The sequence below is a fragment of the Xyrauchen texanus genome, chromosome 40 (genome assembly GCF_025860055.1).
Source record: "Xyrauchen texanus isolate HMW12.3.18 chromosome 40, RBS_HiC_50CHRs, whole genome shotgun sequence".
NCBI lineage: Eukaryota > Metazoa > Chordata > Actinopteri > Cypriniformes > Catostomidae > Xyrauchen > Xyrauchen texanus.
The window spans coordinates 12,152,582-12,440,939 of record NC_068315.1 but is presented as its reverse complement, the minus strand read 5'-3'; the positions used below and the strand labels follow the sequence as shown (position 1 = coordinate 12,440,939).

The 288,358-nt window shown below is 38.1% G+C and overlaps 2 protein-coding genes, 1 long non-coding RNA gene and 1 pseudogene across 4 annotated transcripts; 2 read left to right on the top strand and 2 right to left on the bottom strand.

Moving 5' to 3' along the window:
• Nucleotides 1-58,098: 58,098 nt before the first annotated feature.
• LOC127633904 (uncharacterized) lies at nt 58,099-60,320 on the top strand. The gene is made up of 3 exons (XR_007969272.1): nt 58,099-58,269; nt 59,698-59,768; nt 60,188-60,320. It is a non-coding gene; the product is annotated as an uncharacterized LOC127633904 (long non-coding RNA).
• An 11,257-nt stretch (nt 60,321-71,577) lies between these two features.
• Nucleotides 71,578-104,888, top strand: LOC127633569 (GDNF family receptor alpha-1-like). Its single transcript, XM_052112767.1, has 9 exons — nt 71,578-72,240; nt 72,719-73,027; nt 73,325-73,408; nt 93,374-93,725; nt 96,922-97,031; nt 97,233-97,367; nt 99,525-99,724; nt 102,031-102,075; nt 102,820-104,888. The coding sequence occupies exons 1-9, from the start codon at nt 72,180-72,182 to the stop codon at nt 102,964-102,966; spliced, it is 1,443 nt and encodes a 480-aa protein (XP_051968727.1). The 5' UTR covers nt 71,578-72,179; the 3' UTR covers nt 102,967-104,888.
• Nucleotides 104,889-111,004: 6,116 nt separating this feature from the next.
• Nucleotides 111,005-253,429, bottom strand: LOC127633481 (attractin-like protein 1). 2 transcript variants are annotated; one of them, XM_052112626.1, is made up of 29 exons: nt 252,351-253,429; nt 227,935-228,018; nt 227,559-227,672; nt 225,962-226,090; nt 224,790-224,998; nt 223,643-223,817; nt 223,262-223,349; nt 222,667-222,922; nt 221,402-221,585; nt 221,133-221,287; nt 220,945-221,029; nt 220,583-220,794; nt 219,475-219,593; nt 219,242-219,374; nt 218,128-218,315; nt 217,736-217,949; nt 216,996-217,184; nt 213,959-214,177; nt 211,545-211,682; nt 207,191-207,284; nt 200,430-200,482; nt 193,428-193,522; nt 190,496-190,574; nt 188,445-188,602; nt 174,158-174,219; nt 165,817-165,895; nt 145,422-145,526; nt 119,387-119,501; nt 111,005-113,351 (listed from the first exon to the last, which is right to left on the bottom strand). In XM_052112626.1, exons 1-29 carry the CDS (start codon nt 252,584-252,586, stop codon nt 113,227-113,229), a joined length of 4,092 nt encoding a protein of 1,363 aa, XP_051968586.1. In that variant the 5' UTR covers nt 252,587-253,429; the 3' UTR covers nt 111,005-113,226. The 2 variants fall into 2 exon arrangements, with proteins under 2 accessions (XP_051968586.1, XP_051968585.1); XM_052112625.1 differs by having other exon boundaries at nt 111,006-113,351; nt 145,422-145,529.
• A 5,077-nt stretch (nt 253,430-258,506) lies between these two features.
• On the bottom strand, nt 258,507-262,650 carry LOC127633213 (pseudouridylate synthase TRUB1-like; annotated as a pseudogene).
• Nucleotides 262,651-288,358: the final 25,708 nt, after the last annotated feature.

Sequence of the window (288,358 nt, the reverse complement as noted above, 5' to 3'; positions counted from 1 at the left end):
AACCTAACCTTACCTTAGAAATAAATAACCTTAGTTGTACTACAGTAACCAGTTTCACCATGGTATTTTGTTGTAAATTTACAGTAACCTCAGATTTAACCATGGTTACTATATTAACAGCATATTGCTGTAGTGACACCATGATTACTTCTATTAAAAATAGGGATTCTGCCAAACAACATGGTTACTACAAAGCTACTACATTAATACAGTGATGCAAGCTATACAAAAGTGATGCCGAGCCACAGGAATGAGTGCGATCAACAGACCCCACCTCATGATCAAACCATTCTCTAGACTCTTCGACATTCACCCTGACTAAATCACTGCAATTAAATCAACATTCATATTCATTTTCATCTATTACAACCCCAACTCCGAAAAAAGTTGGGACAGTATGATAAATACTAATAAAAACAAAAAGGAGCGATTTGTAAATTATTTTCAACCATTGCTATATTGAAAGCAATACAACTACACATTTTCTGATGTTTTTCCTTGTGAATATAATTTAATTTTTTTTAAATATACAGTATTTTCAAATCAGATGATTGCAACATGCTCAAAAAAAGTTGAGATGGTAATTTAAGACTAATACAATTTGACGAGTTGAAATAACAAGGTGATGTGAAACAGATGTTAAAACAGGTGAGTCAATCGTGTCATAGTATATAGGGAGCCTCCAAAAACAGCCTAGACCTTCAAGTGCAAGGATCATTCAAGACTTGTCAATGTGCCAACAGATGCTTCAGCAAATAATCCAGCACTTTGAGAACAATATTCTCCAAAGACAAATTGGAAGGATTTTGGGCATTTCACCCTCTATAGTGCACAATATATTAAAAATATTCAAGGAATCTGATCAATTCTCAGTGCATAAAGGGCAAGACGAAAACCACTTCTGAATGCGCGAGATCTCTGATCCCTCAGACATCACTGTCTTAAAAAATCATCATTCATCTGTAATGGATATCGTGAACATGGGCTTGAGATAACTTTAGTAAACTTCTGTAAATGAACACCACTCGCCGCTGCATCCACAGATGCAAGTTAAAACTTTACTATGCAAAGCAGAAGCCCTACATCAACACTGCCTAGAAGCAATGTCGACTTCTCTGGGCTCGGTCTCATATTAGATGGAACGTAGAACAGTGGAACGTTTTTTTTTGGTCTGAAGAGTCCACATTTCAAAAAGTTAAAGTTCAAGTTCAAGTTCTTTTTATTTATATAGCACGTTTAAATATAGCATCAAGGCTGACCAAAGTGCAGTACAATACAAAATAATAAAAACACACAACAATGTAATATGTATGTAATGTCCTGGTAATGACCAGGACATTACATCCAATTAAAAGCCAGTGAAAAGGCTCTCCCTGCTCTACTGCTTGAACCGGCAGCCAGTGAAATGATTTTAGAATGGGGGTAACATGATCATACTTCCAACCTCCTTTTAGAAATTTTGCTTCTGCATTTTTAACTAATTGGAGATGAGCAATAAGAGATTTGGAAATTCCACAATAAAGAGAATTACAGTAGTCCAGACGAGAAGTGCTGTCTCTAACGTTTTCTCAGACAAAAAGGGTTTAACTTTAGAGAGTAGACGTAGCTGAAAGAAACTGGAACGTGTGACAGCACTTATATGTTTGTCAAATTTCAGCTGGATATCAAACTGGACACCCAGGTTCCATACTTGAGGAGAGAGGAAAGCATTAGATTTCCACAATCAGCATTACTGAGTTTAAAATTGTTTGTAGGACCAAAGATAATCACTTCAGTCTTATTAAAAAATAAAACGTTTTTGGTTAGCCAACCTTTTATTTCCTCCAGGCAAGCTAGAAGAGATTGTATTGCATTATGATAATTTTGTTTAATCGGTAAGTAGATTTGAGTGTTATCAGCATAAAAGTGGTAGGAGATACCATGCTTTCTGATAATGGAACCCAGAGGGAGCATGTAAAGAGAGAAAAGTGCTGGTGCAAGAATAGAGCCCTGTTGCACACCACAGGTAAGGCGGGCCACAGAAGAGGTAAATTTGCCCAGTTTGACAGAGAATGTTCATTTAAATTGGATTTAAACCATTTAAGAACATTCCCTTTTAAGCCCACACATGATTCTAGTCTGGAGAGCTGTATAGCATGATCAACAGTATCAAACGCAGAAGTCAGATCTAAAAGTACTAAAATCAAAGTATAACCTGAATGCAACTTGGACAATTTGGTTGCTTAGGAGACCTGGCTGGAGTCACTCACGACTCCAGGGGTGGTAGTCAGCAGCTTTACTTGCTGAGCTACCCAGGCCCCCGTTTTTTTTTCTTTTCTCCATTTAAAAAAAATGCGATATGCATTCAGAAAATTAAGTTTGAGGAAAAATTACCTTAACACTGATTTTGTAAATTAGATTTTACAATTATCTGTAACTCATCTGTAGAGTATTATTTTCCGAAATGTCCACAGAAGTTTAAGTAAAAGCTAATGAGGATTGACACTTTTAACCTACTTTATATCCTGCTGTTCCTGTGAGGATCATAGATGCTGGAACTTAATTTTATATGGGGGATTCGGGAAAAGGTAATCATTAAAAGACTTTCTCCCTGATTTTAATCCCATGTGAATTGGTCATGACAGTAATTTTACAGACTGCACGTTGACGTGCCAATAAAGATTATCCCATAGACTATTTTACCTTCTCTAAAATGCCCAGTAAAAATAACCCCTGGTTATAATCCTGTGCAAACTGACATGCTGGTGAAAAGCCATTGAATCTGCAACATGAAACCTGTGAACTTTTTAATTTTCATTGTTTCTCAAGTTCTGAAGCGGATGTAGGTCGAGAGAAAACACCAGAAATTGTTAAATGCACGTCAATTCTGATGAACTGCAGATAACGCAGATAACTTTGAACTGATGCATGTTTTTCTCAAGCATTTTATGCTGTTTAGTGTTTATTTAGCCATGATATATATATATATATATATATATATATATATATATATATATATATATATATATATATATTTTGTGTGTGTGTGTGTGTGTGTGTGTGTGTGTGTGTGTGTGTGTGTAAGAAAAAGAGAAAAGTATGGTCATGATGATTTATGCATTTCAGACAATGAATCAAGCTCATCTGTGCACACATTTAAAAACAAAAACAAATAAAGAGATTGGATCTATGAGTCTGATGTCCCGATTATTTGGATTCCCTTGAATTCAACTGTCAAAAGCCATCAAAATGACTTCCCAGCCTTCACACACAATATCTGTTTTCACAACACTTTATGCAGGCCTGCTGTGTCTTTGTTATTGTGTTTAATGTTCACAAATGTAGTGAGTCAGAATTAGCAAATAATTGTCTCTCTGCTTTCAAAACCCAGTTTATCAATGACAGATCTGCTTTTTCTAGAGAATCTAAAATATTTGTCTATCAGCAGGTTCGTTACATATGCTAACATTGATTGGCGTAGTTGAGGGGGAAAAAGCCAGCAGGGTGATGGTCAATGCGGCAGAACAAGTGACTAAATCAATTCCCGTTCCTTCTCCCAAATGTAAGAGCTAGCTTTCACAAGTCCCTGAAGAGGTTGTTGTATCCTTCACTCACTTTCACATTTACCTTAGCACTCAGTCAATGCAGTCTCCAGCTCATGTGGATCACATCGACCTCACTTTTTTCAAGGATGAAACACTCTCCATCAGCTTCTACTACTTTCATAGAATGCATTTACCATTCCACAACCACAATAAATTAAACTTACTCATTAGTTTTACAGAGAAGACACATAGCAAGCTCTTAATTTCACTGATTCATCCTTTCAAGAAATCATAATGTAGCTTCTGCTTTAAAATCTGTTAACAACCTGTCTCTTCTCTACCATCTAACTCTGGCAGGATCTGATGGTTCAAGCAAGAATCTTTTTCCAGACCAACGGATGCAGTTAATGCTTTTAGACATTATTTTATCACTAAAAAAAACTTGTTAAATTAAAATGTATATTCAGATTCTTTCTGCTAGAACTGCTTCTTCTATATTTGTTTCTGCTTTATATTATCTCATGTTTGTCTTGGCTTTATGAGGTTAGTGTGGGTAGAACATTTTAAATAGTTTCTGTTCTTTATTTGCATTCAAATTCCCAATTTTTGTATTATGAAATAATTAACATCAGTAATTATAAAAACAAAAGATATTGAATGAGAACTTCAATGCAAAGACTTTGTGTGTGTGTGTGTGGGTTGGGTGGTTTACGAGGTCAATTGTTTAGGTTACAAACTGATAATTACAAGGGTATTATGTTATAAATGTGGTTTATAAGGACATTTTTAGTGCCCCCATAATTCAAATCACTTAAAAAAATCTTTCTAAATGAAGGTTTTTTAAATATAAAAATGCAGAAAATTGTTTGTGTGGGTTAGGTTTAGGGAATAGAATCTATAGTGTGGACAGTCACAGATGGTGATATTCCCTCCACATAGTCCAGGGACATTCACAATGGCACAGTGGTCAATAATGTTCCATCCCCTTCCCCTTCTTTTGGCTAGGTTGAAGCCAGCCTCATCAATATAAACATAAATGGGCTGAATTGCAGCAGCATCCAGCTCCAAGACTCTCTGAAACAGACTATATGTGAAATAGACCAAGAGCATTCAATATGGTGTGGCATAATACATTGGATTACAGTACTGTAATGTGTCTATGCTGTGCTGATTTGATAGTGGTTCACAGTATAGTACTTAATTGAACATATTCACAGCGCTGTTCTTTAACCATATCTGAGTTTCGCTCAAATGGCATCTTGTAGACCTGATTCGGTCACGCTGTAATACACATTCCAATGTAGACGAGCCCACCAGGTGAATGTTTTTGAATATTGTGCTGTCTACAGTTATGTGGTTCTGGATTTCGTCTAATGGTATTTTTGCCACCACCATGTTCACAATAGCGGTCTCCTATTCTGGTGTGAACAGCCAGTGTCTTCCACCATGGCCTGGCCATCTCTCAGTTCTGCAGAAGTACATGGTTAACCAATGTGGCCCTGATCTCATCTGAGACAACTGTCCTTCTTCATCCTCCTCTTACGCTCACTCTTGCACCTCTAGCTCTTGCTTCACCATTGACTTCCATTTTCCTCCAAAACAGGTGAGCTCATCTGTGGTCTTTTATAGTGCTAAAGATCTTATTTCTAAGTGAACAATTCAGCAACTTGTGTCTACACATGTGAGGAGCGAGTGTTGCCAATTTGTGTATAGAGCTTGGCATTGTGATTTGATTTGCTTTCCAAAGGGATTAAAGAGATTTTAATGTTCAATGTTATGCCTAATGTAGAGAACTGTGTGTAGTGTTTTGCAAATGTGTGATATAAAATTGAAAACAGTGTAAAGCAGGAACTATGCTTGAAAATTTGAAGACTTGGTTTAGGGATTTGGTACATGAGTTTCAGGTTTCAGTGATTGCGTTTTAAGTTCCAAGAGGGAAAAACTCTATAATGGAGATTTTTCACTTTAAGAATAAAATAAGGTATGTGGTAAACATTACTTGATGTTATTTGGGCATTTTGTTCTATAACATAAATTAAACATAGTCATACCTCAAATGTGAATTCTGAAGCTGCCTTGATTAAAAAACAAAAATGATGTTGCTAACGAGTTGCTAGATAATGAGTATAAATACCACAAGCATGTGAGTAAAAGTGAAAAAAATACAACCTGAAAAGCTTTTTTAGCTTTATATAAAAACAATTGAAGTCTATAAAATGGTGAGTCACTATTTAGATATCACAGAAACGGAGCGTTCATGCAATCGTGGTGTGTGGGTGGTTTACAAGGACATTTGTTTTAGGTTAAAAACTGGTAATTACAAGGGTATTATGCTTTAAATGTGGTTTATGAGGACATTTCTAGTGTTCCCATAATTCAAGTTGCTTAAAAAAAAAAAAACATACTAAATTATGCTTTTAGAAAATGTAAAAATGCAGAACGTTTTCATGAGGGTTAGGTTTAGGGGTAGGGTTAATCTACAGTTCGTACAGTATAAAAATTATTATGTCCATGGAGAGTCCTCATAAGGATAGCCGCACCAACGTGTGTGTGTGTGTGTGTGTGTGTGCACTATGGGGTGCACACACACACACACACACATGGCCTTAACGTGCACATAGCCTGGCACAAGCGTCGTGGTGACATCACCGCCACTTAGTGGCGAATGGCTGTTGTTGTTGTTGTTGTTGTTGTTGTTGTTGCACAATGGGGTGGATTAGATGTAGAGACTTTTTTCTCTATAGAGTGAACACATCTTTTCAGTTGGAGGGTCATTTAAACCATATGGCACCCTAGATAGTACAGATGTCATCATTGTGTAGTCAAGCACTTGTGGGACACAAAGGATATTGCCACTAAATGTTTATTTTCCAAAGTAATAGAGTGAATAGGGCATGACTTTTGAGTATCCCTATGTGGATATGCAGCTCTCTATATTAAATGTCATGTTACCCATATTGCCTTCATCACATGATCAGTTTATGTGTTCCACTTTCCACACTGCACTTTAACATGTGTTTAGATCTGTTTGAAGCTGCAATTAAATATAATACACAGTTTAAGCTATTAAAAGGCCCAATAAATTCAGCTGAGATCCACATTTTTCTTTTTTTGTGTTTATATATTTCCTTTTGAAACAGTAAGTATGGTCGATGTATTTCAAAGTTCTTGTTCATTTGTTTAAAGAGCCAACAGACTAATGATAAATCACAGCCATGAACCATGATTTGATACTTGTCAACTGCAGGTGGTATTAGCAGAGACTATCTAGTAAAGACGGGCCACATCTATTCAAATGAATGGGAGAAATTAGAACGAGGAAGTCCCACTTTACAGGTAAAAGAGCCAATCTCTTTTTAGATACAGACATTGCCTATCAATCATTTCGAGAATGCACATGTGCATTAGATAAACAAGCCAGGAACATTTAGTTTTTTATCGCAAGCTGCGATATTTGAAATATGTTCTTTGATTGTAATCTTTATCAACCGTTTTTGAGATTTCAGTGTTCCCCCATTCAAGGAGCTTCACTGGCATGACTGGAAATAGTGTTCTGGGAGTGTTCCAAAGATGGCCGCCAGTGGACTGATTTGCTATAAAGACTTTGGTATTAGGGAGTAGGACATGCTCCCGAAACCTAACCATTAGTGGAGTTCAAATTTAATGATAAAGGGTCAAATTAATCCCAGAAATTGCGATAGTCACTGATCATGTGTACAAGGTTTCTTTCAGGTTTCAACATGGAATCCGAAATAGCATCTTCCACACTGCTGACACAACACATTTCTGGTTGTACCACAGGGGAATTTATACACTCTGAAGCGATGCAAAAATGTCTGATAAGAGATGCTGCCTGTCTTTTGAGTCGGAATAATATGGCCGATACTAGGGTACCAGATATCTTGGAAATATCATACTGACATATAGTACGATCAAATTGGTTAGCCTGAGTTTTACTCACTGATCTATATATATAACTGGATTGCTCATAGAATTCTAAACTGCCAGCAGTAGGTGAAGCTACCGGAAGTGCTCTGGCGGCCATCTTACTATTCCCTACCGACAGAGGGCATCGCGGCATGTGCAGCGTTTAACCGCGAAACAACACTCACTTAAGGATGCGGCTAAAGTGCCCACAGGTTGTAATTTATGAATATGTACATATTAAGCACACATTAGTCGTTATCCCCATGTAGAGTGGGCATAACGATCATAATCTTTAATAATCAACAGTAAAAATACAACACCAAAGTGTATTAATACCCCTTTTTAAAGCAAAGTTATCCATCTGCAGATTGTTACAGGATGCAATGTTTCTCTGCCTTCATAGTTTAAATCTGTTGATGCTCATTGTTCATAATGTTGACAAATTATACAACTGCATAATTTGCCAACATTATTAACAATTTTTGACTAGATTATATAGTAAATGTGAACTAATTTGGGGGGGCATGCACATCAACAAATTTTAAAGTTGTTAATAAAAACAACTAGCTTTGTGTTGATATTGTAACTAGACAGTACCTCTTCAGAATAAATCCAGAAGAATCAAATATAAAAACGTTGTATACACACAAGTTCATATACAGTATGTGTGTGTGTATATATATATATATATATATATATATATATATATATATATATATATATATATATATATATATATATACACACACACACACACACACACACACACACACATAAATTAATTTACCTTTACTTAATGGAATTATCCATTTGCATTCATTTCTGGAATATGTACATACCAGCTTGTGAGAATTTAATTATTTCAACAATCCCCTGATCTTTTAAATCATAATTAGAAATAAGTTTATTGACATATGCACAAAAGGAAATCATACATATTTATTTGTTCAATAACAAAAGCTTCCAAGTACACACAAAAATTTACTTAAACTGAACAATACAATAACAATTTGCAGATATGTGGGATCAAATCTGCTAATGGATTTAACAACAATCCCACATTATTTAGCTTTCAAAAGAATGGTAGCAAGACATGCCATCAGAGCTAGTGGCAACAGTTCTCCACCGGATAGCGCAGTGACACTGGAGGCAACATCTTCTGATATGCTGGCATTTCAGGCAGTGAGGTTCAGCCTGAAACAGAAGACACAGAGAAAAACATCACTGTATGTCTTCCCAGCTTGTCCATGTTCAAAGAGGCTGTGGTGGGGCACATAGCAGGCTTTGCAGTTAAAACAACTATGAAGATGATTCTGTGCACTACCTGTTTATCAGCACTCAGTGTCAAGAGCTCTTCCCAAGATGAACACACTGATTGACATGAAGTCCTGAGGTGGATTTATAAGACCGTCAGACAGCGTCCTGAAAGTCTGCAAGACAGCTGAGAGATTTCGACAAACAGCACACACTCACAAGGCCCATCTCTGTCCCCACAAATGTTCTGGATCTCCATGGTGGTTCTGCATTCAAGGAACTTGAGGCAAACATGTTCAACCTAGAACCATACAACAATCACATCTTCATACTCAGTGCATTGCAGAAAGCTGCACAAACATCAGCCTCCACTTCATTGCCAAGGAAACATGTGCTGCATCACACTCCAAACGGCTTAAGAAAACTCTGGGCAAGCTTGTACTGCAAAATAGAAGAAAAAAGAAAAGTTTGATATAAAGATCAGGAGCCGGTTGCACCAGCTATACGAAAGTTTAAACTTAGCCTAGTTGTGGCGTAAATTGGCACGAAGTCACAATTTACGCACTACTAAATATTTGAGCATTGCACCATTAAACTTATTATATTTATCATATGTAACCGGTTTTGATCTGCAATTAGATATTCAACTTGACCAAAAAAGCTAACTTGGTGAGTTATAATGTTATTCATTGTGGTTATTTTCCTAAGTTAACGTTAGCTGCATAGCTAATATTCATTTATCCTAAGAAAATAACCACAATGCACGTTCAAAGTAAACAAAAGCTACAAAACATAATTATGTATTCAGAATAAAAACTTTAAAGCCTGCTAAAAATATGTTTGAAAATGTCTACTGATATCTTTTATGTGACTGGATAGGTAAAAATTACTCACCAAAACAGACGATTTAACATTGAGACCCATAGGAATACAGAACGTTAGGGAATACCAAGATGGCGGCACAGTAGCTTCACTGTTGTGACGTCATGAGCTATCCAGTTATATATATAGATCAGTGGTTTTACTTCATTTTCATTGCATCTTTCTTCCAAACAATAAAAGTTAATGGTGACTAAAGCTGTCAGTGCCAACACCTAACATATGCATGGTCACCATGGAAGAAGGAATTTCATATGGGTTTGGAACAAAATTTTTGGGTTAACAAACAATTTTTGGGTTAACTGGTGTCAAGATCACGATAAAATATAACACTTGAGTTTAGGAATCTGGCACAACAACGCTTGTGTGTACCTGCAAACAAACAAACACAAACGCATTGAAGGACATGTCCTTGGATAGCCGTGAGAGTTCTGCATCAGTTCACTCTTTTCAAATGTATAAGTTTCGAAGGAGAATGAAAAAGTAATTGATTTTCACTCTTGTCTGATCTGCTCAGTCCAATGCTCAGACATTCATTTAGATTCTGATAGACCTTACAAAGCCATTACATTAAACAAATTGGTTAAAACTTAAATAACTAGCCATGAAATAACCACAAGTTATATTAATTTAGCTCATGTGTAATTACTTTTCCAACTCACTATGAAAAAAAACAACACTATTTTGCATGAGTTATCCCATTTGTCCTCCTACCAGTTTCATCACATGCCAAGAGAAGTAATTTTCTCAATAAGACAGGAAAGCAGGAGCAGAGTGCTACTGAGTAATGACTCACATTAGCGCCCATACCAGCAGACAGTCTTTATCAAAGCATCTTCATCAGGGCCCCCGCTGCCACATGGAGCTGCTTAAACTGCAATCCCTACAACCCAGCTTTATTCACCTCTACTGAGTCAACCTTCACCTGGCCAACCGCAATTTTCATGCAAACTCACTGGAACACAATGAGCATTGCAGTCCAGCAATTACTGACAGAGAATAAAGCAGATTTTTTCAATGTCATTTTTTATTTATGTTTCAGCTTGAGCTATAAGCCATTTATTATGACAGATGATTCACTCGCTTTTGTGTGAATAGCTCAAAAGCCCATGTCATGGATTTTATGTTCAAGGGTTACAAAAGGACATTGTAGTTTTATACAAATTCTGCACGTGGTCTGTGCATTCAATCACTCATGCCTGTGTCTCTAAGGCAACCCTAGCAAACATAAAGCAACATTTCTACATGATTTGGGAGCATGTGTCTGTGTGGCATTGTGCAATGTGCTGATCCTCCCACACTTTGACATTTCGCATAATGGAAGTTCTTCCTTGACCATGCTGAGCAGGAATTTGAAGGCTTTGCGGAGATATGATTCAGACGCAGTCTGGATAAATATCAGATCGTCTTGCAATGGTGCAATGATGCGCAGATTGTGTTTCCCAGTAACAACTCCCCTAAAACCAGACTAATAGGACCTGCTTGTATTAGCAATTCCATGCTTCTACAGTGATTGAATACTACCCTCATTACTGCTGGTCATTTTGCCAATATTGGGGTCATGCCTACAAGCCACATGTGTTCTCCTGCATGAATTTTAAAGCCAGATTGTGGACAAGCAAACCTTAGCTGATGAAAGTTGTGTTGATAAAAAAAAGCCTGCTGGGAACACCAGTATATTAATACACAACGTGTGCTGGAAGGCCTGCACTATTAGGACAAATATAATACTTCGCAATTATTTTCCATGATATTGCAATCACAATTATTAATGTTGCTTAATGCAGTGGTTCTCAAAGTGTGGGGCTCTCATATCTCGTTCAATTTCTCATGTTCAAATTTGCAGTGATGACAGAAGAGCGGAAAAAACAATGTGCGCAATATGTTTTCATCCACCTTTTTCTCATTATGTGTCTGGTGTGCTCACTAAGCTGTGGTTATGTAAACAATGATGTTTGGATGTGTGCACCACATTCAAATGGATGTAGTGGAACATTTCAGTGAAATAACTTTTTGGTCTGTTCTTTGTTTGTCCTTTTATGTCCGTTTGGAGCTTTTCAGACACAATCAGGATCTTCTTATTCCCTAAACCTTGTGTTTCACAAATTAAATATGAATTAATTAATGTTACATTTATATAGTGCTTTTCTGACATTAGACTCAAAGCGCTTTACATGGTGAACAGGGGACTCTCCTCATCCACCTCTTGTGTGCAGCATCCACCTGGATGATGCGACAGCAGCCACAGTGCGCAAGTATGCTCACCACACACCAGCTATTAGTGGAGAGGAGAGTAGAGAGATACAGCCAATTAATGGATGAGGATTATTAGAAGACCATGATTGATCAAGGCCAATTGGGGTAATTTGGCCAGAACACCGGGGTTACACCACTAGTTATTATGAGAAGTGTCCTGAAATTTTTAATGACAACAGTGTGTCAGGACCTCGGTTTAATGGCTTATCCGAAGGACGGTGCCTTTTTACAGTGTAGTGTCCCCATCACTACACTGGGGTGTTAGAACCCACACAGACCACTGGGTGAGCACCTCCTGCTGGTCTCACGTTTTCCAGTAGCATCCCAACCAGGTACTGACCAGGCTCAATCCTGCTTAGCTTCAGTGGGTAACCAGGCAAAAGCTGCAGGGTGATATGGCTGCTGGCCCATTTCTTTAAAAATAATTTTGGATTACTGAATATGGTTTACCAATTTGTGTTTTTTGAGTGTCAGATGATGTGTCTTCCGCTCAAATTTATGTTCCACAGCAAACACCCAAAGCAACCATCTTGGCATCAAGACTTGCTCATTAGGATCGGTTGTCATCAATAGGACTATTGACTAATTTAATCATCTCTGATTCACCATTCCCATTTCATTACTCAACAGACATGTCTGGGATTAGCTAGAATACTCTAGCTAATCCCATGTTAAAACATGATGTAAATAGAAACCTTTGGCACAACAGGTGTAGACTTAAATGGAAAGTCGCAATCCTCTGTTTCATGATTAGTTTATTTCATCATTTGTAATCGTAATCTTAATTACCTATTGATTAATTGTCAGCCCTATGCACGGTTTTTTTGAACAAGGGGCTAAGTGGGAAACATGTAATATGGGCAAAGCTTTTCTGGAGTGAAAGGTTAAAGTGTTTAGAGTGAGGATCTGTAGCTTTGTTAGCAGTATTCTGTCTTTATTCGAGTGATTTAGAAGATCTCAGGGGGAGGCAAGGGGGCAAGTGCAGCACGGGGAAGCCCTGTTGGATTTTGTGTGTAAACACGATTGCAAAAGAATATTGGAAGACTATAAGGCTGAATGAAAGTGTTTGAAGAGCAGAAGATGAGATGCGGCTCTCTGTAGGAGATTAAGCAGCCCTCCCACAGTAACCTTGAAAAACAGAGCACCACTAAGTCAGTCTACACTCTCCGATCTACTGGAGCTACAAATCAAATTACTGTGCTGGGGGGCTGACAGCAAAATTGTCTGCCTTTTCTCTCTTTATTGCCAAGAGCAAACCCCCAATAGGTTATAATGACAGCAAATTAAGGCAGAGGAAGTGAGAGACTGGAGGGAAAAGGCATATTTATCTCTCCTGTCTCTTTTCACCACAGGCCTCTTCGCTTGGGTTTGATTCTCTCTCTTTTATAGTCCTCATCTTAGACATGTATGCAGGCTAATAAAGCTTATTGGTTTTTATTGATCCATCCTGGATAAGGTTTATGTGTATGTTTGCCTTTCGCTGACGTTTGATTTGATACAATAGGAGTCGCAGACTGTCACATTTATCAGGCAGACGATCTATGCTTTCTTTTGCCTCTGTTATCGTGGTGCACGTCTGGAATCGTTGTTGTGTGAACTTGTGTGAAATCTAATTTTCTGCATTTTAGAGTTGTATGGGGGAAAACAAGAGTTGATAAACAGCTTTCCAAAAGGCTGATAAAACACATTAAATGCATCCAAGCTGAAACAGCGCTCTCAGTAGGGCTTATGATATGATATCACCAGTGTCATAAAAACTCCAGCTTTCGGCGATTGCATGATAGTTGACCCTACTTGTGGTGCACTTAGCCTGTTATTTCTAATACTACTATCTGGTCAGAAATAAATCCAGCTGTCAGGGTGCATGGATAGCAACCTCATCCCAACCTCCAACCATTCCACAAAAACCCTTCAAGGGACACAGTGAATTCTGTTTCTGTTCATATGTAAAAACAACAAAAAATCTGACTTTGACTTAGTTTGTACAGTAGTTCTTGATGAAAAGCAGTTGGTGCTGGAAGTGGTAGATTACTACCACTTATGCATTTTGTTCAGTTCATTGCAGAAGTGAATGATTGGCAAAGGCTTCTGCTGGATGTTAAAGTAGTCGTTGTTTGCAGTCAACTACAATTTCTTTGAAAGTTCAATGAAATTCTTAATATTTAATGTATAATTTTTCCTGTCTGTGCTGTTGACGTTTTTTTTGTGTCTATCTTTCTTTCGGGCTATTTCGATCATGTTGTCTGAACTCTCCACTTCTCCAGCCCACGTCCTACTCTCTTGAACCTACGGCCATCCTGCCATTCACCTTCTAAAATTACTTTTGCACTAGCAAGAAAAAGAAAACTGTCTACTGGTCTGTCCCCTGATACTAAACAACAGATTCATAATAATACACTGTGTGCCCATTCCTCCAGGCAAGGTGCGCTATAGTTTGGGGGAAAAGTAGTAGACCTGCTTGTTATTTAAGATAAATTAATCTTAAAAAAAAGACCAGACAACAACACCAATGTTGCAGCGTCAAAGGTTACCGATGCAGAGTTAACGGGGTGAAAATCAATTACATGCCTGGTTCACCTAATTGATATCTAGCACAGCATGAAGATAACACCCAAAGCATTATTTTTGTATTGAGCCTGAGTTAAAAAGCCAATTTATATTCAAGAAGGTGAGGACATTTTGATGGGAGGCACAACCTGCAACTTCAAATGTTGATTGAATTAAACTGTTTATTTAGAAATACTGATGATGTGGGGTTGTACATGAGTCCAGGTGGACTTGTTACAATGCATGTGTAAAGCTTCTTTTATGAAAACCAAGTAGACCTACAATGTCAAACATCAGAGAGCTCTGACACACAGAGGTCTTTCCAGAGCCTCTGATCCTTTTTTCAGTCAAGCAGCCAAGACAATATTTCTTTTTATTTAGAATTTGACAAAAACTAACCAAAAGATATTATTATTTACATCAAAATAATAAGTCTGGCATTAATGCAAAAAAGATTTACAACTTAAACCTGAGTTAAATACAAAAGAGGCGAAACAGTAATACATTATGTATATAATAGTCACTCTTCTTTAAAATATGTGTTTAAAAGTTACATCAGCAAAGAGACCACTTTTAAATGGAGCAAAAATATTTCAATATTGTTTGTTTAAAAATAAATACATAAATAAATACAAATTCTCTATTAATAAGACTCCTTACCCATTCGTCAAGCACATATAACATTGTATATAATTATTTTTAAACACAAACATGTTGATACATTACACACACACACACACACACACACACACACACACACACTTGTTGAGGCCAATTTGAATAAAAAAATGAGAAAAGTCTTGCAAACAACATTATGCATCAGATCAGATCAAGTGAAAGCCTTCTATAGGTTACACAAACCTCATGCAGATATCACAGATACGGAGCGTTCATGAAATCGTGGTGTGTGGGTGGGTTTGGGTGGTTTACAAGGACATTTGTTTAGGTTAAAAACTGGTAATTGCAAGGGTATTAAACAGGATAAATCAGCCTCCAAAAGGCACTTCGAAGGGAGAACAATCATGACAGCCATGCTGTCAAACTGGATTTTAAATAAAATTACTTAAAAGTTGACTTCTGAATAAACTTTATTTTTGAGCCCTCCTAAGCTATCACAGTGTATGATAAAGTCTTCGAAGGGAATAGGGCATAACTTCTTATCGGCAATTGGCCAGTTTATATATCGGTCAGTACTTCTTTTCTTAGTGGGCAGTTCTTTTCAGGAATGAATGAACATAAAAGGCCATGGTTACTGTTCTAACCTTCGTTCCCTGATGGAGGAAACAAGACGTTGTGTCGATTGTAGTGACACAAGGGGTCTTCCTTGAGAGCCTCCTGTACCGCTGGATTTGAGAAAAGGCCAATGAGAAATTGGAAAACAAAATTTTCATGTCATGCCCCTGGACATACAGGTATAAAGGGAAGCGGACGTGCATCTGTCAGTCAGGTTTTTGCACTGAGGAGCCAAGAGTAAGGTTCGGCCATTTACAGTGGTAGGTCTAGTGTCATGGCAAGGGGGACACAACGTCTCGTACCCTTCATCAGGGAACAGAGGTTACAACAGTAACCATGACGTTCCCCTTCTGTCACTCACTCGACGTTGTGTAGATTGTAGTGACACAAGGGGTCCCATTTAAAAAAGCCATGCACTAAACCGTGTTACGTGAGCTACTGACACAGGTGCAAGCAAGCTACTGTGTGCTAGAAGCAACTGTAGCGGCCGCACGTAACCCTCCCCAATGCCCCAAAAAAGTGGCATATACAGTTCTTAGGTTCCCAGCAACCCTGAGGGGGGAACAAGCGACATGACTATCATAGAAGGAAGCAGATCTCTCTCTAGGTTTCTCGTCATAGAACATAAAGTGGATGGGGTTATCTTAATGCTATAAAACGCATCGGGGAAGGCGTTCATTTCCATTCCTATTCTTTCAGGGGGAAAATACTCTGCAGAGACCACATCCTGCCCAGGCTGAGGGGAGGTAACATGTGGCCAATCACATGGGTTGTCAAGCCACACGTGGAAGTGGCATGGTGGTAGGTCCTACCTAGTAAGGGAGGAGCTCTACAAACACAGCGACCAGGGGCAGAGAGACTTCCCAAGGGAGATGCAGGTCCGCCAACCGGGGAGTTGCCTAAAAGGGAATTAGGAATTAGGCCTGTGGAGCTTGTAGTGGGTCTGGTCGCAAATTCCTCAACTGAATTCGCAGGCCAGAGGGCTAGGGAGGAGTCAGTGGGATCTCCTGGGTTAAGAGCGCACATGTTCGCCTCAGTAGAGGGGAAATGCGTTGAGTGCAAGCAGTACACCCGGTCAGTTGTTCCGCGTTACCAAGTTCACCCAGCTCGGACCTGATAAAACATGGACTCAACCCTGAGATTATAGAATCTCGCAAAGGTATTGGGTGTTGCCCAGCCCGCTGCTCTGCAGATGACTGCTAGGGAGGTGTCACTGACCAGTGCCCACGAGGATGCCACACTTCTCGTCGAGTGTGCTCGAACCCGCAAGGGGGCAGGCACAGCCTGGATCTGGAAGGCCAGGGAGATGGCGTTGACGACCCTGTGGGCTAACCTCTGTTTGGAGACAGCATTCCCTTTCCGCCATTCGCCAAAGCAGACAAAGAGCTGCTCAGAACATCTAAAGCTCTGCGTGAGGTCCAAATAGAAACGCAAGTTCTGAAGCAGTCTCATATCCATCAACCCAAGCGGCGCACCCATGGCTGAGGATGCCATATGCCCCAGGAGCCTCTGGAACTGTTTTATAGGAACCGCTGTGCCAGGCTCGAAGAGAGCAAGGCACTTTAGCACCGACTGCACTCGCTCATTTGTGAGGAGTGCTGTCATTGAAACGGAGTCTAACTCCATGCCGAGAACAGAGATGCTCTGAACCGGGGCGAGCTTGCTCTTTTCCCAGTTGACCTGAAGCCCTAGACGGCTGAGGTGCCTGAGCATCTGGTCCCTGTGAGCGTATAGGAACTCTCGAGAATGAGCTAGAATGAGCCAGTCATCGAGGTAATTGAGTATGCGGATGCCCACTTTCTGTAGCGTGGCAAGGGCTGCCTCTGCGACCTTGGTGAAGACGCGAGGTGACAGGGACAGGCCGAAGGGGAGGATCTTATAATGATACGCCTGGCCGTCGAATGCGAACCATAGGAAGGGTCGACGTCAAGGCTGGGGTGCTGAGAAAAGAATCAAAGCACTTACCTTGCTCCGCGCGCTCCAGGCAAGGGCCAGGTCAGAGACTGAGGAGGAGGTCCTGTAAGGACGTCTTCAGAACTCATCAGCGCTGGTCCACCGGGGATGGACAGTCGCGGGTCCAGAGGCGAGGTAACTGCGTCTGGGAAACTGGGACTGTAGGTGCCGGGATGCCGGGATGCCATGAGAATGGCACACACTGGCTAGATAACCTAGGAAGTGAGGAAATCACTCTTTTATTGAGAATGTAGTTACCGCAGCAAAAGGTGTGGCAAAAGAATATAAGGAAAACAAGGATTTGGCTGAGAGCAGCGGAGAGTTCCAGTCCAACCCCATGCTCACAGCAGCCCGGGGAAAGCATGTCTCCATTAGTGCATCAGCCTCAGACTGGGTGGCCGAAGGTGGCAGCCCAGTTGAGTCTGCTGCATCAGATGGACGCCTGGACGCTCTCAAATGCCACGGTGACGTCATCATCCAACTCAGGGGGCTCGAGGGAGAACGCAGACAGGCCGTGCGGCGAGCCGCCCTCAAATCGAACCCGGACAGAAGCAAGTGAGCGTGCTGGGGCGGGTGGTTCATGGGGACGTACCCAGCGAAACCGTGCCCGGTGAAACCAAGCCTGCTGCCATCCCCAAATCGCCTCTATCGCCAACCGGGTTGTCCTCAATCCCGTGGGAAGAAGGAGCGACGTGGGGGGCGGCTGGAGTGGCATTCACTTTGAGGAATGAAAGCCGTGACCGCAACGTTGTCATGGTCATTATCACGCAGTGAATACATGTACCATCCACAAACGCTGCCTCTGTGTGTTCATGGCCAAGACAGCAGCGTCTATGACCATCGAATTTGGAGAGATATCGACTGCATCCAGGAACTACACAGAGGCGGAAGGGCATCTTTATAAAGAAAAAGGACGTTCAACGCCTGCTGTGTATTACTCTTTTATGAATTAAAATATTCTATTTTAGAGGGGAAAATACTTCACTTTTAGAGGGTATACGCTCTTTACAGAAGCGCTGTCGAAGCGCCCAGGGTTGTGGACTGCACAGTGCGCGGAGAAGGAGAAAGCCGCTGGAAATGAGCTGTAGGTCCAACAGCAATGCTCTGATAGAGGTGAGTGGAGCAGTAGTGAAACTCAGCTTGCTGCTGCACAACTACTCGGCTCCGAAGAAAAAATCTGACTGACAGACGCACGTCCGCTTCCCTTTATATGTCCGGGGGGCGGGACATGTAATTTCTGTCTTACAATTTCTCATTGGCCTTTTCTCAAACCCAGAGGTATGCGAGGCTCTCAAGAAAGACCCTTTGTGTCACTACAATCGACGCAACGTCGAGTGAGTAACAGAAGGGGAAGGAGACACTGTTTGATGCGCAGAGAGCAGAATTGCTGTTCTAAATTGTTTGATGCGCAGAGAGCAGAATTGCTGTTCTAAATTATTTTGTTACACTGCCTGCATAAAAACTTGGGTAATTAGTACAAGGTAATAAAAACGTTCGGTGCTTTTCCTAAAACATTCAGGGCTTAAGCCTGGTAAGCCCACCCCTTGGGTCACCCAGAAAAAATTTCAGAAAAAACCATATAGCAAGACTCTCAATGATCAATAAACATCTGTATGTCTGTAAAATTATTTAAACATAAAATGTTTTACATTTTAGATGCTGTTAGTACGTTTCAGTGTCCATACAGATGTATGAAATGTATTTGTTATAAAAGAACAATTAGCCCTATCTACAAATACTTATGAGATTACAATGGATTTTTGCTGTTGCGTTTGCCACAAAAATCACACAGGCCACGAAAAAATGCCATTCTCTCTTTACTGCTGCCAGAGGTTATTGACTCTTCTTGAGGACTCAGAATAGGAGTGTAGTCAGTGTGATCATAATCAATACTGCAGAAAGATATGACACTCTCCCTCAAATGGACAAGTTAAGAGTCACCCAGAGGCATCTCATCACCACATGGGTCATGTGATTTTGCTAAAGAAGTACACTGTGATGCAATATGCCTTGGTGAAAACAAAAGGGGTAAAATTCAGGGGTAAGTTTGATTATAATTGTTACCGTCAGCTAGTGGGTAAAGAAATCTCATACCTTAGACTCTGAATGTAAATTGAGTTTCTGTTTAGCCACTTTAGTATATGATCAAGAGGGTTTTTTTGTTCTTTTAAAGTGGTGTACCCACCGAGAAGCTGAATTACTTCCCAACATACCTCCTGTAAAGAGCTGCTGTTGAACCTGCTGCAATTTGTTGGCTTTCATTTGCCCACTCTTTAGCTAGGTGGGGAATTCAACTTTGAGAGCACTGTGATGAAGCTGAGATAGTGGAAGCACACACGCATGGAATTTCATTAAATCAACGCTGTGTTTTCATTTGCCAGAAATTCTGCTCTACCTTATCTGCGGATTACCTATAAATGGGCTCTATTCTATGTCCATCAATCTAGGGAGCTTTCACCTCTGCTCTGAGATTAAAAGGCCAGAGATAAGAGAGTGGGCATGACTATGCAATTATAAACTTAATTTTTTCCATCAATGGTAAAGAGAAGAAAAAACATAACCGCATTATGTCTCTAAACCGCATAAATGCCATCAGGGAATATATGACACAGGTAAAAGATGGGGTGATGAGATATAAAGTGGGCAAGAAGACTTTTTTGAATATTTGGAGCATGTTTCCATGAGAGGTGATCAATGTCGGCAGCTTTGAAAGAGACACGGTGAAGAGAGGGTGGATGGTGAAGATAATAAAGTAATGCAGCTACTCAAAGACACATAGGGGTTACACTAGGATCAGAATGGTGGAGTGATACGCCTTTGCCCCCTTCATCGGTTCAAGACCACACAGTTGAACAGCAACAGCAGGGCTCTTCAAAACATAAACTGTGCCCTCAAATCCACAGGCAGCTTGACTTCTGCCAGGGGCTCCCAGTGAGTAACCAAGAAACATGGAAAAGGGAATGATTGACGTGATATGTTTAATGGGATTAAAGATGACTAAGTGACAAATGCAGCTTGAGCCTCATAAATAGAGCAAATACCCAACCGCTGTGATGCTGTAAGTTCCAAAAGATCAAATAAGGTCAACTTTGTTCTATGTCCACAAATCATTAAAATGGAAAAGCTGTCGGCAAGGTGTCAGCGGGAAGGATAGAGAGAAAAAAGACAGTGAGGGGAGAAAGAGAGGAAGATTTATGGATGACTAAATCAATTAAGAATGCAAATGTGCTGAACAGCAGACTTATGCGACCAAGGGATGAGTCCAGCTCCCTAAATTATGCAATTATGATTAATCAGAAGAATGCTCACTTAAAAACCTGAAAATCAATGCTTTTTACTGTGCACTGTGCTCCTTAAAGACCCAAGAGTCAGAAACAAACACCCACAGCGTGTAAAATGGACTACAAGCCAGTGCATCATAAACTGCCTCTAAATATCCCTCATATTATTTTACAAGCAAAAACAAACAAACAAGCAAAAAAAGAAACATAGGCCAAGAGGACTAAATAATACCTTTCTTCAATATACAGTATATATTTATATATATATATATATATATATATATATATATATATATATATATATATATATATATATATATATATATAATACTGCAGTTCATTACAAAGCCGTAGCATTTCTATGTGATTGCACAGCATGAACTTTTAAAGAGATTAATCAAACATGGTTTTATTCCATGCATTTGGCTTTCACCTGAAATCTGCTATGGAAACTGCTGAGACAAAAGCCCTATAACTGCATTCTAAGCTAATTAAACATTTACTAAAATTTTCATGGCTGAGGGGAGTGGAGGCAGTTCATCTATGCAAGACTTATAAGCTGAACAAATCTGTTTCCAATACACTGAGAAAGGGGTGGAGGGGGTGTCTTGGTTAAAAATAACAAGCCAGCTGCTACAAACTGTCTATGAGCACAACTGAAGAACTTTTGATCAGACTATATTGTTAATTTACAGCCATACTATGATTGCAGGCCATTGTATATAAATTACAATTTCAAACTTTACCAAATGCATGGACTACTAGAAATGCATGCCATATTTTGGTAGAACAAACATATGTATGTGTAAAAAGAAATAGTATATTAATAAGACAAGATAATAATAATTTTAACATAAGTCAAAATATAATAATTTTTCCAAGTGTTACAACTACCCCTAAAAAATGTTTAAAGGGGCAGTTGTAACAATTAAAAAATTTATATTAACTCATTGTACCCCGATGAAGGCTTTTTAGCCGAAACACGTTGGCAACATATTTTTAAGATGTTTTAGTTTAGCCCAGTTGAATAAATGCTTTTGTATCTTCACCACATGAATGCCTTACATTTTATTTTTCATTACACATTTAAAGCGCACCTAGTTCTTTATTAACACATTTACCAACTGTATCTCAAATATGTGCAATCCTCAAAGCAATACTTTAAGCTTTAAAATGTAGTAATATTAGCTTTCACATTGACTAATTGTTTTAGCTATTTGGAATAATGCATTTTAAATGCAAATGTAAGGTTCCATTTGTTAACATTAGTAAATGCATTAGGTATCATGAACTAACAATGAACAATATATTTGTTAAATTATCCATCTTTGTTAATGTTAGTTAACAAAAATACAATTGTTAGTTCATGTTAGTTCATAACTAATATAACTTTAGATTTAAAAATGTATAAATATATGTTGAAATTAACATTGATTAAGATTAATAAATGCTTAACAAGTATTGTGCATTGCTAAATCGTGTTAAATATTGTTGGTAACTATATGGAACGTTATTGTAAAGTGTTAATGATTTGTTTTTTATGAGCTAAAACTTTATACTATGTAGTATACAATACTTAAATACATTTTATAGTATATTATATACTATAAATAATTGTGTTTCATAAAAAGTGTTACACTTGTGCCTGATCTTACAGCCATGCTAAAATCCTTGAAAACTTCAGACAGAAAAATATTGGAGATAAAAATATTCTCCTTTTCTCCTAGGAAACCTGTTCTGGAAACCTGTTTGAAAACAGTCATTTATTAGAAATTCCATTTGCAGATGCAAGAAAATTACTTTATCATTAACAGATCTTTTTACAATACTAAACTAGCAGAATAATTACTAAACTAGCAGAATAATTACAAAACTAGCAGGTATTATGCAGAATAATTACATGTTTATGTTGAGCATAAGGCCATGGCTAACAAGCATCACAACAAAACAAACCATTTCCAAAAACAGACCACTGGAGGAAATTATTCCTCAAAATTCCCCAATTACTCATAGACTTTAATAAGTATGATGGACTATTAATAAACTGTGGTGTTGTGGGGGTCTAAAAAATGTTAGGCCAGTGCTCACGATTCTGGCCTTTAAACAGGCCCTCATGCAGGCTTCACTGCTGATGGACCCATCGATTTGATGCAGGCAGCCAACAAGCAGCTGATATGAAAGACATTTGTGTTATGAGGGCTTTCTAGTTGAAGGGCAGAATGTATGTGAAATAAAAGTCTTGAGGACTATATTTACTGGCTTAACTCTAAAAAAAAAATAATAATAAAATGGAATAAAACTAAATATCATTCTTGTCCTCTTTGTGCATGATTGGAAAATGTGATTGAAGACATTCGTGCCAACACATACCATTTTAGTCGTAAGTAGAGGGACCTATCCTTGATTCTCATGGACTCAAATTATGATTCATTTGATTTCACATCATAGCAGAGAATATTCATAACCGCCCCATTTTTCATTGAGACATAGATTTATATATTTGATTGACTACTTCAATCTTTCAAGGAGAATGGATTGATTTATTAGTCACTGTTTAAATTTCAACTTAGCAGAAATATATGGGACATCCTTTACAAAAAGCAGGTGTCAAGGATATTTAAATGTTCGAATCCTTCACCATAAAAGCACTTATGTTTGTCAGTTACAAAAGAGATTTACTAAAGTTGGCGGATGCATTTTTGCTTTGCATAATCAATATAATACATTGTTTTTACACTCTAACTGAATTGTACTGTGAAGCACACAGCACACTACAGGTAAGAACACACTGCATCTAATCATTTGATTTGTTATGGTGTTCATTTAGCCAATGAAATTAATGCCAACATTTTCATTGATAAGGTTTTTTTTTGGTTTTGACAATGAAGACGTGACGAAAAATAATGAAACTTTTTAAATTTAAACATACTGTTGACAAAATATGATGCAAAAAAATTACACTGGAAGACAATATCAATGCATTAATAAAGTTTTTATAAAAGGAATATAAAAATGTATGAAGCAAATGCATGTATAGCTAAACCCAAACTAAGTTACATACGAGTAAGAATGCGTAATTTGCGTTGTGAATATGCGGTTTCCATGAAAACGCGCTACACGCAATGTAATATTCTACACTGACTAAAGTTGGGGCGGGACATGTTGAACGGTTCGTGCCTGTTGATGTCTTCAGTGACTTACATAGAGCCAACTTCAAAATGTCAACACTGAAATTCAATAGGGCAACATGAATATAGCACAACAACGACAGCATAAATAAAATATTAAATAGACAATGAAATGAATCAAACATATATCATTCTTACACTGCCCCCCTAAAAACTTCTATAGTTTTGAATAATTTCCAATATTTGTATTTACAATTGGGTTAATATTCCACACTACCCCTGTCTCCTTCAGGTGAGGAGACAAGAGAGAAGTCGTTTGCTGCTGTGCGGTGTTAGCACCTTATTTATTCTCCCATTGCAATACAGTACAGAGGAGTTCTGAGCCAGGCCTAGAGGAGATAAGCTAAGTCACATGAACAGTGCTGAATGTGATTCCTGTGTAATGACCTCTCTCTTCATCTCTCTCTCTCTCTGTCTGGACTAAATTCAAGAGCGCATGGATAAAAATGACCAGACAGGCTGCGTTGTGATTCACATTCTTCATTTATCTTTATCACTGCAGCACATTGCAATATTCACTTAGTCAAATAAGGACACATTGGTCACACGGCCACAGCTACACACAGATACACAAACACTCCAGAGATTTTTTTGCACTTTGCAGGTGTGTTTACTGATCTTCAAGCCATCAATTGATTATAAAATCTTTAAAAGTGGTGGCAAAAATCCATCGCCTCAGGTTCAGAAGTGTTTTGCACACATAATAAAAGCTCACCGATACTTTTCATTTATCAACTGACAACAAAAAAGAGCTTTGTGTGAAAAAGTGAAGCCTCTGGGACGATGGCATGTTTGTTCCTCTCCTCCAGCTATGAAATGAAATTACATGATCCCTCATGGTGATAAATGACTAAATCAGTGGACACTGCCTAATGTTTGTTTTAAGCTTTATCTCCGAGCTATAGCAGCAATAGAATTAAATTTCATAGCCTGATATTCACGTCACACCATTAAAGTGAGAGCTTTATTAGGAATTCACAGTCCAATGCCTACTGGGTTTGCACTGAAGCAAAAAAGGAAGTACTGACACCAAGATAATACATTCTCATCCAGAGCTACTTGAGCTTAAACAATATCGTCAATTGACTCTTGAGAACTAGATATACATTCAGCTACTTAAATGCCTCTTGAAAAGTGCACATTGCCAAAAATGGCCTGGTAATCATGGAGCTTGATTCTCATGGGTATACCACATGTGACAAGACAGCTAATGCAGTGTGATAGCACCGTTCCTCTGAGATGAGTGGGAGAGATCCCTTCTTTAATGAGAGTCCATGATGTCCATCTCACTGACTGACAGAGTCCACAGTGATCTGGGGCTGTTAAATGAGAGAACGCTGAGTGACAGAATTCGCCTTCCATCTTAACACAGAGGGTGATGAATATGCAAAGCAGATTCTTATAAATCTTATAAATAGTACAAGTATACTATGACTCACCATTCGCTAATTACTAATGGCAAAGCTCTGGATTTATTTATATATTTCTTTTCTCTTGTTTTATGAATTCTATTATTTTCTATGTCCTGGCCAGTGCTATATTTCCCCATCCCTGGCTTTGGCAAGACACATACATCTCTCACACTAATCTGAATAGTTGTGGAATTATGTAATATATTTGGAAAAATGCATCCAAGAGCACAATCCTAGGAAATAAAAAGCACAAAGGAGGTCTCTCAAAAGCAATGAAATTAACTGAAGTCTCCTGCTTCTCGGATGTTTCTGCTGAGATTCCAGTTCTTGTATCTCACATGTGTCTCCTTTAGAGTTTCAAATGAGATCACAATATCAGAGTGTCTACAGATTTACCAAGATACCAAAGATTGCAAAAGTCAGATATTTCAATATAAACATTAAATCAATTAAATTCTATATGTTTACCATACGTATGCAATTGTCTCATATGTGTTTTTAATCTTATTTTAAAGAATTGAAGGATACAAAATCTCAGACTTAATACTTAATACTTTGAAGGGGCTTCCATATGACTTACGTCAGCCTTTGAAGTCTATGAAGTGAAGCGTCAGCATTGCCCCTGGTGCAGCTGATTCAACCAATTTCAATTTTGACCCAGTTGCAGCTGACCTTTCAATAATTTGCTTATATGCACCAAATCTATCTTTAAGTGACAGGTCCATCTTTACGCCAAAGTGTTTTTTAAAATACGTTTTTGCATCGCCAATGAAGTCTTTTAAAGTACTAAGGAATAGGAAATATTAAAAACTGTCAAATATTTTAAAGAGATGTCTCAAAATTGAATGTCTCATGATCGTTTTTAATTAAACATTTAACAGTTAATTTCTAAGCATCTAGAGACCACAGTTATTTACTAAATGAGCTAACCAAGAACATGCAAAGACCTTAATTTAAATGAGTCCTGTTGTTGCAACTCAAAAAAGTAAGTGTTCATGATGCCTTCAAATTTCAAGTTGATTCAACTTAAGAGGAAATGTTCTTTAGCATTAAGTTAATCAATATAACATATTAAATGAGCTTAATGCAAAGTTTAAGCACATTTTACTGTAAGTAAACTTCAAAACTTAAAATCAACTTTGTTGTAATTCAATTCATACTGAATATAGAAGTCCAGTTACTTACGTTATCATTTAATATTATGGCTAACCATAGAAATAGTTAGGGCTATCCTATTGTCAGAGGTAAAATGAATTACTACTGGTAAATGGCCAGTTGATCATCCAGTGATGTGCATACTGTAGTTCTCTTTACTTAATTCAGCTGAATAGTTTCTCTAAGTTCAGTAACTTATCACAAGTTCAGCCAACAAAAGGATAACTGAGTTCTCAACAATATAAATCCAGGGTAGTTCTAACTAGTTCTAAATCTACATTTTAAGTTACGATAACTAAAAGGCTAAATCTTTTTTTCAGTGTGTTTTTAATGTTTACTGTGCAGACCTACCACTTTCTTGCTTAGCAGAAATGTCAGTAAAATCACCTTTTCGTTACACTTTCTGCAACACATTTTATGTGGATGACAAAGCAGCACTTGATGCTGGTGTTGTGTGTGACACCCCTACACGAGTCTTGTGGAAGCTGCTTAACCTTTTCGCACGTGAGTTCCCTTATCAATTCAGTTCACTCAACATTGCAGTGAAATTCTTTGGGGAATTCCTTTTCCATGACCTAGTTGAAGCCCTTGTATCATAACGCCAATCTTATGATTGGCAATGGTGTTTGAGTGCCGCCCTTTTAAGTGCACATTTGCCCTATATAAGCTGTATCTTTTGCTTTACATATATATATATATATATATATATATATATATATATATATATATATATATATATATATAAATACTATACTTTGTGATCAGTTGAATGCTACTTTGGTGAATTAAAGTACCAATTCCCTTCTAAAACAGCAAAATCTGTACATTATTCCAATTTTGCTGTTTCGGAAGGAATTCACCAAAGTTGCACTCAGTATAGTCACAAAGTATAGTCAGGATATTACTGATTTAAAAAACAGCACAATCTATTTGGAAAAAGGTAATTTTTATCAAATCTAGACAGGCCCCATTCCATTGGTTATGCTGAGTCAGGTTTTCAGACAGAAAATGTTTCGGCACTTGGACGGGTGTGTAACAGGCGTGGCACATCAACTGCATGGAAATGCTATCCATCTTCTTGGCTGTGAAGGCTTTCCATTTCGACATAGTGAATCATCATGTTCTGATTCTGTAAGACAATATGTCAGTTGTAGCGTACATAGGGAATGGAGACTTCATCCTCAGATGGTTCTAAGGATTTGGGAAATGTTCAACAAAGCGGATGTCAACCTATTTGCCTCTGCAGAGACAGCCCACTGCCCTCTTTGGTACTCCATGTCCCAAGCCCCACTGGCGGTGGATGCCTTGGCTCACAAGTGGCCGACAAAATGCTAATATGCATTTCCCCTGGTACTCCTCCACTCTGTCATCAGCAAAATCTGAGAGGATAAGGAAACGGTTCTGTTGGTTGCACCAAAATGGCCCAACCAGCCATGGTTTCTAGAAATGACTGAGATATAAGGCGGCCCTCCATGGGAAATACAGCTGAGGAGAGATCTGATAACTCAAGCACAGGGCACGATTTGGCATCCCCAGCCCGAGCTGTGGTACCTTCACGTATGGCCCCTGAAAGGAGCACAGCGAATGAGCCAGAATTGGCTTAGTCTGTTATGAACATTTTCCAGGCTAGAGTGCCATCCAAGAGATGTCTCTATGCACTAAAATGGAGGGAGTTTGCAGATTGGTGCTCTTCACGCAGCAAAAACCCAGTGAAATGCCCCATAATGGAGATCCTTTTATTCCTTCAAGAGTTAGACGCAGGTCTTACTCCGTCAACATTTAAGGTCTATGTAGCGACCATCTCAGCATTTCACACCCCAGAGGCTGGCTCCTCTATAGGCAGACATGATCTGATCATAAAGTTCTTTAGGGGAGCAAGGTGCTTAAACCACACACACCCTGTTCCGTTTCCAATATGTGACTTAAATCTGCTGCTAGGGCGCTCACTAGCCGTCCGTTCGAACCATTGGAATCTGTTGAGTTGCGTGTGCTCTCTCTAAAGACTGCACTGCTGTTGGCTCTGGCCTCAGTTAAAGGGTTTGGTGATATACATGCACTAATGGTTCACATTTCATGTCTGGAATTCGGTCCAGGGCTTTTCAAAATCATCAAATTCAAGATTGGATTCTGAGTAGGGCTGCACAATTAATTGAAAAACTAATCGCGATTACGATTACGGTTGCCACAATTATGTAATCGTGAAAACTGACGATTACAGCGTTCAATTTAAGTCTGCTCCTGTTGCATCAATGGTTTCTATTTACAACATATTTTTGCAGTTGTTGAGTATTCTAACAAATCACTAACGTGTCCATTGAGCAATTAAATAGTATTGGCCAATCAGAGCCCCTTAGATTAGTCCTCCGTCCTATCTGTAATGACAACTGATCCTAATGCGCAAGTTTTAAACCATCTGAATGCCCAGATGTTTGCTTTATGTTCTTGCTCTGTTCGCACAGCACACGAAAATTAATACTGAAGAAACATCACCTGACACTTGAAAAGAAGCTGTAGAACAAGAGCGAAAAGCACTTTGTAATTATTTTGGATTCATTGCATATTGCACCGCTCGCTTTGAACGTAGATGTTAAATACACTGCAAATGAGCAACACAACAAAACTAAAACGATCCTGTTCTAATCAAGGCACAGACGCGGTGTAAATAATTGAGTTGTTATGCTGATTAGACAGCTTTGTTTTTAATGAGAGCATTCGCAAGAGTGCAGAACATTGAGCGGAGCATCATGAGCTTGCGTCGAAATGCAGGTCTCAAACAGTGTAAACCTGCAGTGAGTGACAGTAGTCACTGTAATGGGAGAGTTTGTCGCATTGCTCGATTTCTGTGTACAATTTATTAAAAATGTAAAATCAGTTTTGTTTTGTCATGTTAATAAGTATAGCCAATGTGAATTTGATTTGTACAAAATAGCAATAAAATAATTCAGATTAACTGTTCTAAGTGTGTTTTGGTGGTGTAGCCAACATAGAGAATATGGCATGAATAGCATACTTCAGGAATCACCGTCATTGTTATATCGCGTCTGCTCTAATAAGACCCATTTGCCATGCAGTTGGTATTGGTAGATTTAAAGTTTTCACAAATTCCGACTCGCTCCTTTTCTTTAAAAAAGCAAAAAATTGAAGTTACAGTGAGGCACTTACAATGGAAGTGAATGGGGACAATTAAAGTGAATGTGGCCAATTTTTGGAGCGTTTAAACACAGAAATTTGAAGCTTATACTTTTATAAAACCAATTGCATTAATTATTCTGTTAAAACTCATGTATTATATGAACTGTTAAGTTGTTTAAATTGTAATTTTTACAGGCGTTTTTGGGTTTGATGACATTACATCGTCATGTTAATGAAGTTGTAATATTCTAAAAATAACTTTACACAGAAAAGGTTTGTAAGTGATTTTATCCTTTAGCTATACTTTTGAAACAGTGAGTATTTGAATGTTCCAAAATTGGCCCCCATTCAATTCCATTGTAAGCACCTCACTGTAACGTCTAGGATACGGCTGTAACCTCCGTACCCTGATGGAGAGATCGAAGAAGCGACACAAGGGGTCTCTCTTGAGCGCAGAATATGCCTCTAATCTGTGAAAAAAGGCTAATGGGAATTAGGCAGACAGTATTTGCACACCACACCCCGGACATATAGAAGGGGAGAAATACGTCGAGTTCATTCAGGAATTTTCTGAGGAGCCAGTAATGGTCCGGCCACTACAGTGGCTTGGCTCAGCGATGTGGCCGGGAGGACACAATGTCTCGTTCCCTCCATCAGGGAACACAGGTTACATCCGTAACCTAGACGTTCTCTGTCTGTCGCTCACTTCAACTTTGTGTTGAAGAAGCGACACTAGGGGTCCAATTAAAATCACACCATGCACTGAGCCGTGTACGTGTACTGCTGACACAAGAGCGGGAAGGTTTTTTACGTGCAAAGCGACCAGTTGTGTCAGACTGCATGTACCATTCCCCAATGCCCCATAAAAATTCGTCGGAATCCTTTTGGTTATCCTAAGCAGGGGAACAAAGTGACGCGTTCCAACCTGGGACCGGGCCGAGCCTAGCCGGGCCTCTTTTCTCTCTATGTTTCTCACATAGAGCCAAACGGATGGGGCCCTTACACGGATCGTGGGAAGGGAGTCTTAACCAGTTTCCTATTCTTTCAGTGGGAAAAGTCCCAGCGGAGACCACACCTGCCCAGAGACGGGGAGGTAAGTGTTGAATACATCACATGGGCCATTCAGGTCACATGTGGAAACATGGCGCGGTGGTAGATCCAGCCTCAAGGAGGGGGGATTTGCTACAGCACGGCGACAGGAGGGCAGCTGGAACTGCCTAAGGGAGACGCGGGTCCACTCGCAAGGGGACCGTACCACACAGGAGGAGTTCAAGCAGGAGTCCTGCCCTGCAGAGCACCTATTCCAGTACAGGGTAGATATGAGTAACCCTAGTGGATTGGGTCGGCAAATTCCTCCGCCGAATTGCGGACCCACAGGGCTAGGGAGGAATTATCCAGGGATCCGAATATTCTCCTGGGACAGAAAGCGCACAGTTTTACCTCGACCGAGGGAAAGGGCGCTAGGTAAGGTAAGCATTCCACCTGGCCAGTCCATCAGCGTGTTACCGAGTTCTACCGGCTCGGACCTGAAAAAACACGGGACGATACTGACTCAACCCTGAGATTGTAAAATCTTGCAAAGGTATTAGGTGTTGCCCAACCCACTGCTCTACATATGTCTGCCAGGGAGGTGCCCCTAGCCAGTGCCCACGAGGACGCAACACTTCTTGTTGAGTGTGCTCGGACCTGCAAGTGGGGGGGGGGCGGCCTGGGTGTGATAGGCCAATGAAATGGAGTCGACCACCCAGTGGAAAAGCCTCTGTTTGGAGACAGCATTCCCTTTCAACAAAGCAGACAAAGAGCTGCTCAGAACATCTAAAGCTCTACGTGTGGTCCAAGTGGGAGGTCTCTTGGGAGGCAAACAGGTCTACCTGGGCCTTGCCGAATCGTTCCCAAATCAGCTGAACCAACTGGGGTTGACGCCTCTACTCTCCACCGGGCCAGCATTGTTGTGACAGCGCGTCCTCTATCACATTGAGGTCCCCGGGGATGTGAGTTGCGGCTGGCTCCAAAGGAGGAGACGATGGGCGAGTCGCGACATTGTGGCGGGAGCGTACGCTGCTTTGGCGATTTATGTACGCTACCGCGGTGGTGCTGTCTGACCTGACTAGGACATGTTTGTCTCGAACTAACAGGAGAAACTTCCGCAGGACAAAGAAAACAGTCAGCAACTCTAGGCAGTTGACGTGCCAGCGCAGCGGGGCCCCTTTCCAATGGCCCGCGGCTGCATGCCCATTGCACACGGTGCCCCAACCCGATCTGGAGGCGTCGGTTGTGACAAGGACATGTCGGGACACCTGCTGCAGGGGCACTCCTGCCCGTAAAAAGCAGAGGTCTGTCCAGGGTTTGAATGTTTGGCGGCAGGCGGGGGTGATTGTTACCCGGTCCGGTGCGTGCCACGGCGCCATGCTCGTCTCTGGACTCGATTCTGAAGCCAGTGCTGAAGCGGTCTCATATGCATCAACCTCAGCAGTGTGACCAGGAGCCTCTGAAAAAGTTTTAAAGGGACCGTTGTGCCTGGCCTGAAGGTGGCGAGGCAGTCCAGCACTGACTGCGCATGCTCGTTGAAGAAGCGTGCGAACATTGAGACTGAGTCTAACTCCATGCCGAGAAAAAGAGATACTCTGAACCAGGGTGAGTTTGCTCTTTTCTCGGTTGACCTGAAGCCCCTAGCAGCTGAGGTGCTGGAGCACCTGGTGTGAGTGTATAGTAACTCTTGGGAGAGGGCCAGTATGTGCCAGTCATCGAGGTAATTCAGTATGCGGATGTCGGCTTCTCGGAGTGGGGCAAGTGCTGCCTCTGCGACTTTTGTGAAGACGCGAGTGGAAAGAGACATGCCGAAGGGGAGAAATTTGTACTGATACGCCAGGCCGCCGAACGCGATCTGTAGGAAGGGTCGGTGTCAAGGCAGAATTGAGACATGAAAGTACACGTCCTTCAGGTCTACCGGTGTGAACCAATCTAAATTTTGAACGGGAGTTTGTACAAGGCCCGGTTGAAAACTCGTAAGTCCAAGATCGGTCATAAGCCGCCGCCTTTCTTGGGTACGATGAAGTAAGGGCTGTAGAAACCCTTCTTTATCTCGGTTGGAGGGACAGGCTCTATCGCATCTTTGAGTAGAAGAGTAGCGATTTCCGCGCTCAGGGATTTGGCATGTTCGCCGTGTACTGCGGAGAAGTGGACACCCGCGAAGGGGGGCGGGGGCCTGGCAAACTGAATTGCGTAACCGAAACTGTCCCTGGCAGACATATGTAACAGGGTTGGGAAGTGAAAGCCACACATCCAAGCTCAGTGCTAGGGGCACCAAAGGGACGATTATTTTCAGTGGGGCGGAGCAGGTAGTATGGCGTCGGGAGGCACGGACACGTCCCGAGGCTCTAGTGCTCAGAAAAGACTCAAAGCACTTACCTTGCTCTGCACTCCCGGCAGGGGGTGGGTTCGTGACTGAGGAGGAGGTCCTGTAGCGGCATCATCTGGACTTGTCAGAACCGGCCGGCCGGGGAACAGTCGTGGGGCTGAGGGTCCGCGTCCAGCGTGCCAGGACTGTTGAGGTGTGGCGGCAGTGTGCCGTGAGAACGGCATTTGCGGGCCAGGTGACCAAGAGACAAAGGAAATAGCTCTTTTACTGAGAATGTGGGTACCGCAATTAAATAAATCCAACAAAAGATTCTCCTCCCGGCCCTTCACCGAGGGACGGAGCGGTCTGAGAATGGAGTAAGCCGCTGAAGTGCGCCGTAGATCCAACAGCAGGCAAAGCATCAGAGGAAACAGGAACAGGTGTGTGACTCGCAGCTGACTGCAACACGACCATCGGCTCCGAAGAAAATTTCTGAATGAACTCTACGTATTTCTCCGCTTTTATACCCGTATGTCCGGGGCGGGTATGCAAATACGGTCTGCCTAATTCCCATTGGCCTTTTTTCATAGATCAGAGGCATATTCGGCCCTCAAGAGAGACACCTAGTGTCGCTTCTTCGACACAACATCGAAGTGAGCGACAGACGGGGAACCTTGATTTTTGCTTCTTTTTTTTTTAGAAAAGGAGGAGCTAGTTGAAATGCATTTTTGTTATAATCAACATTATGCCACAAATCCTGTCAATTGAGGTTAACTTGTATTGAACCCAGGACATTCCTTTAATGGTACCGCTCTGACATACTGTACTCAACTATTAAGATGCAACACCTCTTTCCAAAACCCCCACTCTACGAATATGCCATGGTAATCAAAAATGGAGCAGGAGAACTGCAGCAATTCATCTCAGTGTTATCGAAGTTGTCAAAAGCAACAGCAACACAAAAAAGTGTTCTTGCACAACAAAATAAAAACTGCTTATGTAGCTGAATTTAGCATGATTGACCTTGGCAGATCATACACTTGAATGATCTGCTTCAACTACCACTCAGACTCCCTCTCTGTTCAACTGACGACGCTCTCTGCTCCCTGCTTACCATATTTGGGCTGCCCTGCACAAAATGACTGACAGACAAATATTGCCGCAACATGTTCTGAATGGCTTAACAAATAATCAGATATTGACCTGCGGCTACATTTTGTTTGCTGTTTACCGAGTCTAAGGCTGTTACAGAAACAGGTGTGCTATTTCAGGACACCTAATTCAGTGATAACTGTCAAGTAATAGGGATATGTTCTACATACCATTGCATATAGTTTCGGTCTGGGCAGTCTCCCTAAACATTTTACATTATAACTCCTTTTTTGTTTCTCATTCTCTGTTTCTTTCTGCTTGCTATAAGGTTCTGTTTTTTGCCAGCTTTTACCTTCTTTCCTCTTTCAATCTCTCTCTGTTACTTTTTCGTCCTGTTGGCTGGGGCTTCAGGCATTCCTCAGGGCAGTATCAATCATTGTTTTCCTCCAGGGAATGAGAAGAGGATCTGTAACGACTGGCCTCCACTGAACCCTGTGCTCCCTAATGTATGTAGGGGCACCATACAGGGCCAGTGTTATTTTAGAGCAATGCATTTAGGCCTCCCTGCAGCTGCTGTGTTTGGACCATTGCCTCCCAGCTTGTGACCCACAGTTTCGCAAAACTCATCATCATTGCGGCACAATTTTACACGCTAGCAACTTAACATCGAGAGTGTTTCACCATTAATAGTATAACTGCAGTTTTACTGTATTGCTGATGTGATAAGTGAATCATTGCCATGAATATTCATGTACTTTGCATTTACTTTGCAAAGTTAATTGATAATGTTCAGTTACCAAATGATTTAGGGTGAATATTTTATTATTTAATACTATTTCATAATAGGGCTGGGGCGGTATGGATTTTTTCTAACCGCGGTTGAAAAGCAAGATATTCCCGCGGTATAGCGGTAAACCGCATTAAATACATTACATTGGATCAGAGAAGCCCCACACCCCCGACAGACTTTGGCGCACACATCAGAAGTCGCTTTTGATAGACGGACTTTAAATATTGTCACCTACATCCGAAGAAAAAAAACGAGCACAATTTTAAATAGTCAAATGGGTCAGACATGATTTTGACCACTTTATTAAGTTTTGTTTTGTAGAAAGCCTTTCTTTAACTTAAAATTTCGTTTTGTATAAATTGTATCTTAATTTTAATCACTGTTTCATTAACTAATTGCCTGGAATGAATAAATAAGAAGCAAATATAGCAGACATATAATCAGCAGCAGGACGTGGAAGCGCCGATGCGATCTCTTGCGCGTGAGCTCTCTCATAAATGAACCGAAACTCGGCGGCTAGGCCTACTGCCTCACAGACATGAGAAATAAATAGAAATCTTAAAATGCATTTTAAACAAAATTCAAAACAAAATGATAAAATTTTAGGCTACAGTAACCTAGTAGTCAGGTTTGCCGATGTGCGTTACTATTTATTTATTTATTTTTATCCATGAGCCAATCGAAACGGACTTCACTGCTGATATTCTGGGGATACAACATAGCCAATAGGCTATAGCCTACTAGGGACTTTAGCCTTTAAAATATCTTTGCTGCATTGGATCAGTCTCCTTTCTAGAACAGCCAAGAGCTTTCTAGCCTCGCGGCAGCAGCGCCTTGCATCGCTCAGACCTTAAAACAGTCAGCGCCGCGGATGCGGTTTTGAAAATTTATCAAAAAACGTTGGTGCAGACAGATGAGTTTTGTGATGCAGTTGCGGATTAAATAATAATAGCCCATCCGCGCATCTCTAATACAAATGGAATGTTATTATGTGTCATGGAACATTGCGCTCCCCAAATCGCGAAAGGTCGGATTTGCTCCATATTTTGATAAGTTTTGTTTAGAAAACCTTGAATCCATGTAGGCTAATATCATTAGACATAATCCATATCATTAGAATCAATGAATCCATGTCATTAGACACAATGAATCCATGTCATTAGACACAACGTGCACACATGTGCAGGCCAATTTTTTTTTGTTTTTTTGCGGTGACGACGGTGACAAGCTCAGACCCGCGGTTGGAGTCACGTGACCGCGGTATTGCGGTAATGCGGTAACCGTCCCAGCCCTATTTCATAATAGTATTTTTACACTGGTCAATTATACAAAACAAGCTATAAGAACACCAACAATTCAATAAAAAGACAAACAGAGACGCCTGTGAAATCACACTTTATAATGGGCATACGGTTTGTTTTCAACATTTGCAGATTTCATTAAAGGTATAATAAATAAGTTGATTCAGACTCAAGGGATTGTTTCCTACCACAACAAACCAGAATATGTCCCAATTTATGTAACGTATAGCTGGCAACCAGGAGCAAGACTAAAACAAACACGATGATGTGAAGAACCCAAGTGCAGTTTATTTACAAGATGTATATCCCAAATGAACAAACATAAATAACTCGACTAGACTTGACTTGGCTTGACTTGACTTAAAACCTAACAACGCTACATTAACAAAATGCCTGAAAAAAGACAATGGCAAACATGAGAGCTTAAATACATGGACATGGGCAAACACATGACAATGGCAACCAATAACAAGCCTAAACTAATAAAAAGATAACAAGACTACTAAAACATGAACCAATGAAAAGACAAGGCTGATAACAAGATAATCAAACACTGAACCAATGAAAACAAGACACATGCACTGGGGAAATACCGGAGGCTCGGAGGACTGAGGTGGAACCTAGGGAACGTAGAGCAGAGGTGATGTCAAGAGATTGGAGAGCCAAGGCGGAGTCCAGGGCTCGGAGGGTCTAGGCGGAATCTGAGGGTCGGAAGTTCCCCTTGTCTGAGATGTCACAGGGGGAGATGGTCGAGCCGGTGACTTGGGGGAAACCAGCTAATCAGGAGGACTTAGGGTGGGCACAAGTGCAGGAACCAACTCCAGGTCTAATAGCACAGTGAAAGCTGGCTCTGGGATGGACGAGGCTTGCAACGCATGTGACATGGCATGGAGCAGACTGAAGCTTGGCTGTGACATGGCATGGAGGAGAATGAGGCTTGGCTGTGACATGGCATGGAGCAGAATGAGGCTTGGCTATGACATGGCATGGAGCAGACTCAGGCATGGCTGTGACATAGTATGGAGTAGACTCAGGTGTGGCTGTGACATGGCATGGAGTAGACTCAGATGTGGCTGTGACATGGTATGGAGCAGACTCAGTATCATGACGAATGTCAGTATCAGACCATGTCGTTGCACTCTGGCTCGGCAACTATGACGTGGGGCCCTGGCTCGGCGACCATGACGTGGGACCCTGACTCGGCGACCATAACATGGGACCCTGGCTCGGGGGCCATGACGGGGAACCCTGGCTCAGCGGCCATGACGGGAACCCTTGCATGGTGGCCAAAACAGGGAACTCTGGCTTGGCGGTAGAAGCCTGCAGTCATGTGTGTGCGGTAGAGGTCCTCACGGTTCCAAAAATTTGTGCCTGAAATCAAAGAGACCTGGAAATGTACCACCCGAATCCGAACTGGACCCATCTATTATTTGAAAGCTTGGATCCGTACCCATGCTGAACCGAGAAATGCCCGAACCAGACCAGTGTATTATTTGATAGCTGAGACACTGACCCAGCCAGGAGACACAGAGCCGATCGACACCGATTTCACAGTTGATTGCTATTAACATGATAATATACAAGTTGTGAAAACAAAACTTTGTGTCTTACTTAATGTAACGCTTGTAGCCTTCTCGCCTGTGCTGTGACACTCATATATTTAACTCAGGTGCTGTCCATTTCTTCTGATCATCCTTGAGATGGTTCTGCACCTTCAATTGAGTCCAGCTGTGTTTGATTATACTGATTGGACTTGATTAGGAAAGCCACACACCTGTCTATATAAGACCTTACAGCTCACAGTGCATGTCAGAGCAAATGAGAATCATGAGGTCAAAGGAACTGCCTGAAGAGCTCAGAGACAGAATTGTGGCAAGGCACAGATCTGGCCAAGTTTACAAAAAAATTTCTGCTGCCCTTAAGGTTCATAAGAGCACAGTGGCCTCTATAATCCTTAAATGGAAGATGTTTGGGACGACCAGAACCCTTCCTAGAGCTGGCCGTCCGGCCAAACTGAGCTATCGGGGGAGAAGATTCTTGGTGAGAGAGGTAAAGAAGAACCCAAAGATCACTGTGGCTGAGCTCCAGAGATGCAGTCGGGAGATGGGAGAAAGTTGTAGTAAGTCAACCATCACTGCAGCCATCCACCAGTCGGGGCTTTATGGCAGAGTGGCCCGACGGAAGCCTCTCCTCAGTGCAAGACACATGAAAGCCCGCATGGAGTTTGCTAAAAAACACCTGAAGGACTCCAAGATGGTGATAAATAAGATTCTCTGGTCTGATGAGACCAAGATAGAACTTTTTGGCCTTAATTCTAAGCGGTATGTGTGGAGAAAACCAGGCACTGCTCATCACCTGTCCAATACAGTCTCAACAGTAAAGCATGGTGGTGACAGCATCATGCTGTGGGGGTGTTTTTCAGCTGCAGGGACAGGACGACTGGTTGCAATCGAGGGAAAGATGAATGCGGCCAAGTACAGGGATATCCTGGACGAAAACCTTCTCCAGAGTGCTCTGGGCCGAAGGTTCACCTTCCAACAAGACAATGACCCTAAGCACACCGCTAAAATAACGAAGGAGTGGCTTCACAACAACTCCGTGACTGTTCTTGAATGGCCCAGCCAGAGCCCTGACTTAAACCCAATTGAGCATCTCTGGAGAGACCTGAAAATGGCTGTCCACCAATGTTTACCATCCAACCTGACAGAACTGGAGAGGATCTGCAAGGAGGAATGGCAGAGGATACCCAAATCCAGATGTGAAAAACTTGTTGCATCTTTCCCAAAAAGACTCATGGCTGTATTAGATCAAAAGGGTGCTTCTACTAAATACTGAACAAAGGGTCTGAATACTTAGGACCATGTGATATTTCAGTTTTTCTTTTTTAATAAATGTGCAAAAATGTCAACAATTCTGTGTTTTTCTGTCAATATGGGGTGCTGTGTGTACAATAATGAGGAAAAAAAATGAACTTAAATGATTTTAGCAAATGGCTGTAATATAACAAAGAGTGAAAAATTTAAGCGGGTCTGAATACTTTCCATACCCATTGTATTTAAATAATATTTACAGGCGCAAGGACGGTGGCTCATTCATAACTCTTTCTGCCACGCTCCATATTTAAGACATTAGAGACAAAAACATTTATGTAAGTACATAGTATTTAAAGACACCTAAAATAAAGTGAGACCTCACTTAATAAAAACCTTATTTTAATCTTCAAAATACAACATGTTTAATATAAACATACATTTATGAAATCTTGATGTACTACAAATAAGCTCACAAATACGTTCCAATTCTCTTTCTATTATTATTTATGTTTAAAAGAAATATCCAAAACAGCATCTTGGGCTTGACTTATACACTTGACTTAACTAAGTTTTAAGGCATAGGCTAGATAATGATTGGATGAGATTCCAGAATTGAATGAATGAATGACGTAATGCTAATACGAGTTCTCAGAGAGAATGATCACACAGGCTTCCATTTCTAATTTCCAAATAATCTTTCCTCAAAAGTAATACAATTATTGTTACTGTAATCTTTACTGGAACCGTGAAGAACCGGAATCATTAACAAGAATCGGAACAAGAATCGTTACATTTCTTATGATTCCCATCCCTACGCATGACTTATATTCTTCCATGGTACCAAACAAGAGAAGGTTAGCCTTAGTCACCATTCACTTTCATTGTATGGACAAAGAGATGCAATAAAAGTAAACAGTGACTGAGGCTAAAATTACGCCTAACATCTCCTTTTTTCCTCCACGGAATAAGGTCATACAAGTTTGGGACAACATACATGAAGGATCATATATTTTTGGGTAACCATCCATTTAACAATGACTTTTCACATTGTCATAATTGTACCATTTTTATCTTTTTACCTGAAAGCACTTTCTAAGACTTTCTTCTTCCAAACATTGGGGCTTCTTGGAAGCGTTGGTATAATTTGATCACTGGCTGGGATCTGGTCAACAAGTTGTTGGGAGCAGAGAGGAAAGATCTGCCATTATGGGGCTAGAAGAGAGATGTACTTCGAGTCAAATAGAAAGAGAGATGGAAAAATTAAACCCACTTTCGCAAAGGGGGAGTCAAGAGATAGGTGTATTTAAGTGATATTTGCCATTTAACCCCAAATATGTTGTTGCTAGGTTACAACCAAAGCAGTGTTGATTGAACATTTAAAGCCCATTTGTGCAGATCCTACCGCCAGACCCCATTTCTCACTCTGAGACACCTCCCACACAAAAAATATTGCCTAGCACAAAGCACACACTCACAAAATTTTCATCACTCATTACGCTTCCATGCCATCTGTTATGCACCTTAGATCCTATCCCCCTCCCAAATGGCAAAGCAACCATTCTCATCACAAACATGCTAATGAACCTATATGCATGCTCCCACTGGTGCAGGAGACAGTCAAATGGATTGTCACTGAAACCAAGCATCATCAGCAGAGGGATGAGAATTTCTAAGATGAGACCCTTGTTCGTTAGCTGCACGGTGATTGACATAATTACACCCTAGAGTCAGAAAGATAAAGCAAGGTAATGCTATAATACGCACCTACCGTTTATGATTCATACACACAATTAGCCTTCCATCATTAGCCGCAACATCAGCAGTAGGTGGATAAAAAGTTTGTTCTTTTTATTGTTTAGAGCTCAACAGTAGTAAAGGGGTTGGAACTTTTTATGTTCGAATTGTAAACTCTAATTAGAGTAAATGTTGTTTACATTATAGAGTGACTGTTTACATTTAACATTTTAACTCCCACACAGGCTATATACTGACATGGGCTTAAGGGACAGGCAGACAATAGGAGACAAGTACAATGGAGTGGAAATTGTACAGTTGAGTAGAGCAAAATAAAAAAATTAAAAAAAGAGTAAAGACAAATTCAGTAGTACATCTGATTCATAACGTATGTATACATTATGTATAAATCTGTATGAATCTATTATTTTGACACTTTACAATAAGGTTCAATTTGTTAACATTAGTTGACAACATTAGTGTAACACAGTTAACGATGGACAAGGAGGAGGCGAGAACTGGCTTGTCAATATAAATTATATTTAATGAAACTCAAAACCAAAACACACAAACATAAACACACACGACAGACATGCCCGTATTCTCTCTCTATCGAACCATCGTCACCGGCCGCCTTTATCCCTCGCACGCCTCATCAGGCCGATTGGGGACCGGGCGCACGATATTCCGACCCAGCCCCGCCCCCCTCCGCTCCACACTCCTCCCGGTGTTATCTCAGGCCGGGGTGCCACCGGCATGACGTACACCCCCCCCCCATCCCTGGGCCGGGGTGTATCATGTGTCCGGCGTGGTCATCCCCGCCTTCCTCGCCCTGGGAGGAGACAGGAGGGGAAGACAACAACAACAAAACAAAACAAAAAAAAACAGGCGAGGGAAAAGGCCAACACGGTGCAACAGAGAGAGAGAGAGAGAGGAGAGAGAGAAAAATCTCACTCACCGGTTCTCTTATGTACTGTCGCTCGGTCCTCGAACACTCCTCCACACTCAGGCGGACGAGAGCCGCTCCAACTCCGGGCGAACCGGAGTCAAACCTTCGACCCCCAGCGGGCAGAACGCCCCTCCGCTTTTCTGGCAGCAAATGGGGACACTCCTCCGACCTTGGCAGCGGCCCTACCACTCCGAGCAGTCGAGGCGTTTCTTCCCTCCTCCCCTCGTGGACGGCGGTCTCCATCAACCCCTCCGCATCTCTGGGGACGGCAGGGCACTCCTCCGCCCCCAGCAGCGGCTCACTTGCTCCAGGCGGTCAGGGTATCCAGTCCCCACTTTTCCCGCGGACGACGGCCGTTCCACGCATCCGGGCGGTCGGGTTACTCCGTCACCCGGCAGATGGCAGCGGCCCTCACCAGGGTGGACGGCAGTGTCGAGGACTCTGCGACGGGCATCCCTCCTCCTTCCCGGGTTTCAGCACCAATGTAACACAGTTAACGATGGGCAAGGAGGAGGCGAGAACCGGCTTGTCAATATAAATGATATTTAATGAAACTAAAAACCAAAACACACAAACATAAACACACACATGACGGACATGCCTGTAATTCTCGCTCTCTCGAACCATCAGGCCGATTTTAGACCGGGCGCGCGATATTCCGACCCGGCCCCGCCCCCCTCCGCTCCACATTTAGTTAACATGAACTAACAATGAACAACCCTTATTAAGAATTTATTAATTTTAGGCAATGTTCATTTTAAATTCTAAAATAGTATTTGTAAACATTAGTTAATGCACTATGAACTAACATAAACTAACAATGAACAATTGCAATTTTATTAACTAAAATTAACAAAGATTAGTAAATTATGTAACAAATATATTGTTAATTGTTTGTTCATGATACCTAATACATTTACTAATGTTAACAAATGGAACCTTAGTGTAAAGTGTTAAGATGCTTATCAGATGTTTGTACACAATTATCAAAATGTGATGCTTTCCAAATGATGCACTCTTTTACAGACATTTTAGATACATATGTGCTTGCTTACCAAGTAGTAAACTTCACTGATGGGAAAAAGCAGACAGACAGTCAGAAGCAGAAAGGCTAGCAGACCACCAAGTATTCCTAATCCACTAAATAGTTGCTCTTTCATAGTTATTGTGTCCTTAAATGTACTCGCATTGAATTGTTCGGATAAGTCAGACAGCTTGAATGAGTGCCAGGGAATCCCTGTGGGCATGCAGATGCATTATGTAGAAACATATTCAAACAGATGTTAGAAGTTTCATGAAAAAGCCAGATTGTCTCTGAACATTCTGAATATGTCTCTCCAACATCTGATCAAATCCAAAGTGAATAGGATATGTCAAGCGCAGAATAGATCTTGGAGCAGCCTCAATATTTTAGCTCAAATGAGAATTCAGGAGTCCAGATATCCCTCAGGAAACACTATATGCACAGAATAGACACGCCCACCATGCACAACAGTGCTGAAAGACAGTAGAAGCAAGCTCTTGTATCTTATTCATTCAACCCTTAGCTCTAGACTTGAGCTGGATTGAGTGATGAAGCACTCTCCACCCGCTCCTGCTTGTAATGGAGAAAACAAGCTGCTCCCAGCTATTAACACTGTTAAAAGAACATCCAGATTGCCATTGACAATACAGTCTCTCTCACTCAATTTGTTGAGTGAATCACACCAACCGATAGTTAATTGATGTTAAATTTCCATATTGTGCACATCTGTGCTGTAATTGTCAGCATTTCTAACCAAATTAGAGAAGATTGCTGATTTATAATATGCTTTCCCCTAGTGTACAACACACCCCTTACAAGGTCTCTAATTAAAGTTCCAACAGTTCTAAAGGGGGGGGGTACTTTTCTAAAGCGGTATCGTCGTCACCCATCTCTCTTCATCATGCTTCATTTTCTCACTCCATCACGCCATTCACATGTCTCTCGACTCGCAGCCTAACCATTTTCATACCAGGCACCACTCCAAGATAAGCATACCTATCCGTCTTATGAGCACTAAAGACAAATTAGCTGCAAATGTAATTGAGGAAACTGTATAGAGCACACCGTATGTCATACCATCGTTTTTTTGAGAGTTTTGAGCAAAGTGTGTTGATCTAAACCTGATGATTGTTATTTCAAGAGTAAGAAAAAGTGTAAAGACGTTAGTAGAAGCCAACACACATTTGAGTGGCACACTGCAGTGACTGTTTGTGCCAAGTTAGTCTTGAATAAGAATATATACACATATATATATATATATATATATATATATATATATATATATATATATATATACACACACACACAAGACAAAGCGAGCACCTATGAAGGCCAGAACGGTACACGAGGGGGTGGGTGGCCAGCAGTACTGCATACTTTTGCAGTGTTGTCCTCATTTTAAAGTATACAGTATGCAAATCACAAAGCCTATTCATTCGTTTCTATTGTCTCCTCTCACAAATTCCCATACAATGCATGTGTGCTCTGAAGGCTGCTCTTTCATATCACGGTGCAAGGCTGTCCAGACGGATTTACAGGGGCTTTCTGTGTTTGGGAATGTCGTCTGATTGCACCCTGTTTGCTCAAGGCCCTCCTGTGTGAGATAATGTCAGGAAAGGCTAATGAGCTGTGAGCAATGCACATTCATTATAACACCAAATAAAAGGAGAAAGCTACGGCTATTAAATGTGAAAGAGGTTAAACATCATGTTCTGAAATTATGCTAATTTCCCATCTCCAGATTAAAAAGTCAGAGGGTGACAATAACCTTTCCAATTGGCTTATTAAATCCTGGTCACCCAATCACAGTCAAAGGAAATTAATGTGGCATCCTATGTGATCCTAAATTAAGTGAGAGCAGGATGACGCAAATGTGACATGTGTTTGAAGGTTAGGAAGTTCAATCATGAAGCTGCAGGCAGTCACTTGAAGGAAACCCTTCACTCAAACTCACAAGACAGTCTATCCATGATGCCATTATTGATCCATCACAGACATTAAGCTGAACAGCCACTTTAGGACAATAGAAAACTAGATGACCAGTGGGATAATCCAGGGTCCAATCTTCTTTGGTCATGTTTCTTGGCCATTTATTTTTTTGCTATTGTAGTTACCTTGATCTGTGATTATCCTGCTGGAAAATCCACCTTGTTCCAGAAACCAGCTTGACTAAAGTAAAATTCTCTGTCCCTCCTTTTCTTAAAAACAAAGCCAAAAATCTCAGGCACTTACAACCACAAGACGTAAATAATATGCCTATTAATCTGATTATAGTTCTATAAAATCATTCAGTCACCTTTACTGTGTAAAGATATATCCAATTTTACAATTTAGTTGCCATGATGACATTACGCTGTAAACCCAGACATTACTGTAAAAACTATTATTTAAACAGTTTAACTCTAGAATGCAAAAAGGGGGTCAAATTGACCCAATGAGGGAGACCCAAGGAGATTTTATCAATCAAAATATGAATTTCCTTGATCTTCAATGAAAGCCTCAAAAATCTTGTTTGTAGCCCTCACCAATGTTATTTTCATATTTCTTGGTCATAGCGTTACAAAACAATATTTTTTTCTATCACTACCCCAAAGTCTGCATAAAGGGGGTCAAAATGACCCATAGGCATTTCCTATGGAATTTTGACTTCAAATGGTATTTTAATATGTTTTTTCACATGTTTGATACATTTTGAAGCACTGACATTCAGATATTTTAACTGATAAATCATCTACTGTAGCTAGCAAACTTCTAGAGCTAATACTCAGGTAGCTAGCACATTTTAGCAAGTGGATTGTGGCAGGGCGGAGGGCGGGACCGGGCGTGTAGGATCACTGCCCCCTGTGACACTGATTTTGTCTGGAAATACTGTATTTTTTTTACTTTAAAAAAATATTTATGATGGATTTTGAACCATAGACATTCAAATATTCTAAATCAGCTAGCAAGCAAACTATTAGCATGTTAACTATTAGCATTATATGCTCACATATACAGCAGAGGAGGCTTTGGAAATGTTTAAGGAGACATTCATAATGGCTTTGGGGTTAAAATCCTCAAAAAGTACTCAAATGATGATGATAATCCAGACTACAGATCAGGTTGTGCTGGAGATGACTGTCATTGTGACAAAATATTGTGTAGTTTTTTGGCGACTGAGAAGCAGATGAGATTTAGAACATTCCAGTGGAGAAAGCTGTCTCCACTATTAGATAAAGGCTTAGAATGAGTCGGTTCAGGAAAAGTTGCAATTATTTTAATGAATTCAGAATTTTCTCTTTTTAAAACATTAAAAGTGAACAAATAAACATGAATAAAAACAAACAATCTGAATGATCTAATTCTTAAAATCTTTAAGATAAATATATAAACAGGATACCTTTTCTTGGAAGAAATCCATTGAAACCATTAGAGGTCATTTTAACCCTCTTTATGCCTTTGTGTAGGTTTATTTGGGTCATACATTCTAGGGTTAACTTTGTTTAGCAAATTATGAGTTTCACATTTCTGCATTTAAACCCTCCAAAAATTGGTCCCATTTACTTATATTGTAAATGCCTCACTGTAACCCTGATTTTTGCTTTTTTTAAAGTAGGTACGAGTCTAAATTTTATTTCCAAACCACAGTTACCATGTTAAGCTGGATTTTCATGCATGGCTGTCACTAATAATAATTAACTAGAATAGTACATGGGTTAAATCTGATTTAAAATTGACCTCAAGATTTCTTCAAGCTAAATCCTGACATAAAATTTGCAGTGCGCCATATTTGTCCTGTCACCTTGAGACGTTCAGCCTTCAGTCTGTTTTTTCTCTCGAAGACACAATTAAGCGTGCATCTGTTATCTAAAACACCCCATGGCCTTGTTATTTCAGCTATGGATGGTGTTATAGCAAATGATGAAGGCCAGCTCAGGCGCTCAGCCTGTGGTTTATTCTTAAAATAAAAAAATTCTCGTCTTGAATCAAGAAGCTGAGATAGAGCTCTGAATACTAAGCTAGTCCCTGCAAAATGTATGTTGAGCAGCTAGGTCATGCAGCAGTCAAACTAGAAGACAAAAGTGAAAGTCACAAAAAAAAAAGATGTCTTGCATGTATTTTCAGATTTTAAAGAATTCAAGAGGGGTATACAGCATTTAACAAACATGTCACATCACAGCAGACAAAGAGCTGCAAGAGGCAGGTTTTGACAACTTAGTATGCAGTGCAGTCAGCCCATTCTACATTATTCATCTCTTTAGAGGATACACCAAGGAGGCTCAAAATACCCAGTACCCTACATAACCCACTTATTGAGATATGACGGGGACTCAGAGGTACACTTTCTGATTGTAGATGACAAAAAAGGGTTACCCCGGCCCTCTCAGATCCTAAGCACATCTCTCAAACTACTTAAACACCTGCCTCAGGTTCTTACTTCATTGTACTTAGAACTGAGAGCTTGTCTCTAAAGCACACACGGTTCTGCATTGCCACCAGTCATGTTTCCCTCTGATATTCTCATGACTTCTCATACTCGCAACAGACTCATTGGATACATTATATGGAATACTAGCTTGGTACTTACTGACTGCATCACAATTCTTGACTAAAATTTTTTTTAATAAGCATAAATTTTAGACATTATTCCACAATATACATTACAATAGTATGCTGCATTGTTGTCACATGACATCATTACATAGTCTACTTCAACGCATGTTGTAGTAGTCGGGGGGTTTTAATCAAACTTTGTATAAAAATGCCTTTTGGTATGAAATAATGATTTAGGAAAAGATGCAGAAGGAATATTCCAGGTTCAGGTTCAATCGCCAGTATTTGTGGCATAATGTTGACTACCACAAAACTTAATTTTGACTCGTTCCTCCTTTTCTTTAAAAAGTTAAGCACTTACAATTAAGTAAATGGGACCAATATTTGGAGTGTTTAAAGGCAGAAATGTGAAGCTTTTAATTTAATAAAAGAAATTACATTAAATGTTACATTAAAACTTGTGTTGTAACACTTGGGGCATTTGCCCTATTGGCCACTAGATTTTTGTTAAGTTAAGTTTTGCATATTCCTTGTCTTGTCAAGTGATATCCTGTTTCCCTCATGTTCATGTGTCTTGTTCTCATTGGTTTATTGTCTTGTTAACTTATTATAATTCTGTTTTGTTATTGGTTCCTGTTTAGTAGTCTTGTTATCTTGTTATCTGTAACGTTGGGAAATCTTCCCTAGCGGCCACTAAAGGTCGCTAGGTTAAGTTTAAGACTCTTAGTTTGAAGTTCTGTGTATTCCTTGTCTTGTCATGTGATATCCTGTTTCCAACATTGCCCATGTGTCTTGTTCTCATTGGATTGTCTTGTTAACAGTTCTGTTTTGTTATTGGTTTAGTAGTCTTGTTATTAGTTATGTCTTGTCATTGGTTGTTTTTGTCACGTGTTTCCCTTGTCTGTGTGTATATATATATATATTGCCCTCCTGTTCTCTGTCTTTATCAGTTGTTAAACCTGTATGGATCTTTGATTTGTTCACGTATGGTTTGAGTTACGTGTTTAGTTTAATGAATTTTAATGAAAGCCTGCACTTAGATCCTCCTCACACCTCATTCCTACAGATCTTACATGTGTATTATTTGAGTTTTGTAGTAGTTTAAATATCTTTTAGGATTAGAGGGATACGCTGTTGTGTGTTCATGGCAACAACTTTTTAAAATGGGATATATCTTTACACAGAAAAACCTTGTTTTAGGAAGACAATTACTATGTCAACAAGCAAAACGGTAAATGTTAACAGTTATGAATTGGCCCAATTCACTTCCATTGTAGGTGCCTTACTGTAACCCAGAATTTTAGCTTTTTTTTTAAAAAACAATGCCACAAATGCTGTCACTTGAGCTAAATTTGTATAGAACCTGGAATATTCCTTTAAAATCGTGCCTGATATTTTGTCTTGTTCATGCATCACACTGGAAATGGTAGCTCAAGCTGAGCATTGTGGAATACAGTATCTCATGCAGTATGCTCTATTGTGCATATTTTGTTAAAATGTAGCAAGTCACCCAGGTATTCTAGGAATACAGAAAATGCATATTGCATGTGCACTGTATTCATACTACTGTATATAATGCAGTAAAAGTAGTGAATGTGCTATTCAAAACATAGCCATTTTGCTTTATCATTCACTGCCGAATCAGCCACATGTCATTCAGCCACTTTGTTAATTGGTCTCTCAGTCAGAAAAGATCTTTCATTAAAATCAGAAGTTGCATTAATTCAGTATAATGAACTAAAAAGGAGATGCTTTGTTTATGACCCTGTCTCATACACTGACTGCACCAGGCTTATGTATGCCAAAGACTGTCATGCTTTGTGTGAAATGCATAATTCTGTATTTGTAAAATGTAAACATTATCACTGAGGCTTTAGCAGGGAAATGGTTTACTAAGTTCAAAGACCAGGCTCCGGGTCTCAATTGAAATTGCGGTGGCTAGCTCGCTTTTGTTCTGAAACCATGGGGCTTTTAGATTTCATAAAAGCTTTTAGACCTCATAACAGCTCTTCAACAACGCTTTTGATTTTTCTCACCCTCGTTAAATTAACTTGTGACCTTAAATGATGTCTGTTTATTTCTTTTACTTTATTATGCCTGTTCAAAGCACTTTAAATTACCAGTGTATGAATGTGCTACAGTACCAGTCAAGTTTTGAAAACACTTGACTGAATTCATGTTTTTCATGATCTTAAAAACCTTTTGATCTGAAGGCTTATGTGTACTTGCTTGAGAGAATGGACAAAGTTTGCAGAGCTGTAATTCTATGCAAAGGGTGGATACATAGAAGCTAAAATAAAAATTTTGATTTGTTTAACATTTTTGGTCACTAAATAGGCTAATTCCTATTAGGGTTGGGCAATATAAGCAAAAATGTACATAGTGATATTACTGAAGAGGTTTTGGTCGATGCTAAAAAGCTTTAAAAAAAATAATAATTCCACATCAGTCTACACTCCATACCCCATAATGACAAAGCAAAAAAAATATTTTTTTATAACTTCGCAAATTTATAAAAAAATAAATAAAAATAATATTACACTGACATACATATTCACTATGACAGTTGAAATTTAGCTCAGGGGCATCCCATTTCTCTGGATCATCTTTGAGATGTTTCTACACTTTGATTGCAGTCCACCTGTGGCAAATTCAATTGATTGGACATGATTTGAAAAGGCACAGACCTGTCTAAATATTTCAGAGCAAAAACCAAGCCACAAGGTCAAAAGAACTGCCTGCAGAGCTCAGAGACAGGATTGTGTCAAGGCACAGATCTGGGGAAGGCTACAAAAAAACATTAGGCTGGATTGAAGGCTCCCAAGAGCACAGTGGCCTCCATTATTCTTAAATGGAAGAAGTTTGGAACAACCAGGATTCTTCCTAGAGCTGGCCAACTGGCCAAACTAAGCAATCAGGGGAGAAGGGTTTTGGTAAGACAGGTGACCATGAACCCAATGGTCACTCTGTTTGAGCTCTAGACATCATGTGTGGAGATAGTAGAAACTTGCAGATGGACAACCATCATTTTAACACTCCACCGATCTGGGCTTTATGGCAAGAAAAAAGCACCTAAAGGACTCTCAAACTGTGAGAAACAAGATTCTCTGGTCAGATGAAACGAAGATAGAACTGTTTGGCCTCAATTCCTAGCGTCATGTCTGGAGAAAACCAGGCACCGCTAGTCACCTGTGCACCGAAACAGGGTGGTGGTAGCATCATACTGTGTTTTTTTTTTTTTTTCAGTGGCAGGGACTGGGGGACTGGTCAGAATTTAAGGAAAGCTAAATGCAGCAAAACAAAGAGATATACGTAATGAAAACCTGGTCCAGAGCCCTTAGGACCCCAGACTGGGCCAAAGGTTTACCTTCCAACAGGACAATGCAAGAATGGCTAAGGGACAACTCTGTGAATGTCCCTGAGTGGCCAAGCCAGAGCCCAGACTTGAACACAATCGAACATCTCTGGAGAGACCTGAAATTGGCTGTCCACCGACAGTCCCCATCCAGCCTGACAGAGATGAGAGGATTTGCAAAGAAGAATGGCAGAAAATCCCCAAATCAAAGTGTACAAAGCTTGTCGCATCCTAACCAAAAAGACTTGAAGCTGTAATCGCTGCCAAAGGTGCTTCAACTATGTACTGAGTTAAGGGTCTGAATAAGTTATAAAAAATCTGTTTTTTGCTTTGTCATTATGGGGTATAGATTGTTGATTAATGTGAGAACAAAATGATAATTTAAAGCATTTTAGCACAAGGCTGCAACAAAAACATTTGAAATAAATTAAGGGTTCCGAATACTTTCTGAATGCACTTATGATATACACATTTTTATGAAAAGTCATCTAAAACTTCTGAAAAAAAAAAATACTGAAAGTTCCCTTTTTATTTAAAACTATGTCCAATGTAATGGCATACCTGTCATGTCCATTGCAATAAAACTACTTTTTAGTTACTGTAGTCAAAACTTAACAAAAATATTATTTTAAAATAATTATCTATTGTATCTATTTGGCAGTGTTTCTCAATCCAAGGAAAAAAATTAGGCTGCTCTCACTGTAGTTGAGCATTATAAGCATTTGATTCAGAAGCAAACACCTCACATATTTATATTGGATTAGCCTTCCATTGGATACTGGAAACCTTTTTGGCAACTATATACGAAGACTAAATGCATGGTTGATTAAGGTGTTATGTAGTAATGCTTGAAGTAATTTAATTAGTGCCATGCTAGTGGCAGAACAGATGTTGGTAAGAAAATTTGATGGTGACCACAACAGTGAGGGCAGCGAGGCTTAGAGGAGTGTCAGTACAACACGGAGGATGTAACTGGGACTGTAAAGTGATTTAAAAACCATTTTAGTTATCGTCAACAGGAAATGTTTTGTTATTTACCAAAATTTTAAACCCTCGATTTACAATTGAAAAATGTTGCCAGTCATATCGAGAGACAGATTACGTAAAAAGTGTCTTTACTCTCATAAATGATTATACAACCCCTTATTGTGCTACCATGCTGCAGCATTTTGCATTATGGCAATAGAAACGATACTGGAACATTTTTACATGTTGACCAATCTTTACCAATATATCAATTTAACCAGAATATCGCCCATCCGTAATAAATTTTTTTCAATGACTAGTCATTTTAGTAAACTAGCAATAAAAGAATGAGAAGATGTGTCCAAACTTTTGACAGGTACTGTAGTATATAAATAAACTTTCTTGCCAAGTGGATCCTATTTCCCATCTCTGCGTACTGTATATATGCTGTAGTTTTGGTCATTTTTTTGGACAGAGAATGGCAAGACCACTGAAAACACGACGAGTGTGACAATAAATGTTTTTGACTTGCTTTCAGTCCCATAGTGGGTTTCCATGGTGATGCTCTCACCTCTCTCCCGCTGTCACTGTAAGGCTGCAAAAACAGAAGTCATTGACATGTTTTGCATAGTTACAGCTCGCAGAAACACAAGCCCGCCAGTATCTGGCTAAACAGAACCGACTGAGAAGAGAGGGCATATAACCAAGCAGCTTCAGGCTCGAGACTAATTTAACCTCAGACATCATGCTTCAACTCCCACTCAGTGAACTTTTGCTTCTCTCTCCTCTGATCACACACAAAGAAAGGATGTGTTTAGGAGGACTCATCGCTCTGCTGGACACCGACTGCTTCTTTTCCTGAATCGTGACTGTAGGAGTGAGATGGAGTCAGCAGTATGGGCTTTGCGTGCCATGTGCAAAAAAACCCATACCGAGTTTACTGTAAAATCACACTTTGGTCGTGGCAGCTCCCACAGCGAAGTGCACATAGCACTAACTATTGGTTCCCTACTAACAGGCAGCATTATTCCCTCAGAAATGAAAGGCTGAATTAAACAGCATTGAACTGCACAAGACAGGGACCCGCATTAAAGAGCTGCCTCTGGCCGTACTATATACAGATATAAACGTCTGCGACTCTGACATCTGCAAGTGAAGAAGCTCCCAGTAAAACCTATTGACATACATGCTGAACCCCTGTGGTCCGCTGTTGTCTTACAGGAGTTGTCAGGAACAGACGAGTGTTTGCAGACAAAGTCAAAACTCGCTTTTTGTTTTCATTATTTAATTCATTTCAAGTGCTGATCAGACACTATTGTATTGGCAGGTGGCAGGATTCAGTGGGGAAGGGGGCTGGAAAGCTCTCCAAAGTGCATGGATGCATTGCAGATAATGCCAGAGAAGAGGAACTGAGCTGATTCTCACACCAGCAATGGCTGATTTTTTTTTTTTTTTATGGTTCCCCGAGCTACTGAAATATTTAACTTTTGAAGTCAGTTGAGGTAAAAAGAATGGTGATCAAATCTTAAATGTTCACACACTTACACACAAGATGTAAGTCCACGCCACGTCAACAAAAATGGCCAGGGCCTGCAGCGAAATCCCTATATTTGAAATCATTTTGGATGCGTCAGTAAAAGGCCCTCACCAGAAAAGAGGGCATCAGCTACTCTTCTGAAACCCCCTCTTTCTCCATTCCGTACAGTACATTTAAAGCCTCATCAAATTGACTGTCTCGGTTGTCGAGTTAGGTAACAAGGCGCAATAAAATGCCACCCCTCAATGCTCTGGGAGGCAGAGTAAGGACAGAGACAGATCGGACGGTCTTCACAAGGCAGCAGTTGCTTTCCCTTACATGTCACATTACTTTATGTGTGCAATTATGTCAGAGGTAACTGGACATGTGGAAAGAATACAAATCGAAGTATTAAGTGATACCTGGGGTGGGGACAACAGGCTTGGTGTTATTTTTCAGTATAGTTTAGTATTCTGACTTCAGTTAAAAAACACATTTTAATAGCTGTTGTTCGGCCCTGTCACTTTTAACATCCAGATTAATTACTGTAGGAACATCAGCAACAACCTTGTTAGAGTAACACAAACATATTAACAGAAAACAGACTAGCAGCCGGTCTTGAAACAAGTTGTTATTACTGTTGCCGTTTGCTCTGAGGGATTTCAGATTTCTCCTTTCTTGTTCATGCAGCTTGCAGCAGAATAACTTACAGAGAATAAGGAGGCAATTAAAACAAGCACTGTCAATCAACAGTTGTTTTAGAAAATGGGGCAAAAATGTCAATGATAAGTAATTACAATGTTGCCAAAATTTTCACAGACTCTATCTGTCGCTGTAACAGTTTGCATTGCATGCATTTGTGCCACTTTCTTATAAAACAAGGGCAACGCCGTCCAGTGGCACTCATTTATATTGCTATGTAGAGCTTGAGAAGCCTGGGGATGTCTCTCAATAGAGCACTATTCCAGTTTAACTAGACCCAATATAGATTTCAAAGAACACCGTTTTCAATAGTCAGGCGAGAAAAATACTTGGATGGATTGTTTACTGACCTTAGCTCTGCATTTAACTGCTAAAGCTGGTTTTAAAACTCAAGGATTGTATCACTCAAGATGTAACTTAATGCTGGATTTTGTCAAGGGCAAGCCACAAGCAATGAAATAGGACAGAGAGATTACATTTTTACAGATCCTAACTTGTACCTTAACTTGTACCTCAACACTGCTGCCTCAAGACTATCCACTGTTCACACAATACACTACCTAACACTAAACTGAAAATAAACATATCATGATATTGCTGTGTTTTTTGGACATGATACAATGGTTAATACCATGGACAAGTACCATAATATTCTTTGCAGTATGTTTGTTTGAGTGCCATGTCATGATATGAAAATAATAATTCCACAAGGCCAGGGGTTTTCAGCTTTTCACAACACGATTCCCACTACGAAGATATATGTACAGTAGTAGACACACGAATAGACTTGCTCGGTTCACATTTGTTCTTCTTTTTTTTAACCTTTGGTTTTGTTTTCAACATCAAGATACAGAAACACACTTGCGTCTGTCTGCCGCAAAAATACTGAAATCGTTCAAAAGACAGCGGGCTGTCCGCCGAAGACAATTTTTGCGAAGGCAAGCAGAAATCATCTCTCTGCTTGCAGTGCGTGTGCGTCAATCCCGCTTTTCGTCAAGGTAAGTGTATACACACACACACGCACGCACGCACGAAAGTAAACCCTTTCCGCTCATTTTGAAAGTGACGCGTGTGAGACTGACGACCACATTATACGTCATCAATAGCGGTTCACTTCCGCGGTTTGGTTCGATTGCGTTCATATCAGCAGCGAACCGTACTGGAGTTCACATGAACCGTACCCCAGACCACCTTTTTAAGCGGACCCGAGTACGGTTCGCGGGTGCGCACCCGAGTTCGGAACACAGCGTTCACATCATCCAAACGAACCGAACTCTGACGTCATTCGAACCGGGGTGCGCACCAAAAGTGCAAGTGTGAAAGCCCCCTAAATCTCTTAGGGGACTTTCACACTTCGTTCGATTGCCTGTTCCGAACCCGAGTTCGATTGCTCCCCCCTCCCCCCTGCCCCCGATGGACTGTGTTCACATTATATATTTGTATCCGAACCGCGGTACGCTTGCGTCATCAAGCTGCAGCTGGTGCGTAATCGTGTTGCTTGATAACCGCGAAATGAAAAGGCGTCAAAATTCAATGAATAGACTTGCTCGGTTGACATTTGTTCTTCTTTTTTTTAACCTTTTGGTTTTGTTTTCAACATCAAGATACAGAAACACACTTGCGTCTCTCTGCCGCAAAAATACTGAAATCGTTCAAAAGACAGCGGGCTGTCCGCCGAAGACAATTTTTGCGAAGGCAAGCAGAAATCATCTCTCTGCTTGCAGTGCGTGTGCTTGTGCGTCAATCCCGCTTTTCGTCAAGGTAAGTGTATATACACACACACGCACGCACGAAAGTAAACTCTTTCAGCTCATTTTGAAAGTGAAGCATGTGAGACTGACGACCACATTATACGTCATCAGTAGCGGTTCACTTCCGCGGTTTGGTTCGATTGCGTTCATATCAGCAGCGAACCGTACTGGAGTTCACATGAACCGTACCCCAGACCACCTTTTTAAGCGGACCCGAGTACGGTTCGCGGGTGCGCACCCGAGTTCGGAAGACAGCGTTCACATCATCCAAACGAACCGAACTCTGACGTCATTCGAACCGGGGTGCGCACCAAAAGTGCTAGTGTGAAAGTCCCCTTAAACTCGTGCCTCGTGCCCACTTCAACTGCTGTTCGCTCCCCCTCAAAGGTTGAAAACACCTGTATTAAAGTGTATTACTATCAGATAATGTTACTGTAAAATTGTATTACCACAGTAAGACTTTAAAGGTACTGTTCAACCAATAGCAATAGCCGCAATAATAATAATAATAATAATAAATAAAAAATAACGTTACAACACTAACACAACAACCGAAATTAAACTCTAAGGGGAAGACCATATATTTAAATTGTTTTCTAGATACATTTTCGTTTCTTTTTTTATGTATCTGTGTCAGTATCCCCATGCTTTATACACAAACCTTGTGAGTGATGACATGAAGTATGCTCCAAAAAGAATATGACAGTGGATATAATCCGGAAACGTTTAGTATTGAACACAACAGCAACCGTCTTCACACTTTATCTTGCTGTCAATGATTTGTGACAAACTATACAACATTGCCATCTGCTGACAGGCTGCTTGAACAACCTTCTCACTGGGAAGAGACCAGAAATGTTGATCAGAAAATGAAATTCAGATCAGAAAGCTTCTGTTTTTGCAGTGGCAGGATCGTCGTATATTAATGGTTATTAATATAGCCAATTTTATCTGTTTGTTTGTTTGTGTGTGTGTGTGTGTGTGTGTGTGTGTGTGTGTGTGTGTGTGTGTGTGTGTGTGTGTGTGTGTGTCTGTCTGTACAATATTTGGTTTGTTGATACATTGTGCCACTAGAGGGAGTGCTATTCCAATTTCCTTTTCGAAACATTGGAATTTGGCCTAATTTAACTAAATTTAGGCAACACAGTGATTACTGATTACTTCTAATACATTAACAGAAATTTACAAATATATTTATCCACATTTTCTAAATCCTGACTCTGTTATTAAAACCATCTTCCTTCAGTATTATCAGCAGTTTTCTATGCTGAAAAAGAGTGAATAGCAATCAAATTAAGATTAAGCAACACATACTGTGCCTAAAGAAAACACTAACCCCCCTCAATAATATTGTTTTCTACTTGCTTACTTAAAATTATGTATTCCATTTTTATTTTGACGTTTAGTGAGAAGAGACGAGACGAGAACAATTTAACTGCTTTGTATATGTTTTGAACTAAACACAAATTTCCAACTACATGCAACTCACTGATTCTTGAGATAAGGGACAAAATATGCCTAACATACACAATTCATCTTTATTTTAAAAATCAAGAAATTCATAACAAAAGAAATACTGGATAAGTTAAATCTAAAGGAAATGTGGATACTCTGGGAATCTTTACTTATATTTTAAAATAATTTCATTCGAATTTTTTCAAATGCATGCTCTATACTTGGATTCTTAAATATAAATATCAAATGAAAGGTAGGTACCTTTAAGATATCAAACAATATATTAAGAAAACTTTATATAATATTTTCCATAAAAACTGCCTATCAAAGTTGTGTCCTCTGTTTGCGTCAACTCTGATCATCTTTAACTCAGAGTACACCTTTCCCACTTTCTGCTCATGGTGGATGCAACAGTAGGACACGTAGTCTGGTATATTTGATATTTTTCATATTTTAAACAAACAGTGTATAAGTCTCTGCAGTCACAGCTTCAACTTGTCAACTCCGTCATTCTCATTATTATAATTTTGGCATTTTAATTTAGTTTATAGATGCCTCTTCAACTGAGGGGGAAGAAAATGGCTCCAGTGTACAACACATGTTTACGTGGAAAACTATTACATTTTGTCAACTCTGTCAGAATATTCAGAATAGTATGAAAACAGAAACATTTATATATATACACTGTAAAATCCAATAGCTTTCCTGACTCACATATACTAGTTAACTTTACTCCGTTATATAAAATACATACTTCTTACTAGTTGTTTTGAGTTACAGTCAATTGCATGGTGAAAAAAGCTATTTACTTATTGTTTTGAGTGAATATAACTTTGTTGAAGTTATCTTAACTTGCTTAGAGCGACTATTTGGAACTCAACCTACACTGTAAATTCCAATAGTTGTCATAACTTGCATAAATGAGTTAACTGTAGTCGGTTGTGAATAATTACAAAGTAACGGTTAATTGCATGGTGAAATAAGCTATTTACTTATTGTTTTGATTGAATATAACTTTGTTGAAGTTATCTTAACTTGCTTAGAGCGACTATTTGGAACTCAACCGAAGAACAAGCAGGGCTGGGTGTGAGCATGCTCAGTAGAAGTCACCAACGGTTAGTCTCGTGCTCAAGACCACAGTGGTGCCTGTCGGACTGTGCTGACGCATTTGCTGAAAAGTTAATGATTTCATCGCTTGTCGAATAATAAGGTAAGTTTTCAAACGAATTAGGTTAATATTTGTGTGTGAATTTGTGTTTCTGTCCGCTGCCTCCACATTAGCTTTTGTTAAACATTCACAAACCTTTATTGTTTTACATAGTGTAGCCTAAGGCAGGCCTAACTTACTTTTTTTCCTTGTAACAATTTTAAATTGTGATGTGTGTGTGATATGTGATCCCTTTTAACCAAAGACACATTTCTAACACTGGTTGATAGATAATAAAGTTGTTTTTTTTTTGTTTTGTTTTTATTTGAACGGGCAGAGCACTTGTTCGGGCATATTTTAGGCGGCATTTTGAAAAATTGCCACGTTTGAAAATCTATTTTAACTGAAAGTAGAAATACTCACATTGTTAATGTAGTAGCTATACAGTTAATTTTAGTTTTCCCCGAGTTGATAATGTATTTTGGTCGAATGTTGGGTATTAACAACACAGACATATCCGAGTAACAAATTAATGTTGGCCTATCGATTACATTTGCTGCATCCGTCCTTCCAGAAAAACGCGGAGATTATTGGTGATTGTTGCGGACAAAAAACCTTGAATATGCGGGCTATTTATGCAGTTTTATGCGATAAAATTGTGGGAACTAGCAAAAAATTTCGTCACCTCAGAACGTTCCCATGGCAACAGGTGAAAGGATGAAGGTGAAGAGGAGACTGCTTTTGTGGAACAAACGCAACATTTTTCAACTTTCTGCTAAGATATATGTGACTTTTTTGCAACGAAAATGTGGGGATTATGAAATCATGCAAGCTCTGCATATTTTGCGCGGAAATCTTTAATTTATGCGTCGTATTTGAAAAAAAATGCGGACTTTGGCTGATAGCCTAATGCTTTGAATCATGCGATCGCTAATCGCGTTTTTCTGGATGGACTGGGGCTTTTTGTAAGCTAGGCTACACAGTTTGCAGCCATATTTGTCGGACGATTAAGAGAACATAAGTAACTTTACTACTAGTTTCTGTTTAATCTATTGCAAACTTGTGTGTAAAATAGATGAAAGAAACGTTGTGGTTTATGTATGAAACGTCTGAATTATACTTTCTTCTTTCCTCTAAAAATTATCATCTCGTAGCACAGGTTCAGATTTATCTTGTGACTCTTGCAAAAGTCTTGAAGATCAAATAATTTAAATAAAATGCTGCTAATGCACTGATTTATCAGAATGTACTTTAAACGTTTTTTAGTATAAAGCTAGTCACAAACCAACACTTTCTTTCCAACAAGTACTATTATTTCTTTAAGTAAATGTGGTTGCTAATATTGCTGTAATTAATACTTTTTATATTTATATTGGAAAACAAGCAATTTTCTGTAATGCTTTTAAAGTATACACATGTGTCTTTAATCTACAAATCACATGACTGTAAGTGGAGCTTTCTTTTAACTAAGACATTCTTTGTCCTTTACAGAAGTGCTTGTGACAACTGCCTTGAGGGCTCTTCACAGCTGCTTTGTCAGTGCGGGCTGGAGTACACTGGAGGTAAGAAGTAGACAACATTTTGGAGGATATTATATAATATATATATATATATACTCTGTGGTACCACCTAAACAGAGGTGGTACCACAGAGGTGGAGCCGTACCGTACCATGCAGTGGAAAAACATCAATATAGTCAAACCATGGGTCACAGGAGGGGCGGGATGTTGATCAGCCTGCAAATCTTCCTTCCTTGTCAATGACACAGCCTATCAAACAACCGAAACCAACATCTGCACCCTGTGTGTTCAATGCTACTTTAAAGTCACCTAGTCCGTGCTTGTAAAATATCTACCGCGACTTGTAGCGTCATCTCAAGTTTTTAACCGAGTGAAGTCTGTGCGATTGAACACATGCACATAAGACGACCGAAGACTTACAACTTACACCTAAAATTTCCACTTACAATAATTTCTTGCAGATGCAGTGGACCTGTAAGCAGTGTATTTTTTCTACAGACAAAAGAGGACAGTTGTTGAAACACTATCGCCTAAAACATGGAGGCTTTACTCGGCAACAACCAATACCATGTCTTCATCACGATTGCTTATGCACTTTCAAATCTTTTAATGCACTCAAAGTGCACTTATCTGTTTGGCACTGTCAATCAGACATTGGACAAGCAAGTAAACCCACAGCTGTATTTCACTGCCAATTATGTGAATACATAGAGCCCTGCACGGAAGCAGATTTTTTCACACACTTGCGCAGCCATTTAAAACTTAAGCAGAGAGTTCTGTGTCCATACTGAAGGGTGTGAGTTTTACAGCAATGTGTATTCAACATTTAATGCACACAAAAGTAGGGTACACAGAGGGAGTGCTACAACACATTTTAAAACTGGAATAATATCAAACATTGAACATCAAGATCAGTTGACTGAAGTGGAGAAAGATGTTTCCTCACAGGATGACATGGAGTGTGAGTATGAAGAGTCTGTATGTGACATAAAGGACTTGGAAAGTCAGCTTGAACGTAACCTTGCTTCTCTGTTTTTGAAAATGCAAACAATCCTGCATACATCAGAAAGTGCTACACAAGAAATTATTCAGCAGATCAATCAGATCCACTTACTTTCACAGCCATTACTTCAAAGTAAAGTCCAGGAGATTATCAGTCAGCATTGTGGTGATGTGGATAATTCCATAGTTAGTGACGTTGTAAATGCAGTTTCACAAACGAATGTCCTGCTGAAATTCACTTCTACAGGAGGATCCTTGTCAACAGCTAGCAGGAGAGCATCTTATATACAGCAAGAATTTCCTCTCGTTATGCCAGTTGAGTTTCGTCTTGACAGAGATAGTTCTGTTGTATATGTCCCCATACTGAAAATGTTGCAGGCTTTGTTAAGCAATAAGGATGTTTTGGATAAGGCGCTGCATGTAGAATGTGGTGCTTCACCGGAAGGATACCACTCATTCAGAGATGGCTCTCGTTTTAAAGAAAATGTTCTTTTGAATGTGGAAGAATTTAGGATCGCTCTTGGGTTATATATAGATGATTTTGAGGTTGCGAATCCACTGGGAACATCCAAGAAAAAACACAAACTATGTGCAGTATATTGGGTACTTGCTAATCTTGACTCCAAATATCGATCAGCTCTTCACTCTATACAACTTGCACTTTTATGTAAGGTCAAGACTGTGAAAGAACATGGCTATGCAGATGTTCTTCGTCCTCTCATCCAGGATCTTGTCACTCTTGAGGAACATGGTGTGTATGTTGAACAGCTAGCAGAAAGTGTTAAAGGCACTGTATTGTATGTAGCAGCGGACAACTTGGGGGCTCACAGTTTGGCAGGATTCCATGAGAGTTTTGCAGCAGATCTCTTTTGTCGGTTTTGTATGTGTAAACAAGATGGCGTGCAGGATAAGGAGGTCAGATCAGGTCTACACCAGCCAAGGACAAGAGAGGACCATGACCGACATGTGCAAGAGGTTATACATGACCAAACTACGGCCAGGCGTCATGGCGTAAAAAGAGGGTGTCCACTGAATGGAAACTTGAAACACTTTCATGTGGTGGATGGTTTTCCACCTGACATTCTGCATGACTTTTTAGAGGGTATAGTACCAGCAGAAATGTCTCTTTGTCTTCATGATTTGATGGTCAAGAAGCATGTTTCTTTGGACTCATTGAATAAGGCTATTAAACAGTTTCCTTTCACATTCTCAGATAAAGCTGACCAACCACAGATCATTCCAAAGACCTTCATTTCTAAGGGATCCATTGGGGGCAACGGCCATGAAAACTGGGCTCTCCTAAGGATGCTTCCATTGATGATAGGCCATAATATCCCCGAAGGAGACCCATCATGGGAGATACTGATGCTTCTAAAAGATATACTAGAAATAGTAATGTCATCGCACTTTACTGAAGAGTTAATACACTTTCTGGTTTGCAAAATCTCAGAACATAGAGAGTTACTGCAGCAAACTTTTCCGACCTACAAACTTCGGTCCAAAGCATCATTTTATTGAACATTACCCTCAAATGATAAAAACCTTTGGCCCACTAGTTGATGTGTGGACAATGCGTTTTGAAGGGAAGCACAAAATTTTCAAACAGGTTGTGCATGACACTCGTAATTTCAAGAATGTAGCACACACCTTGGCCGTAAGACACCAGAAGATGATGGCCTTCCATTTGGATTCTGCGTCATTCTTTAAGCCTTCTGTGGAAATTGATAAAGTGAGGTCAGCTATGATTACATCTTTCCCTGAAAATGTTCAGCACTCACTACATCAGCGAAACGGCAATCAAAGTACAGTGCTGGTTGCATCTTCTGCTTGTGTTCACGGTGTAAAGTACAGTGCAGATATGATCATTTCAGTTGGATGTTGCTCGGGTCTCCCAGAGTTCCAGCAAATTACGCATATTGTTGTTATCAACACAGAAATCCTGCTAGTCAGCAGGCTTTTGACCTCATGGTATGTTGAACATTTACGTGCTTATGAGTTGTGGTGCAGTGGGGAGGGTCTCTCACAGTCACCCAGCTTTCCGAACTGAATGATGTTTTTCCCTTATCTTCCTATAGAGTGAAAGGCAATGTGTATGTGACACTAAAGCGTTACATTATATGCTGAATGACATTAAGTGGAATGGGTACTAATGTGATCTTCTCTCTGTCTAGGACCATGGGAAGCTATAAACTAAGAATCATCAAAAATGAAGAGGACATACTCAAAGTGTCACTGGATGGAAAACCAGAAACGATTGAAGAGCTGAAGATAAAAATTAAAGATAAATGCAAGCTGCAGGATGACTTTAATCTTATGTATGAAGACCCTGACTTTGGTTATTCCCTCTGCAACCTTAATGACATAGAAGACTTGCCAGCTACAAAAGCAACTGTGAAGGTCATTCCATTTGTGACACTGACACTGGTACCTGCTTCCACCTCCACCATTTCTGATGTCTCAAATGTCTCAGATGATACAGAGATTCTGTCAACATACAGCTCATCGTCATCAGCAAGACAAGAGCAATGGCCAGAGTTTTTCGACATTCCAAACTTCTCAGTTGACGTGGAATTCAGATTGAGACAGGCTAATCTTCTGTTTTTAAAAGACCAAACTTACCTGAATGTACCAAGAGACATGAAGCATGGTATTTTGGAGAAGCTTGCTGAAGCAATCTACAAATTTGATGCTTATCCAAATGAAGATAGATGCCATTCTGTAGCATTGGGCTCATAAGAAAACATCCCTGCCTGACCGGAACCAGGCTCGCCAGATGGGTGTTCTGGCTGGAAGAATAGCTTGACATACAAAATGGGGAACTATCGCACTAAACTGAGAAAAGCTGGGTGTGCAGAGATTGCTATAAATCGGGGAAAAAAGGTGCCCGGAAATGGCATCAAAAGGCCTCAAAAGACCAAAAAGGTTTGAGGTCAATTACTTACCAGACCTCCCTGAGGGGCAGAATGAAGATGGACTAGAGGCTGAAAGAAAGCTCCTGGTTGAAGAAATGAAAAAGCGGAATCCCAGTGGAACTGTCATTGCATCTAAGATGGACCAGACCTTCCCACTGCTGGAGACGGGAGATTGTGGAGGCTGAACTTCCAGTGAAAACCCTGAAGGAGCTGGCCAGCCCTTTTTACAGAAAGACAAGTACGTACTGATATTTATGTTTTTTTCTTTTTCTTTTTCATGACATAGTGTGTATTTAGGTTTTAGGACTGGTAACCAAAGGTTTTCCAAAATTTCCAAACTGGCTCAAGCCAGTCTACTCACTCACATTTCTTTCCTGTGTCTTGTAGGTGTTTGCTGAGTTCAACAGGATAGCTGCGACTAACTTGAATAGTGACTTTTTTGGTGCTATTGACCGCTACACACCACGCTTTCTTGCAATTTTCAAGTCCAAGAAAGGATGTGTTGGAGAGAAACTGGCTGAAATTGTGCAACAAATTGATTCAAGGGTCAGTCTACTATAGACTTATTAAGTTTTTGCTGTGGATTAGATTAAATAACTACTCCAATTGGCAACTGTTCTCTGCACTGTTAAGCATACATGGTGGCACCTTTTTCATATACACTTTTAAAAATGTGTTTTTGTATTGTAACTTTTGAATGTTGCATAATCTTCAACTTTATTTGTTCTATCCACTTCTAGAAACCAGATGTGACAGCAGTGCGTACCCTTGTTCTCCAAGGCATCTCTGTTCTGCTTGGTGATGACTCCAGTACATTCTACAGCACCTGCTTTGTAAGTTCTCACATCTTAAAGGAGCACATACTGTATATCACTGTGATTTCAGAACAAAGATGGGCTGCATGCTGTGACAGTTCAGTGTATACCAGCAGGGTGATGCTACCAGCCTAGCTCCTGTGAAATTATAGAAATACAACTTTTGCATATTTAAGATTCAGACGAGATAAAAACAACAACACAACAACCCACTTGTCATGCTGCAATTGTGGGTTTTGCACAAGAGGTAGAACATTTCTCTCCCTCACATACACTAGCTGTAACAGCAATAACATCTGAATAAGTTGTATATCAGGACAGACATCAGAGCTTAATTTTATTCATGTTATTAAGCTGGGTGTAAAGTGAAAACTTAAATAAAAATAGGCTGGAGGGAAGTGTTGGCAGGACAGATGACTTGATGACAATTGATAATGTCCATCAACATTTACCTGTTGTAATGTTGTTTTTCTTTGGTTGTATACAGGATTCTGACAGTAATGAGGCCTGGGCTCAGGTATCTGTAGGCTTGCTGACTGTCATCAGTGAAGATCGCCCCTCTCTCCAAATCATCTCCATCTTGACCCGTTGTCTACTGCCATCATTGTGGAAGGAGGTATTGTAATGGACAATCTCGAGAACCTACCTCAAGCACTTTGCCTCTTGTTTGGAGCGTCTCATATGCGCTACACTTGGACTACCCAAAACCAATGAAAAACACGTTTGGTTTTATTCAGCAGTGATGCTTGGCCTGGGAGAGAACAAACTCCCCCAAACTTCAAAGTCTTAAAAATCTCCTGTTGAGTTAGAATGGTAAAATTCAAGAGTGACATTTGGCATACAATCTCATTTGTTTATGAAAGTGGGTCCAGTTGCTTTTAATTGTTAAAGGAACACGCCGACTTTTTGGGACTTTAGCTTATTCACCGTATCCCCAGAGTTAGATAAGTCCATAGATACCATTTTCATCTCTGTGCGTCCGTAACTCTGTCTGATGCACACACGCTAGCCTAGCTTAGCACAAAGACTGGAAGTAAATGGCTTCAGCTAGCATACTGCTCCCAATAAATCACAACATAACGCCAACATTTTCCAATTTAAATGTTGTGATTTGTATAGTCAAATCACAATTTGTATTGGGAGCAGCATGCTAGCGAAGCCATTACTAGTCTTTGTGCTAAGCTAGACTAGCAGTTGCGTCAGACAGAGTTACGTGACTATGGAGATGAAAAGGGTATGTATGGACTTTTCTAACTCTGGGAGATACGATGAATAAGCTAAAGTCCCAAAAGTCGACGTGTTCCTTAAACTAAATTAAGGCACTCCTTTCATATTGTTTTATATCAGCCACTGGGTTCATCAGCAAGTTACATTTAGAGGCTGCAGTTCATTCATACATGTGTGAGATCTGTTGGCATTGTTATTACCCTGTCATTTTTGTACACTAACTGGATGTCACTTGTCCTTGTCAGCAGTTCATTCTTTGCCAAGTTTGTTCTTTAAACTTTATTGTTATTACAAAAGCAAAGCAGTTGTTCAGGATTGTTAAATAAAAGGTCAGAGTTGGAATAGTTTTTCCACAAAAGAAAGTTTTATGTACTGTATTTTATTGGAAGATTATTGAAGAACAATTTTGGTACCGATGTATATGTGCAGATAGGCAAACACTCTGTCCAACAGAGTCTGTTGTTCACACCCCTGGGTGTTGCTTTCACTCTGCCATAAAATATAAAAATAAAAAAAATCTTCAAAAGTACAGTGTAATAAGTGTGTCTGGTTTTGTGAGAAGACATATTCTGGGGTTGGCGCTAATACCTTGACATTGATCAGTTTAGTCTGAATTTTGTCTTCAAGTGGTACTGATAGTATAGTAATGACTAACATTTTAATCTCTTCAAAACCAATTAGTATCTCTATCAGCTATCTAAAGTACAGATTTGACTGTTTTCCCAGTAAACATCTCTGTACAGGATACACTCATAAAATCAAGTATATTTCTCAAAAATTCATACTCCTATAAATAATACGGTTAAAAAAAAATTCAATTACTTATCGGCCAAGTCAAGAAGTCAAAATCCTGAAATCCTGCCTAAAATTTGATTGATTTGAAATAACAAGGTTTATCTGTACCAATAAGATGATAAAATATAATCAGAATAAATGTCAAGGTAATGCATACTTTATACCAGATTCAAAAGGTTTTAGTACTTTGATTTTAACATTGGAAAATAAATACCAATGGTTAAGTTTCAAAGAATAAACCTGTTTCAAGTATAATGTGGTTGTGTGTTAAATATTCCTATTTTATGATACTTCCTGGTACATTTATGTGACACATAGTGAGTTTGCAGAACAGAGTTCACATATAGGTGAGCATTTGGTGTTTGAGATTGTTATTCTGAATAATAACAATCTCAATGTCAATTGATTACTGTAAATTGAAAAAGGTAAAATGAATGTATGAAGTGCTTAATTTACAGAAGTAAGAGTTACTATCAAATACGCTCTTCAAGTAACTAAAAACAAGAAATTCTAAGTTGCAAGAATTGTCACATTAGTTAGCCCAACTTAAATAATTGTGTTTAGAGTACACACAAAGCAAAGTTCACATGGTATTACTTAGTTGTTTGAAATAGTAATTCTGTGTAGTCTATACTAAGTCAGGAGTACATCTTAAGTAAATTGTCAAGTACACTGCACACATTTTTTTTAGTAACTTAAACTCAAGAGTAAGTTTACTATACTAAACAAGGATTTGTTACTACAACACGTAATACCTATTCCACTGTACTTAGTTTTTTAAGTGCAATCGGTTTGCATGCTTTTTTCAAGTAAGCTGAACTAATTGGATTTTACAGTGTATATATATATATATATATATATATATATATATATTGAATGTATTTTATCACTTAACTCTTTTACTGAACAATATTATCAGATAATTAAAGACTTTACACTTGTTGGATGAATCAAATTAAAATAGCACACGTCATGGTGTGTCTGACAAAGTTGAGACAAATGACAGTAAGATGCAAGATAGATGAGACCTTTGTCTACAAATATATCAATTTCAAATGAATTTAGTATTTAAAAATTAAAAAAATTATTTAAAAAATGTTTTGTCCCATTTCAAGAGTCAGTGAGATATAACATGAAGTTGTTACAAATAAAAAGGCTTATAAATTATACATTTTACAAAGATAAACTTATAAGTTCATGAAGATAAATATATAGCTCTGTCCTCTTCAACAAAATTGGAAATATTAGGCACAATCCAGATATTAAGATCAAGACATGCTTCCAATTTGAGAAAGCAGACAAGAGGGGTTATTGTCAAAGAAATGACCAAAAGGCCAGAATTTTAAAGTGGGTGTTGTAGAATAGGAGGAAATGTCAAGATACCAACAATTTTTTTTATTTATCCTTTGAGGGAGAGTGAATTAATGGAAGCCACTTCTGGGAAATTTCTGTAATGTAATTAATTTTAATTTTGGTGAATTGGACGGCACATACCTTTAAATAAAATTTGTTTCTTGAGTGTTTTGAATGTTTTTGTAAGGGGATATGTGTTTAAAATATTAACAGTAACAAAATAAGAAGTGTCCTTCAAAATAATTTCTAAAAGCATCGCATGTCATTCCTTGGCCTTTTGAGTTCATTTTGATTAACTGAATCAAACCCCACCATGGTGATCTTTACAGTTTTCAAAGAACTTTAATGAGAAGTCTATGAGCTGGGAGGCTGAAACTGACGCAATTTTCTCTACTTTCATCGAGTAAAAAGAACCCATGAAATTCAGTAATTACTGTTTGTCAAAAGTGGTTTAATTAAGTTCAATAGCTTTTCAAAGACAAATGTTCATACACAACACATTTGCCATGTGAAGGGGAAAATGAATGCCATTTCCTTTCTCTGCTAATTAGTATATTATAATGAAGATCAACTAAAGAAATGGCATCTACACGGAACGGATATGCTTACACACCGATATAGCTTTTGAAACTAGCAATCAATTAGATGCACAGATGACACAGATCAAATTACTCTCAATCGATTGCCCCAGAATATTGCTTATCTCATACTATGTGTGTTTCTAAGTGTGATAAATGAGAGCCATGCTTAGGAATTATTCTTGGAGGTTGAGTTTTAAAGCTACCACCATTCTTGTGATCTCAAACCAATGAGAAATAAGATTTGTGCAGTAGAAACAGAACAAACCTCTCCCCCTATGAATGACTAAAAGACCACAGAAAATATACAGCACTTCCTGCCACAAATCTCCCATTGATTTTTCTTTTAACACTAGCTAAATGGAGATGCACTACAGCACTCTGTTTGATGAGATTGCTTTAATATGTTAATACACATACATGTTTGTACAACAGCATCAACACAACACAATTCCCACAACAATCCGTTGGTCTAAATTACTACCACCACCAGCCAATCTACCCATAAATTGATTTTACATGGCATGGAAACTATTTGTATAATTATACCAATGCTCTTCACATATCACATAAAACACATAAATTGAGATCTTAATGTGCATTTCCCTTTGACAACAGTATGTTAAGACTTGCATAAATTACAGATTCACTTATCAAAAATTACATTAATATTACATTAATTTAGAAAATGCACCCCTGATATACTTCTGCCACTTTATGTACAAAGCAAAAGTGTGGCACTAAAAAATGTCTAATTCATAAGTTCCTCTAAATCTATGTCAGATATGGTTAACAAAACGTAAACAAATACCTTCAATTACATTAGGCAAAATGCACTCAGTGCTGAGATAAACTGTTTGAGCTGCATGTTTTCTGTCTCGTAGAGGGATTTATTGCCAGGTCTCAAGTAAAGTTAATTGTCTGCAAAAAATGTGTGGATCAATGGTGCATAATTTGTAGGATGCTGTTACTCACATTGTCCGTCGGCATCTGGCTGTGTATTTGATTAAATGACATTAAATGCAAAAGACCTATTCTTGGATGGTTAGTCTTTTGTGCACAATCTAAAGGTGAGTATTGATCACTTATTGAGCTTCTAATCAAGTTCAGTATGTGCATGTGCAATCTCATTAGTCTGGCTGCTTATCACGTCAAGCTATTGCTAGCTAATGATGTTGGAGTTTTGTAATTAATTCTTCATGTTTCAAAAAATGAATTATGCATAAGAAATTGATCTAGGTATGACTTACGCTTGTTAACAAGTGAGGATCTATTATTATACAATATACAGAGAGGAAACATGAATGGTTCAACATTTATGAATCAATCAGTGAAATAATGTTCTTAAAGTCACTTGAGACTGAGTAAAATAAAATCTTGTGGCTTTAGGATCAGGGTTAGATTGTGGTAATTACAGATGAGTATGTCATTTTAATGAACTAGTTTTGCTTTTGCAAGCTTTGCTTTTGATGAAAAGCTTTTTTGATGAACAAATGTTGAATGTTTTGAAATCAGAACAAATGAACAGTACAAAGCATGATTTATACAACCAATGAACATAATCATAATGCACAAAGGATTAAAATGCCTAATGCTTATACTGCATACAGTAGTACACTATTGCATTGCCTCAGGACAACAGCAGAGAAGAAGTTTAAAGCCTGAAAATATATTTGGGACAAAGAAGGTAAGAAATGTAACTTAGAGCTGGAAACCTCAGAGACCCAGAGTGGCAGAATTACAACATTTGTTTACAGCAATTAAAAAATATGGGCCAACCTATTTATTTATTTTATATTATTAAACATGGTATGAAACAATCACATAGTAGCTGACACTTTGAACTGTATCACAACAACCGTTTTGGTGGAGGAAATTGCATATTGAACGTCACTGTCACAGCTTGATAAAGTCACACAATAGGCATTATAAAATGAGTATAAAGAATATTCTAGGTTCACTACAAGTTAAGCTCAATTGACAGCATTTGTGGAATTATGTTGATTGTCACAAAAAAGATTTCGACTCGTCCCACCTTTTTGAAAAAACTGCAGAAATCTAGGTTACAGTGAGGCACTAACAATGGAAGTGAATGGGGCCAATTTTTGGAGTGTTTAAAGGCAGAAATGGGAGGCTTATCATTTTATAAAAACATTTACATGAATTCTTCTGTTAAAACTTGCTTATGATTTGAGATGTTAAGTTGTTGCAAGTGATGTTTTTACTGTCGTTTAAGGGTTTACGGTGTTACATTGTCATGGCATTGAAGCAGTAAAATTGGATAAAACTTTACTCAGAACAGGATAGTAAGCAATTTTATCACACTAAAATCATGTTAACACACATATTGCTTACGTTTGTGGCTGTCATTTTAAAACAGTGAGTATTTTAACCTTTACACTTTGGCCACATTTGCAGATTTTTTATTTTATTTCTTTTTATTTAAAGAAAAGAAAAGGAGGGACTAGTCAAAATAAATTTTCGTAGTAATCAACATCATGCTTCAAATGCTGTCGATTGATCATTTTTTTCCCCATTGACTGCCATTGTTTTCTGAAGAAGAAGAAAAAATCATAATAACCCAAAAACAAAATATGCTTAAAAATCAAGATTTTTACAATCAGTTGCTTAATTCAAGGAGTGGTAAAATACATTAACAATCTCTAAGGGTTAGACAAAAAACTAAAAGTTTATTCATGATTCTATGATTTCCAGAACTGATATCCAGGGATTGTTTATTTCTTTAATACATACATTAATTTCCTTCTTTTCTATTTGGGTTTCAAAAGGCAACTGTTGTAGTGGTTTTTAACACACAGATGGCGCTCCAGCCCTCTATTTCTTCCATTCAGTCAAGTAAGAAATACAAACGTATAATCTTATCCAGTTATGTGATAGTAGGGGATGCTTATACGCTACGGGAAAGGGGAACTTTAACAACCAGGTAAAGATGATGGCTTCATTTGAATCAGTTGCCTACATGCAACAGTGGCATCCACTCGTGCCGTTCACATAACGTCATAATTGCTCCCAGCATGTAACTACGCAAAGTTGAAACCCTATGGACTGAATGGGGTTAGAATAAAGAGTCTGTCTAAAGACGAATGCTGCAGTGGTGTCAGGTACACTGCATTGTCAAAGTCATAGCCACAGTGGATTCCGTTCTGCTTGGACATTCTTTCTTATTAAGGGGTGGAACTGTTAATTAAAGATCTTAATGGTGCTAATCGGCGAATATTCACTTTTCAGTTGAGCCGAAAGGATCGACCTTCACCAGAAATACGAGCACATGCGCAATACCTTAAACAGCGTCAACGCAGAGATCAGTGTGCGTACGTCGGACTTCGGAGCGCACATTGTCGGCCAAACGAGCGCACAACAGCACTCTGGCATCAAATGTGCAATAACTGACTTGAACTTTTAATAGTTTCTGGAAATGATCACGTTATCTTAAGAAAACAAATAAGCGTTCTATTGAACCAATGCTGAAGACATGATAAAGGAGACATTTAGAGGTTGAACTTTACGCACAGACTTGTCGTGATTTCATCCTATTTTTCTCTGTGTCAGTGGTGTTTTTATTCTCTTCTCGTGTGGTGGGTCCATCAGTGAAGCTCTGAGCGCTTGTTGGAGTGCCGAATCTGACCGGATGTGTACAGTATATGATGTCTGATCACTTGTTCCTCACTAGCGCGCAGCTGACGCGCAATGGATTTATCGGGAAATTTGTTATAGGCTATATCGCATTTAACCGATTTATCTGCTCTATGAATGCATCTGAATAAAGCGACGATGATATTCGTAACTTTTTGGATAATGCTGCCTTTCCTTGGTAAGTTGAGATGAATTTGTACTCAGGTTTTTTTTTGTTTTTTTTTTTCGCCTTAGATCTGTAACAACTTTAGGAAAACTATATTAGAATTCCGATGCATATTTTTCTAATATATTTTAATTATTGTTTTATCATTAGTATATTATTTGACCTTTTATATGAATATATATATATATATATATATATATATATATATATATATATATATATATATATATATATATATATATATATATATATATAGTGTAGATCTGTTGCATCAAATAAGTTGTTTTTCTTTTGTCTGTTTTTTCTTTTTCTATTTGTTGATTAAATTGGGTACATTAAAGTTATTGGTGTACGTCTTATTACCTTACGTAGCCTTACAGTTAGAACGTCGTAATGTCAAACGCGTTTATTTTTTTTATTTTTTTTTTTCTTTGTTTGTTTGTATTTATCCTTTCGTTAGCACTTTAATTTGTCTTTTTCCCCTACACAGATTTAATGCACTTCTCGCAGGCATATGTGATCGCACAGTCTCGATCGGTTCGGCTGGACTGCGTCAGGGCTCATGAACAGTGTTTGGGGAAGTACGGCTGCAGCACCAAGTACCGAACCATGAGACAGTGCGTGGCCGGAAGAGCGAGTAACTTCACCATGCTGGCTGAACCCGAGGCACAGGATGAGTGCCGAAACGCAATAGAGTCCATGAAACAAAGTCCTCTGTACGAGTGCAAGTGCAGGAGAGGAATGAAGAAAGAGAAGAATTGTCTGCGGATCTTCTGGAGTATATACCAGAGTTTACATGGTGGGCTGATCCTTGATTGAAACTCATGTTGATTAGAATCCAGTCTGTGTAATGATTAGAATCCAGTCTGTGTAATTATACTTAGCCTATTCTCACTTAGATGGACTACTTTATACTTTGAAAATGCAAATATGCATAAAAACATTCAGAACAGTCAAAACCATGTCTGGATGAAGTAAAAAAATAAATACTGGTTCCATACAATCCCATTTTGAATGGTTAACTGTTATTTGATTGCTATTTATTTCTACGATAGTATGCCATCTTACTGGTAGTTTGTTGGTGTTTATCTTCCAGCCAATGATTTGTTGGAGGATTCGCCATATGAGCCAGTAAACAGCCGTCTGTCTGATATTTTCCGTCTGGCTCCCATAATATCAGGTAAGTCGGAATGTCCATTCCCTAAAAATTAAAAATCTGTCATCATTACCTCACCCTCATGTTGTTCCAAATTCCTGTGACTTTATTTCTGCAGTGGATAAGAAGATATTAGGCAGAATGACAGCCTCGGTTACCATTCCTTTCATTGTATGGAAAAAAAAGATTAAATGAAAGTGAAAGGTGACTAACCTTAGGTTAGCATACGCCTAACAATTATTTAGTGTTTCACGAGAAGAAGAAAAAAGAAAAGAAAATCATACAGTTTTGGAGAGTAAATGATGACAGAAATTTCATTTTTGAGTGAACTATACCTTTAAAAGGACATATCTGTCAATTCATAATGATTGCAAATAGTTTGTTTTGTCTGTTGATCCTAAATATATGCTAAATGTTCAAGACTTACAGTCTTGACCAAGCTCATGAGTTTACAGTCTGTATGTTCAGCATGTCAAATAGCATTGTTTTATCCTGCCTGGTTCTGTTGCCCAGACGGGGACTCTTGCAAGTCACTATAGGTAAAAGTGTCTGCCAAATTAATACATTTGAATGTAAATTCCAGGTGACTTTTAGAATGACCCACCTAAATAGCCATCTAAATTAGTCATTCACTAAAATGTGCTTTGGAACCGTCATGGTGGTACAAGTTTGATTGATTGAGACTTCTAAAAAAATCAATCCCTTATGCATTCCTATAAAGGACTGGCAGAACATGTGCTTTTGATGGAGATGGTAAATTATGCTCTGTAGATGTGCTGTTCCTCCCCCAATAAACAACGAGGTTTGTTGGTGTTGAACATATCATTGGCTACAATCTCTAAATCTGATCTGTGCCTGGTTGTAGAAATTCTTAGGTAAATCTACATGGTCATAGACAGTATCTCGGTGTGGTTTTTGTTTGCTTCAGGTGCTCAATTTGTCTTGAAATAAATGTGAATATAGCCGACTCATAAGGAACATGAGAGCATGATGCATGAAAGTACAAGGGAGGTAGAGACCCCCATACCCCACCCACCCGCTTAATTCCCTCAACCTTAAATCAGTAAAACTGTACAGCTTTTGGGAGTGCAGTCTTGTTCTTTCTTGAAGCATCAATATGTGTAAAGATGCAGACTGTACAAATGGCTTAAATATTCCCCTTTACAGTCTGAATGTTTAGCCCCTTGTTAATTCTATAATCACCAGTGGATTTATATTTGAGGATTATAAACACCTGAACATCATAGGCTTGCTTTTGTTCTACAATTCATCCTGACATGTGTGTGTCTATACCAGCAGACAAGTGTTTTAGAGAGCAAGTGAGAGACAAACAATGAATTTATATTCATATTTAGATACTCAATTCAGAGGCATATTAATCTAGTGCAAACCCCTCATAATTAGCTCTTAAATGTTCTACTTAATTTCTAGAGTAATTTCATGTTCAATACTGGAAAAAGGTGCTGGCATGTCCAAGCAACTGCTAGTAATAATTCTCAGCTGGGCTATACAGCAGTGAGCTGGATGTTTATGGCTGCTGCCTGTACTGCTTCAATAAAAACTCATTCAGTTGAGAGGTTTTGGACCCACTTTGCCAGATCTCTACATGGCCCAGATGGAGACACATTTCCATTTTTGAAGATCACTAGAAGAGGAGGTGCAGTGTCAGAATGTTACAGGCCTGATTAATTTATAGAATGCCCTCTATATCAAAATAATAAACTAGATAGTAACTAGAGTACTACCAAACTTATTGTTTTACAGAATAGTGTGGAGAGAGGGCAAGGAACAGTCCGTCTCCATTGGAAAACATGCCAGGGAACATTTGTTTGGTGTTCCAGTATTCAATGTGCACTTTATTGGTCAACTTTATGTAAAATGTATTTAAAATGATTTTTCATGCTGCCATTTTTCATGACTGTTTAGGCACTGTCTTCAGTTACTGCTTAAACAGCTATAAAGAATTCAGAAACAGTTCTCGACTTGTTTTGGATGTGTAGCCAACCATACATCCACAAAAATAAGTATTTTAATGAAAAGTGTATTAATCAAAATTAATTAAACACAATTATAATATAAAGGGAAATAATCTGATTATGTTTCATATGATTAAATCAACCTGAATAAATTAGATTTTAACAAAAAAGCGTTTTTTTAAGGGTCAGATCAGGTAGAAATTTGTACAGAATCTCCTTAGTGCTAAAGTGTGACTTTTTTAATCCTTTTTAAATGTTAAAATACATTAGTAGTAATAGAATATCCTTATGGGAAACATAAAGGATAGGAAAAGATAGAACATTAGTCAACAGAGTATCAGCTTTCTCAAAAATCTTTTTATAGTCCTGACTAACAGACATGCCTTCTCATCTACAGTAATTGCAGCTGTCCTAGGCTTTAATGCATAATTGCAGTGTTTCGTTAAATGTGTTCAGGTTACACTTCCTGTCAGGAACAGCTGAGAGCAATGTGAATGGCTGCATTAAGACTCTAATAATTGCTGAGCAAGACAGTTAACTTACCAACTTGTTGTTTTAAACTTTAACAAGCTTAATGTTCTCCATAAAGATGCAACATTGAGGAAATGTTTGTGTAATGTTATTAAGAAGGAAGGGTTACAGACTTTTGATGCATCTTGGATGGTTTGGTTAAATGGGTATTGTAGAGCTTAGAAAAACTGCAGTCTTTGCTATTTGCAGTACAGGCACATTGTGTCCTCTTTATTTTATGCCACACCCACCTTGCATCGATTTTGTCGGTATTGGGTTTTAGAAACAGATTCTTTTGAGCTGTGGGATCACAAGAAAATGAGGGGAAAAATAAATCATGTTAGGGGAAAGGGGGAAAAGACATGCCCAGTTTGGTAAAAAAAAAAAAAAAAAAGTGTTGCAATGGTAAGGCAGCATTGAATTGCATTAAATTTAATTCTACAGTGTTTGTCAGTAGGCAGGAAAATTAGAAATAATTATGATGCTCATGGGGTTTTTCACAGTTAAACCTGAAGTGTGTAATTTCTGCTCCACTAGCATCACCACACCAAATTGCAAATATAAAGATTTTTTTTTTTTTCAAACAAGTTTCCATGAACAGACACAAAAACATATCAGAATAAAAGATAGGCCTGTCCCAAACTCATGCCATTTTCGAGCCATTGTTGCTTTGTCAGCCTGAGATATAATATTTTGAAAGTGCCACAGAGTCAGTGTTAACAATTTTTGGGCAAATCAACCTACATGGCTTACATATTTGTAAATTTGTCATTCCATATTACAGTACATTTACATTAATATTACATTATTGCATTTGTCAGACGCTTTTAGCGAGTTACAGTGCATTCAGGGTATACATTTCTTCAGTTTGTGTGTTCCCTGGGAATCAAACCCCTGATCTTGGCATTGCTATCACCATGCTCTATTAGCTTAAGAAACCCAATATAAGAACATCAGTACTGTAATTGCAGGATTCGAACTTGCATCCCAGTGAATTTATAGTTCATCGCCTTAACAACTCGGCTACAACTACATATTCAGCTGGGATAGGAGAAAGTTCATTGAAAAAATGACTTTCAGCTTCATTTTTCAAGTACAGTAAAGTATTGTATGTCTACCTTCACTTGAAATCCAACATGCATGGTCATACAGTTGGTTAGGAGAGAAAATAGAAGAATACTTCTCCATGGGCTATAATGGACTTTTCATGGCCTTTATCTACCTGATCATATGACTCTCTTTTATTTCTCTCTTTGTCTTTCAATGCTGTGGCAATGCAGTGAGCCTTTCCAGAAACATTTTTATCGTGCCATTAATCTAAACCAAGAACCATGAGACATTCAGACCAAATAACCACTGGAATAAATTTGCCAGGAAGTACTTGAATTAAAATGGGTTCTTTTCATAAATCAATAAAGAAGCGGCCATGAGAGAAGAAGAATGATCTTACTGTCACTGTAAACCGAGAGTTGTGCCACCTGATCTGACAGCAAGCATCTGGAGTAACGAAGACGATGAGAAAGCCAGCGGTTTGGATAAGGAAAGAAAGAGAGGGGGAAAATAAGAGAACTGTATGGAAAGATAAAAGTTAAGACCTGAATGATGTTTTACTGTCAACCACTCTACCCGTTCAGACTGATGAATCTTGTTTTATGCTTGTTAATTGATTTCCTTGTGTACCTGCTTTGGTCTGCAGGCTTGTCAATAATGGAGTAGTCACACGTGGCCATTCTTTTACTCAGATTTGTGCTGTGTTAAAGGGATAGTTTACTCAAAAATTTAAATTATCTCATCATTTAGTCACCCTCATACCATCCCAGATGTGTATGACTTTCTCTCTTCAACACAAACAAAGATTTTTAGAAATGATCTCTGCTCTATTGGCCCTTACGATGCAAGTGAATAGTAACAAGAACCCAGAAGGTCCAAAAAGGACATAAAGGCAGCATATAAGTAATCCATGTAATCCACATTTCCAGTGGTTAAATCCATGTCCTCAGAAACAATATGATATGGAGGTGTTGGTGAGAAACAGACCAATATTTAATAACTTTTTTTGCAACAAATATCCACATTTGACCAGGCCTAACCACCAGAATGTTGAAGTGAAAGTGAAAGTGTAGATTTATATATTAAAAAAAGGACTTAAATACTTATCTGTTTCTCACTGACACATCTATCGCATTGCTTCTGGATTTACCTACTGGAGTAGTGTGGATTACTTTACGCTGCCTTTATAAAATGTTTTGGACCTTCAGAGTTCTTGCCACCATTCACTTTCATTGAATGGACCATCAGAGCTGAGATTTGTGTTCTGCAGAAGAAAGAAATTGATCCACATCTGGGATGGCATGAAGGTGAGTAAATTATGAGATAATTTCCATTTTGGGATCTCCTTAAGAATTCAGAATTAATTTGGGGCCACTGTACATCTGTAATTGTGTCCTTAATTGTCTGATAAGTCCAAAATCACTTTAACATGATTTTGGTTTGTGTCATGTGTAGAAACTTTCACAAAGGCAAAGGAAGACAAGTAAACAGTTCTGTTTGTTGTACTCTTAACAGCTGTAGTGCATTGCTAGCAGGAAAGTGAGATGAAGCATAAAGAGTGGCATCCATTTTTCTCATGGCAGGACTGACGGTGCCCCGGTCATCTGAATTATTCACACATTCTTGCTGGTCTACATTGTAGTAACAAGTCCCGAGTGGCCCTTTCGTCTTTGAGACCACATCCTCTTCTCATACAAGATGGCTCACATCCTTTCATGTGGTGCTTAAAGTAACAGTTTGCCTGTATTCAGTCATGCCACTAATCCAGAAATAGTATAAGATTGAATATGAAACTGACAGTCTATTTGAATATGAATATAGAACAAGAAACTGAATCTATTGACAGAACAAATGGGTTAATTATAAAGAAATGTTAAGATTTGTTAGCCTAAATTAAAATTGTTTTGACTATATATATATTAAAAGCCTTTATTGTCTGTCTAATTTTAATTTTGTTTTACTCAGTGCCAGTTTTGATCCATAATTCCATTCTCTAAGTAATGACAATAAATTCTTTCATTTTTTTTAAACATTTCAGTAGGATGAAATTCATATGCATTTGAATTGGCATGGTTTACTTCACTGGTATTGGCACGAATCCCAAAAAAGTCTATAAGAGAGGAAAAGGTTATTAAATATGAAAAAATGGTCCTGTCAGAAGTTATTGTTTGGAAGTGCAATTTGATTTCCAATCTCATTTCACATCATTGACGTGGATGCCAGGACTGTACGGTCCATGATTGCCAACCAGCTGCCAAACAGCCTGAGGCAGAACAAGACAGAGAGAGAGAGAGAGAGCATTTTATATTTGTAAAGATACAGACTGTTTTCCACATTTCATAGTACACCTAATAAATCTCTGCAATGAGATAAACATGCAAACTCTGTGAAACACACTACGCAAATGCCCATCATCTCACACTGTCTGTCTCTTCAGAAAACATGTAAATAGCTTGAAGATTGCTGGAGGCAAAAGCGGCATTTAAAGCTTGCGCATGCTGCGTTGTGTATAGCTCATAAGCGGTAGGTAATTACAAATGGCTGGGTGGTTGATTACAAATCATTTAGCATCAATAATTCTGACAAATGTGAAAAAAGGGGGGGAAACATGGAAAAGGTTTCACATACAAAATACTTGACAGCAGCATAACAGAATGCTAACTATCATTTGCTTGCCCAAACATGTCTGTCTGACTAACTTTTATACAAGCTGTACTGTTGGGTTCGAGTCCACCTTAGTCGAGTCTGAGTCAAGTCTGAGTCTTTAAACAATCGAGTCCAAGTTAAGTCCGTGTCCAAAAGGGGCCGAGTTGAAATCAATACCAAGTCCATAATGGGCAGAGTCCGAGAACGAATGAATCGGTTCAAGAATCAGAATTAAAATTGTATCCGTAAACTCAACATCAATATTTTAAGCTTATTTTAACCTTAACAACTTAGAAAAACAATTTGTCAATAAAAATGCAAAAAACAAATGATACGTATCCTGCTGAACAAATTTCAAAGTGGTTTCAGAATGAAAGCATATGCTTTAGTTGTATGAAGACAAAACTGTCCATCAGCACACTTCTTATCGTGTTCTGTTGACATTTCAATTATTTGTTGCTTTTTCCCCTCCACTCAAACATACACCAAAGAAAGTGAAAGCTAGTTATAGTTATTGTTTCGAATTTTAATTTAGTTTTTATTTGGTCCATTCATTTTAGTTTAGTTTTATCTAAAATTATGTGTAAAATACATTTAATGTGCATAATACATTTAATAAATTGTAATATTAAAACATTTTATAATGCTCATAAAATTAAATAAATAAACATACAATAAAAATAGAAAATATTTATATACTGCAGTACTACACTTCACACTTTTCAGTCATCCTGATGTGTCCAGGTGTAAGGGGCCTACTTCCCTAAAGTCAAGATCAAACTCCCCTTGGGCTGATGTTTCGTTCTTTTTGCATTATATTTAGTATGGATAATAGATGAATAGAGACTTCTCCCCTCAACTGTGCTCTTCATTGTATTTTCATGACTTTTTTGCCATTGAAATGCAAGTGTCAGCTTTACAGCTAACACAGAGATTGAGCTACATATATGTGATGGACTGAGTTGTACAATTTCCATCTTGGTCTATTTCATCCGTTATATTAGTTTAAGTGACCCTGATACGTAGTAAATTTGATTTTGTTTCGATGTAGTCAACATTTTAAGTGAGAAATGACTTTGCGTAGTTAGCGTGACTCTGATAAAACATTTGTTCTATTTAATAATTTGCAGAGTTGTGAACATACGTTTTTTTAAAGTGTACTTACCTTAATTGTATTTCTGGATGAGAGCGGCAGAGCACATCTGGCAAATGACAATTTCTTTCCCTCACACATGGGCACAGGCGAGAGAGTTAAAAACGTACTTTGAAAGAGTGCGCGCTGCTGCTCTCAGCCAGAATTATCACACATAAGGACATTTATGCATGAAACCTCATGCGCAGTATCAAATACACAGAATGTATGATAGTACTAACTGTAAAGAGCACAACGCACAACACCTTGACCAGAATATGGATGAACATGACTCAGCTGCGAGCAAGCTCAGTCACCAGAGCAAGAGCACCCGTAGCCCTACTACTGCTTTTTTTATTTTGTCAATTAAATGTCAATTCTCAAAAGCCATGGATCAATCTTTTACTCAATGTGCAACCCTCCACTTCAATTAGAGGAAATCACTTGACTGTGCAACCAAATTTAACACTATATGACTAAAAATTTATATATTTGGCAACGGGCTGTTAAATGTTTAGATTTCACTCACCAGTGATTGTGTAGTATATTGGTGGAGTATTCGGCATTGTGATGCTGCACGTTGAGAGTAAAAGTTGTTCCATGTAATGTGTGTTTAAAGACGAAATCCTTGCAACAGATTTGTCTATGAATAATTTCTCTTTTAAAAATCTTTCAGTCCTTTGAAGTCAGTTATTGAGATTTTTTTTTTAAAACCTAATCATGCATAGCACAGACGAGATAATGCTGTTTGTGTCTCTTGTTAACTTTCACTCATTTACGGACTCATTTACAGAAATGCCATTTTCCTTAAAGAGACAGTACTGGTTTTTAGCACGTGTTAAACAAATCAATGTAAATACCTGTGATTAGTATAGATTATGCAATAAACAATAAACGTAACAAAATATAATATATGCAATATAGTATAATCTTTATTGATTAAATCAATTGATTTGTTCAGTTTTATTGTGACAAATTATGAAAAACTAATAAAATATAATTAGAAAATATATATATATATATATATATATATATATATATATATATATATATATATATATATCATAGTTTTCCTAGTTAGAAGGTCCATTAGCTGAGAGAGAATTTATTTCATATTTAAGCAAAAGGGACAATATAACTTAAATAAACCCATATGAATCAATATCCAATCGAGAAAACCAGCCCTAGACCCTACCTTAGTGAATTATGTTCCTTTAGTGGAGTTATTAAGGATCCATACAAGATTAAATGTCTCTTTTGTCTCCCATTCACCATGGAAATGTTAAAAAATCTGCCATCAAATTCATTCTTGCTATGTTGTTTTTACTTTCTAAGTACAATTTAATGTGTTACATTTTTACATTCTCTCAGTATGTTTCTGGCTAGATACTTGGTCTTTTAACTGAGTTTCACTTAGTATCCATACTCTCACTTAAGTATAATTTTTCAGTACTTTTTACACCCCTTGTCATAATTCATAAAGCTTTAGTAATTGACCCTGCCATAACAAAAGATTAGCATTATTAACTACAAGTAATTAAACATGTCAAATAAAGCTGTGCATTATACAGCATAACTGCTCCAATTTTCATGTCTATTGTTTTATCAATTGCCGTTGATATTTGATATGGCATGATGATGTGACACTGCCAGCTGTGTTATTTTTTTTATTTTGTTTTACTTATCTTTAAGTGCTTGCACTGCAGTAGCCTACTGCATGAGCTTACGTGATCATACCATTTCAAGTCATCCGAAAGTCACAGCATTTCCAAACCTGTTTGACTTCCATGGAAGACAAAAAAGAAATGTGAAGCTGAATGTTAGCCTCCATTCCATTTCATTGTACCTTTTTCCCATACAATGAGCTCATTTACAAGGACATCAGAAATCTGTTTATTGCAAGAAAGCTGCTTAAGGCTGGAAAGCAACGTTCCCATTTACATGCACTGTGTTCGCGGCTTTCTCTTTACTCCCATTTACATGCAGCTCGGTCAGTAAGCCACTTTCTTCACAGCAACATATTTTCCCCCGATGCTTGTGTAACAAACATGGGATCCGAGGAAGACTTTGCTATTTTGTTCTCTGTTGCTTTGCTTTATTTTCAGTTGTTGCTTTGTTTGTTTTCTTAACTTGCCATTGCTACCTGCAGTGGAACAGCACTGCAATAGTGAGGTTTCCCTCTCATGTCATACTCTGGAATTCCCCCAATGTTCTTGAGCGCATGTACAGTATGTGGACACATGTGGGACGGTAGTCGATATTTTCAATCGGTGCATATAAATGCTGTAGGAATATTATATAAGTGTATGTGATTTTTTTTCACTGTACTCCAAGAATTCTTATATTGAATTCTTTCCACGGTTTTTACTTGTTGCTATGTTGTATGGCTTCATCCAATGATGTTATTTATCCAGCCTGTTCCACGCACATGCGCACTCTTCAAAAACCTGTAAGATGCCGCTAATGTGCTTATATGGCCACATATGAAGCGTTCTCCAGGAGAAACCTGGGCATAAGGAAATCGATTTCTCTTTTACACAATGTATTAGAGTGCCACTTTCTGGAAAAACCTTGTATGGTGACGTGGGTGTGGCAGAGCGATGACTGTGGAGAGCGAGGCCGGGAGAGGAAGAGCGGTAAGGATTGACACCTGTGGGAAATCACCTCTAAAATCTTTGTGTTGCAGTCAGAGCTGGAGAGGGATAAAAGTGTAGCCCAAACCGCTGGAGGTGAGAGAGAGACGCACAAAGCTGTGTGTGTGACTGAGTGCATTTAAAACCATTTGTGTTAAACTGAAAACTATGTCAAATAAAAGACTTAAGTTGAACATTTACCCGGCCCTCGCATCCTCCTTGAGAAGAGAACTAGTGATGTTTTAGGCCCTGAAAGAAACTGTTTTCATCAGTCCATGTATAAACATGGTCTATGAAAGTGAATGGTAACTGAAGTAGTGATGGGTCATTCATGAAAAGATTCGTTCATTTTGAAAAAATCTTTTATGTGACTCAGAAGATTGAGTAGAGTGATTCATTCATTTTGTTTTGGCTGTGCATATGCATTGCGCAACCTCATTCATTTGTTATGTGAAAACCACATAGGCACTGTACAGGAAACAGAAATGATTAGTTCATCTTTCGAGTCATCTGGTCCGAGGCATTCCTTCTTCATCACGTAACGGCCATATACGCTGTGCACATACGGCTGTCACGTGACAAAAGAACGAACAACTTGGACAATTAAGATTCCAGAGTTGAACTAATCTTTCTGTTTCTCACAATTTGTCTTTGGCTGCATTATACATTTTTCCTTATTGGGACTATAAGTATTAAGTAGACATGTTGAGGGGGATTTGGCTATTGAAAATGTAATATTTTAATTTAATTCTGCTCAAATGAATGAAATTAGCTAAATGACTTGAATAAAGATTCATTCATTTTGCTGAACGATACTCAAAGATTCAAGTCAGTATAATTATCTGATTTTCCCATCACTAAACTGAGGCTGACTTGCTGCCCAACATCCCCTTTTGTCTTCATGTGAACTATCCCGTTAAAGACACATAAAATGGCCCACACACAAACACATATATTTAGAAACACTCAAACACCCCCACACACTCACAGTCAGTATAGAGCAGAAAGTGAATAGACTCTGGTACTGTATTTGCTGTCAAACATATATAAAACAAATCTCTTTGAGTAGATTTTGGAAAGAAGCCTAGGGAGAGAAAGAGGAAATCCTTTATTCTAATGGGCCAGCTTGACAGCTTTGTGCTGACAGTCCCTGAGGACTGATACCCCGCTGTGTATGTGTGCTTGTGTTTGTGATGTATAAAGCCTATACTTATCATTTCCTGAGTCCAATATTGTGCGAATGTGGATGGGAATTGAACACCACCCTTTTGCTTTTTGTAAGTGTGTGCCGGCATTCGTAAGTAGATTTATCTGGTATTGTATCTCTTAACCTCACCTTATCTCACTTCTTTTCCTTACAGTTTGAAGCTTTTTATGTAAAAACACATGGATGCCCAAATAAGCAACAAACAATGATATTGTGCTGCTTCATCTACTAAAATGTTAGAATCAGTGGACAAAGTGAGTTACAGCCTGATCTCATGAAAATTACTTGACTGTGGCAACATGTTTGCAAAATGAAATTGTGTGGTTCATTACACGTTTCGCTGCAGTTTTGATGTGAAATGTCCACTAAGGAGCACTAAAAGCAAGTTAAAAGTCCTCCCAAAAGGATGAGGTTTTCAAGGTTAATGCTCTATGGAGGTTCAAATGAACAATTCCTACCTTTTACAACCTAAACCTTCAACCTAAATCTAACCAATAGTACCATAAGAGCAAATGTGAGATTATAGAGCATCTGTTTTTTTTTTTGTTGGAAACCCTATATCGAAACCTAAACAATAGTGTAATAAAAGCGAATGTAAAATAAAAAACGCAATAACTGAATCAACCATGTCATTTCATGTTGCTTCTATGACACTTTCTGCACACATATCAACTTGCATGCTTTGCTGGACTTGTACCCAGCAAACCTTCCAAGTCCAGTACTCTATCAGTTGAGCTAGTGTGCTAATAAATCATGATGGAATAAGCTTGTAAATGTAGCGTCTTTCAAATCACGTGTTATAGCAAAATTGTTTCGATGACATAAGATATTATTATGTGGGTAACAGAGTGATAAATAAGTGTTTATTAACTGTTAATCTACTGTTTTACTTGTGATTTGTGTGAAAGTGGATAAAACTTGTTGCTGTGGCAGCACCTCTTGTGTTAATTTGTGGGGCGGCTGTGTCTAAGTTGGTAGAGCAGGTCGGCCACTAATCGCAGGATTGGTGGTAGGAAATCCCGGCCCACATGACTCCACATGCCGAAGTGTCCTTGGGCAAGACACTGAACCCCAAATTGCTCCCAATGGCAGGCTAGCACCTTGGTGTATGAATGTGTGTATGAATGGGTGAATGTGTCACAGTGTAAAGCGCTTTGAATACGTTAAAAAGGCGCTATATAAGTGCAGACCATTTACCATTTAATTTCATCAGAACCTGCAGCAATATGTAGAACGAGGCACTTAAAACAAAAAAAATAAATTTTTTATAGTAACGTGATTCTATGAAACTAGGTTGGGGAGTTAGGAAGGGGGTGTGGCTCATTCTCAATTTATTCTCACAGATTAATAAACAGAGGCTTGTTTTACTGCTGATGTATGGAAATTGACAGCAGTGCCCCAGAGGGAAATTACTTTGCTTTTGTTGATGGTTAAACATCAAATACCAGTTTTATATCTTAGTAGACATTGATTTTCTTCTGGATTGAGAGCAATCAACACTGTATTCTTTATTAATTTCACTCATGAGATTTTTTGCAGTTTGTGTCACAGCCTGACACACACACATAGCTATATAGCTATCTTTTATTTTCTTTAGCACACACAGTCTAAAACAACTAGAAGCCTTCCTTTAATGCTGTGTTGCTTTCTGTCTCTCACTCCCAAAATACAAACACATTTAGCAGTCATGTGACTACCTCCATTGTGACACTGTTACAATAGCAACTCCCCTGTAGGGTACATCGCCAAGCCTTCGCAGGAATTTCACTGCACGACTGCAGTATCAATGACCCCAAATCCCTCTGGCTCTGGCAATTATTTGAGATCAGACTAATCCAACAGCATGCTTATGATCTGGCAGTGCCCTTGAAGTGTCAATTACCTCAGTCTATTTGGGGTCAGGTGTTCACATTTATAAGTGTTGGCTATTCATTCAATTGTCATGGTGGTATGTGGGAAGACCTGAAGTACTTTTGGAAAGTTGACGTTTACTTGTGTGACATGCTGCACTACGTCTGAAACTATTTTGAGTAGCATTGTTCTGTCTTTTATCATTTATGCAATTAGTTCTAGGTCTCCTAATCTGGTTGGACAAGCAGCATTGCAATAGTGCTGAGATTTACTGTAGCATATTCAGCACTTAGACACTTCACTGTTTGTATCACTCCACTTGTTTGTGTTTGCCGTGTAACAAATCCATGCATTGCTCAGTGACACAATGGTTGATCCTACTGTGGTTTTGATTGGATCAATTTTCATAACCAGGGAAAACTAGACAAAATAGCTGGCTATATTGTTACTTGGCATTCACTTGTTTGTGTTCTTGCTTAATTGTAAAAAGCAATTATTTTATAATTATTATGCATGCATCTTTTATGACCTCATATTAATTGAGAAATTACATGGAATATTTGTACCTTTAAAATACAAATATGTATCAACTACCCATGTGGCCCCATTTGCCAAAAACTTTGAAGTAACATACCGTATTTGTTTGGTGGAGGACACTCCGTATTACTTGAAAGTGTTGGAGCAAATTGCTGCCATTTCAACCTTAATGGAAAGACATTTCAGGTTATGATTTATGGAATGTAGTCGGCTAATGTAAATGTTTTTCTAATATTGTCCCGTATTCCACTGTTCACCCTTTTCAAGCAAAGCTACACAAGCTCCAGATTGATCAACTCTGTAAACATATACGGATCAGTGCGTTCATTAATTCCTCTAGGGTAAAATACACTCATCAATAAAGCAATAGACTCCACATCCACTAGATATTTTAAAATATCAATTGGACTGGTTAATTCCCTTAAAGCATGTTCCAAAGTTCAACCATTGGCAGGCTTTACTTCAGAGCTCCATTGAATGTCCCTCGGCGGCAGTTTAAGCGAACAATCTTTTTACGCAGAGCTCACAGTGTTGCAGTTCTCTCTTTAATAAAGAGCACAGAAATGGTCAGGGAGGGTTCATGTTGTAACAAACCCTCATTGTGCAGAAGCGGCATTTTCATTAATTGATAGAAGGTTCCGGTCATATATCGACTCATTTGCTGTAATTCTTTTCTCAGAAGTATCCAGGTGTACTTTGAACTACCCACAGGGAAATGTTACAGCTCTTTCAAAGCTCAGGAGACTTATTGGAGTTCTCACTTTTCATACCTCATACATGTATCAACTTTGTGTCAGCTATAAAATGTATGTACAAAGAAAGAAAGAAAGAAAGAAAGAAAGAAAGAAAATGTTTGGGAAAGAAGAAAGAGACACATCAAAAAGGCAAGACGAAATGGAGAGCAAGTAGATGGAGAAGGACAGAAGGACACAGAGGCAGTCACAGAGGAAAAGAGAGTGGGAGATCAATTATGAAGGTATGATTTGATTTGCTGCAGTGGCATGTGTTTTTATTGGATTATAACAGTTGGGGAAATGCTGTGAGATTATTAAGTATCCGCCAGAAGAGCTCCAGGTCTCCACCATCAGCACTTTCTGTCTCTGCAGCACTCCTGATCTCTTAGGCCATTAAGGAAGCGACTGAAAAGCACACTTATTGTTCTTTGTCCATAGAGCAATAAACAACAGAGCTCTCTGCAGCCTGAGCACAGACATACACACTTTTGCTCATTATTGTATGTCACACAGTTCTCTGAGGTGTACACATCCGGGCTCTGAGCCCAAGTATAGCTTTGATACACAAAAAAACACTCGCTATTCACACATAGTCACAGCACTAACAAAAAGTCTGTGACCATATTGAAAATCTGCAAACCCTAAAACTACAATATAAAGATGATTTTTATAATACACAAGCTTTTACAGAAAATATAATGTACAGTAAGTGCTTTTAATAATAAATAACAGATAACACTTTACAATAAGTTTCTATTAGTTAACATTAGTTAATTACATTAGTTAAAATGAAACAACACTGAACAATACTTTTACATCATTTATTAATCTTGGTTAATGTTCATTTCAACAATGTATTTTTCAAATCCAATGTTTTATTTGTTAACATTAATTAATGCACTGTGAACTAACATCAATTATGAACAATTGGAATTTTATTAACAAACATTTATAAATGCTGTAAAAATATATTGTTCATTGTTAGTTCATGGTGGCTAATGCATTATCTATTAATGAATGGAACCTTATTGTAAAGTGTTACCAAATACAATTTTAAAGTCACATTTCTGTCTTGAAATCCTAAAACAAATGGCCCCATTCACTCCCATTATAAATGCCTTACCATTTTTTGGGTAATCAACATAATGCCACAAATGCTGTCTATTGAGTTTGAAGGAATATATTGGGTTCAGTAAGTTAAGCAAATTTTGGATGACATAGATCAACAGGTTTTGCATACATTTATGGAGTCCATGCCGGCTTGAGTGCATGCTGTTATTTAAGCAAAATATGATCAAAATGAATACTAAGAAATTCTGATATTCATGTACATTCCTCAATTCAGCTTCTCACTCAAAATGTTATGCCGATAATATAATTTATAATGCAAACTAGAAGCATTTTACTAGTTGCCTCAGGCTTTCTAACCCCTCATGGTGGTGGCATCAAGTCCAATGCTGTTAAGTACAAGGATGTACAATAATACATTTATAATCCGTTATGTTTCTAAATGAAGCCAGGATCAGTATATCACATGAGGATAAAGGTTGTATTTAAAAACTGACATGCTGCACTACCTGTCCACATCACTGCAACTTCTAATGAACAATTAAAAAAGTCTCCAGTAACTCCGTGCCTCATTTCAACGTGTATGTCAGACGTAAGTAATGGTTTTTATAATAGCCGATTAAACTCCAGGATCTAGGTTGCATTCAAATGTAATCACATATAATGTTCTCACAAAAGCTCACAATAAGTACAAATTCCTCAAATATCCAAAAAGCATAATTGCAAAATGCAGCATTCCATGCACATGCAAGAGCTGCAGCGCATCTGAAAAATGGCGAGTTGCTGAAGCAGGAAGCATTCTTTCTGAAAAAAGCCACTAAAAGGAGAACACAGAGTCATCATTGTGTAAAGGAGAATATCCTTACAGGCAGCATCAGACTGTCAGGGATGGAAATCTGTCTTTAATACTGCCTTATCAGTTTTGGGAAAACTACTTTAAAATTGTACCTTTAAAAAGATCCTCATAACTTAAGTACCTAAACTACAGTCAAGCTAACAATTTAAAAAAGTAGTTGGCTACACTTTAAGCTTCTAACATAAAATAGCTAACTACATTGAAGCTATTTAAAGAAGGAAACAGTTTAAAAAATGCAAATACAAACATTGAAACTAATTATTCTAAATACAACTAGTAAAACTTGAAAACATATTATTTTATATAGATAACTCTGAAACTGCGTGAAATAGCAGCAAGTAGCTAATACACAATATTCTGTATATAACTATGCTTATTTATTTTGTGTGGCTGACGAGTCTGACAGCAGTTGTGTTCTTATAAGAAGATACACTACATGGCCTAAAGTATGTGAACACACAAACACGCTTATTGAAAATGTAATTTCACCTTTTGCTGCTGTAATAGCTTCCACTCTTCTGGGAATACTCTCCACTAGATATTGGAACATGGATGTGGAAATTTGCTCCCATTCAGACACAGAGGTGTGATGCACATTCCAAGATTTTTCAGCCAAGAGGATTATAAGAATTTCCAAAAATGTGTTTGTACCTTCGATAATTAAATTCAATGATTATTGCATGTCATTATTCACATGTCTAAATTCTGTCAGTCCAAGTCCAATCGAGTAACATATGTTACACTGTTACACTAACATATGTTAGCTTTGCTGTCCCATGGCAGCTTCGGAGATCGCGCTCAAGGCAAAGGTCAAGCAATAAGGGAAAAAGGTAATAAAAACAAACTGCACCAGCTTCAGTGCAGTTAATTTTTGCCAACTATGTCTGATCTCTGTGGAACAGACAATGAGTGGTCTTATATAGTCTATTATAGATTATATTTACTGTATGTTTTTATTTGATCAGTGCTTGGTGAGACAGACTACACTCACTGCGAGTTCATGAGGCTCTGCACTCACTGCGCTCTTGGCTCTCCCTCTATCTGAGGAATGAGTCCTGTCCCTTCCTCTCCCCTCATGCTCTTTCTGTGGCTCCTAAAGGACCACACAAGGGAGATGTGCAAGGGCGGGATGAACTGGATGAGTTTGAGGAAGAGATTTACCGGCGCAAGCCTAGTGGTTCTCCTCATCTCATCCATGAGCGTTTTCTCCTGTGGAGTATACCCGTGATGAACTACGTCCCATTATTGGGGCGCAGGGCTCCATTACATTTGATACTCACTCTGAGGATAAGGACGTGTCTCGCTGCTGAGTACCATTTTCCCCAAACTTCATGAATGGCTCACGAAGACATGGTGTTTGCCGTACTCAATGCAAACACTCTTCTCGGGAGATGCATCCTTCATGATGCTTAAGAACGGGGATATACGTTGATTCCCCCGGTTGAAGAGGCGGTAGCCCTGACACAAGAGTAACTTGATTTGTGCACAAGGTGCATTGTCATGCTGGCACAGACAAGATATGCCCCATTCTACTAAAATAGTTTGGCTCAGGATATTGCATCAGGTGCCACTGAAATAACCAAACCTGTTAATTAGAAGGGGGTATTCTTATATTTTGTGCCATGCACTATGTTAAAACAAACAGACAGATTGGAAAAAAAGAGAAAAGACAATAAGAGTGTGAAAAGGAGGAGGGAGGGCGTGGCCGGGTCGTGAGGATGCATGCCCGACGCCGAGTTGCCTAATCAGCGGGAGGGAGATCACAGAAGAGGGAAGAGCCGTGGATGCCAGAGAGAGAGAGAGAGAGAGAGAGAGAGAGAGACACCAAGACGAGTGTGTGTGCGTCAGTGTTTTATGTTGCTGTGTTTTCAGTTTGATGTTTTGTTGTAATTAAAGTTTGTTAAATGTGGATTCGGCTCCCACTCCCTCCTTTCCCGAACCTTGTTACAAAGAGTTTGTGGGGTTTTAAACTTATTCATGAGAGCGAGGGCATAGCATTCACCTGGGGTTGTTTGTTCAAAAGATTTAAATGCTGTGTAGATTGAAAAGGAGGGAAAACAAGAGGAAAATTGCAGACGTAGAAGCAGGGAAATAGAGAGAGAAGTTCTTCAGGCAAAAGATTCAATGCTACACAATTAAAACCTATTTTATACCAAAGAGCTTGCTTAATTGCACAGCTCCCTAGTATTGTAGTTCTTGGTTGGAGATTCAAAAAAAGAAGAAGAAGAAGAAATACTGTTGCAAATGAAATTTAGTTATGCTAAAGGGCATGTTTTGTGGGTTCTGTTAAAGGAATTGAGAAACAAATATAATTGAGAAATATTTATTCTAAAATATTTTTTATACACTACTAGACTAAACAAATTAGTGATGTGAATAAACTGTAGTTTCTTCACCTTCAGTGTTACCAAATGGAATTGCAAAAATAATGATGTGGCAATGTTAATTTCAAATATCTGTAAGGTGATTGTAACTAGTATGGAGGCTTTTTACAATATATTTAATTATATTTCAACGTATTTATATCTCAGATCCATTTCTAGGTATCTGGAAATAACTTCAGAATATCAGAAATTAGCATTTTCAAAATTAGTAATTGTGTTTTAAACAGGAGTGAATGACAAATCATTGTCAAGTTCTACTAGTGAAAATGCAGTTACAGTTATAAAAAAAATTACAGCATTTACGAATTGAAATTCCATTTTTCCATTTCAAGAATGGGTATTTCCTCCAGTAATGACATTGTAACAGTTAAAGGATCGCAGGGGAGGAGGGGGAACCAGCTGACCTTTAAACATAAAGATTAATGGTAAGCTTAAAACCAACATAAACAAACGTGCAGGGCGGATGTGTGCCTCACTATCTCTCGAACCGGCGTCTCTGGGTGCCCCTTATCTTGCTCTCTCACTGATCAGCTGATTCAGCACCAGCCGTGCTCCATCACGGCCCGGCCACACCCTTCTCCTCATCACAAATGTCTGCAAATGCAATTAGTGATAAAAACAATTAGCATTTCACTTTTCTTCAGACCATTGCTAAGATAAAGTATTCGCCGTTTTAGTAGTGAACATAGAATTATAGATATCTATACTTTATATCCTGCATGTGATTAAATGACGAAAGGGCTTGCGAGAAACAGTTCCACCCTGAACCAGCGCCATATGTTGGGCCAATGTTACTATGTCAGGCTGGTTATGCTCAATCAAACATAGTAATGTTTGATTGTTTACACTTTTGGAGAGAATCAACCTACAAATAGCTTACTTAGTTTTTGGATCCATCTGCACTGTTTTTCAATAGTTTTCTTAAGTAAACATGCGCTAGGTTAGATGAAGGCCTTTGACTGTTGCACACGTCTCACCAATTTTTCAGTGTTTTTCAAAGGAGTGACATGTTTTTTAAATGCTGTGTCAAGTTCTGGAGACACCTGTATTCGTGACACTGCGTCTAGCTTTTTTAATTGCAAGAATGCTTTCTGTGTGAACAGACCCTTATAGTATGCATGTTGAAACAATTGCAGTCATTTTAGAGTTAATTAGTAGTGCAGTTACTCAGTCTCATGTTACATACACATCTTAGTAACTGATATACACATGGCCTGCAGTTCTGTGAATGCCGTATGGCACAACCTCAGCCAAAGGACATTCACTGAGAGTCCAGAAATGTCAACAGTTGCCTCACTCTCAGCAAGTGTGCTTTGACATTTACAGTGCTCGCATCAGTAAAATCAGCCGGTAGTCTTCACAACCCTCCCTTGAAAGTATTCTGCTCCCATCTCTGTCCACATAGGTGAGGCGGCCTTTACCAAGGACAACAACTGCCTGAACGCCGCCAAGGCCTGTAACCTGAATGACACGTGTAAGAAGTACCGCTCCTCCTACATCAACCCCTGCACGAGCAGAGTCTCTACTACTGAGGTGTGTAACAAGCGCAAGTGCCACAAGGCCCTGCGGCAGTTCTTTGACAAGGTGCCGCCGAAGCACAGTTATGGGATGCTGTTTTGCTCCTGCCCTTCTGGGGATCATTCAGCTTGCTCCGAACGTAGACGTCAGACCATTGTTCCTGCATGCTCCTATGAGGACAAGGAAAAACCCAACTGTCTCTCCTTGCAAGCCTCCTGCAAGACTAACTACATTTGCAGGTAGGATAAAGGACAGCTCCTGGCATGAGTGTATGTGTGAGAGGAAATCTCTGTTTGAATGTGGAGTATGTGTCAATAAATAAGGAAAAAATAGTCGAATTTTCACTATTGTCTACTTTTCAGTGAGTAATTATTTCTCCATATAAGATGTTTGTAAGGAAGTGTCTGAGAAGCAATGACAAAAGTAAATGTATTTGTGCTTCCTGAAGGAAATACCGGTGCTTGCGAGGTAGCAAAATAATTTTGTTAAAGTTTTGGGGTAGATTTAGGTTTTAGGCTTTGGATCTGTGTCAATTAATTGCTGCATCAGAGCCTTTCTATCAGCTGTGTATGAGAATTGTACAGTATGAAGCCCCTTAGAGGATCGGAAGAGTATTTTTCTATAACTGCAATTATTTTTCAAGTCAAGTCAAGTGGTTGTTATTGTCGTTCAACCATATACAGTTAGTACAGTACACAGTGAAATGAGACAACATTCCTCCAGGACCATGGTGTTACATAAAACAACATAGGACAAACACAGAACCACATGAAACTAAATAACATACATATATAAAGTGCACGTGCAAACGCGTGCAAAAAGTACAGGACAGTACAATAAATTTTTAAAAATGAACAGAACAATAGGCACAGTGAGAGACAGTGCAGCGCCGAACAGTACACAGAAGTGCAAAAAGATGACAGTTTCTAAAAATGCCAGATGTAAACATAACATACCATGAGATGAGTGTTCTATGCACATAACAGTTATTGAGGTAACAGCCAGGTATAAAGTGACAGTAATTAATGTGCAACTCAGGACACGTGTGTGTCAGTCCAGTCTCTGAGTATTGAGGAGTCTGATGGCTTGGGGGAAGAAGCTGTTACACAGTCTGGCTGTGAGGGCCCGAATGCTTCGGTACCTCTTGCCAGATGGCAGGAGGGTGAAGAGTTTGTGTGAGGGGTGTGTGGGGTCGTCCACAATGCTGGTTGCTTTGCGGATGCAGCATTTTGTGTAAATGTCTTTGATGGAGGGAAGAGAGACCCCGATGATCTTCTCAGCTGTCCTCACTATCCTCTGCAGGGCTTTGCGGTCCGAAACTGTGCAAGTCCCAAACCAGGCAGTGATGCAGCTGCTCAGGATGCTCTCAATAGTCCCTCTATAGAATGTAGTGAGGATGGGGGTGGGAAATGTGCTTTCCTCAGACTTCGAAGAAAGTAGAGACGCTGCTGGTTCCCTCACAATAAATTAACCATGGTTTTATTACATTAACCAAAGTTAAACTGTGGTATTTGTAATAAAAGCATAACCACAATATTTATCATGGTTTTGTGTAACTACGGTAACCATATTTTAACCAGGACATGTGAAACCATAGTAATAATACAAAAACTATGGTAATAAAAATCTAACTTTGGTTTAACAACAAATACCATGGTTCAACTATGGTTACTGTAAACCTTATAAAAAAAAAAAAATTAAGGCAGAGCCTATATACACTACAATAAGTGTAAATAGCAACCAAATGCATCTTCTTTGCACTAAGCACAAATAGTGGCTGATACTAATTAAATACTAACATACAGTATAGTGGCATTACTAAAGCATGTTTATTGTGTTTATTTAGAGTCCCACAGAAGCCGTACACCAACCCCTTCCCCTAAAACTAACCCTAACCTTTCATTACAAAAATTAACTATGGTTTTACTACATTAAACCTAGAACTTTTGTTGTAAAATCATAGTAACCACAAAATTAAAACATGGTTACAATATTAACACCATATTACTGTAGTAACACCATGGTTGTTTGCATTAAATCTATGGCTTCCACCAAAAAACATGGTTACCACAAAATTACTATAGTCAAAATATCTTAAAATAACTTGATCAAAACTTTCTCTTAACTCTCCGACTGCAACAGTGACCAAATCACTGCAAAGAAATCAACCTTTATATTAATTTGTATTTATTATTATATGTAGTATTGTAGGAAATATTAAGATTTGAGTCAGGAAACAGGTTGGGAAAAACATGGGCTAAAGTGGGAATCGAACCCAGGTCGTCTGTACGAGAAAAACCCATCCATAGCATCTTTACACTCTATGCCACTAGAGCAACAATCTGAGTGTGTTTCATTTTGTCTATAATTTTAGTGTTTCCACAAGACTATTTGAGTGCAAATATCCGAGCTGTGTGGCAGGTGCTCTTTGCACCTAGTGCAAATAGTCACTCTGAAAAATTAATCATGGCTTTAGTACGGTAAATGGAAGTGCAACGTAGTGCAGCGTAGTTCTAGCGGGAAGACTAGAGGCTCCTCGCCCCTGCCTCCTATCTCCGGCAGGACATGATGGTTCCGGGCACAACTCCCTCGGACCGCCGGACGGGGCCTACGCCAAAGAGAGAGACATTACCTTCTGTTTTACATTTATCAAATAAATGGCATCTTAAACCTCACTCAAGCCTGCGTGTCTTCCCGATAGAACCATAGTTTATCCATGGTAATTGTAGCGAACCAAACCATAATAACCACAAGATTATCCATGGTTACTACAAACATGATTACTACAATATAACTGTAGTAAAACCATGGTTTCCGCCAAAGAACACTGTTCCTACAATATCACTAATAAATGAAACCATGGTTAATGTATTGCCAGTGAACCCAAAATAATTTTGAGGGAGCACAAACATTTTGTGAGGGAACGCAAAATAATTTCAGAAAAAAAAATTCCCCTTCCTGTCCTGAGAATTGACACAAAGTGTAAAGATGGCTAAATACAGTACGAATGTTTAAATAAAAAGAAAGTTGGACCAATCATAATTCAGTGTGCAAATAGCTGTAAAACAGAATACCAATAAGAATTGATGTGCAAATATTACAATGACATCTTCACTATCAGTTGCATTTTGTATTCTGAATGGTCTATCAGTGGTAGTCAATGAGAGATTTACAAACAAATGTCTTAAAAATATAAAACTTACCAAAAATGACTGAAATTATCTACAGAAAAAGTTTGTAAGTTGCACGGTTTGGGCTCAAAGTCAAAATCACAATCGCACAAATTGGTGGAGAAGAAGAATAATGATTTGAATTTCAATATAGTGCTCACCTTGCAAGTACTTTGGAAAGTTGGACTGCCACTGATGTGCTGAGTGCGTTTAATGAGGAGAGGTAGTGTGGGAACTCTTGTTCATTCCTGGTTCATTTTTTTAGATCTCGTTTAGCTGACTTCCTCACAAACTGTCAACCTGAGACTCGCTCCATTTCAGGGTGTCTGAAGGAAAACTATGCCAACTGTCTGCTGGCATATTCAGGCCTCATAGGTGAGTTAAGTTAGATTTATTCATACAGTGCATCAATTCAAGCCAGGCTGTTTCACTCTGAATGAGGTTACCGTGTAACACATTCTAAGAACTTTAACATCTTAAACAAACACACACAATAAAGCACATTCTTTAATGTTAGAAATAAATATTGCAAAGTTTTTGTGCAAATCAGTCACTTGTTTTGCATATGTGATACAGGTACAGTGATGACTCCTAACTACCTGCGTGCCCCCGGCATCAGCGTGTCACCTTGGTGTGACTGTAGCAGCAGCGGGAACGGAAAAGCAGAATGTGACAAGTTCACAGAATTCTTCACCAACAATCGTTGCCTCCGTGAGTAGACGCTTCCCCATCAACTTCATTCACAAAGAGTGACAGACAGCTTTATATATTTGTACAATTTTGTACAACAATATGGACACTAAAGGTGAATTCTGCTCGGTTGCGTCTTCGTGATCATTCACAGTCTGCACCAGTAAATCTAATCTCCCCGATTTGTGTTGCTGTCGCATTTCAGGGCAGTCTGACGGCCAAGAGACAGAGAAATCCCTCTTAAATGGGGCTGTTGAAGGGGGGATTGACATAAAAGGCAATAAAGCATTACTCAGGTGTCCATGGGCCTGGAAGAGTAGGGGAAGCATGCATTATTTTGTAAGGGAGTTTTTCAAAAACATCCATTTAGATGAACCGGATGCAGGGTGACAGACAGGGAGCAGATGAGCTGGAGCATTTGTCTTATTAAGACAATGGCCTTTAGGACAACAGCCCATATGATATAGCAGTACCTGAAAAAAGTCACGCCACATCCACACCTTATATATGATGAATCCAAGAGTTTGGTTGTATGTTAGAGAGAGAGAGAAAGAGAGATAGAGAGTGAGTGAGAGAAAGTAAGAGAGATGGAGGAAGCAAAATAGAGAGTGTCTGTGTTCATGAAAAACAGCATGAAACTTTGTCATGTAATGGCAAAGGCACACAGGAAATACCCACATGTGCACAATGATACAGAACATAAAATACCTCCATAGTATGCAAATAATTGTATATATTAATTACAAACCAGAAAGTGCAAGGAAACTATTTTGCTGAGAGTGTAACCCCCAATTCAGCTAATCAGCCGAGGACAGAGATAAGTGCAGCAGAACGCGGTAGTTCGGGAGAGAGAGAGAGCCATATGCAGCTGTCATGTGTGTATTTGCATTGTGTGTCTTTCTCTCTCCCGAACTGCCGCGTTATGCTGCACTTATCCAAATGCTTGGAACAACAATCTGCTGACAACCTTGAAAACTGTGCACAAGTGTACCTACATTTGGTGCTGCTTTAAAGACATTGGGTGGTCATACCAAATATTTTGTTATTTTTATATTTTTTATTTATATACATAACTACTTTCAAATCCATATACATAGCAGTAATGCTTTGTTGTCCTAAGGAGCAAAAATACAGTAATGGAGACTGCAAAATTGTACTAAAACCTTTATGAGTCATTAACCCTTAAAGAATAGAATGAGTTTGCCAGCCAGGAGACTCAGTATTCACTCAATAATAAGGTCAGACTACCCTCCTTCCTGTCAATTGATGGTAATTAATACACAAGCATCTTATTCTTTACCTGAGTACCCATCAATATTCTCCCACTTGCCCTTTTGCCTGCTGTGGCTCGAAGTATATAACAGACTCTGAATGTCAAAGTTCTCTTGAAAATAAAGTCATTTTAAATTGACAGTTGTTTCATAATGGCTACGCCCACATTATCAGCAGAAAGGTCCCAGAAACGTTGGAGTTTAAGTGGAGATCTTAACGCAGTGTAACAAAGAGGCTAAGTGGCTCTTTATCAGAGTTTGTCAGCTTTAGGATTAAGAGACAAAGAGAGAGGCTCTTAATATCAAAACAAGTGCAGATATCTGATAACAAAATAGTGGACACCAGGCAGGTCAGTTTCAGCTGTATTTTAAAGAGGGCCAATTATGCATTTTTGGAATTTTACCTTTCTTTTTTTAATGTGTAATATAGCTGTTTGTGCATGTAAAGGGTCGGCAAAGTTACAAAGCACAAAGTCCACGCCAAACGACGTTACACTCTCCCACAGAAAATACTGCTCCTGAACTGCCTGGTTAGCAGTCCAGCTATTACTTCCGTACTTAGCTATGTCACTATGTAAAACATTTGCATAATGCCCATGTAAGGGCTAATTTAAGCTGAAAGTCATTTATGGTAAGGGGCGTTACATTTCCAACACACTCTCTAAGTGGCTGACCAATCAGAGTAGACTGATCTTTTCAGAAATGGGGGCTTTAAAGGGACAGGAGCTACAACAGAGTGTTTCAGACAGAGGGTGAAAAGAGGTGCTGCATCAATGTACAGTATGAGAAAAATCACGTGTTTTTTCAACATTAAAGCATGTAAACCTATTCTAGAAGACCCCCCAAATAAAATTATGAACCTGTAAATGAGCATAATATGTGCTCTTTATATTTCTGCACTACATAGGCAATGCCATCCAGGCGTTTGGTAATGGGACAGATGTTGGGGTGTGGCAACCCCAGCCACCCATCATGTCCACACCCCCTGATCCCTACACTCCTCTGAGAGGGCGGGACAGGACGGCCAATGCACTGGATGACTCAACACACACCAATGGCCTGGACACAAATGCAGACCGTCTCTACAGCTTCTGTGGAAGTCTGCAGGTAATGAAGGTCAACAAGCAGCTGGAATACCATGTTATAATAATAAATAATTTGTGACAAAACAAAAGTTTGCAGTTAAAGACTGACCAATAGAAATGAATTAATATTGAAATGGAAAATTTGGCCTATAAGCTTTTGAAAGTCATTAAAGATTAATTAAGTACGTTGATTATTAGTAAGTGGGTTACGGATTGTTATTGCAGTAAAAAGGGAAATGGAGCATGTGGACAATTAAGTGACACTTAAAAGAGTAAGAATACCTTTGCATTATATAACAAAATATCAAACCAAGTGGAATTTATTTTAAAGAACAATAGCACAAGCACACTTTTATAGAAAAAGTACAAAAAAACATAATAAAACATAATTGGTCAAAATTAAGACTAAAGTTTTTTGAGATTTTCTGGATGTCAAACATTAGTAGAAGGTCCATAGTTAATTTGATGAGCATCAACTAGGAAACCTGTGTGTACTCAAAGTTGATTAAAAGCAAAAATAGCTCAGAAAGTTGCATCATTTGCTTGCAGATGCCACTTGGATTTATATTTTTGTTTCTAATGCAATGATCTTCATACATGTTTAAGTGTGACTTAAGTGTCCAAATACTTTTTGGGCCACTGTATGCCCACATATAAAGTATTTCTGATGGTGATTGAGCACTCGCATTAACACCATGCCACACGGTGCCATTGGCCCTCACAGACAGTTAAAGATGAGAAGCCTGTGTCAACTTTGCAAACAGCTGCCAGCTTGTTTAGATGTTTTCAAGCTTTGCTTGCATATTATGACTTTCATTTTTTGAGCAGAGTCTCAGGGTGAAATGTGGGATTACTTTTGATTAATCGTGTGGGCTATCGCACTGATAACACACACATAGGGCCTCTGGGTAGAAATGAGATACATCAAACTGCCAGAGCTGTCATGTCAGAGCTAATTGGATGGCACATTAACAGGAGGAACACCCTTAAGCAAGATATACTCACCCATTACATTCTCTCCCAGCACTGTAAGTCTGCCGAGGTAAACATATCTTCGGCAATCATCTGCATGATCTTCAAGGCTGGCAGGCATGTAGTCCATAACAATTGGTGATTTGATATTTGTACATTACAAATGCTGATCTGTACTGTAACCTTGTGTAGAGCTGCCAATTACCATACCATAGAAGATGTTAATGGTAAGTTTGTTTAAAGGAAAAAAGGTGTTTACTGCAGTGCCCTTACAATAGAAGTCTATGGGCAAGTGTTCAGCACTTGAGTAATGTTTAAATTAAACATTTAAAAATAGCTATAACCAAATTTTTGAAAGTATGTAAATTCATGTAAATGCATTGACAAAATGTCTGTACAACTGCATTCCTCTGGCACACTTGCCCCATAGAAACCTTCTTCCTTTATTTAATACATTGTTTTTTTTTTTATTTGTAAAACAAATACATTTTAAATAATTGTATTTGAAATAATTCATATTAATTATAATATTAATATAAATGCCAATAATCTATCATACTATAAATTATTGCAATTTTTAGATACATTATAATAACTTTCATTGTATTTATTTACAAAGGTATATTCTGTATTAAAAACCATTAAGTAAAAAAAACAATATATATATATTTCTTCTTATTTAAATCTGCAGTTTCATAATAGAGTCCAAGTGCAGAGAATCAGATACCCTACCACAGATTTAGCACAACAATTCACTATATTGGTTTAATAACAATATCATGATTTATTAGTAGACAGAGTTTCTTTTGTCAGATAGACTTCCAGCAAGGCTATTAATCATCCAAACCCACAATGCTTTATGCAGGATTTAGTTCCATTCTTTCTTCTTTGTGCGGCACCTTTATTATGTTTCAAACTCTCGGTGGAATCACTTTATCATTCCAACAGACCAACCTGTGTGTGTGTGTGTGTGTGTGTGTGTGTGTGTGTGAGACTGTATAGCTGAACAAAGTTGCATGTAACAGGGTATTGAAATGTATTGGTGTGTCACAGACCTTAGAAAGTGCTCTTGGCCGCTGTGGTGTATATATGTGCTGTATACGTGTGGGCTGTAGGACTCATTATCATTACATTACATCTCACTCAGAAGGACCTTTCTCTGATGCCAAAGTGACCTCTATTTGCAGTGCTTTATAGAAACAGTGCTTGACTTAAATCCCAGGGTGACTTGTGCTTGCTGGATGGAAAAGCTTCAGCTGAGAAATGATTTAACACAAAAACCTTGAAGACTTTCTTGGAAGTAACTGACTTTTCATCCCTTATTTGAGTTGGCCTCTTTTTCCTCTTCCTTTATAGGCTCAGAAACTGAAAAGTAACGTCACTCCGGATGCACTTTGTGTGGTAAGAAATTAATATTTTTTAATAATCTATGATCTCATAACAAATCATTCTTTTGATTCCATTCGATAACGCCATATATATTGCATATTAAGCAATATAAATACCACATAAATACAGTGTGCTTTGTTTTTTGGGGGGACACAAAAGTAGAAATTTACACAGCTCTTGCTATGTTTACAATGAACAGTTTAGACACTGTAAATATAAAAAAAATATATAAAAAGCTTCGGTGATGGTACTGTAGTCAGGTTTATTAAGTCATGTTAGATCATATTTTTGACTTGAATCAAACCAGTTAAGTTAGATGTTACCACATGAAGATTTGTTTTATTTATTTTTAGCATAGACAAAAAACATTCCCAGTATACTGAATACGGTCTGTCAATAAAAAAAAAGCATAATTACATACATCTCAAGTATCATATTCTTAGTGTCCTAAAGCCATATAACAGCTTTGTATGAGGAACAGACCAAAATTAAAGTTATAAATTATAATAAATACTGATTATCTCACATCAAACATTTTTTTTACGTTTTTCTTTTTTTAAGAGCTTGACAGCCGTAGTCAGTATGAATTATAGCAAGAGCTTTGTAAAGATTCTTCAAAATAACATATAGGATTGGAATGACATGAGGGTGAGTCAGTAATGACAATTACAATTTTTGGGTGAATTATTCCTGAAAATTGCACTGAATTAACAATTACATCATGGCTATCAATGAAATCATGACATTTTTGCACAGGATCCATTGCTGAATGACCCTAGTAGCTTTAATGCAATTTCTCGGAGCTCAACTAGTGCTGTCTGCTCGTTGGATTTGACTGCGATTCTGCTCTGTCTGGCCTTCATTCTTCAGTTTGGGCAGCTTATAGACCCACAGACATTATAACCACTCACTGATCAAACCTTCTGGACTGCTACTGCTGCCTCTGTACCATACAAAAATGTTGTATTTAAGTTTTTTCTGCAAGTGGTGCTGTGTGGTGTTCGGTATGATTCAACTTTTTTTGGTCCACCTGCTTTTCTTTCTTACTGATCAGAGATAATCGACAAACATGGACATATTACTCATGGACATATTAATCTGGATTACTTCTGTTGACAGAATGCAAAAACTTGTGTGGCGCATTGTGTCTAAGGTTGGACGGTTGAGAATATGGAACTGCATGGAGATGTGAGAACTGACAATGAAAGGCTGACTACAATATGACCCCTGTATACTAGGGAGCTGCTGTTATGGATTTGCCACAGGAACACCTGCAAACTCCAACTTGCTCTAACAGTGTCAAGCAGCGTACAATCTTTTTTGAAGACTTATCAGCAGAACCTGCTGCTCCTGTCGCTTTTAGGACCTACAAACCGTTTCCCCTCGAAGTGGCACTGATGTCCTGCTGTGGCTCCTGCTTAGGTGATATGGTATGGAATATGAACATCAGGATAGACAGGACACGTTATCAAAACACAGATGCATCATCTTTTTCCCTTTTTATTTTTTTTTTTAAGAGTTTGAAGACTCCCTTGAATTTGTAAATGTCTCGTCTATTCTAGTTCACGTCCTCTGCAGTGAAACATGATCTAAAGATGACAGTTGAGCACCAATTTTCTTATTTGAGGAACTTTTGGACTTGCCATTCATTTTGGATTGTTACTTGTAAATATCTTATTTGTTTCAAGTAAAGGAATGTTCCAGGTTCAAAGAAAGTTCAATTCAATTGAGAGCATTTGTGAGCATGTTGATTACCAAAAAAATTTTTTTTAAAAAAGACTCCCACGTTCATTCAAAAAGAAAAAAAAGGAGGAAACACGTACTTGAAGGCACTTACAACAGCAGCGAATGGGGTCAGTCCATAAACATTTAAACACACACTGTTTCAAAAGTATAGCCACAAGAAGTAAAAATTGTATCTGTTACCATTATTTTAGTGAGAGAAAAAAATTACAAAATGTATCTGTTTTAAATTATATTGTATCTGCTATACATTGCCATGATTAACCCTGTAATCTGGGAAACATCACAATGCCCCTAAATCCCTGATTTTATCACACTAAAATCATGTTAATATAAATAATGTGGCTATACCTTTGAAACATTGTGTATGAAACTGTCCTGATCCACTTGTAAGTTTCTAAATGAAACAGCAATTTTTTTGTTTTTATTTTGTTATAAAATTAGGGATGAGTCAATAAATTTTTTGTCATAATCAACATTATGCCACAGATGATGTCTATTGCGCTTAAGTTGTATTGAACCTGGAATCTTCCTTTAAAGTTTATATGGCCTAATCTGTTGTGTAAAATATGACTTGGGTCTTAACAGTGAACTGAGTACATGGGTTGATATTGCAGTCCATTATACTGTATGTAAATTGTTCTGTACATTCAGTGAGAATGGTTTCTTTTTCTCATTTAAAGGAAGTGCTCTCCAAGTAATTTCTGCATTGTTGTTGTACTGGTTATATATATATACACATATAGCACCGGGCTCTAAGACATGCAAGAGCAAAGTAAAACTAACATTAAACAAACTAAAGAAGTCCTTTTAAGTTCTGTCCTGTTTATAACATTTTCATTTAAAATTTTAGGAGTGTGAATGTAGGTTTGTGACGACTATAACTGAAACACACTTTGTATTCTTGTTACCAAAACCAGCCACATAGTGGCTGTCTGCTTCATACTGATTATTAGCCTCATTCAATTTGCTGTGCCAGTAGGTCTTTCAAGCTACAAAACACTTTACAACATCAAACTTGACATACAAAAAGACATTAAAAAGTTCTCCTGGTTTACTGAGGTGTTGTCAGTTTGATTGCTGACTCACCAACTTGCTAATAACTTAGTAGCAACCCTAGGAAGAAAAAAAATAACATATATTAGTACCAATAAGATGTACACATCAAGAGTACTACAGTGGTCTGGTACTAATGGGAATTTGGTTTTGTTTCTAATGAATTGCTTCTGCCTGTATTATTCTCACTTATAAGTCACTTTGGATAAAAGCATCCACCAAATCATATAATATAATATAAGGTCACACTTTAATTTATAGTGTTTATGTTAGTGTGTATTTACATTAAAACAAATCAACTGCATGTATTTGCTGTGAAATCATTTTGAAGAGCTGCTCGTATTTACATACTGTTGTTACTACAGTAATAACATGTAACGTGTAAAATGGACACTAAAACAAAGTATTAACAAATGTTATTTATTTTAATTTACAAATAGTGCTCTGATTGGCTGAGTTTTTGATTGGCTGATATGATATGATATTATAATACTGTATGCAGGAGGGCTGATGGTTTCCTCACTCCGCATACATGCTTTAGGTTTGACTGCTACCTCAGTTTGACTGAGCTTGGCCATATTATCAGGCTGGATTAACTTTCACTCCTAGCAGGCAGGATTAAGCGATAATGGAGACATGGCATGATTGTCAGTCAGATCACATCAGCCTAGTCTCCCCAGGACAATAACAGACAAGGACGCAACCCGATTCAACAACAGCTTACTCTACATGCTGGACCGAGCATTGCTTAAGACATGATTGAACGTGTCCAAACTATTGGACGAGGATTTATTAGTGGTCACATAGGGGGAAAAAGTGAATTCATGAGATATCTTTGCTGTGGGAAAGACGAAATGCTGAGAGGCAAGATTTAATAATCGCTCAAGCGGAACATATGTGGTTGTGGCGTCTGCTAGAAAGAAAGGGATCACAGCACTCCATTGTTACTGTGGGGCATCACAGATTTGCATCAAGCACATTATGAGCTGTGAAGAAAGAATGAAAAGCAAATGACATGGTATCAAATAAATGAATGATTTTATGAGCTGGGTGTCTGGTCTGTTTCAGATCAATTTTGAATAAGAAAGGCACACTGATTAAAAAACACCTTCGTATCTGTCCATTTTACACAACAAGCATAGCCACACTCTAACCTCAGTGAAAGAAAGTAAATTAATTGTTCATCAAATAAAAGAGGCACAGAGGATACAGAACAATGTAATCAGCGTGTCTGCTCAAAGAAAGAGAAACTCATTTCTAATTACCTCACCCTTGACCTTGGCGCCAGACAGCATTGCTCGCTTTTTTCAAGAACACCACTCCCAAACCACCCTCCAGCTCTCACCTTTAGTATTCCACAATATTGGCACTTCTAAACTTAAAAGTGCCCTTTTTTATCTTATTTGTGGTAAATGTCAGGGTTTCAGGCGCTGTTTGGTGTGGCTTTTTAGAATTGATTTCCTTCAGTGGAAAAGAAGGTCACCGGTAATAAAGCGGGTTAGTGATTTGTCCCATTAATAATCCCAAGATGATGTGTGACCTCTTTTTAACAACTTTAACACAAAGTTTGAGTAGCACATTCCCTTTTGCACACTGTATTTTAGTGCAAAATCTGTGTTTTCTTCTCTGTCCACTTGTAATCATGTTTATCTGGGCTGTAAATATGCAAAAATAGCTTTGCACCTTGAGTATTGAAATTAAGGGCATCATTTACTCACCCATGATGTAATTGATTTGGAATGATGTTCCAAAATTCGATGACTTTCTCTCCTCCATGGAAATAAAAGGACATATTAGGTCTTATATTTTCCATACAATGAGAGTGAATGGTGACTGAGGCTAACATTCTGCAAAACATCTGTTGTTTCATGGAGGAAAGAAAGTTATATGTTTTTGGAACAACACAAGGGTGAGAAAATTATGATAGAATACATTTTTTTTTTTTTTTGGGAGAACTGTCTAAATAGTGTTATTAATTAACGTCTGATTAAAGAAGTAGTTTTGTGGCATGTTAGCACCATTGACTGATTTGCATAATTCCTTTAGTGAATTGGGCAATGAAAGAACACAGACAGCATCTGCAAATTAATGGTGTTATTACCAAGAACAATTTGATCTTGGTGAATTCTCAACCGAATGTTGGTAGACAACTGAAATGCAGAGAAAATGAAGAAACAGGAACAGAAGGCTCTAGAAAAACAATGATACAATGAATCAAAATAACCTTTTACTTTTTTTGACAAGAGCTACTGCGTCATGAGCAAAGCCATAAAAGAGTCAAATTATAGTACATCAGACAGAAGAGATTGGTAGAGAAAAAATTCCAAAAGAACAGAGCACAATAATAACAAGGAGAAAAGTACAACCAAAAGGCAGAAATCTTCAGCAATCCTTGTGAACTAAAAGATCTGTGTATCTATTGGTCATCTCCCTCTTTCCTATTATGGATTTTTGGCCATTTTCTAAGAAATGTCTGGGTGTCTCTTTTGTCATTTGAACTTTGACCTCTAAAATCAGGCATACGGTCTAGAGTCTTGTGTTACTGTGGCCCATCTGTCAAAGATTTGTGGAAATGGGAGAGGGTACACTCATCTCCAACATCGACTCAACATGCTGTACATGATGATTAGTCATGGGTCATTTTCATAGCTTGAAAGCAAAGTGAAGATAGAAGTGGGCAGAGGGACATGAGATGGGACAGGGACATGACTCACAGGACATCTGAGGGGAAACCGAAGATAGGAGGCTCTTTGTTTTTACCGAAGGCTATGTCAAAATGTCTGGTTTCTGACTTGGGCCTCACTCTCTATTAAGGGGTCTTGAATACAAAAAGACAAGCATCGGCTTTGTGACCAGTTGAGATCTGTCTGTGTAATTTGCAATCAGCCAGCAAAAATGACCCGACATCAGAGGGAAAATAATGCCATGAGGGTGACAGTTCAGAGGAAGTATTTGTGTCTTCTGCAGGGTCAGCAGGATTTGAAACATCATACAATTCCATAAAGGGCTTGTGGTTTGTGTCAGTTGCTAATTGTTTCAAAAGTTCAAATAAAAGGGCCTGGAAACTAGCTGTAGGAAAAACAAGGTGGAACAAAAGAATGAAATAAATACACCATCTTTTCCCTCAAAAGTTAAATAGATTTCCAGAGGAGAAAAGGGAAAGGATTCAAATTTGACCACAAGCATATTTCTCTTCTGAGAGAACTACCAGACTACACAGTCTAAATTGTTTAATAAAGTACATTACCACAAACCAATATGCAATTTCAGAAGAAGACTCCATAGATGTAAACCGAAAAGTTGTGAAAAATAATACAAGATAGCAAGGAATCATATAGCAGTTGGCTCATTCACAAATGTACAGTGTTTACTCCCAAAGAGAAAAATAAATGAACTGATGAACAATCTTATTACAATATTACAAGGTTTTACCCTTTACCCATACATAACAATAAAGTGTAACCCCCAAACCAAACTCAAACCCTAACCATTATTTACATAGGAAAATATCTTTGTGTAACAAGGAAGAACAAACATTGGGGTTTGCACAAATATAAAGCTTGAATGTTTTGCTAAAGCATTTTATTTCTTCCATGCAAAAAATGTGTGGAGTTTTTGGGTTTACAGTCTTTACATGGTCAAGACATGAGTTAAAATACTGGACACCTTGCACATACAAGCTTAGTAAGACATTTTCGCACTTCAGTCTCATATGAACATCAATAAAGTCTTAAAACATAGTGAATACTTTATATTTTAATGTTTATCCTGGTGCAAAGTCATAGACTTTCATTGAAAGTGCATTACTATAAACATGATTTTGGTAGTTTTTACAAACTGAAGAATGTCAAAATCATTTTGTAACAATTGACATCATGCCTGCCACATATGATGTCAATATAGCTTAACTTTTATTTAATCCAGATCTCCTTACATAAAGGGGACAATGAACTATTTCCTGCTGAATATAAAGTGTCTCACAGATGCACACACCAGTGTGAGTAAAGATCATCCTCCACCCCACGTCTCGATGTTACAGGCATCACAAAGATAAATTATTTATCCATACTCATCACTCACTCTCTCACTTCCACAAAATCTCTTAATATTAGTGCCAGACACCTTGATTTACACTGGGTCTTTCCTGCCAACTAAAAGCAATAAAGAGCACAAGGCATTTCTCACACCACTCATCTCAATGACACACCCCATCCGAGATATACGGCCACACTGGATTCACAATCCGGTACTCCCCCACCCACCGACTTATATGACTGATATTGATAGATTCATCCATACGGAAATGGCACGTCTCAAACGCTCATCAGCGGATGGGATCAGATGAAAAATAGGCAAAGGGAGGAGGGAATGGATTGTTGGGTGATTTTATATCGAAGCATCCACCTGCTGTCAGCAAATGGGCAATGATTGCGGCACACCCCTACTGAGGGGGGGGGGTTAGGATCTTACAAAAGCTTAGGCTGGTTTGCTTATCTTAGCCGGTCTCCCTGTCTGGTCAGGCAGGTTTGTTGGATGGTTTTAGAAGAGCTTAAGACACTTTTCAGCTGGTCAGGCTACAAGACCATCTTAAACCAGCTAATATCAGCAAACAAACTTAAGGACAGCCCATCACAAAATTTAATTTTATTAAGTGTTCAAACAGCACTGACCAAAGAGTAATGGGTAGGTATTGAATTGGTGTCAGAAGATGACAGTGAGAAAAAGTAAACTGGAGGCTGACACGAATACAAAAACATGTCTGGCTTATTCATCACAGCCTCTGATACATGCTGTGACATTACGGATGTCTCCCATCGACAGGCTGGGAAAAACACACATACACACCCAGATCTGCGGCAAGTTATCCATAGCACTCCCCTGAGTGTCTTTATGGGCATTAGTCAGCAGTGACAGCTCATTCAGTCTATGTCAGCCTGTGTCATGCACCTACCTGAGCAGACTGAGTGACTAGCCGAGTTTGGTGACTGTCACAGCCAGGTGGACAGAAAAGAGAACTGTGTGGAATAGCACAACCTTCAGCCATCTAGCAAGTTCTTTGCCTATCATGCAGGCCTGCAATTCGGCATAGTGTTAAATTAAATGTAATATTATAAAACTGATAGTTACGGCTCTAAATTCTGATTGCATGAGACAGAATTTAAGCAGTTATAAAATGAGGGGGTCATGCATTCCAGTGAACTTACCACAAGTTAGGGGTGTTCTAAAACCTTACCTGTGGTAGTCACTGCAGTGTACAGACAGTGGCATATTTCTTTTAGAAAATGGCAGAGGCAATATGATTGCTTTATTCACTTTATTATTAATAATAATAACAACAAATAAAAAACTTTGCTAACCTTTTTTACTAAAGAAAATTGCTAACCTAACTGTAGCTTTTTGTGGTTGCCAACACCAAGCAATGTTGCAAACTTGTTCATTCATTTATAAAACAGGTGTGTGTTTATTGTCATTTTACAACGGCTTGGAACATGGCTCATCCCATCAGAATTTAGAGTTGAAGCTATCGGCTTTATTTAAAAAAGGAAAAAGACACAGGTCTCGAGTTACATTGATTTTTACCATAGTTTAGTGGGATTTCAGAACTCCACACATGATAAATTGGTGGTAAAATCGATGTAACTATCGTTGCTTATAGTGCTTTATTTTACAATTAACCACTGAAACTAAACGACAGGAAAAAGATCTTTGCTTGGGATACCAGGCACACAACAGGCCTCTAAAGAGTTTGATGTCATGTAAGCCAATCATACTTCTTGTTGCCTCAGCAATTCTGAAGATAATGGGTTCAGCTCTGGAATGAAGAGAAATAGAATGGTTCTCCAGACACATTACACTGTATTAGTAATGACTGTTAAAAGGGGGGTGGGGGGATTAATACATGTAATCTGTACATTTACATATTAGGTAACTGGCCTTGGTTGGTTGCCCCAAACAATGAAAATTCTCTGCTCAGGTTGTTCCAAACCAGTATGAATTTATTATTTGTGGTATGACCATTCACTTTCATTGTATGAAAAAATAAAAGATACAATGAAAGTGAATGGTGACTGAGGCTGACATTCTGTCTACCATCTCAAATTAAGAAAGCCATGAGTTTAAATCAAAATGAGCATGAGTAAATAATGACAGAATTCTAATTTTGTTTGCTGAGTGCAATGACAACCAGTGAAGCCCTGAAACGAAGTCTTCATATTTACAAGAGCTGGAATGATCAAATGGTCTTGTGAATATTCAAGTGTTTTATTTTTCCATTCATCTTTAAAATACAATAAAGATTAATGATATGCACTGAGGGATGAATGAAACTGTTTTTCTCAGTTACAGTGAGTTGATCCCTGTGTAATCAGTCTGTACAATTCCTGTGCATGACAACCTCTCACTCACTTCAGAACATAAAAAAGATTGAAATATAGCCCTAAAAAAATGACATTAACTGTTCATGAGTGAGCTGACTTACGTGAGATAGTTACTGTACATTTTACACTGTAAGTGACCTAAGAATAACAGAGGTATTACACAGGAATCAATTAGTTACAAAAACAATTCAACACTTCTTTTTTACACAAACATTTTAAAAGACATGATTACTTATCACTGTCATGTACATAGGATGGGCCTAAAATAACTGTTGATCTTTTAATGTCCTTTATTAAAATCAGCAAATAATACAAACAAAAAGTAGCTACATGAAGAGAAAGCGCAATTCACATTAGATTCACATGTTCAGATCCATCTAAAGGAAACGAGTGAAGATTAGGATGCTGTACAATTTCTTTGTTGCCATTGAGATTGGATAGGCAGGAATACAAAGTCTCCTGGACTTCCTGTTTTAGGGAATCAGGCACAGTCCTTGTCTGTTGGGTAAATCAGATGAAAGGGGTTTTCCCATAGTTGTAGGGTGAATCCTGGGAAACCTGAAAGCCCACTGTCTGAGGAAACAGTCCTTGAGTGTATGAACAGTCTATAATGCAACTGCATACTTTCAGCTGCTGATCTCCTCAAAATCATCGCCTTTCTCTTTTGACATTCACAATATGTGAAATTTAAAGAGTACAAAAGTTCATTATAAAGAGATGAAGTGTTACTGCACAGTTGAGACATTGCTCATTCAAATCTGTACCATTGCAAAATTACAATAAAAAAAAAAAAGATCAACAGCAGCTTTTCTAAAGCTCCCTAGCATTATTATACAACAGCTGCGACGTGGCCTTGTGGTCTGTGACAACAAGCTTAAATTCTCCAGGTTTGTTAGGTCAGTGAGGAACGATTCAGTCCCTCACCTCAAGTAGAATTTTTCTTTGTGAATTAAGACTGATACTTGGTTTGCTGGAACCAGTTGGTCCATTACACTGTAACATTACAATGTGTTATACTAACAGTCTAGACTTACAACCGTTTGTACACACCAAACCTCATATTTAACAACTTAGAGACATACTTTGTGACACATAACCCACAAACTTTTTAAGAATAGTGTGTGTGTGTGTGTTCCATGCAAAGATAAAATCTGTGAACGATTTTATCCAGTCCTGACATGTATTTACCAAGCATGAGTTTTCCAGCAGCACAGCTTACACAACAGATAGCTTTCACACTATCTCTGGCAAGCATATCTATATAAAATGTCAAAATAGCTAAAAGTCTGATGTTGAGTATAAGCCTCCTTGTGAGCAAAAACATTGTTGGCGAGAATACAAATAGGTGAGCTTTTTGACCCGTACACAAAACCGGCGTCTGTCCCAAGATAACCATTACAAGACTACTTCAGTGAGAAACACTGGTCCAGCTGACATCCCTGACTAAAAAAATACAATAAACTATGCTGGAGGCACATCTGTGCTTGGTGTCAAGCTGATGTTACACATGGGAGACGTCCATTTGAGAGGCCCTCTCGATACAGCTTAGGGTCGGTAGAGGCGCCAACATTCTCATGGCCAGAAATGACTAAGAAATGTGGGGAAAAAGGCTAAATGTTGACCAGAGCTGGAGGTGATATGAATAAATAAGATGGAGACGTGTAGCAGGTTTCTGAATTGCTTTGGATGGAGTCGAACTGGGTGAGAAGCACAAGGAAAAGTGTAGAGTGATGCTTGAGCTTGATCATGTAGTCATAGCAGGGGTCATTTGAGACGGGGGAGCTGGTGAGGTCTATTTATGATGGTAAATCGACATGGAGAGATAAAGGGAATATGGAGTGGAAATAGGAAATAGGGGGCACTCTGTCACCTAAATAATCTCCTCAAATGGGGCCTCTCTCTGATAATTAAGCTGCCATTTGCCTGCAGCAGCAGAAGAGAAGAGGTCACTCCGGTAAAGGATAACCCACTGAGGCCATACATGTTCTCACACACAAGTGCCCTGGTGAGCAGGAGGCAGAGCTTTGCGGTTCTTCAAGCCTTGGCTCTTCTCTTTGAAATCCATGGGCTTCTGCTGGGACGTGTCGATAAGAGCGCTGGCGATAGCTATACCTGCAGACAACACACAACAAAGCAAGCAAAGGGTCAGACAGGAGGCAGTGCAGATTGGACATTCAACTCATAGAGACCTCATACCATTCATAAAGCAAAAAAACAAAAAAAAACAGGACATTTCCATGTCAAAGCAAAATCATAAAAAAGGGGACAATGGTGACTTAAAAGCACACTCTTTCAAAGGAACAAATGGCTCACTCATTTTAAATTCTCATTTTTTGAAGATGAACTTTGTGCCCCTTTGTGCATAACGAAGCGTTTGAAAAAGGTTTTCACTCTCCACAAGGAAGATTGAGAAGCTACTCCATGGTCTTTCTCTAGGGCTTCAGTTTACTCTATTCTTTTTTCTCTCTCTCTGAAGTGAGGACAGGGAGTATCCCTCTCTCCTATTCTATGGCCTATTCTGTTCTCCTGTTCTTTTCTCTCAGGTCTTAGCTGCGTCCCAATTTGTGTACAGTCAGAGCCTGCACCACATCTGATGAAGAACATGCTTCTCAGTCGTTAATAAAGTATGTTCTTTAGGTGAGTAGTACGAATGCATTCCCGATCATACTAGATATGGGATTGTGGTCATTGTCCAGTGGTCCAAAAATATGATATAGTACAACCAACATGAAAATGTATTAAACAATTACAATTTAACCAGAGAGAACAACTTTCTTTGGATATGTAAGACAAACAGCACAAAAGAGCTGGCCAACTCGCAGTTTTTAGAGTTGCTGCTTGCTGGACTGTTGAAGTTTGTCATGAACATTTGACAAAGACAGCTCTTGTTGGATTCACACGGTCATTGTATTACAGCATGATCAAGTGAAAAAAAAAGTGCACTGTTTCTCTGAATTATACTTGCATTAAATCTAAGCACAAATGTGACCAACTGAGCTTCTCTCTACATGTTGATATCAGGAACACTGAAGAAGCTCTGTGAAGTTTTAAGGTCAGATGATTTTTGTTAGTTTTTTAAAAACTTACCCGGAAAAGTCACGTTTCAGGCCAGTTTGGTCACATGTGTTTTTGACCACATTCCACCATCTTTAAATGTGGTTTAAGTAGACAAATCCCAAAACACATCTTAATACCAGGTGTAAACAGAACCTCATTCTCATAGAGAAACATTGCCTCTCTTTCTACATGTGTGTAGAGAGAGGCAGTAAAGTGAACTAGGCAACCAGCCCAAATTTACTCAAAAACTAACCAAGCTTCATACCAGGATTCTGTCACAGTCTGCTGTGGGCAAAATCATGGCCACAACCCCCAGCTCAATTTTTCAAAGCAGCATCTCACAAATCATCCTAAAAACACAACAGCCACTTCGGTGCTATTCTGGCACTGCTCCCTCCCTGCAATTGAAGCAATACAATTATTGCAGGGGAACAATTCATTACATCAGACAGGCCAGCCAAAAGGAATTGAATTCAGCACATGAGTGTGAAGCCAGAGCTTCAAGCATTCAGGCAAAGAGGATTTACATCCAAGAACAACCTGAGCTGCAGACAGTTACACCTCCGAACATCGATTTATTTCCCATTAACACCTGGGCTGCAAAGAAAGGAATGTAAAAACTACACATCTGTCAACAGAACAGAATTCAGTCCTAAAGAGTGCAGGGCACGCCAACAAACATTGTGCTTTTATAGCCCGTTTTACATGAACTTAAACTAATCGCAATGCAGGTCAAAAGGTATTAGATCTCAGCAAGTAATGGTGTTGTGGGCCATCTGAGTGTTTAAAAATTCATGCTGCAAAATATTATTTTATTTAAATGGGGCATTATCATAAGAAATAAAATGTTCATGCATTTTTCATCCATCCATACATTAAGGCTAACGTATACTTTGGATTTCTGCGTAACAGATTGGACTGCACACAATTTGCAAGACAAAAATGTAATACGACATCTAACAGGGTGAATAGTAAGTGTTCATGAACTGTTCACACACAGCAGCAAATATGGTTGTCAGACCTGTTTTGAGTGCTTAATACAGTTACGTTCACACACAGTTCGGTTATTTACTAACTAAATATAAAAATGTTCAGGTCTAACACCTGCATTCTTTGCAAACCTGTGCTGTTTGAACGAAACCGTACTGGACAACTAATTGTTAGTTAGCAAACACTGACTTTATGAACGTTGCCATTATATGCCGTTTACCTTATTTTTTCAAAGGGAACAATTGCTGTTGAGGCACCTGTTGTGGAAAATCATACTATACACCTCACAAGGAAACCGGTGCATTCAGTACAAGATATGTAAAAATCATTACCAGGTTGGAAAAAAGCAACTCCAGTTATACTGTATCTCTAGGAGCTAGTGACAGGCAAATCAGCACCCTCTTAGTGATATGCATTCAGTAAACAGAGCTCCAAAGTCAATGGTGTGACTAATTCAGAATTATGCTATGGGCATGTACCTTTCTTTATACCCCTTGAACAAAGTGATTCCATGTTAATTAAGGCTGGCCATGCAGCTTTTCCCCACTGAAATCCTTATGAGGAGGAACAGAGCTCACTTGGTTGATCAAACATGAATACAAATTAAAAAAATATTGTGTTGATTCAGTTAGTCTAGTGCAAAATGGGACAGTCCTCCGGCACCATGCAAACATTGGAGGATCTGTGAATCTAATCAATACGGTTAAAAAAAAAAATCAATCATGGTTGTTGGCTTGCTCATGAGTTCATTACCAGCGGCAGGTTGAGTAGGAGGTTATTTCCATGAAAGAAGACACCATGTGCTCACGATCATACACACATCACATCATAAAGCTGAAGACACGCAGAAACAACAGTGGCCTGCCCTGCTTTAGCTCCCACATCATTCAATACTGATTAGCCTGCTCTGTGAAAGTGATGCATTGTTTTACCCCAACACAAAAATATCTACACATGAATCCTGCCGTGGAACTTCCAAAAAGCCGAACTAAGAAAAAGCTCTTTCAAAGTGTGATGACAAAAGAGGCATCAGGGCATGAAGCTCCTTTGCTGTGCTTTTCTCAAATATATCCATTGTTGATTCCAAACAAGAAGTTTAAAAGTCTTTGCGTCATTTTTTTCCTCTCTTCTTTTATTTTCTCTCTCTCTCTCTCACTCTGATCTACCTTCCTCCGAAGAATTTAATGACAAACTTCAACAGCCCAGCAAGCAGCTACTCTATAGTTTTCAGTGCCTGGCAATTACAACAACGCTCTCTTTCTCTCAAAAGATCCAACTTTCTTCACATATCACTTAAAATACTCTTTTTGTGCATTTCACTTGTTGCAATGTCCTGTTATTTGTTGCTTGTATTTTGTACTTGTCAAACAGAAGGAGAGCTATTAGAGAAGCTTTATTGAAACAGATCAGTCACAATACTGAGGAGGAAGTCAAGCTTAAAGGGACAAGGTCCCATAAAGCAGTGTGTTGACTGACAGGCCTGCTGAGTAGAGGAGGGGATAAAAGGTTTTTTCTCAACCCAATATTATCACTATGTAGCTCTTAAAGGCAGACAAAGGTCTAAGAGAACAGACCTCGAAGTGCATTGCTTTAAAGCGTTGCAGTCTAAAAATATGTGAGATACGTCAAATGTCAATGAGAGTGGGTACAAGCCTTGGGAAAAAGGTGCTGTCAGTGAAATCTGAAAGACATGGTGGGGGGGAAAACATTCAAATAAAATGTAAATCCCAGACAGAAACTGGAGACCATTTTTGTATTGATAATTTTTTGGTTGAAGAGATTTTACTTGTTCCAAAGAGCACCAAACACTGCTTCTACAAATGTTCAAAGTCAAGGACACTGAGAAGTACATGCAATTTCAATATGTGCTCATGAATCTCAAGATTTTCTTGGATCAGTAAGCTCCAATAGACTGGTAAATCTGTTCAATCCAGTGTAGACTCAGGAGACATTCAGACTAGGCTTAGCCATAGTGGTGTAAGAGGATACGGCCTGCAGCAACAGATTAACTTATATCAGACCACCAGCTAAACGTTGGAGAACTTCTCTGACTTCCCACATTTAAAATGAACCAAACCAAAACAGAAGTGTGCAGCAGGCACACTTAAAATAAATCCATACAATTTTATATAAACAATGTAAAAAACATATAGGTAACACTTTACAATATTGTTGTATACATTAACATTAGTTAAGTACATTAGTTAACATGAACTAACAATGAACAATACTTTTAGAGCGCTTATTAATCTTGTTTAATGTTAATGTCAACAAGTAAAATGTGTATCCACCTTTTTCCTGAATGTGGAACTGTCCCACAATTCATAACGAATGCCTTTTTTTGTTTTCTTGTCTCCAGTGTTTTCAATCACAGCAGTGTATGTTCTTAGTGAATAATGTGAGGTTTAACGTTTATATTTGTAAAACATTTAAAAAGCATGGCTCCTTAGTGCTGATCCTTTAAAGAGTAGCAATGCTGTTTTTTACAGTGCCTCGCTCGTCAAAGTTTAAAGAGTGGATGAAAGACGTGAAAAAATAGACCTAGGTTAGTAACGTTAATATCATTCACTTCTTCTAGCAATTAAGGCCGTTCACGCTAAGAAAGATAAATATAACGATAACTATAATGATAATAATATTAGTGTCCACACCAATGGATGATAACGTTCTGCTTTTTCTAAGCGTGTGCTGTAGTTATCTTCATAGTCAAGAAAATGGAAGTAGATGAACTGCTACTTCTCTATGTATCACAAAGAATCCAAAAGTAGAAAAGATGATGTTGTCAACATTAGCTCTGGCTACCTGAGGTAATTTTATGCCTCAATGCCTTTTATTAATCTCAATTAATACTGAAGAAAAATGCAGAAAAAACATTACCAGTTCTTAAGCAGTAGTTAACATTTAGTTTGCGTGTGATGATATAAGTGGCGATCCAGTGCTGGTATGTGTTGTTTTGAAGATGAGTGCACGTTGAGGCTCGAAACCTTTAAAGCTGGATGGATTTTGATTGGCTGTCAATGTTTTTATTGTTCATTAGCAGGAAAAAGAATTGCTCAGAGTGATCCCAACGATATCTTTCCTCTGTGTCATTATCGTTAAAGTTGTGGTGTGGACTCAGCTATTCTCTTACAGTTAAAAAGATTTTACGGTTCTAGTTATCGATAAAGTTATCATTCTTGGTGTGAACGGGCCTTTATAATCCTCAAGGCACCACTCAGTGGTTAGTCAGGAAAAATGTGGATATGTTAACATTAGTTGATAGCATTTTACAGTAGTAGTATCATATACTAACAATGAATAATAGTATTTTTAAAGATTAAACATTTTGAAAAAATAGTGCTCATTGTTCATTATTAAATACATCACATCCAATGCATGTATTATTTTTGACAAATCAAACCTTATTACTAATTAATTTAAATGTAATTACTGTTTAAAACTGCATACATTTCCATTAATTTTCCAAGCCTGGAAATCACACTTTTAAAATTCCCTAATATTTTCAGGTTTTCCATGACTGTGGAAAGCTTGCATCTGTTCAATGTGAATAGATTAAAATTCAGTCAATTTTTTTTTTGTAAAGACAAACTTACCTAATGCACTAAGAGGATAAATTAATATATAAAAGTACGGGCAAAAATATTGTAGAACAAGGAGTTTTATAAGTTGAGTTTCACACAGACTTTGACATTATAGCACAAAGTGGGCACTTGTTGCCGTTTTTTGTTGGTTTTAATTCTCAATTATGGCAGTGCTGCTGGTGATGAAAAGGTCAGGAGATAATAGTTATCAGCCATGCTTTTAGCACCCTCCCAAGTATATTTCACACAACAGATATAATACTCAGAAACAGGCTGACTATATTAAAACATATGACTCAGACATCCTCTATATCATGGGGAGGAAATATAAAGATGAATCAAACAGGAACAGAACATATTGTGAAGTCTGAGATCAAATTATTTCATAACTCACCTTTTTTTTTTTTTTTGCATGTAATTTTTGCTTGCATAGTGCTGCAGTCTGCATGGACTAACTTGGTTTTCCTATGGTAAATGTAAAGGGAAAAGAGTTTTAGGACAATTTTGGGAGTTACTCACCTGACTGGCCGGGTGGAGGAACACCAGATGCCCTTCGTGGGAGGCACATTAGCACCGTGAACACTGCTGCTTTCCCACCCGAACAGGGTTCCACAGCAACTGGCTTTGGCGGCCCCTGTTGAGAGATCAGATGAGAGAAAATGTGTCATATATAACAAGCCTTCTCCTAAACACGTCACCATCAGTCACAAATGTCAGTACTTTGTGTGAGCTGACATTGTAGGATTGTAGGTCAACAGAAAATAATAAAAAATAAAAAAAATAAAATAACACACATTTTAATAATCTCACAGTTACAAATCATCTCCCTGAGACTAAAAACAGACTCATACAGTTTCAAAGTTCACATCTTTCACGCACAGGCAGAGAAAATCTGTGACATTTGAGGTTGTACCAACTTGTGTTGTGTCATACCACCCGGGCTCTGTCCCTATAAATGCTGCTCTGGTTAGACGTATGCATCAGCAGGTCTCTGACGGCAGCAGAAGAATCAGAGTGGTGGAATGAGGAGGCCACAGGCAAACACAGTGATTTTAAAATGTCATCTTTCATCTCACATTACAGATTATTCAGCTAACACACACTGCGATCAGAGTGTTCGTACACTCGCATACAATGGTGGAAAAAGTACAAAATTCCCATACTTAAGTAAAAGTAGAGACACGGAAATATCAAAAAGTATAATACCGCAAATTCAAATCTGTTCATCTTATAAAATAAGACCCATTCATGCTGTTATATTTAAAGCCATACAATTGAGTCTCTCATAGGTAATAATGAATACAATTAGGGATAGTTCCATACAATAAATAAAGCTTGTTGCAGGCGGATAAGGGCAGGGCATTTTATTCAGAAAATAAGCTATAATTCATGGCAATGAACATGATCAGCATATAATTAGTTAAAAAAATTATATCAGTAATTCTACTATGTATAAGTTTAAAGGGGTCATGACATGAGGAATCACATTTTCCTTGATCTTTTGATATACAAGAGGTCATTGTACTATAAAAACTTACTGTAAGTTTCAGAACTGAAATCTTCCTCATTTAGATAAATGGCCTGTTTGGAATTTGTGGAACTTGTGACGTTACAAGGACCAAATAAATCTACATATGACTGCCTCTTCAGCAAGAAATCAATGCCTATTTTTCATCATTGCACCCTTGGTCCAGCCCACTATTGATCACAATCAGTCAGATGGGTAAAGAGGAGAGAGATGAGCTGGTCATTGGAGATGACTGTTTCCGGCGATGTGAGCCAAATTTTAAATGGTCATGAAATGGAAAATCTGATTTTCCTTGATTTAAGAGGTAACTGTACTATAAAAACATACTGTACATTTCACAGACTTGTGATTGTCTACAGTGAGGGAAAAAAGTATTTGATCCCCTGCTGATTTTGTACGTTTGCCCACTGACAAAGAAATGATCAGTCTATAATTATAATGGTAGGTTAATTTGAACAGTGAGAGACAGAATAACAACAAAAAATCCTGAAAAATGCATGTCAAAAATTGTATACATTGAACTGCATTTTAATGAGGGAAATAAGTATTCAACCCCCTCTCAATCAGAGATTTCTGGCTCCCAGGTGTCTTTTAATACAGGTAACGAGCTGAGATTAGGAGCACACTCTTAAAGGGAGTGCTCCTAATCTCAGTTTGTTACCTGTTTAAAAGACACCTGTTCACAGAAGTAATCAATCAATCAGATTCCAAACTCTCCACCATGGCCAAAGAGATGTCCAAGGATGTCAGGGACAAGATTGTAGATCTACACAAGGCTGGAATGGGCTACAAGACCATCGCAAAACAGCTTGGTGAGAAGGTGACAACAGTTGGTGCGATTATTTGCAAATGGAAGAAACACAAAAGAACGGTCAATCTCCCTCGGTCTGGAGCTCCATGCAAGATCTCACCATGTGGAGTTGCAATGATCATGAGAACGGTGAGGAATCAGCCCAGAACAACACGGGAGGATCTAGTCAATGATTTCAAGGCAGCTAGGACCATAGTCACCAAGAAAACAATTGGTAACACACTACGCTGTGAAGGACTGAAATCCTGCAGCACCTGCAAGGTCCCCCTGCTCAAGAAAGCACATGTACAGCCCCATCTGAAGTTTGCCAATGAACATCTGAATGATTCAGAGGAGAACTGGGTGAAAGTGTTGTGGTCAGATGAGACCAAAATCAGAGCAAGGAGGTCTACAAGCCCGACTCAGTTACACCAGAGCAAAATTTGTGCTCTTTGTCATCAACTCAACTCGCTGTGTTTGGAGGAGGAGGAATGCTGCCTATGACCCCAAGAACACCATCCCCACCATCAAACATGGAGGTGGAAACATTATGCTTTGGGGGTGTTCTTCTGCTAAAGGGACAGGACAACTTCACCGCAACAAAGGGATGATGGACGGGGCCATGTACCATCAAATCTTGGGTGAGAACCTCCTTCCCTCAGCCAAGGCATTGAAAATGGGTCGTGGATGGGTATTCCAACATGACAATAACCCAAAACACACGGCCAAAAAGGAGTGGCTCAAGAAGAAGCACATTAAGGTCCTGGAGTGGCCTAGCCAGTCTCCAGACCGTAATCCCATAGAAAATCTGTGGAGGGAGCTGAAGGTTCGAGTTGCCAAACGTCAGCCTCAAAACCTTAATGACTTGGAGAAGACCTGCAAAGAGGAGTGGGACAAAATCCCTCCTGAGATGTGTGCAAACCTGGTGGCCAACTACAAGAAACATCTGACTTCTGTGATTGCCAACAAGGGTTTTGCCACCAAGTAATAAGTCATGTTTTGCAGAGGGGTTATTTCCCTCATTAAAATGCAATTCAATTTAAAAAAAATTTGGACATGCGTTTTTCTGGATTTATTTGTTGTTATTCTGTCTCTCACTGTTCAAATGAACCTACCATTAAAATTATAGACTGATCATTTGTTTGTCAGTGGGCAAACGTACAATATCAGCATTTTTTCCCCTCACTGTATGCACAAAAAAGCAGGAAAATGTACCGAGCAATGTGACAATGAATACAAAAATATTATATTACATGAGTGCTTCATCATGTGGCTAGAATTATTTCAGGATTTTTTTTATTTAAATTCACAGAGTTTTTACTGTGCGTGGCCTCCCAAAAATGTATGCCGATTTTATTTTACATCCGCACATTTTCTGACCTAAACAGGGAAAAAAAAACTCATTTTCTAAGACAAATTTCCCAATTTCACTGCTATTATCACATCAGTGATGCTGGAATTGCCCCTTAACAATTGTTTGATATCTAACAATTTTATTTGTATAATGTTACTTAAGAATGGGGCAGTTTAAAAACAATTGAACATGACTGCAAAATCGTGAGTAAGCAATTTCAGTCATGAATATTTCATATGTCATGACTGTTTGATAGTTATGTTGCTGATGTGCTTGAGTGAAGAGTTGAATATATTTGGATGCAATGTGTTGGATGTGTGTTGTGTAAAACCTGAAATTTAGTCTTAGAATGTTGTGGAGAGCTTGTTTATTCTCTTCTGATTGAGTTTCAAATATGGCTGGTTTTGAGGGGCGATGTGAAGACCAGTGTCTCTGCTTTGGCCTGTTAAAGCACCCGTGAACATCACCATGGATTGTATTACGTTTGATGCGTATTCAGAACATTCCAGCATGGATTGTATGTGTTTTTGGGCTCACATCAAAGCTGATTGCTTGTGAACCAGTCACAATATGATTCAAGCTTTGCAAAGGAAATGTTATTGAAAGATGAGGCAGTTAAAGAATAGCAGACCAGTGAGTAAACGGTTTCATTTACAAATGTTTCAAATGTCATACTGTTTAATAGTTGCTGTGGATGAGTGAACATTTTGATACATTCAGATGAAATGTGTTGGGTGTACATTATGTGTTAAACCTGAAATGTAGTTTTATAAATTATAATGTGAAGCTTGTTCATTTTCTTCCAATTGAGTTTCAAATATGTCTAAATTTAAGGGGCTGCACAAGTTTGCCAATCATAACAGTGGGCATTTACATTGAAGTCTTATAGGGCCAGAGAGCTTAAAACAAATCAGTTTGGACAGAGGGCCAGAGTCAGGGTGGAAAACAGGGCTGGGAGGCAGGATGATGTAATCGGATATCTACAAAATCCGGCAATATTGATTGTGACAATCATTGACAGATGATGATCTACAATTTCGGAAAATGGCAAAACCATGGATCTGGGAAGTTATATATTAAACAGTATAGTTATAATAATATAGTATATATACATTTGAAGTCAGAAGTTGACACACATTAGCCAAATACATGAAAAAGTTTCACAATTCCTGACATTTAATCCTAGAAAACATTCCCTGACTTATGTCAGTTAAGATCACTATATTTTAAGAATATGAAATTCAGAATAATAGTAGAGAGAATTATTTATTTCAGCTTTTATTTCCTTCATCTCATTCCCATAAGTTTACAAAAACTTTTTTTTAGTATTTGGTATTATTGCCATTAAATTGTTTAACTTGTGTCAAACGTTTTGGGTAGCCTTCCACAAGCTTCTCACAATAAGTTGCTGGTATTTTGGCCCATTCCTCCAGACAGAACTGAGTCTGGCTTTTAGGCCTCCTTGATTTGACATATTTTTTTAAGTTCCGCCCACAAATTTTCTATCAGACTGAGGTCAGGGCTTTGTGATGGCCACTTCAATACCTTGACTTTGTTGTCCTTAAGTCATTTTGCCACAACTTTGGAGGTATGCTTGGGGTCGGGTCATTGTCCATTTGGAAGACCCATTTTAACTTCCTGGTTGATGTCTTGAGATGTTGCTTCAATATAGCCACATAATTTTACTTCCTCATGACGCCATCTATTTTGTGAAGTACACCCTCCTGCAGCAAAGCACACCCACAAAATGATGCTGCCACCCCCATGCTTCACGGTTGGGATGGTGTTCTTCGGCTTGCAAGCCTCACTCTTTTTCCTCCAAACATAACGATGGTCATTATGGCCAAACAGTTAAATTTTTGTTTTATCAGACCACCAGACATTTCTCCAAAAAGTGAGATCTTTGTCCCCATGTGCACTTGCAAACTGTAGTCTCTGGCTTTTTTATGGTGGTTTTGGAGCAGTGGAGATCTCCGATCATCTCAGGTGGTGCTGTGAGTTTAGTTCGCTTTATTTCCAGGAAGCAGTTTGCTGGTAACATGCATTGTGAACACAACTCTGCAGGTTCAAAAATACATCTCTTTGTATTAAAGAAACAAAGATGAAAGTGATTAAATCTTAAAATAAGACACATTCACCTTGAACCTAAACATTATTTTTTTTTTCTTTAGGCAGCATTACAAAATAAGAACACAGATTTCACAGCAATAATACACAAGGGAATTGAATAGGCTTATTTATTATGATTATTATTATTCTTAATATGTAGGTTAATAGTCATTTTCCACCTTTTGTCATTAACGGTTACTTGTGTAATGTCAAATGGGGCTGCTGGAGATGGTAAATGTTTGGATTTAGGGAGGTGGTTATATAAGATTTTTTTATCACTTCATTATTTTAAATCGCTTTTTTGTTTTGTTTAAAGTGCATTTTGAATTTAGAAATGTCTTTTAAATTTTTCATGTTTCAATAAATTAATGTAATTTTTAAAATACAAATAATAAAGCAAAAATATTCCCTGACCCTTGACAGGGGGGTTGACAATGTAATTGGATATCGCAATATTTTTTTAGGTGACTATCGATAAAATCTTTTTTTACAAATCGGATAGACTGTCTCAGAAGAAGAGAAAACAAACTTGTCCTCTAGTACCTGGATTGAGGTGAGTAACCGAACCACCACGAGGACCTACTAAGTAGTGGGAAATGGGCATTTCCTATTAGGAGAAAAGGGGATTAAAAAAATTTAAATAATAAAAATTAAATTATGAATGTTTTGATGAAACAAAACTTTACTGACATTGTAAGTGGACCTCAGGGAATACAAATAAAATAAAATAAAATTTTAAAAAACTGTATATCATGACCACTTTAAGATATTTACTAATTTGGTCCCTGAGCAATTGAGTTGAATCTACCCTTTTAAAAAATAGTTAGATATACTACAAGCTATTTACCATAGGGCCTCACAACACTCAAGTAATATCTTTATTAAAAATATATATAACTATCAGTAGTAAACAGCATTTGAACAGATACACCAGTGTGGAAGTAAATGTAAAGGCATCCATGAAAATAAATCAATAGAAAACAGTGGTGAACAGCAGAATTGAACTAAATATTCAGCAACAAATAAGACGTAAAGTATTCTGTGAGAAATGAATCTGTTCATGCTGTTACTGTTCATGTAAATCCTCAGAACTATCCAACTGACTAAAATAAATCAAAGTTCCCAATGCTTTATGTGAGAGGGAAAGGATGGTTTAGGAGAACTTCATAAACAAGTATCGTCCAAACGAACCGGTTCATTAAAATGAATCAGACTTTCTAAAGATTCAAATGAGAGGGTGTTTTAGGAGAGCACGCTTGATCAATATCTTCTTGAATAGTGTGCACATAAACAAATGCTCTGTAACGTAGTTCAAGGTAAAGGAAGAGGCGAGAACCGGCTTGACAATGTAAATAATATTTTAATTAACAACTTAAACAAAAGACAAACACACACATATGACGGACATGCCCGTAATCGATCTCTCTCTCCCGCACGATCCTCTGCAGTCGACCTTTATCCCTCTCGGAGGCTTGATTAGCCTAATACGGGACCGGGTGTGTAGGATCACGACCCGGCCCCGCCCTCTGCCCTTCCACATGCTCATATGGGTGAACGCATCAGGAAAACTTTCAAATTCCGCGACATTTTATGAAAGTAAATGTATTTTTCCAGGACAGACAGCCAAAAACCGTGAAAATTCTGGGAAATCCTGGATGTGTGGCAACTGGACATGACCATTCTTTACAGACATACGCATACATGTAAGAGCTTGAAAACAGCCGAAACAGAACGCGGGTCTCAAACTGAGTCTATACCCTGTGCTACTGGTCCTGTCAAAAGAATCAAAACATGCAACACCCAGTTTTCCCATTCAAAATCATTCATAAATGAAGTAAAATCATGTGGTAAAAAACACTAGCTACTGTCATTATTCCACATCTTATAAGCATCCTCCATGGTTTGTGTGTTATTTGTATTCTGTGGTTCAGACATTTGCAAGTCTTTCATAAAAGCGTGCAGCGCTGGTCAGATGCAGACTTCATGAGCGCATGCCCTGAGTGTCTGTACTTGCGCTGGCTGCTGACAGTCAAACACACTGCACTGTTTATAAGCTGGTCTCTCTTTTCGCAAATAATGAAACAAACCTTTTTTTAAATCAGGGTAACAAGTAACAAGTGGGTCTGTAGGAGAGTAAATGTTGGATAGTAAAAAGTATTTATCTGGCTACAAAAATTAGCAAAGTAAAATTAAAGTTGAAACTAATTTTTTATTAAAAAGTACAAAAAAAAAGCTACTTAATTACAGTAACAAAGTATTTGTACACCAATGCATACATACATACTGCATGAACACATCTGTTAAAGGATTTGTAATGCATTTTAAATAACAAGATTATGTGAGTAGAGTGACAGCAATCTTACCTATGAAAATTGACAGGCAATATCTCTATCAATAAAAATGACTGGCTCTTTTAACAGTAAAGACTTCCATTCCTACATACAGCCACCACATCCAGATTTTTTAACACCTCGACACATCTTTTTAAATTCCACTACAAATCTTTGATCATCTCCAGACTCACGTTCGCCCTTTAAGTAATTATTTTGTACTAAATATTCATTTTTTTTGATCGCCTTTCTGATAATATTTCACAATTAAGTGAACTGTCTACTGGTAGCATATACACGGTTTAATAAATAGTAAAGTCTTGCTGACATGCAATTGCATTTTGCTTCATTAACATGTTATGTTAATGAGGAAAAAATGTGCTACGAAAAAAAGAAAAAAGAAAATGCCTTATGCTCTTTGTAAAATGCAACTCTGCTATATACTATGACAACGAGAGTCATAAAAATCCACTCCATTAAATGGAGAATGCATGTGACGTTGTGTGTGTGGTACTGTTTTTTAATAATCTCTCGGCTCATTAAGAGACACATCTCTGGCCCTCCACACACACTGACTCAGCTTTAGAGTGGCTTTATTCACCATTTAAATAGAGTGCCTCTTGAAGAGCCTTTCCAAGATCTGGCTGCAAGAAGGATTTTCTCCCCTTTTCTATCTAATTTCACACACCCAGTTCCCAATGTGCTCTAGGATCTCGTGGTGGTGTAGTGACTCGCCTAAATCTGGGTGGCGGAGGATGAATCTCAGTTGCCTCTGCTTCTGAGACGTCAATCCATGCATTTTATCACGTGGCTTGTTGAGCGCGTTACTGCGGAGACCTAGCACGTATGGAGGCTTCACGCTATTCTATGTGGCATCCAAGCACAAATCCCTATGCACACGACTGAGAGCGAGAACCACATTATAGAGACCACAAAGACATTAACCCAACATGACTCTACCCACCCTAGCAAAATAGGGGGGCCAAGCTTGTAGCATCATACTTAAAATGACTTGAGGCTGTAATTAGTGTCAAAGGTGCTTCAACAAAGTACTGAGCAAAGGCTGTGAAAACAGCACATATGATTTGTTTTTCGTTTTTTGTGTTTAATAAATTTGCAAAGATTTCAAACAAACTTCTTTTACGTTGTCATTATGGGGTATTTTTTGTAGAATTTTGAGGAAAATAATGAATTTAATCCATTTTGGAATAATGCTGTAACATAACAAAATGTGGAAAAAGTGAAGCGCTGTGAATACTTTCCGGACGCACTGTATATTGTCCGCCAGTCAGGCTTGAAGGAAAAGTAATGTAAAGTCCCACAAATGTGGAATGAATTACATGCTGAATTGCATACTTAAGGTTAGGGTTTTTTTCAACTCCCTAACATGGCGTATAAGCAGTAGTTATAGTGATCCTTGCCATAGCAAGCACCACTAGTTATTAATTTATGGAATTTTTAATAGTACTAACAGTATTTTGATATCCAGTACTTTTAACATTTCTTTGATATACCTTAAGGAGAGCACCAAAAATTAGCTCCTAGCTAGCAAGTCTAAGTAAAGCATTGCACAAGGAACCAATTGAAATTCAGAGCAACTCCTAAAGCATGTAGAAGTTCAATAATTCTAAGCATAAGAAGGATGTAATGGAGGGAGGTCGCACGAAGGCATGCGAGGGGCAGATGTGTGAGCGACGATCTCAGCAAACTTTATTCGTTTTTTTTATTATTTTCATGTTATAATCTGGTGAGATTCAATACACCAAGTTACATATTTGTTCTTTGAGGTAAACATGGCAAAGAAGTCAAAATCCTTGGACTCTGGAGACATTTAAAGTCACTTAAGTGCTTAAGCAGAAACCTCTGATGGGCCTGCAGACCGGGCGCCATTTTTGTTTCTGTTTGTGTTGGTTCTAACTAACGGCTGGATTTTGTTTGGGTTCCCGGCCAGATTGAGAGTGGATGCTGGGGATGGCAGCAAAATATCTACATGCCCACAAGAAGGATGTCTTTTATAAAGTTGACGGACTGAGTCATGGTGTCTTTTTTCATGCGGCTTCCGAGTGAATTTGACTCTTGACCATCCGAGGAACCGGGACGCCTGTTTTGTTTCTTTTTGTGCTGGATCTGCCTGGTGGCTGGAGTTTGTTTTGTGGAGTAACACTGCTTCGGGACAGTTGCGGATGAATCTGTTCGTTCCTTGTGCTTATGCCTCCTGTTGGCTGGAGTTTGTATTGTGGAGTATTTTTGCAGGACATTGGAATGATTAAGTCATCTGCTGCACTCATAAACAGCCGGCTCACTGAACACTTGTTTGGAAACTGAACGGCTTTATATCGGTTGGAATTTGTTTTGTAGAGGATCACACCTTCGAGACAGTTCTGTGAATTAATCTACAGGTTCTTTGTGTTTACTCTGCCTATTGGCTGGGTTTTGTTTTACAAAGCATTTTCTGTTATGTATTTTTGCCTTGCAAAATTTGTGCAGAAGCATTGGACTCGAGCAATCCGATGGGAAAGTTGTCGAGGGGACTCTCATAGGCGTACATGGGCCTTTGGCCCTTTCATGCGCAGGGTTAGGTAGCACACTTTCCTATATGGGGTGGACATGTTTTCATTGTCATTATATTGATAAATAAACATCTACAATTCAACTGTCTCAAACAGATTACAGATAAATTAGGGAGAATCATTATTATTTTAGCATAAATTCAGGGGTAAAGGTTGGTTTTGGCTAATATTTACGCACCCAACTTTGATGATCTTCAAGTGATGTTACAAGCCGCTGGTACCCCTTATGATATAATATTGGGAGGAGACTTTAATCTTTTGATGGACACAGTCCTTGATCATAGTGAAGCAAAAGTGTGTAAGCCCCCTAGAGCAACATTGACACTTCACAGGATGTGTAAAAATCTTGCTCTTGCAGATATTTGGCGACTTCTGAACCCATCTGGTAGGGACTATACATTTTTTTCATCAGTCCATAAGATTGATTATAGAATGGATTTTTTCCCCCCTCATTTCATCTGTTGTTGATTGTTCATTTGGAAAAATCTTAGTCTCATATCACACCCTGGTGAGTTTAGAGGTGTTGCCACTATATGAAAAATAAATCATATAGTTGCTGCTTTAATGTATCCCTTTTGCAAAATCTTGATTTCCAACAACTTATGGATTTGGAAGTGAATATTAAAAGTGGAAGAGCTGAAGCACTGAATGTCATCTGATGGCCTCAGAGAATTGACCTGATTGAAATACAGATATAATACTATTTTGAGTTTTGGTTATTCAGGGCAAGACAGTCATACTTTGAGTCAGGGGACAAAGCAGGGAAGCCTTTGGTTAGATACATAAAGCAGTATGAGTATTTTTCTACCATTCCTCGAGAAATTTTTACCTCTGCCACTGGTATTAATAATGCCTTTAACGAGTTCTATCTTGATCTTTATAGTTCCACGTCTTCATCTACTTGTGAAGATATTAGAAACTTTGTGGAACCATTAGAACTCCCTAAACTGACAACTGAGCAAAAACATTATCTTGATTCTGAGATATCCTTGGAGGAGCTAATTAAGTCCTTACCTACAGGCAAGGCTCCGGGGCAAGATGGTTTTGCCACTGAATTCTTTAGATCTTATGCTACAGAATTGGCTCCACTTTTGTTAGAAGTTTATATGGAATCATTAAAGAATGGAAAGCTTCGCCCAACCATGACACAAGCCCAGATCAGTCTGATTCTTAAAAAGGACAAAGATCCAAGCGAATTAAAAAGTTACCATCCAATTTCTCTGATCCAACTAATGTAAACATTTTGTCAAAACTTTTGGCTAACCGATTAAGTTATGACATCAATAAAACATATAGATCAGGTGGGATTTATTCTGGGCCGCAGCTCTTCTGATAACATTAGCCGTTTCATCAATATCATGTGGTCAGTTGCAAAAGATCAGTCTACGGTCGCTGCCATCTCACTTGATGCTGAAAAGGCATTTGATATGGTAGAATGGGATTGTTTTTTAAGATTTTGGAAATGTATGGGTTCTGGAGTAAATTAAGTTACTTTATAGACACCCTGTAGCAGTGGTACAAACAAATGGATTAATTTCTAATTATTTTACTCTGAATAGGTGCACTCGGCAGGGTTGTCCTCTTTCCCATTATTGTTCTGGGCATAATTGTTCTGTCTTGCCCTGGAACCATTAGCAGCTGTGATAAGATAAGAGAATGATTTTCCTGGGGTGACTTTCATTTTTAGCAGTTAATTATATATATTTATATTAGTGCTTTTCTTTGTTGAAGATTTAATAAAAAAAAAAAGTAATTAAAAAAAAGAAGGATGTAATGGATTATATGTTTCGAGGGCCTTGTGTTCTTTGCACCATTCTGCTGTGCTCGATCCAGCTGTTTTTGAACACTACAATTCTTTTGTATGAAGTCCTATGTTAAGGCTCCCTAAAAACTTATTTTATCACAGTTAAGCCAAACAATACTAACAGTATTCCTTTAGCATTTCTTTGATATACCTAAAGGGGAGCTCCCAAGACTAGCTCCTAGCTAGCAAGTCTAAAACCCTATTTGGACAGCATTTATTTTACATGGGGACTTGAGTTAATTCCAGCATTTACAGGGGTAGTCGAGGATTTTATTGCTGTCCGAATCCTAAATGTATGTGTTTTTCTCCCACGAAAAAATTCTGGGACGCATTACCTACTGTTTTTTGACAAACACCAAGGTTGTGTTGTAATTTAATTACTGTCCGAATCCACATCTCTGAGTTTATAATGCAAAAGATGTTTTGGAATTCATTTTTGATCACTGCTAAGAGCCATGTGGTTGTGCTACACATGGTGACAGGTCATTTACAGTTGTGAACAATGGAGGATTGTGCAACAGAATTGTTTTTAAATAATTCACATTAATAAAATTATGTCACCGCTCCACCACAGAAAATGGGAACGCATTAAGTAGAAGGAAAAGATAAATGAGAGCCAGATCACCTAAACTTTTAAAATGGGCCATTATTATAGAAGCAACATGTAATAAATGTTAATATCCATACATCTTCAACCGTTAACCGAAGTCGGGTCGCGGGGGCAGCTGCTCCAGCAGGGGGCCCAAAACATCCCTATCCCGAGCCACATTAACCAGCTCTGACTGGGGGACCCAGAGGCGTTCCCAGGCCAGTGTGGAGATGTAATCTCTCCACCTAATACTGGGTCTTCCCCGAGGCCTCCTCCCAGCTGGACATGCCTGAAACAACTCCCCAGCGAGGCGGCCAGGGGGCATCCTTATCAGATGCCCAAACCACCTCAACTGACTCCTTTCGACGCAAAGGAGCAGCGGCTCTACTCCGAGCTCCTCACGGATGACTGAGCTCCTCACCCTATCTCTAAGGGAGAAGCCCGCCACCCTTCTGAGGAAGCCCATTTCGGCCGCTTGTACTCGCGACCTAGTTCTTTCGGTCATGACCCAGCCTTCATGACCATAGGTGAGGGTAGGAACAAAAATTGACCGGTAGATCGAGAGCTTTGCCTTCCGGCTCAGCTCTCTTTTCGTGACAACGGTGCGATAGAGCGAGTGCAATACCGCCCCCGCTGTCCCAATACTCCGGCCAACCTCCTGCTCCATTGTCCCCTCACTCGTGAACAAGACCCCAAGGTACTTGAACTCCTTCACTTGGGGCAATACCTCCTTCCCTAAATGTTAATAATAAATTATAATAAAGAAACATGTACAATACACATTTATACATAGGGCTTGCATGACTACTCGTTTAATCGGGTCGACTAGTCCCAAAAAAGTGGCCGGGTTAATGTCTACCTTATTTAAAAGGTTGATTTTCCACAGCCACTTTTTAAACACTGACAGATAATTCCAAATGATATCCATCATTTTGATAGATAAAACATAAGAAAACCATTTTAACCATCTTTACGGTTATATGCTTCTCTCTCTCTCTTTGCGTGCGCTTAAGAGATGAGATGTTGTGGGTGAGAAACGAAGCATACATACCCACATTGACAAATTAATTTGGCTTGCGTTGTTAAACATTCTTCTCCCTACAGTTTCTTGATTAGTTATATTGCTCTACGCAATCATTTTGGCTTGTGCCATATGTGAAACCGTACACTGTAAATCCGCAGCGCTGTTCCCTCATACATGTTTTGAACATTTTATTTTCACTTTAGCGTAATTCCAAACATATTTGAACGCAAATAAAGAGGACACAGTTTCTGGACTGAGGCATTCTCCATATAACAAGCTCAACAGGAATTATGTTACCGACAAATATTCTTGCCCGTCACCAGTGATTTAATTGTCATCCGAACGCATGAGTTTTATTACAGAGGAGCCATGCAAATTTAGTTTTACAGATGTCACCCTGAGAAAATTTGCTGTCCGAATAGGGCTTAAGTAAAGCATTACACAAGGAACCAATCACAGGAACCAAACCAAATACAGAGCAACTCCATAAGCATGTAGCAGTTCATTACTTCTAAGTATAAGAAGGATGTAATGGATTATATAAATAAAGCTAATATTAAACAAAATAATAAGTAAATATGCTCATAATTATCCAAAAGGACTAATATTTCAGGGAATGTTGTTACGTAATAAAATCATAGGAGATGTGTTCAGGAGGTTGAACACTATTAAAAAACTGCTAAAATGTAAAGTATGTCGGAGCCTGTAGGTCTCTCTCTCTTTGCAAGTGAACTCATGGAACACGATGGCACAGGCGCGGAGGGGCTTGTGAAAGGACAAATTAAGCCTGCGCTGACAGTGATGTCCATCAAGCCCAGCGAACAGAGGCTGTTATCAGAGCAATATCTGTCTCTTTGAGTGAAAAAGAGGCCACTTGTGCTGCACTTAAAAAGTTCAAAGCCATTGTTTCAGAGTGACAAGGGGTGGCAGGGGGCATCTAGCTTCCCTTCTAGCTCCCTCATTGATGCGTGTGCAGAATATTGCTGTTTTTCCTCTTGATTTTCTCTCACTCTCACACTGTGAAGGCATTTTTTAATTAAAATCAGTCAGTAATTTGTAGAGAACTTTCCTTTTGTACTCAAATCACAAAGACATGGCTGAGTCCATACCAAGTATTATTCATGATGGCCAACTAGCTGACTAGACCACTAGTGAGGTTTAATAGTAATAATTCTTTTTTAGAAGATGCCTGTCTTATGGCATTGCATTGAGGCTGGCACTGTTTTATCAGTATCTTTTTTTTTTTAAGTCATGTCCAAACCCCACCCACAATTAGTTTTAACCAATCATCAATGCTCTTCAACCAGCAGAGTTCTCCTAGGTCAAGAATTTCAGTGATGTGCACAAACAGGAAAAATAGCCCCAAAAGAACACATTAGCCTGTTCACCCGGTAAGTATAAATGAACTTTTAGGAGAATCCGAAACTGGCCTTATTTTATGGGACTTCCATATATCACTTAATCAACAAGTCATTCAGGCAACCCACAGACTAGTAGCTTTTGAGAAAATGTAGTTTTCAGTCAAATATGTAGTCACATCGCAAGTTTACTCAATGGAGAAAAGTGATTTGTACAGTTTTTACAGTAACTATCAGTTTGTCGATAAAATTATATGCCATGCAATCCAGACTTCAGGGGACAAGTCTCTAATCCTCCGAGTTTTAGACGGCATGATCAGTGCCAACTGATAGTTTGACAGCTGTCTCAAGACCCTTCAATCTGCCCTTCATATGCATATCTACCTCTTAAATGACACAGCAAACCTTGTTATTTCTAGCAAACCCCACCAATCAAATGATTCATGCTAAATGTCGCACTTAATTACATCTCCATTTTCAAACCTACACTTAAGTAACCAATTCTGGCCACTGCCATTGTCTGATATTGGCATTTATGCATGATTTAAAGATCCATTTCAATGGGGGATAATTTTTTGGATTCTGTTTGAAAACAGTGATTATTTTGCAGTTCCACCTAGTGAAGCTAGTGGCCCAGAAATAACACACCTCACCTTTAATAAATCAAGGAAAAATGACTGAAGACAAATATTACAGTTACAGTACAATTTAAAGAGGGAGAAAGAACAGGTATGAAAGATAAATACAGAGAGAGAGTGAGAAAGACAGCAAGAGAATAACAGCTGTCTAAAGTACAACCTGAAGTAATCAATAATCTCAGTTGTTGGAAGAAACAGCAGCATACATCAGGTGCACACACCATACTTCTCTCTTTCTGTTGCCATGTACCAATAACCCATGTGCCTTTCACCTTCATCACAATGACGTAATGGTAATGAAAGCCAAAATCACTGGGGCTTGAATCAGCCAAAGGTAAGCCATTAGAGGTGGGTCTTTGACTCTGAGCTCATTGCAACTTGCAAACTCTGTTTCCTGTGTCTGGAAACTCACCCATTAGAAACAATGAGACAAAAAACACAATTGTTCGGAGTATTCAATAGTCTGTCTTTTACTACAATGTAAATGTTTTTTAGTGGATAGTTCACCCAAATTTGAAATTCTGTTATAATTTTCTCAGCCTCATGATGATTTAAACCGGTTTGACTTTATTCCATGGAACACAAAAGGAAATGTTAGTCACCATTCACTTTCACTGCATTTCCATACAATGGAATTGATAGTGACTGAGACTTACATTCTGCCCAACATGGCCATTTGCATTCCACAGATGATATTGATTTGATATGGGGTTTTTTTTCACCAACATGTGGGTGAGTAAATCATGATAGATTTTCATATTTGGGTGAACTACAGTTTCCCTAAAAGGCTTTGTTAAAAAAATAAAATAGGCACACGTTTCAAACAATGTTCCCTACGGAATTCCTACAACACATCAATCCTATAAACTCTGTAACACAATGCCCCTAAAAGGTTCTCATTAGTCTGTTATGGGTTTGCGGGACCATGTATTCAACAAATAAACCCTTTAACAAGACCTTCATTCCAGCCAACAACTCCAAACGATCAAATAAATCCATTTTCATGCATTTACTCTTATCCCTTACGGTTTAAATCCAGTGATATTTGTCTCATTCACATTAGCCTTGCTCCACACAGATTAGAGTAATCCAATTGCAGGCCATTTAGAGAGTATTGCCATGACACAACTAATGAATAACGATAAAGTTTAGAGCCCTATGAGCGAGCTAAGCTAACGCTTGTTTGCAAAACGAGATTACAGTGGATTCCATTATGGCACACATGCTCCAAACATGCTTTGGGGAAGGTAATTTAAGAGTGAGGTTTCCATGTTATATGAACAATACACAAACAGGTTATTAGGGGTGCTTTCTAAGGCAATCAAGCATCACTATTAATATTGCTCATGGGTTCAGGGATTTTAACAAACCCCTAACCCCAAGTATTACATTTTGGCATGTAATTCATCATGCCTAGTTTGTGCTATGGATGGGAATGATACCTCAAATTGTAAGACTTTTTTGGAGAGAAGTGTGTTATTACAATTGTAAGTAACTGGACTTGCGATTTCTGCCTGCCAGATAAAAAAAACTCCCCTAGCATTGCATTGACAAAAACCTCCTAAGAAATATCTAGGAACCAGAACATCATTTAGAGTTTTTTGACTTTGCCCAGTAGCCAAAAGTCTGTTAATGCCATAGCAACCACTGAGAACACCTTAGGAAAATACTCTAGAAATAATCCTAGAAACAGCCTTAGAAAATTCACTTTGCGAATACTTGAAAAGTTGTCAGGCCAACTACAACATTGTGGAGGAGAGTTTTCCAAAGGTGAGCCCGACTTTTTTTTTTTTTCAGATAAATGAAAAAATAAAAATTTTCTAGATATTTCATATTTTCGTTTTTAAGTGCCCAAGACAGTCCAGAGTGATAGGCCTGAATAGATAGTTAATTTGGCAAAGCCGCTCACCTTTGAACATGTAGGTAAAGGACAGAACCAAACAAAAAATGTGTTCATTTAAATCTAGGGAAAATATATAAAAGACTAGCCAGCAAACAGATCTCTCTCATACAGCCTTGCTGACTTACAATTAATTGAGGGCCAACTCCATCCCATCCCACTCCACTGCACTGCATTCACACTAACCTGTTGAAAACAGCTCAGCGCCAGTGAGCCACATTCTAATTAGACCCAGAGACAAACAGGCTGATGAGATGCTTCATGGGCCATGCCAACATCTCTCTACAATGTGTGCAACACTTTCTGTTTACTTGACAGATCATCCGATCTTTCATTCACTAGTTTTCCCCACTGCATCCTTTTATTCGTTAATGCAGACACTTGTCGAATATCTGGCACTGCGGTGTATTTTAATGACCTCATTCTATCCCTTGTTTCACATTCTTCATTATTATTACATTTTCTTTATTCGAACCATCTCTCATTTCCTCTGTTTCTCTCTTTACACATTCAAAAATATGCATTGCAGTAACTGGCTGCTGCCGAAGATGAAGCTGATAAGCTACTGCTGCCGTGAGTATTAAGCAGAAAATGGGAATGGAAACACAAACATTGCCATAAACCAACTGGGCAAAACTCTTTATCTATATGTTTCCCCAGCTTTTAACGGCCTGCGGAGCTTCTCATTTGAATGGCTAATATGAGCATTCGTAGAGACATGGAGCATGAGCACTGGTCTGTAGATAAGAGCTCACTACTGTGCGCTCTTAAAGAGAAGAACGGCTACATACACAGTATAATATAAACGGCCCTCTCTTTTGCCTGGTGACAGCCTCCATCCATCATACTCTGCCACTGTTAATGGGCCCATATGTTGTGCGCTGGCCATGGTGGTGGAGCGGCATCTGTGTCATCTGCACCACTGTAAATGGGCTGGCCTCACTTTGGATCTATAATGCACTTCTGAGGACCTCAATGCACAATTCTTTCTTCAGTCCAGTCAAGACCAACACAGACTAGCCCACTACAATGCATAGCCAGAGCAGTCTTTACATGACCTGTGATGAATGCTGGATGACATTGACAACTCTCACTAAAGAAATTGACTCCTGTGCTTGATGGGCACAGTTTTATTTCCTGTGTTGACATATTTCCTAATGAAACTCAAAGTTTGAGTGGAACATATAGAAGGCTCCTCCTTTTTTAATAAATGTAAAAAATAAATGTATTGGCCAATAGGCCAATAAAATTAAATAGCAAATAGTCTTCAGTTATGCCACAGCCAGGGGTTATTTGCAAATTACATCCAAAATTAAAATGATAAACCTTTTAAAAATCTAGTTTAAAACACTTGTCATATTCTCAGAAATGTAATCTTTGTTCAATTTGGTTAATTTTTTAAAAACCAAAAAAAATCTATTTCAAATTGTCATGTGGTGCAACCATTAAGTAAACAGTACTATAATACTTTTATAGTTTTTTAAACATCTTCCTTTCTACAACCGTTGACTGCGGAGTTTTCCAATTTCTCCCGTACATTTTAATAGAAGTGTTCCGTCAATACTAAATAGTCTCAGTACCAATGTTTCAATATCTCAGCAAACTAAATACTGACAAATGAAATTTGACAAATGAGAATTGAAAAATGTTCATCATTGAAGAGATGTATTCAAGAAAATGTTTTTTGTTAATTGCATTTTTAATAATTTTTAATTTATTAGATCAGGACAAAAATGAGCGTCACTTCATTGACCCTTTGGACACATGGCCATAATATGTACCTGTTACCCTCAGTAATTGTATTTTATGATTCATTTTGTGAAAAGAATCCATGTTATGATAATTAATTTATTTATTTTTTAAATCTGCAGACACACATTTTGTCTACTCCCATCTACTACTTAACCATGTTTAAAAGTACGTGAAACATTTTAAAACTTGTGGCGTAAGTTTCGTGTGAACACTAGGAAGGACAAGTCAGCCCATCGCAAACTCATATACTTGATTTACAGCTGTTTCAGAAAACCAGCGTCTTTTCGCAGTGGGGAGAAAGCTAGTACATTCAAGGTTGCCAGATTGTGAGACTAAAGCATCACCCAGGCAGCAAATATCCAAACTGTACAAGTGTCCAGATCTGATTGGGGTTTTTCACCTATAGAAATCTGGCAACCACACACGTCGAAATCTAATTCTGACCAGCTAATCGCCCTAATTTAAAGTCTATTATTTATCAAACGTATTCAAATTAAATATTTTACTTGCATGATTAATTCGATTAAATTCGAGCCCTGCTTATATCTGCCAAAAGGGTAATTTTTTTCAATCTTTCGAAGTACACTAGTACAGTATATGCAGTAGATGGCTTCACAGCCCCAAACCTACAATTTTATTTCATTGGGTCTTTAAAAAGGCCTTTTACATTAGAGCTGTGACTTAGAGGTCAGCTCACACGCATTGTTGCTCTCTTGTTTGAAGTCTGAATATGGCCTGTGTCCAAATCCCATTTCACCTTCTCCTCCTCATCATCATCTTTTTCAGTAATCTCTCAAATATTCCATTACTCACATTTATCAAACATGCATGGTTTAAACCTGGTGTTAACATTTATCTTGGGTGATCTGCTCCATGTTGAAGGAATATTTCAGGTTCAACACACGTTTTTAGTTAAGCTCAGTCGACAGCATTTGTGGCATAATTTTGACTTGTCCTTTCTTTTCTTTTGAAAAATAAAAGCAAAAACTGCGGTTACAGTGAAGCGAATGGGGCCAATTTTTGGAGTGTTAAAAAGGCAGAAATTTTAAGCTGATAATTTTATAAAAGCATTTACATGAATTCTTCTATTAAAACAAGTTTATTATTTGAGCTATAAAATAGTTTAAATAACTATTGTTTTAGGGTTATTTACATTATGTCGTTATAGCAACAAAGATGTAAAATTGGGTTCTTAATACATTTTCAATGAGAGACGGGTGGCAAGTGGAAAAAGGGAAACTGCAGTCAAAGTGGTGCCGCTTTACAAGCTTTTTCACGAGAATCCTGCCATTTTGTCACACACAACTTTTTGCTGCGCACACCACGCAAGATACAAATATTTTATCTCTCTACGGCTGCCGCCTGTCACTGACCAATCAGAGCTGAATTTATTCACCAGCAATCAAATTACATTTAGCTTTCGCTTAGTCAAAAACAACATGGAGACGAATATACTCGCTTTGGCTGAATTTCCTGAGCTATATAACATTTCTTAAATTGGAAAACAGCCTCATGGGAAGCTGTGAGTAAACAAGTAGGTGTACCAGGTGAAAATAGACAATGGAAACTGATGATTGTGCAATTTATAGGCTACAAATGGGACATGGACCATACACTTTAATTTTCTCTTCTGCAAGAGGTGTCTGAAACATCAACTTTAGATAAACAGAAAATACAATTTCCCAGGTGGGTTATTGGTAGTGTTTTTTTTATTTTGAATGTTCATTTGTAGCCCTCCCATTTTAATTATTGATGTGATGTTATTTATATTATACCAATTTGCCAATAAAAGTATGCAGCATTGGAAAAGCAACCTGAAAAATGTAGCTAGCTAAGCTACCAACTACTCAACAGAATAATTATTTAAGCAAAGCTAAAAGCTACACTTTAGAAAAAGTAGCAAGTTACACTACAAGCTACAGGCCAAAATGTTATTTTTAAACTACTTCATTTTTGTTTTCAACCGCAGATGCACAGAGCATACTGTCATAGGGAAAGCACCTAAAAGACTTGTTCACATGATGTTTATCAAAGCCATGGTACAGTATATTAGTTTAATGCAATACAGTATACAAGTATTCAGTAGGCGCAATACGTATGTGCACGTAAAACAAACATGTAAATTCATATTTAGACATGCTACCTATACAAACCCATGTATTCAACCTGTAAAATCACTATTTTTACATTTTAGTTTTCATATTTATACTACTCCCTCTGCAAACACGTGTTCAATATGAAAAATCACTATATTTACATTTTATTTTTCCTATTTATACTACTACCTCTACAAACCCATTTAAACAATTTCATTTGCACATTTCTGTATAAAAATGGAATACATGTAACAGGATTACATATTTAAAATACAAAATATAATTAACTATGCCACTACAGTTACAATTTAAATCATTGGTAATTAGAATACTGTTACATTCAAAAAGTATTTTGATTACCAAAGAGATTACTTTGCATTTTATTGTCATTTGTTTCATTTAATATTATATTTAGTCCTTTCAGATGGAAAACATACAAATACATAAAACTGATGTGATCCAAAGTGCATTTGTGCAGCAGTGAAACACTTTCTTATGATGTGTTACATTCATACGAGCAGTCAGAGAAGTATGTTTGAAGTAAGTTTGGAGCAGAAGAAATAGAAATAAACCTTGTGTAAATTGTCAGCTTTACGCTAAGCTAAAATGCTATTTCTAGCCATTTTACATGCACATGTTACCAGACACTAAAATATTTTTTTTTTTATCAAGAAAATTCACGTTGAATCATAATTTCTGTTTTTCTAGGAAGACCTTTGATATAAGGGCAAAAATCTAATTCTTATTGATAATAATTTTTCTATTGTTTTCCTGTAAAAATATAAAAAAATCCTTAAAACAAGATCAACTTGACTGATCTTGTTTTAGAAACAACACTGAATAAGATATTTAGGTTTTTCAGAGAATGTATTTTTAACATGTGTATTTTGTCTTACTGTAATGAGTTTTATAGTCAAAACAAGTGAAAAAAATTTACCAGCGCCAAATCTACCAAGTAATCCAAAGTATTTAAAATACGTTACTGACCTTGAGTAATTAATGGAATATGTTACAAATTACATTTTCCAACATGTATTCTGTAATTGAATACATTTAAAAAGTAACCCTCCCAAACCTGCATACAGTATACTATAAATCTTATCCTGCAAATCTGTAGCTTTTGATAAGAGGCCACATTTATTTTGTGTGTGTGTGTGTGTGTGTGTGTGTGTGTATGCACATCTGGGCAATTACAATGTGATTTCTAATGGTATCAGATGGTAATACCATGGTACTTTGATAAACAATTATTTATACACCATTCTGTAGTTGCATGGTGCTTCAAAGTACTTAAAAGAATACCATGTTACTACCATGGTAATTTGATATATGATTACAAAAACATGGCAATGTCATGGTAAAAATTTTTTAAAGTGTTTTCGTGTAGGCCAATAAGTGTTTTGATACTCTTTTGGTTGAAAAATGTCTTTACCTGCAGAAATATTTCACAAGCTGCACACATATTGAACTGAATAAGACTTTCTTCATCACTGGCAAATGATAGGATGTATTTGCCAATTCATTGTAAAGAACCGACTCAAATGAGAGATACATTTTTAAGTCAGACATCTTTAGTTCTGATTCAAAACTGGCATTAGTAAACACTGGGTACAAGGCATGAATGCTACGCCGCTACCTTGTCAAAAATATAGTTTTGCTACCGAAAAGCTACTTGATTTTAAAACTAGCAAAGCTACCCTCTCGCTACTCAAAAATGTAGTTAAGCTAATAGCTTCGCTATTTGTAGCCCATCACTGAAAATATGAAGTAACATGCAGTCTGTTTCTTTAGTCATTACAATGCTGAACTCATGTGGAGACAGGTGGCAAGACGGCAACAATACTAACAATTTCATTGTTTAGCCTTTATATTATCATTTTGCATTAATATAAAATAGCTTATTACAGTATTTATAGTTATAAAATGTTTTATGAAAAAGGCATTTTCTTTAAGTGCAATCATTTACATGAAAACTAATACAATATTTACAGTAATCGCTTCATAGATGCAGTAACTGTGCTGAATGGCATTACTGCACTTCACCTGGCATGTTTCACACCTCTTCTCGTGTGAAGGGAAAACGCCTGTACCAACGAGAAGCGGCAAGATCGCAAGCAAAGCCAGCCAGCCACCGCATACAGTGTAAAACATCACACTAAAATCATGTTACCACACATATTGTTTGTCTTGTGGATATACTGTACTTTGAAACTCAGATTTTGTTAGTTTTTGTTTTTTGTTTCTAAGGAGGAACAAGTTGAAATTAATTTGAGGAAATCAAAATTATGCCACAAATTCTGTAAATTAAGCTTAGCCTGTATTGAATCCACAATATTTATTGAACTACAGACAGAAGCTGAGCTAAAGGCAAACATTACTGTTATGAACAGCAGTCTGGATTGTCCTCTTTTTTTTATTAATGGTTTATGCTAAACAATTCAATGGCACCAGATGATGTCTCATTAACCTTTATAGAACAGAATTGCTCTCATTTCCCTCCTTTCACCTTCAGCTGCTGCCAGATCCCAGCAAAGTGGAGACAACATCTGGATCTGCCACAATAGACTCCAAGAAGTGTCACTGTTGATCATTCAGTACATGATGAAGGCTGGTGGAGAACAACATGAGGGGCCACATATGCTAAAAGAATAAATAAAACATCAGCCATATGCTTAAGGATTTTAGACCATGTCCTCAAGAGTTTAAAAATATACAGAGTAGCACTTGCTCAGTAGAGCGGCATATAGATGAAAAGCTCTGAATCCACCATGGACAGCAGTGGACAAAAGTGTTTACAACCAATAATGAGCATTTGTTTTGGGCCTGTGTGTGTTTCATTAAATAAGCTCTATATCTTGGATCCAAGCTTGAAACGCTTTTGTAATTAAAGCTTTGAGTGAATGAGCTGAGTTGAACCAGACGTCTTTGAAATGTGGTGCTTATAGAGAGTCTCCTGAGGTAAACCTGTGTGTCTATTGTAGCTGTTTGTGAGATCTGCACTGCTGGTGGAAATCAAGCCTCCAAGAGGCTGAGGAGAGAACAGCAGGAATCAAGTCTGAAAAGAAGTTTGTCCTTCTACAACAAAGGTGAAAGAATTTACAGAGTGATGGAACACAATTTTGTATTTCAGCACATGAACAACATGTTCTCAAGTTTACATTCAGTTAAATGAAATGCAAAGCATCTCCACAGAAGAGCTTTTGAGCTAAAAGACTCTCTTTCCATGCAGCACATTAAGAGAAAGAACAAGATACTAAAGTCGCATATGCATGTATAATCTGAAGCCAAAATGTTGACTATAAAATCAACTAACTTCTGTTAACAAAAACTTTCATTCTCAACAGATGGCTTATGGATGCAATTTTGCAGAACTTAAGTGGGTGTTCTCACAAGGCTGGCTACCTGTAAATGAGCACCACAAGCTTAAAAGAGTGAAGCTGAAGTTTGTTTAAATAGAACCATGTTTAACAGTGTTCAGCTGGAGGATTGACGAGTATGTTGTATTGAGCTCTCTTCATTTATAGCGTGTCATCCAACAGCCCATAATGTTTGCAGAGCACCACTCCACTCTGCACTAATGGATTCTAGAGAGGCACATCAAGTGCTGCTGGACTTGCTTTTGAATGTCTCTTCTGTGCAGCAGGTAGATCTGCTCTAACAGGTTTGTGTGTGTGTGTGTGTGTGTGTGTGTGTGTGTGAAAGCAGTTTGTTCTGTTGATTTGTTCTGTTTGGTCAAAATATAAGCGGTTTCTGTCTGGTAATGTTCATTATTTAGACTGTAAACATTGTTGAGTTTATTTGTAAGGTTAAAAGTGTATATTCTAGTATATATTCAGATAAATTAAATGCGCAATATAATATATAACCACTTTGATATAACTAAACAATAACCAATATATATTTTAGCCTTTTGATAAATATTTATGCATTTGTTCTAAAATTGAAATGGAACATAATTTCGATTAACAGCTAATGTAGCCAAGATTCAAATTGTTCAAAGTAAAATATAGCATAAAAATATAGTATAAAAACAATTTAAAAAAAAGTTACAAATAATTCTAAATAAACACAAGGATGAATGAAACTTGTGTCCATCATAAAGTACGCTGATAAAAAAATTCATAGGTCTAAACAGCAATATTTACCTACATACAGTACATGGGTGATGATAATGTAAACAAATTGTTAAATCAAGAGTTGAGACACAATAACATTTCTTCACCCAACAAAATGGATATTTCACCCAAAAATAAATATCATTAACTCACCCTCATGTTGTTCCAAACTATTTTTACTTTCTTTGTTCCATGGAACAGTAACCATTCACTTTCATCGCATCTTTTTTCATACGATGAAAGTAAATGGTGACTGTAGGCTAAAAAAATATCTTTTGTGGTACAAAATCATACAGGTTTTTAGTATGATGGTAAATAAATGATGAAAGAATTTTCATTTTTTGGCAAACTATAGCTTAAAATGTTAAAAAAAAAAGTGCAATAAAACTTTTATGAATACATCTTGGATATTTGGTAATTCGGTTCGCCCTAGTGTGTGTGTGTGTGTGTGTGTGTGTGTGTGTGTGTGTGTGTGTGTGTGTATATATATATGTGTCGTAAGTTGTAAAATCTGTGTTATAAATAGAGAGCACTGAAAAAACAGCAGTATAACCCAACATCTCCTGAGTAAATATAAAGTTATTTGGTCATGCTCACCTCGATTCCCCCCGGGAGCAGTTCTACTTGGTTGCCGCCCATGTCCAGGGTCACCGCGACCGAGGCGAAAGGGCGACTGGCCATCTGCTGCCTTTCCCTCATCAGCTGCTGTAGAAAGAAGGGTAAGAGATAAAAAAAAAAAAAAAAAAAAAAGAGGGGACAGAAGATTGAAACATTTGTAAAAATCTGTACACAAACTTCAATTAACTTCATGCCTTCAAGCAACTCTTAGTCACTTTCCCTTTTCTTGTCAAAACCTCAGATTTAGAAATAAATGTAATGGAACCATTCAAACTGACAGTATAAAATGAAGTGCCTCAAAAGTTCAGTGACTGACAGGTTTATTGAAAGGAGAAAAATCAAAAAGCACCCAGCTTCTGGTGGGATGCACACAGATATAAAGCACAATGCAGGGATGCTGATGTGTTTGAGTTGTAGGAAAAAGGAAGGAGAGAGATTATGGAGACAGAAGACAGGAGAGTGCAAAGAAAGTGCAAACAGTAAAACATAGAAAAAAGGAGAGAGTGAGACAGAAAGAATTAAAGAGCGAGAAAAGGGCAATGACAGCACTCTGGCTGTTTTCCAGCACAGACAGAAAGGAGGTGGCTGAATAATTCATTTGTTCCATATAAAAAATGTTTGTAGGACCTGGCTAATCAAATGTCTTGCAATGATTGGAAGGAAATTTCTCCTGCCACAACATGCATGACAAGCAATTATTTTGCCATTGATTGCATGGCCATCAGTATTCCAGTGGTGGAGTTTAATTAATGATGCATTCCCTGTAATTTTTCCATTCCACTGACTGGCTGGTTGCCCTAAAAACAGAGCAGGACTCACATCCTTCATACAAAACCCCCTCCATTACCAATGACACACTGCTGTATTTTGCCTCTCTAAAGAACCTAGTTTATCGATCGTGTGCACATTAAAAAACATTTTCTCTGGTTGTGCATACAGGAGAAGACCCTACACAGGTACTAAAATGATAGCCCTCAAGTACTTCTAATGCTGCAATCAATACATTTATCAATACCAACTTCTCATCTGCCAATCAGAATGTATAAATATCATTCAGTGAATTTGAGTGAGCAATGGTGAATGATTGTGGGTGTGATTGTGGCACAACAGATCAATATAGTGCAATGTAGGGCATTCAATCATATGGTGTTATGTCAACTATGTTGTAATAAGCACACTTGTTCACTGAACATTGAAGGGACAGTTCATCCAAAGGTAAAAACCAATTTATAATATTTTATTCACCCTTATGTTGTTCCAAACCTACACAACAGGACTTTCTTTCTTCAATGGAACAGAAAAGGAGACATTAGGCATAATGTTAAACTCAGTCACCATTCAATTTCCCTGTATGAAAAAAATATGCAATGAAAGTGAATTGTGGATGATGTTAACATTAAGGCCACAAATCGCCTTGTGTGTTCCATTGTGTGTTCCAAGTGAGATTGGAACTACGTGAGGCTGAGCATTTGCCCTGGAGAGAAACTTTGAAAGACGTTCTACTTACGAGAACACTCCAAATCGCGTTGTGGTAATGCCTCTATCATCTCTGGATAATCAATAGCGTAACAAAAAAAAAAAGAAAAGTGGACTGGTCCTCACCAACAGACGATCCATATCTAAACACAGGCTGATTTGGGTACCAAGGACGAGGCTGATTGCTATTGGATTTGTGACAAAGAAAAGTGTGCTGCATTAAACTCTAATTGTTTCTCATATCAGTGATCAAAGCCAAGTGCTTTAGTACTGTCACTTGCTGGTTTTTGCAGCAATTCTGCAGCACCGCATATCCTCATAAGCATGCTGGTGTCCATATTTCTTACATGGAGAGATTAATTAAATGGCATATTGGAGACTTCACTTCATTGCTCAACAACAAAAAAAGTGAATTCTATACTTTCTGTATTGACTCAAGCTGGCATGGACTCCATATGTTTGTGCAAAACTTGTTGATCCATCCCAGCAAGATTTGTTTCAAAGTGTGCTTCAAAACAAGCAAGAAAATCTGACCTTTCATACAAAGGAGTTAAAATTGCCAATTTCAAAAATATTCTTATGTCATTAGTTACCAAGAAATAGTGCTGAATCTTAAATATCTCTTTTTAGTTTTATGTCATGACACTTCTTTGTTTTAAATTACTCCAAATAGAATTTTATCTATTGACGCAGACTTTGGAACTCCCCTTTATGCCATACACTGAAAGCCTTTAAACTCTGAAAGTCGTTTTAACCTCAGAAATTACAGAATGACTTTCTTCCTGTGTCCGTTACAAACATTAAATCAGGAAGGTGGCAACGTCCTTGACTGTGCACATATCAAGCCAACAGCACTGTCGTCTGTGGGGGTGTCTCCTCAGCACTGGCACAAAGCATTCTCCCTCAATGACTTTCGCTCAAATGGGCCCTGATGGCACCACTGTAATTAATCATTCATTATCTTTTCTATTAATCACCACTTGAGGACTGTTATGTCTGATCCTGCCACAACCACATTCATAATGAAATTATCAAAGATGTGCACACTCCTCACATAGCGGCTTCTCTTGACAATATGATCTGATCATCTTTGCAAAAAGTGAGAGACACTATCTCATGTAAGTAAATGTGAATGTGGATGAAAGCAGAGACTGGAGAGGTAAGCCAGAGGTAAAAATTGTCTGGGACTACAAAAAAATAAAATTAACTTTCAGGTGAGTGACTGGCTAGCAGTGGCCTGTTTTTAATGCACAGAAAGGAATACTAGCCTATTTATGTTCAGAATGGAATACTATCTTAATACTTACTGAATACTGCATGGTATACACTGTGTACTGCATAATCTTTTTTTAATAATATATAAAACAGTATGCATTGTTCCATGCTAAACATTTCAAAAAGCAGTATACTACATTGTCACTTATCACGTCACCACAAGTGGCATCTAGTTTCCATATACATACTGTATGATGTAGAACAATGTTAGTATGCTATTCCAAACAATGAACATCAGTCTTATAAGAGATGAAATGCGCAGGACCGAACGGTATTAATTCTGCCTGCCAAACTGTTTGAGTCGACATGATGTCATGCTCTCACCAAACACAGATGACATTTGCATGAGACTGATCCCTTATGTGGGCAAAAACGTCCAAACATTTAAGAGTCCATTAATTCTCTCTTACTTTAAACCCTATGATAGATGTGAAGCTATTTGCTTTCATTCATCCCTTTTAACAAATGTGTATTGGTGTATGTTTATATGAGAGGTAAATAAGAGAACGAAGAACAACAAAATGAGAAAGCATGACAGAGATTGAGCAAAAGTGAGACGGCGTGAGAGAGAGAGAGCATAGCAGAAAGGGAGAGAACTGTGACATGCTCTCATTTGTGCTAATAGATCTTCTCTCAGACAACAGCCTGGCTTTGTTGACAGCCAAAAAGCACCATCTGCAATTTATCCATTTCTCTCCATCACCTGCTATTACTCATCAGGCCCACTGCCTTTACAAGATCAGTCGCATCTCTGTAACAATTATGCGAGACAAAGCCGGTCCATCATTGACATATTTGTAATATGCATCCATGCTCTGCATACTCGAGGATGCAGTTGCCCTAACTATGGAATTTTCAGTTTATGTTAGACAAAAACTAAGTCGAGTGGTTGTGACTTTTTCAATCTTTTGGCAGAATTTGCTAATCTTTAAAGTATCTAGCCCTGTGACACTTTGTAATGGCAAAGGTTGGCTCAATCGAATAAACCAAGCTGAACATGGAAACACACACATACACAACTTGTGGGGTTTAGATAAGAGTTAAGGTTTGTGTTATTATTCTTTGAAGCACTTTTAAAACCTTGCCCCAGGGATGTACTGGGAAAAATTCACTGATGTGAAATTGAGATTGATTGTCCATCGATTTTACTGTAGGCTTCATGTATAACCCTAAAACCTTGCTTTATGGCATTACAGCTCAGCTGTTAGACATTCAACAAAGGCTAAACCTTTAAAACCTTTTTGGCCACAAAAAGTCAACTTTAATTGAATGGTTTTCCCTTTCTGTAAAATGAAATGCCCATACCACCCCAATGGAACACTCCAGAAATATAAGATAAACATCATTAACATGTTAGTGTCAGGGTTAGTTTTAATCCCTAATCCTACTATTACTAAACAACTAGTTCAATGCATTTGCATGTACATATAGCTTTGCACACACACAACAAATGTACTGTACATGTAATCATGCTTAACAAGTTAAAAAGAAACCAATTGCTGAAAAATTACAAAATAATGTTTGAGATGTTCTCTAAACAATTACTTATAGAAAACAAACTATGAACAGCATATATTACATAATAAACCTATTATTATATTTTGCACAGGACAATAGGACTGTGATTAATCAGGTGTACAAATGAATGCCTGGATGAATGTCCTCTCATTCCCAGAAAACAGACCTTAATGAGTTGAGCTCATTAAAACAAGAAGATTCCTCCAAAGCCATCTTCACTCCCTCATTGCATCATGCTCTCTACATCTGTGCTAATGTGAATAGCATAAACCTCTCTTTCATTAAAGCAGTATTCATTACCTTTGGCTTGAAAGTGAGATGTGACATTTTGAGCATGAGGAGCAAATTCATTCTGACCGACTTGCCAGTTGCCTAACTTACAAATACAACATTCACTGCAGAAAATACTGTATGTAAATGTAGCAACCATTCACAAGCCAGCTAATTAATTTGAGGGGATCATAACTGGAAATGCGGTCTTGAACCAGGCAGTGAAATCTGCCCTGACAAATGATACGGAAAGAAAAGTTTTCAACAGGGAACAAAAGGCCCTGGTAAAAACGATTTGTCAAAACGTAATGCAAGAAATCAAAGCACACCTTGTTCTCATGAAAAAAACACATCCTCAATCTGCATGTCTCTGCAGCCTACAATTTCTTTCCCTGAAGATTTGCTAATGTTTAAGTGTACAATTATGGTAATCCGCTTGGAATCACTTCTGCATTAACCTATAAGAAGCCCATCTGGCCCAATTTTTCCTAAGGAACATTATATGCCAATGACCTAATTAGCTCTTCAGAACATGGGTTATGAAATTGGCTCAATCAGTTATTCCACAAAGACCTACTGATTGACTTCTCACTCTCTAAGGACATGTCACTCTCATTGGCCTCAGAATTGAGTTTGGCATTGATCTGTTAGTGTTACCAAGTATGTAGATCAGAGCCATTCAATTACATTCAGTTGGCAGCCAATCCTTTATGATGAAATTGATTTGGGGGCCACAACAACATAACATTTTCTTAGCTAAACACTCTGGCTTATCTTTCAAAAAGAAGTTGTTTCAGATTAAACAAAACATGTCAATTTAAAATTAAAATATAAATTAATCTTTTATTTTTTATATTTGAATTTATTTATAGGGTACAATGAGGCTAAATGCTCCACGATGTAAAAGTTCACAAATTTTGCTAGAAATTTTCTAGCAAAACACTAAATAACAACAAAACTACCACAGTACTTTCCTAAAGACCTGTTTGTCACTATGCACTGCAAAATATTCCAGTTGAGATCTTTGCGTGCAGTGTCTAAAGGTTGATTCTGAGGCAATTTGATGTCATTTTTTCAAATGTTGCAAATTTATGTAGCTAATGAAAATCCCTAAAATTAACATTTCTTTTTAGACATATCTATTTATCATTTTCAATTTTGTTTTAAAAATAAAATAAAAAGCCCCCTGTTGAAGGGGTTAAAGGCCTGTTTTAAACACATTGATTTTCTTACATGGGGGGAATAGATGGGCTCTCATTGACTCATCCAGTCATAATAGAGATTAGTTTGTTTATAAAGTATTTGTGATTTAATAAAATGCCAAATGTGTTGTGAAATGAACAGGAACTGGTAGACTTTCCCTGCAGTGGTTATTTTGAGTAAGCATTATCTTAATTTGCTACTCAAAAAAGCATCTTGCTATCTCAAACATTTTTGCATTAGTTGACACATTGTGCACTATAACTATTGGCCCAGTATCTACACAATATCACTTTAAACCCCATAGGGGCTCAATCACCACCATTGTTTTTTAAAATTGAATTATAATGTAAACAACCTTTCGTTATTATTACTTTACACCAAATGAGGTTTCTCCCATCAATGTAAAAAAACAAAAACATAAATACAATATATTATATAATACACTATATTATACTGTATAATACAATATATTATGTGACCAGAAGAAAAAGGAAAATTTCCTTAAGGGACATTTAGTCCCGTTGTACCTAACTGTCAAATGGCCATGCACACTGTAATGGCATCTATATTGGTCAACAGAAAGAGAAAAAAAAACTACCTATGTAACAACACATGCATCTTAACAACAATATTATAATCAGATAAAACTTTTATTTTAATACATTTAAAGCACTAGGACATACTAAACGAAAATACATAATGAATATTAATGCACAAATAAATTAATAACAAGTATAGCAAGTACAGTCACTTTCACCACGATTAATGAGGTTACACCAAAATATTTTATAATTTCTTTTTTACTAGTTTTCTTGTTGGAAATGTTATGTTTTATTTTCATCTCAATTTGTCCACTAATAGGTATTCTATTTTCTTTTAAAAAAAAAGACTGGAAAAGAGTGATTAGGTCAGTCTGAAAAGATGCTATAACATTCCCTTGAGCACTTCAAGATGAAACCATGGTGACCCAGCAATGGGCTAGACAACAGGGAGTAGAACCTTCTTTTACTCAAAGATATTTACATAATATTTTACCAGTTCATTGATAATTTTCATCATGCATTGATATTCACGTTGGTCTGCTTTGATATCACTATGTGGAAACTTCTGCTGTAGACTGTGCACTGATCTGTTACATCATCACATGTTACTACGTCTTCAATGCAAGTACCATCCAAACACATCGGTTCGCGTGATCTAAAATGAACTCTCCAGAATGAACCCCCAGATTACAATAATAGGCTTATAATAACAATAGTAATATTAAAATTAAAAACGAATAATACTAATCAATTTAAATACACTTATTGCTTACTTATCTGGAGCCATATATTCAATCAAGGCTTAAAATTGGTCTGCAACAGTCTGGCACCTTTGCTTGTTTGTCAGTCTATTCTTCCAACACGGTATTTGTTTGACACATTTAAAACTTTCTGGCTACATTTCTAGTTCATTATGCTTCTCTCTTGTCAGTTCCGCATGCTGGTAGAGGCAGCTATTCAAGAGCGGCGCAAGATGCGCACGCCCGCATACAGACGTGCGTTGTGCTTCTATTTTTCTGTCATCCAATAGCATAGAAATTGTGAAATACATTATGGAATCAACTGCTCACGAGGGTTGCAACAGCATGTGATTTTCATGGTACGACCAGTAACAGTCTCAGAAAATATCACGGTTTCACGGTAAACGGTATTACACAATTACTATTATCAGTTACAATGATCATTAAAGGAGTGAAAACTGTTTTTGTTTTTTTTGATTGTACAAATGCTTTATTATAATTTAAACTTTAAACAATTTTTTAACGGTAGTATGTGTAAAAAAAAAAAAGGCTCCCATTTGAAAATAAATAAAATAAATAGAATAAATAAGAAAGCTAACAGAATTATAATAATAAACCGAATTATAACTGTTATATGTTATATAACTAAAGCATGTTAGTTTACATGTTAGCATAGCATGCTAAATTAACAACTAAATGAAAAATAACATCAGCTGTGTGAGCTTTTAAAGTAATGTCCTATGATTATTAAAAGTTAACATATACTGCGCATGTGTGTGACAATGCAACCAGACTGCTCCTGTCTGTCCTTTAAATTCAGTGGTTCTCAACTGGTTTTGCTTCAGGACACAGATTTTACATTGGAAATAAAGTGTCGACCCAGTTAAAACATAACCTGTATTTAATGTATCCTAGGTCACATTTCCTTTTGTTGCATAGTGTTGTTCATGGTTTTCAAGTACAAGGACATGCATCAAGTGACATTATTTTTGTTGTTGATGTCAACAACAAAAGCATCAGGAAGTTTTCTCCCCCCCCCCCCTTTTAAAAATTGAAGAGCATATTTACTTATATGAGCCCATTTTTATCCCATTTGTTTCCTAATTTCAAACATAATTCAAACAGAACATGCATATTAAACAGGAGGAAAGGCTCCTCATTACCATGGTTCAGTCAGTGTAGCTAGTCTTGAATTTTTTTTTAATAATAATTATAGTATTTATGAAAAAATAAATACTAGTTGAAACACATTTTGAAACTTTAACTACAACTGCCACTGTTGATATAAAATGAGGTCTAGTGAGGTCTATATAAAAGGGGATCCTAATGAACATTTTGTAAAAATATAACAGTTACTTTTACTCATGTAAAATCATGAAACATTTTGTAAAGTTGATAATGTATAATAATTTTAAAAAAATAGCGCATAGCACAGTGTTGCTCTTTTCCTCCTCTGCTGTTTGGCGTGTCAGTGCTGCCAACTGTTTGAGAGGTTCGACTTGACTTCCTCCGTAATGCTTTAAATTTTGAATGGTACCAAAACTTTGAAGCTCAGAAAGCACATAAAAAGGCAGCATTAAAGGAATTCAATTGACACTGGTTCAATCTATGTCTTCAGAAAGGATAGATAAGTGTGGGTGAGAAACAGATCAATATTTAAATCCTTCTCTTCTAATATGTTAAGTCTCACTAGAACTGAAATTGGTCACGTCAATTTTGAGGTCTGCACTCCGCAATATCGAGAGCAGCCCGGCTGTTGCACGCGCATGTCAGAGAGCAGAGTAGATTGTGATCGCGAGCTGGTTCCGTTACAGTCGTGCGAAAGTGCAGATGAGAAGCCTTTAGCTGATTGCGAGATATCATTAAATCTGACTCGGCCGTCCTAAATAGACTATCACTTGGGCGGCCGCCAAAATATCTTCAATGGGAGAACCATGGCATTGTTCTTTCCCTGCTGTCCGTGCGACCCAGTCTGAATAGACCTGTGGTATACTGTGAAACCGGTATAATGCAGCAACCCTACTGCTCACACATTTCTGAGATCAATATGCAGTAGCAATTTTGCTTAGTTTATTTTAAGGCTGTATACCCCTTAAGGATTAGCATTTATTTTTAAATTGTAAAAATAATACAGATTTACACAGATAACAGTAGGTTACTAATATTAATAATTATTTTAGCTACTCAACATTAGGCAACAGCAAGCAAATATGTATGATTTGTTTATTGGCACAACAGCAAATTAAATAATATGTAGTAAGCACTCTTTGCTAATTCAGCAAAATGATAAAACTGAACCGTTTGGACCTGCATATGCCGTTAAAAGTGGTCCCACACCTTTATATCATGCAGCTAAATTAAAGATTTGGAAGTTAAGATAAATCCAGTGGAGAGAGTCTTCTTCATAAGCTCAAGGAAAGATGATGAATTTATTATCAGTCATCTCCATGCTGGATCATTTAGAGTTTGATTGGATGCTTATTGATTTAAATGTGAATGGATGCAATTAAAAAGGAATGTTACAAATGTAGATACACTCGTTTCAATGCTACCATAATCTAATAAATATGTATTAAATGTCAGAATTGCACTACGTTATTTTATATTTGTTTTAAAATGTTAAATTCTTTCAGAAATCAAGACATTCTAAATGCATGCAGTGATTTACATTTTAGATGAATTTGGCCATACCTACTGATCTAGAGTCAGCTTTTCCTTCCTGCTTGTAATTAAAGTTTGTATATGAGGTGGGGAAACTGATCCTAGACAGTTTACTGGTGCAGCTACAAGCAGTGTTATCCCAGAGCAGCAACAGGAATTTCCGATCAATAATATGAACATCATGCCCATGGCCAAGGGAAGGCTAAGCCTTGCCCAGCCTTACACAGGCTCCGCCCATGGCCTCAGTGTTCAGTCACAAATGGTCACGGCCTTTAACATGATTCTCATTACGGCCACAAAAATGTTTTTGCAGTGAGATCAGAGCTGCTTTTCTGCAAAACTGGCTAGGGAGCTGATGCATCCCACTGCCTTGATTCCTCAAAGCCCCATTACACTCTTTAAGACTTCGCCATGCATCCTCTCTCTCCAAGTCTCTTGACCAATTTGTGTCACACAGGACTGTACCCCATTCATTACGCTAAGGCTCTGAAGCTTAATTAGGCCATAGCCGAGGACATCAGCTTTTAAAAATATCAATAGTTCAAAGCCAGTTGTTACATTATTGACGTACTTAATATCTATAACCTACCAAAACAGTCATTGAGCAAATGATCATCACTCAAAGCCACTGAAAATTAACTCTTGACAAAGACCTTAAGTGCCACACTGCAGGCTAATAGCTCAGTTTCTCTCTTGCTTGGTTACACGCTTTAAAAAAAAAAAAAAAAATGTACATCTTGGGCTTTAGGCCAGCCAGACTGGGTTTCCATTGGGGCTGGTACTTTGACCTTCAATTAATATTAAAAAGGATGAAACCCCTGGATCTCTTTGCCTGAAGTTTGCTGATGCCCTTGAAAAAAATAACCCTCTTCATAACACATGGCCCTGTCTCAGAGATAAAAACTTTTATCATAACTTCTCAAATCTTCATAATAATGGATACTCCCAGAAAGCACAATGCATGTACTCAGAAGGCCTAGAGTGCAATACTAAATCCATAAATTTTTGTTTTCTATCATGCAGGATTTCATCTCAGGTTATCCACAGAAATGTGCCAAATACAACCTTATATCTGGTCTGTTTTTTTTTTTGTTGCAAAAACCACACCAAAGCATTTAATTCTGGTGACTTTGAAAGCAGTATCTTTTTTTTTTCTCGAGTATGAGTAGTGTTCATGTAACTATTGGCTAAAGCATTTATTCCAGTAATTGTTCAGAACAAGCATGTTCTCGTGCTAAAATAAACTAAACAAACCACAGTGAATAGAGCTGAACACAGGAGTCTCGAGACACATTTTTATCAGTTGAAAAAGTTATTTTTAACATGACACGAAATCTAAAAATGCAGTGCTCCCATGAGAGATGCTAAAAACACTGAAACCTGAAGCAGTTGTCAAAATACATCCATCTAACAAATGTTAACATTGAAAACAATGAAAACAGTGTGAACGGATGGAAAAACAACTTCGGGTTGAACAGACCCCCTGACATCACTAGCATAAATTTCTCAAAGTTCCCTCTCAAAAAGACAGCCTTTTGTTTCAGTTGATTGTAGGTTATTTTCCACTTTATCCAGCACTGTTTATTCTGTGTATGTGAATATTTAGATTCCCCCGGTAGGAGGAAATCTATTGATATTGACTTTAATAATAATAATAATAATAATAATAAAATCATCAATAACAAAAGATTTCCTCCTACCGGAGGAATCTAATAATAATAATAATAATAATAATAACATTCCTCCGGTAGGAGGAAATCTATTGTTACTGATGATTTTATTATTATTATTATTCTCCTTGAGGCCTAATATCTCAAAGTCACTGGTCAAACGTTTTCTAAATTGGCACATTGATACTACAGACCAACAGGAGCCCACAAACCAATAATGGCCCACATTCACCCTTAGGGGGTGCTACAGACCACTTCCAAATGTCCCATTTTCAAAACGATATCATTTCCACCCCATTTGTCCAATTCTTCTGAAACTTGGTGTACATGCCTCATTTCTCATGGGGAACAAAATGCCTCAAGGACCCATAGTTTCCACCATGATAGATTTTCCAGTACAGTGAAAATTTGGAAAAACCTACAAAAATCTTGTCCTAAACCGTAGCTCCAATTAACTTGAAATTTGGTACCCATGTGTATAACTGATGTCTTTCAAAGGTTACTTGTTACTTGTATTTATGTAAATGTCCACACTGTCTCAATATATATGTGTCAATAAATCAAATGTAATTTTGACTGATGGTTTTTCAAACCTAACATTCTTCAAGATGACATCACTCTGAAGTACTATGCAAAGAATGGCCCACATTTGCCTTTAGAGGGCGCTACAGGCCATGCCCAAAAGTCAAATTTTTGGGTCAAAAACTTTCTAATTTTGTACATTGATACTACAGGCCAACGGTAACCCCTAAACCAATAACGAACAACATTTGCCCTTAGGTGGTGCTACAGGCCATACCGAAATTTATTTTTCTAATTGTGTACATTGATACTACAGGCCAACAGGAAACCCCACACCATGAATGACCCACACATGAGCCATGCCCAAATGTCCTATTTTCAAAGTGATGGTATTTCCACCCCATTTATTAAATTCTTCTTAAACTTAATGTACTTACCTCATCTCTCATTGGGAACAAAAAAGCCTCCAGGATGATGGATTTTCCTGTACACTGAAAATATATCGTTTAGGATTCAGAAAAAGAAATTTTCCTCCATTCCTCCATTGGGAGGGTTTAACCCCAACCATCTATTGATCAATTTTAAATGATTTGCCATTTTGAGGAGGAATCGCATTGCTGCTTGCAGCTTTATTCCTATACTGTTTTACTGTGTGAGAAACTGCTCCAAATGTTTCAGTGAGAGCGTTCCGAAAGAATTTGACTGAATCACGATTCGATTCAGACAATTCAGAAGAATGCAAACCAATGCAAAAGAATAATTCATTTGCAAATTTGGGCATCACAAGTTATATTAGACTAAAGGAATGGGACACAATTCATGATTGATTAAACATTCTGAGAGTAAATGTTTCTCAGGTCAGTTGGGACACTCATGGTATGCACAGTGTGTCCTGCTGTACAGTTGCAGGTGCCACGTTTTCTATAGTAAAACTGAAGCAGAACAGTCATAACAAGACCACCATAGGAGCAAACTTCTCTAACTGAAAATCTTGACATTTTTGTGCAAACAATTCTCTACTCAGTTTTAGTTGGTCGACCTTTAGCTGTCTGGCATTATTTTTGATTTATACTTACATATAGTACATTTACATTTACATTTATGCATTTGGCAGACGCTTTTTTCCAAAGCGACTTACAGTGCAGTTACATTACAGGGACAATCCCCCCGGTGCAACCTGGAGTTAAGTGCCTTGCTCAAGGGCCTTCTGATCAGTAACCCTGAGTCTCAACCACTGAGCCACCACTGCCTATAGTACATTTAAAGGGATAGTTTTTACACCCACATGTTGCTCCAAACCTGTATGAATTTATTTTCCCGTGGAACACAGGCAGAAGTTTAGTCTCATTCACCATTCATTTTCATTTAATCTTTTTTTTTTCCATACAATGAAAGTGAATGGTGACTGAGGGTAAGATTTTGCCTAATTTCTTCTTTGACTGAACATAAACCAATGAACAAACATAACTCTAAACAATAAACCAATGAAAACAAGACACATGAACATGGAGGGAAACACATGACATGAACTGGAACTAAACTTTTCAAAATAAAAGACTTGAAAACAAAACAAACGCATCTAGACATGACAATTGACTTCAACTCCTTAAGGAAACCTCTAAAAAGTCCCCAAATTAACCACTGAGATGCCGAAATAAGACATGCTATTATTTATTAAAAGATTTACATCTCGATTAACTTGCTTTAGTGTTTAATGCCATTTAAGGTAAGATACTCCTTCCAAGGATCACAAAAGCTAGTTAAACATTTAGCTTTCAGTTATGCTACGCAGGATGCTCTGCCACTATTACTGACTCATGCATCTGTTGTGGACGTGAAATTTGTCACTGCTTCAAAACCAGAGCATGTTAACTTCGCTAGCTGTACTCTACTATAACCCTGCTATGTTTCCCTGCTAACTCCCTGAACCAATGTTGTGAAATGTTGCAGCCTGCATTACGGTGCCATCGGTACATGTGGTAATGTCCTGTTCTTTGAAATGTAACCAATACAACTGCCTTAAAATTATTGCATTTATTATTGAGTGTTTTTCTGTTTGTGTGCACCAAATGACTGAGTGTGACATCACACTAAATGTTAAATATCGATGCACCCTCCGTCTGGTTTTCCTGCCCTACGATTTAGTGTAGACATCTGTCCTTCGTCCTCCAGACATGGAAAAGGGCCACTCAAGCACCTGAGCTCACATCAGAACTTATCAAAGGACCTCCTAATGTTTGTTCACACAGGTCAGTCTGCGCTAAAACAGCCATAAGACTTATTACCAATAAAAAGCCTAAATTTTGTTCAGAGCCAATGGGAGTTTTTGCCCAAAGTGCAAAAACTCTACTCCCACAATGACTATCCTATGCCCATATATCAGGGGTATCCAATTAAAGTACCAAGATTATTTTTCCAGTTTCTAGATTTCCTTCCCAGCAAAGGTCCAGACAATAATTTACATTGTGTTAGTAGTCAGTATGGATATGAAATTACATAAGGAATGCACATTTTTTTTTTAAATAAAAGTTGGCAGTAATAGTACTTTGTAAAAGAAGGGAAAGAAAACACCAAAGTCAAAACAGTCTCTTTAAAGCTGGGCAAGGATTAGGACATTGGGACTCCAGAGACAATGTCAAAGAAGTGGAGTTTGGGAGATCTTCTACCAAAATATTTTTTTCCTTGCAATTTATGCGAGAGATGATCTGTTTGAGAAAGGCTCAAAACATACTTTTAAATAAAACAATTCAAATTTAAAACAAATATTCTCCTGCAATGTAATCTGTATGAAACAAAGCGATGTACAGTTATCCTGGCTCAGCCAACTTATCTCTAATGTGATCCCACCCACCAGCAGAGCGCGCCATTCATACGCTAATGTGCTGAGGCGATCAATGCAAATGGTAAACACCCCCGACTTTTTCTTAAAAACAACAAGTTCGTAAATTTTCTGCACGTGTGAAAGACAGCATGATACACAAGTGAGAAAACTCCTGGATAGTGACGAAGAGTTGATTTTCCACAGAAGAAGAGTCTGATGAACGTTTATATTTTGAAGAGAGACTTGATCCAGCCGAGGATACAATTTCGGACTAGTAAGTCATTTAGTTTTAATTAGTTGACATGCTATTTTATATAAACATGTACATATTTTACTAGTGGGACTGTTTTCAGACTTGCCAGCCAGGATTCAGAGTATTAACATTTGAAATATGTCCTAATAAGCAAGTTTTAGTTACATGTAAATGTTGTTTCGGCTAAAGCAGGTATTTAAGTTGTATGCTGTATGATATACAGTAAATATGATATAAAAATAATATGAATGTTTAGATTATATTTTATCTAGTGTTTATGCTGCCTCATTATCATCAACAAAGCTTGTGCTTGCAAATATGGGTTCAGGTGTAAATTAGTAAAATGCACTTTAAATATGCCCATATTAGAAAATCACAGTCTTATAATGATTTCAGAAGGATCATGTGACACTGAAGACTGCAGTAATGATGCTGAAAATTCAGCTTTGATCACAAATTGCATTTTACAATATATTCAAATAGAAAACTGTTCTTTTATATTGTAAAAATAGTTCAAAATATCACTGTTTTTACTGTATTTTGGATCAAATAAATGCAACCTTGGTGAGCAGAAGAGACATCTTTTAAACGATAGTGTAGGTCTAAAATTAAGTAAAGTCTTTATGTAAAGGAAATGTATAGTCAGATTACTTCTTTTAACTTAATACTTGATTTCTATCATTAAGTCTCCACATTCATTCTCTTTCTGTCACATTCCTCATTGATAGGCCCAGGGAAGGGGTGTTTTGTCTCCTCAAGTGTGAAATACATCCATATTCATGATAGTTTACGCCTCCTTGCATATGACCTTTCTAACACAAAATGTATTACAAGAGTTCAATTACTATATTGTTTTGTATGAATGAGTGATCAGAATTGGTTTTCACACATTTTGTAGCAAAAACGCTAGGCTACAAGATCCAGTTCTCAAAAGGCTTGTGTACAAATGTTTAGTATGTGTTATATGGCCTTATTTGAAAGATCAGTGCTATCTGCGCCCGAGCGCTTGTGCTGTACACAGCTCAGTTGTTGTGTTTTGCGGATCACTTGAAGTATAGAAACAGTGAGATAGGGCAGAAAATGTCAAGATGTCTCATGGTCCAGATGGAACCAAGCCGAGGTCTGACCTAGACAACGGGTCTGCTATTTGGTGACCGCTGCCATATATCATATAGAGGGCACAATATGTCATGGTCCTAAATGCCTTATTGCTTTTATAATATGGTCACTACACAAGGGCAAAATTTTCATTAAAATATTATTTAATAAGCAAATTAATTTAATTGCATCTTTATACCACACAATGTACGTGAATGTCGCATAAGGCAATCATACTGACTAACATCTCTTTTTGTGTTCCCTGGAAGAAAGTCAGGTTTGTCTGAGACAGAGTCAAAAGACATTATCTGCCTACTGAGGAACTACTGACCGTCAGTCATCCAAATCAATTAAAATACCTCAACGCCTAAATTACTATTTGATAGAGCACAGCCGAGGCATCCAACCTTCTTTATGAGTATATTTGCTCCTCTTCAGGCACTCTGAAGATGTAATGTATGAGACTGCATGTTAGACGAAATTGAATAAATCAGGATGACACTGTTTCATTATTCTTAATCACCCCTGTTCCATCTTATTCATTAAATTTTTCATTTCAGCACAGAGTTTGCACTCACCATTCCAAACAGTGGCAAAGCAGTTTTCTCAATAAGACAAATCATAAAACATGAGGGTGTACAAGGTTTTCCCACAGCCAAACCTGTTTGTGTTGGTCAATGGAGAGCGGTGATAAGGCCTCTTAAATGCACTTTTTGAAATGTTTCTTCACACTTGTCTAATTTCTAGCTATAACGAACAAGGTGGTTGAGATGTCATTATCCAAAAACTCTAGATAAATAATTCATTGACAAAGACAACAGATGCCTTGTTTTCTAAAGATTGATCTATTGCGTCTTATGCAGCAAAGCAATAATTTCAGCACAGAGCTATGACTGTTGCAGCCTGAATGAAAAATTAATGAAAGGGTCATAGTATATTTCTGTAATTTCACATGCTGGTTGAAAGATAACCACCTACATAAATGCAAACCTACCCAGAGGTCCAGAAGACAATGACATAAGTGTAATGTTCCACTGCAGTAAATGCAAAACACCATTATCAAGCCCTCCAGCATCAGAAAACAATCCTCTAAAGCACCTGCTCAGCATAATCACTTAACATCTGGGCAAAACATACATGCACGCGCACGCGTGCACACACACACACACACACGGCATATCATCTGTGATAAATCCAAACAGAGACAGATACAGAACACATTTCGTCCTCCATTACACAGTAAGCCATGACCAAATTTTCAGATTTGTCATACACGATGCAATATTAAATTCTTGATCCAAAATCATTACACTGCTATCTCACGCTATGTGGTTTCTTAAAGTGTCAGACTAATACAGCTCATATTCATCAGAAGGGTGTCACAAGGCTAATCTGTCCTTTAAAATCAATGCCTAAACCATGCCAAGCTTTGAAGGGCACTAGCTTTGAACATGCTCAGACCATACTATATGGAGTCAGATGATTGTCCAGATACTGGAACTTTTTAGAAAACCACTAATAGAGACAGCAGGCCAACACTGCCAATATGGGTAATATTTTGGCTGTGTAAATGACCCTTAGATAAGCCCCGCCCTAAAAGCATTTCTGACCAATCCTATCTGGTTCACTTATACTAATGTTATCAGGCGTGCTATAGCCATCAAATGAAGTTTTTCTCTTTTCAAGTGACAGTGATAATCGTTTGCCTTGATTCCGATTGACAGTCTCCATAGTTTTCAATCAAATCACTGTGTAATTCAACCATTTCTTTTACAGAAAAAGAATTTCACTCTTTATTCCATCCAATGTAATCAATTCTGTTTATAAGAATATACTGCCAAAACAAATTTGCCTTTCAAACCAATCTCCCATTCATTTCTATGGCAAGTTGTGCAAAGCTTGTCAGAACGTAACCAAGTGGGGTGGAGTATATGCACTATATGTTTACTTTACATCATACGCACTAATTTATGAATCTCTATCCCATTTAAACCTGATAATATGTCCAAAATATTCCTAATTTTAAAGAAGCCTAAAACACAAAATTGAAAGACAGAGAGAGAATTCTGTGTTTCTAAATGTTACACAGGCTTAAATGTGCAACCAGCAACATTAAGAGAACATTTTTAATAATTGTGACCAGATAATCAGATGCTTTAATACTAATGAAAAAAAATTAAAAATTCAAGAATCCTTTTTCGGCTTTGCTTTCGTAAAAAAAAAAAGGCAAAGCACAAAAAGGATTCTTTAAGCAGAAATGTTTCCACAGTTTGCAGATAATTTTCTCACCTGGACATGATTAGCAACATCTATTTAAAAAAAGGAAAGTCAATCAATGACATGTTTAATCAAATTAATTACATGAAATGCCAAAAAAAACAAAATTTAAATAACAAAAAAATCGAATTGATTGAATGTGCAAGAGATCAGATGTTGCATGCATTATTTTAATAATTTTAATCACATATGCAAGCTTGAACAAAAGACACTGACGCTAAAGCTCAACCCGATTTAAAGCAAATTCAACCATGCAGATATCTGGGCAGATGACAATGAGACATTCTTTAGAATTTTCTGGGAAACAGCACACTGTAGGAAAGCACTATGATTTGTGTAGAGCACTGTTGCTTTTTAGATATTCACTCTTTTGAACTCTCAGCCAAAATGTGTGTAGTGGAGAATATTTGCATAATGGAAGTTATAAACATGTCCTCTGCTTTCAGCTCAAGTCAGCCAGGAAAAAAAAAAGTGCTAAGAAGAGGTCTGCAGAGCCAAACAGCTTCTTCGGTTATGATTGTAGAAACTGAAAGTTGCACTTCAAAGTGACATTAAATAACCACTAGTAATATGCCTTTGGAATCCGATGCAATGGAAGAAAAGAATAAAAATTTTTTTTAAAAAATCCCTTTTAGTTTCATTTCTGTCTCCACCTCGAGTTCCAAGGCAAAAATAAAACACATGACATTGGTGAATGATTAGTGCCAAAATTATGTGGACATAATCCAGGATCTTTCTTGATCAAGACTTGATCCAGACAAAAAGGAGAAAATAAATCTTCAGAAGCAATTATTTTTCTGGAGTGCCCCCTCATTTTTTAAAACAAAAAGATAAATTAAAAGGTTAAAGCTTTTTTTTTTTTTTTTTTTTGGAGGATATTTGAGGGCAGAAATAAACAGTTAATCTGAACCGGTGGAGTGGCGCTCTGCAGTGAGCCAAATGTTAATGGTGGAATCCCATCTGCCGATAGTACGTATTATTGGATTTAATTCTTCAGATGAATACACGTTTGGATCACAGCAGTCAAAATCATTGTTTATTTCCATAAATCAATTAGGACAAAAGCAAACAGACCAACCTCCCTGATTACCAATGACAATTCCATCCAGTAAAATGTAATAAATACATTATACACTAGACTACTGTTATAAGCAATGTTGATATCATGACATTGGCCAGAGTAAAGGCCATCTGCATCTGAATTGGTGTGAAATACCTTCAAACTCTAAATCTGCCACAATCGAATGAAGAAAGGCAGATCCATCCTCGATGTGCAGACATCTGCCTCATTTATCGCTCAGTCTGCTCTACACTGCATTAGATATCTCTAGTCAAATCTAATTGGCTCATAAGAGCCCCTAATTAAGAAGATGGGCATGTTTGTAAGCACTAAGTTCTGCAGAGCAAAATTGTTATTCGTGTAGCTGAAAAGGCTTTATATGTACATCTCAGCACCACCTAATGAAATGTTATAGGAAGGAAAAACCACAACAAAGATGAAGGAGACTGTTTTCAATAGTGTGTTATTGAGATAATCTGCATTAGATGATAAATGTTTCCATTTAACTTTTTAAGAGAAGTCTGAACTGCACTATTTTTTCCTATTTAATATTTTGAGTTTACTTTGAGCAAACACTTTGTAAGACAAATGTACATTTTTCATTTACTTAATATCTCATATGCCATCACTTATTACATGGAACTGGAATACTTGCATTTTATGATAAATTTCCTTTTTTATATATATAATGATCATTGTGATGGTCAACAGATTCCCTATATAGCTGTGCTTGTTTCATGTCTTATGAATAACTTTAACAATAACTATGGTCTCATTCTTACACAGAATAAATTCATTTCTCAAAATGACTATTATAACTCAAATAGATATTTCATGTCCATTTGCTTATTTATTTGGTAAAGTTCATTTTGATCGCACTGGGGTCCCGATCACCATGCCAAAGTTTATTTTTCTATAGTGAAGATCCTTCACATATAAAACATTTACATACTTAAGGTTCATTGTGTTCTTTTGATTTGTAATTTACCTCTCGTCGTCTGGAGGCCCAGCAGGTCTGTTTGATCTTCCAAACCACTGCAGCTACCAGCAACAGAGACAGAAAACAGCTGTAGAACGGGGAGATAAAGGGATGGAAAGATTATCATGATGTACATATTTCAGATATATACTACAAATTACAAACACATAACTTACCTTTACCAATAACAAAACTGTTCTTTTAGCAAGACATACTAAAAACTCCCTATAATGCCATTGCAACAATTTCATAATTTCACATATCTTTAAATGTAGGTGTAAGTAAAAGGACGTTTTATATTTGCAAGAATAAACCAGTGACAGATTTGTATTTAACGCAAATTGTTCATGTACTTTTATTGATGCAAGGCAACCATGCCACCATTCAACAGATTTACAGTGATTTAAAAACCACTGGATAAGATAAAAGACCAATCCAACAATTTCATCGTTAAGGATGTTACCATAGTTAATTTTGGTTTATTTGGTGAAACATAAGGCATTTCAATTTGTTAGCATCAATGATACATCTATAATTGCATCTAAATCTGAAGGTGGTTCTTTTTTAACTGTTTTGGGTTTCTAATATTTCATATATAATTTTTTGCTGAATAATAGTGCAACAAATGTGCAACCAATAATGGACCTCTAGAATATGATGGTCGAAAACACTTTCAGTCAAATAAAATTCATTGCTTTGTCACACCTTGTTAAGAATTTATGGTGCATTTATAATTAATTTGTCTCCATAGAGCATAATCCTACTATTAAGGATTAAAGCAAATGGACAACTGTTCACAGATAAATCTGACCACATTTCTAAAACTTACAGAGGTCCTAACAATGGTCAAACTGAGAAATCTGATCATCTCAGTCAAGTGTTAGGTCTGGCAATCTGCTTCACAAGGAAACCCTGCTGACAGTGAAGCCATGAATTCTAGTGACTGTATTTACTGAGATATGAGAGTATACATAAACATCTTCCTGTGAAATTAATTCATAGTTAACACAGATGAAACAAGCATGATGAAATCCCTTTAATGCTTTCTTGGGTTCGTTTGAAGATAATGGCAATTTGGGGAAGGGAGAAAACTTGAATGGCTTGATTAAGTAGCAGTGCGGGAGAAATCCCCCTTCAGATCTGTGCCTTTCATCCTGGGCATTGCATGCAGTAAACAGGACTTAATCCCCTCTGCAGTTCCACCTGGAATCCAAATTCATAACAAAAATAAAGAAATTAAAGGATCTCTGAGCGTGTGTTGAAGTAAATGTGGCAAATTGAGTAAATATGTGGGTAAATTAAGAAGATACCCAGGGACCACTGAAAGCTGGGGGAGAAAGAATTAGCAGCGGACTGCTAACCTGTGATAAAAAGGTGTAAGGAAAGCCTTGTTGCTCCAGAACAAACAGCCGTGTCCTTTGTTTAAACACCCGTTTCCATTGATCAAACCAACAAACTATCCCATTGATGTACAGGACTTGTAGAGGACTTTACCCCCATTTGCAATATCAGAAAAAAGGCATATTAACAAGTTGATGATGAAACTGAGGTAGTGTTCTTCAGCAAATCAGCAGCAATTAGGTAGATAAACTGCCTTTTGTTGAACCAATTTCCTCAGTCACATAAGGAAAACTTTTCTAAGCCTCCGGGCAAGAAATGCCATACCACATAGAAAGGACTTGTTGGAAGGCTTTTCCCTAGATCTACACAGATTAGACAGTTTTTCTTTATAGTTTTTTAGGTTTAATTTTGAAATTAGACTTAAAATAGCAAAAAAAGACAGATATTGGAATGGACGGTTAACAAAAGAGGAACAAAGAAATATATGCAAAGAAATTATGGTGACAAATATTCCGCTTAGGCCAGGTAAGCTTGTTTTACTACCGTAAAGTATATGTCTACATTCCCGCAGAACTCCTGCAGGACCCGATAACATTTCTTGAGCGTAATATTTTTTTTTTACATTTAATTAAAAAAGTTGATGTTACTTCCAATGAGTGGTGTGCGTGAGTGGGCGGTAAGAGAAGAGCCTGAAATATCCAATGTGGATATCTTATGTTATAAATTTATGCAAAAAACAATATATATTTTTTTTTTATTACAGTAAACATGAACTGTTAGGGCCTATATACACGGATCGGATGGTTATCCGATTAAATAACCACATTCCCTTTACACTTGGCCACATCAATGTGTCTCTGCCAAACAGATATAAGTGCAGTCTTCAATTCATGCGCTACTGTATATGCAAATAACACAGAGTTCTCTTCCGTGATTACGCTAATGCCGGGCAGAAAACAAATAATTTATTATTTGATTCCAACTGACTTTGAACAGCCCATGTATTTCTGTTTGTGTGCACGCTATGTATATCCCCCTTTTGGCTTCTTTTAGGCAAGATGTGTCATGCGCGACAGCAGTGAATATTGCCAGTGTTTAGTTTCAATTACTTAAGCGATCTGTATCAAATAAATGAAGAAAAATAGTCATGTCTTTCCTACAACATGCCTCAGTGTCTTAATTTGATGTCATTTATTGTGCGACGCTAGCCCTATGCAAATAATATGTTTTTGCCTTTTTCCTATGCAGACATAGTGCTGTTTGGGTGGAGTAAAATTGACATTACACTTGTCCAGTTTCATCTGGAATCCACCACCTGAAGTGGTTGGAGCTATCGGATTGCAATCAGTATCGAATGCGTTTCGGAGGGCATTAACACCTGGTCTTTTCATGATCGGATAGCTTTGTGCACACAACACATGCATCAAGTTATCCAATATTTAGAGCAGGCTATGCAGGTACTCAAAGGGGCTTTAAAAGAATGGCAGACAAAAGTGAGGACATCAAAAGAATGTGAAACTCAGGCTGTAAAATGGTCAGTTTAGTATTAAGAAATCAACCTCAGTCAAGTCAGATAGGCATGTCACGGGCAGAATAACAGCAATGGCAGAAAAATAAAATGTATTTTTGTACACTTATCGACTATTTATATGGCTTTTGCTATGTGGAAAACAAATGCAGGGTTGCAGGAATGGGAGCGGTTGGGAAGAAAATCATTGTGGGCAGACAGCAGGTGAACATGGAGCAAAATTCAGCAGGAGTGTTTGGGTGCAGGATAGAATGAAAAAGTGGGATGTGGGAGTGGGATGAAAAAAAATGTCCCCATCAAAAAAAAAATTCTGAAAAAATAAATAAATCAAATTCAGACATTTGAGCACACTTTTTCACACAATCAGTCTTTCTGGCATCCCAACAGTCTCACTGCAGTGCCAAGATGATTTAGAGGACAATCTTACAACATGCCACGGCTCTTAGAATTAGTGTATAGCCAAATTCTTTGTCAAATCACCCTGTGTGACAGTTTGCTGACCTACTGAGCTCCACTATGTAAATGAGAACATTTTGGGGACATGAAATCATTTGAAAGATGTTCTGGTGATTTCAGAGACGGTGACATCAATAAACTCATACCATCATGTTTAAAGTAATCTATGCGCACAAAGGAAAAAAGAGATGGCTAAACAAACCTCTAGAGTGCTATATACCACAAAGGAAGAGTATGTTGTTTTTGAGCCCAGAAGACTGTATGGCATTTGCCAAGCAATAAATAAAAGCAAATGGATTCCGGAACCAAAGAGACTGCTAAAAAGCAATTCACAGGGGGAAAATTCAGTTGGCTTTTGCTCATGTTAACTACTCTAAGTTTAGGTTACCCACTGACAGCACGTTTTCAGCAAAGCCACATGTTAACACCCAATGCAAAGGCCTTTTACAAAGAGAGTAATTTTTATAACTAGAAAGATAACAATACAGACAGAGAGGTATTGGTTGCATTTCAGTGGAATTTTTGCTCCATTTCCAATTTTAATTTGTTAGATTTTAGGGATTCATTTCATTTCTCTGGGAAGATGTGAGGACAGATATACTCTGTCAGCGACTATCTCTCTAGCTGCACTGGTAATGGAACAGTGTCTGCCTAAGGCTATTGATTCCAGCTGTCTTAAGTTCCACTGTCTTACTCAGTGGGAATAAAGAAGAAATCACATTGGTGAAATCAGGCAAATTCTAATTGGAAGAAAACACTTGACTGAAAACACTAAATCTGGCCTAAAGCTACCTCTCATTGGAGCTGGAGGGGGAAAAAAAGATTGATATTTGAAAGTGTGATATTTTACCTCTATATCATTAATCTAATGCCAACAATCAATATTTTTGTTGTTTTCACATATTTTTTGGGGAAAATAAAAAGAGAATGACCACCAATCTTACTGTGGCAATAGGTCAATGAATATGCAATTCTTTCTCTTAGACCAACAAGCAAACTCTATAACTTGTTTCATTTATAAGGAGGTTCATATAGATCCTCCATACATCACAGCTACAAGGGTTTTCATGCAATAAATACCCTGAACTAAAGTACACTTTTCCTTTTTTTATTATTTATTTATTTTTTACTTATAGTGACATCTCTATGCTCTATACGTTATTTATATGGCTCTCCGATGAAGTGAAGTTGGAAGTTTATCACTTGTTGCATAAAGCATAAGTAATGAGAGAGGAGTAAAATGTTGCAATACAAAGAATCGAAATAGTATTGTATCGTGTCCCAGTTTTTTTTTATTATATTGTATTGCCCAGTCCCTCCTCCACTTCACATCTACTCTTGCAGGTTCATAAAGCAAAGAGATTGCCTTGAAAAATAGTTACACTTTCTGAAGGAAAGAGGCCTGTTTTTGGTCAATATGAACAGTCAATGAAAGCTTAAAAAAAATAATTGTGTGACAATTTATCCCATTTGACTGTTGTACCACTCAATTCACAGGGTAAAAACATGTAATCCACAAATATGCATCCACTGAGGCATTTGAAATCAACTGCACACTTTTTCTAACCTATTGCTTCCAGACATTAAAGGAATGTGCGTTGAAGCTGGAACAATTTCCTACATGATGCGTGAGCAACATACAAATACACACAACAGCAAATTAACTTCCAAGATGACAGAAAGCGCCCAAAGCCCCCCCCCCCCCAACTGTCAGCTACCTTCCATCACTTATATTTGAATAAATAAAATCAGCGCAAGGACAGAGCAAGAAAAGCTATATAGAACTATATTTTGAGAACTATATATTAAGATGACAACAAACACTAAGGCAAGCCTGAAGTTAAATGGTTATTTCACCCAAAAAATTTTATTCTCTCATCATTTACTCACCCCGATGCCATCCCAGTGTGTATGGCTTTTTTTTCTTTAGCAGAAAACAAAATAAGATCTTAAAAGAATATCACAGATCTGTAGGTCCATGCAATGCTAATGAATGCTAATGCCAAAATTGACAACTCTGGTGGTTAAATCCATATCTTCTGAAGTGATATAATAGTTGTTTGTGAGAAAAAGCAAAATATTTAAGTCCTTTTTTCTTCACATTCTTCGTGCATATCACCCCCTACTGGGCAGGGGGGAGAATTTATGACAAAAAAAATATAGATATATTTAAATACTGATCTGTTTCTTACCCACACATATCATATTGTGTCCGAACACATGGATTTAACAAGTGGGGTCATATGGATTACTTTTATGCTCCCTTTAAAACTTTGGCACCCATTCACTTGCAATGTATGGACCTACAGAGCTGAAAAATTCTTCTAAAAATCTTAATTTGTGTTGTGCTGAAGAAAGTAATACACATCTACGATGCCAGGAAGGTGAGCAAATCATGAGAGAATTTTAATTTTTGGACAAACTATCCCTTTAACTAGCTAAACTGTTTGCCCAGGCAATCAGAAATAAGTGAGTTGCACAACATGACCGTTTTGAGCACAAGTTGACCCTGTGTCGAAGTGCATCAGTGTTTGACACCAGCATCCAGAGGGGCTGTCTAATCTGGGATTATGATCTGATGACAAACACCAGAGGGCACGGTAGCAACTAGAGATTGACCATTTTGAGAGATACACCATTTATAACAAAATCTAATGAGACACAATGGGAACAGGTGTGTATTTAATGATAAATCAAGAAACTGCAAAGAGATTAACACATTAGCATGACATATCTACCTTTTGGCAATGACAGCCCCAACAGAGGGGGGAGCGGACCAGTTCTACATGATGCATTCAATTGTAGCAGTTTAGTGCATAGTTCAGCTTCAGTTTGTATTGTTAAAGAACATGTAGAATTGAAAGTATGCCCTTACTGGCGAGCCAAAACATTATGACACAGGTAAAGCGAATAACGTTGATCATCTCATATCAAAGTCTGGGTAGATTAGATGGTAAGCAAAGTCAATGTGTTGGATGCAGAAGAAATGGGCAGGGTTGCTGCAGAGATTTTAAAATCATATTGAAGATTTAAGAACTTTTCAAGACCTGAACAAATAAAATGAATATCATATCCCCATACCAAAACAAACAATCTCAAAATAAATAATCATAGACTCTTACTTCAACAGACAAGGGTACACATTCAACATGAACTTAACATTGCTTATCAGTAAAACAGCATAGGATATATGCAAGTTTAAAATACTCAAGATATGTGTTCCACAAATATATAACATTAAAATTGGTTTGTGTACTGTACCATTATACAAATAAATATAAATTAGAGGTCGACAAATATAGGATTTTGCTGATACGATAATGAGTTGAAAGGCAATTAATCTGCCAATAGTTTTTAAAATTGGAAGCCTATATGAAATGTTCTTAGTCTTTCCTTCCTGTGATGGGGAGAAAAAAGATTTGATTCATAGTGTGGAACTTTTAAGACTAAAAGCTGAAATACAAAAGGGAGTCATATTTTGAAATGTTTGCACTTCACTGCATCTAGCTGCTCACTCAATCCGATAAGGGAAATAAAATGTGCCCTCTTACAATAATCTATAACGTAATACAATATAAACAATGAAAAGTAAACATTGTCATATTTCATCAACATTATATCATCAATCACCAACAGTATGATCGCTTGTCATACATTTCTGATATGGCCTAATGATTGCGAACCGCTGGAAAAATTCACAAACCCTCGCGTGTGTACAGAGATTATACAGTGCCACGTTTTCTTTCTGAAAGATGCAGCACATGCATTCATTTAATTGAATCGTATTCTTTTGAAGTTTGATAATCACATTAGGTCATATCACGATTCCCATCTTTCAAATTTAAGAACTCTTTAAATGATAATTAAGACTTCTGTTGTATCATTTAAGATATTTAAGACTTTTTATGAACTTTAATTTTGGAAATTTGCTGGACCAACATGTCTGATCTACAGTGGCTCCACCTGGCAACTTACAAGACTTGAAGGATCTGCTGCTAATTTCTTTGTGCCAGATACTGCAGGGAAACTTCAGCGGTCTTGTAGAGTGTCCATGCCTTGGCGAGTCGACACCATTTTGGCGGCATGCGGAGGACCAACAGCATATTAGGCAGGTGGTCAAAAAATGTGGCTCATTAGTGCATTTATATAATGCTGAATTTTTTTTTTTTCATTACAAACTCATTACAAACAATAATTAAAAAAATGAATCAACATGAAATGAAAATTGACCTAATTGACTGCATAATTCATCAGTGCATGTTATTTGAAAAATAAAATAAACACATTTAATAACTCCACACCTCAAACTTTATTTTTCAGTTGACGCTAACTGATCTTCAGGCAATGTTTTAGCAAATGTGCATTCAAGTCCATTCAGATCTAGACTGCCCAATTTTCACAACCAAATCAAGTCCCTGATGTGTAAACTCAAGTCCGGCACTAAATTTGTTTTATTTTTATTTTTTTCCTCTCAAAAAAGCTTTAAAATACTTGTTTAAGTAAAGAATATATAATAGTTGAAAATTGTAATCTTCAGTCAACTTCAGTCCTACTCAGCTTGTTAGCAGGCCTCTAGTAACAGTAAAATAAGCTAAACTACTACAAGCGAAGAAAACAGCATCATGGCACTTGGGTCCATCAGAACATTTTGCTCTCTCATTTCAGAGTTAAAATGGATGGAAAAGAGTCTCTATAGATGGGCGATAGGGTAGAGCTGGAGAACACCACAGGCAATAAGATCCTTTTTCCTATTGCCCTAAACAGAACTCTCAAAACTGACTAGGCGTAGGCATAAGACATGCATGTTGAGGAATCCAGCCCAGGAAGGCAGTCACTAATTTATTTTACATCGGTTTAGCAACTGCACACTACTGTTGTACTTGTGTATATGGTCGAGTGACAATAAAGTGATTTGATTTGAGAGACCGTTATATTTTCCACAGTCTGCTTCTGTGTTGACTCAACGCTCATTTATAATATATACATTTCTGGAACAGTGGAAAGAATGGAGAAGCATACACCCACCTGAAAAAGGTAACAAAGAACTGCACCAGGTCCATGATGCTGTTGTGTTGAGAGAAGGCTATCTGTGAGGAGATAAGAGTAAAAGAGAGATAAATGAAGGGGTGACAAATTACCCAAGGAACTCTGAACTTAAAGGTGAGATGAAGACCTTTTGCCTATGGCAAGGATTCTTCACCGCAGACAGTGTCATAACAGACTTCTTGCTTAAGGGGCCATTATGTGTGTTACTTTTCCTTTTTATTGGCCCCTCTAATTGTTAAATGGAAGCTATAATGGTTATACATGTTACCTGAGCTGATATTCCTCAGGTAAATTACAAACATGCCAAACTTTTGCCTTTAGGGCATTTGGTCTACATTAATCTACCTATATGTTCAAGTGTAGATGAAAGTCCCTAATTACACAAGTTCAAATGTTGCACATGTATGCACAAATGGCTTTAGGGCAGCTTAAAGGGATAGTTTATCCTTCTTAATTTTGACTAAATGTATGCATTAGATTTCCATTCACTGAAGAGTGAGAACATATACAGTACATCCGGAAAGTATTCACAGCGCTTACATTTATCCACATTTTGTTATGTTACAGCCTTATTCCAAAATGGTTTAAATTCATTATTTCCTCAAAATTCTACAAACAATACCCTATAATGACAACATGAAAGAAGTTTGTTTGAAATCTTTGCAAATGTATAAAAATAAAAAAAGGGAAAATTCACATGTACATAAGTATTCACAGCCTTTGCCACGACACTCAAAATTGAGCTCAGGTGCATCCTGTTTCCACTGATAATCCTTGAGATGTTTTTACAACTTGATTGGAGTCCACCTGTGGTAAATTCAGTTGATTGGACATGATTTGGAAAGGTACACACCTGTCTATATAAGGTCCCACAGTTAACAGTGCATGTCAGAGCACAAACCAAGACATGAAGTCCAAGGAATTGTCTGTAGACCTATGAGACAGGATTGTATTGAGGCACAGATCTGGGGAAGGGTACAGAAACATTTCTGCATCATTGAAGGTCCCAATGAGCACAGTGGCCTCCATCATCCGTAAATAGAAGTTTAGAACCATCAGGACTTTTCCTAGAGCTGGTTGCCTGGTCAAACTAAGCAATCAGGAGGAGAAGGGCCTTAGACAGGAAGGTGACCAAGAACCCGGTGGTCACTCTGACAGACCTCCAGCATTTCTCTGTGGAGAAAGGAGAAACTTCCAGAAGAACAATCATCTCTGCAGCACTCCACCATTCAGGCCTGTATGGTAGAGTGGCCAGACGGAAGCCACTCCTCAATAAAAGGCACATTACAGCCCGCCAGGAGTTTGCCAAAAGGCACCTGAAGAACTCTCAGACCATGAGAAATAAAATTCTCTGGTCTGATGAAACAAAATTGAACTCTTTGGCCTGAGTGGCAGGCGTCAGATCTGGAGGAAACCAGGCAACGCTCATCACCTGGCCAATACATCCCTACAGTGAAGCATGGTGGCGGCAGCATCATGCTTTGGGGATGTTTTCACATTGTCATTATGGGGTATTGTTTGAAGAATTTTGAGGAAAATAATTAATATAATACATTTTGGAATAAGGCTGTAACATGAAGTTGCTGTGAAAGTGAAGTGCTGTGAATACTTTCCAGATGCACTGTATGTATGTATGTATGTATGTATATATGTATATATGTATGTATATATATATATATATATATATATATATATATATATATATATATTTAATTATTTTTTGCTGCTTATGCTTCTCAACTTTATTTGTGGAATATAATTTTGTCGACTAACTCAACTCTGTTCAGTTAAAGATGTTTTATCCAGAGATTTCATATTGACATGTTGCGTGACTCGACTGTTCTTGAACAAGCTTTAGAACACGCACTGCCTGAATAAGAAATCATTGGTTTGGAAGTAAGCACTGCATGACCATTAACTCAGCATCAGCACACTTCTAAAAAGTTGTTCAAGCACAGTGTCAAAGAGTGCGCTACCACAGCGTCCCGTCAGGCAAGGAAAAGCACTGCTTTTATAAATACCCAGCGAAAATAAACAGATTAATGTTCTAAATTTACACAATTCTAAGTCACCCTGACTCACCAGATGAATAATGCAACAACTGCAGAGTTGGGCAGGTCCTCTGGAAAAACCCATTCATTTCATTACACCATTGGCTCACTTACAGGAGTGTGGCAGAGGCTAAAGACAGCGTTGCAAAACGCTTTAACATTCCATTAGGGCCAAACCATTTCTGCCCCCAGAAAACAGGCAAACAAGATGCCAAAATTGAAAAGAGCAGTTGTACAGCCCCATGTCTGCCAGAATAAATAATTTCTCCCATTGAAACTATACCTTGTTTGCTGTGATGGGATGCTGTGGAAGCACCATGTGAACAGAGCATTTACTCTACCAAAACCAAAAGGTAATTTAAGTAATTTGTCAGACACATTTAAAGGGATAGTTCGCTCTAAATAAAAATGCTGTCATCATTCACAGAACAGGCCTAATACATGAAACTTCTTCCTTACCGGCTACATTATCTGCTACATGACCAATCCAAGATATTCAACATTCTGCATCTCAAGAAGTCTGCAACATTTAAATTTGTTTTATACCTTACACTATTCATTAGGTCCCTACATTAGCTGTCCTTAACTGCCAGACTAAACTAGGCTTTAAGAAATACAGTTTCTTCTTGCTTGGGTCAAAAAACTTTCATCAAAAGAATGAATGTCAACTGTAAATGAATCTAGATCCACCAATTGAATGAAAACCCCTTTTCAACATGGATATTATTCTCTTTAATTATCACTCGTTTCATCATTGTATCAATTTATATGAATTTAATAAGCCTGTATAGTTATTGCTCATCATTCTGTAGGATGAATAACCACTAATAAGCATTTGAGATGTGGCCAGGACTGTCAGGACGATTTTTCTAATGAGCATTTCAGGCACAGATTTAAAAAGAGAGAGGGTAAAAACTACTGTGAGATGACAGAGTAGCCTCTTTACTCTACCTTCATTAGAGAATCAGTATGCAAACCAAAGGTCAAGTTCTATGATTAATAACACATCATCTGTTCATGTAGCCATATTGTCTCACAATGAACAAGTGGAAAGAGAAAGTTAGCTAGAAGAGTTCAATTCAAATATTAATGTTAAAAGGATATTCATAATAGCAAATGGGGTTACGAAGTCTGTTTTCATTATATACTAAGTTCTAATTTAAATTAAGTTATCATTTCTGACTGCATGTACTGAACTATATTAAAAGGTGCATGTAACAATGTTTATAAAAGGAGATAGCAGGAGCTGGGTGATACGCACAAAACACGTATTGTGTTTATTTCTAATGTCAAAATAAAAACACCTTTCCAGCGGCAACTTAAATCAGGCTTTTCAGCCACCCACATACTAACTCGGCTTTTCAGCTAAACACTCGTGGATGCCCAGACAAACACACAGGACAGGTGTGTCATCTCTATCCCTTTGCTCCGGCATCTAGCTTCCTTTTAAACTCTCCCGCACCCTCACTTGAACAAGAAAAAGGTGTTAGACTAATCTTAAACAGGCGACAATCCTTATCGTACTCATCTCCCGAACTTGCTCTCTATTCACACACTGATAACCCCATCTCCCAACTCTCATCTTTAATGAGATAAGTAAGTGGGCTGGTGACATCTGAATAATTAGGCACAAACCTCCTATAATAGCCAGCCACAAGAACTGTCTCACCTCCTTTTTGGTCTTGGGCATGTCACAACTGCTGCAGTTTTATAAATTTGGGGGCGCACCTGCTCATGACCCAAGTGGAACCCCAGATTCCGTACATCCACCTGTCCAACTGTGAACTTCTCTGGGTTTGCAGTAAGTCCCGCGCTTCGCAGCGACCTCAGAAATGTCCTCAGATGATGCATGTGCAGATGCCAATCATTAATGTATACAATGATGTCATCCACCTGCTCATGACCCAAGTGGAACCCCAGATACCATAACTCCACCTGTCCAATTGTGCACTTCTCTGGGTTTGCAGTAAGTCCCGCGCTTTGCAGTGACCTCAGAAATGTCCTCAGATGCTGCATGTGCAGATGCCAATCATTACTGTATATAATGATGTCATCCAGATAGGCAACGGCGTACAAAGAGTGCTGAAATGTAGTCGGGGCCCCAAACAAACTGAACAGTAGGGTCTATTTTCTCATGGGACATAGGTATTAAGGGGATCTGCCAATAACCCTTAATAAAAAGGAGCCGCACCCAACTGATTGAGCAGTTTGTCAACGCAAGGCTTTGGATACTCGTCAAATTTAGACACCGCATTGACCTTTCTATAATCCACACAGAGCCGGACATAGCTCTTCGGAAACCAGCACCACCTGGCTGGCCCAGTCACTGTGTGATTTTTCTATTACCCCCATATCAGCATAGCCTTTAATTCTTCTAGAACTACTATTTTTTGTGCTCCGGTAATCGGTAGGGATGGCTGGATACCACTAATCCTGGGGTTGTTTTGATATGGTGTTTTATTATGTCTGTATGACTGGGAAGGGTCGAGATCATGTCAGAGAATACTCTATGCAACTGGGCCTCGTGATTGGCTTTTAAGTTCACTTTTGGCCAGAGCTCTTCCCCATCACCAACGCCATGGGGTCTACCTCCCTCTACAGTTTTGTAGAGGTTGAGTTGTTATATTTGTCATGCTCAGCTCCTATCCGGAGCTCCTATATTAATTTATAATTAAAATGGGGAGAACCCCGTGAAACTTCCGGGACCTCTCGAACTGCGAATAACAGGGGTTCAAGCCACTTATCCCAACTCCGGGCATCTTCATGCACAAACTTACGCATCATGTTTTTCAGGGTTTATTAAACCGTTCGACCAAGCCGTCCGTTTGCGGGTGGTACACACTTGTCTGAATCACTTTAATACCCAATAATTCATACAACTCGCATAGTGAACATGACATGAAAGTAGTGCCTTGATCAGTAAGGATTTATTTTGTAATCCCCACTCAGGAGATAATTCTGAAGTGCCTCCGCAACACTACATGCTGAAATGCTGCGTTGAGGCACTGCTTCCAGACATCGCATTGTGTAGTCAACCAGAACCAACACAAAGCAATGCCCGTGTGTCATCCACTCTAATTTTCCAACAAGGTCCATATCAATTCTTTTGAGGGGACCTCGATCACAGGAAGCGGGTGCAAAGGTGCTCTTGGGGTGGCCAGTGGATTCACGGCATGCCACACACACAATCTGTGAACATCCCTGTGAATGCCCGGCCAATTGAAATAGTTAGAATTGAACATAAGATGGTTCAGTTTCTTTTCCTGCCCTAAGTGTCCCACTCGGATTATAATGATAAGTCTCTTCTGTATCAATAACTGGGTTGTATCTTCTTTTGTCTGAGCATCCTGCATCACTCAATACAAGCAATTATTTATAATAGAAAAGTACAGATATGCAAGTGCAATGTCTGGCTGAAGACATTGACCATCACTCACGCGTGCCTAAGAGTCTCGTCTTGCATCTGCTCCAGAGGGAAATCCCCTGCGGGGAATCCCCCAAGGACTGGGGAAGCTATTTTTGCCTAAAATTAGCGGATGAGTGCCCTGACACTATGCTTTTGTCCCCAGAATTGAATTTCAGTCACTACAGGATAATCGTGGATATCCCCATGCACACACACCTTACCTTCACCTTGTGACTAGCACTCAAAGCCTAGTCTTGAACCAGGCATTGATGGATGGCGGTTTGGCTGCAACCCGAATCCACCAAGGCCTGGTATGTACCTCCCTTAATACTCAAGGGTATGCAGTACATCCTAGCTTGATCAGGGGCAGCCTCCATAACAAGGAATAGGTCCCAGAAATGCCTGTGCTCCCCTTCACCTGCGGCAGTGGATCTGTCATCCTGGGGGCAAGAGTGCAGAGAGACAGGGGACACCGGAGAGTTGTGCAGTCCCTGAAGCCAGGGAGCCGGTGTAGGATGGAGAACTCCCTGTTTCCAGGGAGGGGGAACAAGAAGAAGGAAAGGGGCACAGAGAAAGATTGTACGTGCCCAGACACGTACACACAGTGTCAGTCTCTCTCTTCTCCGGTGTATGGCTTTTTTAAACTCTCATGCACCCTCACTAAAACAAGAAACAGGTGTTAGACTCATCATAAACGGGTGACAATCCTTACTGTTCTCATCTCCCGATCTCGCTCTCCATTCACACACTAACGCTTGACCACACCCTCTGCCACAGAGAACTTGGTCATTTATTTGCTTATGTTTTGCTGGCTGATATGGCAGTCATCTTGGACTTATACTGACACAAAGCAGCATAGATGCAGCATCATGCAAAAGCAAATGTTTTCAGTTACCTTTGCACTATTGAGAAATGCACTATTCACAGCCAGCCATGATTACCTAGAGGCTAACTGTGACTAGAGTCTATATCATGTGAATGTACATGATTATAAACAACAGTAATATTCATTCTTTTATTTTACTTTCGATTAGATTTTTATGATAAATACTTAAATACTCAAACCAGTACTTAAGAAAAAGTTAAATACTCAAACCATCCTGTCTTGCACCAACAATCATTTCACGGTCCATTCTGATGGTTGATGTAACATTAACTGAAGCTCCTGACCCATATCTGCATGATTTTTATGCACTGGAGCCACATGATTGACTGATTATATAATCTCATGGATGATTGTTGGTGTCAGATGGACTGGTTGGAATATTTCTGTAACTGCTGATCTCCTGGGATTTTCACATACAACGGTCTTCAGAATTTACTCAGAATGGTGCCAAAAACATCCAGTGAGGGGCAGTTCTATGGATGGAAATGCCTTGTTGCTGATAGAGGTCAACAGAGAATGGCCAGACTGGTTCAAACTGATGAAGTCTATGTTAACTCAGATTACCACTCTGCAAAATTGTGGTAAGAATAATAGTGTCAGAATGCTATTCTGAGATGCGGGTTGGCACAGTTTTGGTGGCACAAGGGGGACTGTAAAGGGATCAATGGAAAGGGGGCGGCGAGAACCGGCTTTTCAACATAAGTAATAGTTTAATAATAAACTAGAACAGAATACAAACACACACATATGATGGGCATGTCCGTAAACTCTCTCTCTCTCCCGCACGATCTTCTGCAGTCGACCTTTATACCTCTCGAAGGCTTGATTAGCCTAATACGGGACCGGGTGTGTAGGATCACGACCCGGCCCTGCCCTGCCCTGCCACAGGGACCTAACACAATATTAGGCAGGTGGTTTTAATGTTGTGGCTGATCGGTGTATATATATAATATATATATATATATATATATATATATATATATATATATATATACCCCCTCATACAGACTCATCTCGACCCACTGAGACGTTTAAGCAGCAGTAATGGTTTCATTTTGGGTGTCCTGCACAATGAGAGCACTTCACTTGCAATATCTCCATATACACACTCAATATGCAATATCTGATATTTTCAGAGGGGTCGGGTTCGTCAGATGTGCATGCCGAAGCTTGCAATTGCAGTCCCAATTTCCCCGGTAAGCTAATAAATACTGATCGCACACTCTGATCATAAACATCAGAAGAGAGCAGGCTCACCGTGTCACAGGGTTCCATTTGATTTAATGATCCATCGCCATGGTAAATAAGTGACTCTGCTTTTGGGAAATCTAATAGAAAACTATTACTGCTTGAACACAGCTCAATAGAGATGAAGGTCTGAGAAAGCAAACATAAATAAATGAACCTTATCAGAGGAACTCATCTCAAACATGATAGAGGAACAGAGGAATGAATTCAGATCAATACTAGGTGGTATTCTATATGCTGGATATAATTCTCGCTTGGCAAAATACAATGTGCTGTATCTGTGCATCTCGGTGCACAGCTAGTCAACAGTAATGAACGTCAGAAAGGTTGAGGGATTTTGTGGTGGTTATCTTTATAAACCATATGGATATGGACCAGATGAAATCCTCCTCTATTATGGAGGGTTTTTATTTTTAAATAGATAGCTTTACCAGGCATTGAAAACCTGTTTAACATTGAACCCTCCAAACGGTGTTCTATAAGTGTTTATCACATTCTGTGTGATATTTTTCATTACCAGTATATCATTATTATTTATTTTATTTTTTTTTCAGAAACTGGTAATTTATGGAAAGCCATCACAGGATAGGTATCATACATTTCCCAGTGTCTTGACTTGTGTGACTAGGAGCTGGTGACTGGTTACATTGATATTATTGATATCATATAGACTACCATGACTGCTGTGTCAAAGAGAGCAGCTATACACATGCATAATCATATGTATGTAAGGGGAAAATGTACAATCAGCTGGTGAATATAACAAAATGAACCGAGACAGGGTGATCATCTATTATACATTATTTTGTGATAATGACCAACTGACTGTGCATTATCCTGCATACTACTTGCTAACTTAAATAAATTTATTTATGGAAACAATTTATTTGATTTTTGATTTTTTGTTATGCAAGAAGAAAGAGACTGTAAAGTGATGTGAAACAAGCACACCTAACACTATCAAAGTTATGTAACTGTTCCCTGGGACAAAGGTTAATTTTAGTTTAGCAGGCATAATACAAAATAAAAGCAGAATGCTGTGATTGACCATTTAAAGTCAAGTATACTAAAGAGCTGTGTAATAATACATTTGTAAAAATATATTGTATATATTACCCTGGTATTTAGAATGACAAACTTTCTTCTCCCTACCTGAGAGGAGTTCAATGGAAGGTGTCAGTTGGGTTATATTTAAAGTTCATTGCTTGTGTCTACATCATGTCGTAAGAAACGAAGGTGTGAGTTCATAGAGCCAGATAACATCGTAGTCTGATCAACAGAGTAGAGGATCTAACTCTTCAACCGCACGGCCCTAATTCGAGCCAGCCATATATCCCATGGGCCACTGACATAATGCAGTGCTTGATGTCATTGAGCCTTGGGGAGCACACTCAGAGCAGTGTTCGGAAGACAGAGAAATGGAGGGGGACTGTCAGGGTGGATGAGCCTCTGGAGTGGTCAGTTCCCTGGAGCTCAAGTCTCAATAGTCACGTAATGCTACAGTGATTCTGGCTATTCATGCCACAGAACGGATGGTTTTCACATATTGGTTCCTTGTCATTTAGCAGATATATTTCATCCAAAGCAAATTAGAGCACACAAAGCGCAGGGCCAGTCCACCTGGAGCAAATCTGTGGTCAAGTGTGCAATAGTGATAGAGTTCTCTCAAACCCCTTTTTCCACCAACATGGTGCTGTGCACAATCTTATTCTGTTCAAAGTGAATACACTGAGAAAAATGTGGTTCAGTGCCTAAAAATGTGGCTCTGCAACGGTCCCTTCAACCTGCTGGTCTCAAAACAGTAAGCACCTAACATTTGAGGTTAGGCAGCGGGATAATGCCATGCAGTATTCAAAATGCAAAACAAAGCTAAGTGTCTACACCTCAAATGTGTGATGCAACACATTCAGCTGAATGTGTCACATTACTCTTTTTGTCGCACTGCTACTCCTCAAGTTTGATTGCAATGCATTTTGCTTGTTCTATACTAAAATAAGTTACATCAAAGCTAATGCTATCATAAAGACGCTGAATTAAATTAATTTGGATGTTCAAGTATTTTATCAAAATGAATAGTAAGACTTGAAATCAAATACTGTAATGTGCTATGCATGTAGTAATGCAGTACGTCATCAGTTTTCAAGCTTTATTCAAGTGGAAATGTGAGCACCAACACAAGCACTATTGTGAAAAAGGGGTATCAGTACTCGCCAGTCCAGTGGTTTTCCCATCCTAGAATCAATGTTTGCATTACCAGAGTCACAGATACAGTGCTGTGGAAAAGTAATCGCACTCATCCTGAATTCTTCTGTTTTTGAATAGATCTCATATTAAATTGTTTAAAAAATTCATACAAAGTCTAACATAAATCAAAGGCAATCTGAGTAAAAACTAAATACAGTTTTTAAATGATAATGTTATTTATTGAAGCAAAAAGTTATCCAATACCAACTGGGCCAGTGTGAAAAAAATATTCAATAAAATCAACAACTAAATAGAACTTTTTCAGCAACATGAAGTTGGCTAAAAGATCTCACCCATTAGTACACTATGCCAAGGTCGAAAGAAATTCCAGAAATAAGGAAAAACTTGATTGATATACATAATTCTGGAAAGGGTTGCAATAATTGAGGGGAAACATGAATTCTGCTCACTACCAGGTCATCAGTCTGTGAGTTGAAGCTCAAGCGCAACTGGATTATGCAGCAACACAATGATCCAAAGCATAGGAGGAAGTCCACCTCTAAATGGAGTGGTGGTGGCGTAGTGGACTTAAAGCACATAACTGGAAATCAGAAGGTTGCTGGTTCAATCCCCACAGCCACCACCATTGTGTCCTTGAACAAGACACTTAATCCAGGTTGCTCCGGGGGGATTGTCCCTGTAATAAGTGCACTGTAAGTCGCTTTGGATAAAAGCATCTGCCAAATGCATAAATGCAAATGGCTCAAAAGAAGCAAAATTTTAGTTTTGGAGTGGCCTAGTCAAAGTCCTGACTTGAAATTGATTGAGAAGTTGTGACAAGACCTTAAACGGGCAGTTCATACTCAAAAACCCTTCAATGTGGCTAAAATAAAGCAGTTCCAGAAGAGTGGGTCAAAATTAAACCACAGTGTTTTGAAAGACTGTATTTTGTGTTTACTCAGGTTGCCTTTCTTTTATGTTATATCTCGTTTGAAGATCTAAAACTATTTAGCATGAAAAATACACAGAAATAGAAGAAATCAATAAGGGGCAAACACTTTTTCACAACACTGTATATGATATTTACTGTCTTAAGGGACATGAGAAACACAATTTTAATGATTATAAGTACATCTGTCTTTTTTAAATAGATGCAGATAAATAGAGGCTAGAAGTTTAATCTTGATAAGCTGATATTTGTCTTCTGAAACCAAACTACCTGTGCATGTGTACATGTATTTCTCCCTCTGTTTGATTGCAGGCAATAATGACTGCATACATTTATCACAATAAGAGTGATGTACCACAGTGTAGATTGAACATAAATGTTTTTCCAAGACAGATAGCATCAGTCTGCACATTACTCTAGGACTGTCATTTTACGTCTGTCATCTAGAGATCTGGCAATGTAACACATTGCCACTTAAGAGCTGATTCAATTTTATGGATCATAAGATGCAAACCTCTCCTAGTGCATAACTGAATAATTGATTTCCATGTCAAGGAGCATTAGATCATTTTAGTAACATTTGTTTTTGTGGATTTAAAAATGCTGCAGTCATATCTATTTCATACAGGTGATGGATCTTTCAATAGGATTTTTCCTGATTTGCTTAACATATTGAGGCTGCAGGACAGCCCTCTACAGTGCAAGTAAAACACTTAAATATGCAACCAAATTCACGCTGTGACTAAAAAATGTCTACCATTGACCACTGGCTGGTAAATGTTCAGGTTTCGCTTGCCATTGATTGAGTTGTGTAAAGGGGAAGAAGTTTAGCACCAGATACTTTCACTGTATGTTGTGTCACATGAGTGCTCTCTAAGGAAATGCACCTTATGTGGCTGCAGTGGGTCCCAAGTTGTCCCGGATGTCACCATTCTTTAGAGCCATGATATATGCTACAGTTGCATTTTCATTGTACTTAACAAGGTCAACTCTGATTTTGTCAAAACTTTTCCACTGACGGTTTTCTAAACATTCTCAGTTTTACCGCATATAGCTCTACAGACCAGTCTAATGCATCTGTTGAATTTAAACACACAAGAGTAAAAGTTTAGTTTGATATATAACTATAAAAAAACATTAGTGTCCACATCTAATTTAAAGAAACAAGCTATTCAGATTCACTTAGATTAGTTAAAAGTGGATATAGCACTTCCGATAATATAATAATGGCATATCACGCTTAATTCCTCCAGTTGTGCCTTGCTTTTATAAAAATGTTTTCTAAAAGTATTCTTGTATTCTGAATACGTTACTTTTTATTTTATGTATTTGGAATACTTAATACATTTAAGAGAGTATTCAGTATTAAGCCCAGAATACTTTCTTAATGTAAACCTGCCTACAACCTTGAAAAAACTGTAAGCAAGTGTACCTAGTAGAATTAGTGCTGTTTTAAAGGCAAAGGGTGTATGAAGTGGGTGGCTGTGGCTCAGGTGGTAGAGTGGGTTTTCCACTAGTCGCAGGGTTGGCGGTTTGATTCCTGGCCCACATGACTCCATATACCCAAGTGTCCATAGGCAAGGCTCTGAACCCCAAGTTGCTCCCAATGGCTAGCGCCTTGCATGGCAGCTCTGCCGTCATTGGTGTGTGAGTGTGTGTGAATGAGTCACAGTGTAAAGCGCTTTGAAAACCGATAAGATTAAAAAGTGCTATATAAATGCAGACCAAGTTAATTGATAAATAACAATATTAGTGTGTGTGTGTGTGTGTGTGTGTGTGTGTGTGTGTGTGTATATATATATACATATATACATATACATACATACACACATACACACACACACACACACACACACACACACACACACACACACTATAAATATATTTTTGGCCAAATGTTTGGAACAGTGTACAGATTTTGCTCTTATGGGAAGAAATTGGTACTTTTATTCACCAAAGTGGCATTCAACGGATCACAATGTATAGTCAGGACATTAACTCTTTCCCCGCCAGCGTTTTTAAAAAAAAGTTGCCAGCCACCGCCAGGGTTTTTGACGATTTTCGCTAAACTTTAATGGACCGCAGAATATTTTCTTCCATGAATATATGAAGATGCTATATATCACAATAAAGATCTGAGCCTCTGCTTTTAGGCAAAAAAAAAAACGATTTTATTTTATCTTCATTTGTTCTTTTTTTATTGCGACTTGAACAGAGGTCGATTTGGCAAAAAACAACATTTCAGACAAAAAGCTGATAAAAAGGCATGTTTATGTCTGATATTTTGAGCTTCTCAATACTCCACTTTTTCATGTTTGAGACGATCGCAGTCTGTTTCTTTGATCAAAGAGTTGCGTACTCTTTCAAAACATGCGGAGGGGTCTTCCTTACCGTATAACACCTAAAACACGGAAACCCGGAAAATTCCATGTTTGGCGGGGAAGCGTTTTTTCATAAAACACGGAAAATTCTGTGTTTGGCGGGGAAAGAGTTAATAACATGAAAAATTACTATCACAATTTGAAAAATATTTTCAGAACTCCTTAAACTACTTCAAAGAGTTCTCATCAAAAAATCCTCCATGTGCAGCAATGACATTTTTCTTTGCAATTCTTCCCATAAGGCCTGCACCCCCGAGTCTTCTCTTTACTGTTGTACATGAAACTTGTGTTGAGTGGGTAGAATTCAATGAAGCTATCAGCTGAGGAGATGTGAGGCATCTATTTCTCAAACTAGAGTCTCTGATATACTTGTATGTGTATATATATATATATATATATATATATATATATATATATATATATATATATATATACACACACACACAGATATAGTTGTAGATCTGGCCTTCCACATCTCTTTCTGTCCTTGTTAGAGCCAGTTGTCCTTTGTCTTTGAATACTATAGTGTATACCGTTGTATGACATCTTCAGTTTTTGGCAATTTCAAGCATTGCATAGCCTTCATTCCTCAAAACAATGATTGACTGATGAGTTTCTAGAGAAAGTTGTTTCTTTTTGCCATTTTTTACCTAATATTGACTTTAAGACATGCCAGTATATTGCAAACTGTGGCAACTCAAAAACAAACACAAAGACAATGTTAAGCTTCATTGAATGACTCAAATAGCTTTCAGCTGTGTTTGATATAATTTTCTGTGTTTGCAAGTGATTTTCTAGTACCAAATTAGCATGATTACTCAAGAATAAGGTGGTTGAGTGATGGCTGCTGGAAATGGGTCCTGTCTAGATTTGGTCAAAAATAAATTTTTCAAATAGTAATGGTGCTGTTTTTTTTACATCAGTAATGTCCAGACTATACTTTGTGATCAGTTGAATGCCACTTTGGTGAATTAAAGTACCAATTTTCTTCAGAATCAGCTAAATCTGTACATTATTCCAAACTTTTGGCTGCCAGTGTGTGTGTGTATATATATATATATATATATATATATATATATATATATATATATATATATATATATACCTATATGTCGTGTCAAAAGTCTGGCGAGTGATTTTATTTTATTATTTTACCCTCACCTGTATTTTGATTGGCCATGAGAAGTTGCTGACATATACATAGAAGGTGATGTTGGGGTTGCTGTGGAAACTGAATTTCTCACAGGAGAAACTGTCTCTGTGCTCTTTGATGTTGGTCTTGGACACAATGGGGATCTCTTCCCCGGAAATGGTGCCAGCTTTAAGAATAGAAGGCGATTGATTAATTATAATGGCATACAGAATATAAGAAAAGGCATTTGATCATTTAAACACAGAGCATTCAGTTTATAAATGCCAATGACCATAAAGAGTGAATTGAACACTAGATTTTGTGTTCCATTCACTTACAATCATAAGCATGAAAAGGTGAGACAGCAAGTATTCAAGTTTGGTATGAATTTTTGTCTTTGACTGAATTCTTCTTTAACTCAATTCTACAGTTGTATTCAGTAAATTCAATTTGAAAAGGACGTTTGACCAATGAGGGATCTTATTGCACAGATTGGCCTCTTAGCTAAAAAAATTATTTGGGCAGTTTAGCATTAAATGAGTAGTTCTATGAGTAGAATATTCTCAGATTATTCACTTACCCTGCTGCCATCCCAGATGTGTATGACTGTCTTCAGCAGAACACAAATAATATTTTTTTGAAAAAAGCTCTGTTGGTCCTTACAATGCAAGTAAACAGGTGCCATCAGGCTGCTGGCTATTTGAAAGTCCAGAAGGCATATTTAGACAGCATAAAAGTAATCCATGCAACTCCAGTCAATCAATTAATGTCTTCTTAAGCATATCGATAGGTTGGTGTAAGAAACAAATTGATAATTAAAACTTTAAAAACCCAATACCTGCCAGCAGTTGAGGCATCAGTGACTTAAGCGCTATGGCACGTTTACGTGAAGTTGTAAGCGTGTTCTTTGTATACAACAGAGGAACGAACGTCACGCAATAGTTAGGCCATTTCAAACAGAAATACAGTGCTGGGCGGAAGCAATGATTTTAAGTTAAAAACATTTTAATTATGTATTTGTTTCTTACACCAACCTTATCAATTTAATTCAGAAGACATTAATTGTTCGAAGTGAATAATCCAAGAATTTTCGTTTTTGGGTGAACTATTCCTTTAATACATTTTTAATGTAAATAATTTTCATGCCTTACTTTTAGTGTGACTGCCCATTTATGTTTTCAGAGCTCTTAAATAAAGGTGAATGCAGCACCAGTAATCAATAAACCTGACCAAATACAAATGCCTAAGACTTGTTTATCTGATTGTTGATATGTTTTGTAAAGGAGAGAAAAATAGTTTTAAACCAACCTCTCAGAATAAGAATTTCATTATCTATTTAAAAAACATGAGAAATGCAGAATGAAACTATAATGTAAAAATGTCTTGGGGGAGCTACAATGACAAGCAGCTTTTGTCCTGTTTAATCAGGACCTTTCAAAGTTTTTTGAAGTCCTCCACTGAAACGCTCAAAGTCTCACCAATCGTCATTCCAAACCACCACTATGAAACAAAGCCCTCAAAATGACAACCAAAATGCCGCTACGTGGCAATGTTTATCTTAATTGAAATCGTTCAGTGCTCCTGAAGACGCCTCAGCCCCAGAATTCAGAGCTGCACACTAGACTATTATTAGAAGCCCTTCTCAGGGGAGATTGTCTTTAAACAGAAAGACACCACTCCAAATATTAATTGAGGGGAGCAGGGAGGTCGAGGAGGAGAGGGGTGAACCTGTTTAGAGAAGCCAGAATGTCAAAGTCGAATTAAAAAAATTGGCTGGTGACCATTTGAAAGAAAAGTTGATTACAAAAATAAACAATAGAGGAGAGGATGATGGCAATGTCCTTGAGTGTCTGTCTGTTATAAAATACAAAACATGCCCATGAACACAGTCAAAAAGGAATGCATCATCATCTACACATTGTAAGCAATCTGTTAGCATGTGAATTATGCATACACATTCCTTTTGTATGACAATTGTAGAAGATTTGCTTAAACATGCTAGCTTGCTGGAAAACAATGACAAAAGCCAGAAATTCAAACAAAAAATAGAAGCAACACAAATGGAAAGGGTAAACTGTACCTGTTGACCCAATGGACCATGTGATGTTCAGATTGAAGTTGTTTGATGCATTGATGGACATGTCCAAGTTCTTACTAGTCTGCAAACAGAAAAAGCAAGCAAAACTGAATCATTTCAGGTAATACAGTTACAGTTCTTTCATAATACTTTAAAGATCCTATGAAATAAACAAAATAGGAATGTAACCGCTTTTAAGCCATGTATTTAAGCTTTAAGGCAATATACTGTATATGCTAGCATACTCCTAATGGTAACAAATTATCTTTAAGTAGATATTTGCATTTAAAATTGACAGTCTTTTTCTTCTGGGAAAACGGGGCAAAAATATTACGACATATTTTGCATTAATGTGTGTATCCACACACCGATCACCATCTGGTGGTGAGTTGGGTCAGGGGGTGGGGAAAGACTCTGGACAGACCTGGGAAGCCCAAGCGAGTAGTGCGGGTGAACTGGGAACTTTTGGAGGAGGTCCCTGTCCACGAGATCTTCAACTCACACCTCCGGCGGAGCTTTTCAGGCATCCCTGCGGAGGTTGGGGACATTGAACCGGAGTGGGCAATGTTCAAAGCTTCCATTGCCGAAGCCGCGGTGGAGATCTGCGGCCTCAAGGTTTTAGGGGCCGCAAGGGGTGGTAACCCTCGAACACCGTGGTGGACACTGGTTGTCAGGGAAGCCGTACGACTGAAGAAAGAGGCCTTCCAGGATTTGTTGTCCCGGAGGTCTCCGGAGGCAGTTGCAAGGTACCGACAGGCCCGAAGGGCTGCGGCCTCGGCCGTGAGGGAGGCAAAGCAGTGGGTGTGGGAAAAGTTCAGCGAAGCCATGGAGAAGGACTTTCGGTCCGCACCAAAATGCTTCTGGAAAACCGTCCGCCACCTTAGGAGGGGGAAACGGGGAACCATTCAAGCTGTATACAGCAAAGATGGGACGCTGTTGACCTCAACCGAGGAGGATATTGGGCGGTGGAAGGAACACTTTGAAGAACTCCTAAATCCCAACACGCCCTCTATGGTAGAGGCAGAGCCGGAGGATGATGGGGGATCAGATTCTATTTCCCTGGGGAGGTCACTGAGGTAGTCAAACAACTCCGCAGTGGCAAAGCCCCGGGATTGATGAGATCCGACCAGAAATGCTGAAAGCTTTGGATGTGGAGGGGTGTCATGGATGACACGCCTCTTCAACATTAGCGTGGAAATCTGGGACAGTGCCTAAGGAGTGGCAGAACGGGGTGGTGGTTCCCCTCTTCAAAAGGGGGATCAGAGAGTGTGTGCCAACTACAGGGGTATCACACTTCTCAGCCTCCCTGGTAAAGTTTACTCCAAGGTGCTGGAGAGGAGGGTTCGGCCGATTGTCGAACCTCGGATTGAAGAGGAACAATGCGGTTTTCGTCCTGGCCGTGGAATGACGGACCAGATCTTTACTCTCGCAAGGATCCTGGAGGGGGCCTGGGAATATGCCCATCCGGTCTACATGTGTTTTGTGGATCTGGAGAAGGCGTATGACCGGGTCCCCTGGGAGAGACTGTGGGAGGTGCTGCGGGAGTACGGGGTGGGGGGGTCCCTTCTTAGGGCGATCCAATCCCTGTACGTCCAAAGCGAGAGCTGTGTCTGGGTCCTCGGCACGAAGTCGAGTTCATTCCATGTGGGGGTCGGTCTCCGCCAAGGCTGCGCTTTGTCACCAATCCTGTTTGTGATATTCATGGACAGGATATCGAGGCATAGTCGGGGTGGGGAAGGTGTGCGGTTCGGTGGGCTGGGGATCTCATCGCTGCTTTTTGCAGATGATGTTGTCTTCATGTCATCATCGGTCCGTGACCTTCAGCTCTCACTGGATCGCTTGGCAGTCGAGTGTGAAGCAGCTGGGATGAGGATTAGCACCTCTAAATCTGAGGCCATGGTTCTCAGCAGGAAACCGATGGAGTGCGTACTCCAGGTAGGGAATGAGGTTTTGCCCCAAGTGAAGGAGTTCAAGTACCTCGGGGTCTTGTTCACGAGTGAGGGGACAATGGAGCGGGAGGTTGGCCAGAGAATCGGGGCAGCGGGGGCGGTATTGCACTCGCTCTATCGCACCGTTGTCACGAAAAGAGAGCTGAGCCGAAAGGCAAAGCTCTCGATCTACCGGTCAATTTTTGTTCCTACCCTCACCTATGGTCATGAAGGTTGGGTCATGACCGAAAGAACTAGGTCGCGAGTACAAGCGGCGGAAATGGGCTTCCTCAGAAGGGTGGCGGGCTTCTCCCTTAGAGATAGGGTGAGGAGCTCAGTCATCCGTGAGGAGCTCGGAGTAGAGCCGCTGCTCCTTTGCATTGAAAGGAGTCAGTTGAGGTGGTTTGGGCATCTGGTAAGGATGCCCCCTGGCCGCCTCCCTAGGGAGGTGTTTCAGGCACGTCCAGCTGGGAGGAGGCCTCGGGGAAGACCCAGGACTAGGTGGAGAGATTACATCTCCACACTGGCCTGGGAACACCTCGGGGTCCCCCAGTCAGAGTTGGTTAATGTGGCTCGGGATAGGGAAGTTTGGGGCCCCCTGCTGGAGCAGCTGCCCCTGCGACCCGACTTCGGATAAGCGGTTGAAGATGGATGGATGGATGGATGGATGGTGTGTATCCAAATGTTTGTTAATTAAAATGTCCTCTAGAATGAGCGCGTCCCCTCCCCCAATACCCCCTACCGGTACTTCTGACTAGCAATAGCAAGTAGCATATCAATGTTTACAGCTGTGACGTAAACTAAAGGCTATTATCTATTTTTTTAAAAAGGCACAAGACCTATGGAAAAAGCCTACTGTATGTCAACACAAGAAAGACAACTGTGCTTAACAAGTGATTTAATGTCAACAAAATGCTTCCTACTGACCATAGAAGACTTTTGTTTGACCATTACAAGCTGTTCAAACCCTTTAGCCGTTTCTGTTCTCAGAACAGTAGAAGACTGACCTGTTCAGGAGTGGCCATGAAGTTAATGGCAGTGTAGTGCTGGTCATCTTCTTGAAGCAAACTAAAGGTGAACTGGTAATCAATCAGCAGGTTATCTGTTCAGACGAATACATTGTTAATCATCAAATTAGTTTTTTAACATTTTTACATGATCTCTATTTAATGTTGATGGATGGAAAATTATATTTAAGAAACATCATGAAAGAGTGGTGCACATTCACATATACAATAAGAGGGCTACTTTGAAAAGCTACATGAATCATCAGTCACCTTAATTGTACTAAATTAATGCCGCCTTCTCTGAGTACTGTATGTCAAAGCTTTAACAAGCATGATTAAACTCAACTGTTTCGAAAATATCTCCATGTAGTTGAGATCTAAATGCTTCTTAGTTACATAAAAGAACTTGCTGACCTTTACCAGAACCAGGCCAAAAATGCCAGAGTTTGACCTTTTGATCTAAAACAATGAACTCACAATTTTAGATAATTTTCAAAAAAAGCACTGTAGTGTACTGTCATGTGTTAGGTTAATCTTTTTCAAGGTCTTGGCATCTCTTTAACACATCATTTCAGCAATAAAATGTTTGGATTGTTTTCTAAACTCCTGGGCTGTTAAATGACTGAATGCTGCCACAGGCAACTCCCTGAGAACAGATGACTGTTTAAATCACAATATGGCACTGTAAACGTCACTGTAAAATGTCTTTTACTCCCCATCAATCCGAAAGATGTCTTTATAAGCTTTTAAACAATTCAGGTGGAACACCAAATTAAGGTATCATATTTGCACTTATTCCTTGATTTTTTTGCCTGAATATTATGTTGCATTCAGACACATTAACCGAATAGTGTTGATCTGTCAATCACTGTTATCAACGAAATTTGCGGTAGATGCAATTGATGCTATCCTGAAGTTAAATAAAACAAATTTACAAAAACCTAAATCATCTCCCTGGTTGCTCTTAAACCGTTAAAATGTAAATATGCTGCATTTTTTCAAAAATTAAACTGAATGGTGAATCTAAACTGAATCTCAGTGAACATCATAAGTCAGTTTTAAGAGAGATGTCAGCCACACAGTTGTAAGCTATCAAAAACTTTTAAATATTACAAAATGTAACATGTTAAAGAGTTTTGTTGTAGAAGGGCAAGTGCACACTACAAGACAGTAGCTCATTACCCAATGCATTTTAAAAACTTGAGTTTTGTCATGTTGGTGATGATTTGGTGCACACTTTAAACAACGAAGTGCCAACTAGGTGGGGCAGTTGCAAGATCATTATCCTCTCTGACTGTAGCTGATGTACATTCAAGAAATTCTGTACTTACAAAAGCAAACAAAAGCATATAGCAAAGTGAATCAATTCTTGACAAGTCAACAAACAACATTAACGAAGGGATTGCATTCCTATTTGCACTGAATTGCACAAAACTGAAAAGAAAAAAACAACAACAAACAATGTGAATGAGTTAGAAGTGGACCAGATACTGGGCATAAGTGACCACTTTATTGGGTACACCTGTACACCTACTTATTCATGCGATTATCTAATCAGCCAGTCATTTGGCAGCAGTGCAATGCATGAAATCACGCAGTTACGGGTCAGGAGCTTCAGTTAAGGTTCACATCAACCATCAGTATGGGGAAAACGTTTGATCTTAGTAATTTTGACTGTGGCATTATTGTTGGTGCCAGGCGGGCTAGTTTGAGTATTTCTGTAACTGCTGATTTCCTGGGCTTTTCACGCACAACAGTCTCTAGAATTTACTCAGAATTGTGCCTTAAACAAAAAACATCCAGAGAGAGGCAGTTCTGCAGACGGAAATGCCTTGTTGATGAGAGAGGTCAACGGAGAATGACCAGACTGGTTTGCGCTGACAGAAAGGCTAAGGTTCGATGTGTTGTGCATTCTGAGATGCTATTCTGCTCACTAGAATTGTACAGAGGGGTTATCTGAGTTACAGTAGCCTTTCTGTCATTTCAAACTTGTCTGGCAATTCTGTTAACCTCTTTCATCAACAAGGCATTTTTGCCTGCAGAACGGTTGCTTACTGGATGTTTTTTGTTTCTGGCACCATTCTGAGTAAATTCTAGAGACTGTTGTGCATGAAAAGCCCAGGAGATCAGCAGTTACAGAAATAATCAAACCAACCTGTCTGGCACCAACATTTGTCCCCATTCTGATGGTTGATGTGAACATTAACAAAAGCTCCTGACCTGATTCTGCACTGCACTGCTGCCACATGATTGGCTGTTTAGATAATCACATGAATAATAGGTGTACAGGTGTTGCTAATAAAGTGCTCGGTGAGTGTACATCCACATCATAAGACTGAAAGATTTTGCATTTTTGATCCAAACTTTGAACTTAAGTCAAAAGATTCTATATCAGTGGTATGTTCTTATAGAGGTGTGCTGAACACTGGCCAGAGATATGTGTAATCCTAGTCCGAGAGAATTTGATGTGACCAAGAGTTGCCTGAAGCTCTAAATGGGTCTGGAGGTCTGTTTTTACAGAATAGATTTACTTAAAACATGAGCAAAGCAATACTGACAGAGCACAGTTAGTGTACTACCTAGAGCTGCCTCTAGAAAATTCCAAATGAAACCTTGCATGTGAAAGAGTGAGAGCTCATACTGCCTACTGGAACAGTGTACACCAATCTTCTTTAATTAGCTCAAATCACTTAACATACTCACTCTGACACATTCACCAGTCTTATATCTCTGCCACTTCCCCCTAAAGGACACTATTTGAGAAAATACGGGAGAGCGATACTGTACTCTTCTAAGCAAAGTAATTGGGCTGGAAGTCTGTGAGTATATACACTCCATCTAAGAGGTGCAGAAGGAGTGCAGTGCATGGAAAAGGATTGAAAATGTATGGCTTTATTTACTGCTGAACGATGACAATTGGGAAAATGCTAGCAGGTTATGCAAAAATTTAAATTTGATGTCCTAAATGCTACTAAATTCATTTAGCCATCTCAGACTCCATGATCACTGCTGATAGTAACTGCAAAAAAGCACACACAGAGAAGGACAAACGTACACTAGGGAAACAGGTTCTTTCCGATATACAACAACACTGCCCCCTAGTGCTGAGCTTCTGAGTTTCTGCTCACACACACTGAGATGATTCAACATGTGCTTAAGCATACTTTTACTGCAGATCTTCTAAGAGATGATGAGAGGCACTAAAGAGCTCTAACTCAATGTCTTGATCTTCCCAATCAGACTGTCTCATATACCACTTGTATCTATGGAATCATTTTCCGGACATTATTCAAAAGGAATTGCAAATTGAATTTGCAATTGCGTTTTCAATTTGTTGACGCATAAAATGTGACATAATCCAAACGCAATTGCAAACCGCGCATTACCGTTTGCATTTTCGTTTAAGCGAACGCACAGTGACTGCCAGATTTCAAATGGAAAAGCAAAGTCCGTTTGCAACTGTGTTTCCCATATCTTACGAGTTTTGGCCCTGTCATATTTAAATAGCAATTTCAATTACCACGTCTGCTTTTTCACTTTCTCAGCGTCGCGTATGTAGCCAGCCAAAACTCAAATGGAATACTAATTCCTTAGTATTTCCATTGACGCCTTACACGGAAACCTGTCAATCAGGGTCAAGGGTGGGATTATGCTATGGGGCGTGTTTGTCTTGGGAAGAGACGTCACTCACAGTCGACGGTCAAGATCAAATAAACCGGCGTCTGTTCAGGGCATCACCTCTTTATTTATTTTGTATTTATTTTAATGTTTATTTGACAGGGACAAATGCATAGAACATTGCTTTATAAAGAATAGGCCTACAAAGTAGATGCCACGCATACATGTTTCTAGCCATGACTAATTTGCAACCCCTGTCCCTGTTTAGGCTTATAAATTTAAAACAAAAATTACAGCGTATTGAGTTTAAGATTTATAATTAATAAAATACATACAACAAATACATCCCATATATGAAATAAGATATGGGCTTAAGTAGATGTGGAAGTCACTATAAATCAAAGTCTAGACACATTTAACAATACAAGAACACAAAAGGGTGCATATGTCTGTGCGTGCTCACATATGCAACATTATGTTTGTATGCATTGTGTTATGTCCTACGGAAGCGTATTGCATTCACTTGAGAAAAAAAAATCTACTCTGTTTTTCTGAATTAACGACTTAATTATCTCAGAATTACGAGATAATTTTTCATGGAAAAAAGTTTTTGCTCTGTTTTTCTGAATTAACGACTTAATTATCTCAGAATTACGAGATAATTTTTCATTAAAAAAAATATTGCGATCCCTCAAAATCCTGCCAGGAGCTCTATTTTAGCTGGATTGCATGGAAGTAAACATGTCCCGCCTTTCAAGTTTAATCCGGTTTTATTTTACTTTGGGTCTGAGACAATTTATAGAGATATATTTTAAACTTGGCCTTCAATACAAAGACATTACTGTCTATGACATTTGTAATACTGTCATGGCTGAGACACGCTTTGATCTTCCAAAGGACACTAATCAAGCAATAGACTTGTACTTGCATTTAACACGAGAACTACCGGAATTCTAGAACTACTAGAATGGCCATAGTGGTCATTCTGACCGTTCATACTAGACTGTACAAAATGTCATGTCATATTTACATTCGAAACTTCTATTGAGTTTTAGAATGAAGCTTCTAATGTCTGTCGTCATATTTTATGGCGTAATCACCCTAAAAATGTATTGAATAAAATAGAATAATATGGATCAAATGGAGCCAAGCTGAACGCAGATAGTCCTACATAATACTGATCTTTTTTGTAATATATAATAGTGCTAGACTATATAAATACATAGGCCTATATATATTATATATTAGCTGCTAGACTGCCCCGAAGGTGCGTGCCTGCTTTGTTTACGCAGTTTTTTCCACCAAAGTGAAAATGTTTTAAAGTCTAAACGCCAACAAACATGGATTGAGGCGGAATATTTCGTTAGATAAAAACATGTTGTGAATTTTGGAAATTATTACATCTATCCTTTTTCAAAACATGTTGACTTTTGGACTTTACAACGCTCTGGAGTTATTGGAAATTGGAAACAATCCTATGCAGCCACCACTGGAATCAAAATCCATGAATAAATGAATCTGTTATATTAATAAAATGAATGTGAAAATGTATTAGTTCATCGACAACCACAGAACTTGCTATTGTAGCTAATTACAGATACAAATTTGATTATTTATATTAAATTATTCTCTTTGTAAAATAAAAACAAATCAATATAATAGCTTATAAAAACATCACCAAAGTCTATTTCAATGCATAGTAAAAACCTAGACATGTATGAAACACATATAGGCCAAACCCAAAATGGCCAAAGCGGTTAATAAAGAATATGAACATTCGCTAAACTGTGGGAAAACTGATTTAGAAAGCAATATTTGTTTTACTGTGAGCAAAAATATGATGCTGTAAAACTATAATGAAAATAGTATGCTGTAAAATCATTATGAACGAATTCTCCTAAAAGTGGGCTCACTTGAACAAAAAAGGGGGCCCCCTTTTAGGAGAATAATTTAATATAAATAATCAAATTTGTATCTGTAATTAGCTACAATAGCAAGTTCTGTGGTTGTCGATGAACTAATAAATTTTCACATTCATTTTATTAATATAACAGATATTGCCTTGAAAGGCGGGACATGTTTACTTCCATGCAATCCAGCTAAAATAGAGCTCCTGGCAGGATTTTGAGGGATCTCAATATTTTTTTTAATGAAAAATGATCTCGTAATTCTGAGATAATTAAGTCGTTAATTCAGAAAAACAGAGCAAAAACTTTTTTTTCCATGAAAAATTATCTCGTAATTCTGAGATAATTAAGTCGTTAATTCAGAAAAACAGAGTAGATTTTTTTTTCTCAAGTGAATGCAATACGCTTCCGTAGGACATAACACAATGCATACAAACATAATGTTGCATATGTGAGCATGCACAGACATATGCACCCTTTTGTGTTCTTGTATTGTTAAATGTGTCTAGACTTTGATTTATAGTGACTTCCACATCTACTTAAGCCCATATCTTATTTCATATATGGGATGTATTTGTTGTATGTATTTTATTAATTATAAATCTTAAACTCAATACTCTGTAATTTTTGTTTTAAATTTATAAGCCTAAACAGGGACAGGGGTTGCAAATTAGTCATGGCTAGAAACATGTATGCGTGGCATCTACTTTGTAGGCCTATTCTTTATAAAGCAATGTTCTATGCATTTGTCCCTGTCAAATAAACATTAAAATAAATACAAAATAAATAAAGAGGTGATGCCCTGAACAGACGCCGGTTTATTTGATCTTGACCGTCGACTGTGAGTGACGTCTCTTCCCAAGACAAACACGCCCCATAGCATAATCCCACCCTTGACCCTGATTGACAGGTTTCCGTGTAAGGCGTCAATGGAAATACTAAGGGAATTAGTATTCCATTTGAGTTTTGGCTGGCTACATACGCGACGCTGAGAAAGTGAAAAAGCAGACGTGGTAATTGAAATTGCTATTTAAATATGACAGGGCCAAAACTCGTAAGATATGGGAAACACAGTTGCAAACGGACTTTGCTTTTCCATTTGAAATCTGGCAGTCACTGTGCGTTCGCTTAAACGAAAATGCAAACAGTAATGCGCGGTTTGCAATTGCGTTTGGATTATGTCACATTTTATGCGTCCACAAATTGAAAACGCAATTGCAAATACAATTTGCAATTCCTTTTGAATAATGTCCGGAAAATCATTCCATACGTATCTTTAGCTGTGAGGCTGTACCCCAATGCACTTTCCTAAGGCTTCCTAGCATCTTCAGCTCCCTGAGTTTAATTTCATTAAATGGCAGACCATAGTCAATCTCGGAGTTTGAAGGTGTCCACAGAATTAGATTAATTTTCAAGGTACAACAGGATTACAGGATTTAAGGCATGCATGGTCAGAGCTCTCATACAGCATACTCACAGTAACATGTTCCTCTGAGGGGGTTGCCAAGGTAACGGTTTTCTGAGTCACAACTGCAGAGGAAAAAAAAATTATTTAGATGAAATACTTCAGTAATGACAATGCATTGGCATCAGATGCGGGTGTCTGAACACAAATTTGCGATAAGAAACATTTATTAAACATTAAATACAATGAATGAAACCTGAAAGCAAGACAACAAAAGTCTAAAAGCAAATTGATGTGTCAGGATGGTAAATAAGATTGTTTTTCTTTTTTAATGCTTTAACTTTTCTTAACAGTAGTGGTTTAAAAGAGATGAAAGCACTTTCTAACAAGTTGCATCTCTAAATTTGTCCCCTTTATTTTCATCCCCAGCTACAGCAATCAAAAACTTATTTTGTGCCAAATAAACTGCCTTCAACAATAATGCACTTGTTTGTATATAATCTGTAGGTCTCACAAGTTATAAAAATTACACTAATCTTATTGAAATTCCCTTCATTAATTTGTACATTCACAAACAGTGCACAAACATCTGTTTTAAACAAAAAAAAAGCTTCTTGCCTGCAAAATGTATTTTGTGCTAGCATTTGTGAATGTGGCACATTCTATAATAAACCTAATTTGAATAGATATGAGGTGTATTTTCCCTAAAAGGATGACAATGACTTCATTTATAAATACTCATGGTGCAGCACTACACTAGCACATTTGTGCCTATGTGATGTTTTGAGATACCACCCTGTAAAGTGAACAATTGTAAATTTGCCCCATGTATTTTTTGTGTGAGTTGTTTGAGTATGTGTGTGGTGCCTGCAGTATCTTTGTCTCTTTTCACACAAAGGCAGATTATGTAATTCCGCTCTGTTGTCGGGTTGCTTTATTTCCTCTGCTTCATTAGAAAGCGCAAAGAGACAGCCCAGAGCTTCCTCAACCACAATCTCAAAAACGCTAAACAATTAACACCGCAGTGTCGGCCCAGGTCTGTACCAGCCTAAGCAGATTATACATCCTGTTGCTCCTCTGAGCCAAGAACTGACGGCCCAATTAGAGACTGCATTCATTGGTGAGCTCAAGTCTCCAACTACTTCTCTCATTCCCTCTTTCCTCACAACAATGTTGTCACTGAGTTTCTATAGTCAGTGCAGTGGGAATTCACTTTCAGTTCAGTTAATTGTCCTGTAATTGCATCTAAAGAGTGAATGTGATTAATCATTAAGGCCGGTCTTAATAGTAAATAGAGTAATTTTACAGTTGCATCCAGAATGTGAGGCTCTGGATTAATTAGTTTCGAGCTTATCTCATTCAATATTTCAAGTTCACATACATTAAAGCCAGAAACATACTCTTCACAAGTACGCAAATGAAGACACGGTGCTTGGCCATTGCAAGTGCTGTAGTGGTAACACAATTAAGTAGTTAAGCGGACAATGGGATTAAAGAAATATCTGTACCCTTACGCTTTATTATTCAGGTAGCATTACTAACTTACTAACAGCAAGATTCTCTTCAAATAGTTGCTCAGCCTTGACAGTAGTTGAAGACCGTTTCGACGAACACCCCTTGTGGCAATACTAATAATGCAAAGCATACCTTTTATGTTTATGAATTGCAGTCAAACAGACTGCTAATTCTGCTTCTTACATGACTACTTGCCAAACAAATTAATAAACTCGTAAAAATTAAACACTGAATTGAGTTTAATTATTTTACTAGCTTACGTTTAGAGATTGCAGAGTGATACAAGTAGGAAAGATGACTTGCTATACCCGGATGACTCGTCTGAAATAACTTTATTCCCAAATGTTAGATCGTTATTCAGAAATATCAGATCACTGGATGGCGCGATTGACCAATCACAATCAAGTATTCCAGAAAGCCATGTAATAGGTGAAGTAAGCCTTAAACAAATGCCTAACATCACCTTCGACATGCTCTTCCCCACTTCCAACCTTTCACTTCTAAACTACACCATTATAACATTGAAATTTATACACCTAATGCCCTTCTATCACATACTGTAAATATCTTTGCCCTTAGCTTGCGGGAATCAAACTTTTATCATACAGAGCCGGAGCATTCATATTTTTCTCAGAGTCAGTGATAAATATGAGAGGACAAGGTAGAGTACACTTTTACAACAGTATAGAGGACACAGGACAAATTGCACCACGGGCATTTTAAAACCTCTGCATATCATTCCCATAGCCTTTAATCTGGATGACATTTCAGAAATGACTATTCTCTCTCTCCCATACACACTACAGATCATAAAAAAAAAAAGGGTTTCAAACATGCATGCCTATACACACTCACACACGCACACACAAACAATGTACTCTCTAAGGGCGATGAAACTTAATGCACTCGTACTCTCAGTATCTTAATTTAATCTCCAGTGAGAGCACACCTACACACAGTGTATGCGTTAATGCACTCTCTCTCCATTTTCTGTAGTGCCATAATTTTATCCCCATTTGGGTCACACCTGGAGTGCTGCATTGTACACAACACACTCCACAGCATTCAATCAAATGATGATGGAGTCTACAGTAATCAAGTATGCTTTTTCTTTCAATTGCACCAATTTATATTCTTTATTCATGTGTATCTTTTAAAAATGTCTTCTGTGCGCTTGAGCTGTCGGCTGCTTGAGAAGAAGAGTGGCAAGTTCTTGTCACAATGAAGGCCTTCTCAAGACTGTGATAGGAAACTTTGAATTTCACATTCCACATCACACAATGTCAGCTCACTGATGGGGGACCAGAGTATATCAGGTCTTTAATTAACCATTTTGAGTGAGATGACATTTGTGTGTGACAAAAATGGTCAGAGTGCTTCATACGGAACTCGTTATGTGGGACGGGTAATGGCATCTGTCCGCTTTGAGTAATAAAGGAGGGAGCGAACTGAGTGAAAAAGAGTGAGAATAAACAGGAAGTGTATCAGGCGTCTCCAATGTGTACTCATTTGTCCTCGTGATGAAGACACTTGAACACATCATCGACAGCCTTGGCTTGATTGGGTTACACACAATTAAAAACATGCATCTACAGGAATGAGCATGTACTGTACTGCACACACACACACACACACACACACACACACATGCTGAACTGAAAACAACCTGTAAATAGTGCAAGGATAATTAAATATGGAAAGAATCAATTAACATTTAATCAAAAAGAAAATATGGAAATGTGTGTGGGTTTTCTTAGCTATACTTTGGTGACAAAATTGTCCACAGATGTGAGGTAAATTTGACAAAACATTCCTTTAGTGAAACTCAGGGACATCCTAAATTTAAAAAAATTATTTCAAACATAAGGCAAATAATCCTGAGATAAAGGCTGTTTTTACACTAGAGCATTTGGTGGGGATCAGACACCATTTGATGTATGTGATGGGTTTGTTTGCTTGGTGCGAAAGCCATTTACTGAACCAGGGTGCAGTTCCTTGTTGTGCACCCAAGTCTGCTTGAAAATGGGGGTCTGGAGTACAGTTAATGTGAACTCTAGCATGGTTTGCAATTGGTATGAAAGCAATTCGGCCTAATTTGTGGATTGAGGTAAAATTTGCCAATTGTAATATAATACATTTCTTTCTTATTGCCTTTGGCAAGCAACTCGCATTAGAAGTCTACCGATAGTGGATTTTGTGGATAGCGATAACTAAGGTTTAAAAAATTAAAGGCAGATAACCTATTAATCAGCTGATCGTTTTAAAACTGATTAATAGGATGTTAAAAGATTTCAGTCTTTCCTTACTATGAGGGGTACAGACATACTGTAGAGGTGGCAAGAATAAAATCCCACATGCAGTTTATTGTTCAACCAAAATCCCAATAATTACCAGCAAAATAATGAATATCTAGTGCATAACATGGGAATTTTAACTATAAACAAGCCCAAAACACACAAGGGATTCTTATTTTGAAATGACAGAGACTTCATCAGTAACAGTGCTCTATAATTATGTTTTTACCAAATTAAGTTTTTATAACCTATATATTTGCCAGATGAAGGATTTTTGTGTATACACATTTCATCAGATGAAGTTTAATGAGCAATAACTTTTATTACAATTTACAAGATATGAAGTTGGAGACACAATGTACAGTAAGTGCTGATGGGGCACATTTCTATAAAGCCATATATTTCAGTGCTTTTTTCAAACATTTCAGTGCCGGCAACTATCGCCACAGATTTTTCAACAGCAGTGCAGTTCTGTGTGTGTTAGGTTTTTCTGAGGTGTGTAAACAGCCTCCACTAGTGCTTGTTGTGTCTCATTCTCATGTCAATGACGAACATGCACTGTGATATAGAGACAAAAAATGCGATGTAAAAAGAGACCTGTTGAGACAGAGGATATTTGTTTCTTGTTTCCTGCTATATAACACAGTTTTTTCCCCTCCCCTTTTCTCCCCAATTTGGAATGCCCAATTCCCAAACCACTCGAAGTTCTCCTGGTGGCTTAGTGACTCATTTCAATCCGGGTGGCGGGGGACGAATCTCATATGCGTCTGTGACTGCCAATAAGCGCATCTTATCACGTGGCTTGTTGAGCACATTACTGCAGAGACGTAGTGCATGTGGAGGCTTCACGCTATTCTCCAAGGCATCCACGCACAACTCACCATGCGCCCCACCGAGAGCGAGCCACACATTATAGTGACCATGAGGAAGTTACCACCCATGTGACTCTACCCTTCCGTGCAACCGGGCCAATTTGGATGGATTCAAACTCACGACTTCAGGGGTGGTAGCCAGTGTCAATACTCACTGAGCTACCAAGCTATGTAACATGGTAAAGAGATCAAGTGAGACCTTCCACAGGGTGCACACCTTTTCATATGCCTGAGTTTATGTCAACCTGCAACAAAGCATTTGTCATCTAGAGTACTCCTAAAAGCATACAAAGGCACTAGCATCCTCTGCTGTAGCCCTGAATGCAGCGCAGCACCACATCCTGGATTTCAAGCTGCTCACCAGCCTCTTTTTCCATGACTGAAGAATCTGAGTGGTAAATTCAGTTTACACCCACGTCTCCTAAATAAGCATGACTGGTCAACCCACTCTTTAGAATCTCTGCATATACGTATAACAATGCAGGAACACTGTGAGTGAGGCACTTGTGTTGCATTATTCTCAAAGAGAAATGGTCTCTCTTTTAGTTACAGAAGCACGCCAGCACACTCCCACACCACACCTCCATTAGTGCTACTAAAGTGTGCGCGCACACACACAATACGCTGCATCGGCAGAGAGTAAGATTGCGGGTCAGCTTTAGTCAAAGGTGTTAAGACACATCACAGTTAAGCTAAATGGACTGAATGAGATTTATGATGGGTAAAGGTGTGTATATGTATGTCAGGTTTTGCTTATATAGGGGGGACCAAATGTTCCGACAAACAGTATAATCTGAAAGCATCTAAATTATGGGTCTGTGGGATCAACTGATGATCCCCAAAAGAAAACATAATAATAAACATATTAAATGTTTTAACCAAAATGTAAATATGCAAAAATACTTCTGAGTGTTACATTTATAAATAGGGGTATGGTTGGTGGTATGGTTAGTAGATAGGAAAAAAATCAAAAGCTTACAAGGAAAGAACCCATCCTAAAAGAAAAACGCTGTTTTAGGTTGCATTAATGCTGCATTGATATATATATATATATATATATATATATATATATATATATATATATATATATATATATATATATTTCAGGGCTGTCAATTAACGCATTAATTCAGTGCAATTAATTCGATTAAAAATAACGCGTAAAAAAAAAAAATGTACGTAATTAATCGCAATGCCCCCGGACCGTAACAAGGAAGAATCCTGAGAAATGCAAGCTTGTAATACCACCTGTTTACTCAAGAGGGAAGTAATTGAAACTTCAGCTGTATGGCAATGCACAGTTTATACAGTGAACAAAACAACCCTTCAGCAGGCAGCACAACAAAAACATGTATTATGTTCTTGCTTTCAAAATACTTGGAGCTCAAATTCAAACTAAGGGATCTCAAGATGTGTTCTAAGTATTAAACTAGATTTAACTTGACACAGTGACCTAAAAATGTTATGTTTACGATGCAACGCACCCGAGACGCTACACAAGCATCTGTCTGACGCAGGTGTACATTGATGTGTCCTTAAGCCCTCATAATAGATCTCGAACTGATTGACAAATTCTCTTGCGAAATGGATTGCTGTGTATGCCAATGATTGACTTATGTTCAATAATATGGTAGTAAACAATACATTGTATTCTAAAGCCACTTTTTCTATTGTCTCATCAATGATTAACTCTTCTGCTACAAGAATGTAATGCATTTTAATTATCTGAATATTTTTTATTCTATCTATCTATATAACATTTTTAAATATTTAAAGATAACTATGTATAATTATTTCATCATTATATAAAGAATTATTGTTATATGAGGGACTTTCTCAGCAATTATTTGTATATGCGATGAATTAATCGGGACGCTGTGTAATTAATTTGATTAAAAAATGTAATTGTTTGACAACCCTATTATATATAATATATAATAGGGTATATAATAATATATATTATAGGACAATCCTATAATATATATTATTTTTTATAACTATTTATAATGTTCTAGTCCTTTGAGTAATTCTTGTTCTTTTTTTCAATGTATTTGCTTTAGCAATATTAAACTAATTTGTCACGCCAATAAAGCACTTTGAGTTGAAAAAATGTTCAAACAAACATCTGTGAGTGAGGAGTAGATGTACTTACAGTTGGCACTGGTCGCCTTTGATACCCTTGGTGGTGCAAAAGCATTTGCCTGTCAGCACCTGACACACATTGGCATGGCCATTACATTTACAAGCTAGAAAAGAAAGAGAGAGAGAATGAGACTGTAATGGGAGGAGACAAGATATACAGATAAATATAGAATAAAGAAATATAGTAAGGTTTTTGCAGCAAAAAAAAAAAAAAATCATATATTTGTAAAACATAATACACTCTTATTTTGACCCTCTGTCAGAAGCACTCGATTATGTGCTGCTTCTCCTTTACAACTTCACCATATATGCCAATTTACATGATTGGCTTTCTACACTTTAACATCTCACTGCTCACCGCTACTGGACGCGGTTACAGAAGTGATAGGTTAAAGTAGGCGTTGATGTGTTGTTGTGGAGGCAGTCAGATGCAAATGTCTACCTGTGTGTCATCACAATGTGGAGGAAGTAAAGAACGAGTCATTTTGGCTGCTTGGTTTCACCAAATGCTCTTTTCGCAGTGAGGAGGAAGTTTTCAGCTCTGAAACTTACAGTATGTTGTTATGGTACAATGAAGTCTTATGTCAACTTAAGGAAAATGTAAGAAAGGAAATGTGGAAAATGTTGTTTCTATACTTCATTATATAATGTACTGTAATACAATATAACATAATTAACTATATTTATGTAATATCTGATTTATATTCTGATTTATAAAAAATAAAATTTTACTCATGTCATGACCCCTTTAACTTCATACTTCCAAAGTCAAAATAGTATCTACTGTATTCAGTGACATCACTACCAATTAGATCTGTCTGTTCTAAACCTCAAACCAACCAAGCTGACAAACACAGTGAGATGACTGTTCTCACATTCTATTATCTCTCTCTGTTCTCTCAGAGAAATTAGTTTGGCTGAATTACTTGAAATGAACACATAAGTTTATAGGCCCTAGGCCACAATACCAATCAAGGTAATTAAAATAATAGGTGCATTAATGCATTAACAACACCCCGCTCATGAACTCTGAGATCTTAACCACAAAGGTCAATAGACACAAGGAATACTCTATATTTCCCATGTCTGTGGATAAGAACATTAAACATATAATCTACTATTCTGTATTCTACTCCAGTATTAAACTATTCTATTACTCAATTGAGATTAGGTATTATAGCTCTAATTGGGTTGCTTTCACCATGGGGTGATCTCTTTTGTTTGTTTTATTCTCTTTTGTAATTCAATTTGGATAAAAATAGCTAAATTAATAAATATAAATGTAACTATTACAATAAACATGAGCTGAGCAGAGACTAACATGTTTTAATTAAGCTATATAAATAACACAAACAATTATTTGGAGATAGATTCATAATATATATATATATATATAACACAGACCTCTTATAGTTTTACCTACTAAAATATTTATATAAAAATTTAAAGGGTATTTTTATCATAAATAAAATTACAGTGCATCCGGAAGTATTCACAGCGCTTCATTTTATCCACATTTTGTTATGTTACAGCCTTATTCCAAAATGAATTAAATTCATTATTTTCCTAAAAATTCTACAAACAATACCCTATAATGACAACGTGAAAGAAGTTTGTTTGAAATCATTGCAAATGTATTAAAAAAAAAAAAAAAAAAACACATGTACATATGTATTCACAGCCTTTGCCATGACACTCAAAATTGAGCTCAAGTGCATCCTGATCATCCTTGAGATGTTTCTACAACTTGATTGGAGTCCACCTGTGGTAAATTCAGTTGATTGGACATAATTTGGAAAGGTACACACCTGTCTATATAAGGTCCCACAGTTAACAGTGCATGTCAGAGCACAAACCAAGACATGAAGTCCAAGGAATTGTCTGTAGACCTCCAAGACAGGATTGTATCGAGGCACAGATCTTGGGAAGGATACAGAAAAATGTCTGCAGCATTGAAGGTCCCAATGAGCACAGTGGCCTCTATCATCCGTAAATGGAAGAAGTTTGGAACCACCAGCACTCTTCCTAGAGCTGGCCGCCCAGCCAAACTGAGCGATCGGGGGAGAAGGGCCATAGTCAGGGAGGTGACCAAGAACCCGATGGTCACTCTGACAGAGCTCCAGCATTTCTCCTTGGAGAGAGGAGAACCTTCCAGAAGAACAACCATCTTTGCAGCACTACACCAATCAGGCCTGTATGGTAGAGTGGCCAGACGGAAGCAACTCCTCAGCAAAAGGCACATGACAGCCTGCCTGTAGTTTGCCAAAAGGCACCTGAAGAACTCTCAGACCATGAGAAACTAAATTCTCTGGTCTGATGAAACAAAATTGAACTTTTTGGCCAGAATGCAAGCATGATGTCTGGAGGAAACCAGGCACCGCTCATCACCTGGCCAATACCATCCCTACCGTGAAGCATGGTGGTGGCAGCATCATGCTGTGGGGAAGTTTTTCAGCGGCAGGAACTGGGAGACTATTCAGGATCGAGGGAATGATGAATGCAGCAATGTACAATCACATTGTTCATGAAAACCTGCTCAAGAGTGCTCTGGACCTCAGACTGGGGTGAAGGTTCATCTTCCAACAGGACAACGACCCCAAGCAAACAGCCAAGAAAACAAAGGTGTGGCTACTGGACAACTCTGTGAATGTCCTTGAGTGGCCCAGCCAGCGCCCAGACTTGAACCCGATTGAACATCTCTGGAGAGATCTGAAAATGGCTGTGCACCGACGCTCCCTATCCAACCTGATGAAGCTTGAGAGGTTCTGCAAAGAAGAATAGTAGAAACTGCCCAAAAATAGGTGTGCCAAGCTTGTAGCATTATACACAAAAGACTTGAGGCTGTAATTGGTGCCAAAGGTGCTTCAACAAAATATTGAGCAAAGGCTGTGAATACATATGTACATGTGATCTTTTATTTATTTTTTTATAAAATTGCAAGATTTCAAACAAACTTCTTCACGTTGTCATTATGGGGTATTGTTTGTAGAATTTTGAGAAAAATAATGAATTTAATCCATTATGGAATAAGGCTGTAACATAACAAAATGTGGAAAAAGTGATGCGTTGTGAATATTTGCACTGTATATAAAAATTCTCCCCCGATATTTACCCATAATGTTAGAGAAGTTTTAGAAACAAAAACAATTTTTTTAACCTCTCTTTGACACTTAGAATAGGCTTTGCTGCAATTACATGCTGCAACGGAAATCAAAACACTGACGTTTACAATGTATATTTGTAGTAAAATTAACTCAAAATTGGATTCCTCATTTTATGAGCCCTTTAATTTGGTAATAAACAGAACTTATATTCATGAGAATGCTTGTATGTTCTCTTGCATTGTGGTACATAGTGTGTGGTCCCCATTCAGAATATAAATTTGAGTGTCTGTTAATTCACTGAGGGGCGAACTCCAGTTTTGAAACTTTACAAACCAGGTTCATATGTGTTCAGAAGTATTCTGCCACAGATGAAAAATGCTGGCTTCAAATTCCACAGCCTTTTATCTGTTCTATAATCCATTTCTGAGCAGTGGCCTATAATTATTTCTAAAATAAGCATTAATTCTACAAACTCTTCCTGCTAAGCTAACACCACTGTGGATCATAAGGGCTCTGACAGGCTTTTGTCTGCAGAGCTATGATGCATGACAACACGTATAGGATAATTTCTATGCCGCCTGCAAATCCGCAATCTGCCAACACAACACTTTCCGTCCTGTTCCTGTAGGTTGTATTTCAAAGGCCCACAATGTTGTGCACAAGAGCACCTTTTGAATGCTAGTAGCCTCTTGAGGGGAATGACGTAAATCATATAGGAAATATGATAGTGTCTAGGATATCTAGTGCATTTTCAGAACTGACAAGCCATAAAGTATTAAAGGAATTTTCACAAAAACAGAGGAACACATCCATTTTCATCCTAAAATAGGCTGCAAATAAAACAACAAAGACATTTTAGTATTGTATATGGACGATTCCTTTGAAGACACGCATTTTTTACTTTATTTCAATCAGTTGCAATATGGCGTCTGAACTATCAAACATTTTGTGATCACCAGTTCTTTGTGTTAAACCCCTTTGGTGGGAGTGTTGTCTCATAACTCTGGGCATAATGGGGTATGACAGCATATCCCCTTTCACAGGATCACAAAGCAGTGCTGTAAAGCATAATTTCCACAGCAAAAGCTTAACTCTCACCTCTGGCAGTGCACTCACCTGTTTGACCTCAACACCAAACAATTTCAGTGTGTAATAATCACACGAGGAGCAGTGTGTTTTCATTGCAGTATGTGCTCTTTGCTCTCCTACCAAGCATAGTGAAGTATTATTATGCCTCCCAGCAGGTGCAAATATTCTCACCTTGGCACTTTCCGCCATTGGTTGGGTCTCCATGGTAACCCGGTAAGCACGTTTCGCAGTGAGGTCCAGTGGTGAGGTTACGGCACTGCTCACACATACTGCCGTTCACACAAGTGCTGTGGCCGTTGCACTGGCATGCTAGGAAATATAAGTCATTGGGTAAGACTTTGATTTTTCATTTTTCACTAAAGTGTGTTTTGTTGCATTGAGGTTATGGATGACTTTTAAATCCTTAAATTAATTGAAATTCTCTCATAATTTACTCACCCTCATTCCATCCGAGTTATGTATGACTTTCAGATGTGAAAGTGAAACTAAACCAGCACCACATGTGCCTTTCAGGTGTAAAAGAGAAAGTGGAGATTTAGAGTAAAAAAATTAACTTATTTATATATATATATATATATATATATATATATATATATATATATATATATATATATATACACTCACCTAAAGGATTATTAGGAACACCATACTAATACTGTGTTTGACCCCCTTTCGCCTTCAGAACTGCCTTAATTCTACGTGGCATTGATTCAACAAGGTGCTGAAAGCATTCTTTAGAAATGCTGGCCCATATTGATAGGATAGCATCTTGCAGTTGATGGAGATTTGTGGGATGCACATCCAGAGCACGAAGCTTCCGTTCCACCACATCCCAAAGATGCTCTATTGGGTTGAGATCTGGTGAATGTGGGGGCCATTTTAGTACAGTGAACTCATTGTCATGTTCAAGAAACCAATTTGAAATGATTCGAGCTTTGTGACATGGTGCATTATCCTGCTGGAAGTAGCCATCAGAGGATGGGTACATGGTGGCCATAAAGGGATGGACATGGTCAGAAACAATGCTCAGGTAGGCCGTGGCATTTAAACGATGCCCAATTGGCACTAAGGGGCCTAAAGTGTGCCAAGAAAACATCCCCCACACCATTACACCACCACCACCAGTCTGCACAGTGGTAACAAGGCATGATGGATCCATGTTCTCATTCTGTTTATGCCAAATTCTGACTCTATCATCTGAATGTCTCAACAGAAATCGAGACTCATCAGACCAGGCAACATTTTTCCAGTCTTCAACTGTCCAGTTTTTGTGAGCTCTTGCAAATTGTAGCCTATTTTTCCTATTTGAAGTGGAGATGAGTGGTACCCGGTGGGGTCTTCTGCTGTTGTAGCCCATCCGCCTCAAGGTTGTGCATGTTGTGGCTTCACAAATGCTTTGCTGCATACCTCGGTTGTAACGAGTGGTTATTTCAGGCAAAGTTGCTCTTCTATCAGCTTGAATCAGTCGGCCCATTCTCCTCTGACCTCTAGCATCAACAAGGCATTTTCGCCCACAGAACTGCCGCATACTGGATGTTTTTCCCTTTTCACACCTTTCTTTGTAAACCCTAGAAATGGTTGTGCGTGAAAATCCCAGTAACTGAGCAGATTGTGAAATACTTAGACCGGCCCGTCTGGCACCAACAACCATGCCATGCTCAAAATTGCTTAAATCACCATTCTTTCCCATTCTGACATTCAGTTTGGAGTTCAGGAGATTGTCTTGACCAGGACCACACCCCTAAATGCATTGAAGCAACTGCCATGTGATTGGTTGATTAGATAATTGCATTAATGAGAAATTGAACAGGTGTTCCTAATAATCCTTTAGGTGAGTGTGTATATATATATATATATATATATATATATCTCTGTATCAAATATATCGGTTTCTTACCCACACCTTTTAAATTGCTTCTGAAGATATGGATTTAACCACTGGAGTCTTATGTATTACTTCTCTGTTTCCTATGTGTGATTTTTGGAGCTACAAAGGTCTTATCACCAAACACTTGCACTGTATGGACCTACAGAGCCAAAATATTCTTCTAAAAGTCTTTGTGTTCTGCTGAAGAAAGAAAGTCATACACATCTGGGAGGGCATGTGGGTGAGTAAATGAAGAGAGAATTTTCATTTTTGGGTGAACTATACCTTTAATGTGTTATATGAACTAAATGTCACAACATTTAAAGCGCAAAATTGCTCTTTAAAAGTGAGGGGTGTCATTTCTGCCCCACTAGCTAAACAAAACAATAAAGCAAACAGAACTATAAATATAATGTCTGTTTTCATGAAATTTTAAACCTTCACGCAGTCTGCAATTGTTCGGTAGTCCGGCCCCAAACTCAGCCGTTTGTTTAGGCAGTTGGGACAATCAATAAACAGACTGCAATTCTGTTTTATGCCATTAGAGGCAAAGAAATTCCTTCAAACTACCTTTACATTTATTTCTTTTTTTGTTTTATTCTGTGGTGTACATAACCACTGTCCATGTAAACATCCTGTATCAACTGTGCATGCAAATGTGTGTATCTTGAAGTGACAAGTGTAATTTAAAGTGTGTGCATTCATGGTACATTCTCACCAGGACACTGGATGAAAGCCCACTCAAAGCCTCGTTCTTTTGGGCAGAGTCCTGCATCAAGCACCATTTCTTGGCTGTATCTGGAGGGGCTCTTCATGGGTCCACGATACGAGCCCTCCATACACTGTCCTCGGCCTGTGTTACTGGGGTCCCCACACCAGCCACAGTCAGGCTGCTCCAGACACTGACCACATGTACGCAAACCAGAGCAGTTCTGAGCTGCAATTAGGGAGAACAGATAGAGACCGAGACAAAAAGAGAGTCTGGTTAGATTATATACTGTACACTGATATATTGAAACTGTCAGATCCTCACATGGCATATCATGCAACAGATTTAGTAATTTGTTCATAAATGCCACAAGAATGTTACTTCCAAAGACTAGACATAAATCAGTCTCCCTAAAGAGCACATCAGAGCCATGTGTTTAGGTCTCTATCAGTTTGATTCCCCTCCCCCAATCACATCTCTAAGGATCTCAGACCACACAACAGCAAGAATTATGCAAAATGTGTTCAAGGTCAAGCAATGGCAGCATGGTGAAAAAGCACACTGTTAGTCTTTACACTTTACACTTATTTGAGGTATAAATGCTAATCCTTCCTGAATGCGTCCTGGACAGCAGCAAAGTACCACACCTCACCAGTAAATCAACCGCACTAAAAGGATAAAACCATCAAATCTGAAAATTCGAAAATTCGAAAAAGCAGATACACACAAGCGTGAAAACTTCACAGATCTTCTACAGTGTGTCGCACATCAAGATGAAGGGACACAAACACCTGAAGCTCCTTTAATACAGGTAATCCACTAAAATAACAGATGATTTTGCTCTAAATGCTGCATTTATCCTTAGATTAAATTTTAACCTCATAACCCTCCCCTCCAAATATGAACAATAGTGGTCACAGGAAACGCATTTAAGTGACCAGGTGTAAACAGTGATGTGTCTCACCAGTCCACGTGATCGGATCACTCAAGACGCATCTTAATACCAGCTGTACACGATGTGAAAATTAATGTGTAATGAACCTATGTTCCAAGTCTTATTGTGAGCAATTCATCAGAGTTCATGTTATTCCAAGAAAAAAAAAAAAAAAAACTTTTGTTTTTGACTGACATTAAGCACTTTTATTGTTATACCCCACCCCTCCAGTTACCTATCACATAGACAACTTTACAATCTAATCTATTCCTGTTGGATCAAATCAATACATCAAAAACACTTAAAATGACATAAGTAAAATAGGTTGCGAAAGCAATTTCATGCTGACTTAAAAAATCCAGAACTGCATGTCGCCCAGACTGCATATTTATATAGTGACAAATGTAGCCATGCCAAAAGGCAATTGGAGAGAGGGAAAGAGAGAAAGCGAGAGAGAGTGATCACTGCATATCACTGCTGCACAAGAGTCAAACTCTTTCCGCCATGCTCCAACAAAGACAAAGTACCTTAAAGGGAACAAAACACCAGGAGTCAGAAATAGATGGCACTGACACAGGCCGGAGCTGATAGCGGAGCAGCTAATACACTAAGTAACCATCACTCGGATGGAGAGATACATTTTGATGACAAAAAGGTTTCCTCAGCCGAAGAGATTTGCAGAATAGTACCACCTTCAGCCAGAGAGCTTTTAATTCATTTTCCATCAGACTGAGCGTAATGGAAGCTCTATCAGTAAGTCTAGGCCTGTCACAAAGACCACAGACAGAGAGCGTTGATGTGTCCCCAATACACTTTCCTCACTTTCTGAGAGTGGAATCAGACATTATGAGCACTTGCCTCTGGTCTGAAGGACAAACATAACTTGCCATTTTTTGTAATCAGACAGGACATGCACACTGCTATGTACCAATAAATGGCACAGGAAAATTGTTTTTGCCTTAAAGAAACAAGTAACATCTATAAAAAAAAAACAGAAAATGTGCACTACACCTCAAACGAAGTGGACAAAAAATTAGGAGCATAAAAGGTATTAAGGGGATGTCAAGGCCTCTCAAAATGTTCCTGCCATTCATGATCACGTTTGCCTTGAAGCTACTCTCACTTAGCGTGCTGACACATGCCATTAGAATTCATTCTTGAATGGCCAAGAGAGAAGACCGAATGCTTATTCAGGCAAATTGAAACACTAATTGTACATTACAGGTGGATCAGAGGCCAAGCAGTTCAGCTAATGAGATGAAACAACAGAACTGATTGAAATGAAGAACACACACAACCCAGGATAGCTAAAAAGACACTGATTGGCAGTATCTTTCTCGAAAGGCTCAACAGAGTGACTTTCTCTTCACTGGGAAGGGCATACACAGTTGTGTGGATTACTAAATCCCTTCCAACAAATAAGGTAAAGGGGTTCATGAAAAAACAGCTCCAGTAAGACTAGTGCTCTAGCTTTTCTTGCTAAAAAAAAAATCTCCTACCAGAGATGAACAGATAGCTTCCATAGCTGAAAACAACAAACAGGCCTCCAGCCAGGTGAAGCATTACACCACATCCTAACCATCCCACTAAAAGCAAAATACTGCAAGAAGTGACCATATTAGAACATATTTTATATTTAATATTGCCTACATATCAGCATTTTGGACCGATTAAATTTCACTGTGTGCAACACTACCCAGTGTTTTTCTGCTTGTTGTAGTCACGGCTGGTTAGGACAAAAGTTTGAATTAGTATGGAAGAGATAGGATTTATCTCTTGTCACTTCATCACAGTGCACATAGAAAGGGCACAGTAGCACACTTAGAATGAAAATTAAAATGAAGATTCTGTGCAAGGCACATTTTCTCACAATATTTTGAAACCTTGTGTTCTTGGGGATGCAAGTTTGGGTTTGGCCTTCTCATGTCCTCCTAAACCAATTCTACCCACACTCTCTCCCTACATGTGACATTCTATGCTATCCTGTCTAACAAAGGCAAAATTGCCCATAAAACAAATTCGTTTAAAAAAATGAGAACTACACAAACTAATTTACATGTTAAATTCAAACACCACATGCTGTGGCTATTTTAAGTAAATAAGGACACTCACACACACAGTCTCCTGTCTGCCACTCCAGGCACTGGCCATAGGGAAAGGAGATGACGTAAGCATTGGAGTCCACACAGCGCTTCGTACTTCCACACCACATGCACTCCATGGCCTGGCTGGTGCAGTTCTCACAGGTTGTGCGCAGGGAGCAGGGCATCTTACACGGGCGGGCATTTTGGTTCGGGCTCACTGCAAAGGAGAAATTTTGGTTCAATAAATTTAGTTTTATCATATTTCTGGCCAGAAAATGGAATGCTTATGTGTCTTATGGGATTGTGTCTACTCACAATCACTATGATCACACAGTCAGTGTGGGATTGAAAACCGTATTTCTTACATTGCCCTGTTCGTATAACAGCTTAGAGGAGTGTCTTGAATACTGTCTTTATTAATTACCAAAGTCAAGCTCCTTTTCTACTCAAATGAAAGCATTATTAATAACCTGTAATTACAGTGACTAAAGTAAAAAAAATTTAAAAAAAAAAAGATTATCATAACACATTTATAGATGACTGACGTGATGATATGTAATAAATGAGTCCAACCGAAGTGAGAGTTAATTTGTCAAATCTTGATTAACGGATAACTGGAATGTGGTTGTCACTCTCATGTGAAATGTTTGAATGTAACCATATTTAGCACACTAAAACAGGACTGACAACCATATTCTGCTTCTGTGTGATAGTAGCCACACACAGAGTCAAAAATAAAAGCAGTGGAGGGAAGGAATAGCGACTCACCAACTGGTTTCTCACAGATGAGGCCGTCTGTGTTGGCAGTGCAGGGATTGGCCCTGAGGCCTGAGACCTGAGCTCTCTCCAGGTATGCACAGAAGCCAGAGTCATTGGGCTCACCGGGCAGCCACTGCAGAGAGGTGTTCGTGAACGGAGACATGTCCTCCCACCCCCAGTATGACACGTTGATCTTCCTCAGGCCCACCCATGGGGACAGTTTCTGAAGGACAAAATCAATGAGTCAGAGGGACAGTGGATGCATTAATAATATTAGGGACTAACTATACAGTTGCATCCTGAATGTTATCGCATTATTGGCAAGTGACATCTGCAAACAATCTTTACTGAGCCACTTTTGCAATGATTTTAAGCAACTGCTCTCACATTGAGACACAAACCTTCCCTTTCAGTTGGTACTTTTGCAGTTCCTCCAGTACAAAGTCCACCTGCTTGGCTGTGGTAAGGGAAGCGATGTTGCCCTCCAGGTTCTTGCAGTAGTGCTGAGCATTGTCATAGCTCTCCTTGCTGGAGTTGATCTGCAGACAAGCCTCCTCAACATTGCTCCAACCATCTCCACAAAGCTGGGCTACAGAAGGACCATGAGAGACAGATCAATCAGGAGATTTAAGTCAAGCCTCATCCATCCTTTTCAAAATCGAGGTTACAGTGATGCACTTGCAATGGAAGTAAATATGGCCAATTTTTAGATGTTTAAAAAGGCAGAAATGTGAAGCTTATCATTTTATAAAAGAACTTACATTAATTCCTCTATTAAAATTCATGTATTATTTGAGATGTAAAATTGTTTAAATCGTCATTGTAGGGTTTGTTGATATTACATCGTCATGGCAACAAAGTTGTAAAATTGCCTATAACTTTACACAGAAATGTTTAGCTAAGGATTTTATCCCACTGAAATCATGTTAACATGCATATTGTTTACGTCTTGCTGCTATACTTTTGAAACAGTGAGTATTTTAACGTTTACGGATTTGCCCCATTCACTTCCATTGTAAGTGCCTCACTGTAACACAGATTTTAGTTTTTTTTAAAGAAAAGGAGGGGCAAGTAAAAATTACGTTTCGTGGTAATCAATAATATACCACAAATGCTTTCGAATGAGCTTAACTTGTATTGAACCCGGACTATTCCTAAACTCTATTGGAGAAAATTGTGAGTCAAGTATCCTGTGCACCTCTCGTAAAGAGTGCTTTTTGTGTGGCAGGCAGGTTTGCTGCATATGTGGCATGTTCCAAATCAGTCACTTATTAGGTTCCATTTCAGTCAGCATGCTGTGTTAAAAGGCAAGGCAGCTCACTTGGTTTCAGAAAAAAGCTACAGTGTCAAATATATAGAAAGTAAAAGCTTTGGCTCTATAAGCATTTACTCTACCTTAACTGACATATTCAGAGAAAAAATCTTAACAAGTTCAACTATGAACGCCTCTGCATTAGTTCACAGAATAAACTGTCAAAATGATCCATGATTTCCCTCAAGACCCGCCCATCTTACCAGGGAGGGTGTGGCATTCCTGCTGTTGAGGATCCCATTGGCAACTCAGGTTGAGGGAGCAGCTCTTGCAATTGGACATCTTACTGCAAATCTGCTCATTCCTGATTGGACATTTGGTGAAATTCTTCACAGTCTAGTTAGAAAAAAAAAACATACTAAACATACAATACACAGTATGTATGTTGCATTCACCTGTGTAGTGTAGCACGTGTGCCCTCTGCAGGCCTACTTACAGCAGTGCAGTTACTGAGAGCTGATATGCATTTCTTGCCATCACACCATTGACATCCATTAGTGTTGGAGGTACAGCTGGTGCAGTCAGAGAAGCGGTAACATCGCTCATCTACTGTGGCTTTAGGCGAGACATATTTCAAAGAAGTACAAGAAAAGTGACGGTGAGATGAAAAGCAGAACTGTCTAGTCTAAAAACAAAAATGGACACTTCCATGTATAAATATCCAAAAGCTGTCAGGCATACGTTCATCTAAAGAGGCATCTAAGAAATGTGAGATTAGTTCACAGAGCTGTGCTCTCATATTAGAACTTTGAACAAAGTAGAAGATAAAGATTTAGTACTTCAAATACCTTCCATACCCCATTTACTTCTAATTGAAGACTTCAAAAGATCTTTATTTTGACAAGTCCTAATTTAATCATTAAGAGTGTCTCCATGTCCTTGCTTCACTAAATAAACATAATTTCCCCACCCCTTGCTTTAGACAAACACAAATTCTGAATAGTGGTGGAGGAAACACTTCCACTGCATGTTTATGTGACATTGTGTAGTTAATGATGATGTGTGTGTTTTGATGTTAAAATACTTTCTTATATCCCAGTTTTATGTGCTGTCATCTAGAAGCAAGCCATTTTTAAAGTGGTTTCCTCAGAAAAACTGCGAACACTGTTTGTGGATCCTGGCCAGCCCAACATAGCTCAACCAAAGGCATGAGTTCGGGAAACCTGGTTAATAACATTATTCATTGTCATTTATTATTAATGTCATTATTAGGCGGACGCTACCCACACATTCTTACACCCAATCACAGACTAAATTCTGGCTGGTTTAGAGTGATTGGTTGTGTTCTGACAAGTGGCAAAAGATCAAACAAAGCAGCCCTAAAGAGCAGCAGAGGGCTGTGGGAAACTCTCCTCTGTGTCTGCTTCAAACAGCCTGTGCCACTTCTATTACTCTCTCATTTACTCAGCCTTTACACAATGTGGCAGACACACCCTAGGGCTCAGATCAGCACATGCAAGCCAGACTGATTTCCCAGCTTGGACATGGTGGAAAATGTCGTAGCTGAGTGTGGCAGGGGAGTCTGTGAGCCTCCAGACACCTACCGGCTTTGGCAGGGCAGAATGGAGCAGGTGTTGCGCTGTTAGAGAAGCTGGGCTCCAAGGACACACAGCGACTCCCTTTCCAAACACAGCGCACACCAGGGCCTGCAGCCTCGCAGCGCTCCTGCCCCAGGAAGGCCTCACAGCTGGGTGGCCTGTATATGAGCACGTCATTCAGAAGCACACTGGAGAAACCACCAAACACATACATCGACCTAGAAGGAAAAGAGAACATTAAAATAATAAAGTGACAGTTTACCTAAAAAATTACTTAAAAAGTAATACAGGTTTGGAACATGAGGAATTATCAGTTTAATAATTATATAAAATATTGTGTGTTTATGCATATTTCATAGAGTTCTTACCCATTACTGGTGACTGCTGTATGCCCAAAGCGGTTGACATCTCTGTGCAAATTCGGTTTAGGCAGGACCTTCCACTCATCACACGCTGCAAGACAGGAGACATTCTTACTTTTAAATTAACCTTTGATGGCCCACTAAGAATGAAATGTAACTGTATGTAAAACATGTAGAAAGGGGCCACTACAAACCAATGTCATAAGCAAGAAAGTCAGCAGAGAAGCACTTGGCCCCATTACTAAGAGAGGTGTCATTATGGGTATTCCCTCCAAAGATGAGCAGATTTCCTCCTAACAGCACAGATGAGTGCAAGTAACGTGGGTAACCGCTCTCCCTCAGAATCGTCCTACAAAATAAAACATGGCTCAAATTGAAACCAAGTTGACTACACCCTTTAAAAGTTTATATAACATGATTACAACCTAATTGTATGTGTGTATGTGCCTCTGTGTGCTCTCACCAGGTGCGGGTCTGAACCTCATAGCGGTACAAGTCATCCACAAGGCCGTATTTGTTAGCAGGGAGAGATTTGTATCCTCCATGGATATACACACTTTTACTACCGCTATCATACACACTACTGTGTCCGTACCCACCCTGAGCGATCGCTCCTCTGGTATCTGGCACCAACCATGTGTTTGTTCCTGTGGACAGAATGAACAAAACATGATCACATGTACGATGTCAGGAGGAAATCAGATTGTTTGTGTTTGAATGTTGTAGATATCAAAAATAAAGCTACGTTTTCTTAAAACAAAAAAACGGTAGGAAAAGTCTGCAAGAATTTCCTGTTAGAGTAGAAAATAAGAGCATGAGTTCTCGACTCTTAAGATTACTCAGGGCCCTGATCACGAAAACCTCAGCCAGAGAGACATGCTGCTTCTGGATATATCAACTGCACACTGCTTCTTGCAAACAACCACAGCTCTTTCTACTGGCCCACTTGAGTAAAAACAATCAAATCAATCCTTGAAGTTCACCCAAAAATTTTATTCTCTCTTCTTTTACTCACCCATAGTCTAGATCTGCAGAACACAAAGATTTTTAGAAGAAGATTTCAACTCTGTAGGTCCATACAATGCAAATGAATGGTTGCCTGAACTTTGAAGCTCCCAAAAGGACATAAAGGCAGCATAAAAGTAATCCATATGACTCAAGTAGTTAAAGCCATGTCTTCTGAAGTGGTATGATAGTTGTGGGTGAGAAACAGATTGATATCCAAGTCAGTTTTTACATGAAATATCCACTTTCACATTTTTCTTCTCTTGTTTTTTGTAGATTCGCATTCTTTGTGCATATCACCACCCACTGGTCAGGGTGGGTCAAATGTGGAGATTTAAAGTAAAAAAAGACTGAAATACTGATGTTTCTCACACATACATATCGTTGTGTTTTTTTAAAGACATGGATTTAACCACTGGAGTCATATGGATTACTTTTTATGATGTCTTTATATGCTTTTTGGAGCCTCAATGTTCTGGCCAACATTCACTTGCATTTCTTCATTTGTGTGTGGGTGAGTAAATGATGAGAGAATTTTCATTTTTGGGTGAACTATTCCTTTAATGCAGGATCATAATCTTTGTTATTTAAAATCATAAGGATCGTTTTTAAATAACCAAATTCACAACTCAATATTTTTAGGGTACTTGCAAAATACTTCACCATTCAATCCTAATTTCAAGACAAACAATGTATTACAGCAATACTGGTTCAGTCACTCACGTATATTGTACTCCTGGACGTTGCTGATGTAGCTGTAAATGGAGGAGTAGCCGAAGATGACCACCATAACCACATCCCCATTATCCATCTCTGCTATATGGGCCGAGTGGCCCTCAACAGCGTAGACCTGCACATGAGGTGGCACACTGGGCAACTTCTGTGACCACGTCATTCTGGGTATGTTGAACACCCACAGCTCATCTGTTACATTACTGGCACCCATCTCCAACTTGCCTCCAAACATGTAGATGTCATCCTGAAAAAAAACAAAAAGATTCATGAACATTTTGAATCTTTCAAAATAGCAGTCAACATTCTATAGTTTCCATTTTTTAAGTGTTGGGTTGGTTCACTGTGTTTTGGAATGATGGGAGAGTGGCAGAAAAGTATAAGGGTTGCTGCAGGGTATTCTTGCTTTTGTTAAGATAAGCAAACCAGATCTGTATCAGATTGTATACCCAGACCAAAAGCTAGAACATGTAATCAGCGTAATGGCCTTATTCACTCATTCTGACACTGATTACAGCTATTAAGCTTCAAGACAATAATGTATTCTTGCTAAATTCATTGTGAAACATTTCAACACTGATGTTACCCGATATAGTGCCAAGGAGTGGCCATATCTCGGCAGGGGTCCACTACTGATGGGCACAGTGTTCCAGATGCCACTTTCAAGATTATAACTGCAAGGAAACAAAGACATAAATTTCAAGTCTAATGTTGAAATGTATATAATACACAATAATGCCCAAACATTCCATACAAAGAGTTCCTTGTTCAGACTCAACAATTATTATTAAAATTGGTGCTTGTGGGTTTTATATTTGGATAAATGTCTGAAAGGTCATTTAACAAATAAGCAATGTCATAATGGAAGCCCACATGCATTACTTTTTGCAGTACTTTTTGGTGCCCTTTTGCATTTGGTGAAACTGATAATAATACTTCAGAACAGAAGGTAAGTCTCATCACTCACTTTAAAACCTTATGAAAGTTGCTGTAGTTAAAAGTGTAGCCGCCGACAACCCACATGACCTTTTCCTGTACCACTGCCTTATGGGAAGCTCTACCCAGTGATGCTCCAAACGGCTTCACGGTGGGCATGATCCAATATGACTCTGTGGAGGGGACTGTTAAAGAGCAGTCTGCACCTGAGAGAAAGTGAGATATATATATAGAGAGAGAGAGAGGTAAGTCAGTAGTATAAAAATCTATAACCCTGTTTTTACCTGGAAACATCACAAGTGGTAACAGTATGCCACTGACAACTAATATTACCATGAATGAGTATCAGATGTAACACTTCCTGTGATAGAATTTTCAAGGGGAGGATCTTTGATTACATAACAGCACTTAATACATCAGTGTGTTCATAAAGCAAAAAAAGGTTCGCAAACTGTTGCTCCCAAGTATAGATAAATCTTACCTCCCTTAACAGATTAAAACCCTTTTTGTACCACAATAATTGCATGTTATGCAGGAAGGCTGGCCATTTATGCAACCCAGGACGTATCAGGATGCTAAACGTAATGTAGCCAGCACCACCATTGAAAGTTGTTTAAGTGATTGGATCACAAAACTCACTGGACTCATTTAGTGCTGTCCATTTATGATCAGATCTCTTGACGGCCTTTAAAAACAGCTATAATTAAGCTCCAAGATCTCTGCATTTTTCTGACTTTATAGAGCAGGTGTGAAAGCTTCTTATCAACTCCTCATGGTCATTAACGTGAACATTTATATTTTTCTCTCTTGCAGCTTAATGAGAAGTTGGCCAGAGGCTCATGTCATTACGTCAACCTCAAGACAGCATGGTGTTAAACCTCCTTCAGGCTAAATTGTGCATTTGACTCTGTGACAATGTGTCAAGAGCCTGATGAGGATGCTGCAGTGATGCAGAGGTGACAGGTGCACAGCTACAGAATCAACACTAGGGGGAGACAATACACAAAACAAAAACAAGCTGCATGAGGTGCAACACTCTGTTGGGAACACAGAATTGGTAAGCACTCAGATTCTCACAGCATCTTCCAGATAATTTAAGAAATTAAACAGAATCTGTGGGAGGGTAGGAAAAAGTAGGGTAAGAGAGAGAGAGGAGGAGAGAAGGAAGAGTATAGTACCTTGCCAGCTGTCATTGCACACACACAGCTTTTCCCCAGTGAGGTCGCAGTAACCATGATCAGGGCTGCCACAGTTGTTCTTGCAATATGGGATGTCGCAGGCCTCGCCCTTCCAGTACTTATCACACTCACAATACACACGGCTCGCTATAGAGTTCCCAGAGGTGCACTTCCCATGGCCCGAGCAGTTATTTGGACATGAGTTGATTCTGTCGAGGAACAGATAGAAAAAGCAGAAAAAAGGAAACAAGAAAGGGAAATTCTTAAGGGATAGTTCACCCAAAAATGAAAAATCTCTCATAATTTACCATCTCAGACATTTATGTTTTTCTTTCCTCAGCAGAACACAAAGTTTTTAGAAGAATATCTCAGATCTGTAGGTTTATACAATGCCAGCGAATGGTGATCGGACATTTTAATCGGAAATTACATAAATGAAACACAGAAGTAATCCATAAGACTCTAGTGTTTAAATCTATATCTTCAGGAGCCATATAATATGTGTGGGTGAAAATCAGGTAAAAATTTTAGTTCTTTTTTTACTCTAAATCTCCATTTTCACTTTTACATCTGAAAGTCACATGTGGTGTCTGTTTAGTTTCATTTTCACATCTGAAAATGAAAGTTAAAGTGGAGATTTAGAGTAAAAAAATAAATTACATTTTGTTCTGTTTTTCACCCACACCTATTACATTGCTTCTGAAGATTTGCATTTTACTGGAGACATATGGATTACAATATGGATGATTTTATGTTTCCTTTATGTGACTGTCGAAGAAAACAAAGGTCTGATCACAATTCACTTACATTGTATGGACCTACAGAGCAGAGATATTTTCCTAAATTTTTTTGTGTTCTACTAAAGAAAGAAAGTCTGGGAAGGCATGAGGAGGAGTAAGGAGGAGTAAATAAGAAGAACCTTCATTTTTGAGTGAACTATCCTTTTATACAGATATACTAAAAAGGGACCTGAAATGGGGAGGGTATAATGAACAGGACTAAGCCTGTGATTACATGAAGAATGAAACCTGCACAGAGAGGATAAAATGAAGACACCTGGGTGATTACATGCAGTATTAGCACCTGGCCGAGACTGCAGGCTCTTTTCGATTTAGATAGTGCTGATGTCGAATGTCATTAATATGGGTGCCCCGCTGTGGTCGGATACTCACGAGTAGAAGATTTCAAAGCCTGTCAGGTTGTAGGCAGCATCGCTAAAAAAATGCAGGAGTGCATAGCCTGAATTGGTCTCCACTTCAGGGACAGTCTCGTTCCCTTTCACTTCGGGGACAATGAGGCCACTGTGGGGCAGTTAAAGATAAATAAAAAACTGGTTAAGAAATTACCCATTGTTGTCTAATAATGGCAGTAGCTAATTCCATTGGTCATGCATTAAAGTGAAATTTTCCTAGTTCTCTATCCTGAGGTCATGTATTTTCATGGAATCAGGAAATTGGGGTGTAACAAAGGGCTTGTCCCATTTTTTTTTATTAAATTAGCTTTAGTTAGCTTTAGTTTAATCAGTCTTGAACCATGATTGGCTACTAGATGGTGGTATAAAGGGAAGGGGCATTCTCATTCTAGAGAACATGTGACTGGACAAGCATCTGTATAGTGCAACATGGGTATTTATTATTTTTTTTACCAAAAAGCAAAAGAATACATATTTAAATAAAATAGTTTTAATTAATTACATTCAATATATCATGTTTAAATCATTATAACTAGTTATATTTAAATCATTGTAAATGTAACAAAAATAATTAAAAAAAAATCATATGCATAATTCATAATATAATAAATGATGTAATTTAAAATAATAAAATTAAAATGCATTTCATTACTGTAGCAGATGAGTAAAGCATTGAGAAGACAAGACAAAAAAGTGTCTTTAGAAGTCAATTTATAATTTATTTCCACGTTATTGAACATAAGCTTATCATTGGCCAACGGTCCACAGCAATCCATTGCAATTGAATACGTCAATCTGTCTGAGATAGATTTATTATAAGGGCTTTTCTAAAGACATGTGAATGTACACATGCATCAGACGGACACTTCTGGAATGTCTCAATTTTATTGTGTCATAAACACAGTGTTTTTTTGGTCGCCGTTTCAAGATAAACATCGTTTAGGAAAACAAGTTAAGAAATCCTTGCTTTCAGAAGTGTTCTTATCTTTAGCGGTCGCTGGTGTCAAGCAAGCCTAACTGAGAGTGGTTTGTTGTCTGTACAGTTGTACGTTGCATATACAGCTGAAGTTTTGCTTACTGTCCCCTGCTGAAAACAGGTGGTACTTCAAGCTTAAATTAGGAGGTAGAAATATTCCTAATTATGTTCCAGGTACATAATCAACTGCTTTAATTATTTAACACAATATTTTTAATATAATTAATAGCACTGAATCAACACATTAAATCAACAGCCCTATTATTTATGTCAACTTTTAAGAGTACACTAGCACATAGAAAGATAACAGACATGGACACAACTTTCACTTTTTATTTTCAATGCTAAGAATGTGATAAATCACACTCAATTCTCTAGGCCAGTGTTTCCCAACCCTGTTCCTGGAGGCCCCCAACACCACACATTTTGGATATCTCCCTAATCAAATATATCATCTGCTCATTAGTGGAGACTCCAAGACCTGAATTGGGTGTGTCAGAAAAGGGAGATATACAAAATGTGCTGTGTTGGGGAGCCTCCAGGAACAGGGTTGGGAACCACTGCTCTAGGCTAAGGCTGCAGTTTTAAAATACACACTCACCTGAACACAGCTACTAAGGGAGCGTAAATAGAGTCTCCATCATAGACGTACATGTGGTCCCAGCTACATTCAGTCGCAAAATGGTTAAACCGTAACCTCAGGACTGCGTTTGGGCTGCAAAACAAAGGTGATGACATAATGCTTTGGAACTTGTTGCTGGCTGCCTAATCTGCTATGAGAACATATTACGAGTCATTCCTGCCAAGTCTGAGGAGTTTGAGGCAGAATGTGCTCCCCTGAGCCTTTTCTGGTAACACAACAGAAAACAACACCCTGCAAGGGCTGCTGAAGTGTCTTTTAAATAAGAGTTATTCAGAAGGAAAGAGTGGCCAAAGGAAAATGTCAAACTCTGGGGATAATAAGGAGAGACACTTACTAGCCCTCAATCAGCCAGGTGCACTTAGTTTTGTACTTGTAATTGATGGGGCCATCCGTAAGGTACCCAGACGGTTCAGTCAACCTGAAAAACAAGATCATAGTCCATGTTTTGAGGACCACATCAAACAAACCAGAGGGTCAAACTTAACAATGTAATGCAGTGTGTAATAAGGTGTAGCAGAGAAGTATGTGTAGTTACAAAGACTGGATGGTTTCTGTTGTTACTTATGGCCATATGGACACACGCCTGTGTGGTAGCAGTTACACAATGATTCACTACCGCAAATGTGCTCATGTCACAGGCCCAGCCAATCAGTTGCCTCTGCCCTCATACTGCAACAGAGCCATCAGGCACATGGAGTGACGGTGCTAGATTCTGTTTTGCATCACCATGTAACACTAGGCATGTCTGTGTCAAGGCCACATTAACCGCACAAAGCTGGCAGAATTGTTTACCCAGACAGGACCAATTGTTTGTAGATGCCAAATTAAAGAGACAAATCCTCAGAAACAATGACCTTAATTTTACAGACACACGACTTTAATTGAACAAATTATTGCTGCTCGCATCGCCAAACACTCCTCGGGGCAAATTCTAAAAGGAAATCAATCTACAGTGCTGTGAAAAATTATTTGCCCCATCCTGATTTCTTTGGTTTTTGTGTAAATCTCATACTAAATTATTTCAAAAATTCAAACAAAATCTTAACATAAAACAAAGGCAATCGGAGTAAACACAAAATGCTGCTTTTAAATTATGTTAAACAAAAAAAGTTATCAAAATACAAACAGAGCATGTGTGAAAAAGTATTTGCCCCTCCCTTAGTTACTAAATAAAAATAAAAATGTCATAAAATTATGAAACTGCATTCATAATGGGGTTCAGTTGGACTAGACACACCCAGGCCTGATTACTGCCAGCCCTGTTCAATCAAATCATCACCTAAATAGAACTTTTCCAGCAGCATGAAGTTGGCTAAAAGGTCTCACCCAGTAACACACTATGCCAAGGTTGAAAGAAATTCCAGAAATTATGAGGAAAAAGGTAATTGAAAAACATCAGTCTGGAAGGGTTACAAAGCTATTTTAAAGGCTCAGGGACTCCAAAGAACCACTGTGAAAGCCATTATCTCCAAAATGGAGAAAACTTGGCACAGTAGTGAACCTTCCCAGAAGCGGCCAACCTTCCAAAATTCCATGAAGAGCATAGCGGCGACTCATCCAAGAAATTAAAAAAAGCCAAGGAAAACATCCAAGGAACTGTTCATGCCTCCACTATCAGAAAGACATTGGCCAAAAATGCCATCCATGAGACAGTAGCGAGGCAAAAGCCACTGCTAACCCAGAAGAACATTGAGGATCGTCTGAATTTTGTCAAAACACACCTTGATGATCCTCAAATGTTCTGAATGTTCTGTAGACTGATGAGTCGAAAGTGGAACTGTTTGGAAGACACGGGTCCCGTTACATCTAGCATAAATCAAACACCGAGTCAAGCATGGTGGTTGTAGTGTGATGGTGTGTGGATGCTTTGCTGCTTCAGGGCCAGGGAGACTTGCAATAATTGAGAAACATGAATTCTACCAGAACATCCTAAAGTTGAACATCTGGTCATCAGTCCGTGAGTTGAAGCTCAAGCACAACTGGATTATGCAGCAAGACAATGATCTAAAGCATAGGAGTAAGTCCACATCTGAATGGCTCAAAAGAAGCTAAATTAAAGTTTTGGAGTGGCCTACTCAAAGTCCTGACTTCAACCAATCGAGATGCTGTGGTAGGACCTTAAACGGGCAGTTGATGCTCGAAAACCCTCCAATGTGGCTGAAATAAAGCAGTTCTGCAAAGAAGAGTGGGCCAAAATTCCACCACAGCAATGTGAAAGACTGATCTCCAGTTGTCAGAAGTGTTTGGTTGCAGTTGTTGCTGCTAAAGGTGGCACAACCAGCTATTACATTTAAAGGGACAGTTAGTTTTTCAAATGGGTGATATAGATGTTGGATGTTTTTTGTTTCAATAAAAAAAAATATATATATATAACTTTTTCAGCGCTGTAAGAGACATTGCTGAGACCTTCTGTCCTGGCCTTCTTAAAAAGAATTGAGCTGGTGTTGCACAAGCACCTTGGAGCGGAGCAGATCAGAGGCAACCAGCCATCAATACCACCTTGAAAGAATGATGACTTGTGAGACTTAACAGGTGCAGGATTGTTGTAAATTAAACAAAATACAAATTGACCATTTTCACATGCACATAAATTATTATATATTGTTAAAAAAAGGTTTACATGCTTTACCGCTATTGGAATACTCCTGAGTACATGGCAATCAACATTTACAGAATAAATTAGACATCTATGTTCTTTAACTGCTATTTTCTTCTGGAAACGAAAATGAGATGCTTGCTATTGTCATTTATTGAGCTGCATAATTAGTAATTCAGCCCAGTAATCTAAGAAACTCATTGATTCTCATTCATGTCCTTGACAACTGCATACAAAAGCGATGAAATGAATCCAAAGAGTCGACCAGTGCTGTTGTCAATTTGTTTATTTCTTCTAATGTTTATAAATAAATCAGTAAACTCCTCATATTACTTTGATAGCTTGACTTTTCACAACTTTCTGCATTACATTGCACTTAAAATTATTTTCATAATGCATAGATCTAAAATAAATATTTACAACATATTTTACAGATAAAGTCTTCACTTTATTCGCCCTAACCCCAATGACCCAGAATTCCAATTATTACTTTTATGTCCCAGCTGTTTTATTCGGAAATCTAGAAGCCTAGCCATATGCTAAATAAATAATAATAATCTAGAAGACTTATTATTGACTGACTTGTGTTTTGCCAATCAGGATAACAAATTAGCTTGGCGCATAATGTTAGTATGTCCAAATTCTGATTTATATTGGAATATTCCAATGCATGTAAACAAGGTCATTGACATCTTTAGCAATGCCAGTGCAAAGGATGAGTGCATGTGAATTAACCCTTATGTTGTGTTCTGTCATTTTGACCCAGACCACTTTTGTCTTATTTTTTTTTGTACTTCATTCAATTGGAATAATATTCCTTAACTTTGTACACACGTGGTACCTTAAAAAGCATCAAATAAATTGACCATGTTCTTTAAATTGTTTTGGATTCATTTCACTTTGTCACACTTGTGTTCCCAGTCAAAAATGACCAGCCATTGGAAATGAAAGGATTAGACAACAAAATAGAGAAATATTAAGTGTTCAGGAGCATCCCAATCCTTTAGAGGAGCACAAATGTGGATGTGTGTTTGCACACACAAACACATACACACACAATGTGTGTTGAGCAACCTTTTGAGCATTGACCTTCCATGGACACTTTTTGAGGAATATTTCAAGATCTACTTGTACTTGTCTACTCTATAATGTTGTTTGTGCTCGTTTGAATTGGGATAGTCTGCTGTAAGTTATATTTCACTGTCTATGTTATATGTATATGTCATACACTAATACTAACAGCAGTTTGGCCTCAGAGTGAATCAAATTTGTTCATAGACCTTATTCACGCTAGCGCCATCTTTTATTTTTAATGGAAAGGCTGTGAGACTTCTATTCAATGGCAAGAATGGTATAACGTTCCTAGATCACATCTGATTTTCCACCACTCAAGTTGTCTGGAATTCTTTGTATCCTGAATGTTCTTGGAAAGATTTTTTGCAATGTTTTGTCTGCAGAACAATCCAAAAACACTTCAAGCAGTAAAGCTCATTGAAGAGACCGTACATCTATCCATCACAGCATCGTTGTCATTCCTATTAAAAATCAAAGATGGCACTAGCATGAGTAAAGTCTACTGCATTCTACTTTTTTTATGGTTTTACCAACTCTGAGCATAATTGTTGTGATAAAAAATGTGTAAATGATGAGAATGAAATAGTTCTTATTTGTCAGCCAATTAAAAAGCATTGTTTACAAATTGGTAGGATGAATTATATGCATTGTAAAGTCAAGATCAAGTGTTCAGATCAAGCGGTAATTAATTTAGTATGCAATCCTTTTTTTTCCACAATGTGTGCCCCCCACTGGCTCAATTCAATTGATACTTCTATCAATACAAATATAGATTTTTTAAAATATGTTCAAAAAAGGAGCACAATACTATATACTTAAATTACTTAAAAAGAAGTTGAAAAAAAGATCTAATGCAATATGAGAGATTTACACTCACCTAAAGGATTATTAGGAACACCATACTAATATGGTGTTTGACCCCCTTTCGCCTTCAGAACTGCCTTAATTCTACGTGGCATTGATTCAACAAGGTGCTGAAAGCATTCTTTAGAAATGTTGGCCCATATTGATAGGATAGCATCTTGCAGTTGATGGAGATTTGTGGGATGCACATCCAGGGCACGAAGCTCCCGTTCCACCACATCCCAAAGATGATCTATTGGGTTGAGATCTGGTGACTGTGGGGGCCATTTTAGTACAGTGAACTCATTGTCATGTTCAAGAAACCAATTTGAAATGATTCGAGCTTTGTGACATGGTGCATTATCCTGCTGGAAGTAGCCATCAGAGGATGGGTACATGGTGGCCATAAAGGGATGGACATGGTCAGAAACAATGCTCAGGTAGGCCGTGGCATTTAAACGATGCCCAATTGGCACTAAGGGGCCTAAGGTGTGCCAAGAAAACATCCCCACACCATTACACCACCACCACCAGCCTGCACAGTGGTAACAAGGCATGATGGATCCATGTTCTCATTCTGTTTACGCCAAATTCTGACTCTACCATCTGAATGTCTCAACAGAAATCGAGACTCATCAGACCAGGCAACATTTTTCCAGTCTTCAACTGTCCAATTTTGGTGAACTCTTGCAAATTGTAGCCTCTTTTTCTTATTTGTAGTGGAGATGAGTGGTACCCGGTGGGGGTCTTCTACTGTTGTAGCCCATCCGCCTCAAGGTTGTGCGTGTTGTGGCTTCACAAATGCTTTGCTGCATACCTCGGTTGTAACGAGTGGTTATTTCAGGCAAAGTTGCTCTTCTATCAGCTTGAATCAGTCGGCCCATTCTCCTCTGACCTCTAGCATCAACAAGGCATTTTCGCCCACAGGACTGCCGCATACTGGATGTTTTTCCCTTTCACACCATTCTTTGTAAACCCTAGAAATGGTTGTGCGTGAAAATCCCAGTAACTGAGCAGATTGTGAAATACTCAGACCGGCCCGTCTGGAACCAACAACCATGCCACGCTCAAAATTGCTTAAATCACCTTTCTTTCCCATTCTGACATTCAGTTTGGAGTTCAGGAGATTGTCTTGACCAGGACCACACCCCTAAATGCATTGAAGCAACTGCCACGTGATTGGTTGATTAGATAATTGCATTAATGAGAAATTGAACAGGTGTTCCTAATAATCCTTTAGGTGAGTGTACAAACTATCTTAGTGGGTCAGTCAATTTTGACAAGGAACACAAAATGTGTTAGCACAAAACGAACACAAAACAAGGGTTAAATGAAACCTTAATTCATATATGTTCAGTGACCACAGCTCAGTATGGAACAGTCTGCAGACAGTGGCAATCAAAAATCATCTTTGTGGTTGCTTTGCAATGCCGCCATTGGTGTACGAGTGCGAGTGTGAATGTGTGTGCGAATGGGATTTGGTAACCTTTTTTAAAGGTTAAAAAAAAGGCGCTATATAAGTGCAGACCAGACCATTGCTTTACTCCTGCAATAAATTTCCATCGGCCTGTGAAGCATTTCTCACTTTGAGTTGAGAATTTCTTCATATATCCAATTTGACTACTTCACAAAAATTACCAAATGATCTGTACCTATAGCAAAGCCAATACAAAAGCTACAAATCTGGCTCTAACTTTCTTGTTGTAGCCTAAATCACAGCCTATTAACAAGTTGCTGCACAATTTTTCCACTCTGTTTTCTCAATGTCTATAATTACACACTAGGATTTTAAAAGCAGTAAAAATAGGTAATCACAGTGCACCACTTCCTGTGCTGGGGAGGATATCCCTCAGCCTGAAGGCTGGTGAGAGAGAGAGGTTTTTTTGGAATGCGACACACTCATCGGCCTAGCAGAGAGGCAAAGAGAAGGCAACTGTAGGTAAGTCAACAGTTCAATTATTCACCAGGTTTTCATGAATTATTTATGGATCAGTAGCACCATAGACCTATCCACCAACATGCAGGATTTATACTTATCCCAGTGGCTCTGAAGCTGTCAATGGACAAGGTTCAGTCACCCCGGCTTGAAGGCTAGCCTCAGGCATTCAGACAGTTACACGGAGGGAGTTGAATAAAGATTTTGCAACTCTACACAAAAGCCAAATCTAGGGCTACATGTTAATCACGATTATTTTGCTAAAAATGTTAACCACTATTATTAATCACAATTATTCTGTTATTTGAAAACGGTTTTTTTCTCTTTACAGGGCTACACAATTTAAAAAATTAATAAATAAATAAAAATACTGTTACCACTGCTTAGATCTTGATTGTAAAATAACAAAAAACATCAAATTACATTTTAATTTCATCATTTTAAGCCAGTTGTTAGAACTGAAAACTAGTAAATGATTCCTTTTGGCCAAAATAAAGGCATGTTTTGCCCATTCTTTACTGCTAATAGAAACAGTTCCTCGGGTGTTTACAATAGTCTGTTTGCAGTCACGTGATTCTTATGACGCGCAAAATTCAGATGGAGGGCAGGAAGTGAAAAGCAGAATGGACGAGACTAGTATAGATGCGATTACGAGAGAAAGATGCAAACAGAAAATCACAACATATTATGTTAGACGTGATCCTTATATTTTGAAGAGGAGCAATTTTTCAACTGAATACTTGCCTGCTTGTCCTCCAGACATCCTTCAACTCCAGAAAACAAATGAAAGCATAAAAAAGTGTGGAGACATACAACTTTTTTGTTAGTGGTTGGGTCAACAACCTCTGTACGAAGGTGCTCCACAATGTTGTTTGGTTTTCGCCAAACTGTCGTTATGTTTTCGGGTGAGTGGCATTTCTTTTTTGTCCTGTGGATTAACCTAGCAACAAACATTAAATGCTGCGGCGCCTCTCGATGTTAGCGTTATGGTTGTTTACTTTACATGATTAGGTTAACCACTCTCAAAAGGTCCGCCGAAAGGCCACTAAAGACATGGATCATCGCGTAACAAAACGGAGAAGTCATTGCAGCTCATTGCAATTGCATGGCAGGGTAAGTTATTTTCGTTCGCCTGCAAAGGCTTTGTAATTAGCTTTGCTATCGCTACGCTACGTTTGCACCTCTGTTCAGTTACAGAGGTACAAACTCAAAGAAAATATATATATTTTTTTTTTATTTTAACTTTACAAAGTACGGAAACAGCAAACGTTACATAAACTTAGCCACATAAGTTGTATTAACTTACCTTTGGTGAAGTGCTCAATGCATTTTTTCCAGCGTTTTTCAGTAAATTTCTTGCATTTTCCCCTTATGAACAACAACTTTTGGTACACGATAAAAGCTCCTTGTGGTTTTTCGGTTTGCTCAATTTGAGCAACCGTAAAAGATGCAAAACATAGGCATTTTGAGTCTGTGATCGTGCTTTCCTATGTAGAAAATCACTTCCTGCCCTCCATCTGCATTTCGCGCCACAGCAACGCGGTGACGTGACATCATGTGCAAACAAGCTCATGCGTCCTCTTTTAAGATCCATTCTTAAAATTATTTAGAATATTATTAACATTACTATTTATCCACATACCCTACAGCAGTGTTTCCCAGCCTTTTTTTCTGTCACGGCACACGTTTTATGAATGAAAAGTCCCACAGCACACCACTATCCCACATAACCTTTATCGATAGTTTTCCTTTTTTATGAACATTCTGTCAGTCGTAGTAGCGTGATTGGTTCTTGCAAATTCATTCTTGCAATGCCACAGAAAATATTTATTTATTTGTGTATTTATTTACCGTATTGTCCGGAAATAAAGTCACATCTGACTATAAGTCGCAACGGGACGAAATTGCGTAAAACAAAACACATATACAGTAAATCGCACTGGCAGAGGTTGCATTCGGCAGGCGCTAGGACCCAGAAGCTGCCACCCGGCCTCCATTAACTGGTTCAGATGTACGCACCATATCGAGGTGGTTAAGGGATTGTTTTCAACTGGAGAATTTGCTTTAATTAATCATGTGTAACAGTTTCTCATATTCTGTTTGTTTCATGAGAAAAACACAACAAGTAATCCACATCTGTTTATAACAGCTGTAACTCTATGCTGTGCACAGATAAACAGCTTTAAGTCTGTGAGTAAAAAAAATACACCTGTTGTATTCTATTAATTCATTCAGTTGACTGAATGAATGTTTTTACTGCAAGTGTGATGATGAAGCATCATTTTGTGGGCATGTGAGGAGTTGCGGTTGTCAGTGGACTAGAGTTTGTTAGAACAATAATGTTAAGATGGACAAAATATTTAAACTGGTTGCATAAAACCCTTTTTAAGGGCAAAATATTCTGAAATGTGTAGCACTTTAAAATAACCCGGTTAGCGCATGTTATCAACGTGCACGAACCGAACTCAGAGCACAGCTGTTCTGTATAAAACATATATTATCAAAGCACGAGATGGAATTAATTTCATGGGCATAAAGGAAAGAACGCCGTATCATTATCCTTGTGCGCCGCACATACAAGACTCGTAAACCTATGCGGTGCGGTTCTGTATTTCAGCGCATGCTCGAAAGAGAAGCAGTGATTGGTCAGTAGCGAAATTCTGAAGACAACGTGATTGGTCAGGTGAGGTGAAAACTGACCAGGAAAGAACTTGTGTTTGGTCTATCATCTGCAGACACGGCCTATAATGAAAAATGAACAACAATTTGCAACTTTATCTGGCTGACACCTTCTGTTTGCTAGTGCACTAATATCGCAAAGAATTATGCTTAATTAACCGTGAGAGGCAGAAATCGAGGTTGCGATTAAAATACAATTAATTGTGCAGCCGTAGCCAAAGCAACAGTACAAAAAAGGCTGTGCTTGAAGTGATACAGAAGTTTTCATCGAAAAATGAAAATTATCTCATAATTTACTAATCTTCATGTTGTTTCAAACCATATGACTGTTCAAATGGAACAAAAAAAAAGAGATAAGGCAGAAAATGAATGTTGACTGTCCCCAACACCTCTTTTTGTATTCCACAGAAGAAAGCAAAGTCATATGGGTTTGAATGAAACAACATGAGGGTGAGTAGGTTGATTTCATTTTTGTGTGAACTTAACTTTATGGTAAATTCGAAAGGGTTTAGTGTTAAAAAAAAAACTACAAGGTCCTACTCAGCACTAATATTAAGCCATGCCCACATGTTCACACGTCGGTGAGTCCCCTCTTCATCAACTAACTCAATCCCCACTTCCTGCCACGTGAATGGCAGTCTGTTGATATCTGCTGATCGCTTCCTGACCTTTCCTTCGCTCAAAGGCTGCGACTTCCTGTGGTCGCAATGCTGCCTCCCACCACTTGTTCAATAGGCTGAGTCCTTACTGTTGTGTAACAGAAAAGCTGTTTTTAGTGAAAGAACGATGCGGAGGCAAGGACATTAGGTTAGCACTACTGCGCAATTCAGGTCTCTTCATTTATTTAAAAAGCCGTGGTATCATCTACCCAGTATATTCTCCACTGTACAACCATAGAACTATAGCTAGATCATGAGTCGCTACATGCAAAAACAGCATTCATATGTTTCATTACCTAAAATTGGACATGTGAAAAGTACTTCTGAGTATGGGAAAATAAAGTTAAGGTTCGGAAATAAACTGGGGCTCAGGGCAAAAATGCCACTAACATTCAAAATATGGGTGAAAAAAGCCCCCACAATGAGTTCATGTTTTTTTTATTGCTTTAAATAATCATTATTAACATCTGATATAGTTCCAAATGTATGCATAGTGAATTTTATTAGAATTTTCGCTGAACATTATCCTTGTGTGGCACCGCATCCTCATGCAGGTACATTGTGTTTTGTCTTCACTATTTCATTTCCATTTCATTTCCTTTAAACCGACTGATCTCAGTTCAGGACACTCAGCTCTGGGCTGTCATTAAAGGTCATGTGACAAAACAACAAGTAGTGTTTTTGGGAGAAACGTCTCGGTTACGTACGTAACGAGACGAAGGGAACGAGACATTGCGTTACTAACGCATATGGGGAGTGCCTTCATACACGACCTATTTGAAACCTCTCTACAATAACGCCAATATTCTAATATTGGCTATGGTGTTTGAGCCAGCCTGTTTTGGCGCGAAACTGACCGCTCGTTTCGGCGTGAACTGACCGCTATAAAACAGGTGCACAGACACCATTTCCTCAGAATTTCTGACTGAGAACAAGGAGTGCATTGCTCGTGCCTCAAGAACTCTGAGTCTTGTGGTGCGGCTAGCGTTCGCAATGTCTCGTTCCCTTCGTCTCAGAGAACCGAGGTTACGTACGTAACCGAGACGTTCCCTTACGACTTCAGTCCACTTGACATTGCATTACTAACGCATACGGGGAACAGAATCCCATCACGCCGCACTACACGACATAATTTCCTAGAGAGGAAACATGGTGGCGCAGTCTAATGGGATGGCGACCAACATGTGTATGCCGCAGTGAGTGATCCTCTTGATGGCCAGGAGGAGAGCACTCATAATGAATATATGAGCTATAGCCATATAGTATGAATTACTCCTTATGAACCCGGCCGGGAAGGGAGTTTATTTATAATGAAGTGCTTGTGATTTATGGCATTATAACAGCCTGAATGCAGGCGGTTGTGTAAATGATGTGGAGCCCGTACTTAAAAAGGGGGCATAAGTATATATATATATATATATATATATATATATATAGCCAATGAATAGCAAGGACTTGTGAAGGAAGAGATGTTACTTCTAGGTTGTAAAACCTTGCAAACATGTTTTGCGAGGACCATCCTGCTTCAAAACATATGGCTTGTAAGGACACACCATTCGCCCATGCCCATGAGGAGGCCATGCCTCTATTTGAGTGTGCTTAACACCAATTGGACAAGTCTGAACCTGCGATTCATAAGCCAGGGTAAGAAAGTCTTTGCTTGGAGAAGGCCATCCCTTTTGCACATCCTCCATAGCATACAAAGACCTGATCAGACAGTCTGCACTGGCAAGTATGCTCAACGTATGTATGTAGCGCCTGCACAGGGCATAACAAATGCAATGATTTTTGCCTCATCTGAATTAAATGGAGGAGGGGAGAAGGCCTGAAGATGAACCACCTGTGCTTTGAAGGGTGTGGTCAGGACCTTGGGTAAATAGCCTTTCCTGGGTTTGACAGTGGCTCTTAAAAGACCAGGCCAAACTCCAGACATGAATTGTCGACTGATAATGCATGTAGGTCAACGACCCGTTTTTCTGAGTCCAGAGCCAGCAGTAGTGTGGGGTCTTAATAGGGAGCATACGCAAATCAACAGAGTCCAAGCATTTAGGACTAAAGTTAAATCCCAAGTCGGGGCTGTAGCCTGCCGAGATGGGTTTAATCGTCTTGCTCCTTTAAGGAACTTTATGATTAAATCATACTTGCCTATAGAGGCGCCGGTTTCATGTGCGTGATACGCAGATCTAGTTGCCACATACACTTTGAGCTTTGACGGGGTGAGTCCCGCGTCTAATCGCTCTTGAAGAAATATTACAATTTCATGTATGGGGCAGTTTACCGGGTCCTTGCTGTGTGAGAGACACCAATCAGCGAACACCTTCCATTTTAGTGCATAGAGGCGTCTAGTGGACGGTGCTCTGGCTTGTAAAATGGTGTTTATGACTGAACACGTCAGTTCTGGTGCATTTAGTATGCTCCATTCAGGAGCCACACATGCTGGTTCCACAGCTGGGGCTGGGGATGCCAAATTGTGTGCCTGAGAGAGGAGATCCCTCCTCAGTGGTATTTCCTATGGTGAGCTGTACAGCATCTCCATCATTTCCAGAAACCATGGCTGGTTGGCCATTTAGGTGCAACTAATAGAATGTTTCCTTGTCCTCTCAGACTTTGCATATGGCAGAGTGGATCAGGTATACTGGAGGAAACGCATATTTGTTTTTCACCGGCCATTGCATCCCTTCCCAGCGGGGCTTGGGACTTCGAAGAACAGAGGGGATAGTGGGCATTCTCCACTAAGGCAAATAGATTGATTTCTGCTTTGCTGAATATTTCCCAAATCCTCAGTATAGTTTGAGGATGAAGTCTCCATTCACCCGGTATCGCCCCTTAGTGTAACAGTAGACGTGCACAGTAATTCAGGCAGCCTGGGACATATGTCACTCTCAGGGAGAGATGATGCTCGCTCCATAGGAGGGGGTGACGCGTCATTCTCGACAGTGGCGGTGAATGAATTCAGCCTTGGCTGTTTGTACCACAACTGTCATGTTGACTGAGCAAACCAGGACATGACAGCTCACTATTTCAGACTGAAAGCCTTTAAGGCTAGAATTACAGCCAATAGCTCTAAGCGGTTGATTTGCCACGCCCTCCTCACACCTGTCCAGGTGCCAAAAGTTGGGTGTCCATTGCACACCGCCCCCCAACATGTGTTGGAAGCATCCGTGGTCACCTCTTTTCGCCTGACAACTTGGGACTTCGAGTACCAGAGGGGACAGTGAGTATTCTCCACTGAGGCAAATAGATAGATTTCTGCTTTGCCAGATATTTCCCAAATCCTCAATACAGTTTGAGGGTGAAGTCTCCTGAATTCTGCCTTGGCGGTTTATATATGCCACAACTGTCATGTTGTCTGAGCTAACCAGGACATGACAGTTTGATATTTCTGACTGAAAGCCTTCAAGGCTAGGAATACAGCCGATGGCTTTAGGCACCGCGTGACACTTGCCCCAGCACGACACCTCGCTGGTAAAATGCAAGAGGATCTGTCCGTGGTGCTGAACAGAGGCTGGATATAGTGATTCGCATGTGTCATCGGCGCTAAGCACGTCGCGCCACACGGCGCTTCAGCACTCAAGAGGTCTCATATGTAAGAGAACTAATGGAATGACGGCGGATGCCGCCGCCACAAATCCCAGTGCTTTCTGAAACAAGTTTCAGTGGAAATGTTCTCCCCAGTTTTAACTGAGATGGACACTGTAAATTGGCTGAAGCAGTAAAACTTTGCTGGCATAAAAAAAACCTCTGATTGTGGCAGTAACAGCCAATTGTCGAGGTAGTTTAGGATGCGCATGCCGCTCAGTCTCAGAGGGGCGACAACCGCATCAATGCACTTTGTGAATGTGCGAGGAGCCAAAGACTGTCCGAAGGGCAGGACTATGAATTGATACGCTGTTCCCTCGAACGCAAATCTCAAAAACATCCTGTGATGTCGTACAATTTGGATATGATAGTACGCATCCTTCAGATCTATCAACGCAAACCAATTATGTGGGCGTACATGCGATAAGATCCTTTTCTGAATAATCATTTTGAATAGGCACTTTATAAGTACGCGATTAAAATGTCTCAGATGTAGGATTGGCCGAAGCCCTCCGTCTTTGTTTGGAACAAGAAAATAACGGCTGTAAAACCATTTTATGCTTGACAATTTGGCACAATCTCGATCGCATTTTTCACGATGAGGGGTGTATTTCGGCTCGTAACATTGGCGCGTCATCGGACGAAACCGTGGAAGACAGAACGCCGTTGAAACGGGGTGGCCGGTGTGCAAATAAGGATCGTATATCCTTGTTCGATCGTTTTTGCACCCATTCTGAAATACCCGTTAGGGATCGCCATGCATCCGCATAGTGGGACAGAAGGCAGTTTGGTTTGCTCACTGTGATATGATGCGACGCTCACTCTAGGGAAGCGGTTGCGCATAATGTGTGTGCTTTGAAGAGGAAAAGGGGGCTCTTTATTGAGAATGTGTGGTCATCTCGTGCATTTGCAACGAATGCTGTATTCTTTTTGCACTTATTGCATTTTTATTTTTGCATTTATTTGAGTGCAAGACACAAAAACAACATTTTGAATAACAATATCCCTTTCCCGACCAACAAAAGTGGGGAGATGGGGAACAGTGTTTTGTGTCTCTCCAATCGAGCCTTTTTTGGAGCAGACCCGGAGGGAATCGTGGGCTCTGCTTTCCGCTTCAAATGCTATTGCCCGTCAGGAGCGCTTTGCTGCACGTAATGATACGCAGGTGCCTGTGAGGCTTTTAGTCGCACGCTGACTCGAAACAGAGCGAGGGCGAACCGGCTGTGATATACTCCATGTGGGCATAAAGTGTCTCATAGCCTGTGACTGCTGCTGAATCGCGACATAACGCTCAGCAAACTTATTCATAGAGCCGCCAAAAAGGCTGGCTGGAGACACAATAGCATCTAAAAGAGTGGCTTTTTCTTTATCACTCATTTCTGCCCTGGAGCGCCGCCATTGTGTGGAGTGCTGATCCAGCTTGTTCTGCTGCTGAGTAAGCTTTTCCCGCCAGTGCGGACGTTTGTCGACACGTTTTGGAAGGATGTATATGTTACTCGCTGGGCAGAGGTGTGCCGCTACCGCCTCCTCCACAGGGGGTAATTGGGCATATAACCGTTTTCTTTCCCAAAGAAATTATCCACATTAAAGAGGATGGCGTCACTGCGCGAGCGCGCCATATAAGGTCGCGCGCCAGGACTTGAATAGTTTTTATTATGAACTTCGGGGAAGAAATGTGCAGGATGCTGCCGTTTAACCGCGCCCGCACTACTGGAACCATTCATCGAGGCGAGACGGTTCCTCTGAGGGAGACCAGTCAGGGTGAAGCTCTTCGACTGCCCTTGTAAGGACACGGAGCATCTCCCTGTCAGTGGCGCATGCATGTTCCTCGCCCTCGCTGGGGGAGGGGCGGCAGCATTATCCACTGACCATTTGCCTGATGTGGCGAGAGACATGACATCGTCATCATCCCCAGCGTCAGATCCACCAAACGAGACGAGGCTGCACGCTCATCAGAGGGCCGGAGCTCGTCTCGCACATAGCGTATGGGGATATATGCGCTTCGTGGAGATTGAGGGGCTCGTGGGGCGTGTGCCGGCACGAAATCCACCTCAAGTTCGTCCTGCTCGGCCTCACGGCCCCGCTGTGCCTACTCGTGTGAACCCTCGGGAATCACAGAAGAGGCTGGTGGGAGGGTGCGAGAGGCTGAATCGTCCCTCAGAACGAGGGCGATTCGTGAGCGAAGCGACTTGAGACTCATGTCCTCACAGTGAGGACAGTCTGTCTCCATGAGAGCTGACTCTGCGTGGGCGCGGCCCAGACAGAAAACGCAGCTCTCATGCTTGTCTGACGGCGGGATGTGTCTCTCGCACAAGGAACACTTACGGAACAACATCTTGAAAAAGACGTGAACACGTAAGTGGCTCTTCTAGATATATAAATATAAATATAGATTTATATTTATATAACTTATATAACTTACATTTATACACACAAGTACAATTTTGCTTTAAAAATATACTGTACACCTGCCGACGCGCTGCGGAGAATCAGGATGCTGAGGTCCGTTCACCAGCGAAGCGTCAAGCGGCGAGGCGGAGTGATGTTCGCCGGAGCACTGCAGGGGAGCAGAGAGTCTTCTCGCTGCCGTGAAGATTCCGTCCGCTGACTATTGTGAATCGACGGCGAAGGTAGAGGGCTTCGAGACAAGAGGTAATCGCTGTCTTGAAGGAAGAAATTCTGAGGAAATGGTGTCTGTGCACCTGTTTTATAGCGGTCAGTTGCGCCGAAACGAGCGGTCAGTTTCGCGCCAAAACAGGCTGGCTCAAACACCATAGCCAATATTAGAATATTCTACAGACGCAGCATCCACACGCCCTGCATCAGTGGCCGTCTGACTGAACTCTCAACATTAAAAAGGACAGGATCTACATTTGGTATTATATATATATATATATATATCAGCAAACTCACCTCTGTCTGACCTGAATTTTGACATTCCAAATGGTAATCCATATAAAAAGAAACCCAGGAGCCAGTTTTAAAATCTAATAGGTTAAACGAAAAGACATACTGGCATCCACCATTGGAAGACAAGGATCTCTCTAAAACAAAATTGTGCAACTAGATACAATGTGTAAGCAGCAAGCAGTTTTTAAAGATCACAAGCACAGTCTACATGAAACATGAATATATGATCTCCCTCGCTCTCTAAATTAAAATCTAAAAGAAATTCTAAATATCTGGAAAAATACAAACATATACAGTGTATGATCACAAGATGTAATTATACCTTGCATTTGGTCTAACCTAAAAGTCAATCTTGAGATGCTTGAGGAGAATGACACTTCAGAAGTGGTCACCAGTAAAGATCAGTCTAAAAATAGCACAGAGATCATGTCGACAGTCTTGGCTTAACACAAATACCAGATCGGTTCACCAACACCTAGCCAGCAGTTTAGAGTAGACATGATTTCTAAACACAACAGACATCATATTCTTTAAATTAATCAATGAATCACTCACAGAGAGAGAATAATGAACTTCTAACAGATGTAATACACTGTACAAAAAATCTGTAATTTTATGGGATTTTTACTGTTTATTTTAGTTTATTTTCCTGTATTTTTAAAGTACAGAAAAATATTAATAAAATTACGGGAATAGACAGTGAATGTACATGTCTAATGTAGAATAACATGGAAAACCTGTAATTGTGAATAACCATAAAATGTTTATTAGAAAACCTTTTTCTAATCTGTTAAAATAAATTCACAAATGTATCAAATTTCACCAATATTTATATTTTATTTAATGTATGATACTTTTAAATTCTAGTTTAATACTGTAAACACATTTTTAAACAATGTGAAATTCCAGTAAAATACAGTTTTGTATGATTATAAATTACATTTTTTTTTATGTCATTTTACATATACTTATTTTTCTTAGTTATGTAACACTTAAAATATATATTAATACTGTACATAATTTATTTAATCGTTAAAAGAAATACATCTTGAACGTTATGAGACAAGCCATTTCAGATTTTTGGACACTTTGGAAGTTACTCTAAACATGTGAAACAACACAACAACGGCAACATTCGAGGGGAGGGTTTATCGATAGAAAGTGCGGTCGATGGAAAGAACAACGATAAGCTAACGTGTGCAATATTCGCAGGGATTAAATTGGGTCACTGACAGTCTGAATCCAGGTGGTGGAAAGATGACAAGGTGCACAAACCCACATTGCAAGAGCTACAAAATGGTAAAAGGACTGCACTTATATAATGCCTTTTTAACCTTAAAGGTATTCAAAGCACTTTACACTCATTACACTCGTGACTCATTCACCCATTCACACACACACACACATTCATCCATTAACACACCAATGGTGGCAGAGCTGCCATGCAAGGTGTTAGCCTGCCATTGGGAGCAACTTGGGGTTCAGTGTCTTGCCCAAGGACACATTGGCATGTGGAGTCATGTGGGCCGGGATTCGAACCACCAACCCTGCAATTAGTGGCCGACCCACTCTACCAACCGAGCTACAGCCGCCCACAAAACATACCAGTGTGAATGGGTTTAATTTTGGATATTCAGCGTGGATGAGGGAACATTCTAAAATTGATGTTCGACAAACAAACAACGGCTAATTTCGAGGGAAATTAGACAATCCACAGTCACAGCCTACACGTTGCAGCTGCAAGGCAAGTATACTAAACTCAAGTTTGGTAGCATTAGCGTTCTAATTATTACACTATGACTTTGACTTTACTCAAGTTTGGAAAATGTACTAAATCTGTATGACCTGTCATATTGCATACAATTAAGTGTTAGCTATAAACTATGAGGTTATTAATCCAACTCTCTCCTCTCAAGTTGTTGAGTGGAAAGTCGACTCATTAGCATAGCTGATGTAGTACGGTTGAGGTGGTTAATGGTTTTAAACGTTTAGCTGCCTACGCATCAGTGTTCAATACATGAATTTCTTTGGATTTTTGCAGATTTCTTAATTAACATGTCCCATGCACTCACATAGACTTGATTTTTGTTTCTCTCTGCAGATAAGATGCGAGTTGAAAGGTGAAAAGCTGAAGCTAAAAAGGCGAGTGTTGGGCCATAGTTAAAGATGTCAAAGATTACACTTCTAGTTGTGGTGGTTCTTTGAAAACTTTAAAAGTTTACATACATCATCAAGGGCTACACATGAAATGAGGCACATTACCATTATGCATGTTGTATAGCAATTTGCAAGTCTCACTTCAGAAATTACAATGATTTAAGTGTCATGTTTTCCATCATCATCGGCAGTCATCTTCGGTTTCACATATGAGCCTCTGCAGGTATCCTTTATATGTGAACTTCATTACTGTCAGAAACAGTTTATTTAATACAAATGATTCCCGAACTATGTTTATATATAGATATTACTAACAACAGCTCACACCAAATGCCAAAAAAATCCAAACTGTTCCTTAAAGGTTTATTATATGTACATTGGACTATAATGCAAAATTATGTGTGTTGTGAAAGGCGCTATTCAAATAATATTTAATAATTGCTGGACTTGGCCTTTGAACTAAGTTTGTTACAAATAGTTACAGATCCCCTCTCTTGTGTTTTTGTACAACAGGAAGTTCTTCATTTTATCTGTGGACCAAATCATTGTGAATAGCTACATCACGGTCTTCATTGATGCTGTTGTGTTGATGTTTGCCTCCTACTACTGCTTGAACATCTCTTACCCAGCTGTCCAAGGAGCAACATTGGAGTTCTTGCAAAGGTAAGAAAGCAGAAGTCAATTTTATACATCAAAATGGATATAGAAAATATTTTCCCCCGCATAATCTAATGCAATCCAATACAAGAGTGTTGCAATAGACCCTACCTATCAGACTATGTCAGAGAGCTGTTGATTAATTTCTGTGGAAATTTTGAAGGCTGCAGTTTGTGCTGGTGTTTATTTTGATAGCATTATATTCAAAGTCTTTCTAATGTTGTCCATCTACATTTTCATATGACTGAAAGACTTTACATGGAGGTTACATGCTCCGGGTGCTCGAGTCTTGCCCAGGTTCAGTTTTAGAAACCTGTTCCTCCCCCAAACCTACAGAGACCAAACCCAAGCTTTTGACTGCAATTATTTATTTATTCAATGATGACCCTTCTCTAAATGTAATATTAAAATGAGAAAGAGTATATTACAGTAGAGTCCATGTTTCATCACTGAAGTTGTTTGTTGTATTTCATTCAACGGATGCATTTTTAAGATAATTCCCGACAAGGGATCGAAAGTGGTGATGAAAACTTCCAGAAAGCAGATGGCAGTCAGTCCTAGGTTCTTTCCCTGATATAAAAAATTGTGGACTACGAATGGAGGGAGTAAAACAAAACATTATTCAGAGAAGAAAACCTTGGAGTCCAATCTCCCTCCCTCCATTCATATTCATGTCAGTCTCACATAGACTTTTCCAAAAGACTCACTCTTGCCCACTGTATTCTTGATTTTGAGTAAACGTTAAGTGTTGTCTGATAGTACCATTGATGCATCTACACAAATTCTCATCACATTTTAAGTATATATTAGGTTCACACTACTGGAAAAATACTTTTTTTTTTTTTTCTTGATTATTTATTTTTGTATTTCTCATTTATTTTGACTCCTTAAAAGCCATTTGGAGTATTTTAATTTGTATAACAAATTGTTAGAAATTCCACACAATTTCAAGTTTTGTTAGCAAGAATGTTGCAAGAGGTGCAACTGTTTTCTGATCTGGTCTTTTGGACAACATAATGAAATAAATGTTAAAAACAGGAAGTAAGTGTGTGCTGATTGTTTAAAAGCTGTATTGTAAAACTGCATGTCATCATTCTATAATTTGTCATTCAGCCACATTGTTGAATTGGAGGCCACACATTTTCTGTCGTTTTAAATAAGTGACAGTTTCAAAGGGTGTATAAGAAAGATAATGTAATGCTGCTTTTTCACACATTGATACCCATTTTAACACCAAATGATTGTAATTATGATCATAATAATTTTGTTCTCAATTAATTAAAAGAAATATGGGCATACTTTAACATTAAAGATCTATTAAATGTACAAGATTTTTTATGTAAAGTTAAATGTAAACATTATATTAAACTTCAAATTATCTAAAATGAATAGTATATTATTGTAACAATACATTTTAAACAGTTTTATTTAGCTATATAATTTTATTACAGTAAAAATTTTAAATTTACAAGATTTTTTCATAAAATTATATAATAAAACCCAAATAATAGCAGCACTCTTTTGCACTTTTAAGGCTGATTATTTGTATTATAGCGGTGTTCGACCATATTTATAGGTAATTTCATTGTTGCAAATATCCTTCATTAAAAAGCTTTAAAAAAAAAAAAAATACATAAGATCTCAAGTAAAATTAAAGGTACAAACTCTATTTTAATTATGGAAAATTACTATATTATGATTTGGTTATTTTCCGTTATTTCATAGAATTTTTTTGCCGCCCCAGCTGCCGGAATATTACAATTGTTTTTGTGGGGGGATTTTTACAGTGTAATGCATAAAACCAAAAAAAGGCGATAAACAGCATGTAACGAACATTAAACAACAAAATTCACAATACAAACCCTAATCTCTGTATACATGGTGTAATATTTATGCTGACAGCCAGACTGCAGACAGTGTGTGCATTGTGTTTATCCCGATGCCATCTGTGGACAGATGACGATCGATAATATCAGGAAATGGCAAAACCATGGATATGAGAAGTTGCCAAATATATTAAACAGTGGACAGGGTGTGAAACTAGCACCCGCCACCCGCAAAATGTAACAAGGTTGAATCCAGTTCCTCGTCCAAATATATTTCATGCAAGGGTTATTTTGCACATCTACCCGCAACAGGTGGACGACCTGCAAGACATCGGAGTGACACGACAAGAAATGCTGTAGTCAAAAAGAAACCCACTTTACTGTATTTTAAAAAACAGACAAAAGAAAAGCCATCAATGCTTGTGTCTGATTCACTGTTTGTTCAGAGTCGTGCAGCACAAGCCCGTCTCATGGAACAAGTCCGTGTAGAGTTTTCACTCTTTTTTTAGTGCTGCAAATGATCTCAGGAGGTGCTTTGAGTTTAGTTTACTTTATTTCTATATAATTGGCATTGTAACTCAAGTCTGCAGGTTCAGTAATATATCTCTTTGTACTAAAGAAACAAAGACAAAAGTGATTAAATCATAAAATAATTCAGACACACGTTCACCTTGAACCTAAAATTCTGTTTTATTTCATTTTCTTTAGGCAGCATTAACTGTTGAACAGAACTGCGATGCACCTCATTGATCTCTGCCTGCATCACCTTTGTCTGATGGACTACACTCTTGAAATGGAATACATAGACTATCATTTAATTGCCAACAAAAGCCTTCATCAGCCAAATAACAGAGAACAATCGCATCTGAACTTCCTTTAAAGACATTAGTCATAATCTTACAGTTCATAATAAAATCTTTATTTTTTAACACTGACTGTTTTTTTAAACACTTATAGTTTATCAATTTTAAACCATGACTTGAACTGCATATAAACAACTAATATTGGCATTATATTCATTATATGTTATTTAGCCAGAGGGGGACTGGCCCCCACATTGAGCCTGTTTTCTCCCAAGGTTATTTTTCTCCATTAACTAACATCTTGTTATGTTTTCCTTGCTAGTCACCTTCGGCTTGCTCACTGGGGTTCTAAATACAGTTGTAATTTAATTTTATACACAATTTACAATCATATGTTAATGCATGATTTTCTGTAAAGCTGCTCACACAAATGATGCGTGTTGTGAAAGGTGCTATACAAATAAAAATGACTTGATTAACAACATAGGTACAGAAAAATGACTAAAGAAAGTTACATCATGAAATGACACAAGCAGCAACAGACAACTAACCCATCTGAAGTAAGACTGGATTATAGATCATGAAATGACTGCTCTAGGTATTTCCACAGAACTCACACCATGTTGTCTCTTGAAAAGTTGAAAATTAACTTGCTTTTGATAACTTATTTTTTTGTTCAAAAACAATATTTCACAGGATCTGATTTCATTGTATCTCTTCAGTGCTTTTTTTCTTGCAATCCAGAGAAATTTAAGCTGACAGGTGTAATTTAAGCACCACTAGCATCACCAAATAGAAAAGCACAAATAATTACTGTTTTCAAATAGATTCATCCTCCCATCCTCCATTGGTTGTACAAAGAGACAATCCTGCCCAAATCTCACACCATTGGTCAAGCCAACGTTGCTGCATCAGGTTGGATGGCCCACTCAAACAGAGTACGGTTTTGATAACACCATAGAGCCATGGTGTTACACTTTTGTGTAATCAACCTACAAAAAGCTTGACTCTGAATATTAGGTAGAGGTAGAATTTTAAGATCGAAAAAATTACATCAGCTTTAAATGGATTTGAGAAATAAATTAAAAAGGCTTATTCTTAGAGACAAAACAGGTTACGATGGTGCATTGTGACTTAAAATTATCAAAAATTATCTAACTTGTTAGCTAGATTCTATATTAAAGCAGATTTGAAACAGTCACCATCTACATTATTAGGTGCATTATTGCTTCTGAGTCAGAAACCAAACGCAAGCCATTACACATCCATAATTATCTGCACACTAAGCCACGGTCTACACCAGGGTTTGAGTCATTTTTAATTTGTACTGTTATTCACTGTACCATCCGCTGTCATCCACTCAACAGCGTAGTGCAATACAATATACTGTAAAGCAGAGGAGGGTTTTACTTGAATGATTAACAAAAAAGTGAAGAGCTGCCTGAATTGATCGGTGTCGTGTTATCAGTGGCACGCTGATAACATGGTACGCAAATGGCAAACGCTGTACTCGTCTTTTGATTAGAGCAGTTTCGTCACACTTTAATAGTGTTTAGCTTCCCATTCAGCTCATAACTTACAGAAAATAAGCTGCGTGATTATGAGGAAGGGTTACATCAAGATGTAGCTTGGCATGCAGGTGCAAGGGACTTCATATAGCTAAATAAAATGCATACTCCTCTTTCCCTGCTGCTCTTTCCCTGTGATTATCCATGTGCCAATGGTGGGACTCATTCCATAGGTTTCTGACACAAGTAACTATTTCCCTTTACAAAAAAGCCAAATTTCTAAACCTTAGTAAGTCTTTTTGACAGCATCTGGTATCTGTCAGGGCGACAGACTTTGTTGTATGATCATGCACTTTTAAAATCTCCATGTGTGTCTGTCAAGAATGGCCTACATGGTGGCCCAAGTTATAATGCTAGTCTTGCCATATTTTGAAGCAGCACCTAAAATACTGTATGATCACACAGTGTGGCATGGTCAGATAAAAGCTTCACTTGGCCGAACACCAGAGACCACTTACTGCTACATGCTTCAAAGTCCAGTGTTTTCATCTAGCTTTTGTAGTTTTCATCCTTTTTTTGTACAGGTCTGTGTGTCACTCTGAACTTTAGTTTGACTGACAGCCTTTATAATGCCAAAAGCATCCTCACAGCTGCTTCTGAGTTGGAGAGAAGTGAGATCTCCACTCTACTCTATGAGAGCGGGATGCTATTTTAAGAAACAGTACAGAAGCTTTGTTCAAGAGTTCCATTCATCATACAGCTGTCAAACGATGAATGCTTAAAGCTAAATTATCATGTCTATTCACAGTACCTTTGACAACCTCTGTAAAGACACAGTCATAGAGAGAATTAATAATGACAGTAAATGTGTGAAAGTACTCTCGTCAGACCACGTCCTTCTGAATCATAAAAAAATTTATACAAATATTATATATACACATACATGTGTAAAGGAGAGGTGTAATCAATTAGCATAAGCAACAGGAATTTTATAATCATCAAATTATACTGGCTGTTTGGTCCAGTTCTTCTGTGCAGTTTAATAGAAACTAGTGTATAAAATGTAGGCCTAAATGCTGAACAAACTTCAGTGTGCTCTAAAGTAGAACATTTTAATTCAGCCCACCTGTGTCGGGACCAATGGGATTTGCCAGGAGTATACCAAAAAAGACATGTTCAATGTGTAAATGGAATCTAGATATTTAAACCACATAAAAATGGTCTGAGAGGAGTGATCAGTTAAGAACAAATGCTCCACATTTCTTCTCTTTTTTTCCCCCCAGATGGCGCACACATGTGAAAAGTCCCTCTTAAATTTTCCAGAAATTCCAGACAAATTTGAAAATGCAGCAATCATGCTTTATAAATTATGCTGATCCTAAATGCAAACACATACGTCACATCCACTAACATGCACAATTATAAAGAACTTATCAGTGAAGCGGAGTTTGACAAACAAGCACTTGAAAACATCCTGACCACCAAAGCTGAGAGCAAGTATAAATATCTCATTTAATACTCACTTGAATCTTCCCTGGCAGTGTTGACACTGGTCCCCAACCCACCCACGATCACAGGCGCAGGATCCGTTCACACACCTGCCCGACAAACAGCTCTTCTCGCACTGTTTAGATGGAGAGCCGTCTGATATCAGCACCAGGGAGAACATCACACACAGCCATAAACATCTGTGCACGCCCCGCAGTCTCTGCCTGACCAGAAACAGCTCAGGTCTGAGTATCCTCTTCCCAGCAACCATGTCTTTAGATTTGCTGTTGTTAGATTGGGTATCAATATATTGGGAACTTTCTTTCCTGCTTTCTGAGGCCCGGCTTGTTTCAATTATAACAGCAGGGGGTACCCATTCACTTCCAGTACCAGATCATGAATGTCCCTTAAATATCAGCGATCACCCCTTTTATCCTAAAATCTAGGCGATCATTTAATGGGAAAACCCCAGATCCGAGCGTGATATGATCAAATCAGCATAAACACAGGCATATTAAATCAGCTGTCTCGCCTCATTGTGTTTCTGAAGCAGGGTAGGAATTTCCGACGTTACCTCCTGCAGTTACAGGGCTGGAAATAATTCTCCATACCATTGAAAAAAGGCTTTCCCCCAAACTACAACCATAACTCAAGTGACTGGATATTTCCAGCGTTAAAGCATCATATTATTCAACGGTCTTACTCTGATCCCACAGACCCTCCGCAGCAGCCATCTTAAAGCGTAAACATTCAGCTGGCTTCCCAAATGCACTGCTGGTGGTGTTTGAAGCCTTTAAACCTTCAGGGTTGTGTGGGCAAACGTTCATAAGCCACGGGAAAGGCTAAATGGGCCCGTTAAAGGTGTTTTTCGAGGGGAAAGCATCCTTTCTAACCGCAGCAGTCAGTAACATGGATGTTGTTTCTGCTGTTGTCCGTTACGCTGAGGAATTTGGAAAACCTGAGGTATTATCCGCTTTACGCATATTTCTGTTGCTTTCTATTCAGCCTCGGCCTTCAGGACAGGTACGTTCCCTTTTCGTCCGAGCGTGTTGAAAAAAAAAAAAAAAACAAGCCTTCGGTGTGTACGATCCCTTAGTATGCGCTGCTCGCACTGGCTGGCTGCTCGGGTTTGAGCAAGCTCAATACGAAGATATTCGCGCATGCTCAATGGGAAGATGACATTAAAGAGACAGTCGCCTGCAGTGTCTCTTGGACTGTCCATTGCAGTACTTGAGGTGCTTCGTCAAACATTGTGTACCACTTCTCTGGGTAGTTTTACCGACATGTCGGATTTCTTAGTATTTTATTTATATTTATTTGCAGATGGAAGATCTTCCCTATTTCCTATGGATACAATGGAATTGTTAACAACATTTGTTAGATTAGATGAAGTGTTGTTTAGTGTTTACATTTATATGTGACAGCCAACCAAGCCACTATGATAGCAAGCAATTTTCCAGAATTTAAAATTATAACATATTATTTAATCTATGCAACTACTGCAGAAAGTGTGCCAGTACATTTCAGCACAATATTATACATAATGAGTGCAATAATACTATGATATATGATACCTCCCTCTGGCATCGTAACAAGTCCACTTCACCATCTCACTCAGGGCCATTTCTTGGCAGAAACTGCAGCTCATGGCCCTTAATCCACCAGGGGGCCTCCAGGGGGACAATCATAACCAAGGGGTTTGCTTAGGCCCTTCAAAAGACTACAAATGTCAATGATCTCAATTCTTAATTGTACAACATCTTAAATGATTGACTATCAAGGTATTATCACGCAGAAACCAATTACACTTTTAAACCATCTCAATAGTGAACTCTGTCTCCTCTTTTAAGTGTTAGGTGCATCTCGGTAAATTATATTCTGCTTTTAGCCGAGTTCATAGGACTTAAACGGTAACCAAATTACAGCAGGATGGCAGACATCTTGTACCCTGCTGCCCTTTGGGTACCATTATTTTATTATTATCACCATTTAATACACCAGAAACATGTGGCATTACTCACTTGCTATAAGTGTGCTTTAATATGGAGCAGGGGTTTGTCACCTGCAGTGTGATCAAAACACACACACCAAAAAAAGGCTAAATATGGTCAGCACAAATGCATGTGTATGTCAAAGCAATCATTAGCACTATGTAAACGGTTTCTGAGGAAGTATAATGTATTATATATAAAACATTAAGGTCCAATGAAGAATTTAAGCGGTTTAGTTATTCAGATTTAGTATTTTCATTTTGTTCTTTGTTTGCCAAGCAAAAGATGGGGAGGGTTTGTGGACCATAAGGAAGTGAAACATCCTGTATACTCCGATGAACTGTATATCTGGCCATTGTTATAATGTAATTAAAAACTCAGTTCAAATGAGATTTTTGAATATTCCACACGTGACAATCACTAGCCTGTGTAGTCTGTTGTAATGCTTCTTACACCTCATAGACATCCCATCCATCCATCCATCGTCAACCGCTTATCCTGTGTACAGGGTCGCGGGGGGCTGGAGCCTATCCCAGCTAACATTGGGCGAAAGGCGGGGGACACCCTGGACAGGTCGCCAGTCCATCGCAGGGCCACACATAGACAGACATACACTCACACTCACCTCCACATCCACATCCACACCTAGGGCAATTTTTTTGGAGACACCAATTAACCTAGCCTGCATGTCTTTTGGATGGTGGGAGGAAGCCGGAGTACCCAGAGAGAACCCACACAGACACGGGGAGAACATGCAAACTCCACACAGAAAGGCCAGGGCAACCAGGGTTTGAACCCACGACCTTCTTGCTGTGAGGCGACAGTGCTAAACGCTGCATCACCGTGCCGCCTCATAGACATCCCTTTTTATTTAATTCTCATCACATGATCCCAATTCCGTCAGGGACTAAACAGTAGAATAACAACATAATGTAATTATATTATAGCACTGAATACGATATACCTAAAATGATATCCTTGCTTTAAAGAGGAAATTGCAATTATATTTAGAGTAATTCATACATTGCCAACATTGCCCTTGGCAATTCTACAAAACATAAATGTTAATGGGTAGTTTACATAAACAGTTTTTGGAAAGCTGACAGTTGATCTGTGGAGTGAAATGTTATATAAAGCTATTTTTAACAGCATTTTACCTTATGATTAAAAGTCTGATTAAAAAAGGCAAAATATGGTGAGCATATTTGTTGCAGCTTGGATCTTGCAAAAGGCAGATTTTATTTACAAATGTATGATGTATTTTTTTTCTATTTTTTAAAGCTGAAATGTCCTGTTGTGTGACACTATACTCTATCAAGAACTATTTTAAACAGCATTTTGCCAATAATTTTATTATAATTATGCATGCAGCTTGTATGATCTCATAAAAAGACAACATTGAATATTTGTACTTTTTAAAATTAATTTGTTCCAACACATGGCCAAAAAGTGTATGTTTTATTGTGCTGTCACTATTTTCTTCAAATTTATCACAACTATTAATAAAATTTTTACTTTCACTGGTTAACCTGTTTATTGGCAGGTTATTCAAATAAACCAGTGAAAGTAAAAGTGGTGATAAAGTTGAAGAAAATAGTGACAGTACTATAAAACATACACTTTTCCAAAATATTGTTACTGTATATTTCTAACCTAAAACCTTGATGTTGATTTGAAAAGGTCCTGGGCATGTTATGCGACACTACCTAATTTAATCAATATGTGCTCCAAATTTTTATTGTGTCATTGAGACTTTTGAGCTTCTCATTTAAACAATATTCCAGACTTAAAGAACATCCCTGTCTCAACTAGAAGAGTCCTATATTCTTTCATGACCCACTGGGGAAAATGACACTTTCTCTTCAGACTTTAAACAGAGGAGTGAAAAAAATCAGAGCCTTGGGCTATATCAAGTCAAATTCACTGAGCACCACAGTAACTGCACTTGCATGTCCCTGCCTGTCAGAAAGCACGTGGCATAACTGCACAGAGATGCAACACCAGTGGCCTGCAGGATTAGCATATACACAGCCTGGCCAAAAAATAAATAAATAAATCACTGTTTGGATTTAAATAATGGTTATGATATGATAATTGAATGGCTTCAATTGGTCAGGTCTGGGCTCAGCCAGAATATTATGCAGCAATAAAATAAAACCCGATTACCTGAATGTACTGAATGTTCAGGTTATCCCATCAATGAATTTCTTATTCCCTGTAAAGCACGGGCATATTCCAGGATGACAATGCCAAGATTCATCAAGCTCAAATTGTGAAAAAAAATGGTTCAGGTAGCACGAGGAATAATTTTCACATGAACTGGCCACCGCAGAGTCCTGATCTTAATCCCACTGAAGGTCATGGGATGAGAAGACTTTACGGAGTGGTTTGACTCTACCGTCACCAAAAGCGCCTTTAGCTTTGATTACGGCACGCATTCGACGTGGCATTGTTTTGACAACCTTATGCAATGTCACAACATTAATTTCCATTATTTATTGTTAATTTTTGGCCGAGATCTTGTATTGATGATGGTAGAGTCAAACCACTTAAGTCTTCTCCAGCACATCCCAAAGACTTTACATTTTATAGCCACATAACTTTGCTGAGCCTAGACCTGACAAACTGAAACAACCCCAGATCATAACCATTATTTAAATCCAAACGATGACTTATTTTTTGGCCAGGCAGTGTATTGTCATGTGGGAAAGCACAAGAGATTTACGATTCAATGCTCTGCACTTCAGGCATGCAATAATAAACCCTTCACTATGGCGAAGCACTATAGTGCCCCAGATGGTAAACACACATTTAACAGTATGGTATACAAGCATTGCAGCTATGTAGGAGGCATAACAGCTACAATTGCATAATGTAATACACATTTTAATTTGAGCTAAAAGTAAAAGTTATACTATCTGTTTTTCTGTAGCAATGTTGAGATGTGTATTTAGACTCCTTTCTAAAGCTAATAAAATACATGCACTGATGGGAGGGGATGGGTTTTATATTTCACATAGTGATTTCCCATGATTTTGGTCTTTGTTCATAATTTCATTAAATTATGGATGGACAGAGTCAGGGAGCAGGAGCTGAATGTAATCTTCATCCCTGACTAAAAGGGATTAGCATTTTAGTATGCTGCATCTGCTGATTGAGCACATAAAAACACTCTGGAAAACCTGAATGAATGGAGTCAAAGGCTACGATCATGTTGCTTTAAATAAATCTGTGAAAAGGCGTTTCTGTGCATTTGATGGCTTTTTTGCAACATAACAATACAAGCCTTTTTTTAAGGAGTGTACAATTTGTATTGCACAATTGATTTTTTTTGTGTATAGATTTGAGAAATGTAAAACTCTGTCAATTCTACTATTAAATCAAGATATTACTATAAATATATCAGTAGTATGCAAAAATGCATACTAATACAAGGATATGAAATTTATGGCATTCCAAAATTGTATGTGTATGAACAATAACCCATTGCCGTTTGTTTTGTTGAGAGGAGCCATTTGGTAGAGTGTGGATATATGTTATTATGTAGCAAGTATTTAAATTGCACATTGAGTGTAATTAAGTATGGTTGTTTTTTTGCTGGGATGGAATTAAACAAATTAAAGGACTTGGGTATTTATTAGCAATGAAAATAACTGCATTTTATTCAAGTATATTTTTCTACACTGACATTTCATTAGGTGCATTGGCCCCTGCCATCAGCTGTAATGATAAAAAAAAAAAAAAAAAAAAACCCACTAGCTACATCACATTTGGGCTTCTATAATTAAATATTGACATCATGTCAGTGCCAATGGGTTTTTTGTCACCAAAATAAGTGCAGTTTAACTTTACCAAAATCTATTTCAATGTATAAAAAATAAAGATCATTTATTTCCCTTGGTACCATTGGGACTACAGCCAAGTGGTTATTATAATGAAACAATAAAAATAAAAAAGCTCTTTGAAACTTCATTGGCTTTGATTCTGAACTTGTTTACTTCCACTATGTAATCCACTAAATCCACCAACTTCACTGACGCCACCCGTCTTATCCTTAATTACAAGAACCATATATGGCCATGCAGTGGGATTCACAAGGGTAGTGGCAGAGAATCTAGAATCAAATCAAAGTGGACCAGACAATTTCCAACAATTCTCTCACTGAGAACATAGTTTATCTCACGGGATGTTTAAGCACCTTTAATCATTGTTCTGGTCTCCATTATCGTTCTTAGATTTAGATGAGCTGGGTTTATCCTTTGATTTTGTTTTCTCTGCATTCTTCTGTTGCCCTGTTGGCTTTGGGCATGGCTGCAAAGCCTGTGAGATGTCTGTCAATGTCCAGTGATCCTCCCTCAATGCATGCTCCTCCAAGGTGAACTGACCCTGCTTGGTCCGGGTCAGTTCCTTGGCAGTTCCTGCAAGCAGAGTGGTGTAACTCAGATTACACATGCCGTGTAAATGAAATATTACCATTCATGTTAGATGATGGTATTAGATTGAATATATTTTAGAGCTCTACCTTTCCAAGATCATCAATCAGACTTCTAACATAAAACCCGCCTCCACACTCAACATCTGTAAATAAAAGTACATTTCAGTTTTGTGAGAAATCTAAGGTATTCAGTGTGGCATAAAATGCTTTATCAACTAATGTGCACTCTTAAAAGGAAAGTTCACCCAAAAATGAAAATTCTGTCAGCATTTACACACAAAAAAGTCTTTCTTTCGAGGAACAGAAATGAAGAGGAGAATGACAGCCTTTAGGCCCCATTCATTTTCATTTTATGGAGAAATTTGCAACAATAGTCTTTCCAAATATAGCATATAAATGACTAACCTAAGGAGAAGAGCGGAGGGCTGAAATCTTGTAAAGACCGATTGTACACAGTAACTGGATGTGCAGGTTTAGCCTCTTGTCCTTGCTTGAGCAGGACAGACATGCGCTTGCCATCTTTCTTCAGTGCTGAATATCTTTAAATGCAAAAAAAAAAAAAAATGTTTTCAAGAAACATAATGCTGTCTAAAGCATGTATAAAGAGTATGTATGAGACAGAATGGACTGACTCAGATGTGGAATCTGCATAATTTCCCCAGTAAACTCCTTTAACTTCTCTTCAAAAGCCTCTTTTGTGCTGTGATCTGTAAAAAAAAAAAAAAAAGAAAAAGCTGTTAAAATACTATTTCTGCAAATAGTAATCTCCTAACATAATTTACATGCTACGTCATAAACTCCACAAGCAAACTTTACAATACTCATATACTGACTTTCATGAGGTATAATTTTCCATTTTAGAAGTAAAACCAAATACATTATGATTCTCACCATAACTCCTCTCTTCAACAACACTTCCAGTGATGTCAAGTGTATCAACTCCCCAACAGCTGAGTATTTCTTTATAAAAGTAAATCAAATAGTACAGTAATAGAAAAGGGAAATGAAACATGGAGAAAGATTAAAGGCACACTCTTTTTGTTAAACTAAAAAGCTAAACTTTTACACAGAAAGAAATAGTAAAAGTGGGAAAGTATTTTTGGAAAATATGTTTAAAATTATGTGCATGAGAGAAAAACTGCTTAATTTTACATATGGTTCTGGGCGCACATTTATGATTGCAGCCATGTTAAGATCACATGACCAGACGAATATTATGGTGCATTCAAGCCTTCTGGGAAGTTTGTACTTACGAGGTCGGAGATGGTACATATGATATGATGTGCGTTCAAGTGGTTTTATTTAGAAAGAATGGACCCATCTTTAAATAGCATATTTTTGCAATGACATTCGTAAAAGAGAACTTTGGGTATTACGTAATACTGCATTTACACCACTAGGTGTCTGAGCAACATTTACACAGTGCATCTTTAGCGTGACCCAGAACATGCTTACCCTTGATCCTGCAAGCATGGTGGTGAGCATCTTGGTTCCTTCACCAATTCAAACCACTGTAAAACAGGCATGTGTTCTGTATAGTATGTAACAGCTTGAAAAATGAATCAATCTTGATTTACTATTGGTCGTCTTAAAGTTGAAGTGTGTAACTTTTCTGTTAAAATAATTTATCTTATCCCAGCTTAATATGCAAAGACAACTGCTAGATATTTGTAGGTTAATTTTCTAAAAGACTGTAAACACTGTGTCTCTGTGGCACTATACAAATTTCTCTGCTGTTTTGAGTCATAAGCCAGCTAAATGAGTATTATTTTCTGATAAACTTTATCCTTCCTCTTAATTAACAGGACAAAAATTCATACAAACTAGAGCTGCACAAGTAATCATTAAAAGATTGCGATCTTGATTCAGACACCCACGCAATCTCATTTCTAAATGACAGTGATTCTGCAATGCATATTAACATTCAAGTGGCATGCATTTGTAAGAAGGTCAAATTTAAATTCACTTCAAGACATGTTTTTAAATGTTGATAAACTTTATACTTTATATGGTAACTACAAAGCACAGCGCTCCTGCACGAGACGCTGAATAAACTAAAACGCAATGGCCAAAGATGTATGTCCAGCACAGTGCTGTACAAAAGGCAGGGTGCAGCCACGATTAGCTAGGAGTGGGACATAATCTCTGTCCAGTTCAATATTTGAATAGCCACCGAAGCTACAAAAATTACCATGATCTGACTATACTCACTTCCCATGCACTTAGGTCTTGTGATGAATGCTCGTTTTTCTTTATCTTAGCATGTGAGAAACAGGTTAAATCAGTATCATAATCATATATATATATAATTCAATTTTTAACAGGATTTGTTAATTTTATTTGATTAATAATCACAAGGTGCTGTTTGGTTTATAATGTGTTTGTTGCACCCTCTTGTGGATTTAGGACATTTTAAAATTATATATTTGATTTACAACTGTATTGCATTTTTGCATAGATTAATGAAGAGAACATTTTGTCAGAACCTCTAGTAAATTATACGTTTCTATATTTAATACGCTTATGTCCAGGTTTTGTAAATCACTGAAATAAGCATTTTTCTTCCGAATCGTGATCTTAATTCTAAGCAAAGAAATTGTGATTCTCAATTTATCCAGAATTATGCAGCTCTAATACAAACCTTAATGTGCAGTCAACATCCACAAGTAAAACTGAATTATTACCAATAACAATTTGCTTCTTCCATGATTCTTAAATTGACACGCACCCAACTCAGAGCTCAAAGAAAATCCAGAGTCCCACTCATAATTACGACTTTGTGGTCCCGTTCATGTGCATTCAACTCGTAAATACGATCATTCTGACATGACTTGAGAGCACCATCAGTCTCTTTATCTGAATAATTAGTTGTAATCTGATGCTTTCAAGCTGACTGCAAATAGCGCATTCTTGCAATGACATTCGTAAAAGAGAACATTGGGTATTACGTAATGCTGCATTTACACCACTAGATGTCTGAGCAACATTTACACAGTGCATCTTTAGCGTGACCAGAACATGCTTACCCTTGATCCTGCAAGCATGGTGGTGAGCATCTTGGTTCCTTCACCAATTCAAACCACTGTAAAACAGGCATGTGTTCTGTATATTATGTAACAGCTTGGAAAATGAATCAATCTTGATTTACTATTGGTCGTCTTAAAGCTGAAGTGTGTAACTTTTTCTGTTAAAATAATTTATCTTATCCCAGCTTAATATGCAGAGACCACTGCTATATATTTGTAGGTTCATTTTCTAAAAGACTGTAAACACTGTGTCTCTGTGGCACTATACAAATTTCTCTGCTGTTTTGAGTGACCAGTCCATACCGATATAGCACTGACTCAACCAATGGCGTGAGTTTTGGGCAGGACTATCTGTTCGGTTGATCAAAACAGACAGGGGAGGTATTCAGAAAGCTGTTTGAAAACAAACGTTCAACTCCGTTCGGTGGCGCAGTAATTACATAGGTCAGCCTTTATTGTAAAACCTTAATTGATTATCATTGTTGTTTATACTATGATACTTCACAGTGGAAGACGATAAAAAGATTTGATTATTTACCAATTTTTAAAGGTTGCTTCTTTCATTTGCGTGTGTTGGGATTCTTAACACCAGCCTTTGTGTCAGAATAAACACGTTACGGAATCAAATGTATTCTGGCAACAACATTCACCATCTAATCTACTGATCAGATATGGTCGAAATGAGCTGCACTGGGCTGCATTACTCAAAGATGCCCTAACAGAAACCCATCATAAAGATTTGCTTGCCTTTTAAAAGATCCTTCTTCAGAGTGTTTAACACATCTGACGAAGTGGGTCCCTGTTTCTTATAAATGGAAAATATACCATTCAGGGACTGCAGTTTGGATAATGAACCGATATGGACAGTTGACACGCCAGTCATTCTTGTTGGTATCACGGCGTAAAATAGTGACGTCATTAATGTGCGGTAATTTTAGTTCTTTTAACAGTCACTTAAATACAAACACGGACATCAACGTGTTTGTCTTTGAGCGAACATTTAGTTGAGTGTTGCTTATTAAATAATAGTATGTAGATTTTATACTAAAAAGTTACATTGGGAAAACAATATTGTCTTCGAGGCTCAAAGAAAAATATGAAACTACCACAAGATGGCGATATCTACACATTAACAGTTCGGGCTAAGTAGCTAATGGATGAATTGGATAATGGATGAGTTTTGTGTTAACAAAAACAATGAATGGGATGACTCATTTATTAGTTAAATTGTTTAATGCAATAAAATGTTAGAAAACATTTATCGGCGTATAGACGTGTTAAACGAGCATAATACGATTCATACCAAATATTATGGTTAAACAGCAGGACATATACAGTATTGGCCTATGCTATAGCCTATATAATGAAGATTTAAAAAAAATAAAATAATTTTAATAGGACCTTTAAAATATTGTAGTAAATGATGGGGTCATATTGATTTGCAACTGCATGTATGGAAAAATATGAAAGGTTCTGAAAGATAATATAAAAGCTTAGAAGGCAACATCATAATATTATTGAGGTCAGAAAATCCCAAATGATGTCCATTTGTCGCTAATCGTAACCTAAAATGATTCAACAGATCAACTTTATTTCACTGCAACTGTGGCCACATAACCGTCCATCATGCGTTTACCAAAGGCACGCCCATTGTGAAAGCCTCCCGTTCCCGTTATTCACTCGCTCTTTGTATTAATCGCTGCAATGCTTGTCAAGCGCTCATGGGAAGAGAGCTCGCACATTATCTGTCTGACTGAATACGGGAAACTGTACTTTGGAGAGAAAGGAGCATTTCTGGCCAGTACCATCATTTCGGGAAGCAAATCCACAGCTTTTCATTCTGCATCATGTCAACGATAGGTAACCAGGTTTTCTTATGTGTTAGTGTCTTATTCACACTCATGACAATTTCGATCGACTCGTGTTTGTTTGTTTATGTTCGAAATGTTGGACTATTGTGACTTATGTAGAAATTAACCTGCATTTGAACTTGGCCGGTACTCGACGAGACTGTCTCTACTCCTGAGAGTCTTGAACTTTGTTCTTGATGCATAGTTGCGAGTATATTGGTTAATTTTCAGATCCACAAACACGCTCCATATACATTAAACTAGTAATAATGCTGCATACAGTATAATTATAACTGGTATACCTAATGCTTAAATAATCATTCATTCACTTATCTAGACAAATGACTGATGAGAGGTTGGACAAGGTTACGAAATATTTAACCTTTTGGGCAGCGAGGTTTGGAAACTTTTGATTTATGTAATAAGTTATTTATTACATTAACTATATACATTATATACTTCATGTAGCTAATTTAAAGGGGTCATATAATGGTACATGCACTTTTTCAAGTTGATTGTACTGAAATGTGTGTTGGCTGTGCCTGTACACAACCATCCTATTATGATAAAAATCCATCCAGTGTTTTTGTTTTAATCTCCTTATATATTTTCCCCTGCCTCAAATCGAGCCGTTCGACCTTGTGACGTCACACGGTCGGACGCCCCTCCCAGGATTGTTGATTGACAGCAGTGTTTCAACACAGACCCGCCCTCGCTCGTGAGCGAGCTGTCAATCATAGTCCGTCATCATTGTTGATACACTGGAGCAGAATGGCGCCTAAGCGATTTAATTGTGGTGTTCTGTTCTTCGGTGTAATAACGAACACAGCAGTCATTTTGATGTTCCTAAATCTGAACCGCTGAAGACGCAGTGGCTGAGTTTTGTTTACGATGGGAATATTCCCCACGAGCAACGTCAATGCGTTCATGTTTGCGCGAATCATTTTTCACCAGACTGCTTTATAAACGAGGGTCATTATAAAGCTGGTTTTGCTAAGAAGCTGCTGCTGAAAAAAGATTCGGTACCAACTATTTATATTCCCTCTGCACCTCCAGAAGTAGTAAGTGTAACGTTTTATTAACCTTTATATCAATCTTTGCAAATCGCTTGCACGCTTCACAATGAATGTGGCTAATGTTTACACTCAGGGTACATTACGGCATGTTTTCCATAACGTTACGACGTTCTCAATATAATTCATAATCCCACGTTTATAATGAACAACGCTATGGTTATTGTGTTATTAAAAACTATGTACGGAGGGGCGGGTGACCAAAGCTCATTATCATTTAAAGTCATATGCACTGAACGGCGTGCTGAAAACAGAGCTGTTTTTGAGCAGGTAAAATTAGTGTTTTCTTAAAATACTAATGAGAATTTTTAATAAAAGTATATTACAAAGTTTTCATTTAGACCCTAAAGATTCATATTAACTTGTACAAAAATGGCATTATATGACCCCTTTAATAAATTTATATAAAAAATTAATTACATAAATTACTATATTACATCAAACTTTTATATATTTTCAAATATAGTCTACATTCTTGTAAATGTACATCAGCTACTGCTAAGCATTATATAATGTTTTGCAGTGACTTAAAGAACGTAATTACAATATACCTTGTTTTCTGAGGTCAAGTAGTAGGACACAGTTAGTCTATTATTAGCATTTTGTGCTATTGATGTTAGCTGGACCATACCTGCCAACACAACGATTTTACCTGGTTTCTCCCGATTTCCTCTCGCGGTATTCAAATTTACAATTTCTCCCGATAAACTCAAGATTTTCCGCATCCACACTTTGCTCATACGGGATTATCCTGTAATTAAAAATGAAATGATGCGTGTATAAATGATAAGCTGGTCACATGGCGTCATGGCGAAATCATTCCAGATCGTTAATTTAACAATGTTTTATACTGTGGTTAAGGGATCTTCTGAAAAGTCCACACATTGTGCTGAAACATGATAATACTGTAGATGGCGTGGTGAGGGAACGTTTGAAAAGTCCACATATTGTGCTAAAACTGTGGATTTAAAAAAAAAAAAAAACAGAAGGTTCAGTGTAAATATTCAATAAGATGTACAAAATTACACAGATCCAACAATGTATGAATACAATCACTGAGTCATAAAGGCAAGAAGTACAGGTGAAGGAAAAATAAAATAAAAACATGAAAAATGCAGTACATAGAAACCAACACAGATTCTTAAAAAAAATAAGAAGATAAAAAAATCGAAGAAAATATTTTTTCTTTTCATGGGTCAGAAAAGTTCTCAGCATATCAGCCTCAACATATAAACCACCTGCCTAATATTGTGTAGGTCGCCCTCATGCCGCCAAACAGTACAGAGTGCTTATCTGAGTTACCGTAGACTTTGTCGAGTTCGAACCAGTCTGGCCATTCTCTGTTGACCTCTCTCATCAACAAGGCATTTCCGTCCACAAAACTGCCGCTCATTGGATTTTTTTGGCACCATTCTGAGTAAATTCTAGAAACTGTTGTGTGTAAAAATCCCAGGAGATCAGCAGTTACAGAAATACTCAAACCAGCCCATCTGGCACAAACAATTTTTTCACAGTTGAAATCACTGAGATCACATTTTTTCATGTGAATTATCTGAAGCTCCTGACCCATATCTGCATGATTTTATAAGCTTCACGGCTGCCACACGATTGGCTGATTAGGTAATCGCATAGATGATTGTTGGTGCCAGATGGGCAGGTTGGAGTATTTCTGTTACTGCTGATCTTTTGAGATTTTCACGCACAACAGTCTCTATAATTTACTCAGTGAGGGGCAGTTCTGTGGATGGAAATGCCTTATTGATGAGTTGTGGATGATCAGTGTAAGAAAGGATATACACTTTTTATTATAAATCAAATGTGACCAAAATAATTGATTGTGACAATAATTTAAAATCTAGTCGCCACTGGCAACAGTAGGGTTGCGTTCATATGCGGTTTCATCAGATGTCATCTTGTGAGTTATTGAATACATCTTTAGAGCGTGCACCAGCACCAGTGTGTCTCCAGCTGCTTTAGACTTGTTCAGTTTCTGACGAGCTCACTGCACTGCACGCAACAACAAACCCAGCGCAAGAGGTTCGTAATCAAATTACTCTTTTGAACTGGGTCTTTTTCATGAATCACCTGAAAATAGAAGGGTTTGAACTCAGAATCTCAGGTTAGCAGTTTGAATCAGAGTCACTTTCTCAGCGAATCATCTTTCAGTGTGTTTACAACTGGGAATGCAGACATTTCAAAACAGGAGTTCCTTGTGTATTTCTGGCTATTTTTATAATTAAAAGTTCTGCACCAATTTATATATACACTGGTGGCTAAATGTTTGGAATAATGTACATATTTAGCTGTTTTGAAAGAAATTGGTACTTTAATTCACCAAAGGGGCATTCAACTGATCACAAAGTAGCTATAGTCAGGACATTACTGATGTAAAAAACAGCACCATCACTATTTGGATTTCTTTTTTTATCTAGACAGACCCCATTTCCAGCAGCCATCACTCCAACACCTTATGCTTGAGTAATCATGCAAAATTGCTAATTTGAACCTAGAAAATCACTTGCCATTATAACAAACACAGCTGAAAGCTATTTGGTTCATTAAATGAAGCTTAACATTAAAATGCCACAGTATGCAATAGACTGGCATGTCTTAAGGTCAATAATAGCAAAAAAGAAACAACTTTGTCTAGAAACTCAGTCGATCATTGTTTTGATGAATGAAGGCAATACAATGCTTGAAATTGCCAAAAAAAAACGGGAGGGTGGGGGGTGGGTTCTCTTCTTTTCTGCATATCGCTGCTCCGTTTTACATGCTGTTAAATGTCATTTGTAACGTATTCCATTAGGTTAATCAAGGTCAGTAACGTATTCTAAATTCTAAATACTTTGGATTACTTCTTCAGCACTGGTAGATTTCACTGGTTTTGACTATAAAAACTCCGCCAGTACAGTACGACAAAATACGCATGTTAAAAATACATTCTCTGAAAAACCGAAATATCTTATGTAGTGTTGTTTCTAAAAAGATCAATCAAGTTGATCTTGCTTTAAGGATTTCTTGATATTTTTACAGGAAAACAATACAAAAAGTATTATCAAGAATAAGATTTTGGCCCTAATATCAAAGGTCTTACTAGAAAAAAGAAATTATGATCCAACGTGAATTTTCTTGATAAAAAAAACATGAGCATCTGGCTACATGTGCATGTAAAATGTTTTTTACACAATTACACAAGGTTTATTTCTATTTCCTCCAAACTTACTTAAAACTTACTTCTCTGTCTGATTATATGAATGTAACACATAATAAGAAAGTGTTTCACCTCTGTTCAAATGCACTTTGTATTGCATAATGTATATGTATAAATGTTTTCCATCTGAAAGGACTAAATATTAAATTAAACAAATGACAATAAAACGTAAAGTAATCTCTTCAGTTATCAAAATACTTTTTGAATGTAACTGTATTCTAATTGCCAATTATTTCAATTGTAACTGTAGTAGAATACAGTTACTTATATTTTGCATTTTAAATACTTAATCCCGTTACATGTATTCTGTTACTCCCCAACCCTGCTTATGGGACAGATTGCAAAGAAAAAGCCACTTTTGAAACAGAAAAAACAAAAACTAAAGGTTAGAGTGGGCAAAGGAACACAGACATTGGACAACAGATAATTGGAAGAGTGTTATGGATCTTAACCCCATTGAGCTTTTGTGGGATCAGCTAGACTGTAAGGTGCGAGAGAAGTGCCAACAAGACAGCTACATCTATGGCAAATGCTACAGGAAGCGTGGGGTGAATTGTCACCTGACTATCTGGACAAACTGACTGCTAGAATGCCAAGTATCTGTGAAGCTGTCATTGCTGTATGTGGTAGATTTGTTTTAAGAGAACTCTTTGAAGTAGTTTAAGAAGTTCTGAAAAACAAAAATCTAAATTGCAATATATATATATATATATATATATATATATATATATATATATATATATATATAAATAAAAGAGATCCAGCTTTTGGCAGTTAGGACAATTGAGGGACTCGTACACAACTATTACACACATTAATGCTCAAGAAGACAACACACTACTATATGCATACTATGCTTTATGTAAATATCTGCTTATGTAGATTCTGAAGGGTAGTACTAAATAAAAAAAAATCTCTTATATTTGTATAAATTATGAAAGGGGTGTGAACACTGATGAGACAAAAGGTCAATGCAATGTTGCATATCTTCTCAACTGTGTATACTGTTTATAAAACCATTGATTAATGGGTTATCAGCTGTCTTCCTATTCTTCTGCTTTCTATCATGTTTCTGAACAATAATCTAAATCGAGAAATTATATTATTTGGTGACTAAAACAGCCATTAGACTCCTTAATGTTTTAGTTAAGTAATTTTTTTTAGTCTGGAGCCCTGTCTTCAATGTAGTATTACTGACCAGTACTGTTGTTATTCTTGCTTTGACAGTTTAAATGATTTCTGGGCTTCAATTACAGACTCACCACAACCACTGGAATTGATTTTGATGCTGAGTCTATTTAAAGAATTAGGCTACTGCTGCCATGTGCCACAGTCCTCTACCCCGCTATTATTGCAACATGTGTTTTAAGACTTGCTTGTCATAGAAATGATTCTTAAAAAGCAACATTATTCATTTTTACTTGCAAAAAGGGAAAACCCCTTAGAACTGATGAAAAATGAAGGAGCTGGTCATACAGTATAATGATGTATCCATGCTTATAATTGCAATTACCCTAACCCTGATAGACAGTAGAGAGTTCCATTGAGTTCAGAAGAGAGAAATGGGATACAGGGTGGATGAAGAATGGCATTAACTAGTCAGAATGTGTTTAATATAGTGTGCTATCAAATGACCAGATTAATTGTTCTGTAGAATGGCATGTAATTGTATTTTTTTTATATAGTAAAATAATTATTATAATATGTCTCCCCTGTTTAGAGTTTTGATATTAAGCAATTGGTAGGTTTTGTTTACATATCTGCATCCTCTGGATATCATCTAATTGACAAAAATTGCCACTTAAACCTAAGTAGATGTCTAATGCTTTTTGCATTTAAGACATTTTATGTATGTCTGTTGGGCTTTTTGGTATGTAAACGCTCTTGCATCAGACTTTTTGGCAAGAGGTGTGTTTAACTATGAACGTGTCTAGCTTCCCTTCAGACTGTTGTAATTTGGTGAAGCCCCATTCACAGTGACCTCTAATATATTCAAAGACTTTGTTTTTCTTACCATGACCGTGTGACCCTTAGTAGCCAGGAGTAACAAGAGTTCACTTTAACCTTTGCACTTGACATCATACACCAAGCCTTCATCCATGTGTCTATTTCCTTATAATCAGTGGGGCCAAAGCGTCAAACATGTGCTTAACATTGGAATTAGTTTGGCAAAGAGAAAGAATTCATCACAAACATTTAAATATTCAACATTTTCTTTGTTGGACATAAATCTTGATATCCTCCCTCCTTTTTCCACTCATCCATCCGTGGTTTATTCCCTCACTCTCTCTTTCTTTGTTTCTCAGACCCTAGATCATTGTCGTCCCCTAGGGAAGCCCAGTTAAAGCTGTCAGCTGGAATCAGTGTGAGAATCTGAAAAGTAAACCGTCCCTAACAACATCCAGAGTAGGAAATTCTCAGATTTGCTTTTCTTTGGGCTTTAATCAGAGCAGTGATACCACTCTGTTTTCTTTCTCAACAACTCTCACATAAATTCCCCAGGACATTCTTGGGGAGTAACAGATTACTTGTAGCAGTGTTAGGTAATCAGGGTACAAAAATTAGGTAACTGTAATCTGTTACAGTTACATACAAATATATTGTAATCAGATTACAGTTACATTTAAAAGAAATTGGGATTACTGTCAGGATTACAAATGTTAATTTCTGACAAAAGAAATAGTGAATATTCCTGACATAAAGTGATAGAGACATCTGTTTTATATTTAGAGTGAGAGATGTGCGAGATGTTTAGATTTGCGTTCTCTTCAGGTTCTCTCTCATGACTCTCTTGAGGCATACAATCGCGGGCACAAATAACGGGCACTGTCTCACATCAGCACACTGCTCTCGAGGCAAACAGCTGCTTCATCACGATGGCCACAGAAGAACATGCATTATTTTCTTGGATATTTTGACATTATTCGTTCTTTAAAAGAGAAAAGAGAAACACCATTCAAATTCAATGGAATTTATGCCTTCCAGCTGTGAAGATGCTCTCATTAACCAAGGACCTGATAATCTGAAGGTAATAAGAGCCACACAGAACTCACATTAGCTAGGTTAGCTAAAATTTGTTAAAATTAAAATGTGTTAGCCTTAGTGCTCAAAGAAATCCGAAGCCCCTTATCATTTGGCTGGAGCAGGAATAGCTGCCAATACTGACACGATTTGCGCATCATTGCTGGTACAGCATAGAAATCCCCTGGTTTGCATGGTCACAAATGCAAACTTTACTATATTAGCCAGGACGTCCTGTATGTTCCGTTCCATATTGAAGTGAAAAAATGACCCCTCCCCCAGGTGAACAATACTTAAACCTTCATAATTTATGAAAAAAAAAAAGTTTTGTATACAACAATACAAAAATCAACTGAAAAAATATCCTTGGAAAACCTGCTATGACTTTCTCTCCTTTTTCCCTTCTCATGATTTTGCATCCCTGATCATTATTAACAAATCCAAATGGTACACATAAATACCAGATTAATTGAAAATGTGTTTTAAATTCTTAGGAAAGAAAGTTAAATTAAGAATTTATTTTATTTTGATACATCATTGTTGAGAACAGTTCAAATGTCTGGGTGAGGGAGACATTCTGGCAAATGTAACATGTTCAACACTTATAATAATTAGGAATAAGTAATTGAAAATACATATACATAATTACTTATTTTCAAAATACATATGAAAATAAGTAATTGAAAATACATATAAAATCTGTTTTGATCTATTCTTGGATTTTGTTTTCTTTTTTAAAGGGGATTTTTTTCCCCTTTAAAATCCTCCTCAAACAGAAACATAAACATAAAAATCAGCCATAAACTGTTAGCTGGTGATGTTTGACTTTGGATCATGAGCAAGCAGAGGAAAGACACTCTCCAGCATTTAATTATGACAATACAAAAAAAAATTTCATTTTGGGCTGTTCTCACCCAAACCCATGGATTAAACCACTGGATTTGTATGGATACTTTTATGCTGCTTTTATATTCTTTTTGGAGCTTTACATTTTTTTGGTCAGCATTCACTTGCATTGTATGGACCCACACAACAGAGATATTCTTATAAAAATCTTAGTTTGTGTTCTGCAGAAGAACGAAAGTAATACACATCTGGGATGTTATGAGGGTGAGTAAATGATGTGAACATATTCATTTTTGGGTGAATTATTCTTTTAAAACAAGAAGAAAAAAAGATCTATTTGCCAGACTGCTAGATGGAGGTTTGTAAAAGGGTGCTCTACTTATTACTGCCCTACTTGAGGTAATCCGTCCCCTCTAAGATATGTCTCATATTATTGCTTTAAGTGGCTCTCAGGCTCTGAGAGTTGTCTCTAATGGGGTGTACAGGATGGAGGCCAAAGGGCACAGAGACATTGTTTGACTTGGGGTTGCCTCAGAGACAAGGCAACACAATTGCTTAACTTCAGCAGAGTGACACATCATAATTCTTGCTGTCTGTTTCATGGATGAACTTTTCTTTCTTTGTGTCCTACTTAGTCACTACATTTAGTCAGAGTTGCATTTGCTGTATAAATAGTATGAATCGTTCCTCCATGTTGCTTGGACACAAATTACTGGATGCTGCAAATATCTATAGTAGGATATCTGTAGCCTTTTTCAATATAAGGTAATTGCAATATAAGGTGCTGTAAGAAGGTTTATTATTACCTTTCACTATGGTGTCCCTATGTGTGGGGTCTGCTTGTGCCAAAAGCAAAGTCTCATTTGCAGTCTTTGAACTGTGGAAGATGTGACGCTGACCTTTAGCCAATGGCTCTGCTTCTTTGTGTGTACTTGTTGGTGCTCTGCGGACCTGCCACAGTTAGGCTGGCCAGAGGAAGTGGAGCATGCTTGCTGATTGCTGAGGTTTCAGCCTCATGAAAGCCACAGGGTTTTAGCTGTTGTTCCAGGCTTAATTAAGCTTGATCCAACCAGGAAGCTGCCCCTCTCAGTCTCTCTGTTCCCAAGCTGCTCGCAGAGTCCATGCACATTCCTGTAAGTAGGATGTCACCACTCTCTGATAAGCTGGTGAAGTGGAGAGGAGTGGAGGAGTGATGGAGGAACAGGACTTTAACCTTGGTTATAAACTTATATGTGAAGTGTGTCATTTTTGTGGTGCTAGCAATGCCAGATAATGACAAAAATAATGACTGCTTTCAAACACATAGTCCTCACCAAACTTATGCCACTGGTTTAGCAAATGAGTCTTGCCGGATTGCTCAAACCGAGCAATGGTTTGCTCAAGACACTAAGTAAGGCATTCATTTACATTTACATTTATGCATTTGGCAGACGCTTTTATCCAAAGCGACTTACAGTGCACTTATTACAGGGACATTTCCCCCCGGAGCAACCTGGAGTTAAGTGCCTTGCTCAGTGACACAATGGTGGTGGCCTTGGGGATCGAACCAGCGAACTTCTGATTACTAGTTATGCGGTTTAGCCCACTATGCCACCACCACTCCTGGGTAATCAATTCATAGATTGATTCCACAAAAATTGTCATGCAGACTGTGTTTACATTTTTTGGGAAATCAATCTATGAATGTCTTAAGTGTTGTGTCTGCACTCATTTTTTTTTTAATGTTGCACTGGTCATCTTGTACATATACTGCCACATTCTATAATGGTATGGATGCTGCTTCATGACAGATTTTTCAGAGACTGTGATGAGGCATTTCTGCCTTAGCAGGGTAAATCTAGCAAACTTATTTATATTTAAATATTTGTAATTGTTTAATATGCTTTTATGTTGCTATACTTTGTCCTATATTACCCTGGCATTACAGGAATAGTTCACCCAAAAATGAAAATTATTTCATAATTTATTTGCCCTAATGGCATCCTAGATGTGTATGACTTTCTGTCTTCTGCAGAACAAAAATGAAGATTTTTAGTAGAAAATCTCAGCTCTACAGGTCCATGCAATGTACGTGAAGGGTGACCAAATCTTTGAAGGTCGTAAACAAAAACAAAAAAAAGCACATAAAGTCACCAGTGGTTTATTCCATGTCTTCTGAAGTTATTTAAGTGTTTTTGGGTGAGAACAGATGAAAATATTACTCCTTATACACCTTGCCATTGCAGTTTCTAGGCACCATAATGATTTCAAGCTCGATTACACTTCCTAGTGCTTGATGCATGCAGAGTGCTAGATGCTGCTAGAAAGTGTAATTGAGCTTGAAATCATGTTCGTCAAAGACATTTTTGGATCTGATCTCAAGATTTATAGTATAAAAGGAGTTCCAAATCCAAATCCTATTGGATTGCTTCAGAAGAAATGTATTAAACCACTTGAGTCTTTATGTGCTTTTTGGACCTTCAAAGTTTTGGCCACCATCAGAAGTGGAAAGTAATGAATTACAACTACTCTCGTTACAGTACTTGAGTACAATTTTCAAATATTTCTACTTTTTTAAGTATAAATAAATAATAGTACTTTTACTTGAATTGATAAAAAATTAAGCATTTAACTTTGCTACAGTTATTTCACCACAATTACAAAGTATAAAAACATATATAATATTTCTGAATGTTTGGGAAGTTTTTGGTGAAGAAGAAATCTGCAATTTATAAGTGCTAAATCTGTTTATAAACTAAAACGCTGGACGATGGAAGCCAGCAGGGCACAGCATCATGAGCACAGCAGCTTGCATAAGCAGCTTCTCCAAGACTTTCTGCCCTGTCACTATACAATAACTGTAATACTGTGATTTTCTCAGTGGTGAATTCTCAGGGACAGCAAAGCCTTCTCTGCTGGCCTAACATGCCAAATAAATAAATATATTTCATCACATTTCAATCACCTTTTTGCCTTTTTATTGTTTTACACTCTTATTACGCTCTACATTTAATTACTCTACAAACAAACAGAGAAAAACTAAAAGTTTAACCAGTCAGAATGTATTCCTTGATGCATACAAGCAAAGTGTGACAACTGTTTCACAAATCGCATGCCCGAAGCAGCAAGTGAGTCTGAGCTCCACCCCCTCTGGCCTTCAGAATATTTTCAGAACAGTGAAAATGAATGAGGCAATAAAGTCAAATTGATTTATTTGTTCTTGGTGGGTGTGATGTTTGAGTGACACAATCAAGCTTTAAGTGATTTGCGATTTAAATGTTGCTTGCAATAAATTCCGTTTCGTCAGGGTACACGGTTCTGCTGTGTTCCATTCAAGTTGGAGGTGGGATTATCCTACTTGATATCTCCGACCATAAATGCATTCACTCCCAGATATTCAGAACTGCAATGCTCCCGTTAGCTTAGCAGGGGTTTGACTCTCATTAGAGATGTCTCTTAGCAACCCGACTGATAAACAATGCTGCAGGGCTAGCATTTGTGCTTCGGGTGTACAATTATCAAAAGAGATTGTAATGTTTTATACACCTGTTTCTGCAGGCATTTGTTAAACAAGCTTTAATATCATGTAATGTGGAAATGAACTCATTTATCGATATTACTTAAAAAAGTGAATGTTAATCACTTACTTTGTAAATCTCCCTGAGTGTCGACATGTTGGCGAAATCAGAGTTGAGAATTTCTGAGCCTCTGAGTTGTAATTCTGACTTAAAGATGCATTCCATTGCACTTTTCCTAGTAGGAAGTTGTATGATCATACTTTCCGAGTTGAATGGAACGCAGCACTACTTTTCAAAACTTGATCTGACACTGAATACTCAAGTAGCCTAATTTACACTTAGAAAACTCCTGATGTTACTATAAGCAATCACACGGTCATGCAGAACATCTCCTGTTTTTAAATCCATAAGGATCTCTTTCTCAAGGGTGATGTGGCAGTGACAGCCGACTGGTCAGCAAAACTGGTTCGCTTTCAAATTACCTACATCCCTTATGTGACATGATTGTGTCACTCAAGGCCAGCTAGAAGTCCTTAACCGGGACATATCCTAAAGATCACACCCACCAAGAACAAGTACATTTATCTGATTGGCTGTTGAATCTGACAATCTGACATTAGACGTCTGTTCATTTGCACTGTTGAGTGATTCTGTGGACATTCTGAAGGCCTGATGGGGTGGAGCTCAGACTCACCTGCTGCTTCAGGCATGTGATTTGTGAAACAGTTGTCACACTTTGTTTCTAAGCATCAAGGAATAAATTCTGACTGGATAAACTTTTCGTTTTCTCTATTTGTTTGTAGATTAATTAATAGTGGAAAGAGTTTAAATATATTCAGGCAGAAATGTATTTATTTATTTGGCATGTTAGGCCAACAGAGAAGGCTTTGCTGAGAATTCGCCACTAGAAGCGTATATACTACAGTATATGAAAAGTAACTTGTAACATAATTACTTGAGTAGTTTTTTTGGCAAAGTACTTATTTACTCTTACTTTGGTCATAGTATTTCTCTGTACTTCTACTTGTACTCAAGTTAATTATTTCTACTGTAGCAGTACTTTTACTTAAGTAAAACAAAATAATCAGTGCTCTTTTCACCACTGGTCACCATTCACTTGCATTGTATGGACCTACAGTGCAGAGAAATTCTTGTAAAACTCTTTATGTTCTGCTGAAGAAAGGTCATACACATCTGGAATGGTGACAGTAAAACACTGCTGAGGGGGTACAGTAATTTTTCTCTTCTGACTGGCGCAATGCACCACTAAGAAATTTAGTGGTTTGTTGTTGAAGCGAATAGGAATGCATAAATAATATTTGCTGTGGTCTCTTGTTCACTTAGAAATTTACCCCGCTATAGTTTATGTCTGCCTTCCAATCCCGAAAATGTGAATAGGTTCCATAGTTTTCGGTTACTGATGCTGCATGCCATTGTAGATATACTATATTTATATATAGTGTCAGTGTCCATACAATGCAAGTACAAATGATTTATTTAGGTGTAAACTGTTTTTAATGATGATAGAAAAAAAATAAAACATTCAACCATCACCTTGAAGGCAGATTAGATTTTAGTTATAAAGGAGAGAAAGAATTCCATGATGCTGACTGGATCTTGTATGTATAATTTGATGTATAATTACTGCATACAGTATATTTGCACAGTTAATCCAGATACAAGGAAAACATTATTAGAGATAAAAAGTACATTTCTCAGTTGTTTCCAAGCCTTCAATGAATTATTGCACGATATGATGCATTAATACATATTTGATGCTGTCGAGTTTTGGCTGAGATACAGATCTGTAATTAAAATTATACTTAACTGTTAATTAACTGTATGCTTGTTACGATTTCTTTGCTGATAAATCCACCACACAAGAAAACAATTTATTGCTTATTTTTGCTTTTTTTGGTGATGCAAGTGGCATATTTTAGGCTTGTTTTTCAGACCAGGTTGCTTGTTCCTCTTGTAAGATCTGCCAACACTGGAATTGGTATTTCACCCATCCCCTAGCGCAGAGTAATATCATTGTAAAAAGAACATTATTAACTGTTCTTTTATTTTGTTCTAACCAGTTACATTTTGGAAATGAAGGTTGTGGAACTTCTAAACCGGAACGAAAAATACAGTTTTTGCTCAGAACGAACTGAAATGAAAAACATTTAGTTTTTAGTCCTTGGCCACAAGATAAATGATGAGGCTTTTTTGTTGAATCAAGTGCCTTCTTTTAGACTTTTCCCTGCTCAGCCAATGATTGCGGCCACAGAATGTTGCAGACTGAAATCTTGTCTATAGACCAAATCATGCATGTTTCTTCGATAAATCTCTCTCACCCCTGACATCTCCCTGATGTTAACATCTCAAACTCTTTGAACCCTTGCATGACTCACATAATTTGGCACTCTATTTCTTCTTTGCTTTTTTTATCCCTTACTTTACTTGGTTGGTGAGATTATGATTCTCAATTGCATATTGTTCAGGGGTTCCGTGGTGTTCCTGTGTGAAATCGCATCAGTTGATCGGTCGCCACTGAAACAATGGCAGGAGCTGGGCTTGAGCCAGAGGAATGAGAGTTAGAAACATTTCAATGTGTTCTATACCACCCTTTGCTCATGTGATAATCTTAATTTGAACCAATCAGGCCTCATTTGCCAGTGAAGACAGGTGTCGGTGTAAGAAGCATACTCTTGCAAGCATCATTGTCCTGTAAATGGATCTTTGAGGTGTTCTATAACCTGTAAACTGATGGAAAGATATGAGCACCAAATAATTAATGGACATTTAAGTGGGCAGATAAGGTAACTGTTGTACATTTCTCATTCCATATGGAAAGCCCAAATATATACAGTACACAGTGTACATTTTATATGTAGGCTACATTAAATACATTTATTTAATATATATTTATCCCTCGCAGGTGTGTGAGCACCAGATGGAGCCCATCATTCTGAATCCAGCTGACCACATACTCCTGTGCTCTCTATTCCCTTAGGCTGCTGATTCTGTGCTTCTGTGCTAAAAAAAAAAAAAGAATGGCCATACCGACTAATGCTTCAACTGCCCTCAGCTCAGAATATATGCTCAGCTTCATTGTGGAGTTTGTCTTGCATTGCATTTGCTAAAATGTATCAGGTCAAGTTCTCCTGATGTCTGGTTTATATCAGTACTAGTGCAATATCCTTGCTTATCTCTCTTTGTGGACAGTAGTCCAGTTGCAGGCCGGTGGGGAAAAGGGTTGCTGATACTACAGGCTGCTTGCCGGCGTTTGTCCTAATTATTTCCTGCGTTATTTTAGAAGATGTGGCTAAAAGTAAACCCAGAGATCCCTCTCAAAACAATGGGGCTTTATGCTCTACACTGTAGCAAAACACATAATCACAAATTTCAAAAGTGCACATGACCTCTCTGTCTTGCCTTCTTTTAGACACATCAGACTTTGAGGATCTCTGTGTATTGGAGAAACTGACTTCTTGCCTATTTGTGTGGGTGTGAGTGCTTTAGTATGTATTGGACACACACATAAGATAGAATGTTTTAGTCCCAGAATTCCAATTGGGGAATATCCTCAATTGGGAAACTTATTAATAAATAAAGCTATTACTGTTATTATGTATTAATAATAAAATAAAAGTCTATGATACAGTATGTCCTAATTTAGATAATGTGTGTGTGTGTGTGTGTGTGTGTGTGTGTGTGTGTGTGTGTGTGTGTGTGTGTGTGTGTGTGTGTGTGTGTGTGTGTGTATGCGGGATCTTTGTCTTTGATCTTTGTGTGTGTGTACTATGTTTATACTACATTGTGTGGACCAAATGTCCCTACAAGGGTAGTACAACCTGAGATCACCTACCTTGTGGGGCCCTGCCAAGGTTTTTTTTTTTAATGTAAAAATGCAAAAAGTTTAAGTGAGGGTTAGGTTTAGGGGTAGGGTTAGGGGTTAGTAGCTATAAATTATCATTAGATCTGTATAAAATCCATAAATGCATGGGAATCTATGGAGAGTCCCCACAATGATATACAAATAAGTGTGTGTGTGTGTGTGTGTGTGTGTGTGTGTGTGTGTGTGTGTGTGTGTGTGTGTGTGTGTGTGTGTGAGAGAGAGAGAGAGAGAGAGAGAGAGAGAGAGAGAGAGAGAGAGAGAGAGAGCTAATCTGCCCTGGCTGTGGTTTAAAGTTGCACATTTAAATAAATAAATAAATACATAAAGTTAAATATAAAGTTACATAAATTAATAAATTCCCCTTTTGAAGAATTATAAGGAACATTTTTGTTTTTTATTGTGGGACAATTTTGAGAGTTTATTGTGGTGTGGAAATATAACTATTACAGTTTCCTTTAAAATTAGTGGTTTGGCAAAAAGTGACAGGGTATAGCTCCCCTTTTATCATCTATTTTATTATCAACAACAACAGCAAAAATAAAGGAGATATTAAGCAGAATGTTAGCCTCAGTCACTAGTCACTTCTATGGCATCTTTTTTCTCCACAATGAAAATGAATGGTGACTGAGGCTAACATTCTGCCAAACATCTCTTTTGATTTTCCATGGAAATAAGAAAGTCATACAACATGAGGTTGAGTAAATAATGACATTTTTTTTTTTTTATTCTTATCACAGTTTTAAACAAGGGAACATCCACTTGTTGGTATAAACTTAGTCCTAAAAAGACAAGATCCGATTAGAATTGCACAATCTTGTAATCTCTATTTGAGCAATATTATGGGCTTTTTTCTGGCAAAGTGGGTTTATAGGTCTTCCACAAGGTCACACCAGTATGAGCGCTTAATTGCAGCATCCAAGACCCCCTGCGATGAGAGCAGCAGCAATCACATTAATTATATCTTAGCAGGGCCAGTCCTAATAGGATGAGACAGATCTGCAACAGTAGCATTTGTTTTGTCCCCTGGGCCCATGCCCTGTGCATTTCGGACATTCTTGTTTATCCAACGCTCTGTAAATGTAATTTTTCAGCCTGCTATGCCTCCCCAGACCACTATTTGACACTAGCATCCTGAGTCCCCTTGGTTCCCACACTCATTATGTTGATTGTTAACAGCTGTGTGTTTCCCTATTTAAGTTCACCTGTTTTATCTTCCTGTGTTCAGTCTTGAGCCAACCTGCCTAGATCACATGAGGTTTTGACAGTTTAATGCTCTGTTTTTGTACTTTTTGGCCATTTGGTAATACTTACCTGTGAAGCATGGCTTCCTGTTTTTGTAGTACTGATCCCTTTGTTCTCTCAGCTCCCAGTCTCTGTGTCAAGTCTTCTTCTCATGGGTCCAGCTTTAACTAGTCAACCTGGATAGCTCAGAGGTAGAGAACAGTATACGTCACACCAGAGACACATTGATCCCCATTGCGGGTGACACATCACAGTAAACGGGTCTAGAAACTGACCTTTTGATACTACAACTGATTCTAATGGTAACGTTTGATGCCCGATTCTAGAGTTACAGGGCATTTTTTAAGGCTTTTTTGCCTTTTCACTGTGTCTAAATGTGTTATGTTAAAGCTTATAAAATTCTTTAATAACAAGCAAAAGCCTTTAGCCATAGAAAGCATTCATATTGCAATGCACATAACACTGTGCAAAATTCTACACTAACACAAATCTTTCACACGTATTGAACCAATGTATATTAAAGGTGATGTGTGTAATTTCTGTGCCAATTGCAATCCATTTTATTTTAGTGCAAACGCTGCTTTTGAAATTGTTTAGTCACGTTCTGCCTCTGTTATGCTTAGATTAGTGAATGGAGAGCATGACATAGTGCTGTGTGTGCTACAAGCCCATCGGCAATTGCTACCTGACATCATTTTAGAGCTGCAGCTAACATGCAATCTCTTTATGCCAACAAACCCTGAGAGAGAGCTTTCATTTCTCTGTCTTACACTGTTCTTTATATATATATATATATATTTCATTTGAATTGTTTTATATATATTTATTTATTTCACCTTGTCCCTGTCTTGTATTTCCCCCTTCATTATGTGTTTACCTCTCCTTTTTTGTCTCCTTTATCATCTATTTTGTTATACACTGACAATATTGCAATTGCTGACAATCATGCTCATAAATCTTTGTTGAGCTTTCTGAGCAGACTCAAATTGTAACCCTCAAGTGTTAGGTCACATTACAGATATACAGTAGCTACAATTAGTTGCATTTACATTTGTTTTTGTCTTGCTTGCTTGCAACTTGTTCTCCCTTGAGACGCTTGGGATGTTTGCCCTGGTGTTTGTGGGTCTGATGAGGGTTCACACTTAAGGGCTGCAAAGTATTGACTCTGACATTGGCCAAAGGTCTGAAGGTTATTTAAACAAATAAACATCTCTGCACCATTTCTGAGCAACCTCTGCTAACTTGGGCCAGTTTGTTGCATGATAGACTGTAATCGCCAGGGATATAACTCAAACCAGCCTCACGTAAAATACAGAGGGGGAAAATGAAAGAAAATATGACCCTTAACTGGAAAGGATTACGACATTCAGAAAGAATTTCCCCAACATTTCCTCTGCTCTAAAGCAAGTTAGCCCATTGAGCAATGACTGAGCTGTTTAAGACTAAAAGCAGGAGATTTTGTTGTTATAATTCCCTTTCAAGTGTAACCATATAGTTAGTACAGGGTTGATAAGGCTCTCTCTCTTTATCTTCCTCTTTCTTGCAGTCTCTCTCTTTCTCTCTCTCTTCTTTTTAGGTGTTCAGTGAAAGTGTGTTTTTGCATTTTAAACCCCAGAGCAGATGTGGTACATGCCTACTTTGCCTATGTTGCAGAGCAATTAATGATGAGCCATTTTAATAAAGTTCAGTATCTAGACAGCCAATGGGTGGACCCGACTGTCTCTTGAACATAATGGTTCACCTTCACTGCTCCTGGAGAGCATGCATCTGTTTGCAAGTGTGGTTTGTGTGTGCGTGTGTGAAACCGATCAGGGATGTCTTCATTTAATCCTCCAAGTGTAAGGAAACATGTCCAATTCCAAGCTATAAAAGCTGACAACACATTACTCTAAATTCTCACAAAAGATGAATACTTTATCACTCTTGGTCTCTCAATTTTTAATTTTAGTATGCTTTATAAGCATTTGAATTGCCAAAGTGTTTGTGGCACTGCTGTGTGCAGTAAGAAAATATGAAATGTAAAATAAAATGACAGTAATACAAATAAACTATAGTATTAATTATAAATTATACTTTTCATTTGTATAGCACTTTTTAAAGTGCTTCACATATCATAAATAAAAAAAGTGACTGCATTGAAATAAATAAAAATATTTAATATATTATAATAAATATATATAATTAAAAATTACAGCAATAATATTAAAAAGTTAATTTTTATTTGTATAGCACTTTTCACATTTTATATAAAATAGTTTATAAAGAAAAAATTATTAAAATTAAACTAAAATGAAATAAAGTAACAGTGGAGAGAAAACCAATAAAGTAGCAAATATCAAATTTAAACAAAAGTTATAAATGGAAAAAAATATGAATTTTAATAAAACGAATAGCTCACCAAATTCATATTTTACTCACCCTCATACTGTTTCAAACATGCATGACTAACTTTCTTCTGTGGAACACAACAGGAGATGTTAGGTATGTTAGTTTCAGCCACCATTCACTTACACGGCATCTTTTTCCAACCTTTCCCTCTAGTCTCTCCACTTACTTTCCTTGCACTCATGGTTTATTAAACAGTGCTATTCTTGTGGAGTGGAATTTTGTAAAAATTTACAATAAGGTTACATTTGTTAACATTAGTTAATGCATTAGGTATTATGAACAAACAATAAACTAAATATGTTTTACAGTATTTAATAATTTCTGTTAATAAAAATACAACTGTTCACCATTTGTTCATGTTAGTTAATAGTGTATTGACTTTTAAAATATATTAGTATATATTGAAATTAACATGAACTAAGATTAATAAATGCTTAATAAGTGTTATTCATTGTTAGTTTATGTTAACAAATGGAACCTAATTGTAAAATGCTACTTGGAATTCTTTCAGGAATGCTGAATTAGGCTCACACAGCCAGAAAAAAAATAAGAAAAAATGTCTCCAAGCCTGAGGACATCACCTTGGAGTTTTCAGCTTGATTCGCAATATGTGAGACATAAAGCACATAAAAATATATTTTGTATGTTTCTCAGCTTTGGACCAGACAAAACAAGTAGGCATCAAATTATGATAAGACAAGCTATTAATCATAGATACCTAAATGTCAAATTTATGAAACCACACTTCCATATTAGGTGTAATTTGTAACATGCCATTTCAAATGAAAAATCAGTTTTTCCTCATGAAGCATGTGCACGTCATATTTGTCGTGTGCGTGGTTATATTTCACAATGAAAGTGAAGGTTCTGAGCTGGTATTTGCTATGGTGTGCAGTAAAATGTGTTAGATTGGATTCGTTTTCCTCTATTTTTGGCCCTCAATTGCATCTATTTGCACTTCTAAATAGTACCACTAGGGGGAAGCAGCATATGAAAAATTCAGAGAGCATAACACTGTGTACATTTATACAGCTGTATCATTTAAGATGACAAGAACATCTGCAGCAACATCACTTAAATATTAATTATTTAGATTAGTTTCATGCTGAAATAGAGACGGTTATTATTTAATTTTGTTTAAAAAAAAAAAAAAATCTAAACTGTGGAACACAAAAGAAGATTTTAAGATAAATGTTATTCTCAGTCACCATTCACTTTAATTGCCTCTTTTGTTTTTCCATACAGTGAATGGCGACTGAGGCAAAGATTATTCCTAACATCTCATTTTGTGTTCCACAGAAGAAGAAAAAGGTCATACAGGTTTTGAACAACATGAGGGTGATTAAATGATGTAGAATTAAAATGTTTGGGTGAACTATCCCTTTAAAAACACATTTTATATGTTATATAATACCAGAGCTTTTTTGTGTGATTCCCTCTACATTGCATGCATTTATATACTCTATCAAGTGATTCACCATTGTCATGAGAAATTCTATACCTTACATCTATTCTGAGCAAATGCATGAGCAGAGAATGTTATACAATGAGACAGGGGCCCATTTGGTGATGAAAAGGGGGATTGTTGGATGTTTGTGGAGAGTTATTAAAGGTGCAGTGTGTAAGATTCAAAAATCCTTGTTATTAATGACACCTGTGGCTGTTAAGTGAACTGCAGCCAGCTACCTGTTGCTCGTGCACACACTCCATAGGGACACGAGCGAGCGAGCATCGACCAAAACAGTGACGTAGCATACGTTTATTATATGTAATAAAGGCTGAACGAGATTATCTGGCATCATGCTGACAGATGAGGTAGCATAATTAAAATTACAGTTATGATTGTTTTACTACAAACTTTGAGACTAAACTAAAACTACTTATAAGCTAATATAGCAGACTGATACACACTTACAGCTACATACTACCGAACTATACCAGACAGTTTACTGTTGCAGTATTGTATGTTTTGTATGTCATATGTTGTACTACGAATAAGAAACCAACGTATTTTCTTAAATTTATCCTGGATACCTGACTTTTAGTATAAAGAGAAGATCATTGAAATTATTTAAAAGTTACGAAGCAAGGTAGCTTGTAATTTGTCAGCGTTAGTAGGCAAGATGAAGTTAGCTAAAATTACACAGATCAATCCTTATGGCACTATATTTCACATGCTTTGCAATTATGTAAGCTTACCTGTTCACTTGCAAGAACGCCAATTCAGGGTCGGTTTTGATCCCTAAAACCAGTTTTGATCCCCAAAAGCGAACTAAGGTCCCTCCAGTAAATCGGTCCCAGTTTTCGCTCAACCACGATCATGTTCACGCTTAGCCAGACGGGAATCAGTAGATAAATGTTTTTTTTTGTTTGTTTATTTTTTTGGCTTACTCTGAGTTTGTGTTGGAGTCGGTGTCATGCTGGAAGCCGTTACCTAGTGTTGCAGTTTGTTGAATAGCGGAAGATAAGCGATTACTGAGGCAAGGCTCTCAGGAGCAAGCATAAATGTCACATCCTTTGGATTTTCCCAGCAAAAGTGTCCCGCTTCCTTCTCATCAGTCTACAGGCTTTAATAGGCAACCTAGGAAGTCCGGGTAGGGCTCATTTTTTAAGTTGCATTAGAAGCCGTTCACACATTGGCAAAAAAAAAAAGCCGAATATTACATGAAAATGTTTATTTTGTGAGGAAGCTGGGTCTGATACAATTCTACGTTCTGCCATGAGCTTTATAAACCCCCAAACATTTCCATATACCTTCAAAGAACACAACTGGTCAAGTGTTAGTGTGTCAAGATGGGTGGATGACCTGGTATCAACGATGCCTTCTGAGCGCTTGTACAGATTAGCTGCTTGATTGTGTTGCCTTTGCCTGGGTCAGAACATATGTGGAATAGGCCATAGTATTAAACATAAGAACATTCTTCTTTAGGCTGACTGAACACAGTTTACTTTATGTTTGCAACCCAGTGCAGCACTAATGCACATCCTGCAGAGATAGAGATGTAAATCCAAATCCAAAGTGACTTCATATCTAACTGATTAACATTAAGGAATCCAGAATAACTTTATTTACTGCATTTTAACATTATGGTTGATGACCATCTTGGTGTGTGTGTTTTGGACAGTAGATGGTGCTCTTCTGCCCTCTGGGTTTGTGTAAACGAAAACAGTAACACTAAGAGAGACAATTATCAATAAGCTTAGCGTCTGTGCTCTCAAATTCAGGTTCAAATTCTTCTCCATTTAGAATTTTCCTTTAAGGAATATTCCAGGTTCATTAACAGTTAAGCTCAATTGACAGCATTTCTAGCATGATGGTGATTACCACAGAAAATGATTTCCACATAACACTCAAATTTCAAAATGTATTTATTTACTAAAATAATAATATATCAGTAAGGTACTTGCAATGGAAGTGAAATGAGCATCATAAACATTTAAATTCACACTTTATATATTATAGCCACAAGACATAAACATTATACATGTGTTAGCATAATTTCAGTGTAATTCAATCTTTTTATTTTATTAATAGTAATGAAATTTGACAGACAAGGCTACTAAGCAGGTTTATCCCACTAAATCATGTATAATGTTTATACAGTGTTTATTTTAATGTCTATGGACTAGCATTATTCACTTCCATTGGAAGCGCCTCTCTGTAAACATGATTTATATATACGAGGGATGCACTGATTATAGGTTTGAAGTAATCAATATTATAACACAAACACTCCTTTCAAACTATAATAAACAATCTATATTTTAAAATTGTGTTTAATTTATTTCAAAAGATACTTTTTAGATGATTAATCTTTTCTATAACTTTGATTCAAACCTTAACAGATCAGTAATTTATACAAAAACAAATATCAATGAATATTGAAATGTATGAACCAAAGTTTGATTATGAATGCAAATATACATATTATATTCATTATTATATTTTGTAATAATTATAAAGTATTACAGAGAAAATCTAATTTTCTTTTTGTGGTTTGTTTGTTTGCTTTTTCCAGGGGCCCCTGGGATAGCTGAGAGTATGGGTGAGGGGCCCGGAGATTGGTAAAGGTTTTAAACCCCTGCTGCGGATTAAATGCAAAAAGCCTATAAATTAAAAAAATGAATAAGATTAAAAGAAAAGGAAAGGAATGAATATGAATGTAAAATGTAGTATTAGTCAGTTGCTCTGCTCCTTTCTTTACCTCTCCCAAATGTGTCTTAACTGAATATTGATTTAACCTTAGTCTGCGAGTTGGGGACTTTGAAGGGTGTGACAGAGGTAATGGATACTCTGCACAGCCAGAGACTGAACGGCAACACTGTAAAATGTCAGGAGGACTTAAGCAGTCTCTCTGCTCTATCATGTGTGGCATTTCAAGAATCTATGGGCTTGTACCATGAAAGGGTTCAAATATTCATATAATAAAAACGTAATTGCATATGTTTGAAATGGAGTACTGCTGACTTTTTGGGTTGTAGATAGTTTGTAGACTTTATAAATAGATCTCACAATGATGTTTTGTCTGAGTGCTTTAAATTGTTTAGTCTATGTGCTTTGAGCTATCATAGGGAGCATGTCAGTTTCCTTGTCCTAAAATAGGCCATGCGGTGCTCAGTAGTGGCTCCAAGTATTAAGAATTTCTGTGTGCGTGTGTGTAATTGATATAGAATATGATGTATAGAAATTTTGGTAACACTTTACAGCAAGGTTCCATTTGTTAACATTAGTTAACAACATTATTTAACATGAAGTAACAATGAACAATATGTTTAGTGCATTTATTAATCTTAGATTATGTTAATTAAAACATATACTAATATGTTTTTAAAATCAAAATTTGTATTAGTTAACATTAGTTAATACACAATGAACTAACATGACCTAAATTTTTTATTAAATAACATTCATTAAGATTAATAGTTTAGAGGTCACATGACACCATGCGAGGAGCAGACGTGTGAGCAACGAGCTCTGATCACGTTGTTGTTTTTTAATTATTTTAATGTTATAATCCTGTGAGATTCGAAACACCCAGTTATATATTTGTTCTTTGAGGTAAACATGGCAAAGAAGTCAAAATCCTTGGGCTCTGGAGACATTAAAAGACACTTATGTGCTTAAGCTGAAACCTCTGACGCCTGCAGACCAGGAACTCAATTTGGATGGCGTGGCGGGAGAAATTCAGCGTCAGCTGTCCAACATGTCTGTGATGCTGACGAAGGTTGTTGCTGACTTGAGGGATCTCGCTGTATTACATTGAACGATTACGGCGATGGAAACAAAATTCTCTGAGTTGGTTACTAGAGTGGCAGATGTAGAGAAATGGATCGATTATCTGGAGTCATTGGAAAGGGAATTATCCGCTAATCCACTCGCGACCAAAATAGACATGGAAAACATTTTGGAAAAACTGGAATAACATACGGATTGTTGGAATTCCTGAGCGTGAAGAAGGCAGAGATATGGTGAAACTCCTAGATGAGCTCTTCCCAAGTCTGCTCAACATAACAGGCCATAAGTTGGAAATCAAGCGAGCTCACAGAGACCCGGCTCGCAGATCTGTTGAGGGAAACAGG

Coding starts and splice junctions, on each gene's coding strand:
- LOC127633569 (XM_052112767.1), top strand. CDS start 72,180: ATGCATCTGAATAAAGCGACGATGATATTCGTAACTTTTTGGATAATG. Junction 73,409..93,373: donor TCTGGCTCCCATAATATCAG/GTAAGTCGGAAT, acceptor CTGTCCACATAG/GTGAGGCGGCCTTTACCAAG. Junction 97,368..99,524: donor CACCAACAATCGTTGCCTCC/GTGAGTAGACGC, acceptor TGCACTACATAG/GCAATGCCATCCAGGCGTTT.
- LOC127633481 (XM_052112625.1), bottom strand. CDS start 252,586: ATGGTTGCTGGGAAGAGGATACTCAGACCTGAGCTGTTTCTGGTCAGG. Junction 190,575..193,427: donor TCATGGCCACTCCTGAACAG/GTCAGTCTTCTA, acceptor TTCTGTTTGCAG/ACTAGTAAGAACTTGGACAT. Junction 113,352..119,386: donor TCCTCCACCCGGCCAGTCAG/GTGAGTAACTCC, acceptor TGTTGTCTGCAG/GTATAGCTATCGCCAGCGCT.